Source organism: Anomalospiza imberbis, chromosome 8 (genome assembly GCF_031753505.1).
Source record: "Anomalospiza imberbis isolate Cuckoo-Finch-1a 21T00152 chromosome 8, ASM3175350v1, whole genome shotgun sequence".
Classification (NCBI taxonomy): Eukaryota; Metazoa; Chordata; class Aves; order Passeriformes; family Viduidae; genus Anomalospiza; species Anomalospiza imberbis.
Genome location: NC_089688.1, coordinates 22,322,646 through 22,547,500, shown reverse-complemented (window position 1 = coordinate 22,547,500; position 224,855 = coordinate 22,322,646). Strand labels below are relative to the sequence as shown.

The 224,855-nt window shown below is 44.5% G+C and overlaps 2 protein-coding genes and 4 long non-coding RNA genes across 28 annotated transcripts; 3 read left to right on the top strand and 3 right to left on the bottom strand.

Moving 5' to 3' along the window:
• Window positions 1–5,570: 5,570 nt before the first annotated feature.
• On the bottom strand, window positions 5,571–7,280 carry LBX1 (ladybird homeobox 1). The gene is made up of 2 exons (XM_068197871.1): window positions 6,612–7,280; window positions 5,571–6,304 (listed from the first exon to the last, which is right to left on the bottom strand). The coding sequence occupies exons 1-2, from the start codon at window positions 6,934–6,936 to the stop codon at window positions 5,802–5,804; spliced, it is 828 nt and encodes a 275-aa protein (XP_068053972.1). The 5' UTR covers window positions 6,937–7,280; the 3' UTR covers window positions 5,571–5,801.
• Window positions 7,281–51,120: 43,840 nt separating this feature from the next.
• Window positions 51,121–55,233, bottom strand: LOC137478206 (uncharacterized). Of its 5 annotated transcripts, none has more exons than XR_011001454.1 (4): window positions 55,042–55,233; window positions 52,531–52,633; window positions 51,721–51,846; window positions 51,121–51,571 (listed from the first exon to the last, which is right to left on the bottom strand). It is a non-coding gene; the product is annotated as an uncharacterized lncRNA (long non-coding RNA). The 5 variants fall into 5 exon arrangements; XR_011001453.1 differs by having other exon boundaries at window positions 51,121–51,566; window positions 51,721–51,834; window positions 55,042–55,226; XR_011001451.1 differs by having other exon boundaries at window positions 51,721–51,834; window positions 55,042–55,223.
• Window positions 55,234–55,316: 83 nt separating this feature from the next.
• LOC137478205 (uncharacterized) lies at window positions 55,317–56,965 on the top strand. 2 transcript variants are annotated; one of them, XR_011001450.1, is made up of 4 exons: window positions 55,317–55,431; window positions 55,741–55,818; window positions 56,465–56,638; window positions 56,715–56,965. It is a non-coding gene; the product is annotated as an uncharacterized lncRNA (long non-coding RNA). The 2 variants fall into 2 exon arrangements; XR_011001449.1 differs by having other exon boundaries at window positions 56,465–56,965.
• Window positions 56,966–89,435: 32,470 nt separating this feature from the next.
• On the top strand, window positions 89,436–96,908 carry LOC137478204 (uncharacterized). The gene is made up of 3 exons (XR_011001448.1): window positions 89,436–91,784; window positions 91,861–91,938; window positions 94,811–96,908. It is a non-coding gene; the product is annotated as an uncharacterized lncRNA (long non-coding RNA).
• A 2,747-nt stretch (window positions 96,909–99,655) lies between these two features.
• BTRC (beta-transducin repeat containing E3 ubiquitin protein ligase) lies at window positions 99,656–219,215 on the top strand. 13 transcript variants are annotated; one of them, XM_068197877.1, is made up of 16 exons: window positions 99,683–99,806; window positions 116,400–116,468; window positions 127,120–127,227; window positions 148,391–148,468; window positions 160,725–160,814; window positions 191,330–191,561; window positions 196,095–196,281; window positions 199,947–200,043; window positions 200,919–201,056; window positions 201,537–201,655; window positions 203,991–204,240; window positions 204,890–205,008; window positions 209,185–209,295; window positions 209,909–209,987; window positions 213,308–213,501; window positions 214,525–219,215. In XM_068197877.1, exons 1-15 carry the CDS (start codon window positions 99,759–99,761, stop codon window positions 213,467–213,469), a joined length of 1,887 nt encoding a protein of 628 aa, XP_068053978.1. In that variant the 5' UTR covers window positions 99,683–99,758; the 3' UTR covers window positions 213,470–213,501; window positions 214,525–219,215. The 13 variants fall into 13 exon arrangements, with proteins under 13 accessions (XP_068053980.1, XP_068053985.1, XP_068053987.1 ...); XM_068197876.1 differs by lacking the exon at window positions 99,683–99,806 and adding an exon at window positions 112,365–112,430; XM_068197879.1 differs by lacking the exon at window positions 116,400–116,468 and having other exon boundaries at window positions 99,656–99,806.
• LOC137478215 (uncharacterized) lies at window positions 164,267–177,951 on the bottom strand. Of its 6 annotated transcripts, XR_011001461.1 has the most exons (7): window positions 177,750–177,889; window positions 172,941–172,975; window positions 171,506–171,718; window positions 170,443–170,558; window positions 169,146–169,234; window positions 167,032–168,422; window positions 164,267–165,082 (listed from the first exon to the last, which is right to left on the bottom strand). It is a non-coding gene; the product is annotated as an uncharacterized lncRNA (long non-coding RNA). The 6 variants fall into 6 exon arrangements; XR_011001458.1 differs by having other exon boundaries at window positions 167,032–169,234; window positions 177,750–177,932; XR_011001462.1 differs by lacking the exon at window positions 169,146–169,234 and having other exon boundaries at window positions 177,750–177,888.
• Window positions 219,216–224,855: the final 5,640 nt, after the last annotated feature.

Genomic DNA, 224,855 nt, shown 5'->3' with positions numbered 1-224,855 from the left:
CCTTCTGCTGCCGCTTCCACGTATGACCTGCACAACAGGACTGCACACAATTCCCCTGGGGGCCTGAGTCCTTCCTCCAGCACTGGAGATGTTCCCCTGGGGAAACCAGGCCTGGGATGGGGACATGTGGAGGAAATCCCCCCCGGGACAGGCTCACCTCGCCGGACAGCCTGAAGGAAGATTTCGCGCTCTGTTCCCCACCAGCCCTGGGCTCACCTGGACGGGGAGGGCGAAGGGCCAGGCCCCTCGGTGCGCACGTCGAAAGTACCGCCTCTCGTTGCAGAAGAGACATCCAGATCCCATGGACACCCCAGGGGTGCCAACCCAGCCCTTCGGGGCGGATGGACCCTCCGCGGGACAGCGGGGAGCCTGGCAGGGGGTGGGGACAGGAGTGGTCCGGCGGGGCTTCCCCGCTGTGGCCTGGAGGAGAGAGCGGAGTTTAAGAAGGCTGAAAGGTGTCCGCGGCCGAACGGCGCGGAGGGGGATGCTCACGGCCGTGGGGCTGAATGCGGCGAGCGCGGTCCCATCGATATCACGGCGCCGGGAGTTTTCCGTTTCCAAGCGGCACCGGCCCTGCCCGGGCTGCTCCAGGGTGCCCCAGGGTGCCCCAGGGTGCCCGTCTCCTCGCTCGGGCACAGGAGGGGGGTCCGGTGTCCCCAGCGGCCCCCAGAGTGCCGCAGAGCCGAGGGAGCAAATAAAGGCCTTGCCCTGGGGCCGAAGACCGCGGGGGGAGGGTGTGGGCATGGCAGGCAGGCAAAGTGCTGGTACCCCACCGGACCCCTTGCAGAAGGTACGGGACAATGGGAGGCCAAGAGCTGCTGGGACGCGCGGCGCTGCCCGACAGCCTTTCCGCGTGTCGCGATACACGGGAGCGGTCGCGATACGGCCGTGAATGTTCAGCGTTTACTGCGGGGGGCGGGCGGGAAAGACGGTGTGACACGCGGAGGAAATGAGGAGAGCTCTGTGTCACCTCAGCCTGCCGGTCCCCGGTGTGCCCCGGGCTGGGGGCGGGCGGGCAGCGGCCCTGTACAGGGGCCTTTCCGGGGAGCGGAGGAGACAGGCTGCGATTCCTGCCCCAACCCCAGAATCGGGAAGAAAAAGCCTTTCCTTTCAGCAGAGACTCATGCATCAAACTTCAATTTTCCGGACGATTGAATTAGTGATTTTTTTTCTCCTGAACTAAAATACACTTAAGTCTTTGGGATTAATTACCACGTTCTGGTCCCTCAGACTGTAGTATTAGTTATCGTTGCCATATTCGACATCAGCTCTGACACCTCATAAAATAAGGAACTGAATTTCACTGACTCAACCTGCTTCAACCCTGTTGGATAATTCAGAAGGGGGCTTTATTCTCCGTCTGGGAGCCCTGTGTGAAGTGAACAAGATCAAATATGGATCTTCTCCACCCCCCTCAGGGAAAAAAAAAAAAAGCTTAACTCCCCCCCCCCCGCAAACACTAAACAGTGGCTTTTCCAAGCAGACAACACCCCCCACCGCCTCCTCCCCTCCCGCTCCCTTCACACCTCCAAACGAAATCTAAGGCAGTGTCAGGTTTGGGGATGAAGGATGGGTATGGCAGGGGCGGGAGGATGGGCGGGAGAGGGGTACACGCAGGAGGGTATGTCCGGCTCCTGCGTTTGAGAAATGGGGTTTCTGCCGGGGAGGGAACAGCGATGGTCGAGGTGCGAGCTGGACCAAGACCCTGGGGGGTCGCCACGCCCGCGCTGCCCCTGCCCGCACCTGCCCGAGCCCGGTGCCTGCGCCCGCCCCGACGCGGGGGACATGGGGCAGCGCAGGCCTCGACGGGGCGGGTGATGAGCGACTTCTGGGCCTCCAGGTCGCTCCCGCAAGGCGCTTCCATGTTCCCACACACCCTTTTGCCCATTGCTAGTTTTCACCTCTCCGGGCCAGGACCTGGGGTGTTTAAGTGGATCAACGCCTTTATTTTTCTTGTCGGGAGTCACTTGGGAAAGGCCTGTGTCTCCCCCTGCCCCGTGCCCACCTTTTCCCAGGGCGAACCGCGGTGAGCCGGTGCCCAGGGCACGGAGCACCGGGCTGGGGGCGGGAAGTTCCGAAACGCTGCGGGTTTGCCGGGAGTGGGACGCGGGACGGACTGTGTCCCCCGCTGTGAATCCGGGCAGGAGGTGCTGGGGGCAAGTTGAAGGCCAGACAAAGGAACCGCTGTCCCAGGTGTCCCCGGCCAGGAAGTTCCAGCTGGGGGTCTCGGCCCAGCGCCCTCCTTCTCCGGGATAGCGCTGGTCACGGACGGGAGCGGCCGGCGGCCCCTGGGTCGGCGAGGCAGATCTGGAAATCCCTAATTTGGGGTAAATCTGGGAATCTGGGGCGGGCAGGAGGGGTTCCATGCCGCGTCCATGGCAGCAGCCCTCTGAGTGGGACGGGAAGGGCTGCGGCTGGGTCAGCCCAGAGGGCACGATTCAGCGCTGTCACTGCATCCCTGTTGCTGCTGCGCGGAAAAAAAACCCAAACCACCCGACAAACAAACAGCAGTCCCACTCCCACACCCACCCATCCCCGCCTCCCGAAAAAAAGAACAGAAACCAGAAAAAAACCCCAAACAAACATACCACCGAAAAGGAGAAAAAAAAAAAAAACAACCAAAAAAAAAAAAAAAAAAACCAAACCAAAAAAAAAAAAAAAAAAACCAACAAAAAAAACCCAAAAAACCATATTGTATCTAAATTCGAGGGAGAGCAAACCTCGAGCAATAGATCTACTCATGTAGGTGATCCCAGGGAACGGCACATTTCAAACTGGATGACAAACGAAGGGCACAAGCCAGGGCTTCATTTTTAAGCTGAAAAAATCTTTTGTTTGTCAAAACGCAGATTAAAGAGCCAAAATCCCAGTTATCTGGAAACAGGGGGCTAGCCAAATTAACAGGCTACAAATCTTCAGGAGGAGGCTTTATTTACTAACCCGCCCCAGCCACGTGTGGTAAACTTCTGTGGGTGCAAGGCTGCCCGGCATCTCTTCTCTTTGCACTCAGAAGTCAATAGATCAGAAACCCAAATTAACTCCCAGCCTATTTTCCATACACCCAGCCACTTTCTTTTTTCTTTTTCTTTCTTTTTTTTTTTTTTTTTATTATTTCTTGGTTATGGTGAATTGTACTGTTTGCAGCCTCATTAAATCCATTCCAAGACAAAAGAATAAAAGGCTGGGGGGAGGGAGGGGACAGGAGAGAAGGGGGAACAGGAGAGGGAATGGGGAAAAAAACAGATAAAGAAAACAAATAAAGCCCTTTAACTAGATCTTCACATAAATGTCACAGTTTCTCAGCATTTACGATTTCCCTGTTTAGCATAAAAACACTTAAGGACAAGATTGAAGGCTTTCCGAGAGATCTGGACAGAAGTCAAAGCTATCATTCGGAGGTTAAAAAAAAAAAAAAGAAAAAGAAAAAAGAGGGGATGGCGGAGTGGGGGCGGGAGGTGGCGGAAAACAAGTGCTCTTCCAAATAATACTAAAGAAAAGTGAATTTCATTGTAATTCATAGGCTTGTTCCAAATACCAAGAGAGAAAGAAAAAAGAATAGAAGCGCACAGATGCCCCGACGAAGGGAGAACAGCTCTGCTCCCATTGTTGTGGAGTTAAACAGTGGAAGGGAGGGTTAACCTAATCCATCAAATTGTCTGGAAATTGTGAAGAAAATTCAAAAACCATATGGTCTCCAAGCGCTCGCCTTCTCTCTGCTGCGGAGGGGCACGCTTGTTTCAGCATGGCGAACCGCAGGAGGCTGTATATGCTCCATTGTCGCTTGTCACTTCAGAGAAGAGGGCTCATTTGTCCCCAGTTTTCATGCTTTACGCTAAAAATTACAACCCCATCCATTCTCAAAGAGGAGAAAGATTTATTTAGCCTCGGAGAAACTGGACCAAAAAAAAAAAAAATCCAACCCACAAACCAACCCTGTCTTATCTGGACACTTCTCTGCCGACTCCACCACTGTACACCAGATTTGCCTTTCTCACATAAATTTTGCAAAGAATAGGCAGAAACACACGTTGCTCGCCTCCAAAGGCAAGTCACGCTGCCAAGAGAAAACACATTCACCAGAGCTTTAATTTTGGTTGGAAAAAAATAAAGAAAAAAGAAATTAAAAAAAAAAGGGAGGAAATTAAAAGAAAAATAACTAAAGGGAGGGAGGAAACGAAACATTTTCCATCCCCATGGCCCCGTGGCAGCTTTTGCCCAGACGCGGGAGGCCTGGCCCGCCGGGCGGAGGGCAGCTCACCCCGCAGCACACCCCGCTCCTTTTGTCCAAACCGCTGATAACTTCTTGCAGCCGCTCAGATTTGTTTTTTCTTTCCATTATTTTTTTTCCTCTGCCCCTCTTTTTACCCTGCAATTTCAGGCTGGAAATGCCCTGCTGACAGCGGGAGGGCCCCGGGGTCCCGGTGGCTCCGCTCGCCGCTCCGCGCTCCCGCCGCCGCCGCCGCGCATCCCCCATGCCCGGGAAGCGCTGCCCGCACCTCCGGCCTTATCGATGCTCCTCGTTTTTCCTCTGCTAAACTCTGCCTGGCATTAGACTTAGGAAAAAAAAAATTGAATAATAATATTGGTCTAGCTCGTGTGCTCCTTTCCCGTCATTTTTCTCGCAGGTACCGCTCTCAGAGTAACTTTAAATGCAAACGGGATGGGAGATTCCTGTGGGGGAAAAGTCTGGTGTAGCCTCGGACCGACGGGGTGTTTTTTCGGTCACAAATGAAGGACGTTAAAAAATATATTAAAATGGTAAATATTTTATTGTATCGGAAAAAAAGAGCTATCTGTACAATTCTAAGAGACAGTAAATAAAGCGACATTGTCCCTATCGGAACTTAAATAGCAGGCCTTTTAAAATTTGTACAATTCAAACAAAACCAGGTCTTAAATCTGTACATTTTTTTAAATTTATAGTGTAATATTTAAATGTATTGATTTTGGGATTTGTCCTTTTTTATTTCCATAGCATGCAAAAAATTCTAAAAAGAGTAAAAAATAATTCTAGGATTTTTTTTTTAGTTTTCCTTTTTTTTTTTGTTACCACCTTCATATCAAAAATACGAAAGGCAGCTTTTTAATAAAAGCACAACAATAGCAGAAAATGGTAAAAATAGCTTTTAATTGGTAAAATGAGGCAGAAATTGCATTGGAGACAAATCTCTATGCTCTAGGAAAAAAAGAAAGTATATATTTTTTCAACTTGCATTATCACCCAGCCCCAAGTTCCCAAGATTGCGAAAGAAAAAAAATATTTTTAAAAGGAAAAAAAATTAGTTCGTGCACATCTGAAACATGCAAGGAAAGGAAAGCGGCTAATTTTTTGCCGTTGCCGTTTTAAGCCTAACTTAAATCTTCTCTAAAGTGGTTTGTTTCGGAAGTCTTTGAAAACAAATGTTTTCCCAAACATTTGTTGGAAGCCAGGTTTATTCCAAGGTTTCGTGTCTCCCTTATAGATAAAATAATCATCACTGATAGCTATTAGAAAAAAATAATAATCAAAACCTCAAAAAGAAGGGGGAAGAAAAAGAATTCCAATATATAAGTTTAAATATTTATACAGAAGCCGTCCGTAATTGCACCGTTCCGAAGATGTGGCAGGCGGAGGGATATCGACTCTACCCTAAATTAATCGGGGTTGTGTGTCTGTGGTGGGGTTCTATTGCTTATTGCTCCGACCGAGGGGAGCAGCCGCCCCGCCGCGCTGCCGGGGCCGGGATGGGGGGCAGAGGGTGCCGGTTTGGAGCTGTCGGGATGGGGGGGGAGGGACATGGTGGGGGGACGCCGGCCGCCCCTCAGTCATCCACGTCGATCTCCACGTCCTCCTCCTCCTCTTCCTCCTCCTCCTCGCTGTCCCGGCGGCTGCGGGGCCGCTCCGTGGGGGGCGAGGCGGGGCGGGGCGGCGGCGGAGCGCCGGGCTCCCGGGCGGCAGCGGGGGGCGGCGGCGGGGACCCGGGCCGCGCCTTGCCCCTTCCCTCGGCGCTGGGCTCCAGCTCGGCCAAGGCCACGATGTCCACGGCGGGGTTGGGGCCCAGCTTTTTGGCCGATTCCACGTCGGCCTTCATCTCCTCCAGGTCTCTCTTGAGCTTGGCGCGGCGGTTCTGGAACCAGGTGATGACCTGGGCGTTGGTGAGCCCCAGCTGCTGGGCGATCTGGTCCCGGTCCGCCGGCGACAGGTATTTTTGGTAGAGGAACCGCTTCTCCAGCTCGTAGATCTGGTGGTTGGTGAAGGCCGTCCGCGACTTCCGACGCTTCTTCGGCGTTTGACGCTGCCCGAAGATGGTCATCCCGTCCCGGCCTGCCGACGAGCCGCCAGATTGTCCCCGCTTTCCCGTGTCCACCCCGACCCGAGTCCCCGGACCCCACGCCCCTGCCCCGTCGGTATCTGGAGGGAGCGAGGCAGAGCCCCCTCTCCCGCACCCCGAGGGCCACGGGGGAGGATGCTGCCGGGTACCGGCCGGATACGGGCCGCCCAGGGACCCCCATCCCACCCCATGCGACACCCTGGGAGATGGCGGGGGACGAGGAGAGAAGGAAAACCAGGCCATGGGGAGGAGCGGGGCACCCACCCGTTGGAGGACCCCGCTACTCTGAGAGGGGCTTACCTTCGGCCGCCTGCAGCACGCTGACTTCCAGCCCCTTGAAGGTCTTGCTGGCCAGCTCTTCCAGGGCGCAGAGGGGCGAGGTCTGGGAGAGCAGCGCCCGGCCGGAGAGGGGCAGCCCGGCCGGGGGGTGCTTCTCGGCGGCGGAGAGGAGGTGGGCCGTTCCGCAGAGGGTGTAACTCCTCCGCACCGAGGGCTTGTTGAGGATGTCCTCGATGCTGAAGGGGGTGAGGGGCTTGTTGGAGTTGGCCGGCGGTGGGAGGTGATCCAAGGGACTCCGCCGCCGTTCTTCCCCCGAGGAGGGCTTGGGTTCTTCTTTGGAAGTCATGGTGGGGCCGGGCTGCACGGGGCTGCCTTCCCCACCCGCGACGGGGATGCGCTGCCGCGGGGAGAAGCCCCCGGCGGGACCGCGGGGTGACGGCGGCGAAGACAGCGAGCAAAAGTTGAAGCCCACCTCCAACTCCGGCGGAGGAGCCCCGGGTCCTCCCGGGGAGAGCCACGTCGGGCGGCGGGCCGGGCGGGCAGGGCGGCGGGCGGGCGCGGAGCGGAGCAGAGCTGCCGTCGGTCCCTCGCCGAGAGGTGGTCCTGCCGTACCTCTTGTCCCAGGGTTTTGGGTCGGAGATTTCCCCCCCTCCTGTCTGTCTCCTCTCTCTCTCTCTCTCTCTCTCTCTCTCCCTGTCTCTCCTCTTTCTTTCTCTTTCTAGCTGCTATTTTAAGAAACACCCCAAATCACAGCACTTTCCCTGCCCCCCCACCTCCAGCTAATACCCACCCCAAAATAATTTTGAAAAATAATTTTTAAAAAAGAAAGAGAAAAAGAAAAAGCAGACTTCGTCGAGGGGAAGAGCAGCCCTCGCACCGAGACCTCGGACCAGGGGGAAAGAAGCGAGAAGAGATGGGGTAATTGACTATTGCTAACAAGTTATTGTTGATTGGGAGGTAATCAATTATCTTCAATGACACTTTTCGCCCTCTCTCTCTCTCTCTTTCTCTCTCTCTCTCTCTCTGTCCAATGCAGGCTTTTGCAAGTTCGGAGACCCATTAATTAGGAGGCGGTATGGAGGTGGAGCTCAGTTGAATTATAATGCTGAATGCACTTGTCATATTCTGGTCCTGCTATTTGTTTGGACATATATATTTTTAAATTACATTACAAACCAGCCTTTATTGCATCAGGATAATACAGTATAGTGAAAAATAATAATAAGCGAAAACAAAACAAACCGAAAAATATCTGGCCGTATCTTTTTTTTTCTTCCCCTCCGAGATCTTTTTTTTTGTTTGTTTTCTTTCTATTTCTCCCTCCTGCTAATTTCTGCTACCAGGTTATTCAAAATGTCTCTCTTCAGCTCTACCCAGAGCCGTTTGATTTTTCTTTTTTTTTTTTTTTTTCTTTTTTTTTTTTTTTTTTATGAGGGGACGAAGGGGAGAGCCTGGTTTCAGGTAAGGCAGACCTTTCCTTTCCAATAAAACCCGAAGGTTTCCGCCGAATTTGTCGTGCTCCTCTTTCCCAGCGCCCTGTGTCGGAGCGTGCTGTGGGGGCCGGGGCGGGAGCAGGGCCCCTCGGGTGTCGGGAGAGCCCACGGAGGGATTGTGTGGCGGGCTGCGGGCCGGGAGCGCTCCGGGGATGTCGGCGGCTCCTTGGGCTCCGGTGGCACCGGGTGGTCCTGGCCGGGAGCAGCGCGGGCGGAAGAGTCGGGGAGGGCCCGTTTCTAGCCCGAGTCCTTTTGCTGCGAGCCCACGGGTGGCTCTGGAGAGGGGCAGGGGTGGCGGGGGTTGCTGTGCCCCCCACTATCGGGGAACCCGGCCCGGCCCGGCTCTCCGCAGAGCCGCTCCTTAGTATTTCAGTGGGGATCACCATCCCGCTTCTGGCTCGCCGTTCCACAGGGACGGAGACAAAGCCCAGAGCCGGGGTGAACAGCTTGGCCCCCACTGCGGGCGTGAACGGTCCCCCCACGGTCCCCAGAGGGACCTCGGCCGGGACACGAGCCGCGGGCCGGGCTGGGGCTGGACGGGACGGGACGGGCGCTGGCTGGAGGGGTGGTGGGGCAGGAAGAGAGACAAGGACTTGGATCTGGCCCTAACTTTCCCTCCTCACCTTGAGGGCCAAGAGGAGGACGGCTGGCAGCTCCCAGGCCGCTAGGTACCAAACAAGCACAAAAGAAGCAAATGGCTCCTCTCCTTAAAGCGCCCTCTTCCCATTTTTTATAGCTCTCTGGGAGTCTCTTTATGCAGTGACCTATTTTTAAAGGCCTATATTGGGTTATTCATCATATCAAATACTGCGAGGAGATGGGGGGGGAGCCGGTCGGGGGGGAGCGAATTACACTGATTCTAAATCGCCCAGCTTCTTTGCTTTGCTAGGTGGATTATTTGCTTCGCTTTGCTTGGGTTTTATGAAGTGATTTAAACATATTTTAACCAATTAGAGACTTTCCTCCTCTCCCTTGTGTCCCCTCGCATTGTTTTCCAGCGTGTCGTTTTATGTCAGGATCCAGGTTTTATTGAGAACTCAGCCGGGGTGCTGGTGTTATAATTACAGAAATAAGATTAAAAAAAAAAAAAAAAGGGTGGGGGGGGAACGAAACAAAAATAACCTCGTTCCTGAATGCGAGTTTGGGCGGGTTGGCGGGTGTACGAGATGCTCTGAGGCTCAGCCGGTTACCGGCTGCAGCCTTTCCCTCAGAGCGGAGCGCAGACACGGGAGCAAGTTACTCCCCCATCTCAAGCACAGCCCGTTTCTCTCAGGGCACGGGCAAAAGTGCTTCAGACACAGCAAAATCCTGCAAACCATTTGGATAACCCGTTGTCCCCCCAGCCTGCGTCTACCCTCTCTTCCTACGCGGGAGGACAGGGCTGTCAAAGCACTCTGCTTTTTTTGTTTGTTTGTTTTTGGCTCCCTAATAGGGGCAGAGCCCTGGGAAGGACGGACAGCAGCCTCAGTACAGACTTCCCGACACAGAGGGACCCTTCCTCGTTTGCCTCGGCCACTGCCTGGTAGGGGATAGCCGGGTTCATGCCTTGCATGAATAGCTCAGCCCGGCGGCTCCAGGCCTGTCGCCTGTCCTCGCGCCCGGCGTCCCTCCCCAGATAGCACCTCACTGAAAAAAGGGTGGCTGGGAGGGAAGGGGGCAGATCCCGGCCCCCTTCCCCGAGTCCCCCGGCTCTCGGTGGTTATCCCAGCAGGCTCTGACCGAGCCTTCTCCGCTGTGCTCTCGGCTGCCCGGTGCTGCCTTTGGCGGATTTGGGTTCGTTTGTCCTGCGCCTACTTTTCCTTTGCAACCGCTGCATCTCCATCCTCGCAAATGACTCTGCGCACCGGGGGTGGGCTGGGCTGCTCCCAACCCAGCTTAGGGGGAGATCTCTTCATCTCCCCTCCTCATCTTACGGAATTTAATTATTTTAATTTTCTTTTTTGGCAGCCTGTTTGGCACCCAGCCCCCAATTAGGGACTCTCAGTGCCCCCCGGCGTGTCCCATTGCATCTCACTGTCCTTGGAGGGCTCCTGAGAGCAAGGGAGCCCCGGCGATAGCCGGGGGCCTGCTCCAGCCACCGCCACGGAACTTCGCATCCCGCCGGGCTCTTCTGCCCGTCCCGCAGGGACGCAGCAGCTAGTCGTGTGTCCCAGCTTTGAAGTCGTTTGGGGAAGAACACCCTCACCCAATGCGCTCCAACATCCTCCTTCCCCCGCGCTTCTGCCTGCAACAGCCCCTCTGAGTGGGACCTGGATCTCACCTACTCCTGGTGCAGGCAGAAGTTTGAGTCGAGTCCCCAGCCGAGAGGTGGGGGGAAGCAGGGCTGGGCACTACAGCGGCCCTTGGATGTCCCCGGGTATGGATGAGGGCTTCCCCTGAAACCTTTGGGGAAGTGTCGGTCTGGGTCCCTGCCTTCCATCGTGGAAGAAAAGCGAGTAAAGCTGCGGCGTTTCCTCCTCACAGAGGAGAAAACTGCCGCTGAAATTAAAACTCCTCGTGAGTGGGGACACACGCAAAAAAACCCCAAAACAAAACAAAAAACAAAACCAAAAACAAACCAAACAAAAAAAACTAACCAAAAAAATCTCAGTCTACGAGTAGCATCTTTGCAAGCCTCTCCTCTTGCCGTCACCAGAACCGTATTTCGGGGTGTGGGCATAGCTGCCCTCCCCGGAACAGTCCCGGGCCCGGCGGGCAGCAGCAGGACGCTCCCGGGGCTGCCCGGCTCTGGCTGTGTGCGGTCCGCTCCTGTCCAGGAAAATGTCACAGGAATATAATTAAAGCAGGCGGCATATATCATTCAAGTGTTGATCACCAAAGTAACTGCGTACAAATGACACCTCCTTTCCCGGCATAGCTGAGCCGTGCATGGCTCCCAGCTATGTCTGCCTAGTTTAAGTGGTCTAAACACGTTACCACTCCCTGTTAGCAGCGGGGAGAGAAGCAAAACTCCGTGCCCTCGAGCAAGTAGCTACTCTTGGCGCAGCATCTCTCAAAGGCCGGGAGGGCGAGCCGGGAACCTAAGAAATAACTGTTTTAGTCTTCAAGCACCCCTCCAAGTTTGGGGCTGCGCATGTCGAGGGGCAGAGAGGCCACGGTGGGACCCGCGGTGAAGGACGAAGAGCCACGGCGGGGTCTGTGGTCCCTGTCCCAGTCCACTCTTTAAAAACGGCCGGTAAAAGGTACCTACAGGTATCCCCTGATGCCGCCGGGCACTACACGGCGTTGTTCTCTTTGGAAAACAACCGTCCCGAGCTGGGCGTCCGTCGGCTCCCAGCTGTGATGGGGAGGGGGCACTGGGGTACCGGGGAGCGCCGTGGGGTTGGAGAGAAGCTTCCCAGCAGAGCCCATTTCTGGAGCTCGTTGTACAGCTATCGGCCGATCCTTCCTTCCCTCGCAACCACCTCCTTACAGGGGAAGAAACTTCTCTGCACCAAAAATGAATGTGACCCGAGTGCTCCTATCCGGCCTGGGAGCCGGGGTCAAGGGCAATGCACCTGGCCCGGCCCGGGCCGGCTGGGACACACCGGCACCGCGAAGCCCAGAATTTTCCCCGGCAGAGAAAGATGGAGAAGCCGCCGTTCCCTCGGAGGTCTTCGGCCGCGGGGTCGGGACCTGAACGGGGCCGACCAGGGACGAAAGCCGCGGGCCCAGAAACCCAACCAGAAGCGGGATGCGAGGAGCAGCCCCCGTCGGGCGGACGGTGCGGTGCCCAGGTCCCCGACTCCACCTGGGGATTTTCGTTTGCAAACCAACTCTCGGGGCGACTCAGCGGCTCCGAGATCAGCGGAGCAGCAGGGTCTGTGTACTTTCTGCCCACCCCTGGGACCGATTTGTTTCCCACCTGCAAAATCCCCACATAATGGAGCTGACACGGCAGTGCTCGTACCGCTCTCGCCGTCCCGCTGTGGGGCCGGGATGGGGGGGAGCCTCAATTTGGCAAGTCCCTAGCCCGGTGTAAGCAGGCACTCTCTCGGCTGGTCTAAAGGAAATAGGAGAGCCCGTCTTCCCCACAAACTGTTTTAGAGCACAAATGGAAGGGAACGACCGGGGTGGATCAACTCCTCCAGCCACCTCATCAACCTGCGTGGGGTCCCAGGGAGCATTTCCCATAGCGGGGAAGAAATGTGGGGGTGCCCCAATCCCTAATGACCGGAACCAGTATGTTGTCGGTCCTCTTAGCACAGCCGGGGACCCTCTTGTCCCGCCACTCCTGGTGGATTTTAGGGATTCCCTGGGGTTTCTTTGGGCTAGAGAACCAGTCTGCGCTGATGGCTCCCCAGCCAGACCCCCGGGTTTCCCCTGGGAACAGAGTCTCCAGTAGCCGTTCCAGGAGTTCTCGTGAGAGAAGGGCCAACAGAAGCGTCTGAACGTATTTGATTTTTTACATTCCAGTATTTTATCTTCTAGTCCAAGAAATCCAGTAGGACTCAAGCTTCCTGGGAAAAACAGTCGTGACGTGCTTGTCCCAGCTCCAGACAAGGCAAGAGTTTGATTTTTATCAATTCATAGTTTTAAAACCCCCTAAATACTCCGATAAATGCCATCTGCACAACTCCTCTGGAGGGCAGGGAGGTGGGACCGAGACTGTCGGGGGCGTTTCAGGCCTCCCGGCCGTGTCAGGGTCTGTGGATGACAGAGATTTAGCAGCTCTCGGACCCTCCCTGCCCCGTCCCAGTTCTAGGAGAGGCAAGGCCGGGCCGTAGGGCAAGCGGGGAAGACTCTTCTGAGGGGATCAGCGCAGCCCCGGCCTGTTCAGAGCCTTTTTGTCCCCTGGGCCACTTTCGTTTTGGGACGGGGAGCAGCCACCGCCTTCTCGCCAGTCCCTCTCGGTCCCAGAGAAGAGGATGGAAGAGGGGAAGGGACGGCCACGGAGCTGAGCCGGGGACGGCGGGGCTGGGCGCTGGGGAGGCGGGGGCAGACGGCGCCCGGCCCGTGCAGCTGGGCCTGGAGGCGGCTGGAAATAGCGCGCAGCGCTGGGTTCCCCTGTCACCTCTGGGCCCCGCGGGGCTGGTCTGGGCGTGTCGAGACCCCAGGTGATGCCCATCTCACCCCAGTCCCGGCTATCCCTCGCTTCCCCCGGGAGAAAAGCCGCGAAGGGTCTGCCGCAAGACTTCTCCCTGCACTCCGGACTCGGGGCTCCACAAAACTTTGGTTGGTTGGTCGGCAGGGGGGACAAAGGACACAGCCACCCAGGACTGTGACAGCCGAGCCGCGCTGGCTCCTCCGAGACCTGTAATATCTCTGCCGCTCCCGGCACGCGTGAATAATTCACCAGGCTGCCAAATGCAAGTAACGTTTGTGCCAGCTATGAAAGAGCTGGGGAGGCGAAGGCTCATTTTTGGGGGGCAGGAGGAGGTGTGGGGAATCAATTGAAACTTAATAAAGGGAGTGGGGGGGGGGACAATGGTGGAAATAAGGCAGGCAACTTCTTCTAATAACAACTTGGTGTTAATAATTCAGGAGCAGTCATTGGATTATAGCGCAATATCCGAAGTACACGTTGCCGGCACTGTGCGGGTGGATAATGTAATCGGAGCTCATTTTGCCTTCCAATAAATTACAGCAGCAAAAGTTTCCTGTTAAAGCAGTTATTTGTATTTCTTTTTTGAAGGTGATTCCCCTTCCAACAACTGCAGTAAGACAATTAATTAAAAACTAATATTTCCATCCATTTCAAGAGCAGCACCAAGACACAAAGCCAAAGTTTGACTGTGATCTCTTCCAACTTTCAGTGCTGCGAGGTTGCTCCTCCTTCTCACTTCTTTCTTTCAGTTTTTTCATGCCTCCTTTTTTTCATCCTACTCCATCTGGCCTAGGAGGAGCCCTCCAAACTCAGAGAAGTGCTGATAGAAACAAAACTCTCACTAAAATACATCTCTTCATGTTAGACTTGCCATGTTTGTTCCTCTTGTCCCTCTCAGGTCCTATTATGAAGGGGTAGCAGTTAGAGGTAGGGTCAAACAACAGTTCACTTGTCTTTCAACTCACACATGAGGTGAGTTTTCAAGGCCTCAGATGACTCTACTTCTTTTTATTCCAAACTGCAGCAGCATTTAGCAGCAGACACATCCCCGGACCCAGCCAGGTTATTGCAACTTTCCTCTTCTCAATTACCCTGTTCCTCTCACCAAAGGCAGGGCTATACACTTGCCTTCTCGTGGCCTTCATCTCCAGCTGAGGTTCAAAAGATGATTCTCCAACCTCTCCCAGCCTCTGCTGCTGGACAGAGGGATCCACTGCTCTCCAGTGCCAAGCTGCTCTCTGCATCCTCAGACCTGCTTCATAAAGGAGCCTTTCCCCGAGAGTTTGTCCATGACCAGCAGACATCTCTGATGAGAGGCTTTACACATATGTTTATTTTATTCTGCTTTCTGTTTCAGGAACCTTAAACACATTCCTCAGCTGGTCATGTTTCAGGCAGGGCTCTTTCTATGGGTACTTTTAGTATCTTGTAATGGTGACTGGCATTCCCATCCTGTATAATAGCTGCTGTCAGCTTACAGTGTTTCTGTACCGATCGCTGTCAGATCAGGCTGTCTCCCTGTCTCCAGTGTTGCATGGAGGTATGATAGGGAAAGAGAGAAAAGAGCTTCCTGGAGGAGGCTGGAGTGAAAAAAAAAAAAATCTCCCTTATTGGGCACTTTCCTGATTCCCACTCTTCAGATTCAGACTCTGACCTCTGAAGTTTAATATTACTACAACAATCTCTTATGATTCTGCCTCTGAGCACCCTGGAGTCCTGTCCACTTCCCTTCTCTGTTTTGTTCAGTTTGTGACACCTCTTGGACCAAATTCCCATGTCCTCTGGCCTGTCACCCAGGACTCTTTTTCAGCTGATGTACAATCACTTGTGACTTGTGGAACTTTACAGCCTGGACTTTTTCTCCTGGGCACTGAGTAAAGCCTGTGTAGTGAACAGACTCAAGATTTATTCAATTTTTCTGCTTGACATCTCTTTGCAGTCCCTTTAGCTGAGTTGTTTTTTACAGGTGTGCAAAGCAGGTTTTCACTAATGCCAAATATGCAGCAACAGTGGGTCTGGATTCTGCTTGCACAAGGAAAAACCAGTCAGGTTCTCTGCACTTGCCTGTGTCGGTGTTACAATTTAACAAAGACCTGCCAGTGCTTCTCAGTAGGAGCTAAGAGGGCGAGCAAGAGAGGTATTAAGGCTGCACACAGCAGAAATAACCTGGTCTAGGGTGTGCAAAGGCTCCGGCAGGCTGTTGTGGGCATCTGTCACCCTCGGGAGAGACTGGAAGTGGTGGGGCATGAGAGATCCCTGGCCGGGGAGCTGCCACAAAAGGTAGGGCACTGAGGGCAGCTGTGGAGGGGCTAGCTCGGTCTGTCTGAGTGCACAGGTTAACTTCCCAGAAGCAGCCCCTCTCCCTCACTTTAAATCTTGGGATTTTCTGCTTGGAAATCTGTGTACCTGCTCCTGATGCCTTTTGCAGACTCAGTGAAGCAATGGGTGTTGAAAGTCTCCTGTGCCCTATGAACTTATTGCCAAACTCCAGATGGACCTTTATTTACAGCGAAAGGAATGTTTATCAATCTTGGAGTACATGGACTCCAAGGACAGGAGAGAAAAATGTTTTTAATTTCCCAATGCTAAATAAACACTTGTTGACTGGTAATGCAATGTAAAATTTATAGAAGATATGATTTTTTTACTGAGATGTGTACAGATCCCTAAATGGTGACCTCATTACATACAAGGAGTGTAGGCAGTGGGTAAGGAGGTGTGAAGTCCAGCAGTGGATCACCTGTGCCCCCCACAGCTGTGGGGCAGTTGCAGTGTGGGTACAGCAGGGCCTCTCTTCTCTTTGGTCTTTGTCCTTTTGCCCTGTACATGTGTGCAGTCTGCAATCTCACCAGCTCAGCCTAGTGGAGCTGGGCACGCTGTGCTGCAAGAACATGACCTTTTGCTCTGAAGATGGCAACAGCCTTGTGCTGGCAGCAGAACAACATACCCAGTACAAATAGAATCATTCTGATAATAAATCACCATCCATAATAAGAAGACATCGTTAATAATAAGTCATCCAGGGGCCTCTTGAGACCAGAGTACAACTTACTGTAAAAATAGAGAGGAAACATGGTGTGATCATTACAAGCAAGATAACAAATAAAACAGAAAATGACTTTTATAGGCATTTAGCTCTTCTTTCCTTCCCCCAGCTTCCAGCTAGTTCTGTTTTCAGTCAGGATGGCTATGATTTAAGTTAGGTGACAAACACAGACTGGATTTTTGCAGATGCAGAGCCCTGTGAGCTGGCTACACCTGTGAGCTGGCCAGATCACTATCTGCAAAGGAGCTGTCTGGCAAAAATCCCTCCTTTTTTCCCCTTCTGCTCATGGCGTGATCCTTTAGTTATCCTGATTTCTCCAAAGGTGATGGATACATGCTCCCTGGCTATGATATACAGAAGCCAACTGAGGCTTTACTCATAGATACCCACTCTTTCTGTATCCCATCAGTTGGCAGGACTTGTTGCCCAGCTTTATTTTGGCTCAGCTGATAGGGTAACTTCAGAAACCAGAGGATAGTAAGGGGCAAACACATGGCAAAATGTGAGCTTTGAAATGAATAAATGTTTGCATCAAGAACTCACCAGACCCAGGAATATTTTCACACATAAACTGCCTGGCAGCAAAAGACTCGTGAAAATTGCTTCGTGCACAGAAGCAAAGGGAATCTCACACATTTGTTTAGGAACAAATTTGCAAGTCGCCCTTGTACTGTTCTGTCAGCTCTAATCTGCTTGGGATATCAGTGCTGCTTCCTTGCAGCACAGGGGAAAGAGGCTAGGGGTGTTCAAATCTTTCTTGGTTTTTCCCCTTGTTTGCATTTGCCAGGCAAACAATAGCAGATGTTATATAGTCAGTTCAGTTTGCTACTAGTCCCATTATGCTCTATTTATGTTTCACTTTATTGGCTTTTTTTTTTTTATTTTCCTATTATTGTTTCACTCTGGGGGAGGCAGAGGATATAATATATTCATCTTTATTATACAAAATCTGTGTGAAGCATTTAATAAAATGCTGTTTCCACACAGCTAGGAATATTACTGTTAGCTGTTTTTAAGTTAATGCTCCTATTAAAAAATGTTTGATGGCTGCAGTGACTGGAACTTGTGTGGACAAAAAGCACACACACCACTAAATAAGGCACTCATAGCAATTCAGAGATTTCTTGATGCCTTGTGGAAAACTTCTGTTTAGCCAGATTTCTGCTTATTTAGCATATTTCCAGAATTGTACTTCCCTAGTTTTATTGTTAGTTGTATTTGAATGGAAAATAATTTTTTTCTTTTCTCCCCAAAACTTTCCCCTGAGATTGGAGGGGTCAAATCTGGCCCCCATCCCCAGGTCTCTTTCCCAAACAAGAGTTTTGGCAGAGTTTGGGCAAAGACAAGTGGGGAAGAACACTAATAGGAAGATAGTCATGGTTGCTCTCTGAACCTGGACCTGCTTGTGTCATGCTCAAGGTGCTTTCCTGTCCCGAAGCTGCCGATTCACACCCAAAAATGTCTGCATGAGGCAGGCCAGGCCTGTTCTGCTTTACTAGTTGGTGGTCAGGGGCAGAGGGTTTATGCTTGCTCATGGTCATGGAGCTGGGCAGTTTTTGAGACCTCCATGTCATGGCACTTGGCTGTGCCAGGAATGGGGGTGGCTTTCCCGTGGACCAGGAGCACAGGAGATGGTGCTCTTTCTGGGGGTACTCAAGGAATCATGCAAAATAGCAGCAAAAAAACAATGTTACTGCATCAGGTGAAAAGAGATGAGCAATGAAAAAGAATCTATTTCTGAGAAACAGGAGAAAGATCTTTCAGAAAAGTGTTTCCCTAATTGATAACTTTCCAGGAAAGACTGGAAAACAACACCCAAGACAAGACTGACTCAGGGAGTCTGGTTTTAGACCCAGAGCTCAGTCAAACACACAACTTAACACCACGCTTATCCCCAGCACAGAAAGGGGTCTGACATGGAGGTGTGGCTCTGTGAATCCTCTCAGAATCAGAGGCTTCATCCCTTGGAAGAGCAAGGAGGCAGTTCAGTGACATGAGAGTTACATGTTTGCAGGAGTGCCAATGGCATTTGGCCCAGCACTGATCCATACTGGCTGTGAGAGGCCGAGGAAGGCCATACAGGGTTTAATGAAATTCTGCGTAGCCTCATATTGCTGCTGCTGCTGCTGGTCATCCTGAGAGAGTAAAACACCCAACTTATAAGTAATATATAAGTATTATATATAATTCTGTATATTATTATCATACAAACTTTAGTAAGTATATGCCATGCTTCCCAGGGATACTTTCCCAGCCCTCAGCTGATTGTGGTTCAGAGACTCCTGAGCCAGAAGTGATACCTTCATGTCTTATGGCCCCAGATAGATTGTTCTTGCATGAATGCATCTAACCACTTGTTCTACCCATATAATCTTTTGGCATCCATGATATCCTAGGGCAATGTGCTTCATGGCTGATCTACCAGCTATGCAGATAAGATCTTCCATTTGTTATGAATCTGCCACCTGATAACTCTACATCTGCTCGCACTTGTTCAGGAAGAGGTGGCACACACTTAATCCCTGCTCACCCACTTCTCAGCCTGTCTGACAGCACGGAAGTTCTCTGGTGGAGCCTGTCAGCCTGCATGGAGCTGGCGTGGGAGAGGTGAATCTCCTGTCATTCAGGACTGAGTACTCAATAGAGAAGACCGAGGAAAGTCAATATGCACCTCAGAGGGAGGACGACATTCATGGTGTGGTGGGCAACAGGGCAGCCTCTGGTGTCCCTGGTAGAGCAAATACCTGAGGAAGGTGTTTGGACCACCACAATGAGTTGGAGGAAGTTTCTTGGCTGATACATGGGGTTGATGGTGGTCAATGTGAAGGGTTGGCTAGTGGAGCTGCAGTGGTGGAACAGAAACAGTGGGGAGGGAGGTCATCCCAGTCAGCCAAAATCTCCAGAGCTTCCTGAGCAGTTAGGAAAAAGCAGACCAGGAGTTTGAGGTTCACACATTCCCTCTGGGAATGAACCTAAGCTGGGCATCACTGCATTGAACAGAGAGCATCCACTGGCAGCACCCAAGACAGCACTGTTTGGACAAAAAACTATCCCTCAGCCTGACCCCACCATGGCCTGAAATGCTCTGGGTTTGTTCCTTTGCCCACCCAGGTTTTGGTGCCTTTGTGTACCCCACATTCTCAGGGCTGGGAGGGCTTTGCAGCTGTAAAATTAAATCCAAGGGATTTTTTGGCCCTGCTATGAAATTATGCTTTGGGACGTTACAGCAAAAGTGTAAGGAGAAGTGTGCTCAGCCTTAACAAGGTTTTTCTCTAGACATGGCGCTGTTGGGGAGGGAGAGGAGCTGGGGGAGGACATGCCTGCTGTCAGAGCAGTCATTTCATGACATTGCACTCTCCCGACAAGAGCACCTGCGAGACAGAAAGAGTTTGGTAAGCTTGAGAAAGTGGAAGTGTTTACAAAAGCACCATAAACATCTGCTGAGAGGTAGCTGGGAACGTGACTGTGAGACAGAATGAGGAGGTGAAGGGGGGAAGGAAAACAGGTCTTTAAAACAGGTGAAAGCCACCAGCCCTGTGGGGGTGACGTGAAAGCCTCAATGGTGCTGTGGGGGACACAAATCCTGCCAGGCTGAGGAGGAAGCCCCTGGGGAGACTTCCTAAGGCTTTTGCAATGTGGTAGGAGTAAGGAAAGAGCCAGATTTGCTTGAAATACTTCATTTTAATTGCAGAAGGCTGCCTGCCGTCTCCCCGCAGCCTTGCTGGGATGTGTTTTTGTCTCAGTCATACGCATGCGACTTTTGGACTGGTGAATGGTGCCACTGATGGGCAAGGGCCAAAATGTCCTTGCTATAGGTATCTCCCCCTATAGACAGACCTCTAGGGTTTAAACCCTGACCGTTGCCCTGCTGGGCAGACTCTTTGGGTCACCCAGTCTCATTGCTTCACTGGATTTCTGCCAGTTTTTAACATTTCACTTTAAATGTCACTTGGGGACAGTTCAACTTGCACACGTGGGTTTTCTCATCTGAAATTTGTGGTGACAGAGATACCCTTGAAGGTGAGTGAATGTTAAGAACAAACCACTCAGGACAAGGCACAAGGATAAGCCACCATGTATTTCATTGGTTTAAGCATTCTCTCATGATTTTGAACCTGCTTCCCAGTTTTTTTTGGCTGCTTGGTGTTGACAGCACAGAAACAGAGCACGGGTTTCCTGCCAGGATCCAGAGTTCTAGTGAATTTCCCAAATCCCTCAGTCTCCAGAAGCCATTAAACAAAATAACTTTATTTCCTGTGACCTCCCATTACAGCTCCTGATCTGCAGTGTTGTAACACACAGCTCCAAAGGCTGCATCCCAAGGGGCCCCTTCTAAACCCCATCTCTCTGCTGAGCACCTTGCAAATGAACTGCAGGTTCAGCTGTATTTGATGTGCTCCTTGTTGATGAAGAATGAAATATGAAGGGAGCAAATCTGCATGCTCCAGAGGCAAAAATGTGGTGCAGATGTTTTATCCCACAATGTAGGTCTGGAAGACCTAGAAGAACCCATGAGCTTATCCAGCCCTTCATCCTACAATGGTAATTAGTCATATTGGGGTTTGTGTGAAATGCACCACTTTTCCCAGCAAGTGATCTCCATTGCTTTAGGTGAGGACCCTGAGACATAGAGAGGTGATGATACTGGTTTTCCTTTCGTGCTCTTTCCCAGCTTTTGGTTATTTTGAAGGCAGTTACACCAAAAACTTCTCCTCACTGTAATCTCCCAGTTCAGTTTCCCATAACCAGCACTGGATAATCTTTCTCCATCACCTAACAGCTTATACCCCAGACCTGAAACAGCACTGCTGAAATAGTCCAGCTGAAACAGCTCTACACTTCTGTATTCCTTTCCATCAATTCAAAACCTGCCCAGAAATGAGTGAAAAATATCCCTTGTGGGGCCTGAGGTAGGACCAGTCTCAGTCCTATCCATGTGGGTCTCCTGGTGTGGGTTGGCCACCTGCCCCCTGCAGGGCTAGTCCTTCCCCTGGACCCCAAGCTGTGTTGCCCTGGGAGCAGTGCCAGGTGGGATTTGCAGACTTACCTGTCCAATGGTAACTGAGTTCAGAGGAGGGATGTTGCCCTGGCTGTGGGGCCACGAAGAGCAGGAGTTGTGGCAGTGGCGGACACTCCTCATCCCATGCAGAAACAACTCTGGGGTGTGGAGACAGAAGAGGGTATTGGGCAGAGCGTCAGAGGCAGGCAGAGCATTGCAGGCAGCCCCTTACCATGGCATCACTGCATGGGAGCAGATCCCTCCCCATCCCATAAAACTTCTCTCCCCTCCCCAGGAAGGTTCTTTCCTTTTCCCTCCCTGTTGGAGGGTTGGGCTGATGTGCATTTGCTGAGCCCTGGCTGCTTGCTGTCTCTGCTGCCATTTGCTCTGGGAACAGCCTACGGCACCGGCACCGTGCTCTGCTGTCTGTCTCGATGTCTCTTTAATCCTGTTTCCCTGGTTTCGCATGGCAGCGGCCCATGTTTGCTTGTGCAAAGCCTTCCTCTGGATTGCTGGCAGCCGTGCTTCCAAACCCAGCTTGCCGTTTTCCCCAGAGTGGTGGGATTGATTGGCTCCAGCCGGAATGGGCATGGCTCTCCGCTGCTTGGACCGAAATGCAACCATCTGTTACACCTCTAGTTAAAAGTACATAAAGTTGAGCATTTGCGTGTAGACAATTCCACCCCTGATACGCTTTCCACCACACATCCCTCTCACACTTTGGCAGGATCTTGCACCGCAATGGGCCCAGTACAGGCAAAACCAGCACTTTAGCTCTGCTGGAGCCAAGCAGCGTGGAGATGGTGGGGGCGTAAATCAGCCTTTCCTTCTTCTGCTGTAGCAGGCCACCGTCAATTTTGCAGTGGGTTGTGCCCCAGGTTTACCCCTGGCTGTGGCTGGTCCTGCTACCTGCTCTGCATGGGAATTCCTGCCCAGGCTGGCAGCCAGGCTGCCTTGTGCCTGCTGCACCACCAATGCAGGTGGAAATGGCAGTGCATCGCTGAGCCTCAGCCGGGTGTTCCCACTGAGGAAAGGCACTGAGGATAAACAGGCAGCAGACATGTGGGAAGATGGGACTGGCATACGAGATAGCCCAGAGAGTGGGAGGTGAGCATGGCAGATGCATTGTCTGTATAGCTCTGCACCTGCAAAGGCCTGGACAGTCCACCTGCCTCATCCCTGCCCCATGCTGCCAACCTGGCCTCGTGCTGACCATTCCCTGTCTACATGGGCCTGTGCAGCTTTGCCAGAAGGGGAAGGCAGGGAGTGGGCTGGGAACACTGCTGAGTCACTGCCTCCTCCCTGAAAATGCTGGGCACAAGAAGACACTGCTATGGCTATAAGGAGATTTTCATGGGCAGAAGAATTCTGGCTTTTCCAGTGTTGCTTCCCAGTTCCCACCCTTCCACATCTTTGAGACTTCCCTTCCCTGAAAGCTACAGAGAAATACTGCTGGGGCATAAAGTTGTTTGCCATACTGCACTCCAGCAGCAGCCGCTTTACATCTGCCCACCCTGTCTCCAAGTCCTTGCTGTGGCTTTCCATGTCCACCAGCATGCCCATGCTCAGAGATCCACAGAAGCATCTAACAGACTCCTGCTGAGGCCTGGGCTCAGTATCCAACCTATGCTGGATATGGGTGGGCAGGGAGAGCTTTAGCACCTGCATGGTGGAGGAAAGCCTAAATGTGCGCAGCAACAGCCACAATTGTTGCCATTGCTGAGGTACCAGATATCCCAGCCCAAATCATTCCCTGTTCCTGCTTCTCTCCAGGGAAGCTGTGGCCGCATTAATAAGGCAGAGAAGCAGAGGACAAACAGAGGCACTGGGGTGGGAAATGGTCCTGCCAAGACCAGAGAACAGATTGGAGTCAAGGAAAGGAATTAGTTTGCTCCAGCCCATTTATAACACTGTATCACTGCACCATTTGCTTGACCCTTTATTTTCACAAAAACACGTGGCTGAATTGCTGCGATGGGGCAGTTCCTTTTGGAAAGACTCAGGACAGAGAGAAAGCAAATCTCCCAGCCTGCTGAGGCTCACAAATGGGGAGTAATCAGTGACAAGGACCCTCAAAATGCAGCAGCATCCCCCATCAGTGTCAGTAACTGTCTCTGGAAATGCTGGTCTCTTGGTGCTTTCACTAGAGCCATTGCTCAGATGAAGTGAGATGAATGTCACCATTGCAACATCCACACGAGTGTTGTCCCAAGGAGTCCACGGATATTGGGTAGCCAAGTCTTCTTCCAAGTCTCTCCTGAATTACAGGCATTACAGGTCCCTCCTGGATTATACCAGAGGGACTGGTGGTGATGTATCAGCCATCCCTAACCCTGCTCATCTTTGTGAGGCAGTGAGGGTGGTGGGAGAAGGGAAATACTAAATGCACATCCCAGAAGCCAGGGTGGCTCTGAAAGCTGAGAGGAGAGCTGGGGGCTGGGGAAGAAGAAGAGACATCTGAGCTCAACACAGGGACAGCAGATGGATTGGAAGGAGCATAACCTCGTGGCAATGCATGCTCTGGTCCCTGCAGTTGGCATTAAGGGTCAATTATTTTCAGTGTAACAACTCATTTCTAACTGAAAAGAGAGTGACCTGATGACACTGATAGAGCCTGCTGATGTCCATCTCCCTGCTGTGGGAAAAGACAGCAGCACAAGTCTTGAGCTTTGCTTGATGTGTGATCACAGACCACTGTGCCTGACTCCCTTGTAGACCTCCTGGTTGGCTGAATCCAGCACTCCCAGACCTGCAAAGGAAGTGCTCCTGCACATTGAGTTTGAGGGGGCAGCAGCGTGGTGTTGCTGATGAGCCTGCATTTGACATTCACCCCTTTTAAGAGCTCTAGGAAGTGTCATCTCTTTCAACCCATCCACATTGGCTGGGCTTGGATCCTCTGTCCTGATCCAGGTCAGAGCCACTTCAGCAGGAGAGGGCTGGGGCAGGACCCTGTGTGGTGGGGGGCTGGATGCCAGCCTGGCCTCCAGTCCCAGTCTCTCACCTGTGAGTGTATGCACACCTGGACTCCGCTTCTTATGGGAGAGGAGCTCCCTAGGGCTAGAGGGCCTTCCCACTACAAGGTGCAGCCCAGCAAGGCAGCAGGGTGCACATCCGCTCTGCTTAAAGGGTGCCAGGCAAGGTTGGGGTGCTGTCCTTGCTGTGAAGCATGAGTCACCCATCTGCAGAAGGAGACTGCTGTGCATGATGCTCCAACATGAGCTGCCCTTTCATACCAGCACTGCTTAATTTAACTCCTGGAGCACTAGAGTCTTGATTTTACAGATGCAGACAGCATCAAAGTAACTTTCAGGAAAAGCGTCTCCTTCCTGCAAGCTTAACAACCTTCCTGGTGGGAAGATCATCCCCCAAGGGCTATGGTGGAGGACAGCCCTGGCACCCTGACTTTGCCTGTACCACAGTCTGGGGCATATGAGAATCAAGGCACAGTCAGTGCCAGGGCCAGTCATTGCCTTGCTGTATTTACCTATGCTGTTCCCATCAGTGGCTGAGCTCAGGAGCTCTGTGCTCCTTGGGAAGGGGTCCAGCCCACTGACATGAATAAAACCCCCCCAGCTTGTGCCATCCACGTCTGGGAGTTAAGTGATACCCTGCACTGTGCCAGGTCCTTGACCCGGGAGGAATTGTTTGTGCTGTCGGAGTGCTCTGGGCTGCACTGGCCAGCCGACTCTGGGGGCAGCCGGTTGTGAAGGGAATCCACAGCACAGCCTGAGGCAGTTTGGTGTGTCTCCTTCGATCATCCCTCTGATCATCCCTCTCTGGTGCAGCCACATGACACGGGTGAGGTTCATATGATTCACCTGCCCCACGGTGTGAGGATGTGAGCACTAATGGGGGAGGATGCTGAAGTAGAGCACCCCCCGAGCTCTCTCCTGCCATGGTACAACATGGTCCCAGCTTGGTCCCACAGAATGAGACCCATGGTCACCAGCACAACTCACTATGCCAGAGCATGCAAACACAGCAGTGGATTGGATGACACCCTAAATCACAGCAGGGCTGTTCTGGAGTCTACTCTGCCCAGGATGGTAGGAAGAGTATACATGGAGGGAGAAAGGGGACAATGAGGAACAGAGAAAAAGACCCCAAAAAGGCACAGGGTGAAAATAACCAACCCAGGTAGCAAAGGAAAGGGAGTCAGTCAGACCTTCAGAGGCTGGGTGTAAAAGGATCTAAAAGGGAGCGGAGACAGGTCCTGTCAGTCCAAAGCCCAGACAAAGGAGATGATGACAAGCAACTATTTTAGCTGATGGCCTGAAGCCATCCTGCCTGGGGTGGTGCACTCAAGTCTCCTAAACTAAGCAAAATTTAGCCTGGGACTGGGAGTTGGGTCAGAAAGCCAAGGTGGTGGGATGAAGGGGTCATCCCAGAGCAGTACCATCATAGCCAGGTGCTATGAGACACAGGGTTATAGGGCACTGCCACCTCCAAGGCCATCACATTTCCAACACGGTGTTTGATGCAGCTCTGTTGCTTTGTTCTCTGTCTGTTTTTGCAATGATGGGAATGTGAGCTTCAGTGTCGTGTCCCAGTAAGGGGATCCCAGCAGGCACCTGCAGGGGATGCTGCAGGATCTGGGGCTCCTCAGCTCGCTCACCTATGAATGAGGCTTATGTGGGACTGCTGCTTTCTGAAGGGGCACCTCTCTCCTTCTATAAAACAGAAAATGAGTCAGGTCCATGGTTTTGCTGAGATGCAGAACTTAGACCTGCTCACAAGGTGCCTTGGGAACAAGAATGGAGAAAAGATGCTTTTCATCATATTTAAATTTCCTTTCTTTTTGTATTTTTGGTGGTGCAGCAAGGGGTGTGTGGGAGCGAGGCACACTGGGGAGCTGCTGGAGTGCCCTGCTCTGTGGCACAGCAGTGAGCTGTTGGGAAATACAACCAGCAAATACCTGGGTATCTCTCCTAAAGCCTCTCACTGCTGTCTTCAAGGGACCATGGGAAGATGGTGCTTCTGTGAAAAGGATTCAGGACTCAATCCACAAAACACCTGCTTTACTTAAAGCACAAGCATAAATTCCTTGAAAGCCAGAGAGATTAAAACACGTTTGGATAGGAGCCTGGCTGCCAGCATGCTTGTTGAATCAGAATGGACTCTGTTATATAAGCAGAAAAACTGTTTTGCAAATGTGGCTGCTTTGAATTCATCACCCAAATTCACATGGAGGCACCTTTCTGTATGCCCCAGTAGCCAGAGCAGAGCTGCTGGGTCATGGGAAGCTGCCATTTATAGAAGCCAGACCCTAAGCTGTGCCAGGCAGGCATGGAGCAAACCCAAGAATGTCACACATTATTTAAATTGAGACATCATTGACAGGGAGCAAAAAAACCCCAACAACCCAAAGCTCCTAAATCCACCAAGCCTTAAAATGGCAGGAGGAAACAGCCAAGTCAATTACACCCAGGATGAACTTGGCCCTGCTGCTCCTTCAGCAGTGATTTCTGAGGTGATGTGGAGTCTGGCATTTTTATCTCCTCTGGCATTTTTATCCTATTTCATTCATTCTATTTATTCCTGATCCTGTTAACTTTATCCTATTGATTCAAATGCATTTTCATACTCCCTTATGGTCCTCTTCTGCATCACTTTCAGCTTTTAGGCAAACTGAATGGGCTTTTTCTGTCTTGGAAAAAAATGTTACCTTGGGAGCACGCTTCTCCCAAACCTCCTTCCTTGGTCTGGGAGACTCGGATCTATTTATTTATCTTAGTTAGACAAATAGCTTCATTTTCACGCAAAATAGGATGTACTTCTGAATGCACACAGAAAAGGTCAAAGGGCTTTAACCATGCAAAGGGCAAAATCTGAGCCTGTTGAAGTGATGTTGGTGCAATTCAGAATGTCTCTGTGAATGGAGCCAGCCCTAAAGGCTGCAAATATATTGGGAGGTGGAGATTTACATACCTGCCCGCTAGCAGATATATTCAAGACTTCCACTGCGGAGAGGTCCCAGCATTACTGCTGCCTTCTGCTCTGTGTTGTCTGCTGGTACAGATTTGGAAATCACATCTCTTGGAGATGCTTGATTTTACCGTTGCCTGTTTGTAAGGACACCTTTAGTATTTAGATGTATCTGTGGCTGAATGCTGAACATCTTCAAGGCCCAGAGAGAAGCTGTGATGTGGATCTGGGGATATGAACACACTTGTTTTGCTGATGGTCAAAGACAAAGGGTGGCAGAGGAGCATGGGCATCTGAAACAGAGGTTTTATGCATTAGATTCCTCAACAGTAGTTTTTGCCCTAGCCCAGTCAAAGGCCTATCTTCAGTGGAACTGTAGATACTTGGTACTGTGGGATAGGAAGAATGGAGAAGGCAGGGAATTTGGTGTTTGCAAGAGTCATTAGTTTCAACAATACTTTCTTCATATTTACTGCCTTGATTCTAAGCAAACTGGGGACTTTTAACAAGAATGTCCCAGTGGAACTAGACCTGGAAGCAGTGGGTGTCTCCATGGCTTGGACTCATCAACTTTTATCACCCTACAAATTTTCCTTTTGAATAAAATTTGTAGGAGCCCAGACTCCCACTGCTTCCAGATTGTGCCTCTGGTTGCACTCTTCTGAGATAAAGACCTGTTTTCTGGCACGTACATTTTGTCTGGAAAGAGGAATAAAAAACCTCACCGTAAATAAATACAAACCTCCAAATGGCATGCACAGTGCCTTGTTCAAAGAGCTCGGCCTGTTTGAAATCAGCAGCCCCATAAAATCTGAACGGGTTCAGAAACACTTGGAGTCACGGGATCTCTCCAGATGAAGGGCCCAGCTCAGCGGCTGCCCCTCACTGGGTATCAGGGCTCATTCCCTGAGCCAGTGAGGCTCCGCCGTTCCCCACCTCGGAGCCCGGGGCTGCATCTCGGGACACGTAAATCAGAGCCTTTGCCCTTCGCCGTGGCTCTCAGCAGTGAGGTCGGGGGTCACGAGCTCACCTCTCAAAATAATCCTGGACGATCAGGAAATGTTTCTGGTTTGATGAATTAGGTGTATAAAATCCGTGAAGGGCTCACAAACGGACAGACCTTTTCCTTTCTTCATGGGGATAATATTTCATGATTTGGGGAGGAAAGAGTGCAGAGGGAGGGGGGCAAATAATTAGTAATTTGTGATTAACTCTTTTCATGGATATTTTGTTTCTTTGTTCTCTGATGCTGCCTGGAGCCATTTAAAAAATGACTTAACAACAACAACAACCAAACTAATTGCTCTCTGTAACTAATGGCTATGTCAGAACTTGGAAATCAAACCAAAGAATCTTGGAGAAGTTGCAAGGGAGGTGCTGAGCACAGGAGAAGAGGTGGAGAGGAATCCCCTCTCCGGTATCAGATGGATGCTTAGAAAGGGCCCCAAGATAACAGCAATAAAGGGGAAAGACAGGAGCCCTCCCTAGAAAGCTGGTGGCTGTTCTCACAGATCCACGTTGATCAGGCTGCCTGTGATGCACCTTTTTGTCTCCACATGGGCAAAAGGTTTTTTCAGTAGCACTTGCAGACAAATTCCTCCAAAATCATCACTTCAGCTCTGTCTGATGCATGTTTTAAGATAATAGAATCATAGAGTTATATAGATTGGAAAAGACCCTTGAGATCATTGAGCCCAACTACTAACCCAGCACTGCCAATTCCACCACTAAACCGTGTCCCAAATTGCCACACCTACATCTTTTAAATACCTCTGGTGATGGTGATACAGCAACTGCCCTGGGCAGCCTGTTCCAATGCTTGACAGCCCTTTCTGTGAAGAAATTTTCCCCAAACTAAATATTTTCTCCTTTGGCACAGCCTGAATCGATTTCCTCTTGTCTTGTCATTTGCTACATGGGAGAAGAGACTGACACCCATGAATAACCAGACCCTATAACTTTGGCTTTGGGCTGGCACAGAGATTCCCAACAAGAATGTGAGGGCTTTGGTGGGGTTCTGGTGCTGTTGCTGACTCACCAAGGTGAGTCCATCTTCATAAATGATTTGGAGACCTCATCCCATGTAGACCATGTAGACCCACTGCATGAATTAAAGACAGAGCAGCACTGCCTGCTTCTGGCTTTCTTGAGTTTGGTTTTTGCTGCAAAGTGAGGTGTGTTTCTGGCTGTCAGAAGGTGAGCATCAAGGAGTGCAGATGGTGGGAAGCAGAAAGGGATGGGATCCGGGGTGAGGTCTCCTTCCAGTCTTGAAGGCCACCAACAAGCAGCATGTGTAGATCAGGTTGTCAGAAGTGACCAGGGCCCAAAGCCTTGTGGTCTCTAATTGGGCCACACATAAAATAGAGTTTCAGATTGAAGGCCTTTTGGAGCTATGATTTAGAAAGGCAAATCCATTATGATATCTGATTATGACACTGACATTAAAAGCACTGCGAACCTCTAATCGATGAAGGTTAATTTATTTAGACCATAAACCAAGAATTAATTTGAAAGGGGCTGTGGTGGAGCAGCAGCTGAGACTCCAGCCGTCCCTTGTGTGATGCTGGTGGGGTGACAGGAACAGGTTGGCCAAACTGAAGGCGGAGACCACAGTTCTACTGACTCTGTAGAGCTCTGCCTGTCCTCTGTGTTAGCCCTGTCCAGACCAAGGAGATCTTATTACAGAAAGATGAGAAGCTGAGTCTCAGATGAGCGTTATCTTTGATTTGCCCTACAGTGGAGACTGTCCCTTCTTGGGCATAGCAGGATCCCAAATAATGGTAAGAGTAGAGTCCTGTTTTCTGAAATGTTGCCCTCTGAGCACACAGTGGTGTGGCTCAGTCCTCCAGCAGGCACCAATGTACATTGTGCCCACACCTTGAGTAGATGTGGCCAAAGAACGTCAGACCTGGAAGGGTCTGGACACAAAGGGTCATAGCAAGTAGCTCTGGTCCAGAAGAGTGATTTACAGCTCCTGGCTCCTACCTCGGGGAGTGCTGAAGTGGAAGAGATTTCCTTAGCCCGTCACTTTTATTTTCCTTGGTTATTGTTTAAAATGCAGAGATTATGGGGTCAAACTTTCCCAGCCAATATTTTTCCTAATGAAAAATGTAGTAGGGTACGAGTCAGTGATCGAATCTATATGGTGAGTGTTCCACACTACAGTGATTTCCACAGACAGAACTTCAATAAATCTTGTTTTCAGAGAAATTATATGAGGCTGATTCTCTTTTTTTGCCAGTTTAAGATCACTTTACTCCTCTGCTGTGCTCTGTCCAAGTGGAACTTTTCTCCTACAGCAACTCAAAGGTCTTCATGGCTACAATGCGAGCAGGGCAGGGCAATGAAGGTGGCCACTAAAGTCCCTTTGGGGCTGCCCCATGTGGCCATGTGGTTGTGGGGTGCCTTTTCCAAAGGAGACCAAAGATGCTCCTTAGAATGAACAGTAGCACTGTCTCTCGATATTCCAGCCTGAGTTCTGACAACCCTGGGGATGTCGCTTTTCACAGGCATTGGGTAGTGCTGCTTCTGCCACAGACTGCGTGGGACATCCATCACTGAGCTATGTTTGGTGAGAGACGTGTCTTTGTCCTTCCAGCACACACAGTCTTGCCTCTTGTCAGTATTATTTAATGTTGGACCTACCATGGCCTCAGTCAGTGCCCTGCCGTGCTGTGTGCAATGCAACGGCATCCCTGTCACCCTGCACGTGCATGCCTGCAAACATCCCCGATGTACTGATAGTACTAGTATTGGTTGGATGGATGGGAGAATCCTTCAATATCTTCTCTCCACTCAAGCCTAGGAGCTTTTTCCTGATTTCCATCCCAGTTTAGTGTTGCTTATCGGGGAGGCAGATGCACGGGGGCAGCTTGATCCCCATATTGACTGCCCTGCTGTCAAATGCCTCCACTTGCTCAGTGGATTCGGCGACAGCCCGTGTACAACCATATTTCACAGCCTGCCCATAGGATCAATATGACATTTCCATTCATCATTAAATATGTCTTCTTTACTTTGTGCTGCATAAATCAACCTTTCAAACGTGGCTCCTGGAGTAAAGAGTTGATCTCAGAGACCACTGACCAAAACAGGAGCTTTTCTAGGTGGCTTCAGAGTTATCACGTGCTGCTGGTGTAAATGGTACAAACTTTACGAAGAAGCACAGCAATTGGGTGCCTCTTGCAGGAGTTGGTGGAGTTTTAAGCTTCGTGCTGCCCCTACATGCTCTGCCAGTTGCTCAGTGCAGGAGGAACACGCTACAATAGCATCTGCTTGCCCCAGGGTTTGAGAAGATACCAAGAACATTTGGTGTCAGGTTGTGCTGGGATTTTTACCTCTTAGACTGATCCCAAACCAACTTGGTGTGAGCAAGGTCAGGTGCACAGGCACTGAGCTCAAGCTTACTCTCAAGATGCTGTTGATCCATACACTGGAGGGCAGGTAGTTGTCTCTGCTGGGCTAAGTTTCCCCATCATCTGGGGATGGACCAGGAACTGTGGGAGCCATTACCTCCCCAGATAAGCACAATTCCTGCTTCAACCCACCTCCAGAGAGGCCTGGAGCAGGCTGGAAACAGCCCCTTTCTCATCTTCTGCATTAGATGTGACCCTGGAGAAGCTGGTGTTTGCTCATGTGCTTCTCCTCCAGATATGGATGTCCAGCACCCACACCTGCTCGTGCAGCTCTGGCTCCCATAGTGGGGGAGAATGTGGGACTAGGATTGCTCTGCTGAAATGGTGGGGAAAGACAAAAAGCACCCCATCCTTGGTGACACACAGGTGCAAGGATGGTGGATGCACAGGATCCATAGGCTGTCTGGGCAGAAAGGCATGTTCAGACCTATCCACAGCTGTCATAGCCCTTGGTGGCAGTGGAGACAAAGGGAAGGACTTGAAAGGTGCACATGGAGCTGCCTCTGCAGCATGTTCTGATCTCCCCCGTGAAGAGTGGAGCCCTCCCCACGCGCTGGCTTTTTGTCAGCCGGCTCCCTTGTCCCTGCCGCGCACACACACATTTTAGCACTGTCTGCAAAGGAGTTTGGGAATCGATATTGCAATTGTGTTGTAAGTGAATTAGTTATAGATCAGCTTGGGGTAGGATTAGCTTATAGATCAGCAGGCTGGCAGGTGCAGGGAAGGAGCACAGGCAGACACGCACACACGCACATCCCCCAGCGTGCTCCACTACTGCCCAGCAGGGAGAGGAGGGTGAGTCAGGGCTCTGCAGGCCTGGCAATGCTGCCCTCCAAAGTGCTGCCATACTCCGGCACTGTAGGCAGGTGAATGCTTGCTCCTGGGCTTTGCAGTTGTTGGGACAGTGGGGCAGGGCTTCAGAAGCAGCAGAGGTGATTTTATAACCCCGTCTTGAGTCTGCAGATGTGGAACGAGAACTCATCAGCTGGCTGCATACAGTCCTTGGCCCTTGGCTTGCATCCTTCCTGCAAATGCCCACACCTCTGGCAGGATGATGCTGGGGGCCTTTATCCCAGTATTTTTGCAAGAAGTGCATAAAAATACCATAAAGACAAACCAGTCCTCAGAGATTTGCTTTTATGTTTTCTTAGTGATTGAAAAAAATGGCTCTTTTCTAGTTGCCATCTGCACACCCGAAGTCTTGACTCTTTGTTTTAGTGACCTCACAGGAAAGCTGTATCCCCACACAGGGATGGGGAAACTGAGGCACCAATCATAAGCTGCTTGCTGCAGCCAAAGTGGCTCATTCAGTGTATCCACACAGACTCTCAGCACCAGTCCATACACGACCCCACTTTCTTCTGGTGTGCTGCCCACTTCTCAAAGACCCACTGAGAGCCTTGTCATGACTCTGGAATAGTCTGACTTCTAAAATTAGCCCAGTGCCTGGGTCCATGCTCAGGGGTTTTCCCTTTAAATAATCCCCCTGCCTTCCCTCCCACTTTTGCTTTGACTAAGCATGCTGCAAAAACAACTTGCTTCTAAAATAAGAATCTCCTCTAACTCCCAGTTTAAACCTGAGTAGCCGAGCATGACATAGCAGGGTTGGGCTGGCAGCTGTGCCGTCTCTCAGGCTACCTTTCAGTGCAATGGCACCTGGAACAGCTGGGGCAAGCACACGTGTGGGTTAGGGCAGTGTGGGCTTCAAAGGGGATCTGCTGGGAGTGTAGTGGGATTATGGGGTATGAGAGAGAGTGTCCCCACAGTAGAACCTGCTGCTGAACAGTCCATCTTCTCTGAAGAGCACATTTGACATCAGGACGTGTTCATTTGTTGAGATGAAATACAGGCAGACCTCTGAGGAATGCCAGCCCTCTGGGCAAGGGATAGTGAAATGACTTTTCCCTGGCACCTTGTGCTGACTTTCCTAAGTAACCCTGTCTCCATCCTTCTTCTCCTTATGTCAATCCATTTTTCAGCTGTGGGGCCAAGTTGCTACAGCTCAGTTTACACCCACAGGATTTGAGCTGGGGCCAGATCCCAAGCTCAATTTCAGTCATAAATCTGGAGTAGTTCCACTGAAGTCAGGGGAGTTAATTCCAGATTTACACCCGGTGGCACTGAGGTGGGACCCAGAATGTCTCTGGCTTTGGGAGCAAAAGGGGTAAAGTCTATAGAGGATTTGCCCTGGCAGGTTGCAGTGCTCGACCCCTGGCAGTGCCTGAGTATCCCGTGGTTGGATTTATTAGAGCAAGCCTTCTCTTTATTATTTGATATAATCTATTGCTATCCCACCGGGTTTCCCTCACTCTGCACTCTGGGAAACCGGGTGGAACTAAGCCGAATAGGAGGATTACAGGCTCCAAATGGAAACGGTTGCACCAAGCCGCCAAGCGGAGCTCCTTGCACTGAGCAAAGAGGGCGGCTGACAGCCTCAATGACATGCCAGCACTTAAAATGCTGGATGATGGATGAATGTCATCCTGCTGGGAAGGGAAAGGGGGGTAGGGAATAGGGGGGTTGGGGGGGCAAGGAGGGGAGGGAATCCAGCCCGGAGGAGCCAGGGAAGAAGAGCTGGCACCAGAGTTGACGTCCGCACTGATCCTCATCCGTGGGCTGTGATTCATGGGGAGAAGGGAGGGCTGAGCTCCTGTCCGCAGGCCCCAATGCTTTCTGCATGCCGGATTGAAATTTTACTGCTGCTGGCAGCTCTCTTGCCCACAGCACAGGCACATGCACGGATGTATACGTTTTTATGTGCACCCATAGGACATATAGGAAGACTGTTTAACAGATGTGTGTGCAAATGTGTGTATACTTATGTAAACATCTCCCCTTGACACACATACACAAACATGTGAGCTTTCCTCCAAGACACTTCATTAAAGGCCATTGTTGTCCCCACCTTTCACTGTTTATTATAGTTCATCCACAATTCACATCTATGAAATGACTAAAGGTTTTCTGCTAGGTTGTTGTTGTTTTTTGGTGTTTTTTTTTAATTTTTTTTTTTTATTCCCCAGATGTCAGGGGATGTCAGTGATATGGCTGCATTACTCAGAATATTGCAGTCCTGTCTCCAGAGTGCCCGAGCAGGGGATTTCTCTCTCTGTCTCCTGTTGTATTCCTGACAGCAAAGTAATTTGCTTATATAGATTCTGGCAACAAGAACAACGCAAAGCCTGTCTGTTTGACAGTGTTGCATTTTTAACTCGAGGTTGCACAGCTTCAGTCTGAAGACATTTGGGATTCCTCTTCCAGGGTTATTGACTCCTGGGATTTGCTCCAGCATTGGGTGACTCTGTAGATGGGACCATGCCGGTGCCTTCCCCAGTGCACGGGCTGGTGAAAGGGGTTCTACTGTTGGCTGTGCCCTGGGCTGAGGGCAGAACAGGACCTTTCCTCTGGGGAGGGTCTCCACGATGCTTTTCTGCTCAGAACCTCATACTGCAGGCGTACCAGCCACATGCGGCCTCAGAGCTGTTCCCAGGGGCACGAGTCCTGGAATGGCCAAAAGTCCATAGCTGTTCTGCAAAGACACGGGGACTAGCCAGGGGGAGAGGGATCCTGCGCCTCAACGTGCCTCTGAGAAGAGCACGTGTTCTCCAGGTGCGTGAGCACATCGATGCTCCAGCAGCTGGTGCTCGGCCAGGCAGCTGACATGCTGGAAAATGAAGCAAAATCCATCTCAATGCGTACAAGTCGTGGTTCTGCAAGTCCGAGGGGCTAGAGGGAGAGGCGGCTAAGCCTGGGAGCGGAGCCCCAGGGGCAGGCGGAGCCCCCGGCAGCGGCGGTGTTTCGGCAGGCGGCGCTCCTGCCCCCGCGCAGCGCTGACCCCAGCACCCCCGGGATCAATCCTGTCACCCACCTCCCACAGCAGCTGCTTAACCGCGCACAGCAACCCGGCACAGCACTTTCGGCAAGAGAGCGAAGAAGCCCGTATCCAATTGAAACCGCAGGGGGGATTTAGGGAGGCAGAAGGTAATTTCCCGAGCTGGAATATGGCCAGCATACAAGGACTAATATCCTGGCTCTTGGGGAAACAGTCATGGGATCTTTGCTTGCTGAGAGTCATCTCTATCTCTGTTTTAAGTCAGATCTGGAAAAAAGGAAATCGAGACAAAGGGAAAAACCCTTCCAAGATGCCAGGGCTTTGGGGCACTGCTTAAAGCTGCCCTGACCACAGGGAAGATTTTCCTGGAGGCAAAGCTGCCAGGCATCCCCAACACAGAAGCCCGGCAGCTGATACATGCCCGCTTGCCCTGGGGCTCCCCCATGCTCCCAGATGTGGCCAGAGTGCCCTGGCTCCCAGGAGGGAAGTAGGGCACTAATGTTTATCAGTAGCATTACACAAACTATTGCTGTAAGCTGGTCATGTCCTCCTGCCAACGTTTCCCTCTGCTGGGAGATACCAGGGAGGCTCAGAAAGGTCTCATGTCAAAGCAAATTTGGGGATAGAGGGCAGTATTCTAGTACCAGACAGCCCACACTGCAGCTGTGGAAAGACTTCTTGGTTGTGTCCAAAATTTATGCCAGCAAAAAGATAACCTGATGCTGGGTAGAAACTGCTGCAGAGAGGATGGGGTGGGAATAGAGGCAGCTGGTGGCCAGAGCAGTGCCACTGTGTACACTGGTAAATGCTGCTCCCAACACAGACAGCTCCCTTGCTCTTGGTATCTGCCATTAGGAAAGGATCCCACCCACTGCTTGGTGCCACAGAGCAGGCAGGAAGGAAAAGCATCCCTGACATGTTGGGGCACTTGAGGGCAGGCTGCCTTGTGAGCTAGCTGAGCCCACATCCCCAGCTTTTATGCTGCTGGTTTGGTTAAGTGCTCTGCTCAGGCAGAGCAAGACAGCCTCAGCCTGTGCTTGTGTGAAGCCATCTCAGCGAGTGGTGCTGAAGTGCTGGTCTAATGGAAGTGAGGCCTGGGTTAGCACTGCTGGGGCAGCCCAATAGCTTCCTGCCTCCAGGAAGGAGAGAAAAGACCTGCTTTAAAATTTAAAACACTTGGAAACAGCACTGGAAGCATTTCTTGGTTAAGAATTACTGCTATTCCTAGTGTGGCTAGAAAACCTTGAATGTAAGCTATAGGATAGTGTGTCTTTAATCAGTGTCTGCAGCAGGTTAATAGCTAGTGCTCTCCTCACCTTTACAAGTGATCCTTTCAGGTCATCTTTTTCTTATGGCTGGGCTCCCTATGATCTGCCCGCTGGCTGGCAATGACTTTTTGCATCATCCCCTTGTCTGTTGCTGCAACAGGGCAGCGGATAACAAGCAGCAGCCCATCTCACTGCCCCATACATCATGGCCAAGATCTGTATTCTGACAGTTGCATTTTGTCTCTTACTTTCTGAGCAATGTTTCCTCAGAAAGTCAGGAAACAAAAGTATCCTCAGGTTTGATTGAAGACCCAGGGCAGGCAGATACATCCTCCAGAATACGTCAAGAGATCTGGTTGCTGGGAGTTGTTATCTTCCTAAATTCTATCAAGGCATAGCAAGAAAGCTGCCGGTGCTTTGCTTTGCTGTGTGGTCTCACTGCTTTACCTGTTCCTCCACTTGTGTTCTTGCCTGCTGGCAGCCAGGAATGAAACAAGCCAAGACCTAACGTTAGCAAGCCCTGACCGCTGCATTGTACATAGTAAGAGTTTGGTCTCTTGCGGCTGGGATGACTGGGCAACACCCCTCATAGGTGGAACATAGATGGAAAAACAGAGGCACCATTCACATGAAGCCAGTGGTGAGCCACAGCATGGGTGTGGAGGAAGCAGGGAGATTTTAATGAGAGGTAAACCAAAGTTCCTGCCAGGACCTGTGTATCACTGATGCAGTGGCACATCTCTCTGTGCAGTGATTTCCCATAGTCACAGCTTGCCCTTGGAGACCAGAAAAAGATAATTTTGGCCATTATTAATAAAAAATCTTGGTGGCAGCCTCTTGCTCAGCTGTGCCTTCCCTGATGGACCAGCTCTGTGTTTCCCAACCTGGCAGAGAAACCATGTCCCAGCCTTCCCACTGTCCCTCCAAGGAAGCTGTGTTTCAGGAGCAGGGGAAGGTGCAGCTCCGTCATGCTCAGTGGGAGAAGTTGCACGCACGTGTTTCAGAGCAGGACTGTATCGGCTGCTTGCAATTCTCTGAGGGTCCCGTGTGTTTGAAAAGGCAGCTCTGTCAATCAATAAAAAGCAATCACAGTAACGAAGTATCAAGTAGGAAGAAAAGATTTCAAGCTCTACATTGTTGAGGGATTGGGGGTTTTCTTTAAATGAGGCAAGAGAGGCTGGGAAAGCAGAGCCCATCAGGGATGATAAATCTGTTTCTTTTGCATGGGGGAAGTGGCAGGACCGCAGCCCCTCCGACCAGATCCAATAACAAGGGAAAAGCTGAGAGAGAACCCCCTTTCTGCAGACACAAAGGACAAGCCAGTGGCGGCGACTTTCTCTCTGAAAAGTCACGTTTGCCAGGGGAGGCTGTGAAATCCAAGACGTTCCCAAGAGCTTGTTCCCTTCCCGTCCCCCCAGTCAGGGGAAGGGAATCATTCTGATTTCATTTTTATTATCGTTATTCCCTCCTGGGTGAGTGCTGGGAAAGTGGTGAATTTTGCAGCTGCCCAAGAGTCAGTGGGAAGGGGGATGTGAAGGTTGCATGCCAGAGCAAGAGTCCCTTCTCACCTTTTCCCTGCCTTCCCACGGGACAAGGCATAACTGAAACCAGAGCATCTCTTGTTGTCTTTACCCTCCAACTCAGTCACCCCACACAACCTATTGCCCCCTCAGTAGGATCTGTGGGGTAGTTTGTGGCATGAAAAAGAAGCAGTGTCCCAGTCATGCAGGAGTGTGCTGGCTGCATTGGCAAAGGGACGAGGAAAGGTATTTATCTCAGCAGCTGTTTAGAAAGCAAGTCATGAGCTGCCTTATACTGGAGGAAACGTTGCTGGGGACTCTGGTTAGCAAAGCTGGTTAGAGATGGGAAGCTCTCTCCTGCTAGTGCTTGCCAAACTGGCCCATCTTGCCAAGGCAAGGCTGGTCCTAACAGGGCTTCTTTAGTGCCTTTTTTAGAGATAGGTCACTCAAGTAATCTTCTGTAATTAATTTTTAAATTAATTCTGTAAAAATAATTACACAAACTGTAGCAGTCTTTTCCTGCAGCCATGCAGTCTCCAATAGGGCAAAACTCTTTCCTGCCATAGCAACATCAATTAAAAAAACAATCACTAAGATCTCTACTTGGCAACCAAAATCTCCACTGATCCATGGAGATAAGGGCTGGATGTGATTGTACGTGGTCTGGGAAGGCCTGAGATGGGGTCTTGGATTGTTGTGAAGGGATGCAGGTCAGTCACACTCTGATCCATGTCTCTGATGCTAGCTTGTGAGGAATTTTAAGTAGTCTTTTATAGGTATGAATTCATTACAGCCACAACCCAGACAGGTGAGTGAGATAGACACAGGGACACATCCACTGCCACTTTTGCAGAGGAAAGAGGCTCAATGTCCTTACACCTGAACTTTCCTACAGGGCAGCTGTAGTCCCTGCACCAGCTTCACTTCTTACCTCTCCTCCCTCCTCAGTCTCTTTGCTTTGATTCTACTGATTGCCAGAGAAACACTCATCACAAAATGCCCAGATTCTGATGGTCTTTGAAGCTACCAATAGCATGAACCATTGCGGTGGCAGGAGGGAATAGAAGAGCCATGGGCTGTGGGGGCCTCACCAGGTGTCTCCCACACGGATAACAGTCTTGCAGTATAACGTGTGCTATCGCTCCAAGAGTGGCGCAGAACAAAATCCCCTAATTTATTTGATGTTCCAGCAGAGCTGCTTCTTTAACCAAGTGGCAGCACCTTGGGCTTCAGTGCTTCAGTCTCTGTGTATAAGGCAAGCTGCTCCAGCTGGGGACTGGCTGCAACTCTTTCCCTGGCCATGACGTCCCAGCTCAGCCCAGGGAGCTGCTGCACCTGCCTGCCTCGAGCCTTAGCTCTCTGTCAGCAGAGACCTTGTCTCAGTGACAGGGTAAGCTGCTCCTCCCATCCTCTGTGGGCTTTGTCCTCGCTGGAGAGATGTGGATGTGGAGGGAAAGATGCCCTCTTGGCAGGATGGGCATAGCTGTACAGATTCTGTCTGGAAGGCATCTGCTTGCCTTTCCACCAGAGGGGAGAAGACAGAAAATACAACTCAATTCCAACTTTCTTCATGGAAGGAACACTTGCCATTGTTGTCCACCTTTGTCAAATCAAAGAGACAGTGCTGGTCCCAGAGCTCACTGAGCTTTTAGTAAGGGTCTGACCAAGAACAATGCTGGTTTTGTTGGGTAATCCTTCCAGTCCAGCAAACAGCCTCCAGCTTGGGCCATAGGACATGGGAGGAAAAAAAGAGGACAGATTTATTCAGTGAAATTAATGAAGTGACACTGGATGTTAATGGACTATTTACCAACATCTCCTCCTCTGTCTTTCACTTAGCCTGAGAAGCTGCCCTGCCCTCAGCTATGCCCGTTGTGCTTTCTCCCCAGTTTGTTTCAGACTCACAAGGAAGGGCCCCTCTCTAATGGGAACCCCAGAGCCAGACCCCCACAGAAGACCTGACTCAGCTTACCTGAGTGTCTCAAGCCCACGTGTTCTCACTCCCACCTTGTCTATACATGCTGGTAGGAAAGATGAAGTTGAACAAACCATTTACACGCCAAGTGGATTAGCCAAATTGTGTTAAGCTCCCGCAGGGATGTCCTTGTTCACAGCCTTCATTTGATTTCTCTTTCAAAAGCCCACCAAGCTGAATGTGATTATGGCCTCTTAATCCTGCCTGCATGTGTCCACGTGGGGTTAATGCAGCGTAATAGATGCCCTTTACAAGTGCACGCTGGTGACCATTGCTGCATGGCTAAACCCTGAAGTCCAGATGTTCTGCAGATGTAAACCCAAAGCACAGATTCTGACTGCTACTCTTTAGCCAAAAAGCTGCTCTCACAGCTAAAATATGGAAGGGAAACTCCATCTTCCCAGGGCTGAGCAGCAAATCTGTGTCAGAAGCAAGAAACACTGTTGGCACTCAGATCCAGACTGGTTCACCTCCTGCAGAGCCCAACACCCTTGGCAGATCCAGCTTGTGATCAGAACTTGCTTCTTCCTGGAGGTTAGGAAGTGGTACCAGAGTTCCAGCCCCATCAGGAGTGCTGCCCTTCCAGTCTGATCCCCACTTGTCAGCATCTGCAAGCCCCTACTCGGGGGTGGCTCTGCTGACAGGCAGATTTCTTTGTGAAGGAGTATCACTTTCCTAAGGCAGAAGCTACAACTGAAATGTCATTGCAGCCAAAGAGCAACAGTGGAAATCCATAGAGCTGTTCAGCTAGGTATTGCAAACCTGTCTGGCTCTGCCCAGCCAGGCATGGGAGACTGTAAAACACATGGGAAGATGTTAGAATTGTTGCCTTTTACAAATAAGGAACCAAACTGATGTTGCCTTCAAGGAAGGAGGTCCACAAAGGGCAGAGGGAGTTATTTCCCAAATCCATCCTGTGAATCACACTTAAAAACAAATCCAGGACTTGGCACAGCAGGATTTGCCCTGTCCAGAGCATCTCTCCCAGTTTTCACAGAAGAAACTACCCCAAGCCACTCTCACATTTACAAGGAAGTTTGCCACAGCAAGATGTGCAAGGTGCTCCATTTAGGGAGAGAAACCTGCCATGGTTCAGTCCTATTATCAGCAAGAAAAAACAACCAAACAAACCTCAAAGACCTTCTTGTCCAGAGACAAGGGGGATGGAACCACAGGGGGTAATTTCCATAACTCTTTCAGCCACCACTCAGCACACAAACTCTCTTTTCTCAAAGTCAGACCGCCTGCCAGGGGAGCAAATCCATTCCCCTGGTATCTCAGGACTGTATCACATAATCCCCTTAATAAAGAAATCAAGTCCCAGATTAAAAACACTTAGATTTCTACCCCGCTGAAAGGTTTTTTTTCCAGAACATCACTAGGAGGAGACCCCCTTAAAATGTGCTGGTTTTGCTGGACTGACCAAAAATAAAAAATAAAAAATAACATTCCCCCCAACAAGTAAACGGTAAAACTGTTATTTCCCCATGGAAACTGTTGGGTTAGCCAGAATGATATTTTCCATTAAAAATGTTTTGCTGGAGAATTCCCAACAAGTCAGGCTGCTGCATCACTGATTTTAATCGAATTTAGAAATTCTCGTTTCCCTTTGTTCTTAAACTTATATTTAGGAGCGGGGATGGTTACAGATCTGTCTGCCTCCTTCACCAGCAATGTAATGTCACCCACCAAGTGACACGTATGAAGAAAGATAGCAATGAAAACCCAACGTAGCTCTTGCTACAGTCGGTGCTCCCCAGGCAGAGGCATAATCTCTCACAAGGCTGCCTCAGCTCTCAGAGCCCCCTTGATCTCCAGCTGGTTTTTTGGAGATGCTCATTTTCCTAAGCATAGCTCTAACAGCGAGGCTGTGCTGAATTCACAGATAATCAGTACCTAATTGGATTAGGAGCTGATAATATCTTTGACCTTTTTTTAATGGCTTGCCTGGCCTGGCTTTCTGCAAGGCTGAGGCTTAATTTTAGGCAGGAGGTTTTTCCACAAGTGAAGCGTGACCCTGTTAACCTCTGAATCAGAGAGGTGACCTTCCCTCTCCCCAAGCACTGCGGAGCTCTTGGAGATTGTGAGGTACACACGGGCTTCACAAATCTGTGGACAAACAGACTGAACCTGCCTACAGAAGCCAGAGTCAGGACCTGATTTTCAGCCAGAGCTGTGCTGGTATTGGACTAAATCTTCAGACAGAAATGATGAGTCAAAGGAGTTTGAAGCTTCTGTGTAGTCGATGTCCCTGCCAGTGTCTGCTGCACAAGTCACCTCCTTTCCTCACCAGTTCTTCCACATGCAATCTGGGAGAAATGAATCACCAGTGCAACAAAGGATCCGGAGATTCGGCTATCAGGCGTTTGTGAGACAAAGGCACAGGGATGCTTGTGCATTTGTGGGGTTACCTCTTGCTCTGGCTCACCTAGTCCCATCATTGCAGCTAAGTGTGTGTTCCCACACAGGTGAGTGGGTTCCTGCACAGGCCCAGCACAGCTGAGAGCAGAGACAGAGAGTTTCTGTTACACCTAGCTCATGCCCAGCACAGACACACTGTATTTTGGGGCGCTGGGATTTCAGGAGACGCAGGGAGCAGGAGGGGAGAGAAGGCTGCCTGATGAACAGCAGATGTTGGTGATCATTGGATGGAGCTGTTAATTTAACTGGAGTTTATTGAATAGCAATTAGGTTGGGGTCTCATTACTGTAACCAAGTGGCACAAAGATGTGCTGTAAAAGCCCAGGGAAGAGGGATGTGCACCGGCAGAGTGACAACACTGATGGCATATTTAAGACCTGGAGCAGTAAATCTTCTCACTTGCCCAGAGTTCCTTCTCCTGGGTAGTGCTGGCTGGAGCTTGGCACCTGAACTGAGCTGCTGGGCTGGTCTTAAGATGGGATGCTGAAACACAGTGAAGGGTAGTGAGTGTGTGTACTCGGGGAGCAGAGGACAGCAGAGAAATGAAGGTCTGAAAACAGTGTCAGTGAAGAGGTGTGAGTGACAGCCTGGGTAAGACAGCAGTTCTCTAGCTCAGCCAGAGACAGGGATGGAAGCAGGACAAAGGTTGGAAGAAGGGTTTGGAAGTCTGTAAGATACATCCAGGGGATGTAACCTGCCAGGGGATGGGACAGGGTGTCTTGGTGCTTTAGAAAGCATTACCACAAAACAAGCAGAGCAGCACTACAGCAGGGTGGGTTTCCATTTCATGTGGCAGTCAGAGACCACATGTTTAACTGCTGCTTCTCCAGGAAGCTAGGATTTGTGTTTCACACCTCTGCTGTGTAGGGTGGCCTTGACACTGTCAGGGAGGGAAGTCAGTGCTCCGCTCCTGCTGAATGTGGGCATGAGATCCACCAAGCCTATCTCCCAAGAAAGACCCAAAAGTGCTCACATCAGCACAGCCTGAGTATTTGGTGTGGCTTAAACAGTGCAGAGTGAGCAAAGGCACATTCCTACTCCTACAAAGCCTTCCTGAGCCTTTCAATGCCCAGTGCAGAGTAAAACCCAAAGAGAGGATAGAGGCAGGAGAGAAAAGTCCCATGTAGAGCTTGCTTCTAACACAGGAGACATACACAGATGCATACAAAACCATATTCACTCTCCTAATGACAATATTATATCTTGCTTCTGTCTTGGGGGAGAAATCATATGATCCAGATTCAAAAAAAGCAAAAAACTTCCACTAATGAACAAATTGCCAAACTAGAGTGCAGCAGGGATTTGGAGGGTTAAAATGTTTGGGATTAATTAACTGATTAATTAAGCCCTCGCATCAGCCTTCATTCCTGCAGCCCTGCTATTGCATGAGGGATGTACTGGGAATGTGTGATCCTGTCAGCATGATGCAGGAATGCTGGAGGGAAGGTGCTCAGCAAGGGAATTTTACACAGACATTTGTGATTGTGGGGTTAAAGTCAGCTATGCCCTGCAGACCTCGTGTGAGACACCTTCACACCTCTGCCCTGATTGGAGTGGCTGCACATCAGGGCTGCTGGTTGCTCTGAGATCTTAAAAGAAAAACTTAGTTCTCAAAAGCCAAAGGGATTTCTCTCCCCTGAGGGCATGGGGCTTCCCTTCGCTGTGCCCTGCTGTGAAGGTGACAGCAGCCCTGTCTGCTCAGCAGTCCATGATTCCCAGTGTCTGCTTATCCTGGAGAAAGGGAGCAGTGGCTGTTGCAGTGTGGTCTCAGAGGACAGTAGCTGTGGGGCTTTTTGCACGGGTCTCTGGCCCCATCTGAGTATTTAACGCTCAAAATTGGGTGGAACCCTTCATTTCATGAGTGGCCAATCTTACTGCATGGGGGGGAAAAAGGCAAAATGCTTTTAGCTTTTTCTCCCTTCCCTCCTGACCTACAAAACAACCAAAGGAAACCTCTCCATGCCATGAGGCCACCTGTCTGCTTCCCATATCCTGACTTGGTAGATGTCTGTCCACCAAACCTACTGTTGGTGGCTCTGGAGGATCATATGCTTCCTGGTACAGTCTTCAAGACTTGAAATACTGCTGCACTCAGTACTTGTAACACTTAAGCTGTTTACAACCCATGCTCTTCTCACAGTCAGTGGGCTTAGTGTCTGGAAGGGTGCAAACGACTTTGGTTCATTAACAAGACCTGGCTTGGGCACTTCACTTGCAGTTTTACAAAGCTCTGCTAGCAGACCTCTTGTACATCAAGAACAGCTTTGCAACCCCTCCCATCAGAGTAAGTGAGAAAATAAAGAAACTCAAATGGGTTTGCACACACAAGAGTTGATCATTAATCTGAAGCAGGTATTTTTATGTAAAGCACAAGCAAAAAAAGGAGAATGGTTATAGCAGGGGATGAAGTATGCCCAGGCAGATTAAAATAGCCTGCCTTGGAGATATCCTTCTGAGAGTGGATGACACCAGTTTAGCCTGTCTCACATGTGTTTGTTTTGCTGGGTGCAAGCACAGCAAAGGAAATGGCAACCGGAGCTCAGCCCACCACTGCTTCACAGCTTCACACTATAATTAAGGCATCGAGCTATTGCACCCACCAAATTCTTCCCTATCTTCCGGTCGATGGCAGTGTAGTGTCTGGGCTATGTATAGCATCAGTCCCTTTGTGGTATCAGGTGTTTTCTCTAAAGCCCTGGCTCCCAGATTCTGGCATTACATGGTCAGCTCTTGTTTTTTTTCCAAAAAAATCCAAGCAAAAACCAGAAAGAAAAATTTAAGATTAGAGTACAAATGCATCTAAATAGTCAGAGTTGATCTGTTTTGCTTAAGAACTTCTTCTGGAGAAAAATGTGGTTATTCTAGCATCAAGATCCTTCTGAGGAAAATATTTTGATACAGGTCTTTTATTTTCTGATCAGGAGAATCAAAGCAACAATACAAATCATTCTAGCTTCAAATTCCCAGGCTGAGCAGCAGGCTTCATTTTAAAATATGACAAGAAATTTCCTCTTCCCAAGTTACATTTCCAATGGAAAAGGAGATTCTTCTTGCTGGTGTTTTCACTTTCTAGATCATGATTTAGCTGCAATCTGCCGTTTGGAGATTTTTTTTCTTTTGCTTTCTGACATTTCAACTTTTCCTTCTGAATCCCACTGAGTATGATTTGGAAACACCAACATTTCCAGCAAGTGGAAGTTTATTTTCCTGCATTGCCTGGCTGACAAGACAGAGGGTAAAGAGAAGTTACTCCAAGTTCCAGGCAGAATGTCTTGGTTCTGTGTATGAACATTGATTCTTGGTGCTGGCTGCCTCAAAGGCCCTGACTCTGTCCCAGGTGAGCACTGTGAGCGTGTGGAAGTACCACAACATTTCTCCCTGGGAGCTCTGCCTGCAGAATATCGTGTTGCAAAGGCACAGGGCTATTCTGCAGAAGATGAACAATTTCCAGATTGTAAACCCCACAAGTATCACTGTTCATTTGCCACCTGCAAAGGAGACTAAACCACGGATGGTAGAAATGCAATTTTCATCAGGTGTCAAATAGGTGGCGCAGGCTGTAAAGTCTGCAACATCCACGCTTGAAGTCAGGTGGGCTTACCCAGAAAGATGAGTAATTTCTACTGTTTCAGGGTGGGATTCTTCAGCAGCTGAGCTCATCTGGGGGCATGAGGCAGCTCTCCCACAGGGCATAGGCCTGAGCTTACCTGGGAACAGAAGAGACTTGTCATCAGGTGCTGAGCAGCAGCACTGCTGACATGCTTGCTTTGTCCATTCATTCCAGCATGCCTCTGAGGGTCCTCACAGTCCACACAGAATCACACCAAATTCTTATTCTTCATTAATAGACTGTGATTGCAGCAGTGCCTGGACGACTCCAGGGAGATGCTGGCCCAACTGCTGGAGCCATTGCATATCTCCAGGGCACCAGACAGGTCAGGATCTAAGAAGAGAAGATGGATGCACAGTGCAGCAAAAAGAAACACAGCGACTCCTGTTTCATAGGCAGGAGAAATGGAGCAGAAAAAAAGGATTAAGTCCTGGACTCCCCCATAAAGTTTTGCTGATGAAGGTTTGAGTGTATCCATGAACTGGCAAATTCCCCAGGTATGAGTGAACCAGGAAGCAGCGTCAGGCCTCCCCCTTTGTAATCCCTGACTCCATTGCCATTGGAAAACACCTGGGTTTAGTACATCCTGGATGGGCATCGGGATGTGCAAACTGTTTTTCATTCCCATGGCTCCTAAGCTGCAACTTCAGCTTCCCTGTTGGTCTGGGGAGGGCAGAGCTGAAGGTTTGCTGATGCTGGTTGGAGGGGGTCCAGCCCCATGCAGGGAGCGTGGGTGCCACTCACACTGAAGATGGAGTGCTGGGGACAGAGAAGTTTTCCTCACCCAGAGAAACTTGGGGATGCCAGCCAGGATGGCCTGAAGAGCTTGATGATTCATCAGCCTCATGGTGCATCAGAAAAAGGGTGAAAGGAGGCAGCAGGCTGCATCAACCATGAGCTGGACATATGAATCCAGCAAGTGACCTCGCTGATCTGTTTTTGGGTATAGCAGGAATTTACATGGACTCTGAGATGTACCAGTCTGGCAGAGGGTCAGAGCAGCCTCCAGAGTATGTCCCAGCACCATCTGCACGACCACCGTGCACCCAAAATCACCACGGGAGCCTTTGGGCAGCAGGGATGGGTGACAGCAGACAGCACCCAGTGAGGGAGGGCTGTGCCGTGGATTTGGGGAGCGAGGAGGGCAGCTCCGGAGCTGACTGGAGAGGATGCCACTGCGAGTCAGAGGCACACGCTCTGAGCGCCGGGCTGCAGGCAGGGGGGAGCTGCCAGCACAGCCTCCCGGCGCAGAGCGCTGACACTTCTTTTTGTTCAGCCTGACAGCGAGCACCTGGTACCCCACGCGCGGAGCCGGCGGCCGCAGCGAGCGCAGGCACACACACGCGCTCAGCCCCGCAGCTTGGAATCGATGCAAACATATGCTGCCATTAATGTGAAAATCACTTCTGCAAACATGAGGGTCCCTCTATTCACGGCCTTCCCCTCTCCCTGCAGGGAGGAGGGGGGTCAAGTGCAGATCTTTTATGTGAAATCCCTGAAAGGGACAAGGAGGAGAGAGGGGGAGATGGATGAGGCTGGTTGTGATAGGGAAAACAGGACAACAGCCCAGACTAACATACAGGAGCTGCTCTCCTGCCATGAACTGTACTAAATCTGCAATGTTGCCTTCCTTTCTCTCAAGCCAAACATCTTATTGGGGCTGCCAGTTTTGCCCTTGCCTATTTCTGATGAATACAAGAGGGGGCTCTGTAGAATGGTGTTGCAGATGCTGCAATGATGGGGGCTCATATAGGAACTGAGGGGGTAAATTTTTGAGGGGGTGGCAAGCCCCCCTTTCATGGTTTAAAAAATGCTGATGAGGAGTGCTAGCTTGAGTAGTTGTGGTGACCAGCATTGGAGTACCCAGTCTTACCCTAAAGCATAACATATATTTTGGCCAGCCCTGGTGTGCACGGCCATATCAACAGAGACTGGTTATCTGGCTGCTGCTCCTCTGCCTCACTGCAGTGCTTCAGTCTGCTTGCTGCAGACACTTACAGCAGACTCCTCTCCTCTTTGGGCAAAGTGGCTTCTCTGGTATCCTCTGTACCACTGCCTGCCTGCTGTGAAACACCCTGAGTTCTTTGCCATGACAGTGGCAGTGTGGATGTGGGTGGGCAGGTTTGATTCACAAAGCATCCGGGGTCTGTAAAACAGCTGGAAGGGCTCACTGTGAATCTGAATGAGAAAAGGGAAACAGCTGACATTAGAAGAACCAAATGGAGTTTCTGAACCTCTCAGCTGTTTGTCAAAGGCTTTAGAGCAACACTGTGAGATGTCACTAAAGTGCCTTGCCCCTTTCTGTACCCACCTCCCCCATGAGACAGGCTATGTCCCTTGTCTGTCCTGTACTGAAACAGCTTTATGTCAGCAAGACTCTTCTACAAATCTGCAAAATCCCTGCAAACTCTCTTCTGGGCTGCCCTTGGTTGTTGGTCTGATACAAAAAAAATCTTCTCCAAAGCTTAGAAAAACACCACCTTTCTTTGCATTTTGTTTCTCAGCACTGAGCTTTTCTTTGAGGGGGAAAATTTTCCTGGCTCAGCTTTATGTCCATCTCAGACTCATCTCAAAGCACCTGGTACTTTACAGCATCTCCATTTTGTTTCCTTGTGATGTCCTAGACCAAGCACGTGTGCTGAATTCCCCAGCATCTGGCTTTCACCCATATCTATCTGTTGGAAGCTGAATGCATCTCTGATTTGGGAAATCAATCACACTTAATTGAAGGGTGATTGTTTTCACATACGAGCCTGCCACATCACTTTCATCTTTATCACATTCCCTTTCTCTCTGGGTTTTGTGTGACAAGATACTGCAGAGCAGGAGGGAAGAGGTTGCTGACCTTGGACCTGGATATAATTGAAAAAAGCAGGGCAGCATCTTGCTTTCTTTCCTCAGTAGATCAGTTTGCATTTCCTTCAGCTGTGGGACTGAGCACGTGCATATGCACCCAGAGCCATATTTAATGCAGCCTCACACACAGCTGTGCTGCCATGCTGCACAGCAGAGAAGCTGGTACCCAGCATGGCTCAGCATTGCTGTGCCATGGAGGTCTGGCCCCTCAGTGAACCACAGCAGGGAAGGGGGAACGACACAGCAATGGTCTGATGTGGCAGAGTGTTTTGGGTGCCCAGTGTTCCAGGGTGACTCTGAGCATCCTGAAGAGTAGTCCCAGGGAGATCAGCATGACTTTTAAATAAAATTTTGGGGCAAGCCTGTTTTCTGTTCCATCTTGCGTTTTGCCTGGCCACACCTAGAGACTGTCTTGAACCAAGATTCATTCTTCTTTTACTGGAACATTATGCTACACAGCAGGGCTGTGATTTCCTTCAAGAGCTTCCATAACACAGATGGTGCATGAGCAATCTCTCCCTGTGGGCTGTTGCAGACTTGTGCAGTCCAGCCCCATGTGGCCACCTGTATTGTCACCCCACTGGGATGTGCCCATCCCAGTACAAACTGCTGCTAAGCCCTCAGCTCACAGAGATGTCTTCCTGTCTGTACCAGCAAGCTGAATTGTAAGCTGCTCCCCAGACTCCAGTTTGAAGGTCTCTATAGTATCGACTTTCTCGCACTTGGAAGTGCCTCATTTATCTTATGCTCTGCATTTGTCTTTCCTGCCAGTGTACTAGTAAGCAGTTGAAGCTTGCTGCCAGCTTTTCTCCTTTAATGATATTCCACATATGCAGACAAGGATCTGAATCAGAGCTCTGGAGTCAGTCTCCACTTCCTCACTTTGGAGAAATGTATCTTAATGCAGTAGCCTTCCTTTGCAGTTTGTCTTGGGCCTTGGCAGTGAAACAGCCCCAATACCTACCTCCGAAGGCTGTGGTCCAGGGCGTGTGTCCAGATTTTAGACTCATTTGAAGGCTGATTGTGTCAACAGGAAGGCTCCTGCTGGCACTGATGGCTCTTGGACTGGGCAGTCCCAACTATCTCCAACTTTGTCTCTTTTCCACTGGGGACAGATTTGTCCCTTCCAGATGTGGGGAGAGCCTTTCCCAGCAAAGACCCAATAGAAGCCTTTACAGGACAAAGGGTCTTTTCTAGATAGCAGGGAAGGAATTTTAGGTTCCTCTGGGTGGTGCCTGTTTTTTCTTATGTACCGTCACCACAGGCCTCTCTTTCTGACAGGTGCTGATGACTTGCAGCCCTTCAGACAGGACTGAAAAGGGCAGAAGGACTGGATTTTGTGATGGAGCTATGGGTTTCATTGATTTATAAATAAAACTTTCATCAAGACATGGAGCCCCACTTCCCTCCCAGTTTTATAAAGCTCTTGTCAATCTCTGACACAGCTGCCAGGGCAAAAAAACAAAGCTGCTGGCATCATTGTGAAGGTGTGTACACAAGCAGAACAATGGGTGGGGAGTTGGATATCTTCCCTTGTGGAGAGGAACCAGAGCCCAAGCCCAGTACCCTGCAATGTACCAACTCCCTGGCTTTCCTTCAGGGCCAAGTCACCCCACCATGCTGAGAATGCTCTGCTTCCTCTGGGCCTGCTCTTGCCCAGAGGGGATTTGTGTTTGCAATTAACTTTGTGGTGACTGTGTGGGTTACAAATGACATTTTACGAAGCCACAGTGGAGGTGGGCAAGGAAGAATGTGATGTTCACGAAGGCTAGTGGTACATGGGCAGAGCTCTGTACTGGCCCGGGATTGAATGAGGTCCCTGAGGTTTCCTTATGATGATAGAAGACCACCATCCTTTTCCAGACCTACTTTCTGAAAGCTGACAGGAGTGACTCTAGGGAGCCAGCAGGAAAACCTTTCACTGCAAACTGTGTCTTTGGTGGAGCCTTCCCCATCACTGGGAGGTGGTAGACTCACTCCTGCCAGGGCTAGTGGAGGACACACAATCTCCTTGCCCAGAAACTGCCATGTTCTGGAGCAGGAGGATGGAGAAATCAAGCCAAAAGCAATGATCCAAGCATTATTTGCCTCTTGCACAAAATTTGATGAAAACAGATGGAACATTTGCAGGTTTTTATTAAAAAAAAAAAAATCAAAGCCCAAAAATTTGAAAGCAATCTTGTATTTGCTATTAGTCTTTTCAGGCTTTGTTTTTCCCTCTTGGCAAAAAAAAAAAAAAAAAAAGACGACATTTTCCATCACCAAAAAAATTCCCCCAATGAGAATTAAGTATAAAGTCTTCTGTGTTGAGCAGAGATGAGAGGAAGGAGAAATGCTTCATATTCTTTTGGTTTAGTCCAAGAGGGACTGAAGATCTGCTGAGAGTCTGTCTGTCTGTCCAGAATCCAGAGGGAGCAGAGACTCTCCAGAGCACTCTGAGTTGTTGCTGTGCCTCACTAAGGTGGCAAAGCTCTCCTTTGTGAGCATGAGGAGTATCTGCCATTTTCACCAGTGCCTGGGAGTCCAGAATGGCCTGAGTGGCCTTTGCTGGCTGGCAGAGGGAGCCACTGGAGTTTTCAGGGAGGACCACCTGTGCTGGAGAAAGGGAGACATCATAGTGGGGGTGTATGGGGCAGTGCACCAAAGGTGTCCTGGGGATGACCACAGGGTGTCCTAGGGACATCCCCAAGAGAACAACCAACACTGCAGTGGCCAGAGCATCTTGTCCTTGGAAGCCTCTTTACCTACAAGAGTCAAGAGACTGGAGCCAAATGCCTTCACTCTCATCCATCAGCAGGGATGGAGGAGCCCATGGCCTCCCTCCTCTGTCTTACACTGGCATTTGATTCAGACATACACTGAAAAAGGAGCTGTCAGTTAAAGTAAGAGCTGCTTTTCCAGCTCCCAGAGGATCCCCCTGGTGTGACCTGCAAGGTGTTGCAATCCCTCTCTGCCACTGGCCTGCTTGGTTTTTGTCACACGTGCACACACCTTCCTCCCCCTTCCACAGTGCTTATCACAAGCGTTTTGGTAGAACTGCCCTTGTCATATAAATCTAAACATAATTCTCTCTTTCCTGTTAAGCTAAAGAAAATAAACGTGTAGGGCTGTTACTGGAAGCCAAGCTGTAGGACTGCCCTAAATTCTCTTCTTATTGAGTCTGGGCTGAAAATCACTCAATTCTGCTGAGGACACACATCTATGCTTGCACACACAGGGAGGGAAGGTGGGAGGGGGAGGGAGAGAAAGAGAGAGAGAAAGAGAGAGAGAGAGAAAGAGAGAGAGGACACGGTGTGTATAAATATCTCCAGCTCTCTAGATAGTCGGCAGATTTATTCCGCTGCCAAGCCTGCAGAAAATTGACTTGTTTCATGGAGGCAGGCTATTGACACATTACCGCAAGGAGGGTTAGGAGAGAAAGCGGTGCGGCTGGCGCCCCTCTATTATACGATAATGTAATCAGCATTGTGGGAAATGACTGTGGGTAAAATGGCATCGCTGACATTTATATTAGAGGATATTGATGGCAGGAACTGTGACCACATCTATCGTACCTCCCGTTTGCCAGGATTGACACAGACGGCTCTTGTTGGCTGGATTTCCTCTCTCTCTTTCTCTCTCTCTCCTTCCTCTTAGCTCCGTTGCTCGCTGCTGTCACTGCAGATAGATAATTGAAAAATGGATCTCACCTTTCCAGCAAACAGGAGTGGTTCAGGCAATTACTGCAGAGGTTATCTACTCAATCTCGAGGCCTCTTCTCAGAGAGAGATTCAGAGGAAATTGGATTTTACATGGATGTTTTATTCTACAAGGGCTTTAGTATAAGCAGAGGCAAGGAGACACGAGCAGACTGTATGGGTGAGAATCACATGCAGAGGGGTAGGGTGAGGTTTTGCAAGGGGGGCTTGGTTGTAGATGTGGTGGTAACATTATTTGGTGGTACTCTGCAGAATTTCTGATCTCAATTTTTTTGAGGTTTCTATTTTTTTTTTTCATGTTTTGCAAGGGTTTTTTAAAGTGGAAGCTAAGAGAGGCTATGTCCACCTGCAGCAATTTGGCTACATTTTGCCCCTGGAATTTTAAAATTAAAGGTAGTTGTTCCCAAAGGAAAGAAAGGCAAAGAGAGATCAAAATACTCTGAAGATGAGAGGGCAGAGGAGAGCAAGATATATTAAAAGAGCTCTGGAAACCGTCTGGCTCTAAAAAGAGAGGAAATTCTCTCAGGCAGGGAATATTGCCCATAGGCCTATTCTCCATCAGCATCCCTGAAGAGCATTACACCTTGAGGTGAGTGGTTATATGAGAGGCAAAAATATACCCATGGTCCTTTCATACACACTTCAGTGCCAGGCTTTGGGCTGAGCTTGGTGGCAATCCAGCCCTTCAAAGTAATTTTCAGCTGGTACCCTTGCTCTCAGAAACTGCTGAGCCAGGAAGGCCAGAGAAGGATGTTGAGGGTCTTGGTGACCTTGACAGTTTCAGTGAGCACGCAGGAAGGCTGTGGGGTGGCCCTCAGAAAGTCTTGGCAGATGTGTCTGATCAGGGACTAGTTTCCCAAGAACAGCAGGTTAAAGTATGGTCTGCCAGGGAGTCCTTGGAAGAAGCTCACTCCCCATTTAGGGAAATTCACACATCTTTTCATGTTTTATGTTACCCTTTCATAGCTACCACTTTTTCATGTGGGGTGTTTGCACATGTGGGTAAATATTCATGTATGTGGGTAAGAGCAAAGGTCCTTTCACCATCCAATTGGTTTTACTCCCAGCCAGTGCAGGACGTGTGGGAGCACAGCTTTGCACCAACAGCTCTTAAACTGTAATCCCAGATGGAAGCAGCAGGGATGGTTTTGCAGGAGAAGAAATTCAGCACAGCATTAGACAGTCTCATCAGCCCCTTGCTGTCCCCAGCAGAGATTCGTGCCGTCCATGGGTGCTGCTCTGCAGCCCTGGGTCTCCGCACCCTGCCCTGTGCTGCAGTCCCGCTGTCCATCACCAGCTTTTTCGCACTCTCCTCTGTCTGTCCCCTGATGTCAGTGCTAGAGGTGCTCATCTCTCTGGCTGATCAAATCATTCCTGACGTGCACAGTGGCAGACTCTTCCTTGCTGAAAGTCTGTCTCCAAGGTCCTAGGTGAGGTCCTGCTCTCTCTTTCCCAGACAGTGAGAAGGCAGAGGTGGGGGAGGGCGGTGAGGAGGGCATAGGATGGGTTCCCCAGCCCTCACACCTCTTCTCTCCACGATGCTGGAAGCCAGAGGGCCCCCACAGCCTATTGCCTATTCTGGCAGTGAATGCAGAGCTGGAGATGAAGCCAAATGGCTTTGAATGAGCAACAAAATCCCCATTTTCAAGTGAAAGAAGAGATGAGCTGCTGGAGCTCAAGCCTAAGGCAGTGATGGCTGTTATGTTCCTCAAGATCCCTGAGTCTGGGAGGGATGTTTTTTGGGAAGCTGAGCACAAGTGATGTGGCTGATCCTAAACCAAAATCTCCCAGCATTAACTGGCAGGCTGGGATGGGGAGAGGAGATCCAGGACAAGTAAGGCTTTGTGTTTGCCCTCATACTGCATCAGTCCTGGGCTTCCGGTGGTGGCCATGAGAAAAGGTCTGGCTGCCTGAAACAGGACCCCAAAGCAGTCATCTAGGTTCTGTAGAAAGAGGTGGCCAAGCTCTCTGAAACTGGCTTATATATATTAAAAAAAAGGCAAAAAAAAGCAAAAAAAAAAAAAAAAAAAAAAGCACAGGGTCAAGCCTGTGGAGTTCAAATTTTCATCTTGATTTTTGCACATCTTTTTTGAGTAAAGGAAATACGGAATGATGTGACCTAACCTGCATCTTTTGAAGAATGATGAAAATCTGTTTTTTGAGCTACAAATGATAGACTGAAAGTGGGTGAGAAAAGGAAGAAATTTTAAAAATCAGCAGCAAAAAAATTCAGATCACAGTGAAATAACACATTGGCTTCATTTCCTTCTGAATTTTTTCATTTAAAGAAAAAGGCAATGGAAAGCTGCTGAAATGACATTTTTGACAAAGTGCCATTTTTCAGCATGACCTCTTGGACCCACTCACACCAGTGCTGCTAACTAGTTCTGCATTCATCAAAGCCTGCAGGAGCAGGGGACAGAGCAGCATGTACTGATGAGCACAAATGCCTTGGATTTTCAGCACATGCCTCAGATTTTTTTCCACCAGCACTCTCCAGGTCTAAGTCCCAGAGCAGTTTTCACTGGAGATGTTCAGGCTGGGCGTCTATTGGTGTCTATGACTTCAAGGCCACAGAAGAAAAGGAGGTGGCTCAAAGACTCTTGGTCATCAAGAACCTTCTCTTGTGGATGTGATTTGCTCCTGGGGATTGTTGGTTCCTGACAGGCTAGTGCTGACACAGCTCTGGAGGGAACGTGGCTTGCAAAAGACTGAGCTTTCCATCTCCAAGGTGTTGGTCCCAGTGGACAACCTCAAGTTAGCGCATAAAGAAATGCCTCCTGCAGCGTGCCAGAGTGAGGCTGTGCTGAGTCACACAGAGGAGACAGCAAGGCTCCTGCTTTCCCTGCTTTCCAAATCAGGAACATATGGAACCCAGAGCAGGATGAGAGACCACACTACTGCCAAAGGTCTTAGTGACTGACTGCTGTAGGTTCTGAACACTCCAAAAAGTCCCCTAATACATCTAAAACCCTAGTGGTTGAGCTGGGTGTCCTGGTACACTGTCTCCTCTATAACCCCTGTAATTGTCCTGAATGTGGCATTTGCTTTCATTACTTCGCCTAGATTGCTGTGGAGTGTTATTACCTACCCAGAAATAGCTGCTGCGTTCCACCTTGGAGGAGACTGCATGCCACCAAAGTGGTGAGAAGGCTTTGCTGCTAAATAAGCTTTCTTGAAGTGGGATGGATGCCATGAGACTTAACTTCCTTTAAAAGCTTAGAGCTCCTTGAATGGAGGAGTCCAACATTATTTTATTAGCAAGACCACAATTGTTAGCGGTATTACTAATATCAGCCTTATTATAGACATAATATCTGCTCAGGATCAGAAATTATGAAGCTTGACCAGCTGAGTGAAATGCTGGGTCTCAAACCACATTTCCCTGGTGGGCACATAGTGATTGTCCACCAATGATCCCAGCCCCACCACAGGAGAGTATATAAGCCCTGGAGATCTTGTAAAATGCAAGACACGAGTATGTTGTTACTTCAGTTAATTTTTCTTGGTATTACCCTACTGTGGTGAGATATGCACCTTGTATCAGGGTCCTGCCTGTTTCTACAGCCCCAGAACAAAAATAACTCTCTTCAAATTGGTAAAAGGTCCTGTGCTTTGCTCAGCTGGTGTTTAACCTTTCCCCATGTCCTTGCCCTGGCCATGCCAGCCTTTACTCCCAAAGAGAGCATCTTTTGAGCTTTGCTTTCCTCACTTCTCTTGGTATGCACCCGTGGGCAGGAGGAAGGTGGGAAGGGTCCATGGCATTGATCAATAACTCTTTCCTGTCCAGCCAGGAACCCAACCCGCCCAACTTTATTGCTGCAACCAGATCCCGGCTCGAGGGATGTTACGGCAACCAGCCTGGGCCATGGGGGCCAGAAGAACAAATACCTCCCTAACAGGCATGACTTCAGCCAGCACATGCCCCGCTGCCCGGATAGCTCCTCTGACAGAGGAAGCCCCTGTGAGGATTTACAAGTCCCGACCACTTCCTGAAATCACCACTCCTGCTTGTTATCTCACCCTCCCATCACCTGCAGGGTCCGGATACTGTTTGAAGGGAAAGGAGAGCCCTGAGAAGGAAGAGGAGGAGGTGTGTGAGTCCTGGTGATCTGGCCATTAGGCTGGGGGATGGCAATGGACCCCAACGATGAAATATCTGAGCACTCTGGCTCAGTCTTTTTATTACCTGCAATGGAAAATGAATGCCAGCTGCAAATCAGGGATTTCAACAGCCTCTCTGAAGGCATGTCAAGCATTTTATGGTTGGAAATACATTTAGGGTTTATTATGGGCTGCCCACTGATCTTTCCTGAATGCACGGAGTGGCTGGACCCTGTTCCCACCCTGTCTTTGGATGGGAAGGGGTCCCCACAAATTGATTGATTTTTGGATGGCAAATGGATTGGTTCCATTTGCTGTTTCTCTACTTTCTTTATCCTGAACAAAGATTTAACCTCACATTTAGACAGGCTGGAAGCTGATTTGGAGGACAGCCTCAGCCTGCAGGGGGATGCAGCATATGTTGCAGACCTGTCAAATGTCACACAGAGCAGCACTTGCCCCATGGGTCCTTCTGCAGCAGAAACAGGCTCTCCCCTTCCCATCACTGTGCCATCAACTCCTCAAACTTCAGCACTCAACATTTGTAAGCTCCACACCTTCATGGAGGAGCACCCCAATCATCCAGTCCCATTCTGGGGTCTTGGGAAAGTGAGCCAACTAATGGGAACCGGACCACTTGTAGGTGGGAAGCTGGCAAGACAGGATGTAGCAACACAGCTTTGCAAACCAGTCTGCAAGCTCTGCAGGAGCCAGGGCACAGCCTGAGCTGTTGGAGAAAACATCTCTTGCTTTCACTTCTAGACATACTACAGCCATGTCTTCCTTGCATGACACACACCTCAACTATCCAAGTCCTTCTGTTCAACTGAGTGCTTTATAGCTCCTTTCAATTTCTTATTGACTGGCCTCCACTCTTCTCATTACACTAACATCACATTTTGAAACTTCCTCTACCAAAAAAAATGAACGGGAATTTCCCTGCAGTGTTCTGGTGTTAAGAATTTGGGTCTTGAAGGCCAGCAGAAAGTCATCACCACAGGTGAGAAAACAAGAGAGGAGGGATAAACACAGGGATGTATGTGGGGAAAGGTGAAAGAACAAAGGAAGGAAACAGGGAGGACTGCTGGAGTAAATCTGAAGAGCTGTGGGGAAGGCCAAGGTCTGCTATATTGTCACCCCTGAGAGAACAGTCTTGCAAGGTCTCAAGTGGAAGAACCACAGTCCAAAAGCAAGCTGGGAAAAATGGGGCAGTAAATCAGTTCCTGCCCAGTGCTGTGACAGATGTTTTTGCCTGAGCCATGGCTGACATCTTGCCCGATGCCATGGCAACTATTCCGGCCTATGCCATGGCTGTCACCTTGGCTAACCCACCCCAACCGGCCACTGAGTCTGCAAACACACACCCGTGCCATTCTGGGTCTGAATTCACTGTAGGAATGGTGAGTCCTTCATTAAACTCACGGTGTCCATGGCCTTATCAATAAGGAAGGGTCGCAGCCCCCCTTGGTGCCTTGGCTCTGGGTGCTGCTTTCTTGGCAGCCATTCTCTCTGGACATGAGGAGAAACATTGCTGTGTCCAGCCGGAGATCCCAGTGTGGATGCCCATCCCCTTGTTTACTCCTGCTACCATCTGCTGGAAGGAATCAGCCTGTGCACTTGCCTGCCACCTAGAAACTGTTGGGAGCCATAACGGGACAGCACAAGGACAAGAGCAGCACTAGGGTGAATCTGCCCATGGACAGCACAAGGACGAGGGCAGTCCTGTAGTGAATCTGACCATGGACAGAACAAGGATAAGGGCCATGCTGGGGTGAATCTGCCTGTTCTCTGCCTTCCCACCCTGTATTCAGAGGGACCAGGACACCCATGTATCTCTCCTAGGACTGTTCAAAGCCAGGAATTTTGGAGGCTTCCTTGACTCTGACACCATCCTACTCCAGAGACTGGCACAAGGCATTGGTTTGGTCTGAACCTCAGTTTCCCTGTTGCTACTTAAAACACTAACCTTTGGTGTGTCTCAGTCCCCTCCATTTGACTTACTGTGAGTGTAAACATTGTCCCTTCCTAGATAGGTGCCATCATCTTCACCATGTTCCCATCCCTGCTCTTCTCCACCATTCCCAAAACAATTCCCATTGCGCAGTGCTCCCCTGTCACAGAAACATAGCCACGCCTTGAATGAGGCATGAGGGCTGCTCATCTGTGACCATCTGGGAAAAAAAAAACCAGTGCTGAAAGCCAAAATATCTGCTCAACACACTCTCCTGTGCAAGCTGGGCTTGAGACAGAAGACAGTCAGTACCAGGCTGGAAGCTTCTGTATTTTTGTTATGGGTTGTTGAACAAACCACACAGTTTTACCCCACAGGGTATCATAAATAAGCAATGAAAAAGCAGAGAAGTGAAAAGGAAAAGTATTTGCCTACAAAAATATGCTACACAGCAAATAAGTCAGAAGGATGTGGACTGAACTGTGCAGGGCCTGCTATGTCTAAAAGCAAAGCTTTTATAAGGTAGGGAAAGTGATTTAAGAGTCTGCAGGTAAACATGGGCTGCCACGTATTGTTCTGGGGAAAAGTGGCAGAATAAATATGCAAATCCTTCTTATGTGACAGCCAGAATGGTGGAAATGATTATGAAATAGACCTGAAGAAGCCTGATTAATAATTTATCCTCAAATGGAAGTTGATTCTTGGCTGAACAGCAAGGATAATAAGGCTGAGGAATCAATAAGAGCATTTACAACTCTGTAAAATGTGTTTACAAGTACAAAAAGATGGGTTGCTTTGTGGCCATGCCTTGCATGAGCTAGGAGAGAGGGAAGGGAGAGCACACAACAGTGACTGTGCAGCACTGGCCACACAGACGAATCTGGAGAGGAAGCTGAGCATTGTCTCTGGATCTTTACTGCTACCTGAATGATTCTCCACCATTAACACATCCTGACAGCCCATGGAGGACACATTAATTAAGCTCAGTCACTTAAGAAGGTTTGCATAATGAATGCAGTGTTGACAGAGCAGTTCAGTGGTATCTTCAGCCAGAATGTGACTGTCCTCAGGGTTACAGTGTGGAAGTGGCTGCCTGGACGCCATGCCCTTGGGTGGTCTGTGCACATCTGGCCTAGCTAATCCCCCTCTTCACCACACCTGTATCACAGCACACATTGGTAGGCAACTCATCCTGCTCTCACAGAGAAACAAGTGACCATCAGCAGCCTCCTTTGATGTAAACTCTTAAAACTTCATACCTCAGATTTCTAAAAATATCCTCGGCGAGATCCATTGGGCAACTGGGGGTTTGTTGCTTGTCCACCCCACCTTCCCTGGGCAGCTGACGAATGGGTGCCTTAACAGCAGCCCTGCTCTGTGCTGTGACAAAACTGAAGGTATTTTTCCATGGCCTGACTCAGAGCTGTGAGCAGGCACTTGAGGCAGATGAGAAGGATGGGGTCTCTCATCTTGGCTCCAGACTCTGTGACCCTGGAAGGGACATGAACCCATCACATGTAATTGTCACAAACATCTTCCAGTCTGTGGTCCATGGGTTCCCAAAATGTCCCTGAAAAATGAGAAAGAAAAGCCAGTGGGGCTGTGAATGACCAAAATCCACACTGCCCCTGGCAAGTTTTTCTTTGTGATGTCTTCTGTAATGAGAGCAGTGACATTTTGGGGTAGCAGAGGGAGGTGAGAAGGCAGCTCCCACTGAGGATGTGCCTGATACTGAGACCCTCCCTGCCTTGGGCAGAGTGCAGATAATAGATTTGCACAGATTTCCTCTTAGTGCTGCTCCTCCCCTGAGGGCCTTTGGCAGAGGTCTCCAAGCGCCCGGATGGCACGGTCTGTCCTAGCCCAATGGTTCCACAGTGGGAACACGAAGGGAGAAGTGTGAGGCTGAAAGGACCCTGATAGACAGTCTTGCAAGACAGCTCTCCCCAAACCCTCCCAACAGATGGGTGTCCAACCTGCTGGCAAATACTGCCAGTGAAAGACGCTCCATCCCTTCCTGACAGCTTGTTCCAGGGTTTGTGTGTGCTCAGAGCTGGAGAAGTTTCCTAACATCAGACCTAAATCATGCCTGCTGAAAATAGAGCCTTGCTCTCCTTATCTCGTCCCTGTGCTGAATATGGAGAGCAATTCATCCTTATCCTTGCATAAAAAACCTTATATACAGAAATACATTTTACTTGCTGCCTTCTGGTCCTTTTGTTTTCCAGACAAAACAAGCCCAGTTCCTTCAATTTTCCTTCCAAGGTCAGATTTCCAGCATTTACCTTTGTTACTGGTGCCAAGGAGTGCCGCAAAGCGCTCTGGATGTCCCACGTGCTGTGAGTAAGGAGGAATAATCAGCTCTAGGGTGCACTCCTGGTCTTCCCTTCACGGGGCATCAGCAGGACCTCATGGGAATGGAGAAGAGCTACAAGGATGATCAGAGGATTGACACTGCCAAGTGTGAGCTGAGACCCTTCAGCTGGTGAAAGACTAGAGGAAGGATAGGTGATAGAGGTGAATGTTATTGAACAGATAAAGAAGGAATGAGTATCCACTGTTTCTTTCAATGTAAGAACCAAGGCTGTCAAGTGAAAGCAGCAGAACAAACAGAAAGACAAACTGTTCATGCTGTGTACAGCTAACATGAGAGACTCCTTGCCTTGGGGTACATGGAGATTACCTGTTTGAAGAAATGAAAAAAGGAAGTAAAAAAATTATTGGGAAAAAGTTCACAACAGCTTCTATTGAACAAAGCCACAATGTTTGACTGAGGAAGTTCCCCAATGAAGACTGGGAAACTATTCTGAAGAAACCTCATAGCACATCAATCCCCTTCTCACACATTAGGTCTCCTCTCAGACATGGTGCAGGATTGCGTGGACATTAGATTTGACCTGGTCGGTCTTTCCCTGTTCTGGTTCACACCATGCCTTTGTTGAGCATCGCAGAACTGTGGTTACTTTCGTGAACAACAGGCCTTGTTAAAAAATGAGTTCAGCATCAGCTGTCAGAAGGACACCTTGGCTGTCTCAGTCACCTAGAGTCTCTCAATACCTAAAGAGAGGAGACCTGAGGAACATGAAGAAAGAGAGGAAAAAAAGGCATCAGTGAGTCTTGCAGAAACCCACACAAGAACAGATCAAACTTACTGGTCCTATTTAGGAGTTTGTCCTGTAGCATAATAGGCTGTGATCCTGAGAACATTGCTCAGCTAAAAGTGCCTGCTGGGGTCATGCGGGACACTGAGGTGGGGGGATGCTGACCTGCCTCGCAGCCTTGTGTAGCCACAGCTTCCTTTAAGTCTCTGCCCCTGGACTTACGGCAGTTTACAGTAAGATCTCACACATCCCATCCCAGCCAGGTGTGAGATCAATTTACTGTTTGGAGCAAAGGTTAAGCATCCTGAAGGGTGAGGGCCAATGCAAAGCAGTGTCTTGGCCCATCTAGGCTGAAGCTGTCGGCAGCCATGGCTTTGTGTCTGTAATTTAAGCTTTAACAGACAGAAAGACCAAACTTTGTGAGGGAACTCTCATCTTATTTCACTTCTACAAAGTTTGGGACTGAAGTACTGAAGAGCATGAGATCTGTCCTGATATTAAAGTCCTCCTGGCATGGGTTGAAAGATGCCTTTTGCAGGTAGAGGACACTCTAGGCTTTAGAGGCCCCATGTTTTTAAATGGTTTACTTCTACAGCAGCTCCTTCCAGGGAACAGTGCAGACTAATCTATCACACAGCTCAGATGGTGTGAGCAGCAGCTGCTGAGACCCAGAGAAGGGCAGCTGAGGAGAACATGAGTTTTTGCTCTGTCCTCGCACCCAGCATGTGCCTGGTGGTTTCTCTATTTCCTTCCTCAATAAAGATCATGGGTGACTTTGTCCAGTGCTGAGACATGGCACAAGCTGTTTCCTGGTCCTCCATCTACACACATTTACATCTCCAGGGTGCTCAAAAACATTGAGGATGATATTTCCTGTGGGAGACACCGTGTAGCTGCTCTTATGGAGGCTGATTGCATTAGTAGGAAGGAGAGGGCAATTACTTAGATCAACAAGGCCCCAACACATGGACTGAGAGGAAGGGTGGCACATTTGTGGGTTTTAAACACTTTATTTATTTTTATAATCCTTCTGTTTCCCACCTCCCCCTCCATGGTGTCTTGGAAATCAAGACTGACACCTGCCAGGATATGAGAAGTCCAGACAGAATCAGAATGATCCTCTCCAAAGCTGGAGTGGAAGGGAACTTTTTTCAGCCCCCACAGAGATCAAAGAGCCAGCTGGGTCTGGGGTTGCAGGGCTGGGCAATTCCCAGGTGCAGGAGACTGGCAAGGTGTCAGTCATGTTCCCCTGCACATGCTCCTGCAGACGCTCAGCATATGACTGAGGGGCAGCTGGTGGCAGCTAAACCTTGGCCCGCACAGCCCCTTCCTTGAGAAGCGTGACGGAAGGGATTAAGTGGCTTGTAAGGTGACACGGGGTTGATCAGCTCTCCGTGGTGTGGTGGGAGGGAAGATGCTGAAGTGGCTTTCCATCTCTGAACCCGGTCTCCTCTCCAGTCTCTACCCGAGCCCAGAAGTCTGTTGTCCTGCTGGAGGAACAGCAGCTCCTGTTCCTGTCGCCCACTTTCAGACCTTACCTCTATGCCCTTTTCTCTCTAGGGAGGAAGGATTTGTCCCTCCAATCTCTTCTTTATGTCCTAAGAAGTGACATTCCCAGGGGAGTATCTCCAGGAGCTGGAGGTGCAGAGGATGAAAGAGGGCAAGTAGATGCTGTTCGAGCACAGATGTGACAATTAGATAGGATGGACTCTGCAAATCTCTCTCTCCTTCCTGTCCTTGCAGACCTGTGGCAAGGCTTCAGCACTGCTCAGAAGACAAGGATGATTTGCTGCACAAAACTGCTCCTGCATTCATTCACGTGTCTGCTCCACCACAGGGCCACAGGAGCCAGACATATCCAACTAGCTCAGCTCCCACAAGAAGATAAACCATCACACACCCCAGCACAGGGAGCTTCCCAGGGGCTTGAGGATAGATGTTGCCTGGCCATTAGGGAGGAAAATCTCTGAATGCAACCCTGTGCTGATCACCTCTTCCACACCATTTGTCAGTTCTACCATGGTGATTTTTCCCCCACAAGGCACACAGAAACACTGTGGGACCCTACCACTATAATCAGACACCAAAGAAAGAGCTGCGCCTCATGAAGAGCTCTTTCTCCAAGCAGAGGTGGCTCCAGCATCTCCCTGTAATCCCCTTGCTCTGCCCTCTCCATCTTCCTGCCCTCAGCCAGCCCCCTGGGCAGGCACTTCTGGATGACTCGTGTGCTCCCCTCTGGACCAGCTCTTGTAACCCTCACTGCCACTGCCAGACAATAGGATTGCAGCACAAGGGTCGTGCTGGCAGGGTCCTAACAGCCATAGGGAGCAGGATTAGCAGCTCCTGTGGTATTCCTGCATTACCACATGTGCTGTCAGCTTCGTTATTCCTCTGTAGCCCTCCCACCCTCCAGGGACGCCCAGACTTTCTGTAACACAGATTCCTCTCATAGGGAGGCACCAGAGAGCAGGGAATAAATTTAGATAATAAAGATTAGTTCATGTGGTCAGAGCTGAAGCTGAACAGATTTTTTCCATCTGATTAGTTCACATCCCTGCAGCACCTGTAGACCCCACTGAGGTCAGGTGTGCTGCACTTCATCAGTGGATCTTCGGCAGACCTGCTGAGTTTTACAGGAAGAAAAAACACTTTTGATTGTCCCGTCTTCTCTGCTGTCTCAGGGGCAGTTGCTGAGCTTTCCTTTCCAATGGCAGGTGATGTCAGATCAGGTGTTGGAGCACAGAGCAAGGCACGAGGATACTGCTGGCATGAAGACTATCTCTCATGGTCCTAATGAGCTTTGTTTCCCTGCTGTGTCCCTCCAGTCTCCTTCCTGGTCCAGGAGACTGTCAGGCATGGCTGTGTCAGTAGTAGGGGTCAAAAAGCAGGGGAGATACTCGGTGCTGTGCACAAGTGATGTCCAGACTGGCTGCAGGGCAGGAGACAAGGCTGTACACTTAATCCTCGAGGCATGACAGCGTGGCACTGCCCTGTAACAGGGATTTCCCTTCGTTGTGAGAGCCCGCTGGTGACGGCTCAATCCAAGAGAGGTGAAAAGCCTCATAACTGGCATCGGTAGTGGAAAAAAACCCCATCCTTAAGTGGCGTATCTAGTGGAAAATATTGCATCTCTAGAGTGGGAAAAATCGAGGCCAGTTCCTCTGGAGAACAAATCTCAGAAAGTACGGCTCTGTCTAAATATATATCTCTCTCCGTGAAGGTCCCACAGCAGTCTCAACGCTGTCCTGAGGTGATGGAAGAGCCGGAGGCAGAGGGTGCAATACAGACCTGGCAACATTAGAGGGAGCTTTGGGAAGGGGTCTGGAAAGAGTAGGAAACAATAACTAGATGTAAATTACATTTTGTGAGTTCGTTTAAATAAGGGATCCAGTTTAATCCCATCGAGTGTTTGCTTAGTGTACAGCTGAAAATTAGCATCAACAATTTTATGCACACTAATAAATTCAAGCCATTACTCTCTCCATCTGCATCTTCATTCATATAGTTTAAGAATCAAAGTGATTTCCCTGTAAATTTCTAAGCCTCAGTAATTTACTCCAAAGAATGTAAATAGAAAGAGCCTGAAGGCCCAGAGACACAGTCTTACAAGCCCTCCCTCCCCTCCCTCCTCTTTTCACTCATCTCAGGTGAAGATGATGGGAGATGTCCAGTTTGGTGAGCCAATATGGATATCACACTCTGGTCTCTGACTGCCCATTGGCATTATCCTGCAGCTAGACACAGAACACATCAGCTAGGGAAAGGGAGCCCTGCATATTGGGATGCTTGGTGTGGGTATAGCACTGTGCTCTGAGGCGGCTGCGAGGAAATCAATCATCTTTTATTGTTCTTTGCTCCTCCGGTCGGGGTGGAACATTCCTCCTAAAGAGAAACTTGTTATCCTCCCCGGCAGCGTCCCTGCCGAATTCCTGGCATCAGCGGCTATAAATAACCCCCTGTAGATGAGAACAGCATGTGGGCAAGGCTCCCAGGGACTGCAGGCAGCGCAGGATCCATCCTGCACACACACTGGGCCCTGCCATCAAACCCCCAGGAGAGCTTTCCAGCCGGCTGGAGAGGTTGTTCCCCCATTCTTAGCTTAAAAACCAAGGCAGAAGAGGCAAAAGACTGCAAGGAAACCAGCTGGCTGGGAATTCTCACTCGGGTTTTGGGCTAGACCTCTCCAGCTGGGACAGAGACAAAGTTAGGATAAAGTTCTATATCTTTATGAGTTTTACAGTCTGAGGCCTTGAAATGTAGCTGGAAAAAAGATTAGAAAGTCTTGGTTTTTTTTTTTTTTTTTTTTTTTTTTTTTTTTTCCCTGAGAAATAACCCATCCCCAAGTCAGAACAACACCCACCAAGAGTCACAGCAGCCCCTCTCCCATCCCCTGAACTCTGGTCAGAAACCTGGATGAATTGTGCCAGTTTGAACCACTGGCTTTCAGTTTCCAACATCTCATCAAACTATTTTATGGTGCAAATGTAAAAGTTCCTTTTAGGCAGAAAACATCTACTTTTTCATTGTAGAGCCTGTAAACTCTTTAAAAAATGTTTCCACTTTTTAAAATAAAATAGGAAACATATCTAAAGCAGCCCATTGAACAGTTTAGTTTCAGCAAACTAAAAGATGAAAATTAATAAACCACAGTTCTGCTTAGGCAAGGTGTTTATATTTTACAGCCAAGGAATTGGTGGATTATACAAGAGGTCTAGGACAGAGCAAGGGCATGTTTGGAGGAAACTAGGGGTGTTAGACTAAAGTGCAATGGATGCTGCACAAAGATATGGCAAGAAACAGCTTAGGAGGAGAAAATCCATGCTTATAAATGAAAAATATTTGGCTACGTAAGAACTGAAGCTCTGGGATTTGAGCTGACATTGAGGCTACCATTTTTAAATGCTTCTATAGCATCGAGCACAATAAAGAGCTGGATGGAGCTCTGCAAAGTGCAGAAGTTTGCAAAATCCAGAGGGGAGAAAGAATGCTGAGAGTTCCAGATGTTCAACACTTAATTAGAAATGTCCATCTTGTTCCCTCTCTCCTTTCACTGATCTCAAAATTATCTGCAAAGGAAAGTCCTCAAGGAGCACTCCTTTCAGATCAGATTAATTAATTTCATTTTAATGTCAAGGTTTAAAAACATCATACTGCTAAAATGTTAAAACAAAAAAGCTGTGTCTAAACATAGTGGTTTTTGAAAATACGGAAGTGAGGTCTTTAAACATTGACCAAATGTTTCCTTTGTATTTTCTTCCAAATGAACATCCTGGTTAAATTAGGCACCACTCTGTCCCTTTCCCTAAAGTGTCAGGAGGAAGAAGTCTTCTTTCAGTAGGCATAGAAATCATGTGTTTAAAAACATTATTTTATTACTCTTGTAAGGCTTTACTGACAAGTCTAAAAATTGATCTTATGAAGGTGGAAAACAATCTTATTTCTAAGGAGAAATAAACCATAACAGACAGATAGTTGTCCCAAATAATTTACCAAGAAGTCTTTCAGTAATGGAAAACACCAAAAGACTTAACATTTGAGATGAAACAAATTGATTGAGGCATTTGACCTCAATCAGGGTGTTGCCTGGGTCTTTTTGAAAAACCAAGGGGAGAAGCAGGGAAAATATGAAAGTCAAGCACAACAAGAAGCCCCTCCACAAAGCTAGAGAAGGGATGCTCCTCACACCTGTTGGGTGGACAGACTCTAGCTTATCCAGTTTTTACCTATTTTCCTACTAATATTCCCCAGGAGTACACAAGGCTTCAGACTACCCCTACAGAAGACCTTGGAAGTGCCTGTCTTGTTTAGGGTGACTGCTGGACATCCATCTCTGTTGTGGAGGGGACAGGCAAGAAGGCACAGCATCTATCCCCAATCCGTGCAAGGCAAAGGCAGCAAGCCAGGCACAGGGGCTGGGGGAGTATGAATCCAACCCAGATGTGCTTCCACCTGGCTGCAGAAGCAAAGCAGCTGCACTGCTCCAGTGCAGGATGTCCTTATCACTTCTGGAAAGGGGAGGCTGAGAGAGCTCGGCTTGTTTAGCCCAGCATGACACCCGCTGAGAGGGGATCTGATTGCTGTCCATAAATACGTCAACAGGCCTAACAGCAGGGAAGAGCCACTGAAGCTAAAAGAGGACACTGGCACTGGAGCAAACAGGGCTAAAGCACAAGGAAAGAAAATGTAGGCTGGAAATTAGCAGCAGATTTGTAGCCAGCAAAGAGAGGCTGGAATAGGCATCCCACAGGGCCAGAAGGGCCAAAGTCAATGTTTGTGCAAGACAGCGCCTGCTCAGTCCACGAAGGAGCTGCAGTACTGGATGTTCTCAAGACATTACTCCCCAGCTCCCAGCAATGTTTTATAGGCAAGTCAGGTATGGCTGGTGAGAGGCACCTTTCTTTGGCTTTTCTCTCTCTCTCAGTGGAGATGATGGCACTGGGAGTCCCCCCTTTCTTAACCAGATGGACCAGCTTCTCTACTGGGATGCACTCCATCTCCAAGCCCCAAAGGGCAGATAAATGTTTGGTTTTCCACGTGGGGTCCAACCCACTCAAGCCATAACTTAAGCTGTGCCCACTCTCTGTGCTAGCAAGACCACACTGAGGTGATTTAGCACAGTTAAACTTGGGTTGAGTGGGCCACAGCAACATTATCCCTGCCTCCCTCCCTGCCTCTGCTGGAGAGACCAGCCCTGGGGTGGTCAGCATAACCCACTGCTGAAGATGAATTTGCAGATTCATGATTGGGGGTAGCAGTGAAGGCCATGTTCTCTTCTGCCCTTTCTGCTCCAAGAACAGCAACATCTAGCAGAAGGGCAGGGCAGCCAGCAAGGGAGAGCAAGGGATAACCCAAGTGCCATAGGGCAAGGTCAGATGCCATAGCCCTGACCTCCTGACTGGTCCTAGACCCAAAGCTGCCCCTTTGCAGCACAGCAGCTGAGTGGCTGTGTGTTTGCTCCCAAAGTGCCACGGCCTAAACCCTGCCTGCAGATGTCCCTCTGTGCTGATGCAGTGGTGTCTAAATGCTTTTGGTGGATTGGGATGGCTCTGGGCTGGATGCATGATGTGTTCAGCTGTCTCGGGTTTCAGAGAGCAGCAACATCTGTGAGAGCATGAGGGAATGGCTGCAAATTGATGTATCACACATGCCTCCCATTCGTGTTGGGAGCTCAAATGCACCATGCTGATGGAGCCTGATGTGTTCGGGCTGCAGCCAGCCAGCTGGAGGCCAGGGACAACAAGCTGACAGGTTTCAGCCATCAGCTGGGCACAAGGAACCTGGATTTGGTCCAGTTTCTGTCCAGTCCCAGAACAGGGATAACCGACAGCTCTGCTGGAGGCCCCGTGACGTCAGTGGCTCAGGCAGTGTTTGGGTCTCAAGGGGATTTGAAGTGGGCAGAGCAAGCTCAGCAGGTTTGCACTGGGTGACCTACTTTGCCCCAGGCTAGATGTGAACTGTGTGACTGGCCATGGAGCTCCTCCAGTCCCCGCTATCTGCTTGGGCCAGACTTCCCTTTTCTCCTCTATGCCCAGTGCAGCTCATGTTTTATGACAAATTGAATTTAGTTATGTGGTTCATTGATTCTGTGCCCTGGAATTCCCTCACCCCAAGTACCTCCTCCCTCCAGCATGTGCTGGGAATCTGCTCTGAAGCAAATCCCCTCTGATACTGGCTAATCCTTTTTGTCTCACTCCACACCACCATGACCTGAGCTGATACCGCTCTCTCCTCAGGGGAGCAGACCCTTCCCCAGTGACCTGCTTAACAGAAACTGCTGCAGCCTTTTGCAGTTCAATACATGCTCAGCCATTTGCTGTCGTCTCTTATCTGGGCAGTGACACTGATTTTGGCTGATGGCAACTGGAACTGCAATTGGTATCCATAACACTGCTTTCCAAACAAGTTCCCTGGCAGTAGCAAACCTCAAAAGCTGAGAGCAGTGCTTCCCCTGAGCTCAATGACTGCCATGAAGTTTAGATCCTTGTGCAAACATCTCTTGAAGAGAAAGCCATCCCTATACCTGCAGCAGCAGCAGCAGCATCACCTTCCCAGGCACCCTGCCTGATGACAGCTGTTTCATGCAGGCGCATGACTAAGAGAAGATGCCCAGTAGTTGTTTTTTCCCCAGCAAATGTTGTGACAGTGGCTCTGAGGCAGGTAGGGGAGGGACACAATCCTGGTTTCTCTCCTGGTCTGCTCTCCTGACAACAGTGTTGTGTAAATGTTGAAATATGGCTCTTTTGTACTTCCAGTTATGAGAGGTGGGTATCCTGCTTTGATCTGTCTCTCTCATACACATTCATAACATTCAAATTTATAATGTAATCTTACTTGCCGTTCCATATTTATGAGAAGTTTTGATGGGTGTTTCTTTATGTGATAATATCAAGCAGAATGCTAACCCATTGCCTCAAACCACTGTAAAGTCGTTTTCTTACATAATTGACACCAGCATATTCTTTCATTATACAAGATTTAGCATGCATCTGCTCCACCATTGCACGGCAATAGATGACTTTTTCCAGAGTCTCCTATTATCAATTCAAATTAGCCCCATTTCCCGAAGCTACTGTATGGATTTTACAGTTGACAGTAAGGGAAAAACACAGGAGCATAATGACTCTATTAAATTATTCAGGCCTAGTTAAACCCAGTTCGGTCTGTACTGGAGAGCAAGGAAACAGGGAAGAGGGGGGAGACAGGCAAAAAAAGCCCTTAACTCCATGCAACTCATTGGTTATAAAATGCAGCCATCTTTACAATGAGTTATAGAGTGCATCACCTGCAAGAAGCCTGGAAGTCCTTAATCAAAGAGAAAAGTCTGTCATATGACAGAACATTCATTTTAGTTAGGGTAATTGGGTTCAGCAAGAGGCTAAGAAGAAAAGTTTGGTGAAGAGATGGACATTTATCACCTTTTATCTTCCCCAGATTTTGGTCTTGTGAGCTTTTCTTTCCAAATTGCCTCATGGGGCTCCCTGCCCCATCTCAATCTTTCCCTTCTGTAAGAAGAGGCAGCTGGACAAGGTGCCATTGGGTTTTTCCATCTGATTCCATCCTAACCAAACTCACTGTCCTTTATTCCCTTGGACAGACAGACAGGTAGACAAGGACGGACCTGTGACTTTGGAGAGGGAGATACTGTGTGGGAATGGACAGGAAAAGGGGTGGCAACTGGCTGGTCATGAAGGGATTACTGGAAAGAGAAAAATGGGACTAGGTGTTATGACCAGACCACATTTAAAAATGGAGGACAGATATATCAGGCAACCTGAAACATGCAAAATAAGGCTCAGAGACTACTCAGATAGATGGTAAGTAGATGGTAGATGCCAAATTCCCAAATAGTTTTCTAGGGCCTCACACTAAAATGAATATATTGGACATAATCAGCTGTAAATGTTAGACAAACAAGCCCTTTAATATTCAGTGTGGCCAGTCAGCCACCTTCCCTTCTCTTGGCAGCCCACTACCTGGTCTTCTTGGCAGGCTGAACCTCCAGGTTTGGCTTTGTGCTGCGGAACCCTTGAGCTCAGTGCAGACAAATGGAAAACAATGGCTTTAGGTGTAGTGATGTTCCTGCCACTTTGCCTGGACTATCAACAAGCCCCAGTGTTTATCTATATCCTGTAGAGTCTGCACAGTGAGATGATAACAATTTGTAGATTATGACTTTCAACAAACAGCACTAAGCCTACAGAGCTGTATTCCCAACCAGACCCTGCCACAGCATCAAGACTCATCTCTGTGAGCAAAACTTTGTTCTAACCCATGGTTGTGAAAGAATGCATGAGCAGTGGAACAAAATCCCCCTGCTGTACACTTTTTTGCAGGAGGAGAAAGAATTAGTCAGGGGCTGTTGGGGTTTTTTTTGGGAGGGATGAAGACAGAGGCAGAAAAGCAGCAGGGAAAAACACAAAGGCCAGAAGGAGCTTTCTGGGAGGCATTCTGCATCCCTGGGTTGAGGTTGCAAAAGGCACAAATAACCTTCTCTCAGCTGCCCTCTCCTGCTTGGACATATTTGCCCATGTTGAAAGCAGTGAGTCCAGTACAGTGTAAACTTGTTGCCTGATCGATATAATGCAAAGAAAATCCCTTCCCCATTTTGTTGCAAACAAGTATTTTGGCAGCTCTGAAGTGTTTGCCAGGCTCTGGAAAACCGAGCAGAGATTTTCTGTGGAGCACGGTGTGCTAGCACCAACCACTGTGCTTGGTCCAGCAGCTGTGGTCTATCGGCCCCCCCAGTGCCTTGGTGATAGTTGAGGCACAATGTATGGATTCCAGGCTTGCAATGCCCTGAAATATCTGTTGTGGGTAGAAACAAGATGGGACCTGGCATCACCTTGAGAATCCTGGCCAACCCAAACTGCTCTCCATTAGCAGGAAGGAGCCTTTGGGATCAGGATGGAGAGCAGCAGTAGCCCTTATGCCCAAGGTAGGCTCTGAGGAGCTTGTAGACTCGTCTCATTTGGGGTTTCCCCTCAAACTGAGTCTTTGTCCTCTTTTCTTCTTTCTGTTCAGGCTGTACTCAGGCTTTTCTCACTCTGCCTTTTTCATCCATTGCTACTTGCTCCAGAAGCTGCTTCTTGCTGTTTCTACAACAGTGTGTCCCTGGGGTCTTGCTGACTGCTGGGGGCTTCTTTCACTTTTGCTTCTTAGCCGCAGGTGGTAAAGCCCAAAGAGAACACACCCTGGGGAACTGTGCCCAGTAAATTGCTGGTTGAATTGGAGAGGATCATTTAACAAAGCAGAGAATTGAGCGAATGGCTGACATCACAGGATCTGAGGAGCAGCCAGTGGAGTCAGACTGAGGACCCATGCCCCAAATTCCTGCAGTCCTCATGGCTGGCAGATCCCAAAATGTTTTAGAGCCAATTCTGATTATGCTGCCTGGTTTAACAGAGTGGCACAGTGTTTAGTCCAGCTGGCTGGGTGCATGGGTCCACAGGTCCTGTTCTCCAGCTGCTCTTTAGTCTGTGGGGTTGCAGGGTGGGCTGTCCTGACCATCCCTACTCTGGCTACAGGGTGTGCAGGAGCCCAGCTTCAAATTGCCCTGCCCAGATCATGGCTGATCGTTCCAGAGAATTTGCGTCGAAGGGCAAAGTCTCTGCATAGTTTAGTAGCAGCTGTTTTGCCTGATTTATTGGCTGTTGCAAAGGCCTGTGTAAATGTAGCAAAGTGGTCTATTATCACAAGATATATCCAGTGCCCCCTGCCTTGCTGATGACTGATGCCCTGATCCAGCAGCTTATTTAACACCTGTTCAGTTTTAAGCACGTGGGCCCAACCCTTTGAAGTCCTCTGGGAGCAGTGGCAGAGCTCATGTGGTCATGGTTTGAGTGTGTGCTTCAATATCTTCATGAGTTGGGATCCCAGTGGGGCTTAGCTTTGAAAACAGCAAGGGGCAGGACATAAAGCAATCTCTGTGAAGACTTTTACCCACTCACAGGGTGCAGAGGGTTGGATAGGATTAGGGTACATGTGAACAGAGGCTCATCTCTTCTTGTCAGTGGGGATAGGGACATGGCTGCTCTCACAGACTGCAAAATCCCAGGAAAATGGGCTATGAAAATCCACAAAGGGCGCCTAGCATGGAGTAGGGAAGGTGAAGCAGTCAGGTAAAACCCAAAATATCTTGCACATGTCCCTGTCAACAGTTTTTGCTCCTAGTGAATGAAAGTGAAGAAAAACCAAGAGTACCCACTGATTATTCTCACCTCCCTTTTCTAGAGGGAATTTTCTGGATGTAGGGTTACTGTGAGAAAGTGCTTTTGGAACCCAAATAGCCTCAGACAAGAACAAAGCCTGCTTTGAGCCCTTTTTTTACAAAACATATGGAACTTTCTGGCCTGGCCGTGCTTGACATTTCTGTCTGTTGTGACATCTAAATCTAAGGAAGTTCTTTTGTGGATATCAGGAAACCCCTTCATCCCTTCCCCAAACCTGCTAATGATAATATTGCTTTAAAACCCCCAAATACCTCACCATGGTAAATACTCCAGAGGAGATAGTGATGGGACAGAAACAACCTGCAATATTTTGTTTCATCAGTCCTGCATTCTTCATTTCAAAGGGGCATTTTCAATTTTAAAAACTGGTCAAAACTTGAGCAAAGGCAGAAAAGGTTACAGGAGGTACAAGTTGTTAAAATGAGTTGGAGCCACAATGAGTCCTGGAGTCAGTGATTAAAAAAAGCATGTTCTTGATGGGAAAATGAGAACAGCGTGACCCTGTCACCCATCTGCAAAGTGGACTACCCTTTTCCAGCAATGATGCCTGGTGTTATGACAGCTTTTAATTAAGCTCCCTGTTAATGATCTGGAAAGAGGCTGCTTCATTCCTGAAGCCTGCAGGTGGTAGTAAAGTCAGAAACAGATAGCAAAATGACACCAAAATATTAAGCACCCAGTTTCATTCCCAGTGGGAGCTGGATGAAGCCCATGGGAACTGTGACCTGGGGTTTGAAATAGCAGATGAAGGTCAGCTTGGGAAAACACAGCTGAACTGCAAAGGGAAAAGTAATAGAGGGGCGCATCAGGTTCATTCCAGCCCCAAACTTCAAATACCCATTGGTGGCTTGGCTTCTCCCTGGGGGAAAGAATCCTGATCCATTTTCACCTGCTCCACTTTTCATGTGAGTTGCCACCTCCTCCTTCATGAGATTAAAGGAAAGCAGTCTGGCTTTCTTCCAAACAATAATAAGCAGAATGGAAAGTTACTATCTTTTTTTTTTTTCCAGTCTACATTGGTTCAGCAGGTATTGGAACACAGGCACAGCCATGAGTAACCAGTAAAGGTGAGATTGCCATGGGAAAGGTGCTGTTATGATTTGGGACTGAGCACAGATGCACAGAGGGAAGGCTCAGCCTAAAAAACCCCTTAGCAGCTTTGTTTTCAGCCCAAGTAGAGTTCTAAGGGTCATTTCCAGGCCTATGACCTGAAAGCCATTGGCATTATTGGAAGACATTCAGAAAAAGCTATGAAAAGAAGCAGAGGTGTAAAGGGAAAGATTTACAAGGAACTTTTGAAGGAGTTAACTGCAAGAGCTTAACCTAATGATGGCACAGTGAGGACACGATGATAGCTTGCAAATATCTGAGGGGTATTAGCACTAGGAGCCAGTCACGGGGGACTGGAAGGGTATAATTTAGAGGGACAGGCGTCAGGGAAGGGAGGCAAAGAAGGAGCTTCAAGACAGCTTCCAGAGAACCAGGAGCATTAAGAAACATCTTTCAGGCAATGGTTGGAAGCCACCTGGGACCTATGAACAGCCTGAACAAGGAGCTGAAATGTGTTCTGGGGAGCACACCTGGCATAAGGGGCAAGAGGGACAAGCTCATGGGCTTTTCACATTGCTGGCCCATGTGATTATTGGTGTGACAGGCTGGTGCATTGCTGGGGAGTAACAAAGCACTGGGCACTAAAGGCAAGCATTTATGGAAGTTCTGGGAGCCAGTGCCAGCTGGCCATGGCTGGAAGCCAGTTGAATCCATGCCTTAGTCACACTCACACATCAGCTGGGGTACATATTCCAGGCCTTTGATGTCCAACCCTCTCCCCTTTGCTGGTGCCCTCCATGGCTTCTGCATCTATCCCAAAGCTCCCCAGTGCCAGCTCTGCCACTGCTGCTCAGGCACCCTTTTCTCTCACTGTATCCTTGGGCTCTCCCTGCACCCTTGGGCTCTGCCTGCATCCCTCCTTTCCTCCTTGCCCCTTCTCAGGGACCTCTGTGCATCCTCCATGTTATGGCATGCCTGACCCTTCCCACCTCTGTTATTTCAGCCCTCTGTCTTTCCAAAGCAAGGATTCCCAACCATCCAAAGTAGCACATTGAGGGATCTTTCCTTTTTTTTTTTTTTTTTTTTTGATACTGAATATCCACTGGCAGCAGGCTCTGGAGAGCATGAACACACTGAGCCACCTCCCTGCATGTCCCCATGTGTCCCAGCAGTGTCAGATACAAGGTCACCTCTGGAGATGGGGTGCCATGTGGCACAGAGATGTGCCAGCCCTGTCAGCTGATGCAAGCACTGCTCCTGCTCCAAGGGAGAAGCGCCAGCCACAGAGAAGGGAGGGAATGGAAGAACAGGGGAAGACTGATTGCAGTGCCTGACCTTCCATTTGGACCTCCCAGAAACTCTGCCAAGGTTGCCCCCATATGCTTTCCCAATGAGCCCTGTCTCTCCCCCTCTGCATCCCTTCCAGGCAGGATGAGGCCTTGGAGACAGGAGCCCCTCAATCACATCCACATAAGGCTGGGCTGACAGGTCCTGCTTCTTGTAAAAACCCCTCAGCATGTCTTTGAACAGCGACACTCTTCCTCTGGAGCAGGAACTCCTTAGAGATGGTGATAGGCTGGGCCATGCCCAGGGGAGCAGTGCTGCAAATGGTGCGTCACAGAGGTGGCACGAGGAGTGTGACGGATCACCCGGTGCCTCTGCTGCTGGACAATCAAAAAATTCCCCCAACTGGTTGGATTTATCCAAAAGTGACATGCATCTAGGCTGGGGGCGGAGGGAAGGGGCTGGCAAGGGAGTCTCCTTATGGTAACAGCTGGGACCAGGCCTAAATATGATTAATTAACATCGTAAAAAAAAGAAAGATCAAGACTGAAAGAGAGCAAGAGAAAGGGGAAATGAAAACCCAAGTCACAGACACAATTAAGATTTATGGACCCAGAAGGATGAGGAGACTGGGGATGGAGAAGAACAAGGAAGGAAGGAGAAAGAGTGCCAAGAAGGTAGATTAAAATTTAATGCTTCTTCATGCTCAAAAATTACAAGAAGGGGCTGAGTGTTGTTCCCTGGGATGGGGACTGCTGCAGCCTGGTTGGGCAGGAGTGGGGGAGGTGGGGGGTGCCAGCTTGCTATACTTTTTGAAGGGGGGGAACGTGTCCTGAGCAAAATGCCACTGAAGGAATGTGCAGGCATGATTTACAGCCCACGGGACAGCCTGCCCGGCTGCATCGTGCCAGTGCTTTTTTGGCCCACAGGGACTCAATGCCATGGGATCCTGAATGATGTGGGACAAGGGGGGTGGCTGACTCCATCCCCCCAGCTCTACCCACCCCACAAATGTCTCCTCAGAAGGAAGGGCTCAGAAAGGCAAGGGGGTGAGATCGAAGGGCCACAGCAAGGTGCCCACCACCACGCAAGGATTTTGCAAGACGACGCCAGGTCTGAAATGGAGAGGGAACAGGAGGTGGGGCAGGTGACCCACTTTGGATGAAATAGGAGCCATCTGGGACCTCTTCCCAAAACCACTGACCAGTCCAGCATTGCTCTACCCCCATCAACTCAGCTGTAATTTATGGAATGGAGGGTACATGATCCCAAACAGCCCTTTCACATCTCTGTTTAAGAGCTGTCTTGTACCAGCTAGAGTTGTGACATAGTATTGACATTTTCCTTCTGCCTTTCCAAGTCTGTGTGCAGCTCCCAATGACTTAACTTTTTCTCCTTTTTTTTTCCCTATCAATGAGTAAATGCTCCAGAGGAGTATTGGCTGGAAGCAACCTGCCCTCCCTCTCTTCCAAAATCAACTTTCAAAGCCAGATTTTGTAAAATATGCTTGGCTTTCCAAAAATTAGAAGAAACCCCTGGTTATAGTTTTTTTATTTTGCCTTGCTAAGACCCAAATTGGACTCAAGGGCTTTGCAGAATCATAAACAAAACAATAACTAGGGAAGTTCTACTGAAGTGAAAAGTTTCTGCAAAGGGTTTGGTGTGCTTTAAAAAACGTTTAGTCCAAAAATATTTTGTCACCCAGCTCCATCAGCATTTGCTGCAGATGAGCACAGCTCATGAGCAGGGTTATCCTTTGCCCTTCCCTGCTAAGACATCAGCATCACCAGTTCTGTTGTCTCTCATCTCACAAAGAAAATAAGGCTATGACTCCACTCCCTCCTTCCAAGTAACACCTTGTTGCTTTTCCCAAAACTACTTGTAGAATGCAAAGCACCACCCTCTCCCAGGACCTCTGCGTGCCCTCTGACCAGTTGGCTCCTGCAACAGGCAGCAGATGTGAGGTGGGGTGAGCCGAGGGGGTGACAGCTAGTAAAGAGGGAGATTGCTGCTATCTTGTGCCCATGAACTGTGTCCCTGGGTAACTGCAGCCATACTGCTGACCAGTGAAGGAAAATTTCCTCCACAACACAGAGGTCTACAGACTTTTCTGGTGCTGTGCAAATCACACGGTGTTTGGTGAAGACAGGGACTAGCAACCTTCTCTGTTTCCCAAAGTCCTGGAATGTTCATACCTGTTTCATAGAGCCATGGAATTGTTTGGGTTGGAAGGGACCTTAAACTTCATCTAGTCACAAGCCCTGTGCCAAGGACAGGGATGCCATCAGCAAGACGAGGCTGCTCAAAGCCTCATCCAATCTGTCCTTGAGCACTTCTAGGGTGCAGAAGATCAGTGCAGGGGTCTTGGTGGCTGATCAGGCTACACAATGTCACTGGTAGGACAGGGGAAAATACAGACTCAGGAGTATCCAGTATCTGGCCCTGAGGGAATGATATTCTTGTGGGAAGGATGTTAATCCTGGCTACTTCGCTGCAGTGCTTCATGCTGTGCACAAAGGGACTGGTAAGCAAAGCACCAACAGAATGGCATCAAAGTGATGTCAGAAAGTGGGAATAAGGAAAAGTTGGGGGTGTTTGGTTTCACTACAGCAGATGGGAAAAGTAAATTAATATAAGGAATTTAAGAATTTAGACCGGAACCTTGACTGGACTTAGCACCCATCTGGGCTGTCCTTCATCCATCCGTCCATCCAGGGATCTTCCATGAACCACCCATTCATCCGTTTATCTTCCTCTTCCTGCCTGCAGTAATTGTTGGCACAAGGCATTGCACAGAGGAAACCAGCTGCAGAGCGCAATGTCGATTTGCGTGGCACTAATTCCCCAGGAATGATGCTCCATGGTCCTACAGGCTTCTGAGTCGCTCTCTACGCATTAACTCTTTGTGCGTAGCAGAACAGCCACATGGTGCAGGGCCTGCTCTGAGAAGAGCATTGCACCCAATCTGCTCCCCATTATATCAGGACACAGGGATGCAGGGGGCCTGGTGGTGAGGCCAGCAAGACCTGGAGCAAGCAGAGAAGAGATAGCAGCAGTGAGGCAGGGTTTGGATGCAGGCTGATAGGAGATACCCAGTGAGAAGTGAAGACAGGAAAAATAAGGGCTGTTTGCAGGAAAATAAGCAAGAGAGAGAGAAGTAAGAGTCAGCAGCTGCAGTGCTGGGAGCAGATGGAGTTGTGCTGTGCACGGGTGTCTTGAAGGGATCCTGCAGGGAAAGATAGAGCTGAGAGAGGTAATAAGAGAGGCAGCAAGACCTGGTGCCCATGACCCTTGGCATGGGCAGTGCTAGCTCCCCAGCCTGGCAGGCTGCTCTGTCCCATGCTTCTCCTCAGCCCCACTAGCATGTTTCCAGCTGTGTCCCCTCTCCAAGGAAAGCCCTGATTTCATCAGGAAAAAGGCAAGAGAGTGCACTCCAAAATGGGATGTTCATAGTAATTCACCCTTCAAACCCCTGGAACTGCTGTGGGCAACAGTGGCTGGTATGCTGAATGTAAGCCACACGTCACTCCCATCAGGAATGAGGCAGACAGCATCCTGACCCAGGTGGTTATCCCAGACCTGTGGCACTGGGAGGTTGCCCTGATGCTGTGTCCAGTTAGGAAGGGAAGTAGAGGAGCTGAGTAGGGTCTGTTGGCCAGGACCATGGCAGGGAGCAGTGAGAACACAGTGGGTCAGTCCTGTACTGTGAGGGGATTTTTACTGCATTACTCAAGTGTGTCCCTGTGTTTCTGTAGGTTGGATTAGACTTGCAAGAAAGCTGAGTTGTTATTTATTTGAGGCAAATGTGAAACTTCTCTGTCCCTTTTCTCTGGGATCTATCCTCAGATGGCTCTTGATGCATCTTAAATCTTACCCAAAATGCTTTCCACTGATAAGTTTGGGAAAGGGACCAGGTGCTCTGAGCTCATGATATGCTCTGTTTGGGCAAGTCACCAACAAAGGTTTTTCTAGTGTGTTGGATCAAGGCAGCTTTCTCTTCACTCCTCTCTCCTGCAGCACAGATCACATTGGGGTTAGTCTCACTGCTTCTGGTTGACAGGCTACATAAACCAGGGGAGTCTTCTGGAAACCAAACTCCCCAGGATCTAGGGAACACATACTGAGAGAAGCTAGAGGGTGGTCTACATGCTGGAGCCTGTGAAGTAAAGTTTCCCCTTTGAAAACATATATGGTGATATATTCTTCTCTGGTCTCAGCATCATCATATGGCAGTGAGGAACAAATTCTTTGTGCCACCCCCATGTTCTCTGCTGTTTGGTTCCCCTGGAAGCCCCTTGAATTTTGTGTGGCAAGACTGGGAGAAGACACAGCAGCTGCTTTTGCCATTCTGCACAGTTTTCTCCACTCCCTAACATTCTTCACATTCACTGCTTCCCTGTTCTCTCCAGCTTTTCTACAAAGGAAAGTCTTTCCAGTCTCCCTGTCAGAGGCTCAGCCAGACATACCTAGTCAGGAAAAGCTGCAGTTTTCAGAATCCTTGTAGGGAAAAGAAATGGCTTAATGCTTAAATACCCTCCCTGCCATGTCGACACCTTCCTCCCCCCGACCTGGTGCATGTTGAGCGAGCAGCAGGGTACCCCAGGGAGCTCTGCTCCAGCTGCACGCTCATCAGCCATACGGGGAGCGCGCAGCAGTGCTTCGCCACTAACGCTCGCCGTGTTTAATCACACATCTGTGTGTTCAAACAGACTTAGCCAGCATGGGAAGGGATGCACCAGGTAGCAGCAGGTGACAGAAGTTGCTGATTCTGGTTAAACTGTGAAAAACTGATAAGCTAGGGACAGGAAAGAGATGGTGCCATGGGAAACAGGGAGCTAGGGGCAACCTGGCCTGGGCAGCTTGGGTAAAAAAAATAACTGTCTGTGTGTGTGTACCCATGTTCATATGGAAATACCCAGATGTTTGTACCGTTTTGGTTACTGTAGGCTGTGCAGCCTAGGTCTGCCATGTTCCCACTACCTGGCTCACATGGGTTGGCAGTGCCTGAGCCTGTGGGTGATGTCTCCACACACAGAATAAACCCCACATAGGTTTGGGCTGAGAAGTTTTTGAAGCAGTCAGTGCTGGCTGCAATGATCCCATGTGGGTGTGTTGGGACAACAGTGTACTGCTGTGTGTGACAGATCTCTCTGTGGGTGTTTGGCAGGAGGAGACCTTCAGTTTTGTGTAGGTGTTTGCTGAGGTCTGTGTCTGTGAGATATCATTTTCTTTATTTGTTTGCATGCACTAGCAAAAAAAAAAAAAAATAAGCAGGTGTGCCATGTCTCAGTGGGAAATGATGAAATGAAGTTTTTGGAGCCTGGGCTCCTGCTTCTTGCATGCATGAGTGTGTGCTTGTTCTCCCTAATGACACATGCATGTGTGCAGGGACTGTGTGTGTGCGCCCCACACACATTCAACCAAATGCCTGCATGCAGGCTCCTGAGGAAGGAGCTAAGTGGGCTGTGGTCTCCAGCTGTTGGCCATGGCAGAGCTTGCATGGCACAAATGCAGCTCAGAGCAGCCCCTCTCTCTTTGTGTCCCTGGCACAGCCTCTCCTGCAGCTGAGGAGAGGGGGAGATGTCAGCCTGGTGCCAGAGCCAGGCACAGCTGGTACTGCCGTGCCCAGGGACGAGGAGCTGGGCATGGGAACCTGATGCTGCTGCTCCTGAGCAGCTATTTAGGCAGTTCCCACTAGCCATCATCACAGGCAGTCATGAGGTACCCCAGGCTGTAGTTTTCCCCAGGGATGTTCCCCAACTGCCTGTATGCATAGCCTGACCTTCACTCTGGCTCTGCTGTCCCTGTCCCCAGTTCCCAGTGCCCTGCAGCCTCCTTTCCTCCTGATTTCGAGCCCAGCTGGCAGCCTTCATGCTCTCCCGTTTCTCCAGCCAGCCCCTTGCTGCCTCCTGCCCATCCCAGCTCACTGTCCTTTGGTCCCAGCCTACCCCGAGTCTGACACACGGGGTGTCCTGGCTGGCAGCCACAGTGTGACGGCTGGTGGAGGGGACAGGTGGGGTCACAGGCAGTCTCTGCTCTGCAGCATGGCACATTTTGGAGCTGCATTTGACTCCCTCAGTGGGAGGGAGGCGGACGAGGTAATGGCTGCTCTTTCGGGAACATGAGCATCCATCTGGTGCGCCGAGGCCACAGGGGGTTTGGCACCCAGAAGTTGGCTCTGCCACCATGTGTCATGGAAGGGCCAGGCCTGAGCTCTGCCTGGAATGGAGAACTTGTCCTTCCCTCTGACCTTGGTGCTGAGCAGCCCCTGTGGAGCAACTGCATCCCTCAGTCCCTCTGCTCTGCTCTGCACCAGCTCTCCACATAAGCCAGGCACAATCCAGACTTTTCCTGTCTCCTCCCAGGCTGTGTCGTGCCCTGAACTGTGAGAGAAAATCTGGGGGACACTGCTTTGGGAGCTGTACCTTGTGCCATTTGCATCAGTACAAAATGTGAATGAAAGAGCATTTCATACACAAGGTGTGTTTGCAAATGACTGCATAGCAAACCAAAGGGTGAGGAGCCTGGAGAGGCACAGGAAATTCCCACCACAGTGCTGCAGGTCCTCATGGGGGGTTGAAAGGGAAAAGCAACAGCAAGATGGGAGGCACACAGCTGAGCTGACTAAGAAGGTTCTCCAGTGGGGGTAGAGCACGTTTAAGCTTGCTATAAACCCCACTGAAAGAAAGAATTTAGCATATTTCTCTGTTCTTCCCACTTGTCCAATATCTGCCTCACTTTACCTCTGCAATACTAGTTATATTTATTTTCCTCTTTTGATGTTTAATAACTCACCCTCTGTTCCCTCAAACTTTGATTTTTGTTATTCTCTCAAACTGTGCCTAAAAACACAAGGTAAATGCACCCCTTGGATGCCAACACATCTCTGCAGATGCAGGAGCCTGCTGGAAGGTGTGTCCTTGGGAGGAGAAATCGGGGACACGGGGGTGCCAGCACAACCTCAGCGTTACTGCTGACAGATGCACAGTTCATAGTTTATCTTTTTAACGTGTGTCGCTTTGGGATCTAAAAAACTGGTGAGTGGAAGTTGCCTTGGGCTGCAGTATCAGGGCACTTGCTTGAGTTCCAGGCAGAGCAGTAACTTTCCACCCCTGGGTCTCCTTTCTGTGACTGCCTGGGGGAAGCTGGTGATCATGACTTGTCCTCATCCCACAGGAGGTTTCCCAAGTACTGCTGTATGACGGATAGCAGCTCCTGGTCTGGAACATGTTCTTGGACTTACAGGCTCTCCAGGATGCCAGCGGCAGGATGGGACCAGGATCTACAGATATGAATGTCAGGATTGGCAGAAGAGGAGTGAGGTTGGAGGGTTTTGAGCATCGTCCTTTTCTTTGCATGGATCTATTCCAAAAGGACTCACCTACATCTCCACTATTTGCTGCTGCACAGAGACCCAGCACCATCCCAGCTGTAGAGCTGAAGCTGGAGTTTGAAGTAGGAAAGTCCAAGGCTGCTCCTTCACCCAAGAAGTCTTTGGGGGCTGACGGGGAAAGTTGGCTAATGGATGGGGCATGCAGAGTCCACAGAACATCACGCTGACTCTCCATCTCACAGAAATACCAGAGGCATCAATAATTCACGTCCCCAAAGCCCTTGCAGTCCTCTGCAGCCTGCAAACAGCACCACGACATTTACGTTGATCCCCTCCTCTCGCTGCTCTGCACCCTCCATCCTCAAAATTGAAACCGCGGCTCAGTTTCCCTGGCATCACGAACAACCAGGCTGTGAGAACTACTCACAGGCAAGCGCACCCGGGTGCTCGCACCTACTGCCCCCATCCCCTGACAGCCAGTGCCCCCAGCCCGCTCCCGGCTCGGCAGCAGCCCGCCCCGCCGGGCGCGGGCTGGGCAGCACGAACCATCTCTGCCCGCGGCCCCGCACGGCGGGAGCCCCCACGCCTGCTCAGCAGCCCCGGCTGCTCTTAGTTTCTCCCTACTGAAGAATTATGTAGCATGAAGAAGCAGGCTCCACCATCTTGAACTGGCAGTGAACTTTGCTTTCTACATATAAATACAGATAGCAATCACACCCCAATCAGCACACAAGCTTCAGGGCATCATCACGGCAACTCTAACTTTCCCATTACGATAATGTGATTTTCACTCAGTCTATAATATCACCAGCCATGAATAAAACAACTGGCTTTTTCTCTCTTTCTCTCTCCCTTCCCTCTCTCCCCCCACCCTCCCTCTCCCTTTCTCTCTCCTCCCCCCACCTCGGATCACAGTCTTTGCATACTAATGATGGCTGAATAAGGCTTCCAGGGTGCGATCTCTGATGGATAGGGAGGTCAGGCTCTGTGTGGATCCTCGGGGCTCTCCAGTCCTCACACACACGGCTTCATCTCTCTTTGACCTCCTGGGTATGTGGAAGCGGACTGGACTGGCAGACCTGGCTGGACAGACATGCAGTCACTGCCTTCTTGTCCCGGCTGCATCATGCCCCTAGAATGGGGCAGGGACATGCTGCAGTTTGTGTGGCTGAGTAGAGGGAACGTCCTGGTCCCCGAAGCCTACCAACCCCTGCCCGGCTCCCTGGAGCATCTCCAGCTCAACTCGAATGCTCTGGTGTGTGGGAAATGTGTCAAGCCGGGATTAATCCTGCCCCAGGGTACCCTCACCCCTGCTGCTCAGCCAAGCTGTTTGTCTAACCCCGTTCAGGTCTGCTGTCCCTGAGGATGTATGGAGGCTAGATCAGGGAAGCAACCCCACTGAAAACAACCCTACCACAAAAAAAAAAAAAAAAAAAAAAAAAAAAAAAAAAAAAAAAAATTCCCATAGGGATCAGGTACCTGATCCAACCCACTATACAGAGCAGAGCAGTAGTTGCAGGACATTAGGGCATTGCCTGGATTTTCCCACTGAGAGGCAGCTTGCTGGATCAAATCCTCTTCTGGTTCTCAACATGATTAACAGCTGCTGCAGAGAAGAAACCCCTTTTGCAGGCTTCTCAGGAATAACCCTGACAAGGAGTTCCTGCTCATTTCAGCAACTCCAAAAATTGCAGCCTGATGAGTTTAAACAAGCCAGAAAGGGTTCATGACTGATTTTGGTGGTGTCTGGCAGACTGAGCATGACTGTGCATGTTCTGGTGCAATTGGGGCACCACTGTCCCTGTACTACATGCGCTGCTCTGCATTCAGCCCCAGCAAACATCCCGTGCCTGCTCTGCATGCCTCTAGCTGAAACTGGCACCCAGCTGTCACAGGAATGACATGGTAGGGAGCACTCCCATATGGAGAGACTCAAGATATGTCAGTTTGATTTTGTTTCCTATTCTCACTCCAGAAACTATCGTGCCAAGGCACAGAAACTCAGGAACAATTTTACACTTTCCAGATCATGCTGATCCAACATGCAAAGCCAAAGTTTAATTCCCTTGCATCCTTCCCACACTTGTCTGCTTTCAAAATTTTCAGTAGTCTCTTGTTTGGGAGCACTGGTGGAGCACTGTGAGGTTTTCTAACCCCAGAGTCTATCTCAGAGACAAAAGCACTGTTCCTTTAACTCATCTCCACCCAGAGCTTTGCTTGGGATTATTATCTCATGTGGATAATTAATTCTCTTGAACACCAGCATCTGGCCCTGGGTAGGAGCTGTGCTGGAGAGAGCAGCAGAGCACAGGATTGGGTTATAAGGTGCTAGAACACCTGTTTGTGCCTTTTGTGATCTTCCCCAAATCTATAAAGCAGGAGAGGGAAGGAGATAGGGTCTCTACTCTGCCCCAGAAAGGTGCCTGTGGGCAAGCTGCATTGTGGAAAGGACTGGTTCTCTTTTTTGCAAGATAAAGGGATTTATTGAGTACTAATTGCTCAAGTGGCTGTTGAAATGTCAGTGTTCCTCATGAGCACTCCTTGCTGTGTCAGAAGAGTTGCAGGGTGAGTGTTGAGTTACTGGGGCCCTCCAAGGGCTGAAGCAGCTATAAAAGGCATTAGGAGCAGAAATGGGATAGGATGGTGCCTAGACTTTGCAGTGGCTGAAATTGTGGATGTTAAGTGTGTGCTTGCAAGTTTTGAGTGTTCAAAGGGGGAAAACAGGCAGGAAAACACAAAAGAGCAGCATGGGGCAGGCTCTGATGCTGTTGACCTGCCAATTCCTCGGTGGGCTGTGGCTGACCTGGCAGGACAGCGCATGCAAAACCAGCCCTGCGTGCCATGAGCCTGAAAGCACATGGCCAGGGGCTGCCATGTTCATGGCACTGCTGTGCAGCACTGCCTCTGCTCCTGACTGCTTTGCTGGAGAGCCACCCAGGGAGATGGAAGACTCGGTCCCTGCAGCTTGTCTCTGAGATAGGATAAGCAGGGAAGGTGCATATTACAGACACTTGGATCCTAGTTAATATGTGCCATGGGGTAGCAGACAGGGCATCTCTCAAAATGAAAGACTGAGACAGGCTACCTGTTCACTCCTGCCTGTGAGCACTCATGACTTGTAAGTGTCCTTATATAAATCAAGCTTCTTTCCCAGCTGATGGCTGTCCTTGCAGTATAAGTGGCTTTGGGGATGGCTCTGTCTCTGCCATCTCTGAGATGTGATATAGGCTGATTCAGAAACTGTAATGAGTCCTGCTGCAAGCAGCCTGGAAGGTGCCCTCTGCAGATGAGAAAAGTGTGCTGGAGTGGTGTAGCGCAGAAACCTAGGCTGGCATCTATTGCAAGTCCTTTCCCCACCCCCAGCAGCAGTCTGGGGTATGGGTTGCTTTGGAGGTACAGAGACAGGGAGGGATGAGTCCTCAGCTTTGCGGCTGCTTTTGCTTCTTCTCTAGCTGGAAAAGGCTTCCTTGCCTTCCCCGACACAATGAGAAGAGCAGAGGTGCTCCAAAAACTAGAAGGCACCTGTGCCAACTGATCCCGGCACAGGGCTCACCCCACACAGCAGGCTACGAGTCCCCTGGTGGGTGACAGAGCTGGCTGAAATGGATGGGGCTGTAATGGAGGTACCTGCCGGCAGGGCTACCTGGGAGACGCTCTTATCTGTCATCTGATTTATCCAGGTTAAAAGGCTGCAATCAGTCACCAAGGTAGATTCATTCCCCAGTAAATAGTGCCCGAGGGCTTCCAGGACCTATTTTACTGCTAAGCACTCTCTTTCCAATGCTTGAATACCTTTGCTCCCGATGGAGCTGTTGCTGGCTGATATATATATGATATGGGGAGTCCCGGTGACTTTTTTATTTTTGCTCTGTACAGCTCCTGGCCTTGTCTCGGCTGCGTCGGGCTGCACGATGAATTATCTGTCCAAGGCTTTCTTGCGTCTGGGGGCAAATCCAGCCGAGACTGCTCTCGGCTGCCAGGAGAGCTGTCTCTATGAATCAGCTCTGCCTGAAGCCTGGACGATTGGCACAGCAAGAGAAGAGGCTTGGAGGGGAGGGAAGTGATGCTCAGAGTGCCGGTGGGCTGGTTTTGGGCTGGGGGCTGGGAGGGACCAGCCTCTCCCGCCCTTGCTTCTGTCGCTGGGGTGCTTTGTGGCGGGGTGACAGAGCTGGGCTGAGGGGCAGTCATATGCTGTGTGGTGCCCAAACAGTTGCTTTCTCTAATGACTGTTTCCTGCTGGATCTGCCTAGAGCCTGTGCCCTATCACAGGTGAGTCCTTTTCAGGTTTGGATACCTCCAGGGTTAGGGAGGCTTCTCGAGCCGTAGAGAGCAGTGACTGACATTACTCAGACAGTGGGACCTGGACCCCAGTGATCCCCCAAAAAAGGACACTCTCTGCCCTCTGGGGTTCAACTGTCACCTCTCCTGACATATCACAAAGCCAATCTGATTTCTTCTGAGCACTGAGGTCCTCTACCCTGGCCCTGCTCTCTGGGGGCATGTTTGCATTAAATTTGATGATGGAGAAGAGGAAAACTATCAAGAAGGCTGTGGACAAAATAGCAGATTATATTCTCATTTTAATTTTTACTTCTTTTTTTCATCCTGGTTGAACTCAACAACAGATCCATCAAACTGCTGGCAAGAGGCTGCCATTCCCATCCAAGCTCCAGGTGCTACCTGCTCCCCCATCCCAAAGGACAGAGGAAAGGCTTCATCCTGCCCCCTTCGTTGGGGAGAGTTCAGGAGTCCTTGTCTACTACACCTTGTTCTTAAGTACATTCAAGCATTTGTCCTGCAAACATTTGAGGTGTGACTGCTTTTATTCCTTTTCCTGTCTTTGACAAACCTCTTACGTAGTTTATCAACCCAAATCGGTTGTTAACTTCCTCCTGCTCTTCCCATCCCCTCCCACTCCTCCTCCCACTAATTGGAGTGAAGGACTAATGGAGTATTACTGTGAGGGACTAGGCAAGCTTCCCAAAGTGCTTACCTAAGAGGAGAGCACTTTGACTAATAGATGTGCATTAAGGCTGTGCATCCTCTTGTCCTGAGAGTGGGAGGAGGGGTCCAACAGTACAGAGCAGAGCTCCAGACACTGGCATTACTGGCTCTCTCCAGATATCCAGACTGTACAGTTTGACCATCTCTGCTCTCAAATTCACCCTTAGGGATGGGTTTCAGATCTAATTTGCCCTTTGGCAACACCCCAGCCAGGTGGATTTGACTCCCAGTAAGTGCAACACTGTCCTTTGCCAGTTATGGATATCAGCTTTCCTGCTCGGGCAAAAGAGGACTTTTCCCCCATGCAGTGTTTGTACAACACCCCGCACAGGAGGGCTCCTTCAGTCCCCCAGGGGATGTTTTGAAGTGCCTGCACCAGTACTTTGAGTATTGGATCACCCAAAGCTGCCCTGGGACAAGACACTGGGACGGCCAGAAGGAGAGCAGCATGAATGTCTGGAGGCACAGAGCACTTCAGGAGCTGGTGCATACCTAGACCTTCCAGCCATGAATGTCATAAGAGATTTTTTCCTGCTAGTCGTCTGGCTTTGAAGCCTCCTATGCATTTTCCAGGGGCCATATCCACCACTGGAGGAGGCTTTGAAATTTTAACTATGCAGAACCACAAAACCTGAACTTTGGAGATGCATTGGGATGATAGGCTGTGATGATCAATATGTGCCCCTATCCTTGCTCCTGCAATTTGGTTTCTGAACTTATGCTAGGGTGCAGAACCAATTAGATCAGCCTGGTGACCATCACCAACGTCATCTGCAACCTTCAAGTGTTTTGTAGCTCAATCCTCTGGACCCCTGGAGGGCATCACACTGACATTTAAACATTGTAAATGGCAGCAGTGCTCAAAAGCACCAGGAGGAAGGTCAAGCACTTCCGTAAGAGGTGGGCAGGTGTGGGCCTGCCATGGGCCTTCAGGGAGAGAGAAAGTATTTCCAGAAGCTAGGTTTGGAGAACTAAAGCCATGATGTTTATGAAATGTAGGTGCTCAGGTTCAGCAGACTCTTGATGGTTGAGTCTGGAGACAGCGTCAGGGGACAGTTCACAGCATGTTTCTGAGACCCCTTGTTTCACCAGGGAATGTGAAACTTCTTAAGTGGGTACAGTGCATGTGGCCAGCCCTACCTTTGCTTTGCTTGGGCTCTCCAGGTGTCCCAGATTTCTCTCTGCCACTTCTTACTGGGAATGCAATCTCACCTAGGTAAGTGCTGGCTCTTTGGAAAGCTCTTGTGTGTTCCTGGCTTTGCACCCTGATTAGCAGTAGCACTATAACAGGAGAGATGGTATGATAAACAAGATGGAGTGATAAACACAGGATGGGTTCAACTAATCCAGCTTCAATCCCTATAGTCAGCATCTGCTGAGTCACCCAGACTTATGATATTCTTCATCAGAGGAGGAGCTTCAGGAGGAAACTTGGCCAAACTGAGCCTGAGTGATGGGAAATGTCTCTGTGCATCTCATTCATCTCTTCTTACGCTGGGCAAGGGCATGAAACCCGCAAGTGCAGACACTGATATGAGAACTGAGTTTGGCCCAGCTGCAGCACGGATTGCAGTTTGTGTCCATGGCTCTCAGGCTCTGGGCTTTCAAGCAGTGGTACCTGACACAGTGTGTGCTGGGAGAATGAGGAATCCATCGTAGCAAGAAGAGTGTTCTCAGGACAGCTGCCTATGTGAACATAAAGGCGAGGAGCGGGATAAAACACCTTCCCGATACAGGGAAGGGGGTTGTCATCATCCTGGCCGCACCCATGCAAGGGGATCCTTCAATCTCTTTATGTGAGCAGTGGGGAGGAGGAACATCAGAGCTCCCCACGAGCTGGACACCACTCCCTCCCTGCCCCAGGGAAGGCTCGATGAGCGGCCACAGGGCCGGGTCACTCGGCAGTGCTCCCATCAGGGAGGGAGCCTTCCTGTGCCCCGGCAAACCCCTAGTGAAAGACAATCAGGCTCGCTGTCACCGAGCTAATTCCGATGGCATAAAAGCAGTAATGAAATTCACGGCAGGATTAGCCTCTCCATCCAATGGGCCGGCGCCACAGTGACATATCGTGCTTCTTGCCCGAATGTAACACACCATCTAATTTACGTCGTGTAGCGAGCGGGAATGAAATGTTCATAAAGAATTGCTGAATCTTGTCACCTTAACTGCGGCCCCGGGCTCTGAGGCATCTGTCAGGGAGAAGAGAGAGGAGAAGGAGGCTCCTGCCTTGCAAAGCTGCGACCAGGGCTTTGGGAAAGGAGAGATGGCTGCATTAATCTTCTGGGTCTGTGCAATGGAGATGTAGCACGTGGGGATGAGGACTCTAGGCTGGAGAAGGGGGGCTGCAGAGTTTCCTTATGTGTGCATACTGTAGCGTGGTGTTAGCAACAAGAAAGGGGCTTTTAGAGCTTTCCCACCCAGAGAACTGCATGCCTGGGATACATGAAAATGGACCTATGGTGGCATGGAAATAAGGGGCAGCATCCTTGGAGATATACACGCTCAGAGCAGAACACAAGTTCCCAAATTCCATTTTGGGTCCCGTGTGCAGGTACACACTGTTTAGCAACTGCAGGTCTTCACCTGTCTGGGGAAGCACGTGCACAATCGTTTTGCTGTGGCTTGGCAGCCCCGATCCCCCTCCCCTCCCCAGTGTTTATTTGCAGTTAATTTTCATGGATTCTAATGGCTCAGATCCTGCTAGGGGGGATTGCGCTTGCCTCTTCAGTCAGAAAGTTTGCAGAAAAAAATAGCCCTTTCCTGTTGTGTTTGGAGTAATAGTGTCTTGGTGTCCAGAGGGGAGTTGGCAAGGAAACAGGGAAGTTTATTAAGAGTAAGAGATTGAATTCCACTGGGTTTAATTGGAAGTGCTTGAGCAAACAGCAGAGGGAATTGTCCAGTCCAGCTCTCTGGAAACAGCAGTATGCTAGCTCCCCAGGCTTCATGCCCATGGAGCTGACTAGTCCCAGGGCCACCTTATCCTCTTGACTGTTGGGGAACCTGCAGAATCTGGCTTGTTTACTTCCTTGGGATCATCTGTGCACCTCAGCCTTGGCTTTCTATTCCATCAGTTGCTAAGGTTCCTACAGGGGATCTGGAAATGCATAAGATGCAGTATTTAGATCTGTATTTTACTTTGGAAGCTGGTTCAGGGCACAAAGTGTGCAAGTGAGGCATAGGTCATGCCCTTCCTGTCCTCTCCCAGTCCTCTCCCGTGAAAATCTGGCTTTTCTCCCTTGATAGAGACAGTACAGTTCCAGGCTGGGGCTCAGCAGCAGCTGGCTGGGCTGCAGGTATTGGATATGCAATTTGCAACTGTGATATGTTTTGGAAGAGTAACCTAAACTTAAGATACCTGCTCTGCTTTCCCATTTTAAAGCCGAAATGAAGAAAATCCACTTTTGGATCCTAATCCCCACACCATCCTTCAGGGCACAGAAAAGTGTCCAAGTCAGATTCCCATGGATGAAACCATCTGCCTGCCTTGGGCTGGTCTAAATGCTGCCTGCAGAATGAGCTGCAGCACCACTGTGCCTCCCCTGCACTGATAATCACAGGTATGCAAAGCGGTATGGAAATGTGCCTTTGTGGTAGCAAAAGAAGCTGAGTGCCAAAAGTCTGATTCTCTCCTAGAAAAGCCTCTCCTTCAAGACCTTCTCCCAAACCGTGCTGAGTTGAAAGAGGCATCAAGCATTCTCCTTGCAGATGAAGGTAAATGGGGGCTCGGGCATTTTTTTGCCTTGAATTCAGCTCATCACTCTGCTGAAAAATTCAAAATTAAAGAACAATAAATAATTTATTACTTTATTTACTTTAATTCAATAAATTGCTTCCCCACAAATTAAGATATATTGCTTCAAATTAAATGTTTCATTAAATCTGAGATTAAACTTTTGGGGGCTGGGGAAAGTAAGACTTTTTAATTTGGCTGGAAACATGAAAACTGCTGTTTTCCATTGCTTTAATTGCAAACTCTAGAACCAAAGTGACACACATTTTACAAAGCGTGGTTGTGCTGGTTTGGTCTCTGCTCCCACTCCTCTGGGAGATCAGTGGGTTTCTCCTTCTGACCCTCTCACAAGGCTGCAGACTTTCAGCTGCAAATCCAAATGCAGCATGTCTCTAATCCAAACCAAACCTCAGACAAATGTCCTCTAATTGAAGCACTTTGTGTCTTCTAGACTTTGCAGGGTCTTCTTTCTCCATAATCTTGCTTTATGGGTGAAGTTGTCATAGTGGCTGGCTGTGCTCCAGCCACACTCTATGCTCTTTGTTTCAAATACATATAAGTTAAATATATATTTATAAGTTAAATATGATTATTATATAAATATATAGATTTAATTTTCTTTTGCTTGATGTCCTGTGCTGGGACTCTTAAAGGTGGGATTTCAGCTGTATGCTATTTCCCAGTCTCCAAATATGTTCTCCTCTAATGAACATGAGATAAAACCTCATGTATCTGTTTTCTAGTGGTTTTATTCATGCAAAGCTCTTCTGCAGATTTTCACCAGTATGATGGCCTAGCCATAGAGATGAAGGGGACAGGCAGACTTACAAATGTGGAAATCTACGTAGACTGAAATGAAGGAGTTTGCCAGTTTCCTGGGCAGTGATCCTCCAGTAGTGCACCTAGCATGATTGAATCTGCTGCAGACTGGGATCTCTGGGGCCTGCCTGGCTGCTGGATATTAGTACCAGCTTTTGTAATTTCTTAGGGACTGCTGGAGGGACTTCCAGTCAGTTCAGCACATGACTCCATAGGAACTCATGCACCTCTGCACCAATACAGCCACTGCAGAGCACATCAGTGCTCTGTGACAAAGTCTGTGCTGCTCAGTTAAGAACAACCTGCACAAACACAGTTGCAGGAGCAAACAATTGCTAAAGGGCTTCTGGTTTTTTCCCCTCAGACTCTGCAAGCAGATGAACTGTAGGTGCTGTGAAACAGTGTTGGAGGAATTCTCCCTTGCTTGTCTAACCTTGGTTGGAAGGCTTTGAATGACAGAAATGCTGAAAGTAGTTGCTTGTGACTCTTTGGTGCCCTCTTTGCCCATGGCTACAGGCGCACAGCTCTGGGTTTTTCATTGTCATGGTATCTGCTGCAGGTTTGCAAAACTGATATGGTTGTCTTTCACAGGAAGGTTAGAGCAGCAAAAGGAGTGTCTGAGATATGGGGTGAGGGAGGGAGAAGGCCTTGTGATGCCTACTCTGCTCTGAAGAGGATTGGTAGAAACTGGGGCAGAGATAAGGCTGTGTGAGTCATTTCCTAGAGGGAAATGTTTCCTGTGAGTGCCTTTTTGCTTTCAAGAGAGGTGTCCCTCTTGGGGGAAAGGGCTGGGGAAATCTCCTTTTCTGAGTTCTCCTTCAGACACCAATTGACAGGAAAATGCCCCACAAGGAATGGGGTGCACATGAATGAGTGGGTTAACTCTGCAGGCAGGATTCCAAACTCCTCTTCGGAGCAGTGAATGACACTGTAGAAGCAACCTCTAAGAACTGCATGTCTGTTAGCTCCTGGAACGCAGGTCACTCTTGGACTCGTTTGGTCCATGGCAGAGGGCAATTGCTTTTGGATCTATGCATTGTAATGTGCCTCTGTGATATGGAGAAAGGCACAGTCACAGTAACAAGTGGGCTTTTGCCAGGAAAACTCTCTTATATACTTACTCTGTAAGTCAAAAGTATTTACAGGAGATCTTGCTGCCTGTAACTTAAAGCTTTAGCGAAACAAATTGGAATTGCCTTCTGGAGGCCGTTGTTATAAATTACAGCCCCAACATCTGTCCACAACTGCAATGTCTAGACAACCCGTCTCGGCTAGAAGAGCGAGCGAGGGGGGTGCCATGTCACAGTGGGGAGGGGAAGCAAAGGGTTTATGCTGGGCCTTGTGCCAGGCACCCTGGGTCATGCTGCCCCTCTGCTTTTGAGCATGATGCTTAAAGCAGGGTCCATCCCTGCCTGGCCAGGAGGGACTTCAGGGGCATTCAAGGTAGGAGGAGAAACATCTGCCTTTCCCCATTGCAGATTGATGCTAGCAACAAATTTGGCCCTTGAAAGTCTTGACTACTGTTGCCTCATTTATTGCATGTTGAAGGATGTGAGAGAAGGCAGTGCCTTCAGCCAGGCTTGTTCCGTGTTTCCTTGGCCCCTGTGCAGCACTTTCGATAAAGAGGCCAGGCCCGTCAGCTGAACGATTGTATTTTTTTTACAGTTCCTAGCGAAAACCTTCTCATTTATATGTAAAGTAGCCATTAGTCATAGCTCTGTTCCCTCACACTGCCTGATGTACAATCACATTTTGCAGTGGATGAATCTTTCCACACAGCTGCTCTGCTATGAATAATCCGTTGCTGGGCCCATAAATCAGAAAAAAATCATGCACCTCCTTTGCCTGATCCTTACACAAAGTCATATATTTTACATGAGGATAAACTAAATATTCATGAGGCTTTAAAAGGCTGTTCTGACTACAAGGTACTTGTTGGGGTTGTTTTTGTTCTGTCGGGTCAGGTTTGGTGGTTCGGGTTTGTTTTTTGTCCTCGTAAGAAGAAATCTTTCTTTCTCCTTTGCCACCCTTCAGGCAGCAGCACTGAGCTCCCAGCAATGCTCCTCTGGACTCGTGTTTGCCAAAGGACTGATGAATTTGTCATTGCTGCTGTGTCAAGGACAGGTTGATGGAAGGTGCTGCAAACACCAAAGGACACATCCCAGGGGAGGGAGCAAGGCCTCAGAGAGGGAAGGAGCTGCTTTAAGGGTAAGGAGACACTTCCAGATCTGTGCTGGAGGCACCTGGCTGGCTGGGAGTTGGGGTGCATGATTCTGTATATGCCTCAGCCTGGTGCTCCTCACCGTGGCCTCTGGCAAGACCTCGGAGACTGGCAAGGCTGCTGAACAGTTGGTATAGTACCTGTGCAAGAATGTTGTCACCCTGATTTATTTTAATCCATATTTTAAACAAAGCACCTACAGAGTCTATGGAAAAGACTGGGACCAGGGCTTCAGCATCTTCTGCTTCCCAGTGGCCAAGTGAATCTGGTGGGGGAGCAGCAGCATGCAGCCACTATGGTAGGATGGGAAACTGGGAAGTGAGCTCAGGTTTAATCTGCTCAGGATCCTTGTAAGGATTCCAAACTTTCAGGATCTGTCCTCTTCAAGACACTCTGCCTTGGCCATCCAGAGCCAGTGATGATGATATTAGTGCAAGGATGGCTCTCAACCCCCAGGAGGGTCTGGAGATCCTGACAAGTGGGAAGACAAGAAGTATTCCACCTTCTATTTGCTGAATTAGCAGCTCCCAGTAACTAAGAGGGACCAGTCTCATCCTCCTCTGCCTTGGTCCACTTGCCCTTACAGTAGCTTTGCCATTTGTGTGGTCAGAAGAAAAAGCCAGTTTGACTTGCCAGCAAAGTGTTTAGTTAATATTTCCTGAGTATAATTTTCCTGCCACTATAGTCAACTAAACCAGCTCACTGTGCTAGCAAACAGATTTTGGAGCCAGCAGAAAGTGAGAAGAAACATGTGGCTGTCAGAGACAGGAGAGAGGATACAGCTCTCCTTTTCAGCAGCACAAGGGATACAATCAGCTCAACCCGTAGAGGTTAATCTACAGCCTACACTACTGTGGTTTCTCTGCAGACAAGCCTTTCTCTCTGCTCATCCCCTCCATATGTGCAGCCTTGCACGTGTCTTTATACCAGGTAATGAGTAGTGTCCTGCTCAGTGAACATAATTCATACTGTGTGCTCCTGGACTCCCTCCCTTCCCTCTTGCATGACTGAGTGTCCTTTTGTCCTAAAAAAGACCCTTTGCCCACAGGCTACAGGGAGCCATTCTGCCCTCCGTTTCCCTAGGCCACTGCACACCAAGTGTCTTTAGCTGAGATGCCAGAGCCCTGTGTGACACATGCCACCATCAGGGATAAGCTAGGCTGGAGAGGCTGAGCTGAACCACTGGGATGCTTCTGGTTGTAGGGGTTCCTGTCACCTTCTCACAAGCTCTTATGCTACCAGAGATTGCCTCTGTGCTCAGCACTGTGAAACACAGCCCCAGTAGCAGCTGCTGCCACTGCTGCTGCCAAGTTCTTGCAGGACAAAGGGAACAACAAAAGATTCTTCCACCAGTGAACTCCCTTCTTTTCACTTCCCTTCCTTTTTGCTCCAACTTGGAAAGAATGAAGCCAAGGCACTGCCAAAGAAGAGGAAAACAAGGCCAAGCCCACACAGATGGCAACTCCACAAATTTAATTTAAAATCATCCTTTATTATTCAAAATTTAAAAATTCAGGCAATAATGCCCAAAGGAATTGCACTGATTAAAGTTCCCTAACGTTTCATGGCCAGATCTTGCTGCTTCCACCACAGGTCACTGGGACAAGAAGTGAAACCCCTCTGGAGTGCAGAGAAAGGTAGGGCTATACCTGCTGTAGATCTCTTAACCACTTACTTACTGACCCAATCAGCTTCACTTGAAGCAAAGCACCAGCTGTTCCTTACCCAATTAATGACTGCCACAGCAAATTAACATGGCGTTACACCAGGCGTGGATGTGGTCCGCAGAGTCTGGAATACACAGAGCAATATGCTATTGCAAAAATAATCACAGTAATATCTTTACTGTTAGGTAGCATCCTTCATCTGGAAGGATGGTGAGGCCCCTGAGCACTATATGGGTTTGTTTCAGTGCTCTGCAGCGAGGGGGTGGAGGGCAGCGTGGAGGGGTATGGTTGCTGTTTCAAGGAAAAGTAAAGAGGAGCTGGTCAGGGCAGCTCTACTGTGGCAGAGACAGCACTGACTACACATGTCCAGTTCCTGCAATTCAAACAAATAATTGTTTGTTTGGTTGTAAATCTACTGAAGTGTGCCTTCTCCCTGCCTTATGAACCACAGACCTCTCCAGCTGGTCTCTTTGCCTGCTGTCTGATGGGACACCTTGATGGTGTCACAGCTTGGCGTGCTGATCATTCTCTCCTCTGGCCACAGAGGACTCAGCAAGCTGCTGGGTGCAGAGCTGGCCATTCAGCTGCAGGGAGCATCCCACAGTGGGAAGGGGCCACAAGGTCAGGCCGCAGACGCAGAGATCCAGGTGAGGTTCCCACAACAAGGTGTTACTCCACGCTCAGCGCTGCTGGGCCAAGTGCTGTTTCTCGGAGTCCTTCCTCAGTCACTCTGTGCTGTGGTAGAGGCTCCTGCCCTGTCCCTCTGCAGTGGTTCTGCATTGTGGGGGACTGATGGCAGTGTGGCAGAATAACCAAGTCATGACCTTCTACCACCAAGTTTAAGTCCAGCACCTAAACACTCATTAGTTTTGGCTCCAAAGAGTTCAGGGACATTAATCCCCTGTAAGTTACAGTCCAGACAGATCAATCAGCCTGGAGGGCTTTGGGACACTGGTGTCTAATGCTGAAGCATTACACTTTCCAATTTTCCAACAATTAGGCCGGCATCAGATATTATTGACAAATAAACCATGCAATCAAAGCCCTGAGCCTGCCACGCTGCTACCAGGAGGATCCATTTACAAGCCAAGCCAGCTGCAGGATGCCTGGAGGAAGGAGACATGGGAGAGCCCTGCCTCGAGCACCAGCAGCCCCTGCTTGCCTTCAGTGCTGTTACAGGAGCCCTCCCTTTGTAATTATAGGATTCCCTCCTTATAATTACTGTTATTTATATAATCGTGGTGAGTGTTTTCAGTGCTGTCAGCAGTCTGGAAAGTGCCCAGCCCCACTAGAGCCAAGCATTTCAGGCATTTCACTGCTAAGAGTCTGGGCTTAAAGCATGACGGCCAAGAGCATGGCTGCGTCAGTCCAAGAATGGCAGCCTCTTGTCCTGGTGACATGGAAGCTTTATTTGGGAGATTTCAGTGCCCTGGGATTGTAGAGGGAGAACATCAGGTTATCTCTTCCTCCTTCTCTTAGATGACTGCTCTGGGAGCATAGATCATGCCAGCATCATACCCTGCAAAGGCTGACATTCCCTGTCACCTCTGCTGGGTGCAGCAAACACTCCTGGCACTGGATCATGAAGCACCACCTAGTCACATGGCCCTGGGAGGAATCCAGTAATGGGCACATTCTCTGCATCCTCTGTTTTCTCTCTAATCATTCTGCCTGAAAATCTGGAGGAGATGGAGTGTTTAGAGAAAATGAGGGAAGGCACTGGGACTCAGGAGATACAGGTCTTGTACCTGCCTGAAGCTTCCCTTTTGTTCCTGTGTCAAACACGGGAGTGAAAACAATGGGTTTGAGCTGCATATGGGCATGCAAGTGCTGATGTTTGTTGCTGGCTTCTTTACATTTAAATAGGAAGAAATTCAGAGTATCTCACTTAAAATGCAGAGCCAAATATATAAATGCAGCAAGGAAAAGAACCTGAGTGTTTTACTAGATGACAAACTGGCTAGAAATCAGTGTTGTGTTTGCTATAGAGAAGTAAAAACTTATCAGGGTCTTATAGTTGGTATTAAAACCACAGGAAGCAATTCCTCTCTGCTGCTCCATACAAGGCAGCCTCAGTTTTTGGGCACTGTGAAAAATGTAGAAAAACTGGAAAGAGATGAGACAAATTTAATAAAGAAGAGGATTAGAAACTATGGTTACCACGTGAGCTGGTGTTGTAGGGTGTGCAACAGAGAAACAGAGAAGATATGGTAAATATTCTCCTGTCTTTATGCAGCTGCTAGTCAAGGAATGCTGATCAATTCTTTTTTTCTATTTGCTGCTTAGTGTAGCAAAGAAGACTTGGTCCAATTTTCAGGGACAATTGATCTAGAAACATTATTAGAAAAAGGGCACCAAAGCACCACGGGAGGCTTTTTATGTACAGGATGGCTTCAAACAAACATCTCTCAAGAATGATGTCAGCCTACTTGATCCATTTCAGTGATGCAAATTTCCAGTTTCACATGCCCTGCGGACCTTCGGTGTGGTAACTTTTCCCCAGACATTGCCGGCACCCAGTGCACGGGGCTCAGTTTAGGTTTACCAGCAACACTCGACTCGGACACGGAGCACGGAGCGCAGCCGGAGCACGGCGTGGGACCAGCCGAGCCCTCCTGGGGGCATTGGAGAGCGCGGGGCTGTGACTCAGGAGCCAGCCGTACCTTCCGCCCCAGGGAAGGTCTGGAGCTGGGAAGTGCCCACACGGCACCTGCAGGACGCGCCTCCTCACTGCCTCCCTCGCCCGCCCCGAGCGGCCGCGTCCATCCTACCCCGGCCCGCACTCGCAACCTTGCGGCCCCATGTTACTACAACCCCCGTCGGCCCCCTGCACTGCACACAACGCATGCGCCAGCCGGCTCCCAGCGTGCCCGCAGGTCCGGAATCTGCCGGGATTTGTAGTTTTTTCCGGCAGGTCGGACCTTTGCCAGGGACGTGGCCGGGGACTCCATTTCCCGTGGGCCTGCGGAGCGGCGCATGCGCTGTGCGGGCAGCGGGGCGAGGTGGGGGGGCGCGGGGCAGCGCAGGTTCCCGTCTGCGCTGGCTGCGGCCTTCACTGAGCGGGGGGGCGGCCCCGGCCCGGCCCCGCAGGACGATGGACCCTGCCGAGGCCGTCCTGCAGGAAAAGGCGCTCAAGTTCATGGTGAGGGGCCGCGGGGGTTGGCAAAGGCGGCGGGGGAGGGTGGGCACCTCTGTCTGTGGAGGGGCTGCGGGGGAGGGGGGCGAGATGGAGCGGGGCGCAGTGGGGAAGGGGACCCGGGCCTCGGGGCTGGGCCGGGCCGGAGGGCGCTGGGCGGGCGGGCGGGGGAGGTGGTGAGCGGGGCCCGGGGAGGGGGCGTCCTGCCTGTGGGGAGGGCAGTGAGCAGGGTCCCCAGATCCGGGCAGAGGGAGCTTTGGGAGGAGGGGGAGGCGGCTGCAGGTGCCACCTGGGAGAGGGAGAAGTTAAAGTGGAGCGAGGCAGGACCTGGCAGAGGGGCCCACAGGCACCGGCAGGCTTTGCGCATGTAATTCTTGGATTTTTTTTCTTCATTTGTGCACCTTAGACTATCCTGCTGTACTGCTCACCATCTCTCTGTAATTTTGTTTTTCCTCCCGTTCTACTGCGAGATCTCTAAATACTGGCACTTGAGTGTTTCACCTGCTGCTGCAGCAGCATATCACTGATAGGAACTGCAGGGAGCATGTACATTGTTTAGGTTTTGAGTTGGCCTTTGGTATGGAAAACAGTACATGCATCCAAGATGCTCTTCAAATATGGCTAATTTCCATAGATTTGAGGCATTGTGCACTTAAACTGTAGTTTCATTCTTTTTTTTTTTTTCTTCATTTGTTGATATTTCTAAGCATGTTGGCCAGAAATGTAAAATTTAGAAATGAAAACAAAGTGTTGCCAACTGAATTGAATGTAAATTCCAGGTGCCCCAAACTGTTCTTTCCCTAATGATATAATTTAAATGACTGGCAGCACTTGCTTAAAGTTTGTTTTGGATTAGTGCTTCTAGTGGCACAGAATTAAACTTGAGCTCATCAGGAAGAAGGAATTCTATTAAATCTTCAGAACATATGCCCAAAATGAAATTGAGGAAACACTAACTGCAAATTTTAATTTCTAATTGAGCTTCGATACACATGTTTGGCTTTTGGCTTTTAATCTGGAAGAATTTATTTCTCTCTTGAGACTTTTTGATCCATTTGCTAGTAGTCTCCAAGTTTGCCAGATTTATAGAGTCTCAGCTAGGTGAAGTGGAAAAATGCTACGGACACCTAAATCAGCGAGATAGCAATCAGTAATAATGAATGGCCATCTTTGGTGTGGGATTGGCCAAAGGAGTGTCCCAGATCCTGCTGCACTTGTGTTTGGCCAAGCTTGGTAATTACAGCCTGCCTCTAGACAGTGAGTTTCACATCCCAAAAAGTTTCTGCTGAAACATTCTTGTCTGCTGCCGGACAGCATTGTGAGCATGCTATGCTGACTTCTCATACATTATTTTTTTCTCCCCCTGTGCTGAGATTCTCATTCAAGGGTTTAGTCTGGGTGGTTTGAGACCATCTGTAAGATTGGGTCTGGAGGCTCAGGGAATCCCTGTCCATCCTGCAGCTGGCAGGATGATGATGGACTCCAACAATAGATTATATAGATGGACAACAATAGATTTTGATGGACTCCAACAACAGAGCTCCCTGACACTGAGGAGAGGCATGCCTGTGAGAGGAAACTGCTCTTCTGGGATATGCATCTGTTAAGAGCACCAGATAAATGGAAGAATTATCAAGAACAGGCTGCACTGAGAGCTAAAAGCTAACCCATGTTCTTTCATGTTTTATTAAAGTGCCTCTTGTATGCAAAATGCCTGTAAAACATGCAGCGAAAGATGTGACTTCTCTCTGTCCATTCTGAACTTTTTAGGGTTTTTTTTGCTCACGGGTTGAGAATAGAGTAAGCAAAGCTTTTGTTAAGCACATCCCAGGCTTTTGCTTTAGTGTGTATCAGTCCAGAACGTGGCTCTTCCTTTAATTCTGCTGATGAAGTGAGGTGTTTGTCAGACTTGGTGGGGTCTTCTGGTATTCCTGGAAGGGTGGCACAGATAGATGCATCAGCATACATGAGGAATCGGTTGCAAGTATCATCTTGGCCTCTCTGGAAATGTCTTTTCTGGGCAGTGTAGCACTCAGACAGTGCTCAGGCACTGCAGTAGTGGCACTGGTACAGTTATCCACGCAGAGGTAGCAGATCAGCTCGTGCATCCTCTCAGCTAATGCTGAATCATTCACAGTGGATTACCTTGTCCATCAGAGTGTGTGATATGCTTCATTTGCATCTTTCTTATTAGGTGGCTAACAGTTTGGCTTGTGGTGGGCTTTGCTAATAATTACTGATTTTCCTGAGAGCTTCCCAAGGAGCATTGTTGGTAAAGATTCAAATACATTTTGAAGGTATGAGGCCTATTATCAAAGGCAGGAGAGACAGTTTGGTTTTGATATGTGTTTGGGGTAGTTCTCATTTCATATTGAAAAACAGCGCTCTTGGTGGTGGTTTGTTTATGCTTCTCTAGAAAATAATACTTTTTTTCCCCCTTAAAAATGTCAGAACTTAATTTTTGACATGGACTTTGAGCAGCCCTTTTGAATCACAAGGTACCAGGCAAGATGGACCTGGTGACTTGGATTTTCACTTTAATGTCTAACTCTAACAGAAAAATGTTATGGGAAAGCTTCATCCAGTGCTAATATTATGAATAAAATTATTTTTCTTTAAAGCATCTATATTTGATATTTTGAAAGGCAAAGAGTACTCTGTTGTTTTTCTGTATGCTCATGTCTGTGCAACTTTTTTGATGGGAGCAGAAGGCAGCTGCCTTCTCACTGGCTGGTGTTGGCTGGATTACTTGCCAGTGAAGCAGTATTGCATTTAACTGATATCTGCCACAGTTTCCTGGTTATCTGTGCTCAGGTACAATATGTATAATCTAATATTTTAAGGTTTAAGTAATTTATTTAATTTCATTTGCTTACTCAGTTTACCTCTATGTCTTAATAAGACCTAATGTATTCCTGATATTAAATTGCTGTGTATTAACACCACACAATACTAAGCCACTGCTCAAAAGGCAAGACTGTTTTTGCTGGTGAATGAGTGTCTTGTATCATGTGTTCTGCACATCAGCTTTCAAAAGTTTTGTTGATGTGTTTTTTTTTCTCTTTTGAATGAAAGATGGTTCATAGATTTAAAGACAATCTTTAAAATTAAATAGTCCAGTGTTCTGCAGCTGCAGCAAGGATTTTACCAGAGTGGAACCTGTCTTAGTTCACTTCAGCCTCTTTTCTTTTTTGTACAGTCCTGCTGATGAAAGTACACTCTTTATAAAGTACAGTGTATAAGAAACTGATGCACAAGCTAAATAGAGAGGGGAACGTGCCCATTAACCTAAAAAATGCACACAAACATCCCACCCAGAACCCCCTGCCACAGAGAGCTCTGCTTTTATGCATTCAGGAATATGGGATTTCCATAGTCATTTACAAAAGAACAAGAAATCGAGGTGCTCAATAAGTAACTTTCAAGATTGAATAAGTGTTTGAAACAGTAGATACAGCATTGAAAGTATGAGTGTGATAGGTTCAACTGAGACTTTGATTAAATGTCATATAAACTACATGAGCCTGCATAGAATAGTAGATATTTTTTCAAAGTAGCTTCAAATGGTTCTGTTAAGTATACGAATGTTCTGATGATTATCTTTTTAATTAAAATGAGAAATCTTTGTTTAAAGTGGCATTCTTTTTTACGGCCTGTTACAGTCTCTGTAACAATCATTTCTTAAGTCTGAACGTTTTTAATTCCAGGAATCCATTTATATAAAACTATGTTTAGACTTAATTAAGGAACGATTCTTACAAAGCTTGTAAATAGCCAAGAAAAAAGGGACAGAAAATAAAACTGACATTCACACTTAACAGAATGATTGTTACAAGGTATGTAATATGCTATAAAAATACAATAAAGCCCTTTTTATAAGAGTTCATATTTTTTGTTCCTCATTTTGAAAGGTATTTAAGAAAAATATCAAAGCTCTATGAAGCAACATCTGTTTTCTTGAATGGACTAGTGACAACTTCAGTTGTGTTTAATTAGCAGTGCCTGGAACAGTACTTGACCAGTTTGGGACCCTATCTAGGACCATTTGAGAGGCAAAAGCTTGATACTTAAAAGAGTTTCACTTTCTCAGTTTTTATGAAATAATTAATTTGCAGTAATTCACCTAATTTCCTGGCTCATGAATAGGAAGAAGTCAGTCTGAGTGTTCTTTGTTTTTTTTTTTTTTTTCCTGTTTCATCCCCAAAATACCATTTTCCTTTTGGTTTTGGATGATCAGATTCTAGGAGCTGCTGATGGGCCTTCCAGTTTCATAGGAGAACCAGAGCCTTCTGGTTGTGTTTTAAGATGCATCTTCGGGTTGTTTTTTGGTTTCTTTTTTTTTAATCTTTTTTAAATTTTTTATTTGGTGGTCGGGGGTTTTTTTTTGGTTGTGAGTTGTTTTATTTTTTAATGAGGGAAAACTCTGAAGTTCATTAATTTTTATATTTGCATGTTTGTAGGAGCTCCCACATAACTGGCAGGAAATATAGCAAAGAATGGCCAGTGTAATGGAAGGCTGAAGGGTAATAAAGTTGGAATTTTTTTTTCCTGCTGTGTGCATGTATATATATGGAACAGATGGACAAAGGCTTATACTTAAAAAGAGGCTCTGCTTGTACTGAACCTATATAATTAATGGTGTCAATAGGACCAGAATTTTTAAGACCTGTTATTTGTTAGCTATTTTTTAAAAAATCTTTTGAGAACCTGCCAGTCTTCCCAGTAACATATTTTTGTCATGGACATTGTGGCAGAGAACCTTGGGTATCCAAAACAAGGATGTCATAAAAGCAATGAGAATAATTTCATAAGCTGGGATAGCAGAGCATTGCCTCTTAAATGTGGGGCTGCAAATCCTGCTTGAATATTAAACATACACTTACCAGTTTTTCCAATGGTACTGAAATAGCATCCTGTTTTTTGGGTGTTTGTTGGCACTAGTATATTGTATGGAAAACATTAATTGATTTTCTTCTATCCCAAACTTCATGCTGTAGATTTTTCTGCACTTGATGCAGGCCTTTGGTACTTCAGTAACTTCACCCTTGCTTTTCTGGTAATGTTTCATTTCAGCCATTTTGCTCCATTAAATGTATGCAATTAGAAAAGCAAATGGCAAATTTGCTATCGCATCACTGAAGTATTTAGTTTCATAGACTTAAAAAGCCAAATTTGTTGCACCATGCTCTCCTCACTGTAATATGTACTATAAACATCAGAGAGAATAGGCTGACCTTAATATTTGCTTCTCAGACTAAATCGCCGCCTTGCAGCAGTTATTTCCCACTGAATAAAAAGTTTAATTTCACGCCCTGATTAGTGCTACTATGTGCAGGTGGATATTTATTTTATGCAGCTAAACTAATCTGCCTTGGCAAATTATTTGCCAGTCAGCAGAGCTATAATTCCTCTTGAGTATTTGGTACTAAATTATCATTCTCATTAGTAAAATAAAGCAGACTGTTCTAACCATGAAGTTTGGTTAGGCAAAGGGCTTCCTAAATAGACTTTGGAAGATACAAGATGTGTGATGGCCACAACATTCTCAGTATCCTAACATGGTTTGTGATATACAGAAAGGTAATGAGGATTTTAGAGGAAAAAAATAAAATTATTCCATAGCTGTATATCATGTCCAGAGGTAAGGTAGGAATGTACAGAGTTCAGAGATGACCTCTTTAAGAGGTGTCTAATGAAGGAAAAAATCAAATGGTCCTCTTTGGTTGGCCACTGGAAATACTCCAAGCTCTGATATCTGGGCCATAAATGAGATGAAATATAAAATTATGTTGTTTTCTTCTTTATTTTCAGTGCTAGCGGCTACTGAGGTAGCAGATATAATGACTTGAGACAAAAAGTTAAATGGTTGAGGAAACTTCCTGGTCTGGTCTCATTTAAAATTCACTTCACACTCTAAAAACATTTTAAGTGGGGATCAAATAGTATTTCCTGACATACAGATGTTGAGTGGATATATTTGTCAAGCGAATGTGTTCATCCATTATTTTGTTTTCTATGGATTTTACTGTGTTGGTAGTTTATTTATATTGTAAAACATGTTAATGAAAGATACTTATTTTCTGTTACAAGAAGAGTAATTTATACCTGGAAATTAGGAATTCTCACTAAGTGTTGTGTGAAGGGATCCCACTAAAATTTTTTTTTCTTCTGTATGGTTTGTTATATATTCTTCTCATATTAATTTTCTCAGTGATTACTGCAACAGTATTTAGGGTCATATTTAAGACCAGCAAAACCAGCAAGCTGAGCAACTTGATTTTTTATGTAAAAATTTTCATGCAAAGTTCATCAATCCAGATGGAATAGGCTGTTTTCTCACTTCCTTGTCTGTTTGTATTGCATCATCTTAAACTCCATGCTTGCTGGTGAGATTTGTGTAATATTTAACTATCCTCAGCAGCAAGCTTGACTGGTATTTCCAGTACAGAGTGTTTTCTTCAGTCTTTTTCATTTCTTCCTTACAATTCAGGAGATGCTCAACAAAGTATATTCTTTATACATTTTAAGTGATTTTGCACAGAAGGGCTGAATCCACTGTGTGTTCAGCTGTGGAAGCTGAAAATTAATTGTAGCATAGCAGCGTCCAGTGGCTGCAGCTAAAGAGTAAGTGCTCAAAATACAATTAATAAGCAATCAAACATGAAGCTGTTTCCCTGACAGGATACTGATTAGTGCTGTGAAAAACTTCTTGATACCACAGAAATGGTTGAAAATAAACATCCTGGGAATTGCATTAAGTATTTCCTGCTTATTAAACAACAGAGATTTGTAATGCCAGTTTTTCTGAGTTGCTGGGGAACTCTGGTGTTGGACAAATGCTACCCCTGCTTGCAGAAAGAGAAAGCTGAAGCTCAGAAATTTGCCGGAGGTCATGGACTGGAGGAATTTGTGTAGGGTGATATAGTACACTGATAATAGAAGGCAGAATACAAAGAAACCACTTCTTCTAATAGCTACCCTTGTGCTTCTGACCATGTTTTGGTTAATTTTACAATTGGCTAGCCACCTGTTAAGATAACCCATTTTATCATTAAACAAAATTAATTTTAAAAATGGCTTGAAACTGTCTTATTTTAATGGGATCTGAATATTCTTAGTTTTAATCTGCCTCATGAGGCTTGTCTTTCTTCTGGGAAGTACATTGTTACATCATTAAAATATCATCCCCTACTGAGAGAGAAATCGGTCCCATTCACTAAATGGCAATGCTGAAACAATGACAAGTATTTCTAAAAACTGCATTAAAATTCATTTTTTTTCTCTTCGATGTGCAAGTTCCATGGTCCCATTAACCAATGGGTGCTCAGCCTATTTGCTTCTGTGCATGCACAGCCAGATTTGTTAGCTGGGGTGGCAGAAGGGTTCAGAAGCAGACATGGTGACTTATAGTTTTAGATTATTTCACTTTTCTGCAATGATTTTGCTTGGAAACAAATGACTGATCATAATTTTGCACTCTCTAGCTACTTCTAGTCCTCCTCTGTACTAAAAATTGAGAAACATCTGATTTAATTTTCTTCCCCCACTGCTAAAACAGGATCTTGTTCAGTCAATTTGATGACAGCAACAGAAAGGAGAGAATGAGGAAGAATGGGAAAGCTCAGCAAGGGGTCTTTCTGGTCTTCTTGAGGGAAGGACAGAAGTGTTTCCAGTCTGTGGCAGGAGCCATGCGGCAGAATCCATTGGAGTAACCAGTTTGGACTAGAAGCAGCAAAAAGGCCTAATGCTGGTTTAATTTGCTTCATCCCATGGTGAGGAGGGAAAGGTTGCAGGGCCATACTACAAAGGAATGAAGAAGTTCTTAAGTGCAGTTGTATGTTAGCAGAACAATAATAAGTGTGTTCTTTTAACAGTAGTCTAGATGGACCTGTCTTCTTCAGAAGCACCTGGAACAAGCCAGATCTGAAGAAGATGGTAGAGAGGGAATTTGGATAATGCCAGCCAATGCAGAACTCTAGTGTGAATTTTGTCATCTGGCTTTGTGCCCTAGATGGGATTTTTCCATTTGTAGGAATACTCTGTCATGATATTTCCATCTTAGGACATAGTTATTCTTACAGAATTGTAAGAATTTTTCCCAAATATAGTGGGATGGATGAAACACTGTAGAGAAAGGTGATGGCAGTCTTTGCTTGGATACTAATCAGGGCTGGACTGTATGCTGACTAGGAAAGAGTCTGAATGTTTCCATGCTTGCCCATACAGAAACCAGAACAGTCTCTAGTTGTTTCAGAGAAAAATGGTCTATCATGAAAGTCATACAATGTAGTCAGTCTCCCTCTCTACACACATCATCTGTAATTTATAGTGAGAGCAATACAGAATGGAGCAGTGTTTATGTGGGAGTTGCTTTTAGTTTATGGATAGTTGGCCTTGAATTCTGTCTATTAGGAAGATGTTGGCGATTCTCCAGGGGGGTTGTTCACTGGGACTGCTCAATGCCCTTCCTTCTTTTTTGCCAAAACTGTCAGCATGATTGAGAAATGCAGCCAGCTATCATTCATCTCCTGCACATTAGAACAATGAGAAGGGGCTGTAGTCTCAAGAAATGATGGATTGATCTTGTTTCAGAAGATGCGTCTTAGAGGCATCTCAACAGAAAGAAATCCAAATAATGTTAACATTAGCCTCTTAAAATGTGACAGAAGCTGTTTCCTGTTGCTAATATATTCAAAAGGACAAAAATCTGCATTCCCTTTTCTTTTTGTAACTTCTTCCTTCTCTTGACTACAGTGAGTCCAGTGAAGCATATTGCTGTAGTACTTTGTTACAGTTGTTGTTATAAGCAAGCATAAATACCCTGCAGGTTTTTTAATGACAAGAAAATATTCCTGTAATCTCATGACCTTAACATAAGAATTTAGGTAGAGATGATAAAGGGCCCATCATTGAGAAGGCACGTGTCAGTGTTGGACTGGAATAGGTCTTTTGGAGCATTGATTCAAGTCTGATATTGGCAACCAAAGTACTCTCTAAAGCTTTCACAAACTACTGAAAGCAGTTGCTAAGTGGAATTCTCTTTGCCATGCCATTGCAGAGCTATTCCAAATTTGACTACTTTGAAAGTCAGAATCCTAGTTCTTATTTTCCTGCTTAACTCCATTCATGGCTAATTCATTCTCATTAGTTCATACGCCAGTGTCCTTGAGCTTAAACAGCTCTCCTTGTTCCCCTGTGTTCATCTGCAGATACTTGTGGAGACCAATCATATTCTGCTCTGAGCTGGATCTGGTCAGGCTAAACCAGCATTCTTTAATTTATTTTTTCTTCTGTTGTAAGACATTTCCTGGAATTTTTGATCATCTTAGTAGACCTTTTTAAACAGCTGCAAAATTTGATTAGTCTCCCTGAAACACGAATGACCAGAGCTATACAGAACATTCCAGGAAATATTTTATGGATTTCTTGTGCTAAGGCAGTGATCTTAGTTCCTCTCTTCTGGGAATTTTTTACTTTATACAATATCCTATAGTAGTATTTGCCATTTCCACGGTCACATCTTAAGGGTGAGCCATCATTATGTAATGAGTAACGTATCCCAGAGCCTCTTTCCCTTTTCTCAGTCACTGAGTTCCTAATTTATAATGGAAATAATGTAACTTTTTGATTTATATTTATCATGTGACAGTTCTGTTACCACATTTACAGGATGCTTTGTCTTATATATTTACGTCTCTTTAATTTCAGTAGCACATCAGTAATTCTTGAGTATTTCAGGCATTATTGAGAATATTTAACATTAATTTCAAGAATAATAATAGATTCCAAAAAGGTCATTCTCTGTACAGCTTAATGGTTCCTTTTTTGAAATTGCCTGTGATGCTCTGCAGTTTTTAGTTTCATAGCCTCCTTATAACTCTGGTATTAATCCTAATCCTCTTCATTTTAACCAGTAACATCCTACATGTCATCTATCAAATGCTTAACTACTTCTAATTTGTCTGGACTTCAGTGATCTTCTTAAAGAAGAAGATTGGGTTAGTCTAGCACTAATTCTCATTTGTTCTAAATTGGGAGTAGATTTACTTAGCCTCCCATGGTGACTGTTTCATTTTGGCAATAGTTATCAGTACTCAGTGTCAGTAGATGCCCTTTCTTGGGAAACAGGACATACTGTTTGTCTGTGTTTTGGCTTTGGTTTTTTCTTTTTTGGCCAGCCATTTCTGCAACATTTTAGATTCACTCTGGTTAGAATTACAGATGGTTGTTGTGCATGAGGATGCTACCAGGGGCTGCCCATTAGGTGTCTTCAGCTGCTGCTGTTGCCCCTGTTTCATTCTGGCATGGTAGTCCTCCAAGACAGCAGGTGATGCTTTGGTGTTTCTTGGTTGAAGGAGGAGTTTGCTCTAGTTAAGCCAAGCAAAGGAACATTTGCATCCTGTGCCAGGAAATGAGAACTGTCATGGAGCTGAACTTGGTACAGGGTATTTATATAAGGAATAGAAATTTAATATATTGTGGTAAGTTTTTGAGGCAATTAGTTACAGATTCCAAGTTACTTCTGATGGGTGAAAAGGTCCTACATTGTAATTGTAGCAGAGTGCTTTGTAAGGGAAATGCATTTAGACAGAATGGGCATTCCTGCAAAGAGGAAATGTTTTGGTTCTTTATTGAACAGGAAAATGTTTGGCTAGTGCTGGAGCCTGCTCAGAAGACAAGAGCTCAGTAGCTAAGCAGAAAATGTAGTGGAGTGCTGAAGTGTGGTCGTCAAAGTGTTTCCTTCTCTTTAGAAAAGATATGGTATTCCCTTTACAAATTTGTCTGCTTAAGGTGTGAACTGCAGATTTCCTTCCAGGATAGCTGGTACAGACCTGTAACCCATCTCTCTGGCATGCTTTTTTGTCTGTTAGCTAAAATTCAGCAGAGGATCAGGAAGGTGAAAGTTAATACTGTAGGTTCTTAGGCTGATTATGGAGATTGGCGTTTTCCAAACTTAATTTGGTTTACCTTGGCTGTATTTTTTTTTTTTGAAGTACAGGACTTTCTATTCCTGATGTTCTGAATTTCAGTGAAAAATCAGAATCCAGGTGAGCTCTCTGACTTTTCTAGGGACTTACAAAAAAGAGACACAATACTTGGAAGGCAGCAGGTTCATTTTGTTGATCTCTGGACTAGCTTCCAGCTGCTGTTTTATACATAAATCCTTTTGCTGTGAATGTCACTGTTCTTGTTGGATACTTACCTGGCACAAATTCGGGAAGTAGCATGAGAAATGGTCTTCATCACAGATCTTGCAGTCTTGAAGGAGGCTGGATATAGCACTTGAATTTCATACTTAAAGTGTCAAATGGTTGTGAAATCAAGCATGGGCACAAAGAGAATCTCCACACTGCTAGAGTAAGCAGGTTTGTGGATCTTGCTGTTACTTTGTTCTGAGATTAATGGAGTGCTGTCATGGATCTCCATTTGGTTTTCAATACTGTAGCTTAGTATTTTTGTGAGCCCTAAAGAAAGTATCCAGGTGTTTCATGTTACAGAAGTAGTTTACCTGGTTGCTGCTGCTCTTGAAGGATATAAAAAAACCTTGCATCTATTTATCTGTCAAGTTGTATAAATAGACACTCTCTAGTGGGAGTTGGTTTTGAGCAGATCTCGGTCGAGGAACTCAGGCAGATTCATTAAAGAGCTGGAGTAGCCATGTTCACCACGTGCGGTGAACTCATTAAGTTCACAGGCAGTCAGAACCTACTGTTCGAGAGTGCTGTGTCCTTCTGAAGGAGTTTGTATCAAACTGTGAGACCTGACAGTCAGCTGACTTAGTGTTTGTTCATTCTTTCTACAAAATCTCACAAAGGATGCACTTAAATGTTGGCAACTTAAGCCTTTAGGATCAGATAGCTCGTGGGTTTTTCTCCTAATAACAAACAATGAAAGATTTTGAAATGGTGTGTTTGGTTTTGTTGAATTGGAGTCCACAGATCTAACTCTGCCTTATTTTGAATATTGCTTTGGGCAGTAGAGTCAGGGATCTGTTTGGGCCATGAAGTTGTATATTCTGTAATAGGAATTCAGTTTATTGCTGTAATGGATGCAAACTCATTACAAGTTGTAGGCCACAGGGGATACTTTCCTTTGCTGTGGAAGTCATCTCAACTGGACAATCTTCAGTGCAACTGGCCATGCCCTTCCATGTCAGTGACTGACAGATCTAATTCTGCTTTTGTAGCCGACAGCCTGTTAGTTAATGGAGTCCTGAATATGGTTACTCAGAGGCAACCTTCAGAGTATTAAAATGCATTATTCCTGTTCTTCACTTGATATTTATCAAACAAGGTGTTATATCTAATGAATTCAATGCTATTGTCAAATAAATACTGTGTGTAGATCATGACTTAAAAGAAATGGTAATATAAGTAGCTTCCTTATTGCTTTGCAGTGATGGAGAGAGATGGGTTTAGTCTGCTTGTTTAAATCCTATGTGATGGAAACCCAGAGTGAATGTCTTCTCTAAGGGAACAGCAAGCATTATGGGTGATATGATCAGATTAATAAGATCCTTAGTACCTATATATTTTATACAGGTCTCAACTCCCCCCCCCTCCCCGGATTTCTTCTTACATGGAAGCAGATAAAATGCAGAAGCAGCAGTACTGCCTTGGAAGTACCATAGTATGTTTCCTTTTATAATTATCATTCTTGACATATTTATCCTTTCTTATGGAAGTGAAGATGTAGATATTTAAGAACCCTTCTTGCACAAAAAAGCCCAATTTCCGCTCAGTACTTAATTAGCACTTGTTTATGACACAGCATCTGATTTGATTTTCGAAACAAATTGCACAGTAAAGAGGCTGATATTTAAACTGTATAGTAACCACAGCTCCAGCTGTGACTCAAATCTTGTAAGCCTTCAGGGGTTGTGTTTAGGTTTAGAAAATAGGAACTCAGGCCTGTAATTAAATGTCCTCTGAAAATAAGCCTTGGTAGAGAAGTGGAGAGGGTACCACTGAATTTTAAATTACTGACTTGTTCTCAAGAATCATTCTGTTGTTCTGGGCTTTGCTAGGGACTGCAGAAATCAAATGGATTACAAATGGAAGAGTGGAGTACTAAAGGAGAAAAAGTCAGGGGTTGCAGACAAAGAGATGAGCAAAGTAAGCTATTTTGGCTCCCCAGCTTATAGACATGCAATATATATAATTTTAATATATGGCTAACATATAGAAAACAAGTTCTGTGGACACCAGAAAGACTAGAGAGAGAGTTAAGATTTCATACACAGTAAAACTGCATTTCAGAACTGTGAGTAAGGTGCTGATGGTTGTGGAATAAGCCATCTGGGATAATGGACGGCTCATTTTTAGAGCAAGGCCTCAATAATAAACATGAATGTCTTGGAAAAGGAAGCAAACCTGGTTATATTACAAATTAGTCACTCACCCAAATCAAAATGTGAAATATTCACATAATAGCATTATATAAATTAGCATTTAGAGTTCTTTCAGAGTTACTTTTTGAGGAAAGCAATCACTACTGATGCTATTGAAAAAGAGAGCAACATTCCCCTAGCAGCCTGACTTCTAGTCAAGGAAAATGCTGGAGCAGATGCTAAGAGAAAATACTGTGCTTATGAATGGTATTGAACCATGAGCATAAATGATGTGTGCTCATGAAAATACAAAAATGAGTAGGTCTTGCTGGGCAATTAATTGTATTGCTGCTGGAATTGTTTTGAATGGATCATAATCAAGGAAGATTTTAGTGTTGATTTATAAATTAATACAGCTTCCGAACAAGACCCTTTTCTGGATCCCACATATTTTTTAGGCTGGGGGAAAGAGGGGCAATTTTATTTTATTTTTTAAAATTGACAGTCCTCTTACAGTCCTGTCTGCTGTCATTGGGATACTGCAATTCAGACTATTTTAACCAGATATATTACTTTAATTGCCTCTCTGTGCTGAAGAATGCATGCCTAGGGGTCATTTACAGTGTGCTTTGGAAAACCACAGAAATTCAGAATTTAGGAGATTGGCTGAACTTTTACAACCAGTCATCAATCCAAGAAATTTTAATTAACTTATGCTTTTCTATTGTGCTTATTTTGATGTAAATGGGGGCTCACTTGTGCAAATATCCCACCTTAATGGCATAAGCAGCAGTATGTGGGTAATGACACACATACCTTGTACTGGTAAAATTTGCTTCTCTTCTGTGTAGTCTCTCTTCTTAAATGAGAGTAGGTTTATCAAATGAGGAGAGGCGACATACCTCATTGAGAGGATTTTGCAAATACACTATTGAGGGATGAGTGATGGGTCTTAGTTTCTCCTATTTTTATGTTTCACTTGTCAGCATTGAAAAACAAATTTGGTTTACAGTAGCTGCTAGTCCACCAAAAGTCCTGATTGCTTTTATTACAATACTCAAGCAACTTTACTTTCAAGTCACAAAAAACTGTGTTGATAAGAATTGTCTAAATAGAAATACAGCATTATCTTTGCTACTGGAAACACTTCTGCTGAAGAGTAATCCTGTTGCTGGCAACAGATTAGTTAATACACGTACATATTTGCAGGACCAGGGTCTTCAAATCAAATGGTTCAAGTCAGTGTCTTTAAATCAATTATTCAGACTGCTCTGGACTGATGGGCTAGCAAATGTTAAGCAGCCCACTGGTCTGAAGAGCTTGACTGTTGTCCTTTAATTTGTAGGTTAGGTGACAGAAACAAAGAAAGTAATATTTCATGATTTATTGTGAATGCAATTTGTTTCTAACATCACAGCAATTTGTTGTGTGAACTTGGGCACATCTGAGGCTGGTATTCAGGTCTCTGCTTGTGATACTGATTTCAAATTATTGTTATTTCTGCTTATGAGTACTTCTAGTTTTTTTCCTGGATAGATATATACTGGGCTTTGCTACTTTGAAAAAGAAATTGAAGCACTTGAGGCAGAAGGTAAAATGTGTATTTCTGTAGTGCTCTTGCTAGATATGCAGCACTTCATATAGTTTCTTCCGTTTCTAAAGCACACAGAAATGTCAAGAGCTCCTCTCAGCAAACCTGTGAGGTGGGTTAAATGAGTGTTGTCCCCATTTTACAGTCGTAGAGAGACTAACCACCCATGACGTTAGTGCTGAAGGAAGGCTTAGGTCTTGGAGGATGATGCTTCTAGCTGTGTGAGAAGTCTCCTAAAACATAGTTTGTTAATGTGTTAAGCATTGCAAGTCCAAACGCAGCAGGTGAATGCAGTAACCAGACATACTTGACTTTAATTTATCAGCACAGTGGTGTTTATTAAAATTCATGTTCAACTGAGATCATTGGCTAGGACACCAGGGCATAATCTTACTTCTACTTTGAAAGATTTAGGAGGATTTAAATTCAAACTGGAGAGAAACAAAAATAACAAGTGCTTAAAGTATACTGTAAAATCCTGAGTGTGTACTTCTCTTTAGAGGCAAGATTTTAGTCTGCTCTAGTTCTTATTTTATTTTCAAATTCTAAGGCTGCCCACCATAGGTGTGAGGGTTTGTCATTCAGCCATAACACTTTTTTTCCTCTCCAACAAATTGTATTTCTTGGTGTTACAAGTACCAAAGTGGATGCAGTTTGTACAAACTGTCTTGTGTTGACTCAAGAACAAGTGAGAGTAATCTTATCTTTAATAGAGCCATTCTGAAAATGAGTAAGCTTTTTCCAGCCTTCCAGGAGGAAGGAGTGGTAGGGGCACACATCTGATTTGGAGGGGAGGTACTGTGAGTTAAGAAAGGGATTATGAAGTAGTTTCACGGAGTAAGAAAAATCTCTGGACTTGGTGTTTGCAGATGCTCTGTCTGGTCCTGTTGCTTAGATGTGATTTTAATTTCTAAGCATCTCCTCTTTTTGGAGGGAGGGCGAACACTTTAATCCAATTGAATGAGAGAGTATCTTTGAACTATAAATAAATGTCATGCCAGACAGTGTTTTGGAGTTTGTTGCATACTTTTTCCTAGCTATAAGTTATGCTATATATGTTTGGTGCTTCTAGAACAATTTGATGTCTTGCCTTTTCTTACACCCAATAAAGCATGAAAACCATAAATACGGGGGAGATTATATTTGTCTGTTGATTTGAGGCACAATTTATGACTGTGTGTAAGTACAATAACCTGTTACCCTAGTATTAAGGCTGCACCTCTTCAGGAATTTTCTGTCATCTCTTCATGTTGTCCAGTGTCTGGTCTGACCATGTTGAGGATGGTAACTGAAAACACTCATAGCTTGACTACTGCTGTTTTGACACCATTTGCTTCTTATGTAGTGTCAAAAGCATTAATGACCATTAGTCTTTGCTATTGCGCCCACCACAGAGGCTGTGCTTATCCAAGTGCGTTTTTGTGGAAATTGAAAAAAAATACCTATATATACTGAACTGAAATATAAAATGGTGGAAAACATAAAAATAGTGGCTTTAGTAAAAAAGGGTTCTTGAAGCAGTTAATATCCGAGCAATAAGCAAGAACTAATCTGGGGACTAAACCTTCATATGCGACTTAAACAAATCTGCATTGTTTAAAGTGCTCCAGAATTGAGACTTAGGTTAGCTAGGTCCCAGTGTAAAAGGAGGTCTCTCTTTATGTCTATTCTCTCCTAGCCCCGAATACACATGCCAAAAGATGGATTTCAACTTATATCTTCTGGATACCAAGCATGGCTAAAGCAGGTTGGACTGTATTATTGTTATTCATCTCATGTGAGGGACCGTGTTAGACACCTGTGCTTGTCTCATTAGTGAAGTACATAAATGAGGGTGTAATGAAGTTACAGTGCCATGTTAGCTGATACCCCTCATAGCCATCACTGTTTTGTGTTTATGCATGCTGTGTTTGTATAACATTTTCTCACCAGTCTGATGAATGTGCACTTCCTGTAAATAAAAGTTCAAAATGCAGTCACCTGGAAGCGAAGAGGGTCAGAGTCTGAAAACAGATCTACAACAACAGTTTGAATTACAGAATTAAAATGGGCCTTCAAACACAAAGCTGCATGGTGGTGGTGCTGGTAATAATGGGGAGGCCACTGGGTTAAAACTCAAGAGAATTGCATCTAGCATCTAATTCAGATCTGCCTGGATGAATCAAGTATGGACACTTACTCACATCACATAACAATTGTGCAGTTTGACACAGTCTGACACTATGGGGAGTCCCCACTCGGAAGTGGTCTAGTGCTATATTACTCTGGCTATTATTAAAGGCCAGGCTTTAGATGTCTCAGCAGTCTGCCTCTAGCAATTGCTGTCAGCTTTTCACTTTTGTGAGTGAAAAATCCCCCTTCAGAAAAAATAGCTTAATTTACAAATGGCCTGTACAGATCTCTTCTCTGATGAACATATATGATGAATCCCATGTGCTTGAGAATACATGGCTTAAAGTTGCTGTTTCTGTAGAAAGCCAGAATGTGTTGTTATGGCAACAAAAACTGGAAATATGAAAACAGCACAGATAAGCTGCATCCTGTTGTCATGGCAACTGCAGTTGTGAAATGACAAAACGTGGTGGTGAAGGGATCTTCAAGGTGGTACTGTGAGCCCAACATAAACAAAGAGCCAAGTCATTTGAGCAGTGTGAGAATGAAAAGCTGCATCAGCAAATCCCCTCTAAAATAAGAGAGTTTCATTGAAGATGCTAACAGGATGGTTTTGGTGGTCTCCAGTCTTATGTCAGTATCTTAGAAGCAGTAGGTATTAACTTGCTTGTGCAAGCTGCTTACTGCTGTCAACTTACTGACTTCTGTGAAACTGAGCAGAGCTTTGACAACTATTAGAAGATGAGCATCAAATCTTATATTTGCAAACCATTTCTTTGAATGAGTGATCTGCTGCAAGGGTGAAGTGTGCTTTGGAGCTTCTCTCCGAGAGACTGTTTCTCTCTCTCCTCAAGTCCACTCTACTGAAGGTCAGTTGGGACACTGAAGCTTATGTTTTCTTGATTTAAACTTTGCTGAGCCGGAGGCAAGGTGTCTCAGAGGAATCTCAACTCTGCAATTATTGTCTCACAGAGCTCAAGTTTGTTGACCTATGGGGCATGGCATCAGTTTCTATTTCTTATGTAGGTTGGGAGAACAATAGGAAGAGGATTGTGTGGCTGTTCTGTTTTCCTTTTACTTCTGAGGCAAACAGAGCAGCCTTATATTAGCAGTGCCATGATGCAGGTGGGATATATGTTTTTTGAACTCTGAAAAATACCAAGGGGGTAAAAAACTTGAAATGCACAGTAAAATTTCCAAGGAGACTTTACACAAGGCAACCTCAAATAGTGGAAGAACTTGCACAAGAACTTGCACTTTTTGAAAAAGATATTTTTTGTAAGCATGCTTTCCCTTTGATTTTTAGTTTATTGATATTAGTTCTAATGTCTATCTCAGTCTTCTTACTCCTTGATCCAAGGAAAAGTTATAAACCTGTGCTTGTCATCAGCAGATACTGTCGTGGAAATAGCTTTGCTATTCCAATTTCGTGCTGTGATTTCATCACAGGAAGTGTAAGGGTAAGGCAGTTGATATAAAGGCTGGGAAGAGCTTTCGTGAGAAGGAGAGTGGTTAAATTTTTTTGAGGTGAGTTTGGTTTGGTATAGGATATCTATCAAAGGTACTACCTGTAGGATTCCTTAAAACTATGTATTGAAAAGAAAGCCACTTTGATGTGTGTAAAAGCATAACCTACATATGCATCCAGATGGAATGGGGGCTGTGCGTCAGGTTTATTCTCCTGTTGTCTGTATTTTTAACGGGATCCTAAATTAATGATTTTTTTTCCTCAGCATGGCTGAGTATTGATCTGGTGCCTGACTTACACAGAATGTGAGAAGTATCCCAGTAACACATTGTATTAATGTGGACTAAAAGCAGTTTGTATTACAGATGAGGTGGAGGAAGATGGAGTTCTGCAAGACTGGACACATACTATAAATATCCATAAAACTGACAATTTTATCTAAAACCAGTGCTGGCTGCATTTGCGTATTTTCAGCTTTCTTAAACTGGAGATAATAGTTGAACACTACCTGAGCATGGGTTGCCCACACTGATGTCATTACCCTCTGCCCTTTAATGGCAGATTTTATATTTAATGTTGCTGTGCTGTAATGGAGAGTTGTATTGTGTTCTTATGTGGGCTAAAGGAAATGCAATACTAATGGCCAGAAATGCATGTTGCTTTAAGACTGGCATTTTAAGTAACCTGCATTGTTCTCTTTACTCTAGCTCTTTCCTGTTTAGCTGTTTGTCTTTTTGTAGAAAATACAGTTGTTTTATTCAGCCTTGATCTTAATTTAAGCTTTTGACTTGCTAGCAGTCTGTAACATCCCATCACCTTGGTGCTGCCCCTTTGGAGACAAGCCACAATTGACTTCTAAAGGGAGAAAGGGAGGGAATGTTTGTGTATAAATACAGTCAATAGACATGACATTTTAATTCCTGTATTATATGGACACTTCCTATAATTTAAGCCAAACTATGAAACTGGGCAAGTTAAGCTAATTAGGTAAAACACTTACAAAAACTTGCTTTGATTTCATAAACAGGGAAGTAAAAGTATCATTTTTAGGTGGCTTCTGAAACATGGTAATTCAGAGTTAAAGCTAATGCCTCCCTTTTTCATAGCATTCTGAGCAAGTATGCATCATGTAGGATATGTAATGTAATGCACTCATCTGAGCCTTTCTGCCTCCCACTGTCTTTTTGTAGTAGAATTTTTAAAGCCAAGTTATAAACCTGTAAATGTGTTTTATGCTGGAAATTCTTGGTGATACCTTAACTAGATTGGTACCAGCAAAGGCCAGTATAATCAAAACAAGGCACTTCAGTTATTAATGGTCAGCACTTCAGTCAAGTCAGCTGGAAAAGAGGGTGTAAAAACCAGGACTGTGGTGAAACCAGGATTCTTCTGCTAGAATTGCACTTTGCTGAGAGAAAAATGAAATTATTCTGGATATATTTTGGTTTTTTAATTTTGTCATTTAGCATCCTTTCCTTAAGTTCTAAAACATCTATTTTCAGTCGATCCATATGCTTTTTAAAATTCAGGTACTAACTCCTTGGGTGGAAAGTTGAAATAAGATTTCTTTCTGCAGTTCATTTATTAATACTTGGTACTCATATAGTACATTATGTCCTCACAGTGCTATGCAGGGATATCACTTATCCTTGAAACATTTCTGTGTGGTAGGTGCATAACAATAACTCTGAGAGATTTTATGGAATTAAATAAAGCTAGAGATGTGGGAAAAATCTAATGAAACTTCCGTTTCATATCTCCACCAATGTAGGTTTATCCCTGCAGTTTGTGTCATGAAAATAGAGAGAAGTTCTAGAAATGTTCCAAGATGAAGAAGTTTTAGCATATTCCTTAGTATGCTGTGTTACTCTGCCCAAACTCTTGAGGAATTGTTTGTGATTGATCAGACTTTAAACACAGAATTATTGAATCATTAAGTTTGGAAGATATTTCTAAGATCATCAGACATAATGGAGCTTAGTAGCAACTGTGTTTTCTTGCTTACCCAAGAGCCAAGTGCACTTGGTCTTGTAACATCTCTATTTTCAGCCTTCACATAGTTTCATGCTTTAGACCTTGGTGAGATTGCTCTTAGTAAGTTTGGTGTTGTTTAAAGAAGCACACACAAGTCTCTACAAGTTTTACTCCTTAAAGAAGGGTATGGCACCTAAATCTTAAAGCTCTGCAGCTGCACTGGTTTAGATTTATCAGCTTCATGCATTAAAGAGCTATAATTATGAAAACATTAGTGCTGTCGAGTTCAGATGTGATCCATACAAGTTCCCTCAAGCACTTGGCAAATGAGGATCTTGTACGCCTTATCAATGGAAGCTGGCCCCTTGCTGGGGCATGTAATTTCTGTTGACTTGAAATCACAGAGGTTGAACTCCAGTAACCACTCTTGGGGAAAACATTTCTTCACAAACATTTACCTAAAAGCTGTGATTTGATCCTCCAGATCCTGCTCAGGTAAGTTATTATTTGGATAATCTGAATACGTAAATCCTTTTCCATGTGTCTTAAATTTGATATTTAAAAGTAGTTAGTGAACTGGAATATCTTGTAAAAAGTTACTGTTAGCTAGGGAGTCACCAGAAGATTAGAGAAGAGTTTGCATATTACGTATGTTAAGGAAAATTTACTGAGCAGTTACACGCAAAGTGGGTGGCTGAGGGAAAAAGAACCCTTTACAGCAGTTGGAGTTCTGTGTGCACAGCAAAGCTGGCAGAATGTAGTAACAGCCTGAGGGTGAAGGGGAAAACTGCTGCACTGAAGTCAGTGATCTGTACCAGGGTAAGAAGTCCAGTATTACCTACGTTTGGAATCTAGGAAGAGTGTTATAATTGAATCTGGTAGCGTGTTTCAGCCTCTGATTTGTGAGACCTAATTGGTTGGAAGTCAGACCCTGGTTGTGCCAGAAAAATACACTCAGCTTTCCCAAAGTGAGTGTTGGTTTGCTTGATTTGCAGTTTGTGAAAAGTAGTCCAAGGGTCTTTAATGAGATAGCTGAGCTTTGTTATGACCAAGCAGAAGCACAAACCACTTTGAAACACACCCATACATGCTTGTGGAAATGTGACCAAGGTCTGAACATAATAAAAGGTGAGGAATTGTGCAAAGCACAGGAGCTGCATCTGGCCCTTCATGATTCAGGTGCAATATGTGCAGTTAGAACTGTTGGTGGGCTGGTTGAGCCGTGCCAGATCCTTCTCATGGTCACACTCCAAGGATTACTACAGTTGCCTCTTCATTTTTATAAATTAATTTTCTTACTGTGGAAAGACTTTCAAGAAAAACTGCCAGTGACAAGGTCAGAATTACCTAGTTATAAGTGTGGAAAACTGGTCTGGGATGCAAGGAGGTGCACATTTTAACTGTATGGCTTTTGACTGTTGTTTTTTTGTCTTAATTAAGACTTACAGCTTTTAATGTTTTTCTTATTTTCAAATGAAAACAGGCAAAAAAGTTTCTCCAAAAGTTATGAAAGTATTAATTTGCTCTGAGACATGCTAGTCTCTTCGGTAAGTTTATAATTGGGCAGAATTTTTTTTTAAATGCATATTCTTGTCTCTCAGGTATATAACTACTTCATAACTGGTAAATCTGTATTCATATGTTAGGGTTTTTAAAGGCATATTATTTACACAATTCACTTGAATGGCTCCTTTGAAAGCTGTGTGGCTCTCTCATGTAATTATGTATTTAGTATGCCTTGCATCCATTGTTGGGATAGGGGAAAAGAAAAAAAAAGCCCCACAAAATCTACTAAAATAAATAATAAAATAATTTTCTTATTCAGTTTTGGCAGCTTTTTTAGAAGTTGTATTATATACTTTTTTTTTCCAGGTAAGAAGAGCTACTAAAGCTAAAAAAATGAAATATGTATGGCAGGTTTTTTAATTGAGAAATTATACAAGATGCACTGGGAGTATTTTTTTAATGCTTACATATATTTGTTCAGAAAACATCTCTCAGAACAGTAGAGGGAAAATGAAGCCCTGACAAGATACCTTTTCATTTTTATGTGGGAGGTTAAAAGAATGAAAAGTGGACCAGGGAAAGGATCCAAAATCATTTTTTACCAGAAGTAAATTTCTGGAATTGTTACTAAGTTTCATGAGACCAACATTTGTAATGTAAATAGCAGCTGCCTTATCTGATATGTTTCATGCAATGTGTTGCATTCTGTGGTGTCAGGAATAGTGCAGACTGAACACAATGTGAAAGTGATGTATGTTATATTTTTGGCATTGGCTTAGTTAAGTATGTGTCCAAAAAAAGTGTAAGAGGAACTGAGTGAGATTGAAAGGTATTGAGGTTTGTTCTCCCATTTTTTTTGTGGTGTATGATAAAAATAATTCTGAATATTAGGAATCCCAGTAAGATCTAAGCATGTGTTTGATAAAGGATTAAAATTCCTTAGGCACATTTCCTGAGAATTAGGTTTTATAGAGCATGCAGGAAACAGTCGTTTGAAAGATACTTTCAGGGAGAATTGTTCTTGCCAGCCATCCCATATTTGCTTTCTGAAGTGGTGATCTGTCTCCTCATATCAAGCTCACATCTGGTTTATATACTTCAAATACCCTTTAGAACATCCCATATGTTTTATCTGCTCCAGTTAGGGTGGTAGAATTTCTAGAACCTCTTTCCCCCTCATGTCTTGGTTTTTGTAAGAGTTAGAAATTGTTACTGGTTTATCTTTAGAGTTCACCTGCATAAGGTGCTGAATGCTGTACTAGGAGGGAAGCAATTCCAAGCTAGGGAAGGGCTGCAATAGATGTGGTTAGCATCTGAAATTAATCTTATGTACAATACACCAAACACCAGCCTTTGGGGAGAAAACTTGGTTTCCTCTTTGGCTTTGTCACTAACTAGTGAAGATGTACAAAAATATATTAGGTTGCCTGTAAATCAAAGGTGTTTTAACTGCACAGGTTATCATAAAGTTCAGTACAGAGTTCATAGAGGGGCAGTAGGTAATACCTCACTATTTTAAAATGTGCCACAATTAGAGACAGTAATTCTGTACTACTGTCTAATTAATTTCTCTGAAGTGACTATAAAGAAAATATCCTTCAACTATTGTTTGATTTTCTTTTGGTCACTCTTGTTTTATAGTGAGCTCAGTATTGTCAGTTTATGCTTTCATACCTGTGCACTGTATTTGTGAACTGTAGTAGTGCAAAAACTTTTGTTTTCCCCGTGTAGAGCCACTTAGTTTTACAGGACAAGGTGATATATTTCTGACCTGTAACACAATTTACTAAAACTGTATTAGTTACCCCTAGTATATTGTATTTGCTGAAGGACTAGAAGAGAACAAATTTGATAAGAAAAACCCAGTCTGAAATGGTAATGTATAATCTTGTAATGCAGTAGCAAATAAAGTAAATAACCAATTTTTAGCATTGGCAAAAATTTAGCTATTGAGTGTGTATTGAAATTTGTCTTTAGGACATCAGATAATTGGAAGAGAGGGTAGACTATTAGAGGCAGAACATCAGATGTAGTCAAAAATGTTCTTGCAATATAATTACAAGAATAATCAAATAGGTTAAAATACATCTTCCCTTCAGCTTATGGTTACTGTCCACTCAGCTCAGGCAGAGGCTGTGAATGCTTCTAGCCTATTTTAATTCAAAGTAAGGCAAACCCATTTTAATCACCAGTGGAGCAGCTGGAACCAGCCTCTGTCACAAGGAGGATGCTGGTCTTGTTTGAAACTGTACTCCCTATATTTATTTAGTGGGAAAATACATATCAGAGTTGAAGGAGTGGGATTTTAAAATCAATTGGAAAAAGAAATTGGGTTTTTCATCAAATAATTCCCTATTTTATGTCACTCATTGTATATTAAAGATGCTTAGCTTTTCTAAATAAAAAGCTTTACGTCTCTGGGTCTGAAAGTTGTGCAGACATCCAAAGTGTTAATGCAGTTGGGAGTTAGGAAAGTAAGGAGATTGCTGCATCCTGGCCCAGTACTCTGCAAGCAGTACCAGCATTCCCATTTGGCTCTAGTCCAAGCACTGTGCCTCTGTATCTTTGTTTTGATGAATCAATGTAGATTGACTTGAGTTCAGGAGAGGATTTTTTCAGTCAGCTTTCAAGTAATGAACATTGAGGCCAGTCCCTTGTTTGTGGAGCTGACAGTACAAAAGTGAGTGCTTGACACATGGCTTGCTCAGTGCATGGGGATAGAGGCTGTTGAGATTTTTCAGAGATCAGGCTCTAAATGAAGTTGTTCTGGTGGGTCACTCATCTGATTTACACACAAGCTGTTTCTATTGAAGCACCTGGGGCCTTTTGTTCAGGCTTGTGAGTAAGCCTCTTTCAGTCACCAACAGTAATTTAGCGCCTCTGCTTCCTTCAATAGGTAAAAGGCAAGTACGGGAATGACATTTCCTTCCACACTGTGCTACTTCACACTTATGTTTTTAAGAACTGTATCACTGATGTAGATTTTGTTGTATACTGGAACAGATTCAGAAATCATCTAAGGTATTGGTCGTTTTTTACTTCCTACTTCCTAACTCTGGAACAATACTAAGTGGCAGGAGCACATGGGTGAGGAATGATATCCTCTATTGGACAGAGCTCTGCAGAATAGCCCTTCAATGTTTTTCTTTGTTATTGTGGCAATTTTAGAGGAAGACATTTCATTGCCCTGTAAGTTCCCTGGCACAATAGAGTGCCCTGCCTGCAGATTGTAATGACTTTGACTTGAGCTGTAATCTCACGTAAACCTTGAGTCAACTAGAGCTTGCTTTTACACTGACAGAGTGCTCCGCATTTTTCCTGCCTTTGTACCATTCCATGCTTCAGTCAGTTACAATATTTAAAGTAACTTCTTTTTTTATATTGTCAGTTTTAATGGCAATCAGTTCTTTGAGTTTATTATCACAGTACGAAAACTTGAGGCAGCCCAAGGGATGGGCAAGCATGAGAATATGGAATAAATGATAGCTGCAAGTCTTGGATAACTCTGTATGGAAAAAGAAAATCATCCCATATTTATTTTGTATTATGTTATGAATTCTGGGATGGATAACAGTAAGCATCTGATCCTCACCTAGTGAATTTGCTCTGCATCATCAGAGGCCCCATGTAATGAATCTCCTGTTACTGTGACATTCTTGGAGAATAATAAGCAATTTTGATTTAAATAAATAAAACTGGTGAATTGCTTAACTATGCATGTCCGTTTCATGTATGAATTTTTTAAAAAAAAGTTATTGTCACAACAGCTTTCAGTAGCTATAGTGATACATATTACATTGCAAAGAAAAGATTGCTGGCATTTGGAAGGTTTTTTATATGTGGAAGTGTTTGGGAGGTTTTAATGGTGGACAAGGAAGTATGGCTCATTTTTGTAGCTTGTTACAATACTACGGGTGTGATTTTTTTGGCTTCAGGAGGGGCATTACATACAAGTAGCAAGTTCATGTGATGTACTATGATGTACTCAAATTCTTGAGTTTCAGTGTCTTTGTAAAGGGAAGAGTTGTTTGGTTGTTTTTTTTTTTTTTAATGAAAATGCAGTGAGGAATGTATTTTAAGGTATCATAAACTTCTATTGAGAACGTTTCTATAGGTTATATTCCCCAGCAGTCTTTAAATACTATTTCTGGAACAGCAGTGTAAATTGCAACAAAGTACAGCAAAGAATGTGGTGACAGACAAGGTTAATCTCTGTGTCTGTCTGCACAGGACCAGATTATGGATGTTGGTGATCACCTTTCTGCTCATTCAAAGATGGGTTATGTTGCTCTTATTTCTCATTTACTGCAAGATTGCGCAAGGTTTTCTAGCCCTCTCAAGAGCAGGAAGAAACGGAGGCTCAGAAGGCAGCTGTCATTTCATACCCATTCCAGCTGCCCTTTCCACTCAAATTTCCTCCCATCCCCTCCCCTTCTATTAAAAAAAAAAAAAAAAAAAAAGCAGGGGCAGGATTGAAAAAAGATGACTATGTGAGGGTTTTAAAATCTCTAGCAGCTAATCTATCACATCCTTCAGTTTTCATGGCTATCTGCCAATTCAAAATACACTTGTTTTTTCCTGCCTTGCTAGTAATTAGACAAATGCAGTAGTGCTTATGGCATCAAAAACTGTGTCTGGTAAAAGCAATTGCTATCATAATGCATCCCTAAATTTAATAGTAGTAGTGTAAAATGAATAAGCAGCTCTCTATTTCAAGGGGTAATGGCTTTAACTATCAAAATGGCTAGTATTTTCCTTGATTGGCTGCTTTGGCTCCTTTTTTTGTATTTCTGTTTCTGTTGGAACCGAATCAATTTATTATAAAAATTGTTATTTCATTTAACAAACAACAAGGCAAGCAGAAACTCTTCTAAAGTGTCACAAACTTCCTGTTTACCTTGGATCATAGGTTTTTCCTTTTATCCCATTTACAGACAAAACACAAACCTTTTCATTCCCTGCAAGTATTACACTTTAAAGTTGTCATTTTCTTTTCTGCTTTCCTTGCAAAATTGCTTGTCTTGTGTTCTGCCTGGAGCATTGCTGTGGATAGAGAAGAGGTCTGATAAATTGGAAAGAAATGTTTTATCACTGGGAAAACTCAACACATTGTTGTGGAATATTAATCAAAATTTACTTTCTTGATCCATAGTGCCTTTTTTTTTTTTTTGCTACTATGACATCTGTAAAGCTTCTCTCAAAGAAAAGATGCTTCAGCAGTTAGTGCTCTCTTAAAGGGCAGTTGTGTTGATGCCATTTGGCTAAGCCTTAAAAGTTCCTGTAATCTGTGCCATCCTGTCTCATACAGTCCCATCTCATAGTTGTCCTTTCTCTGCAGTGCTCTATGCCCAGATCTCTGTGGCTGGGCTGCTCCAGCCTGGCGGACAGCATGCCCTCGCTGCGATGCCTGTATAACCCAGGGACTGGCGCACTCCCAGCTTTCCAGGTACTTTCTGTCTCTCCCCACTCCTTTTCTCTCCATCTGTGTGTGTGTGCATCTCCTTTACTTACCTGCTTGACCTCTATTTATTCTGGTTCATACTCTGTGCCTCTCCTCTGTCATTTTGATCTCTGGTATTTTAACTCATCTTGTGTAGATTCAGGGCAGCTGGGGCATTTCCATTTACCTTGATATAATTATTTTATCTAAGTTGGCTTGATACCATCATCTTTTTCATTGGTTTTAAACTGTGTCAAAAAGATACCACTTAATTATATCTGGCAAACAGCATCCATCACAGTCTCTAATCTGGCTATTCTGGCTATTTGCGATGCTCCTCCTATCTAAATTTTCTGTGTGCCACTTAAAGGATTGAGAGGGTGAGTTCATTGCCATGATGATAATTGATGCCAGAAATTCTTTACTTCAGCTTTGTTAACGGGAGTCTGGACATTTTGACTACAGAAAATTATTGTCCAAGTAAGCTGTCAGTCAAAAGGCAAATAAAGGAAACCTTTTTTTTCCCTTTGATCTCTGAATTTGTTAGATTCAGGCTTTTCTCTGTCATGAGTCAGCTTTCTGCCAAACCAGTTTGTTCAGACCCTTTGGGTGACCAGTGAACTTAAAAAATGCAGACATTCTCCCATGGGTAGAGAGTAAGACAAGTTGCTGGGTGAGCATCAAGAAACCTAGACAAGCAAGCATTTTTGATGACATGTGGACATAACAGCAGAGACCGGGCTCTGGAGATGTTATATTCACATTGGAAACTCTGAAATATTTTATGAACTGTAATGACTGAGATACTTTAGGAGTATCTCTGCAGAGAGCATGTATGTTTATTTGAGCTTATTGTAGCATGAACATGTACTTCAAGGTTTATGCTGCTAGATTATGCTACTGCTGGCCTAACCTGTGGCAGAGAGTTTTATTTACCAGCATCTTTCAAAACCAAATAAAAATAATAGGCCAGAATCTTTCTGAAATTTTTACCTGTTTTGGGGTAAGTTCATTATGCGCCTCTAAAGGAAAGCATGCAAAGATTATTTTAAGTTTTACTTCTTGCTCCCAGAGTTAGGATAGTGCTGTGGAAATAATCCTCTTAGTCCCAGGGGAGGCTTAAGTGTCTTGCATCGTTTTGGTGCAACTCTTTTTGCTGACACAGCAGTAGCACTGATGGACTCTGGAAGGTGTCCTGCCAGGCCTCCTTTGCTGAACCAAGCTTTTAGTGGAGCTTTCCGTGGGGGAGGGGGAAACATGACTTTTTATTAGTCTTAGAGGACTCTAGAGACAACAGGCAGAGTTTAGACTCCTAATCCTGATTTGCATAATTTGACTAAATCATATGGGCCTAATTTCTGAGCTTTTGGCTGTTGAATGAATCTCAAATCTCTTTTAGCTTAGCAGTATATGGAAAGTAATTTATAAACTTAAATTGCGACTTCTTCCTTTCTACTTGAATTATTTTTGATTACTTAAAATAGGCATATATTACAAAGGGAAAGATAAATTAATTTATTTAAGCCTAAGATGTCCTTACTAATGGTAGATATGAACAATAACAGTTCTGCTAATGCAGTGCATTGATATTTGGGGTCAAATGAGTTAGCTGCACAACCATTCATTGTGCTGGGGTACTGGTAGGACTGACATTTTCATTTCTGCAGATTTTGAGAGACGTTTCTGTGTGCATTTAGTGAGTATGGGAATTGGGGAAGTATGTCTTACTTGCCATCTGAAATGGTAAACTGGTGCTCTTCACTGAGCTCTGACTGCTGTGATGAGGAACACATTTACTGCCAGTTGAGAGAAAAAACCACATTGCCAGCAACGGCTTCTGCAGCACTGAGTCATCCACATTGCAGTCCATTTTTTTCAATGGGTTCTGATTGATCCTCATTAGCTTGCATGGTTTGAAGAAGACTCCCCTCTGAGGCATGGCTTCTGCATTTTCCAGTGCAGAAGGGAGTGATCTGGAGCCTGCTTGAAGCGGTGATGTTGCAGTATTTCATCATTCTTTACTGCTTTTTTTTTTTTTTTTTTTTTTGATATCAAATCTTCAGGAAAGCATTAAAGACTTTCTTGTAGCCCAGTGAATTTTCTCATATTAAGTTACTTTCCTTTTTCCGTAGCAAGCTTGAAGTAACTGGAGAAGCATATCAATGTTCTTTGCTTGTGGCAAAAGAGAAGATGCCATCTGGAAGGCTACTTAGTCACTGCTGAATTTGTCTAGTTATTTACATGCCTGCCTTCAGATGCTCAGAGAGAAATGTGGAAAGATGCTCTTTTTGAATAGCTCAGTTAAAGTCTTGCTGACTCCTCATGGGAAGCATTGGCAGGTAGTTGATTTAGAGATGATTCTGTTAATATGTCAGGTAACTTCATTTTTCTTCTTTGTGTTTTTATTATTTGGGACAGGTGAAAACAGGATCTTCTGGTTCCTCAGCCCTGTTTTTAGGCAATCATCCTGCAGTGGGAAAGGCTTTAAGGCTAAACCCATGCATCGTGGAATGAGGAGCTAGAAACAGTTCTTTTTTATCTCAAAGGGCTTTGCAACTGATAGTCTACTGTGTAACTGAATTTCATAGCAATCATGGTGGAAGATGGCAGCAAATTGGAACATGAACTCCTATAAGGCACTGTGGAAAGTGGTCAAGTCAAAGAGGGTATTTTAACAAGAGAAAAAGGCCAGCTATTCAATTTTCAGTGTCTTGGATGCCAGATTTTACAGTACCATTAATCTGCAAAGCAACTGAAAATTAGGTTGCATGTAGATTCTCCTAATAATAAAAAATAAATTATGCAGAATATACTCTTTTTTTTTTTCTTAGAAATTTGTGCTTTGGAAGTTTCCAGATGTACCAACAGGTGTCTGTTTTCATGACATTTTCCATGTGAAGATAATTACTTTCCCTGTTAAAATATTTTTCCTTGCATGCTCACCAGGCTCTATTTATGTTGCTTTCCATAGTTGGAGCACTTTGAAAATTCAAATTTACAATTCACCCATCAAGTATGCCAAGGGAATGATTGTATTAATCCTTCCAGGTTTGCAGAAGACCAAAGTATTTCCTTGAATTCATTTCTTTAGGCTGTTGTATAAATGAGGAGGCTTGAAGAGGAATTTGAAAGTCTTGCCAAAGACTATATGTATCACCATAATCTCAGAGAGCAGTCAGCCTCTTCCTTTTTACCTAATTCACAGCCAACACAAATACCAGCTCCTGTTTAGACTGTAAACTTCTTGGATCAAGAGTCATGCTTTTACTACCTTTGTCTGAAGCCTAGACACAGGTGGAAAAGACAAGAGTTGCCTTGTCAGCTTTATTTTGCCAAATCTGAAACCTTTATTTCTGTAACAGGCTCTAGTAATCAAAGAGGAGGATTAACTTCTGTGGTAGATGTAGCAGCATCTTGTTGAATACAGAAGTGTCTCTGTAGAATGTCAGAAATTTGCATTTTGTTTTACTTGAAGATCTTGGCCATAAAGAACTACACCTCAGGGTTTGTCAGGTGAAGAGGATGAGCTTCTGCTTGGTTTTGCAGAAGTGAGCATGTGTGTGAGACTTCCTCGGTCTGGGCTAAAAGCTCTGTCGTGGGGAGGAAGGTATGGGTGTGCTGGACTAGGCAGATTGAAGCAAAAGGGAGTGTACTTGAAGCTGTGCAGTATGGATGTGACCTCTATGGGCTGAGATTACTTTTGCAGAAAGGTGAAAATGCAAAAGATGTTAAAGGTATACAGTGGTGGAAGTCTGTTGTCCCTGTGAGACAGGCATGAACTTATTCTTCAAATTACTTTTACATTATTTTTTCCTAATGTTTATATATTTTGTGTTATAAAGCGGACTATTTGTCAAAGAAGCATTGTCAGTGTATTGTTGGAAACAGTTGTGTCTCTAAATTTCCTTCAGCCTGTTCACACACTTGTGTTTTAGAAGCTGACGTTTTATTGCTGGAAATACAGTGTAAATGTGAGTAGTAGTACATAGTTTCTGGTTATACAGGAGGTTAGAGCTAGAGTCTTGGGGTGGGCAAACTGCATGCTCAGAAATGTGTTTGTGAGAAATACGTTTGAAGGAAATTGGCTTTGGAGGCAGTGTTTGCTGGTGTGCATAGTTCTGGCTCTAATTGGGAAAGATATGGGGTGTCCAGTCATAGACTCCATCAGCATGGAGACACTAAGCCTGCTTTGTATTCACCCCTCTCCTGCCACTGGCTGTGTGAAGCTTGCCCGGGGGCTGTTTACAGTGCACCTCTAAAGCAGAATCCTAATTTTGGTGACTAATAGCCAGAGCATGTGGCTCCAGCAACCCCTGGCTGGCAGCAGGCTCTGCCCTGGTTGTGAATGTAGTTAGGTGGCCCCCAACTGTTTACAAGACAGCAGAGGTGAGATCTTTGATTGACAAGTCAGAAATGCATTAGATCATTCCTCTGCCAGTCTCTGGTTCATGCTGTTAAAAATGTCAGCCTCTCCAAGTTTGAATGGCAGCCCGAGGGCCTCAGAAGCTTTTTGTTTTCTGAGATGGAAACACAAATTGGATGTGTGCCTGAGCGCTTCATCCTGGGCTGTAATTTCATCTTTTAGCTAAGAACCACAAGGTACATGAGCAAAGCACCCTGTAAACAATAATACTGGGGAAAAAAATAAACAAGGTCGTGTTTCTGGTACGTTGATCCACTGGTGTCCTGACCTCTATCACGTTGAACATCTCCACTCTGATTGCTGTTCCCTTTGGCATTACAATGAGAGGAGATAGACTGACACAGGAGGCAAAGATTTAAAGTTGCAGTGCTGTTGCACATTCCTTGTATTGGCTATGAAATATTGAACTGCCACAACGTGACACCTATTTTTTTAAGCAAAGTTTCTTGTTGGAGGTGTTCAGTAGGAGTCTTTTCTGTTTTTCCTCATTTTACCACGTGGCAGGAGCAATTACAAAGACATGAGAGATGATAAAAGAAGGAGCAGGAATGAAGCCAAATCGCATTTTTGTGTTTGACTCCAGCCCCATTTGCAGCTCAGACTTTTGGGAACTTCACTGTAGGAAGAACACAATGGTTAGCCTGGATGGAGATTTCTTTAAATAAAGTGCCCAGTGACTACAGAAGAGCTTTCTTAAACATATTTAGGATTTATCCCTCTTTAAATCTGGCGACATTGGCTGGCTGGTGGTGTAACCTGTGCAGAGGCTGGGTGATGCTGGGGAGCCCACCAAACTCAGGGAGTTGCTCAGGGTGTGCTGCAAGATCTTAGCCCTTGGGTAGTAGCAACAGCAAGAGATATTTTCCTCCTTTGAGATGGCAAAGTAATGAAGGGGACTAGAAAAAATCTTTCTTTTTGGATCAGTGGGATGGGATTGGTTGTTTTTTGTAGCATATCACTAATTTCTAATTACATTGAGTAATTACATTTAGTAACAGAAATCGGCATTTGTTCTCCACCTATATTGATACTCAGAAGTTCCATGTGCTTTTATTAGCTCTTTAATCTGAGTATCAAGAAGTGTGACAGTATCTCTCACTGAGAAATACCACCTCAGTGTGTCCAGTACAGTGATTAATTTAAACTGCATGGTAGCTACAAGGCCTCCCCCTCCTTCAGCCTCGGTAGCGATGGTCCGGTTACTACTAATGTGCTTTTCCCGCTAAGGCGAGGGCAAGGTTTCTAGCACACCAGCATCAGTTTGACTGTTTGGTTTAAAAAATGAAACAAAACTCATCCGAGTTTTCCTTCCTCCCTCGTTAGGAGTCAGGAAGGTGTGTAAAGCCGTAGTGACAAACGGCATATGCAGCGCCGCGTTGGAGGCATACAGGTATCTTTAAAACTAGCTCCAGTTCCTCAGGATTGCGAACATCTGCTTGGAGGTATTGTGGAGCTCCACAATGCACTAATTGAATTACTCTTTTCTGGAGTTGCAGGCTGCGCTAATTGAATTAGAAGGCGGCTGTGCGTGTGCGCGCTGCCGCGCGGGCGCGGCGCGGGGCGGGGGCCGGGCCATGGCGCGGACTGTGCTGCGCTCCCCCGGCCGCGCCCGGAACTGCAGCCCCGGGGCTCCGCCGAGCGCCGCCGCCGCAGGGGTGTGCTACTTAAAGAACATTTCAGCGACTCTCCCGTGCTGCTCCAAAGCCTACATCTTTGTCCCTTTCTGTGGAGAAGGGAGGCTCTGAGGGTACCCCGCTCCAAGCCCCTCGCACCAGGCACAGATGGTCCGGTGCGTTTAGATCCAGCTTAGTCCCTGTAAATCGCCCCATTATCACTTTGGATTTAATGGCTCCGCTGGCAATGAGCACTTCAGAGGGAGCCGGTGGCACAAGAACAAGTCGTACCTATTTGTGCACAACCGGCAAAGAGATAACACCAATAATTTTAATTTAAAAATGCAAATATGAAATTTTACAACAAATTTGGAGAAATCTTTAAATACTTTCTTACCCACATCTAAATTTAAGCCAATCTTAGAATTTAATCACTTTTAGGAAATATGCAGAGATAGTTCTGAATAATTCTATATAAGGAGAAGAAAATGAAATATTTCTTCTTTGAAATAAGGTGAACATATGCAGAATTTCAGGGAATCAACCCAAACACTCTCAGTAGAAAGGTGGTTGCTAAATCTTAAAATTCATAGCTTGAAGAAGTACTTCACTGCATTGTGTCAGGTGGATTTCTTCTTATTTCCTCTGCTTTCTGTTGGCTGTTACTTACATAGTGTGTAAAAATACTCAGATATTCTCTTTCCTGTATTCTTTCTTTCACAGATAACCAGATGACTCACTTTTCCATAAAAATCTCTGCTATTTTCACTCAGTTTTAGCTGTGTTTGGTAGGTCATTCTCATAAACATAAACCTTATCAGAGACAATATGGTATTTTTTTTGCTTTAATGGTTTCTTGTATTTCGTTACATTTGAAATACAAATAATTTGCTAAAATACTCTGTAAACTAAGTAAAATTAAATTCTCCTTATGAAAATACATAACCAATGCTCTGTCATATGCATGATTCTTTTTTATGGTGTTTGTATACTTGCCCTGTGTCTGGTGATGTTAAACAGGGCTTCTAATAACCACTAAGAATTAGCAAAATTGCTGCTAAAGTTATTTAACAACCAGCTGCCCCCCAAAATGAAATGCAGATTTTTTTGTTAAGTAGATGAAACAGGTTTTTGTTGCTTTTTGAGGAAAATTCCCAAAGAAGTTTATACTTTATGAATTCTGTTTTTCATATTTTATTTATGTTTATAGTTGTTTCTCTCTAGCATTTTATTTATATATTTCCGTATTTCAAGATATGTGTATGTGTGTGTATAAGTATAAAAAAAAAATCAGGTTGTCAGTCTTCTTGGCTCCCTTTCTAAGCAGTCAGGTAGACTGCTTCTAGTAGCCATTGTGAATGAAATAGCCAAGTAACTCATTGATCATACCCAAATATTTATTTGGGGCTCATATCTAGTTCTTAAATGACTACCAATATAATTTGGTACCATTGTGGAATTTTCTAAATTGTGTCTGTATATAGCAAGTTCAGCCATTGCTTTTTGCCTGCCTTCTACAAAAAATCCCCGTGATTTATTCTCTCAAAATACAGCCATATCTCCAGCGAACAAAGGAAGCAACTCTTCCTTCAGCCAGTAAAGCTGCATACGCTCCTAGTCTTTCAGGAATATACCTTGCTCTTCTATCACATCTTCAGAGTAATATAGTGTGCAGCAACCCTTTGATGTAGGTAATAACATTTGACCTTGCAACCCAGTATGTTCCCTTGTGCAAATGAGTGTGCTTGCCACAAATGAGGACAAACTTAACACGTTCATGTTGTGGTGGTTGTTCATTAAAATAGCCCAAACACACACACACACACACACACACAAAATTGGTGTGGAGGGTAACACACTTATATCCAGTGCCTTCTTTTGGTAAGCCAGAAGTGAGGATGGTCGAGGTGAGATTGTCACCTTTAAAATAATGTGAGAGTGAATTTGGTGCTGCCTTAAGAGGCTGTAAATGGGAAAGAATCTATTCCATCCAGTGTATAGAGTGCTTTTAAAATCAATCTATTTCTAGAAACTAAATTGTCCTGGGACCAGCTCTTGATATAAAAATTCATAGAAACCTGTTTTTCCGAGTGTGGTAACTTCTTGCCATAGTGCTGTAGTGTTAGAATTCACATTGGCCAGGTTGTTCTGTAAATTAAACAGTGACAGCTTCCCTCGGGGGAACAGCCAATGTATTTATGATGATGTGCTGATTACACAAAATACACTGCAAGCAGAAAACAGCTGCAGAGAACAAACCTCTTAAAAGAATACAATTACAAATAGCACCCTCAGTATTTCTAGTGGTGAGAGCAAAATACAGCATGCTAATTCAGGCTTCTAGTTTGCTTCCAAAGAAGAAAAGAGATCTACAAAGAGGAGGCTGAAGTATGGTTGGATGCACACACAATGCCAGTGTGGAACAGTACATAATCCCCTCCTGAAGGTGAAGGGCAAGAACACACCTCAGGCCTGCTTTTTAGCTGTCCTTGTTGCTTAAAATTCCTGTGCCTGTAACTCCAACAACACTGGCTGGTGAGGTGGTGGGGCTCTCTGGCTTGTGGTGTTTTGACTGCTGTGGTTCATGCCCTGTGTCCTGGTTAAGAGCTGAGATGTGATTAGATGACTAATTTATGTTACCAGTATGACCATTATGAAGCAGATCGTGGGAGATACTATAGGAAAAAAGATGGCCCTGGTTTAAAGCTGAGCTTTCTTTTGCTGCTAATTATTGCTTTGAGGGAACTTTTGGAAAAAAATTGCAGTTGTTGTTTGCAGTAGCCTGCAGTGCTTTCTTTTTAAAAGGTTCCTGTTTTGTATGTGTAGGGCAAGGTCCAGTTTAGGATAAGATGAAAGTTGAAACATTATATTACTGGAAGATGGTGGAGGTGGGACTGTGATTATGAACTCAGGATACGGACACATGAAGAGAAAAACGTCTTCAGCTGGAAACGAAAAATGAGAAGTAACTGGAATTGCTTTGTGTAGTGCGGCTGTATGCAAGAGTTGTGATAAGGAGCACTGTGGTGGGATTTTCTATGAGGGCTTGTTGAAAATGAGGAGTACATGGCAGTAGCAGCTCCCACAGCTGCTCATATCTCACTTTGGAGAGTTGCAAAAGCAAAAAAAACTCCACAACTCTGCAGCACATTCTTTTTTTGTCTGAGTTGATCTGTCACATATAAATCATTAAAATATAACATTCTACTTTTGGCTATGCCATGTATGTATGTGGGAGAGTGAAAATACAGAGAATGCCCTTTCCATCCACTTTTTCAGAGTCACTGATAAGTATGATGCCTTTTAAAGGTCTGGATTTACTGGTGTTTAGTGTCTTTGTTATGTTTTGGGACTGTACCAATTAAACATATTTCAAGCAAAAAATTACCTGTTTAAAATGAAGAAATGTGGTCCTTTCAACATACAGATCTGATTTTAGAGCAAATGAGCTAAAAGCATTGGTACTCTAATTTGGAAGGACTTAATTCACTAGCTTTGAAGAAGTATCAGGTTTTCCAGCTATGGATTGCTGGCTTGTACTAATAGACTGTTATTCATCTGTCTGTATTTTCTTTAAATCGTTTTTGAGCCTCTGTGTGTTGTCCTGCTCTGTTTACATGTATCCCATGTGGCAAGAGGGAGTTTTGTATAATCACCCTGCTTTAATCAATAGAATAATTGATAAACCAGATAAGATTTAAACTGATTACCTCCCCGAGTAGAACTCCCCGAGGGCCTTGGACTCTCTTAATTTTGACATGTATGTTGTGTACCCCGTGGATGAAGTGCAGTTTGAATTATCTGTTTTTATTTGCTTAATGATGGGGAGGGTGTTAAAGTCAAATGTTTAATTAACCCAGCAATGGGCTGCGCTGTCACTTACACACACATCCAGCTGATTGAGATATCTCACCGAGAATACTGAATAGGAATGATAATGTGGCACTGAGACGGAAGATTGCTTTTTCAATCCATTTGCTGGGTCACTGCTTTGAATGTCTTACTGGATGAAAGGCATTCAGCCTGGAAAAAAAATTCAGCATTTAAGTACATTTTGTTTTCCTGGCCCCTTTCCACCAAGAAGTTAAATAAAACAGATATGCTGTAGGTTTAATAAGCCATTCATGTTGTAACAAAAAAGCTGCAACTACTGGATCTCAAATAGGCGGTGGTCTAGAGCTGTACCCTTTCCTATAGGAACAAAATGTTTGCCAGCCCCAAGGTATCTGAAGGTGAGAACCTATGTACCTCTTTATCTTTCCTTCTTTGGTTGCTTGGCTACTCACCCCATTTGATGGTCTCCACAGCATATCAGCATGTCCAACTCTTCTTTCTTACTCAGTTCAGTGAAATTTAAAATAATACTTTGTAGCTCCTTGTTCTAGTTAAAGAAAATGGTGTTGTAGAGTTGGAATTGTTTTATAGTGGTAGAACCTAATAGTGAGCTGTTAAATTTAAATGTTGCAGGATGGGCTGTTGTGTTGCCACATTGAAATTTGCTTTAGCCAAGTCAGGAGAGCCCAAGGGTTTGTTTCTTGGGTGGCAGCTGTTCAAAGGCTGCAGTGCTTTGCTAGCCAAATATTATAATGTGCAGTGTCTAATTTGTAACTTTTGATTCTTTTATTAGAAGGTTGTAAATTTATTTTTGCTTAATGTGATTGAACAATCATACCTTTTTTTCATATCTGCAGTGAGGTTTTTCAACAGCACTGTATGGAGGGTAAACACACCCTGTATTGGAAGCTAACTAAATTTGCCTCATAGTCCAGTGGTGTGATTGATGCTTCTTGTAATAAATATAGCTTTGGAAGCTGGAAAAAGCACCGAAGCCTGACTGTATGGACTAATTACTACTGTGAGGCACATTGGGGAGGTGCAGCTGTGTCATCCAAACTGCTCTGTGGTGACTCCGTAGGTACTTTGAACCTGTTCCAGACTGAGAACCAAGTAGCCTTGGCTGCAGGGTCACCTGGCTAACAGTGTCTAAGACAAAGCTCTGGGTGCCTCCACATTCAGTGGTGTAGACAGTGTGCTGTGAATTCCCATCAGTCTGACACTGCAGTGAGATCACTGAATAGCCATTTCTTAACAAGTGAGCTGCATTAGGGGAGAAACTGTGCCTAAAAAGTTAACAAGTTTTGTTCCCCTATGCTGTCATTTTTACTTTGGACAGACAACTTGTGCTTCATGCCTTTGTTTTGTATCTCATTTTCTCCATTCCTGCAATAAAAAATAGGAAGGAAAAACAACAAGTAAAGCATAAAACAGTACAGTGAGATGAGGATTGTGTGGTTGATTTAGGTGTTTGAGAGTGAGAATGCCACAGGCTCTGAGGAAGGGATGTGATGACAAGTGGAGGTATTTTCTCTGTTTGACAGGGAACCTCAGAATGAGAGGTTTTGGAAAAAGAAAATTATAATAATAAGTGTAGGTGATGACCAGGAATGAGAGGGGAAGGGGTTTTATAGTCAGTCCAGTGAGATGACACTGGTTCTTCGAGAGAAATAGTTTAAAAAGTTAGAAAATAGTGCTTGAAGAAGGATGATGCCTATATAACTTAGATCAAAGTTACAAGATGCTTATATAGCTTGAGTTAGAAGATATCAGTATAACCTGATATATCTATATAATCTGATATCAATATAACCTAAATAATGACTTTTTATATATCTATATAACCTGATACCTATATAATCTGAATCATAGGTTTTTATACCCATATAACCTGAATTATAACTTCTATACCTATATAACCTGATATAACTTTTGTTACAATGTAATGGCTAGTATAAGGTTAACTAGTTGCTTAATGCTGAATAGACAGAAAAGACGAAAAAAACTTGCCAGGTGGATAGCTTTAGAGATAGATAAGTGTAGTAGTAATGAAAAATTGGCAAATGCAAAGCTAGTTAGCCACAAAACAAAGAATTTAGGCCAGTTAAGACCAGACAGACCAAGCAACACTGTAACTGTGCATGCGAAGAAGACAAAGTTGAAAAGTTCAGATGTGAAGAAGACCATGGAAGCCTTCATCAAAGGTCCCCGACCTCCCCAAGCTGGGGCGGCACAAGCGCAGTGCAAAAGAACTGTCTAACAACCATGAGCTTGTATGATGTGCATTAGTTCTGGTGCCTGTGTGGTGATGTTGTAGTGACACAGTGACACTGAGCAATACTTACTGTGTAAGTATAGCACAGCACTGGACAAAGGTGGGTGAGTCAGGTGGAGATATCCCCCTCACCATCAGCACTGCAAAAAACAAATACCTGCTCTATAGACATTGGCCTGGGGGGATTTATTTCCAGCCTATCTTTTGGGCATCAAGGACATGGAAATCTACAGCAAAACTAGACACTTTTACAACCAGTTTCTAAGAGCACTTGCAGCTCCTATGCAGATGAAGTTGTAAAAAATGTTGTACAAAGAAAGTTAATCTGTATCTGGAGAATTTTAATAAATATAAAGTTTTATAAAACTCTCCCTGGATCTGTTGGCTCTTGCTAACTCTTGTTAGTACTAGAAATAATTATTTGGCATGTATTTTGAATCTTGGCTTATATTCCAAGCCTGTAAAAGCTGACTTTGTGCTGTCCCCCCACACCCTACATGTAGGGGAAAGAAATCAAGAAAACATCTTATTCCAAATCACTGATAAAAGCCCATAATTCATGAGCATGGGAGGGAAGAATGCTGTGAACTGTGAATAAGAGTGTATAATTTCAAACTTTAGTACTTTTACACTCTGGGATGAGTGTTGAAAATGAATTTTTGTGGAAGGAATGTAGCAAAATGAAAGCAGCAAAGAAGTGAGAGCCAAGTCTGGATTGATTCAGTTCTTCTCTAAAAGGCTTCAGTTGCGTGCAAAATCCTTCTTCCTGAAGTATGTGTGGCATAATTCAGCAGTATGGCAGAAAAATTTAACCCCAGCTGAAACTGTTGTAAAGGAATTTTAACATTAATTTAAAAGATGGGAGAAATTACTAATGTTGCCCTGAAGAATAGAAAGGGAAGAATACTGTTTTGTTCAATGTGAGGAGCAGATGTACAAGTATAAGTCAGTAGGAGGAGGCAAACCAAAGCACAGAGATAATATTCAGAACAAGTCGTGACACCAGTCTTACATAGATGATCTGGTTGAATATTTGAAAGTATACCCATATTATGTGTATTGTAAGGTTAATTGGATGTTTTCAGCCATACTTTTTTGGGAATGTGTGCTTTCTGTTCCTTAAAAAGATGTAGGTGGCTTTGAACTACATAAAATTTTGGCGTACAAGATGTACGCTATAAAATCATGCATAGAAAGTGCTAGCTATAAAAACATGTGTATACCTGTGAAGGTGCTGATCAATTTGTGCTGTTTAGGAAAGAAAATTCCAAAACAGACCTGCCTGTGAAGAAATGCAAATAATAAAATTCAGCTAGAGGTCCTTGAGGCTTCTTAAGCTCTAACCTTGTTATGAGGAATGGGGAAGTCAAACTGCCTAATGCAGATGTCTGTGAGTTACAAAAATAACCAGATGTCCTGATTAGCAGAAGCAAATGTTCTTCCCTTAATCCACATGAAATTATATTCAAAGGCTCTCTGGATGTAATGTGTGTGTAAATAAGGGACCAACAAACATTGGAATAGAAAGAGCCATTGGCCAACTAGCTTGCAAAGCTTGAAAGATTAAATATTAAAAACAAATTTGCCACTGCTGACTGTCTTAAATTCACAGAACAGAACTGTTAAGCAGGGCTGCTTCCTGGGAAACATGGAAAGCCTGTTCTCATTAGCTATTTTCTCTCTCTTTCTGTCTGTCTCTCTCTCCCTCTCTCTCTTGAAAAATGTGGATGAAATGAAACTAGCTTTTTAAAATTCCCCTAAATGACTTGTTCCTAGCATCTGTATTTCAGAGGGGGTGGTGGTGTTTTTTTGTTAGCTACAGCTAGATTTTTGCTGTTCAAAATGCATCTGTTCATCAGATCTTTGATATTTGAGCTGGGTTTTGGTATTTTAATGTTAAACTAAATTTACTGTTCTAGTAATGTGGACTTCCCACACCATTAAATTACCGTTTATAGCCAACAAGTAATTACTAAGTTAAAGAATGAAGAACGTCATAAGAAGCTTTTCTTAATGTTATGAAATTCTGTTATCAAGTCTCATTATTTTGAAAATTTATACTTTTCCAATTATTGATTTGAATGAAAAATAAAACCATGAAGGATCTGTTCTACAGATGTGAAAACCAGAATCTCGTACTGTTGAAAGTTTAGTTATCATCATCAGCATTAACATGGAGGCAGATCACATTAGGACTTGTGTGAACATGAATGTATGTGTCTGGTCAGAGGTGTAATGTTGTACTTCCCATTTTCACTGCTGTCAGAGCTTCAGGTTTAAGAATTTAAGTTATAGTAGGTACCTGAGCTGCTTGGGCATGAATTTCAACTTGTAAATGTTCCAGGTGGGGGTGAAGTCTTCATCATGGAGCATTTATAAATGTATTGGAGGAAAAAAAAGCACCATGATTCTGTGCAACTAACAAGATAATAGATGTAATAAACAGAATAGACATGTGCATGCCAGTCTGTAGAGCAGACACTGAACTGGAAGGCCTTTTTAGTTTATTCCCTTTCTTTTTCCATTATCAGTCAGTGCAATGCAGGCTGCAAGTTCTCTGCTCTCCTTCCGTCATTCTAATGCTCAACCAAAACCCCTTGTAAAAGTACCATTTAACTTTTAACTTGTAAGAGCTGGGAAACTTGTCTGTGCCTTCATTCCAGGCTGAAGTCACCCCCTTGTGCCTACACATTGCAATTTATGGTGTTCTCTAAAAGGATCTAATCTCGGTGAATGTTCAGAGCAGCAAATGACGAGGAGGAATGGGGTCTGATACTTATCTCTGCATTTTCATTGCTGTGGATCTCCCTGTGTGTTACAGCTGTCATTTTTGTTTTATCTACTGAACAGCAGAGAATTGCCTTCAAACTTGCAGCTTTCATACTTGTTCTTCTCAAAGAGCATTACCAATCCTAAGGACTGCTTTTATATATTGTAGTGACTAGTCAAATAAGTGTGGATTTGAATGTTTTGGACCTCATGATAGGAGAAGAAAGAGAAGATATCCTTACATGTTTTTAGTTTATCTTAGACACTTATTTTTTTTTAACAGTAATACTGCTTCAGGCTGACACTGGGTATGCCAGGATTCATCCTAGCACTGTTTGAAATGGCTGAGATATTTATAAACTGACAGACAGCATTTATAAAATGAGGATGCTGACAGTCCCTTAACGATAACAATGGAGTTGGACTCATCTATCACTTACAGAGGTTATTGGAAAGGGAACATAAGGCTTCTATGTGCCTCTGGTCTTAGACTGGCACTTATTTCCACACATATCTCTCTCTTTTCAGTCCTCTCTGGCTGACATCAGCATTAGGCAATTGCAGCTAATTTCTCCATACCTTTACCTGATGATGCTTTGTCCTGTTTTCTGCAAGACAACTAACTTTGCAGCATCTTGGAGCAACACCCTCAGTCCCCCAAATTCCCCCTCCTAAACAAGAACATCCTAACTTCTGGCAGGCTGCTGGCTTGAATTGGGAGGGAAGAGCAGTGTGCCCTGATTGACAGACTTAACCTGGGGCTGGGCAGGGGTTAAACAGGCCTTCTGCCTCCTTTTACTTTCCAACAGCACCAGTCTGCAGACAGAATGCTGATGTACCTCTTTATTCAGTGGCTCCCTCTTGACTGAGAGAGTACCCTTCTGTCCTTGGTGAGGAGGACCAAGTGCAGCGTAGGGACACTTCCAGGAACATGAAAAGGATGTCAGTTATTTTCAATTTCTGATAAAATACTGTGTTCATTCAATGCACTTAGGAGCTTGAGGGTCAGGTCATATCAACAGTTTGCACTGGAAAAGGAAAAATGCACTATTTCACTGGTGTGTGCTAAAGCATCTATTTTAATGTGGCAGCAGAAATACTGAGACAGCTATGTCTGGCATCCAGTTTGCCCTTGGAACATTTACTCTACTCTAACTGTTTGCACACAGTGTTCCCACTGTATTATTTGCTTAGAGACCTAAAATACCCAAGTAGGTTTCCTACATGCAGTTGGATCTGCTGATACCACTAAAAGCACACTCTGCACACCCAGGCTTCTGTTCGAACTGATGTATACGCACACAATGGCTGGAGCGAGACTTGATTGGCTTGAGGGGGTCTATTTATCAGGGAACTCGATTAAAATACAGACTGCACATGACATCAAATTTGTAATCATTTTTCCACAGCAAGCAAGCAAGCATTTTCTGTATTGGATGCAGGTGTTTAAAGCAATAGTGTGTTTTAAGGGCCAGTGCAGCACAAATTCTGGCCTTTGGGATAAAGACAAGTGTTTTGCCTGCATAAACAATATATTATTTTTTCCCCTCCCCGAGGTCCACACACACCTAGTTTCCCTCAAGCTCATCATCTCTGTCAGGTTAATCAATAGGCACCGTATGGCAGAGGGTCAGTAATCAGTGTCATCGTGCCTTTAAATCGTGTTGAAAATTTGCTTAAAGCCTGGGCCAATTAACATCGAGATGATGAATGGATGGGTAGATGGGAAGAGCCTGGCGCTCAGGGGCTTTGTGAGAAGGAGATGCTCAGCTGTTGAGCAGCAGACACCAGCGAATAAAATCAGCCATTCATGTGAGCTCAGTCCACCCACTCTTAATGATAATGTCAATCTAGCAAAATATATACACATTGGAGTTGTCATGAGTTCATAAATCAAAGGAGTTTGTCAAAGGCATTCAGATTAACGAGGCAGCAGCAATAACAAGTCAAATTTGCATAGAGAATTGCCCGAATCTCAGTAAATTATGATCCTGTTTTTCATTTGATTATTTGCTAATGTCTCAAGAGGGAGAATGATTATATTAGCATGCAAAATCTACTCCAGAAGTAGAAATCCGAGGTATAGCAGACCAGCACACGATGACAATTAATCAGTTTCTGCATACTAGCATAAACACGCAAGGCCCAGAAATGAACTCCTTTTTTATTATTATTTCTCCTTGCTACTGATCCAAATGGTTCAGCTTGACAGAGACTTTATATTGCTTTAACAGTGTTCTGAATTGTGCCTGCAGGCAAGACATAGTTATGCAGCTATAACCAACCTATCCATCTGCCAACCAGATTGGAATTCTCCTATCCAAGGCTTCCATTAACCCCCACTGACAGCTCCAAACAGGATTAAGAATTTGAAAGCATAAAAAATAGTTGTGCTTTTCACATAGACACATGCTTCTCCCCCACCCCCACCTCCATACACTTGGAAAAAAGGCTGTGTATGTACACTTTTATAATTAGTGCAGGGCAGAACAGCATCAAAGAAAGCCTCCCCCAGTTGGCAGGGGTTTGATTTCCACCATGAGTGAGGCGGTACTAAAGGTAGCTCTGCCCAATTGGTAGTCCCTGGGAGTGCATTTCTCCATGTATTATATCTCATTCCCAGCAGTGTTTTGCTGGGCTGTGTACACAAAATACTGCATGTCATCTCCTGTCAAATGCTTCAGTCTGGGGATTTTGTATGCATTGTAGCATGTTGTGTTTAGTGGTGGAGGAGGCTTCATGGGGAGAGTTAAATAGTAATAATTTTGTAGTGGTCTTTAAGACAACCTGCCATGGAGTTATATTCTGTTAATTACAGGCTGAAGTTTTAAATGCAAATCAGATTTAAAAGGATCTCATTACAGGCAGTAGCCATTTTAGGAAAAATGAGCTATGGAAGGCAGAGCCCCTTTGCAGGAATCTTCTGTAAGAGACAAATTTTCAAGGTTACAAGAACTATGAGCTTGGGTTTCCTGACTTCTCTTCTCAGTACTTCCCCTGTCATTGTGTGACCTTGGGCAAAAAAAAATATATATATTTTACCTGTCTGTGGAAAGAGGGGATGCTTTGGAGACTTCAGTATCTAATCTTGCCTGTATTTGTTCAAAAGAAGAGACCCTTGCATGCAAGCACAAACGCTTTTAGCCGGTCCAGCTTTAGTCAAGAAGGCTTGCCTGTGGGAAGTAAAAATTTTCCCTGAGTTTGTTTGGCTTTTCAGCTTTCCATGTGCATTAGTTTTCTTTGCTTCTTTCTCCCTAACAAATTCCATCGTTCCCCTACTATGTATGAAGTACAGTTGCTGCAGATCTTTAATATTCCCGGTGAGTACATCCAACTTACCGTCTGGATACCAAATGCTTCTTTCCAGGTCTGTGCCCGGGATGTGCATTTCAGTAACCACGAGAGGGTGCTCAGAGCGGTTCCTCCCTTTGTCTGCCTCTCCTGTGGCCGAGAGCATCGCTGGAGTCCTGCTGAGACAAACCTTATTCTGACCTCGCATGTTTATCCCTCCTCCCACCTTGTTCAGCAAGGAGAAATATATAGATGTACCGTTTCAGTCAATTACGTTATGCTCTTCCCTTGGCCATGGCTAAGTGTTACCCTGTCAAGTGAAATTCACTTCCATGCAGCTACAGTTAGTCCTGAAATATGCGGGGTCCTGTATCTGCACCTGGATTGATAGGTTTCCTTTTCCTGAGAAATGAGCGGGAGTTATAAACATCTGTGCTTTTTCTTAAGTGCAGTGCTTTCCAGTCATTCTGTCTTCACCAAGCGTAACTTACTTGCCGACAAAAGTGCATGAGCAGCGCTCCTCTTTAATAGTCTGCTATCGGAGCTGCTGTGTTGGTGCTGTAGAATGGTGAGACGCCAAGCTGTGAACCACCATATGCACTTGGCAGTCTTTGTCTGGTCTTTGTTCAGCCAACCTCTTAGCCTTGCCACCTATAAAGATAATGAATGCAAAATGGTCCTCTGCTTGCTCTTAAAATTAGATGCTCAGCTTAAAGAAAAAGTAGATAACTTGATGCTTTACAGTAACTAGAAATTTCAAAATAAGGGCTAACAGTTCACCAGCAGTTCCTGCTTTGTGATGTTTGTGTGAGGGAGGATCCTTAGTGGCTTTGAAAGGCGAGAAGAATGCAATCTCTCTTCACTGTGGGAAGAGAGATTATTTGGAAAGGGGAATCATTCTGACACTTACTGTTGTGAATGGGGTGGGTGTTGAGAAAAAATCCAGAAGTACTAAACAACCCCTTTACCCTACAGCCACAACAAAATGTATTTCCTTTAGTAACTCACCTCAGGTTCTTATAGTTTTCACTCTTGACCTTTTTTTTTTCCTCGCAAAGCACAAAAATTAAAATCCTGACTTGAATCAACTGCTTACTAAACTAAATTTGATAAGCAGAAAAGAGCAGCTTTAATGTCTGACCTTCCTTTTTGTAGATATGCGATTCTAGCTTGTATGTTTTTATGATCACAGTTCTTTCAAAGCAGGATTTAATGTTATAACTTGGTCCTGACTGTGACCTCATACAAAAACTTTTAAAAGCTGCCCTCTTACAGTGATTTATCAGGCTTGTTTAGGATTGATTTCAATTATAAAACCCTGGTTACAGCATTCCAGATGTCATGGTGCCTTATAGGTTCTATATCTTGTTTAAAAAAAAAAATTTCAAAATCACTAGTTGGTCTGCAAGCCTTGATTTACCCCGACCAGTTTATGACATCCCAAGTGGGTTTTTACTATTGTGTTCCTCTCCCTCTACCCCTTGTCTGCCATTTCTCAGCAGCTTCTGTCCCTGCCCTGTGTCCTGGCTGTCCCTTTGCTCCTGTTGCCCAGAGCAGCGAGCCCGTGCTCATGCAGCACTGCAGCGGGCACAGCTCTGCTCTGCTGACGGCTTCCTGCAGCTGCCATGCTGCTGCTGGCCCTGTGCTGCCACTGCTCACAGGGCCCTGCTCCTCCTCTGCCAACAGATGCCACTTCTGTCTCCTGAGGTGTTGGGCTGGAAGCTGTCTCTGTGAGAAGCCAGGTATAGCCATGTTCAGCAGAGGACAGGTTATTGGGGGACAGGTACAGAATGCAAACTTTTGCTGTAATAGACGCAGTCCTGAGCTTGTCTGCAAGTAACTGGATAGCCACCCTTTTCCTGGCAGAGCTCTCCCTAGGCAGTTTTTCTGTATCTCTTTAAAACATGTTTAGTTGCTCACTACTGAATGTGTGGGAATGTGGCCTAAGGCTATGAATACTGTGGTGATCAAAGTTATTTTAGATGTGTGTGTGGGATTTCCCCAAAGCTGGCTGTCATTTCTCCCCGAGTGCAGTAGCTGAACCTGTGGGAAGGAATGCTGTCTTCCGGAGTAGCTGACTTTGGCAGTGAGGTCAAGATTCTCCCCACTGTATCCAGCAGTTTTTAACCATACATTTGCAAGAGACTATTCATGCCCTGATACAATTATAGTTTGTCTTTAAACCAAGCAATATTTGGTTTCAATTATGACATTAGCATGACAAAAGTTTCCTGGCTGTATTTTTAACTCATGCTGGAAAAGCCCTTGTATTTCTTGTCTACATCCTCTTGTCTGACTGATCTTTTTTTTTTGGAGATGGCAGCTTACATTTTGGAGAATCAGTCCTTCTGGAAATGATACATCTATGTGAAGTCAGGCAGCAGGATAGAAGAACACAGCTGTATTATCATACACTACCTACACAGTATTTGGGGTTTTTTTGGGAAGGACTTCCTGACAGCCTCTTCTAGAAGAATTTAGCTTCACCATAATTTCTCTATGATTTTAGGCAGCCAGGCAGACTCAGTGCAATTAATAATTGTTAGGCAGATTGAAAACATAGGGGCACAGAGAACAACAGTTGCACCCATTAACAACCTTTTGTTTTCAACAGGTTCCACTGTTTTAAATGGTTATTCTGGGGTGTTCAGGAGCACCAGTGTTGCCATGCTGATTCAACCACCATTTCAGCTTTTGGAAGTGGCTGTTATTGGTAGTTTCAGAATAAATCCCTAAAGCATGGGCTTCTTCAATAGATACCTGCACAGTGTTGCTTTGTTGTGTGGAGGAGGAGAAATTCTTTCTCTGCCATAACAAGCTGTTTGGCATAAAAGTACAAGTTAGCCTCCAGTATGTGTATATGTAAAATGCTACAGCCTGTGTAGGAAAAATGTTCTGTTTCTTTTCTCCTCGCAGAGTAATACTAGGGATAAGAACTGAATTAAAGCTTACTTTCTTTCACAGAATTCCTCTGAGAGAGAAGACTGTAATAATGATGAGCCCCCTAGGAAGATCATTCCTGAGAAGAATTCACTTAGACAGGTATGTGATCAGTCTCTTTAAAAATGCGATAAAACTTTCTAGCTCTTTGAATCCTTAAATGCTTCTGGAAGCTGAAGTCTGGCTTGTGCTCATGGAAATCTTTTATATTCTTCTTTGAAGTCTGAGCAAGTCACATTGTACCCAGGAAAATCAGACACAGAGATTTAGCTTTCAGGGGAGTTTGATGACTCTGAAGAAATGTATGCTTCAGTATAGCTCAGTCAACTGTGACTTTAGTTTTACCTTTCTCCAGTTGGTGTTCACCAAGACCTCTTCAGCCTTTTCTTCTGTAATTGTTCTTTTACATTCATATTGATTACTAATGGATAAAAAGGAGAAAGGATGGTTTACTAAAACAATATTTCTTTGTCCTTTATATATAGTAAAGCAAATTCCTTACCAATTCAAAATAATTCCTTTGTTCAATCCCCGTGGCCAGCAAAGGGAGGCTGGCATGTGCTTTCTGGGAAATTTAAGTTGGGTTTAGTGATTTCTGATCCATTTTCACTTTGGTCTTTCTCCCCACTGCAACCTTCAGGCAGCAGAAGCAAAATTATGTCCATGCCTTAGCTGCCTGAGGTTGCTGCCTGGTGTATCAGAGTGAAATCATTGGTGAATGTGACTTAAGTGAATACCCCAGGCCATACATTGCAACAGCTGAGGAATTGTTGCATTTCCTTCTGCATCTCAGCCACAGGAGCAGCAGCCTCAGGCAGAGGAATAAAATGGCACAATCCTGAATCCTGCCCCACACCAGCTATTTCCAGGAGAAGTTGTAGGTCAGAGCCACAGTAAAGGAAGACGTATCTTTTTGATGCAGTGCACTTGTGCTCAGAGTTGTTTGGTTTGTGTGGTTCTTTTGAGGTTTTTTTTTGTGTTTTAATAGGAGTATTTGATTTTGTGGGAGGAGGTGTCATGTAAAGGATTACATACATGTGACTAAGACAGGTCCATCTAACAGATGTAGTCCATTTAAGTCTTTTAGACATGAGGCAATATGCTGGCATAATGGCTGAGGTCCCATTTATAGCTGAGAAGGATTACCTTGCAGAATTGATTAAATATGTTAGATGAAACTTAAACTGTTTCTGGCATTCAACATCAAACAAGAGCTGGAGGAAGAGGGCAAACCTACTAGGAATATCCTGGTATTCCCAGGATAGGAAACAAGGTCTCCAGCATGCGAGAAAATCGGGGGGGGGTTATCTTAGAGTTATATTATCCATGGCAAGCCATCAGGTTCAGCAAGAAGAGGTATATGACTCTTCTTCAAAAGAAGATTCATAGTAAGAGATGTTAATTATAAAGATTATGAGTTACTTATTTTCTGTGTCTTCTGATCACACTGAGTCCTTCCTTGTAATTATTGATTGAAGAAACAGGTATTTGGAAACTGTATTATACAGATGAGGAAGGTGCTGTTTCTTGAACTGGGTTTCCATTTTGTTATATTTCAATCTGCAGAAGTATTCTTAGTGTAACAGGAAAGCTGTCTTTTCCCTCAGGCCCACAATTCATCATAATCAAGTAGATACCAGGAATACAACTAAAAAACACTTGTAGTGTCCCAAGATTTCATATTGGAAAGAATTCAATGGATGTTGTTTACACTGAAGATGGTTAGCTGTGTTGCACAATACTGTTGAGATGTTGTGTCAGTCTCCATCTTCATGTCCAGTCCTTACAGTGACGGATGCAGGACAGAATCCTTGGCTCTTCTTATTGCTTTCTGTGTTGAGAACAGTCTTTGCAAATAAATTCAAGGTGTAGTCTTAGTCTTAAAGCAAGTGCCCTCTTGTCTAGATCATAGGAGGTGGTTGTCTATGACTTTTTGCCTGTTATGGAGGGAATTCTGGTTCTTTACATAGGCATCAATAGAGCTGTCTGAGCATTTTGGAAGCTCAGATTGCTCCTCTTCTCCATTAGCAATGGACAGTAGCAGCGGGGAGTTTTCTGGGGCTCTCATTCTGGTAGTCAAACACATTTAGCCATGTACCTAAATACTCACAAGCAGTGAGTAATGCTTATTGGAAAGATCTTGATCTCCTATAGGAAGGTATGCAGAGTAGCAGCTTTGTCTAACATCTATCCGTGCTTTGTAGAACCAAAAAAAATGTGACCTGTAAATGCTGTCAAAGCTATAATACACAAAAAATGCCTTCCATTTTACTGGAAAGATGCTAACTTGGTAAATATTGTGTGAACATTTTTGTATTTTTTGTTCCTCCCATAAGACTCCTTTAATATTTCATTATTGGGGAGCATGGACCTACATGCACAGAGAAATTGAGTGTAGGGGGGTAAGAGTCTGTTTGTTTAAATAGTCTTTCCAGTGACTGTATCCTCATATTTAGTACTTTCTGATTAGTCTTAGAAAATTAATGAGATGCATCGGACCACTTCAGGGTAAGTATTATGTCTTCACATGTTCAGCTGCTAACAAGTTTAAGTAAAGGTGCATTTCCTTTTCTTGCCTTGTTTGCAGTGCTGTTATGCAACCTTAGCCATAATGTTTTCTCAGGTGGGTTTGTGGATCAGACATACCAGAAGGTGGAGGTGTTAAGGAGGTGTAATGCTTACTTACACATCTGGAGTTGTATGCAGGGGCTGAAGACACCCATTGCTCAGTGCTGTGGAACTCTTAGTAAGAGAAATACAATTTTGCTGTCGATTAAAATTATTTATGGAGAAGGATATCTTCAGAAGTCTCAACAAGTGGGGCAGTGTCCTTGAATTGCTGGAAGCGGAAGGCACAGCCACTCTTGGGTGCATGTGAGATTAGCAAGGGAGAAAAGACATGGAGATTAGCACTGGGAAACAGAAGAAGGCAATGAACTTGACACTGTTTGCTGGAACAGTGAAAAGGTCTAAGCTATGACAGACTTTGGAATACAGATGCAGACGTTCAGTTTTTGTTGAGTTCTTGATCTGACAAAATTAAATTTCGAAGGGATAAACTGAAAATCGTAGTATGAAAACAGACCAGAAAAAAACAATGACAAGTGGCAAAAGTTTTTGGCAACTTTATTTAAGCTAACAAACGAATTTTCACACTGCAAAGTTATAAATTAATTTTAATAGGCTGATCCAGATGGTCCATTTGGAAAATGGATAGCTTGATCTGTTGAAAATTAAACTAAATTTATCTCTCTCATACTTCAAACTGAAGTAAGCGTGAGAAGAGTGCCCATTAAGTCCAGCTCATACAGATGGACCGGCAGGTCACACATGGGACTAATCTGATTCATTTTAAAAATAAATGCATGAGTTATTGAATCAGGTTCCTGTTTCAAGCCCTGCATGTGAGCGTGTGTGTGTGCTGCCCTTTCAAAGGGACTCGCAAATGCTTCAGTGCATTTTTAACCTGTGTGTTTCCATTTTAATTCAACTTCCTTGCCAAAAAACATAATTAGTTTTCAGTGCCTATCATTTAGTGTTAGACCCAAACACTAGATTGATTAGGTCAGCCATTTGTTATTTTAAGGGCTATGTCTCCATCCTTCATTTATGAAGAACATGAGCTCAATAGTCTTGGGGAGAGAGCCGGCCTTTAGAAACTGGGAAGGGGAAACTCTCTGGGGGCCCCTCCAGCCTTTTAGCTTCTGGGTGTTTTTAACAGAGCCATGAATGCAGATTTGTAAATTTATTGCAGTGCCATCTGGTTTTTTTGCAGGAACCGTATTATTGTTGGCTCGTATCTGTCTATTGTGGTGGTCACTCCCCGGGAGCTTGCCCTCATAGTCCTAAGGAAAGTGATGAATAGTGGGGGTCAACATGAATAGGTCACAGGGCAGCTGTCCAGGGCTGCCCTGAACTTGATTACCCTACTGGTTTTAAAGAAGACAGGCACAATGCTGGTTGTTTAAAACCCTCCCTCCCTTCTCTTCATTGCAGCAATAATGAAGTGCCTTTTGCTGCTGTGGTTCATCTGTGGGCGAAGGTGCCTTGTGGGGAAAAGCTGGCAGCAGCGAGGCTGCCACAGTGTACCTCCTGCAAACCTCACATTGGACTCTGCTGTCTTTCTGCAAGCTTCCAGATGGAAGTCCGGGGGAAAAAAAATCCCTGTCTGTTACCCCATTCAGACAAGCCCCTTAGCATTTTCAAGAATTCTCCCTCTTACGGTTTTGGCACAGAATATTACCTCAATTCACTCTTACAGACTTGAGATAATTTTCTAAAATCACATGTAGCACCTAAAACATGCTCTGGGCACTATTTCAAAGTTAAAATAGGCACAGTCTAATCTTAAGAGTTTAATGCCAGTACTCAAGAAAACTGTGAGAAGCAGAAAATGGCTGAAGAAGGTAGAGCAAAGGGAAAACAAGAAGTAGCAATTGTTAGTGGTTTACTTTCAGTTGGCAACCTTATTCTGCTGCTTAGGGCTCCTCTCCATGTGTATTTCTCCTCTGCAAAAGTGTTTCTGCCATGCAAGATTGAAGCCCTGTTTTTGAATGATGAGGAAAGTTGCATGGTATGGAGGAAGAGAGGGTCCTTCAGCTCCCTCCGTCTCTTTGGGAAGACGCTGCACTTCAGATTTGCCTTCTTTTGGAGAGCTGTCTGAGGCAGGGCAGTCCTAGTCTATAAAGTTATCCTGGTTACCTCATCTTTTACACAATTCTTGGTAATAAGGAGTTGCTGATTGAAAAGCCCCCTGAAATTGCTAGAAGTACACCCTTAGCCTTACTTGCAAGATTATTCTTTCTTTTAAACTTTTTTTTCCTCATTATTCTCAAACAACAACAACAACAACAAAATAATTTCCATTCCTTTGTGACACACTTAGTGTGTGTTAAAAAGCTAGCCAAAGCGGGGTGTGCAGGAGTCTAAGTTACAATGGGAGTGCTGCCTTGTGGCGGAAAGGCCACTGGGCTCTTTCAGCATTAGTGCTAATAGGAATCTGTCACCCCGCCGCATTGCTGCATTCCTCTGTAATTGAGTAAATTGCAAGTGTTGTCTGCTCCCCCCTGCCCTTTGTGTCCATGTCCACTTACCATCCCAAGAACGTGGGCAGTGATAAATAAAGCGCTGAACAGGGCTCCCAGCTCTTTGAAAGCAGCATGTTGCCAGCCCCCTAGTTATATTTCTTTAAGTGTTTATGTTTTTCTGTATTCTTTCTCTTGTGTGGCTGGAACCCTGGGGATCCAAAGCCATGAGAGAGGCCAAGAAGCTAACAAAAGTAGCTGTCCCCTTGTTAGCTTGTTCCTTTCTTCTTTAAAAAACAAGATGAAAACCATCTGGCTCAGGGCATTACATTTTCCTCCCCCATGCACCTCTATAGATTAAGAGTTTCACCTGCAGTGAGGGTTTACATTGATTAGGGAGGGAGCAGTAATTCAAGCCTCCATCCACTTCAGTGGTACTTTGCAGTCTTTAAAGGTGCTGACCCATTGAGTTAAACTGTCAAGGGAGGATAAAAAAGGATCTTCATCCCAGGAGGTAACAGCTGCCAGGTTTTCAACACCTTGCACGCTGCTGGAAAATGTCACAAATTGTCAATGGAAAGAAAAATCACTTGGCTGCCATCTTCCCTTAATGATACGCCTTATAAAATGAAAGATTTAAGGGTTTAAAAATCAGCAAGTAGCTGTTAGGGGAAAAAAAAAATCCTGGGGGTTTTGAAGAATGGGCCCAACAAAATGTATCCTGAAAGACTGCGAATAATGCCTCCGAATTAGAACAACCGGGTCTGATCGGGATGACCGTGGTTATGTCTGCACAGTCGGACAAGAGGGAAGTGAAAGGAGCAGCACAGAAGTCTAACATTACCGTGCCTGTATTAACATAAAAAAGTAGAAAAAGTAGTCTGATTCATAAGCCAGTGAACTGCGAGAAGACATACTGTATTTCTGCTCTTCTGAGGACAATTTGTTTTCAAGCAGCTACCAGATGGCTAAATACCACATATTCTTTTTTCTCCTTCTTTTCTTTAACAAGAAATCTAGTTTGCCTCGCTCTTTATTTTTGTTTGTTTTAATGCTTTTACATAGCTGAATAACCCCATGGTGTTGGGCATTGTGGCATACTCCTTTTTGTGTTTCTCCCCCTTGTGCATTGATGGATGAGTAAAAAAAAAACTTCAGCTTTAATGTAATGTCAGGTAACAAGCATATTGGACTAAAGCTTTTTGTTTGCATTGTCTTGAGGTTTTTGTTTTAGGGGCCTTTTTATTCCATGTTTGTTTTAGGTAAGTAATTTTAATTGTACTGGGTAATTAGAAGGTACACACAGCCAAGGGAGCTTTGTTATGGTAATTGCTCAAGAAAACCCACTCCCCAACTACCACTGCCTTGTGTTTAGACACGTCTTCCCTCTAGTGGCAATATTAAGGACTCTGCCTTTCAGAGTCAGCAAGGTGTAATTGCAATATGACAAACTGTGCTTCAGGGAAAATCCTGTAAATTATCCAGTTTTTTGTTTGGCTAGTCTTTATTTTGCCTTACGACTTTCTGTGGAGACTATCCTTCCCAAGGCTGGGCTAGGGATAACAAAAATTTCATCTTAAGAAAATAATCGAGGTGGATCCTGGGTAATGTCTTACAGCTTGACTTAATTCTAGTCTTCTTTTTAATTACCTGTTTATAAAAACGTTTTTAAATTTGTTAAGATTACTTAATTCTTTCAGAAGAAGCACCTCATTTGAAATAAATAAATAAATTGCATTTATTTTAAATAGTCCATGTGAAAGACCTTTAAAGGGTAATTAATACAAGTCTCCTAAGATTCTAAATAAGATGAAAGTGATCTTTCCAAATCTGCTGGAGTGATTTGTTTATATAACTTCCCACTTCTGCTGAATTCTTCAGAGTCTAATAACTTTTTTTCTAACCGTTTGGCAATTTGTGCTTAGCTACAAAAGCCCTTGTTCAAAAAGAACAGTTTAATAATCTTTTCCCTGAAAATGACTTGAAGGGAGGGTATGGGTTTTGTCTTTTTGATGTGTTTTTATTAGTGTTATCTTTCTCTGATAAATCATGTAATTACTAACTATTGGGGGGGAAATCTTATTGAACTCCTGGGTTGCAGCTTCTATTAAAAAGTGGAGCTTTGTTCAGGGACTGGGGATTGTTGGAATGAATGGCCAAAGAAATGGATTTCAGTTGGTAGAAAAGCTGCACATACATGGAGTTCTGCCTGGGGTTCAAGGCTTCAGGCCGGTGCTCAGTGTTCATCCAGAGCTGCACAGACAAGAGTAGAAATGTTTATGTGTTTGTGTCAAAGAGCAGGATCATACTTTCTTTAAAAAGAAGAATGTAACCAAAGACACTTAGAGAATGAGATCAGATACAGCTCTGTCTTTAGTGAACCATAGTCTAGTGCCTCTGTGGCATTTTAAGCCTTTGGCTGAGAGTGAATACAGCTTTGTGGTTCCCCTGCTTCTGACATGATTTGGTGCTCCCATATATTTGTAGGTTTCTTTTTTTCTTTCGTTAGGGCTTGTTTGGCTATAGGGCTGCTTAACACTCTTCTCAAACGGCTTTTGCAAGGTTAAAGGAATGCAGCTTGGTAACAAGTTTGTGTCATTTTAAATATATACCTTCCAGTAAATAAGGAGGAGTCTTGCAATCAATCCCTTTTAGTGTGTTATATGTTTCACCTGACAACTAAACCCTCTATTGATTAACCATTACTTTGTTAGATAATCTTGTGTCATTGAAGCCACTGTAAAAATTAAACTCTTTAAAATGTTTTACCCTAGCAGCAGTGTGAAAATTGAAAACTTGTTCAGAATTACAGCCAGCTTCCACAAAGAGGGTAGTTTTCAACAAACTGGTTTATGTTTGCATGCTTTATATGCAATATAAAAACATATTAAAGCACTCCAACGCAAAGCTATCTGCCTGTAGCGTTGAACCAGGCTACCATTTCAGAATATTTTCCTTGATGAGGAAACCTCTTATTTTGATGAAAGGTGAGGAGAAACTTGAACAGTTTTGGTGCAGATTAGATGAGATATGTAAAAGGGTCAAGCTTTAAAGGCAAACTTGAGAAATAGCCTTTTCTAAGGCTTAGTTTTCGCTTTGATTTTCCTGCTTTTCTCCCAGGTGAGTCAGTGTTCCCATGGGTGTTGGAACAATGGAAGGAGGTACTCTTTATGTTGTGATGTAGCATTTGGCACCATCAAATGTTTCACCTAACTTGAAGGGCTCTGCATTATTACTTGATGATGTGACATTAATTCTGCTTTCAGAATTCGCTAGTCCAGAATAGTTATTGTGAATAGGTCCAGAATTCATTGGACCTATTCACAATAACTATTAGTGTACCAGCAATATCAGATGAAACCAAATCTCTGCGTCCTGCAGCCATTTTGTGTCTCTCAGTAGGCAGTAACTGCTGCCTGCAAAAAAGCATTTGGAGTCTACCATGTAGTACTGCCTGGACAATATATTCTCCAAGCTTCTTATATCCTGGCCTCATGAGCCAGATGCAGCTTCTTTGTAACATTGGCAGTACATTTCTGTTGAGACCTATCAAGTAGAGTGACATTGCCTCTTTTTCCTCTGGACTGGAGAACTAGGTTTTCTGTGTTTTGCTTTCAAGCCTTTAAAACATATTGTAGAACATGTGTGTGAATCTTCTTTGCCCTCTTTATTCATCCCACAAGGCTAATAATGCATTCTTCTGTGAGAATTTGAAAATAAGAGAAATTTTGTAACTTTGCAAAGACAGTAATGTATGTCAAACTGAAGAGTACTTTATGTTTTATTCTCAAATACTCATCCTGATATGTTGAATCCACAATATGTACTCTTTTAATTTTCTCTTTTCCCCTTTTACTTTTACTGAGAAACAAAGAGCTACTGAAGGACTAAATGGTCATCTGGTAATTTGGCACATACAGAAATCCTTATGTAATAAAATTACTGTGTGAAAGTTGGCTCTTACAGTAAAAGCATATTCTTCTCTCCTTCTGTGGTTGAAAAGGTTGGGAAGGAGAGGTTCCTTGGTATGTTATCAAAGGGCAGAGAGGTGTATTGATAGCATGAGAATGCCCAGGTCAGTTAGACCCAGAGCTCATCCTCTGCCGACTCCAGCACCGTGGAAAGTGCTGTTGAATGGGAGCAAGGAAGTCTGGCCTCTTTTGGTACTCCATTGCCCTCCTGTCCCTGCAGCATCTACTGCTGTTCCACTAGGGATGTCTGGAAGATAGCTGTGCTGAGTATCTGTGGAGCTGCTGTCCCTAGTTTGTCTAGTCCCTTTTTCCACTTCTGATGATGTTTCTTTGCACAATGTCCTGGGGCAGGAAGCACCAGAAGTTCACTGCCAACTTTGTGAAGAAGTGTTTCATTTTATCTTCTTTAAATTATGATATAATAGTCTAATGTCAGTAGTCCTGGTATTGTGGGATTTGACAAACAAGTTATGCATGGAAGTTCAGTTGGTGCTGTTCTCATGAGATGGTGGTAATGTGTGGGTGAAAGTAATCAAAACTAAGCAATACACTAGAATAATTATTTGTATTTGCATTCTGACATGCATGTAACTTTTGAATAGTGCATAGTGAGCTTCTTTCATTTTCAGAAAATGCTGACGTCTCTAGGTTTAGCATTTAGTATTTCACATTTTGTGTTTGGATTGTCAACCCTTTCCCATTTGTAAATGTGGAGAAAGCCTGTTGTAAGCCCAGCTTTTAAAAAGCTGGCATGCAACCAAGGTTTGTGCATACCTGTCTTGGGAGGAAAAAGACTGACAAGATTTGAGTTCATGGTTCAGTTCACAGAGCCACAGACTTCCCTGTTGCTTTCAGTAAATGTTTATGTGGCTGAGCTTTCGATCTGCAAAGTGGAGTTCGTAGTAGCTTCCCTCAATTGGGGCTCCTCATAAAACTTACAGTATACAGCAGACAAGTTGTGCAGAAATACTGCATATGGAATTCTAGGAATTAAATTGCAAGTGAAAAAAAATCACATATTTACAATAAATGAGTTAAATTACACAAATGTGAAAACTGAACAAAGAATCGTACCAACTCTTCATGTTTTTTCGCTTTCACAGTCTGGTTAAATTTAACTAATACCATGCTTGTAAAATGAAGTTTGCATGGTACTGCCTGAATGTCAGTGCAAAGCAGATGGCATCAACTTTTTGTTTATCGGTTGGGATGCTATATCTAAGCCCCAATTCATAGTAGTTTATACCATTCTGATCTTTCTTCTGAGGAGAAAGTTTTATGCATACCAGGGTGATGGTTTTATGATGTTGGCAAATATTTGCAAGAGGCAATCAGACTTCTGTTTGCTTGTGGCCTAATCCAGTTTGAATCTGAACCTCTCCTGCTGAAAGATGCACTTTGTTCATCTGCACAGCACCTTGAAAGAATTCATGTGTTTGAATTTTTCAGTTTCTCCTTCTGGGTCTAGAGACAGAAATTGCTTGCTGGCTGCTAGTCAAAGCAGATATCAATGTTGCGACATGAAAGGAGAACTGCTGGAGCCAGAACATTCTGCATTCCAGTCTGTCACTGATTGTTTTCTGGTTAGAGAGCTCAGTGAGAAATAAAACATGAACACTAAAGCAATGAAGATAGGGTTTCTGTGATCTCTTTTGTTTCTGTTTCAAGGTGAACTTTAAAGGGGCTCTGTAAATAGGTAAGGTGGAAAGGACTGGGATTTCCTTATCTTCTCCAAGAATGTTTGTACTGTGCTGGTCCAGTACAGATCCACCTAAGCCAGTATATTGATTTCCCGTGGTGTGCAGTAAGGAATGTTTCATGAGGATGGGAAGAACTTAGGTGAATGTTATCAACTGATTGAGAACACTCATTTCCCATCAGTTGGTGCTTACATGAGCTAGGGGCTGTTGGGAACACTGGGTTTGTGGACACACCTCCTATCACTCAGCGTAATCCCCTTTTAATCTCTTTGCCTCTGACATACTTTGCCATGTGCTTCTCTGCCAGTTTTTATGTTGCTGCTGACATTTTACACAGTCAGGCCTCTGGCAGAGGGGCAGGAGAGGGAGATTGTTTTTTGGTTCTTGGCACTGAGGGAATCTGGCTCTGGTGATGGAGCTTTGGGGCAGAGGGAGAAGTATAGGAGCCCTTATCATGCCAGTGTTGTCCACAGGTTTTGTAACCAGTAGCAGGTTTGGGGTTGAAGTAATTTCAAATCAAGCAAATGGAAATTGTAGCAAGCCCTAAAGGAAACATCTCCTGAGATTGCCAGTGAGTATTACAGGGGTATAAATGACAGGCAGCTCACTACAAGTCTTTGTGCATCCTCCCATTAAGGCAATCTTAAAATATCATGAATGTTAGTATGCTTTACTTAGTGCTCTTAGAAATGTCTTTGTAACAAGTTTGATTTCATTCTTTTTCAGCATTTTTCTTGGGGTTTCCCCACACAGCTTTTTGAGGTGGCAACATCTCTGTGGTCCACTTTCTACTCTTGAAACAAATCCAAGTTGGTGCTCGCTTTTGAGCTACCACTTTTGCATGGGAGCATTTTTCTGTAAATGGTGGGAGGTGTATTAATTCCACACTGAAGCTCTTAAATGCAAAGGTGCTGGGGGTGAGGAGGAGAGCCTCTGTTAGAAGCTCCTGAGTTCTTCAGGCATACTAGTTTAAACAGCCAACTCAACCAAATTATAATTGTAAGCCCACCTTGTAAGTATTGTTCATACACTTCCCTCAAAAGTGAGAGAGACTATGAGTGATGTGTTCTGCAAAGACTCTGAAGTCTGCAGCCCCAGCTGGGGGTCACTTGGTCAGGACAGCATTAAAGAAAGATGACATTCTACTTTAAAACAATTTTAAAAGCTTTACATAACTGGGAAGATTAAATACAACAATGGAATGTGGTCTGCATTTGCTCCCTTCTGATTATAACATTCATTGTGTCCCATGTATTTTACATTTTATATTCTGATAAAGTCAGATGTTTATTCACATTTGACGTACTCTCTGATAACTAGTGTATAGAAATCACCTTGCTTTAATTGTTCCATTATGCAGCATTTTGTGAAAGAACAAAAACTGAGATGAGATATATTTTTTTCATTTTCAGAGGAACAGAGAAGAAAAATCTTTGTCCTTGTATTTCTGTACTGTAAAATTGTTCATGGGTTCTCAGAGGACATGCATGCCCTGAACATAGACTTTTGCTATAAACTAGTTTATATTGGTTTGAAACATTTACATCTTAGAAAAAGGAAATGTAGTAGAGTAGTAGAGTTAGTGTAGGTTCCTGTGCCAAAAATGTGGTGCCCGAAAGAAAATTGTGTTCTTCTATTCATAACCATTTTAATCTTTCTGCAGACCTACAACAGCTGTGCCAGACTGTGCTTAAACCAGGAAACAGTATGTCTAGGAAGCACTGCTATGAAGACTGAAAATTGTGTGGCCAAAGTAAGTAAGAGAACGGCTTTGGTTTTGAGGGATTTTTAGCAAATTGTTCATTGTTAGTCAACAAAAAGTTCTTGTTAAATATTACAGTTAGGAAAAAATACTTAAACAAAGAGTAAGTATTGGGTAGGCTTTTCTGTCCTTCAGTGTAGGATCCTGTTTTGCTGTTTTTCTCTGCTGGAAATGATTACTTGAGTCCTGAGCTATGTAGGATTGAAGGGTTCATTTTGCCATACAAGTAATAGGCTTTTCCAATGGGAGGACCTATGCTGGCCATGTAATTAGCTGTGGCAACTTCAAATGACAAATGTCCAGATACATATTAGAAATACTACATGAGAGCTCTGTGTATCATGGTTCCCTTTCTTAGCTACCAGAAGGGAGGTGCAAAAAGACTTTTCAGTTAAAATACAGTGAACACTGTATTTAAAGGAAAGGGACAAGGGATCTATTACAGTCAGAATGGTAAGAAAATTAATTTATTAGCCTGTGACAGGAAAGTAATTTCTTGACAATGAAGGTAGATGTGATTGGAAAAGATGAGGTGCCATTAGCCACCCTCTTTTCTTAGAATTCAGCAGAACTAGAGTAAAACAATGTACAGCTTGGTCTGTTTGTGAATGGAGGACATTTGAACCATGATGATGTGTGGAAAGGCTGCATGAAGGATGCATTTAGTCTCGTGTAAGCTTTGTATTTCCACTGAAAGGAAGTTTAGAATGGGCATGCAAGACAGATCAGTGCATGCAGCCATCTGTTACTGAAACCAGCTGGCATTTTGCTGCTCCTCTGTCACCACAAACCTGACCACTCAAAAGCCTGTTTTCTCTTTCAGTTATTATTCCTTGATCTTCTTGAAGTCCATTTCTTTCATACTTTGATTGGTTGTTAAAGGTGCCTTGTCCCTTCAGGGGCCACTTTTGTACTGACCTTTAAGATAATTTCCCAGCTAAGTCTTTGCTGGGGTTTTGCTGGTGAAATTTGGATGTCCCATTACTTTTGACTCTTGTCAGGGAATTGGCTACCATAGAAGTTTGTAATGCTGCTTGCAGGTGGCTTAGCACTCATAAACTGTGCTTGACATGCCAGTTACCTTTCACTGGAGAAGCACTTCTGAGAGAAGCTACCGGTTCTGGTACAAATTCCTGGTACAAAGTTTGATACCAGCACTTCCATTCTTAACATGACTGGTCTTGCACATTGCTTCCTAAGGTGTTTTATGATGCAGACTAGGTGAAACTTTATGCAGAGCAGCTCTGGCTGAGTTGTCTCATCATAGAGCATTGTTCTAGTGCCATAAAGCAGCGCACAGCAAGCTCATGGGAGTAAACCCATTCAACCCCATCTGCTCTACAGTGTCCTGTTTGACCTGATTGCCTCACTAAGGAGCAAGGGTGTGCAAGAAGTGCAGCTAATTTAAGTGGTGCCTCTTTTAAATAAAATCACATACTTTAACAACTTCATGTCCTAATAAGCTCTTCAAAAGTTATGTTTTCAGCAGGTTTGTGGTGAGATGTGTGGGTAGGGCTCAAGGCAGGAACAGCAAGACTTGTTTCATGCTACTGAGGATGAATTTGAGACGTCATCCTGGAGATAAAAAAGTGTATGTTTTAAAAGTATCATGTCTCTATATGCTGTAGGGCAATATATATATATATAGTCTTGGACAGTCTGCCATCATATATGTATGGAAAATCATATATAAACATACATACATATATATATTTTGTTTTTGTTTTTGCTTTTTGTATTTCTGGGTTTTTTTTGGTATCTTTCTCTAAAAAAACATAAGGACTTTTCTGGGGGTATAATTCCTCTAGTACTAGCTTGCTTGGCTGTTGTACTCCTTTCCTTTGCCTTCCTATCTACAAACCAAATGAAGTCAGTTCTAAGAAGGCTTGTCTTTCAAATTCCAGAAGTTTCAAAGCATTTATAAATCCAGCTATCTAAATGCAGATGGTTCAGTGATGGCATAGGCAAATGGCACAACTGTTAAATGTTCCCTAGGTGAAAGGCTTAAGTGGGATTTAGAGAGTTCAGAAGCCTTCTCCTACCACATGCATGCAGCGAGTTTTATCTTCCATGATTGATGTATTTTATAGCCTTGGACTTTAAAATGTTTTGTCAGGGAGGTAAATATTGGAATTGCTGCAATTTTCATTATCTGCAGCACTTTTACAAATGTATTGTAGGGTGTTAATTTTTTTTTTTAACTTGCAGTGAAACACAGAAAGGGTTACTTTGGAAATCATTTTTTTTTTTCTGATTCTGCAGTGCAGTATCAGCCCTGACTGGGATCCACTGTCTGCATTATCAGCTGCTTGTCAGATGTGTCAGTCAGTCTGCAAGAGACAATGGTTTTTCTGAAAACTAAATTTCTGATTTTGCACCTACTTGTAGAAAAGGTAGTTGTGCTCTGTTAAGACTGTATTAATGGCATTTACTGATTGTGTGCTTGACATTTCTAAAAGTTTGTTCAAAGAATGAAATGCAGTTACCCTTGAGGCCACACATACCAATATTGAGGTATCTTCTCTCAGACGGGAGCACTGCCCATTTGTTAAACTCTCTTGAGAACGAGTGCTTCTGTACAGGACATCCAGTGTAAACTACCAACCTAACGACTGGCGTTCTTCCTAAAACAGGAGGAGGAAAAAACAGATACACATATTCAGGTGTGGAAAGCAGCATAGGGCCACAGTATTTTGGTCACTCAAGGAAGTTTGTGTTTATTAGGAAACCTTGTCTGTCTGGTTTTGTGTACAGTGTCATGCTGACTCTGCAGCCAGGTGCACTGTGCCTTTTGCAAACCTATGAATTAACTTGTTTTATTCAGACATTTTAAAATAAAGCTAGAATATAATATTCTGATGAATCTTTGTGTCTTGTTCTTAGCCCTTCTTTTCTGGTATTTGTGCTCTGAAACTCCATTGATCGGACTTAGGACTTCCTTGTTTGGGTAAAAGCAAATAAGGAGCATGAGAAATTGTTTCAAGTGTGTGCATGTTTTGACTGAATAGCTGGGATCTTAAATTAAAAATTATACATTGTGAAGGACAGATTTCATATGTGTGATTTGTATCATCATTTCTCTTGCATCTGCCAGAGTTTTTCTGTTATTTTTGGCATCTTTTTGCCCCTTGCCTTTGAGTGATAAACAAATCTGATGTATATTCAAGCCAATGTCTTTTAAAAGGAAATGCAATCTCTAGTTGTGTTTTTACATGTGTGTGTACACACAGAGGCATATATATATATATATACATACATATATATATATATATATATATATATATATATATAAATGCCTTCTTTTTGTTTCTTTAGATACTAAAAAATCTCTGCAAGAGAGTTTCATTTAATGATGCTACTGGTGGGCAACCACAAGTGGACAACTTCCTCAGGAATTGGTGCTAGGTGCTTAAATAAGGTAGAAATGTAGCATGAACCTGGGCTCCAAGGGCAGGGTGTTTGATTTTAATGAGGCTTATTGAAATCTGGCCAAATGAGCATCTGTTCCTATTGTTTGTTCCATATTTTGTAAGCCAGTATCTTCAGGCAGATAATGGTGTTGGTGTGTGCTTCATCCTCAATTAGAGAGGGACATAGTTAAAAGTCCCCTGGCATGTGGCATGTCACTAGGATTGTTTTGATGCTCCTGGGTGTGCAAACAAGTTTCTCTTCTGTTCTGTACCAGGAAATCTTTCTGTGGTGACCTTCACACTTTCTGTTTGATGTGTGGTGAGGGATGCTCTGGTGTGTCTCCAGTCTCCTTGGCTGAGTATTTGCTTGGATGGATTGTATACAGTCCTGTTTTCAAACAGAGGTCATGCCTTTTCACACCTTTGTGTGGTGTGTTAGGTCTGAGTTTTGCTGTTTGCTTCGAGTTTGTTAGATTTTGCATTACCCTGGATCCTAGAAATACCCTTTTGATTCCAAGTGCTCTTTTCTTTCCCGACGGGAGATTGGTGTATAGCTGATCTCAGAGTTCTTCAGTCAATACCCATTTCCTCCATTCATCAGATAGGTCTTGCTGTTTGTTAACTCCTGCAGTTGGTTCCAGTTCATCTCCTGTACAAAGGAGCGTTCTCAGTTTCATTTTGCACATTGAATTCTTTCCTACTTGCACCAGAGACAGGCACCCTATGGCATCCCTGTGAGAGACAGCACTGATGAGACACCTTCAAAATGGCATGCAGCATCCCCAGGTTTCTACTTAGTTCTGGACTCAGCAAGAGCAGCTGGGAGAGGTTCTCTGCCTCCACCTTGATCTAAGTAAAGTTGTATGAAGAAAAATATAGTCACACATACCACCCTTGTAAAATCGGACTTCTCTTTCAGACCACTGCTTGCTACTCACATGTGAAAATTGGTCTTGCTTTTTAAGGTCCTGACAAACTAAGGGACTTCTCAGGGTCTTTTAAGCATTTTCTGTCTTTTAGGGAATCTTTGCTGTTCATCATACTTCTGAAGGTGGGACGGTGCTCTATCGTGCTTAATTCTGGAAACACAGAACCGGCATTGGCACTTCCAGCATGCTATGTGAAATTTCCTTTCAAAGATGCATCTTATTATTTAGCTAAAGCTATACATTTTACACTCAAGGGTGATTCAGCTAAAGCAAGGAGTGGTGGAAGTAGCTGGTAATTGAAATCTTCTTTCCTTTGTCAGTTCTTTCTGCATCGCTACTTTTGAATTTTTAGAACAAACATAGTCTGCACAATAATAACATTAAGTCTGGAATTTTTATATGAATTTAAAGGAGCAGCCACAAGCACTCTTTAATAAAGAAGCGTTTAGGGTTCCAGGCTGGATGTTCCAGTTGGCAGTAGGACAAATTGATCTGAAGATGTCCCTCTTGTACTCTCAAGTCCCTTTATGTCACAGATTGATGGCTCTTTTTTTCCAGAGTGTGTGTCTGCATTTACTTTGCATGAATAGCACTACCAGCTCAGAGTTCTGCTGCAATATACCACTGACTCAGTGCATCTTCAGATAATGCATTGTTTTCTAGTGATTTGGAAGCCTTTCCAATCCCTGAGATTGAAACTAGAGCAATTTAGTAATGAACAAATATTATTTGGTTAGCAATGTTCAATTTCCAGATATTTGTTCTACTGTTTTAATAAGAAAGTATGTTAGCTTCTGTGTAATGATGCAGAGGGCCTGTCAGTGGACATGCTTCCAGCCACAAATCCCTCAATAAAGCATCCTCTACTGTGTCTTGGCTATACCATTCTCTGGGAGGAACAGCAGTTTCTGAGGTTGTTGCAAACTGGATAAACACTACCTCAGCCTCTGGCTGATAGATATGTAAGCATGTCATTTTACCCTTCTGTTGGAGGTATTCTCTCTGTAAGGAGAATTGTGTGAATGGCAGGCATTGCAGGGACATTGCTGGGAGTACTTAACATGCAAAAGGTGCTTTGAAAGGGAATTCTCAGACAGCACAAGCAGAAAATGGCATCGGAGTTTTATCTAAAAGCTTTGCCCTAATGATGATCTTCCTGTCACAAATATGACTATTTTTATCTTCCTTGCTAGGTCCATCTATCTTTTTTTAGGTCAAGACAATGCTTTATGCTTTAGCTTCATCTTGGTCTAATAACCTCTTTGCAAATGATGGAGAAAGAAATGTGATATTCCTGCTCCCCCCACTCCACCCCACCATACACATTCTCCAGATTTTGATAGACTTGTTTTATTTATTTCCAAAATTATATCCGCAGGAAACAAGCTGTTTAAATTCAGATTATGCTGAAGCAAAATGGTCCTGGTATGAGAAGCAACGTGCTGTTTTATGAGCGCAGAGTCCCTTTTCTCATAACTGATTGATAGTAAATATTTTCCTGAAGAATTATTGCCAACCATGAACAGTGCAACTGTTTCACTTTTTTTTTCTGTGCTACTTGCTGTACCAGCCATTGTCTGTAATTAAGATCTACAATTCACAATGCAGACGTTTGCACTTCCTCTGGGTCTGAGCTATTTATAAGGCATTTCAGCTGTTCAGAGTTTCTTTTGAGTGTTAAACTATGTGTAAACAGGCTTCTTTAGTCTTCAGTTGCAAAAACATTGTGGAGTGGTTGTCATTTCTGCTTCTCTTACCACCCAAAATTACTTTGCATGTCAATGAAACCACAAATTAAAAAAAGAGTTACACTTGGGGCTTTTTTAAATACAACAGAGACTTTGAAGAAACAGCAATATAAAAGCTAACATTGCTTTGTAGCTGATGGTCTCTTAAGCATATTATGGACATCAGTTCTCCAAGCTCTGCAGTAAGGATGGTCAGGGAGGGGATAGGCAAAATCTTGATAGGAAGAATAGTTTTCAAAGTTTGGTCAACTCAGTGGAGATGCTTCTACTTTTTGGACCCCATGGTTTGGAAACTTGGTAAAGCAAATTGCATTACATTTCAAATTGAGTTCAGTAAATAAACTGGAAGGTCTCCCCATAGATGTTAGAAACTCCATCTCATGGTTGAGTGGTTTCGAGGAAGAGTTTTCTTGTGGTGATGACAGTCAAGCTGGAGAAGGTTACTTGTGGAGGCTTTTCAGCCTCCATCCATGGAGGTTTACAAGAGCCATGACCTACCTGATCTGACCTAATAAAGCACCCTGCTTTGAGCAGGAGGCTGAGCTGGAGAACTGCAGGGGTATCTTCTAAATAAAATCATCTTGGAATCCTCTCAGTGTACAGACAGTGAAGATGTAATAGAAGTCTTTTAAAATGTAGGACTTGACCTGGCATCCTTAGTCAAAATTCCTCTGCGACTATATTATGTGTAGTATCACATGCCGTTGTTCCTTGCTGTGTGTTTGCTGGTTTGGTGATGGGTACTCTGCATAAAGAATTACAGCCTTGAGGTCTTCATTCCAGATCCATCACATCAAGCTTGTAAGAAGTGTTTACCAGGATAAGTGTTACAACCAAACTGGACTTGTATTTGCAAAGTACTTTAGGTTCCTTCATGCTGGAAATGTGAAACAGTTTGGAATCCAAGTCATTGGTGGCTTTGGTGATAAATGGTGGCAGACATGGGAAGCATTGCTTTTTAAGTAGTCACCTGCAGTGATGGTACAGAATACATGACATTAGATGTATTTTTAGTATTTTTCAAATACAAGAATTTAAATAGTTGTTTGAAAATATGTCCAATTCTTGTGCTAAAGCTTGCGGTATGAAATGCTGTAATAACAGTTTCCTAGTGTAGCCCACTGCAGGGAAGCCACTGATGTGGCCAAGTATCACATTTCAGAAGGCAGAGTGAGTTCTGAGTTCAGCCTAGCAAGAGAGCACCCAAAAATGAGGCACCTTTTATAGCCTGATGGGGATTAAGGTGGGGTGGGCTCCAACATCTTTGCTGTTGGGAGCGGGCAGGGCAGGGGAGGTAGCGAGGAGCAGGTTCATCGTGAGGCGCGCACTGCAGCACTGCCCACTGGTGCATGCCGGATCACCCGCACGCAGAGATCACATGGCTCCTCCAAAAGTCAAACGATCAATTCGCCTCGTTTTGGCTCTGTACTTAATGCACAAACAGTGCGATCTGCAGGGCTGTAATTGCATTGTTAGGGCCAAGGAACAAGCCTGTGCCTTTTCAGCAGACAGCTGGCAGGGAAAGAGGCATGTTGTTAGGAAAGAGAGAGGCAAGGCAAATAAAATTACTGCTAACGCTCAGAGATCGGCAGGAGTCCTACTTGCCTAATCTTACCGGTGGGAGCAAGCGGCTGTTGTAATCCAATTATAGCAGCATAAGCAATTTGTTAGACACTCCGCATAATGTAACAATTTCCCAATAAACTCTGACTTGTAATAACGTCGGCAAGAGCCCACATAAATCTGCCCGAATGGTGGGGGCTGGAGTGTTCGGCTGGGGGCTTGTAATTTGTGCCATCAGCACGTTTTGTGGAGTGTGGTGTGGTGCAGTCTTTCAGTGCAGGAATTTTAAGAGGAAAAGCATGGCACGCCCCTCCAAGAGAACACCATTAGCAAGGGTCAAAAGAGATACCAAACAAAGCTAGGAGGTGGCTTTTCTAGGAGGGAGGAAAAATCAAACCCCAAACGCGTGGCTCTAGCTGATGAGAATTTAAAAATATTAAAAAGCAGCAATGAAAATTGTAGCATTTTAAATTACATCAGGGGGAGGAGGGGGAACTAGAATTACATCTGGTTTGGAGCAAAGGGGAGGAGAATACCCTTCTTCATATTTAAGCCATTTGAATATTAAAAAATAAGCTTGATTCTTGAAAGGGAGGCTCTGTGCTTACAAGACAGAGAAAGCACTGATCCTGTCCCAAGCAATTCATAATCAACAAAGGAAAAAAATTAAACCCTTTCTACTACCCAGTTACCCTCCCGTTGTCTTTCTTGCAGCTCCTAGCTGGCTTCATGCATATTGGCACAGCATCTTGATGATGCATCTGAGAGATAAAACGTAGGTCTAGAACCATTCACTTTGAGCGTACCCCAGTGAATTTAACTTTTTTGGCACAATGATGAATGTCCCCTCTGGTTCATGCAGATCTACACAAAGAACTAATCTAATTTAGATATTATTTAAAAGTAAAATCAGTCTGCTGTGCTCTGCCTGTCACTCTTGGAGTACATTGCCAGTTAGAGCCTCGTAGACACCAGTTAAGGGTTTATGTTTAGCAAGATTTAAGGTATCATATTTCTGTTAATCCCATTATTTAGCATTTCCCTTTGCTAAGATGCAGATAGGCAGCAGGCAAAATAATGTAGGACCCTTTATATACAACATAGAGATAGAGATCCAGAATTTTCAGCGTTTTCTAAACACTGATGTGGTGTAAAAATTCTTGACTTCATACTTCTAACAATACTTTATTCATTTCTTAGCTCTGGGATCTGGTGAGGCTCTAGTGTGGAGTGACATTTCTGAACATGTTCCCAAATTGTGGTAGCATAATGCCTTTGCATAGAGTAAAAAATAGCTCCCAGCCATAAAAAAGAGTTTCTCTTCTTTGGACTTTCTTCTTTCAGACCCTGTGTTTTGATGCTGGGCTATGCAGGTTCTTTTGCTTAGCCAAAAAAAAAACAAAAAAACAACAGAAAACCAAACCCAATACTAAATTGCTGACCTTGTACATACAGCTCATACAATCATGCCTGTACCATGTCTGCCTTTATGATAGTACTGTATTTTGTGTGATTATGGGGTGTATTTACATACTCACCTGCCATACTAGTCCTGAGATGATTTTTATTTAAACTGTAGAAGAGTAGCTGAGATGTGCACGCAGGCTGCCATGCGGATAATGCTGCATATTTTGCCCTTCTTTATGTGGAAGTCAAGCTTCCATTGTTCTTAATCTTTGTTGTCTGCCAGCGTATCAAAATAACAGGCTGAGACAGTGAGCATTTCCAAAAGTATCCTAATAAATATTTTCTTGCTACATAAGTGCACCTTACAAAGTGTATTTAAAGAGGACAGGTATTATCTTAGTTTACTGAAGCTGAATCAATAAACTGCAGTGCTTCTAATAAAGCCACTCAGTGTCTGGGTTTAACTAATGGCTGATTTTCATGGCTTTGACAGTGAGCTGTGTGCGTTATTTTCTCCTGATATTGTAAAAATAATGAGAGCAAATTAGAACAATCAGTTTACCCCGATAGCTGCTGATTGGAGGTGATGGGCAATATGGCAGCGGGTAATCCATCTTCGGGCTCCTGTCACATTAACTTCAGCATTGTGGAAAAGATCAGGCGGAGCGAGTGGGAATCCTGCCCAATCAGAAAGCTGAAATTAATGAGAAGAGCATTGTTCTGTGATCAACCTTTTAATTAGCAAGAGTGGAGATGGAGGGAGTGATGAAGCTGGCAGCACAGCTGCACAGTGTTGGGCATGTTTTCGGCGAGGGGGAGGAAAAACATGGGTTTTAAATTACCCCTTCTGTGCTCCCTGTACACCAGCAGTGTGTCTTCATTCTAACCCCCTTAAAAGATCTTAATAAACAGCCACATCCAGGTTAATATTGCAAACGTGGCTGTTACTAATGAGTAGTTTCGAAGTAGGTCATTTCAGGGGTCATTTAGGAAAATGTTGATCACTGTTTACAAAAAAAGAGAGAGAGAGAGAGACAGGGTTTGGTGTTAAAGTTTCACTGCATCAAGGAAAGAAGAGGAGGGAGATGGATAAAATTAGAGTAAGGGACTGCCTGTTTTAATACTCCTCTCCTTATTTAGTATATGTTTGAAATAAGATTCCTCAGCATATATTTGAAACAAGACTCCTCAGTTAAAAATACTGTGTGCCATGTGGCTTTCAGCAGCAAAAAAAGAGGAGACATCAAATACTGGGTTGATTTCCTAATGTTCCTTTTTGTTGGGTTTTTTCCAATGTGGTTTTTTTGTCCCAGTAATTTTTTTTTATTCACTTAACAATAAGAAATTATAATTAAAAATACTTGACTGCTGTAATTGCTAAAATTGACTTGATTTTTTTCCTGGTGGTTTGAGAAAATCACATTTTTCTCAAGTGCATTCTAAAAACAGACACTGGAGTTAATGGCTGTCAGTTCTGAATGCCAGTCTTAGGAAAATCTTTATTTTTGTAATGGGAGAAAAATAATGTGGGGGGGGGAAAAAGTGATATTATGGAGCAATATCTGGAAAGGAAAATAAGAAATGTTAGAAAAGAATATTTATGTTCGCAGTGGGAATGCAGCTACTTCTGATTATCACAGTTCCTGTTCTTCCTTCCTTGCTTTCTGTATTGTTGTTTTCAGGCAATTCTTTTCTCCTTTCCCGTAATACCCATAGAAGTTGTAGTGGTAGAAGAGTGAGGCTCCATCACACTGCGCACAGCAGCTGTGCTGCTTTCCTTTCATTTTTCCAGTCAGAACACAGGCTCTCTTTACTTTCACGTACTCCACTTTCTGATTCTGAAAAGCAAATAAACTGTTGTCAGTTTGCAAGAGAAGGCAAAAGTCAGTGCCCTGCACCCAGCAAGCCGTACAGGCTGGTTGTGTGAGCTGTGAGCTCACACCCGCCGGCAACTTCGTGCTGCCTGCTTTGGGTGGGCAGCAGTGAGCTGGGGAGGAAAGCTGCTGTGGGTGAGCTTGGCTCCTTTGGGGTTCAGTTCCAGGCACATCTCACCATCTTTGCTTACTGTAGTATTTGGAACATTACTAGTTTTCTAAGAGTGATGTCATCTCTTTCCTTCTCACCCCTTTTTATAAAATGAGGGCTTTGTATGAGTTTGGTGGTGTCCACATAGCTCATATAAGCTGAAAGACACTGCATCTCCACACAGAAGTTAACCTGGTAAAACTCAGACTTTTTGTATTATCTAACCAGTTGTACTTCTTATATAATAATGAGTGGGGCTTGCAGTTCTGCTTGTAAAGGTTGTCTTAATATTTTCATTTGTAAGAAACAGTTCCAATTTTCTATAACTTTTTCACTATTTAACCCTTCAAAGTAACATTTTATTTCAGCCTCCCACTCCCTGCAGCCTAAGGCAGAAAAAAAATTTGGTGTGTGGGATGAACTGTATTAACTTTACAAACAGCTGTTCAATATTTTATTTTATTCGTATTGCTTGTTCTGTGCCCCAGGCTGTATTTATTGCATGCCTTTCAAGTCCTGGTCAGAATACAGAAATAGGGACTGCCTCCTGGGGGTTTCCCCTACACTTTCAGTGCTTCACAAACCTTAATTAATCCTTCCAGTGTTTCTTGAGGTGAGTGTTGGACCCACAGCATGCCTTTTTTGCAGAGAAGTTCAGAAGTTATTTTAACATCTGAAATTTAGGAAGGAAGTAGTTTATTTGTAGTAAGCAATGAGGTTTCACAGGAGGAATATTAGATTTGGAATTATGACCCCAGATTTTGAGATATCTTTTGTCTTTGCCATAATCTGCTTTTCTGTCTCAGTTCTTTCATCTGTAGAAAGATAATGCTGCTTAACATTTCCTCATTAGACTTTTGGGAATCTAGAAACATGCTATCAGTTGAAGCATGTTTTGTGTTTAAGCACTGTTTTTGTTTATGTACACCTAATGATGATTTGGGCTCTGTTGTTGTGGCATCTTCTCTCTCCTCAGGACCATGTGCACTTTTAAAGGGCTGTGTTAGACATGCATCTTGGGAAAGATGCACTTACCAATGGTTGCATTCAAATGGCAGTCAAATATGATCCTTGATGGAGGCAAAGAGGAAAGTCGAAGAGAAAGTGGACAGTTACTAAAACAAACATTCTTCTTCCTGTGGCATAAAACACCAAAAGCTCTCAAAGCCTTTTGTTCTTCTTTAATAAAACTCAAGACCCAGTAAATTATTACACAGCTGCTTAAATCAGTTTGTCAGCTTGCGAAGAGCTTCCCCTGTGGGCAGAAACCAAGTGGTAAATTCTTGCCCCAAAGTAATCATACTGCAGGAGAATAACAGGAAAGATGCAGTGTCTTGCAGAATCCACCTTAAGTATGGAGCTTACCACCGTGACTCTGTAATGGGATGTCCCAACATGGGGTATAATATCATAAATACTGTAAATATGCCATTTGTGAACTAATAGGCAGCCTTGGGATTGTTAATGTTTATATATATGTTAAAATTAACATAGAGCCAATATTAATTCTTTTTTAACCTAGTAAAATAATTCATTCTAGCTCTTGGCTGGATTTTACTAGTGTATATTTTTATCAGTGTTGAATTTCTTGGTTGGGTCTATATTTTATTTAATACAATTATAATTTCTTTCTTTCCTCTCTGAGGGCTAGCAAACTGTCTACTAGCTGTTGACAGAATATCAGCAACCTTTTTTAAAATTCCTCTCTTTTTAAAATTTTCTATAAAAACTGTGTTAAACAGCGTTACAATTTTCAGACTCAATTTAGCCTGACTTTTGCGTGTTGAAAAATAACAGCAAATTTCATATATCAGAAGATTTTGTATGTTTTTTGTGGCTATATTATTTTCTGTTCTTTATCCTCTTTTACATATAGTAATACTCTTCCACAGAAATCCTTCTTTTCTTAATGCAGTAGTATTTATTATGGGTGAAACACTTTAAAATTTGAGATTAAAAATTTTCACTTGATTTTAAGTCTCCCTTCTCATATAAGCAGTATGAGTCAACATGTGATACATAGTAATTTTGTTTCTTGGGTAGTGAAACATAGTATCTGTTCTATAAAGTGTAAGTACATTAAACTCATTTTATTAATAACTTTAAAACACAAGGGTAACATTTATTTTAAGATAAATAACTTTGTAAGTTTTCTTATTAAGGTTTTTTTGTTAGCTAAACAGTTACTTATAATCTGTTCCAGAATGTAATTTGTCTTTAAAGAGATAGTAAAACCTTCGCTGTACTAATTAAATTAATGCATATTTTAAAGTACTAGTTCCTGAAATATATCTTGTAGTTCCCATGAAGATGGGTCAGAGAAATGTGAATTTATGCATTGCATAGATAAGTTATCAGTTGGGAAATGGGAGCAGCACTGTTGAGTCTTCAGTCTTGTATCCTACGGTAATGCTTAATAGAGTAAAGCAGTCCTTATAGCACAACCTGATGTCTTGCCCTCAGTTTACTTCCAAATATGCAATTATCTTTTTTTCTGGGCACTTATTACCATAGTAGCTTCTTTGGATCAAGTACTGACCGGTGGAATCCCTTCTAATATGAAAAATCAGATCAACACGCTTCAAATCCTGTCCTCAGGTGGAGACACATTTTCTTTCAGGGTTTCCTGATACTGCACTAAAGAACTTTCATTTTAAGTAGGACCTCAAGTGACTCAACATAAATAGTTTGTGTGGAGGTCAGACACTTGCCTCCATCTCCTTGCTCTCAAAGTAAATCACTATCACCTGGCAGGAGCAGTTTTGATGGTTGTAAGGGTTGATTTGGAGTCATACTGGGATCCAGCTGGCACCTGAGTTTTTGCTCTTTGCAATCTCAGGAGTTTTCAGATAGCCACTGCAGTCTATACCCACATAACTGATCAGTTAAAGGCACAAGACGGCAACAATATTGAAGTAAACCAAGTAACTTTTCTTCTAATTGTGGAAACAATAGACAATTGGCCCTGGAGAAAATGGAGTTCATAGTTGCAACATCTTGCAGCCCAGGAGATTTTGGCCTGATCTTCCCAGTAAGTGACTTGAAGGCAACTCCTCCAGCAAAAGTGCCTCCATATCAGGGACTCTAAGGTCACTTGCATTACTCACATCTGGATCTTCATCTGACATCCAGACATCACATGAATGAAGAGCTTAACGGTTTGTACCAGATCCTGTGAGAGTTTACCTGGAGGCAGTGAAGGTATGAAACTAGATATTCTCTGTTCCCATGTAATGCATTTGTTATAAATGTATCAGACACCATGAGGGATATCCTGTGAAACCAGTGGTAAGCACAGTGAATATGGCCTCAGGGCAATCTGAAGTTACCTGGGAGTTTCCTGGAGGCAAGATCGATGGATAAAACCTCACCAGAATAAGTACTGTTCCTGTGTGTCATGTGCAACTCAGCAGTTCAGCACATGGTGAAAAGGTGTAGGTTGTACATTTCATAAATCTCAGATGGGCTCAAACTCACTGGGTACATGCCAAACTGAAAATTGACAGCTCTTCCAGTCATTCATGAGAGAGGAATGAAGCCCCATCTTTGTGTATTAATGAAGTGGAGTGCGCAGTCCCGTCAGTGTTCTCTACTCATTCTAAGTCAGTTTGCTTAGCTGACAGTCAGCAACTTTGCATCTGTGCCTTTTCAGGTATGCTCTGAGCTGTGAAGTGATGAATGTCTCTTGCAGAACAAGACATTACCAGCCTTGTTACACCAGAAGGGCTGGAAGGGGGATCCAGGGAGCCACAGGCACATCAGTCTAACCTCGGTGCTCGGAACAGATCATCTTCAGTGCCATCACATATGTGGCACATATGGGACAAACAGGTGATCAGGCCCAGTCAGCGTGGGCTTATGAGGGGCGAGTCCTGCTTGTCCAGCCTGGTCGGTGGTAAGGGAAAGGCTGTGAATGTGTCTGCCTAGACTTCAGTAAAGCTTTGACATCGTGTCCTGCAGCATTCTCCTGGAGAAACTGGCCAAGCCCAAAGAGTGGTGGTGAATGGAGTCAAGTGCAGCTGGTCACCAGTTACCAGTAGTGCTCCCAGGGCTCAGTACTGGGGCCGGTTCTGCTTAGTATCTTTATTAACAATATGGACAAGGGCATCAAGTGTACCCTCAGTAAATTGACAGACGACACTTAATTGGGTGGAGTGTTGGTCTGCTTAAAGGTAGGAAGGCTCTGCAGAGGGATCTGGACTGGCCAGCTATGAGATTGAGGAAAGTGTAGTGCCAGGTCCTGCACTTTGATCACAACAACCCCACAAAGAGCTGCAGGCTGGGGCAGCATGGCTGAAAACTGCCCAGCAGAAAAGGACCTGTGGGTACTGGTCAACAGCAGCTGATCATGAGCCAGCAGTTGCCCAGGTGGCCAAGAAGGCCCATGGTATCCTGGCTTGTATCAGAAGTAGGGTGGCCGGCAGGACCAGGACACTGATCATCCCCCTGTACTCAGAACTGGTGAGGCTGCACCTGAAATCCCATGTTCAGTTTTGGAGCCCTTACTACAAAAAAAATATTGAGGTGCTGGAGCAAGTCCAGAGAAGGGCAACAGAGCTGGTGAAGGGTCTGGAGCACAAGTCCTGTGAGGAGTGTTTAGCCTGGAGAAAAGGAGTCTCAGGGGCACCTTATTGTTCTCTACAACTGCCTGAGAGGAGGGTGTAAAAAAGTGAGAGTCAGCCTCTTCTCCCAAGTAACAAGCAACAGGATGAGAGGGAATGGCCTCAAGTTGTGCAGGGAAGGTTTAGATTGGCTATTATAAAAACGTTTTTCACTGGAAGTTTTGTGGAGCATTGGAACAAGCTGCCCAGGGAAGCTGAGTCACAGACCTTGAGGTATTCAAAAGACTTGTATGTGTGGTATTTAGTTTAGTGGTGGACTTGGCAATGTTAACAGATAGACCTGATGATCTTGGAGGTATTTTCCAACCTCCGTGACTTTATGATTCCACCTTCGGGGACCTTGCAGGTCGCTGGTTCCAGCCTCTTGTCTTGTAGATACTACTTTGTCCCTTTAGTGAGCTTACAATGATTCATCTTACAGTCAATTAAGGTCTGGTCTCTGAAGTCTTTTTTTCCACTGTTTCCATCAGAAGATTTTTCCAGAACCCAGTTGTTCTAATGACTGGAAATCCCCAGCTAGAATTCCCAAGCTGGTTTATTCATGGAGAGATTGTATCACTGGTTCTTTGTTTCTTCCTTTTGTTTTAATAGTTCTTGTTTCATTTTTGATGTTTATCCACATATAGTTTTACAGAGCTGTCATACCTGCTTTGTTTTATTAGGACAAATTGAATGGTCCTTAGGGAATTGTATGATTTAAGAAATGAAAAAGATGAGCATTTGTGGTTGAGGACTTAGTTTTCTAGGAAGAATTTATTTATGTTTACTTTTCTTAGGCAAAAGTTGTCAAATTATTGCCCTGAACTGTACTTCAGGTATTGACAGTCTTACATACATGTAAAGATTTAATCCTTCTGGCTGATGCAGTGACACAGCCTGCATCCTTCTAAATGAAAGAGACACCTTGGACTAATTACTGCATCCTCCAGCTTGTTATTGTCAGGTATCATGGTCCCTTGCTTTTCCTGGAATATTGTTCTGTTCTGCCCTGTGCAGTACTCAGCAAATACTACTGCTTGACTGGAATACAGAATCATCAGTAGTCACTGCCACTAATTGGCAGATTTTAAAATTTATAGTTTTCTCGGAGGGAACTTGTAATGGGAAATAACTCATGTTGTGCAGTAAAAGCAACTGTTCCATATTTTCCTTCATGTATATTTAACGCAATCTGTAATTTACAAAAATAGATTTGAATTAGTCTGCCTGTGGAAGCTCATACCTAAGATAACTTCAGCAAGGCAGGCAGTCCCTTGTTGCTTGTAACCGATGGCTGAGTTGAGGCTGCAGCTTGGAGGGAGACAGCAGTAGTCACCATATACATTGCTGAACCTTACTGTTGAGGAAAATTAAAAATGAGCAGCAAAGTAGTTGTGCTCACAGTCCTGAAAATAGTATTCTAAGTAGCTGCAGTTTTTAAAATTTTACCATAATAATGGTAAATAACAGGCAAGTAGTTCTTACCTGCTCCACTCATGTAACTAGGCTGTTTGCCTCTGCCCAACAGGCCAACTTACCTTCCTGATGCTCTGAATTTGTGAAATACAATAGGTCTGTCCTAAACGTGTGTGCACAGGTTCAGATTCAACTGTCTTCTCATAACATTAAAGTCTGAAAAACTCCTGTTGCTTCTCAACACAAAATTAAACCTTTGTAACAGTGACAACAAACTGAGAATTCAGTTAAAACAGGACTAAAATATTTCAGCATTGTTTTTTTTTCTGACCTCACTTCTCTCACTTTAAACAACTGCTTTTGTTTAGACTAACATTCATTTAGAAGAAAATAAAAGTGAAAACCACTTAACAACTATACTACAAAAAATTAGATGTTTAATTAACTAAGACTTGTAATTTCTCAGCAAAGAAGGCTCCCTCTCTGACAAGTAAACCTTCCTTATAGGTCTTTGATTGTAGGTAATAAAAATGTTCTTAATTAATGCCAATTATGTGCATTTATTGTTTTCTTTCAAGTCACTGTATTTTATAAAATGGTGTGAACTACAGAGCTGAATCAGGTTGTTCTCCTGCCATGTTGATTTAGAACTATCAGCCCAAATAGTTCTGAGGTGGGTTGTAATGGGCGTATTTCAAGGTTTGATTTAGAAGACTGCAGATGATTAGACTTCACAGGCAGTTAATTAATTGTAAAACCTGAGTTTTGAAACTGGTTCAGGTCATAAGTGAAGATATGCTTGGAATTTCGTAATTTGTGGAGAGTATCAGCTAAAGTTCCTAGAGAACACAAGCATCATAAAAAATATATAGTTTTTGAAAAATTTTAAATAATTGGATGGATGTAATTGAAAGTTAGTATTGGATGTCTGAACAGATGAATACTGCTTGCTCTCAACTTGTAAAACAAGAGGGCAGGTATATCTCCAGTACTCTTGAATAACCTGGTCTTCAGTGGCTGCAAAACATGAACAGCAAAGGCTTGTGAGCCCTAGAGTTGGAAAGTGTTATTAAAAAATAATTCTCTATACAGCATCTTTTTAAAAGAGTTCCAGATTTTGCTTATGATAAATTAAATGCATCAACATCCGAAAATTGTGAGTATCCAAAAGCCTGTTAAGTGTATATGAACTTTGATAGTGAGGTTAGAAATAGAGAGTCAATTAGGTTGGGAAAAACCTCAGGAGGTCCAATCTTCTGCTCACAGCAGAATAGTCAATTTTGAATTCATTACTCCCAGGTAAGCTTCACTGCCAGGTACCTGCTTCTCCTGGGTTTTGCATCTACAGAACATCTGCCTACAGTCTGAGGTCTCAGACTGCGCCGTGAAATGAAGCCAGCACGTGCTTTGCCTAAGAAGGGCTACGTTTTGCCCTAGCTGTTGCCTGCCTATATCTCCTAAGATAGCACCAAGGACCACCTCAAGTTATGTAGTCTTGAGGTAAGACAGACATAAAAACAGCTGCAAGCTGTTTTCCTAAAAGGAAGGGGGATATATTGCTGTTAATATACAGAAGTGATCACAGATCTCAAAAGTTTCAGTACTTGGTTGTGTATGTGGGGGGAACTGCTGCTGCTGCCTTCCTGCTGTGTGGTCAGCACCATCTTTTACCTGTCTCATTCAGACCTAAGCCACAGCTCTGTGGAGGTGGGGGGAGAACAGATGGATTGTGGTGTCAGCCCAAGAGACACCCAGCTGAAGGTCACCAGCGCAACAAACAGATCTGCAACTGCAGAGATCTTGCTTTCATTTGAGATGTCCTTTCACTGCTGCTGGACAGGTCAGATGTCACACTGTAATCCTTTCCTGCCACATGCAAGAGGTGTGGGGAGAGAGAAGTTGTTGCCAGTGCTTTTCTCCAAGTCCTCTTAAGGGGATAAAAGGAATGGCCTTGGATGCCATCTGTACTGCAGAAGGAAGGTCTGTGTGTCAGGATTTGGGTGCAGCAGCAGGACTGTGTACAGAGTTCGGGCCCAAAATGGCAAGGACAGCTGTCAGATGGGACTGAGGGACATCGGCAGGCGATGTTGGGAAGTTTTGGTCAGGTGCTTCTGTCATCTACTCGGGTCTAGTTACTTCTAGTCTTTCTTATTGGACTTGTCAGAGACGTAAAAACGTAGCTGTGGATAGCCTAGCACATCCTACTGTATTTCCTCATCTCTGTCACATACAAATATTAAAATCACAAACTTCTAAACCCAGGTAATGTTCTGAAGTCCCCCGGTGGTTACACGTCAGAATTGCTGTGATGACTAAAGAAACTTACCTAAAGCATATCCTCCCCAGGGCACTTACCTTCAGGATGTGAGTTGTTGCTGTGTCTGTATTGATTTTGGAGTGGTATCTGGGTGTTTCAGTTTGAGAAAACCCAACGTGAAGTTTTTTCATAACACACTCACCTTTTGGTTCTGCTTTGGAAGGCTGTGGAAACAATTAGTACTGCTGCATTTTTTTCTAACTGGTGAAGTGAGACCATGCCTTTAGTATTGAGTCTGTTTTGTTTAGCTTTTACATAACAGATTTGTTTGCTGACACTTGAGAGGAAGTTTACACTTTTATGGTGTGGTGTCACTTTGTGACATTGCCCTCAAAGAGCATCTTTGGTGCTGAGGCTTCATTCCCAGCATTAAGCAGTGCTTTATCTTTGTGTGAAGTGTGTTGGGACACATCTATTTAAATGATAGACTTGTGAAATGGAGCGAATTGCCTATGGCAGCACAGGGAGGGAGTGGGAGAGTTAGGAATAAAACTCAAAAGACTTGGCTCCTGTTTCCCTTTCTCATTTTTACGTTTGTACTGCCAGCTTTCAGTTTATCAAGAATTAATAAGTAATAGCCAGTGATTGAAAAGGCCTGACACTCTTTCTGTCGTGAGATGTTTCTCTGTCTTCAGCATTGTGCAGAGCTCAGAATTGTAGCACCTTTTTAGTTTTACTTAAGCATCATTACTCAGTATTTAATGTGAAATAGAAACGTGTAATTCACAACTGCAGTCAGCTGCATTGGGATGTTCATCAGCCAAAAGGGGGTGAGGTAGCAGAACTTTTTTTATGCCATAAAAATTGAAAATGTTCAACAACTTTTTCATTTAGTTTCTTGCTACATCTCACATTGTACACACAGCTGACATGATAATCCTTCAGCTTGTCCTAAATTACATTTTAAAATAGAGATCAGTTAATTACAGCAATCTGAGTATTTTTACTCAGCTATAGAGGGAATTTCTAATGACACTTGTTTCTCTTGAATTTCAGATAAACTAGTGGATTATGTTTAATTCTTTTTAATTTTGCATGTGACAGGAAAAAGTAAATCAAGTAAAAATTGCAAACAACACTACCCGAGACTGCTTTGAGTGAGATCAGATAGTCACAGTTTAGCATCTATGGTTTTTCTGTGTGGAAAGTGCTAGAGGGAGCTCTAACCCCTCGATCAAGGAGCAGGCTGTCAATGGTGCATCTCAGAGTTTGGGCTGTGGTAGGAAACGTTGACTTTTTTGGACACTTTAATTTTGTTTTGTAGCAGGAAGTTGCATATGGTTTTTCCAGTCATGAGCCCAGATTGCTCTTCCTAGATGAGAAGATGCAAATAGTATGTTTGTGAATGTACTATTATTAGATTTAATACAGCTATTGTGAGCTACCTGAAAATACAGAAAACAAGTGAGAGGTATCACTGAGATGTTTAGCAAATAGTGAGTGCTAAAGTCTAATGGTCTTTTCCTTTCACAAAGGAGAAAAATTCTCACCATAGAAGACCTAATGGTATTTAAAAGAGAATACATTTTAAACTGTTGGAAGTAGAAGCTACTTTACTCTGCAGGTAATAGGTTCTTAGATGTTTAGCCAATTATTATGTAGAAGTTATAGAAAATGGTGGTGGTTGTTAGATAAATTTAGAAATGGGATGCATCAGTGCATGAGGGTGGGAGAGATTTCTCACATCATATACTCCACACTGGTAACATTCTTGATATGACAGGAAAGTAACTCTCAGAATGGGATAAAAAAAGAAGAGAAAGCTTGGTTTTTATTTGTAGAAAGGAAAATATAGTTGAATTGATGCTATTTTCATTGTTTATTAACAAACTCACTAAAAGGAATAGCAGAATCATGGCTTTGAGTCGAGGAACATTATGTGGAAAATACAGTATACTGAAGGACCAAGGCTAGCAGATCTGTTTTGCCACAATTTACTGGGGGATTTATATTGTTTATATGCTACATTCAAACGCAGCCACTTTGATTGAGTCTACTGTAGGGAGAAGAGTAATGAAAAGCTTCCTCTCTCCTTTAGTTTGAGGTATTTTTTGAAAGATTACTGGCAGCTAAACACTGAGCCAAGAAGGGATCCCTAGTGGAACAGTCTGTGACTTGGGCTTCTGAGTTAGGCAATTTGAGTGTCAGCTGATAGGGGTAAAGTCTGCTCAGCTGTGGAGCTGCATATTCCTTTCTGAAGTGCTGTTATGGTTAGACTGGTCACTTGCTGTAGCAGAGGGTACTAGTTTCTGCCTTCCTTCTGTCATATGCTTTCACATATCAGCAGCAATTGGCCTAACCCAACTTAATGCAATTTTTGAAGATACAGAATTCATTGCCCTTAGCATGGATTTTTGGAGTCTGTTTTCAGGTCATAAATATTTTGCCAAGTACCGGTGAAAGAATGGACCAACACAATCTTAAGATATAAAGTCAAAGAAAACTTCAAGGTAGGATGGACCTCTGGAGGTCCAGCTGCCTGTTCAGAGGAGGATTACTTTACAACCTGTCCATTTTGCTTGGAACTTTGTCCACCTATATTTTGAATGTCTTCCTTTTAATGTCTAGAACTTTGCTTGCTACAGCCTGTTGCTGTTGCCCTTCTTCCTGTCATTATACACTTCTGGAAAGATTCTGTCTCTCTTTCCTCTGAACCTCCATTTAGGTAGTGGAAGGCTGGTGGATAACCCCCAGTATTCTCTGGGTGAAACACATCCATCTTCCTTAGCAATCCTAGGGGTCCTCCATGGGAATCACCCCGCTTTGCCAGGAAGGTAAGGTTTGACTGAAAGTTGAGCAGAAGAGCTCATCTCAAGAAGATAGTGCTCATTAGCAAGAGAGGGCTATTGCATGATCTTGTAGAGGTTATAGGAGGCTACAAGGCAAAATCTCGATTTTGTCTGCAGACCACTGACCAATTTTAACTTAGCACTGTACAAGAATATTTATTGGATTTGTCCTCTTACAACTGCCTCTGTGGTAGCTGCTAACATCAGTAGTATTGGTATTAGCCAGTGTGAGTTGCTGAGATGTCCTCTTGTAGATCTGGCTGTACTGGTGGAAAAGAATACCATGCAGCCTTCGCCTGGCTGCTGCAAGTTGCTGCCCTCCAGGATCTGTCAGCAAAACTGCAACCTGCTCTCAGTTAAGATGAGGTGTTTTAGCGTAGACAGTTTAAATAGCAGGTCTCTGCTAACAAGCTTATTTTGACTGAAATAGGTTAGGGAGTGCTCATGTAGCTAACTCCTCCAGCAGATCCAAGGAGTACATTTGCAATGGGAGCAGAGCACATACATGAATCTTGTGCTTCTTCAGAATGCTGCTGGGTTTTTGTTTGTTACATCTCTCCAGTGTGCCTGGAAATATGTATACTCCTATAGCTGGGAAATATTATATGATACCCAGCATGTATATTCCTGACTTCCAGTTCTGAATCTCTCACATTGCCTTGGCCAAGTAGTTTGGTGTGTGTATGCCCTCTTTGTTGTTGGTAACAAAATGCATCTCAAAGGAAAAACTCATGGAAAATACTACTGAGTAAGCCATCTTGGAGGACTTGTGTTTTTTGGTGCTAAAAGCTTTACATAGGCAGAACCAAGTGGTTTGAAAATCTCAGTAGTGTTATTGAGAGCAGATAACAGGTTTTTAAGATCATTCTCTCTCTCTTTGTTTTGTTCACAGTGGTATCAGTCTTCGCTGTTACTTCAGCTGTTTTGAATCACTTGAGTCCATCTACCTGTTCCTGGCTGTCTTTCTCTCTCAGTTAAGGGAGCACGTGAAGTAGGAAGGAAATCAACACTAACACCCATAAAGAGTAACTTCATTCAAGCAGTAGATCATGCTTGAGTGTTTTAAAAACAGAAGCAACTGTTCCAGAAAACTGTGAAACGGCTGCTTAGAGCATTGTTTACTTTTGCCTCTCTCTGACATAAATGAGTGCTTTGCTGCTACTGGCCATTACCTGATGACTTCAGTAGACTGGTTCTCCAAGTCATAATGTGCATATTCCTTCCCTCCATTAACAGTAATAACATGTAATGGTCCCAGCAATTCACCTCTGTTTCTGGTAGCCATGCCAAGGAAGAAATCATTTCCTTTGGTGTTTTCCCCTGGAAGAGATTTGTTGTTACTGGAGTGTCTGCTTTGAAATTTGTGTATGATCACTTTACAGCTAGTAAAAGGTGTGCTCTGAAATCTATCTCTTTAAGAGTGATGGTGCCTGCCCTCCCCATTATATGTCTAGCTATGCATTTGGTCAGGGATCATAGTTTAGGAAAGTAACATATGCCAGTGCTGTGCTGATGCAAGCAGATTTCTCATCAGTGCTTGTTATTTGCAAAGACAACTTGGAGATGAGGAGGAGAGGGACTCCCAGTTCACATTCGTTGTTGGCATCAGAGAAATTTTATTTTGGAGGTTTTTGTCAACACTTAAAATCTAGGTGGGAGACCTATATCGAAGGAAAGTTTACAGTGAGAGCTATGAGATTCCAGACAATTAAACTTTATTAGCCTGTCTGAAACATTAAGTATTGGCTTAAAAGAATAGTTTTTTAATCTCCTCCCTGTTGCTGTTTACTGTGTAGCAGTGTGGGAGGGGAGCATCTTGTCCAGCAAGGTATTATTGCTGCTCTTTGTATAGCCTATGTGCAAGTGCCCATGGCTCAGTCCCGTCTCCCCAGTCCCAAGAGATACTCCCCACATTACTTCTCTGGTGCCTGCAGCTTTTCCTAGCCTTGAACAAAATCAGCCTTTTCCCTCTCTTCTGTATCTGAGGTAATATCCTTAGCCAGGTGCCCTTCAGGCTGACACCATATCATAGGTACTTAGATGGTACCTCTGAAAACTATTGCCCTCCCAGGATTTCAGAAAGTGCAGCAGGTTGGGCTGCTGTGTCCAGCGTAATTCCAGTGATCTTTCATCTAGATGTATCCTTTCTTACAAACCTTTTCTGCAGTGTGATTAGAAACCAGATGTGGACAAGCAGCCTAAAGCTCCAGAGAAGCAAAATTGCTAGTTCCTTGGGTGCTGTTAATTTCAGTATGTGTGTTTTGAATTTTCTCTTGAAAATAAACAGTAGAGATGCTGTGGTTTCTTTCAGGGTGCTTTCTTTTTGACTTTCAGATGTGATTGATGATCATCTACTTCTGGGTTATGTTCGTTTTTCAGAATGTTTCAGTGAGCTTTGCAGCGTGGAAAGTAATTCAGTACTGAGCGAGTAAGTCCATATATGAGCTAAACCCATGGTTAACCTCACAGAGGCTGTTATGTGAGATGGAGGCAGGCAGAAATGGGTAGATTCTAAACTGAGCTTTTAAAATAAAAGTAAATGGAGTGAGTTGTTTAATGACCTAGCATTGTAGCCTTGCTGTCAACTCAAACACTGGAAAAGCAGGTTCATCCTGCAAAGGGGAAAAATGAGGAGCTGGCTGCCCTACTCATGTCTCTCGGGTGCTATGGCTCATGAGATCATGTTTTTTATGGTGAGACAACCCCCTCACCACCCCTCAATTCTCAAAGCAAAGGAGTTCTTTTATAGGGAGCTGCCAGGGAGGATCTACAAAGGAACTTCTTTCCTCTTTGCTTCGCCTTGGCAGTCTAGGAGTCAGTTCTGCAGCATTTGGTAATTGCAAGCCTAAAAAAGAAGAAGCCAGCCATAGAAACAGAACCTGTATCCTCTTAATTATGGTGTTACTGCCTTTAGGCCATGCAAAAAACATCCTTTGTCTGGATTCTCAAATAACTATCTCTGCCTTTAGCATGGAGGGCTGGCATACCTCAGCCCCGTTTCACCATTTTTGGTGTATTGCTGTGGTTACGTTGTTGTGGCATTGAGTGCTACTTCATCATGGGCCTTAGCAAGCAATTCCATGGCCACACAAGTAACTTTGGGAAAGTCAGCTGGGCTGAACTTCTCTGGTTAAGAGCACCTTTTCAGGCATCAATCCAAATCATCCCATAGCCATGCTGGTACTTTTTAATCCCTCTGCTTTTCCCACATACTTCTAACTTGATCCAGAATTCCTGAACTTTTGCTGCTGGTGAAAATAGTTTCATGTTTGGATTCATAGTTGTGGGCATTTTTAATGTGGTCAATCTTGAAGAATATTCAGGATATAGAGGCAAGCATGGCTTTGCTTCCATTGTGAAGTTCCTGTCTTTCCCCACCTTCCCTGGTCCCTGGACATACACCTCTGTGGTTCCTTTCTTTGTCGTTCTATTGCTTGGGTTTTTTTCCCCAGTGTCTTTTATCTTGTGAGTAAAGTTTGAACAGTACGCAGAAAGTTAACTGCCTGGAGTCTTTTAAATATAAGTAACACGCACCCAGTAATAAGCTGTCGGTTGTTTTTTGCTGCCTGCAAAGAAACATAAACACAGTGCTCATTTCTGGCAGGTTTTTACTGTCAGAGTTTCTCCTATTATATTTATCTTACAATTTGCCAGGGGGTGAAGTTATTAAGTTTTAGCAGCAGCCATCGATCAAGTTCACAAGTTAACACGATAAAGGCTCTGTGCCGCTCCGATCCGGGAAAATGATGATCCTCACTCGGTAATTAACTAAATGAGAAAGTTAAATCTTACTTGAGAGCTGGGAGAGATGAAAGAGAGGTGTTTGTCAGTTTCTCAGTGGAAATTAGAAGCAGTTTTCTGCAATTCCCTAAGCTGCTGCTCTGTCATATTTTACATAAGCACTGGGAAAACGTCTTGTAATTAGTGCTGTCATGGAGGATTTTTTTTGCTGAAGGATGTTGGAATAATTCATTAGATTATCAAGAAAGGCTTGTGTCCTGAAATGATTAGCACAGTGAAATTTAAACCATTAACGATAACAAGTTTAGAGCTTGCTGCAGTGCAGAGGCACCCGGGGTATGTCTGTGCCTATTTCAATCATTTCTTATAATTAAACATTATGTCCTCTTTTTTCCTCCCCTTCACTAAGACCCATCCGAAATTCCTGTTAAGGTGGCTCTGTCTAGATCAGTGACTTAGCCACAACGGGCAGTGCAGGCAATTGGAGGTGAAATGCTGCAGTTGCAGAGAAGCAGTAAAGGACATTTGTCTGTGTCAGAGCCTGTTGTCCCAGTGAGTCCAGGAAGGATGGAAAGAAGCCCAGTATGACCTGTTGGTACTGGAACATGGAAGAGAAGACCTTTCCTGTTATCTTGGGAGAAACTGAAATTTGCAGTGGTAGTCTAAGCTCTCAGTATTTTCGGAGCTTCAGCATGAAGATGTCTTAAAGGTTCAGAAGGTCCCAAACCTTGCTAGGATCATTTAAGCCATTCTTAATATTCTAGGAGACAGTTTCTCCTTGACTTGAAAAGATGTCTTCTTGCATTGAGAAACATAAAACCTGAATTCATCTCCCCAGTTGAAGGTGCCTGAACAAAGTCCTTTGCAATGACTAGAGGATGTAATTTTTTTAAGAAGTGTATAAAAGTTGTGACCACTCGTACTGGTGGGTAAACACTATTACTGTACTGCTGTCAGGGAAGTTGCTTGGTTTTGGGTTTTTTTTGTGCTTTAAGAGTCTCCTTGGTCCCCTGTACTGAACAAAACCAAAAGTAACCTTGGTTGTCATATATGGGTTACAGCTGTGATTTACCATAGGTGGTTTGTTTTATATGCAAAGCAGTAGATTTATCCAGTCTTTATTTATCTGTGTTGAAATATTACACCTTCCTACAGTTGCAAGCCATTATTTAGATTAAAGTCCTTTCATATATTAGTCCTCTTCTACTTCACTGGGCATACAAATGTGCTCTGTGTTAAATGTAGCCATTTGGAGAAATGGTCTTGTAATTACGGGCTGCACTGGAGCATAGTACATAGATCCCTGAGCTAGTACCAACCTGAGGCACTCAATCCCCTGGGTTTCCTGGCACAGCTTATGAGCTCAGCTCAGCATTGTCAGAGGACACCTCTGCCATTCCTGCAGATGAGTCATGGTGGCCAGAGCCAGCTGGGGCACCTCTCAGCCCTCACATACAGGCCTTTGTGAAAAGGGAGTTGGTAAAGCTTTATCTGTTCCAACTTTGTAGTTTGCTCTGTTATACCCAAATTTCCTCCCAGATGATGAACTACCAGTACTCATTCTTCTTTGCTGCTTTTGGAAGTGAAGCTTATAGAAAGTGTGATTGTATACAGTGCATTTGGATGGATATTTACCCTCGCAGTGTGGATGGCAAGTGGAACAGGTTTTTCTTTTTCAGGTGAGGCCTGATTATTGTATCAAGAGAGGGAAGAGGCTGTAGATGATTCAATAATACAGATGCTTGATGATGTTGTTTTGTTGATGCTTTATTTTGTAATAGGCCTTTTTCACTGAACTGCCAGTGGATTTTCAGGAATCTCTAAATTAAAATTCTGGAACTTTTGTTCTAAACTATAGCTTGAGTGATTTGAGAGCCCTATCAGTTTACCTGTCTCTACTCTGCAGAACTGTGTGTTCATGCTTGGTCCCCTGCTGGCACAAACCTGCTGGGCACACCTCTGGGCTTCTGCTCACTCCTTTTGGTGCAAAACCAGAGCAGGCAAGGATGCAAGCCAGGTCTCAAGCTGACATTGTAAGAATGCAGCTGAAGTACGAACCTAAAAAATACAGTGTTCTCACGTCCACTCATTTGGACAGTAACAACACTGTAACATGCTTTTCTTAGCAGAATCACTTTATAAATCTGGAGTTTCATTTCCAGAGCTGTTAAAAGTGCTGGTCAATAGATTCTTTAATTTACTCATTATTCCTATCCAAAAAGCCTGTGTTCAGGCAGAATGAATTATTTTGTCCCATCTAAGCCATCTATTTGTACACACACAAGCCATGACTTGTATTTGCAGATGTTGCAACTTCTGTTTGATACCACAAACAAGTGTTTTAGAAGTAACTGGGGAGTTGAAGGCTGCTGGGAGAAGGGTGTTCAGAAGGCAAGGAAAGGCCAGAATGTGGTGCCACCCTGTGAAAGGAGCTGTGCCTTCATCAGCTTTGCACGTCAGCTGTATGCTCCACTCAGGCTCAGCAGAGTCAGAGTCTCAGGCAGACTTCAGAGTCTCTCAAATTAAAAGACACTTGAATAGGTTTTTAAAAAATGCTTTGTAGAGACAACCTGTTTTTGTAAGATGCACAGCAAACAAAATGAAAAATTAAATGAGATCAAACTTGTAGGTTACAACATATCCCCACCATCTTAGTCCAGCATTTTTACTGGAATGCCTGTATTGCAGGCACTTTAACTGCAGCAAAAATGACCAGAATCCCTTAACACAGGTGTTCAATCCACTCCACTGGTAATCATCTTTTGCCAGGCCCTTAACTACTGTGGACTTTGCTAGAAAAAGTCTAGTCTTTCACACACAGGACTTAATGTCCACAGTCTCTTTAGTGATATCTCTTGGCCCAAGAGAGAGTTTTTCTTTCCTGCTGCTCAGTACTGGCTCTGTGACTTGTTTGCAGTCAGTGCTGTCCATGTGAGGATTGAATGAAATCGTAACTTGCTGTCCTTGTCTTGCATGATCTTGCTGGACACAGCCACACACAGCCGCCGCCATGCATTTGCAGGGAGGAGCAGGGATAAACCTGAAAACATTGAGCTGGAATGGAGCACTTATGGTGTGATCACCATGTTCTGTGTTCTCAAAGAAACTTAAGTCAAACTATAATCCAGAAATAGAAAAGAGCTGCTTGTTAAAAATCACAGCTCTTTACTGTCCTTTTCAACAAAGGAAGGTCCAGCTTTCTAGAAATGTTGAAAAGAGTATTTAGGTGCATTATCTCTAAGAAAATGTAATGTATACAGTGATCAGTTAAATAGATTTTCAAATTATGAAATTTTGGTATTCTAAAATCAGGATTCCTGTTGGGATTGGGAGGTATTGAAGTTCAGGAGTTATTTATCCCCAAGAAATGAGAAACTTCTGCATTCCAAATCTACCACTGGTAACTAAATTTTGTGGTCTCTAAATAGCCTGCTGTTTTGGCACTTGGTGAAAAGAGGCTTTTTTGTTGTTCTTCCTTTTCCTGTAGAATTGATTAATCATTGCATTTCTTTTAGTTCATTAGATATGTTTGCAGAGAGATTTAGGGATTCATTTTTTCCCTTTAATTTAATAAGGTCCCCTGGCAAGGTTGATGCTTGGAATTATCAACACAGAACAAAAATATGGCATCCCTTCCTCAGTGTTTTATGTGTTCTTATATCTGTACGTTATTTTAAAATATTTGATAATTAATGAAGAACCTCTGTGTGTATTTTGACATTAAAAATGATTTAATAATATTGACTGTTATTATAATGCTGTCTGGTGTTAAACTGTTGCAATGACAGAGAGAAAATCACATGTTTTCAGAATAGAAACTATTTGACTGGCATAAGAAAAAATAATTTCCCAGCAAATGGTTCATCTTACTTTGACAAAGGATATCCTTGCAATGCAAAATGCACACTTTTCTTACAGTTAAATCATTTAGAAAGCAGAATTTATATCTTACTATCAAGTAGTAAATTGAAATGTCACTGTTTTGTTTTGTTCCTGAAACTCTTCTTTCAGCTGACTCCTTCTGACAAGATATTAACAGTGATCAGAAAGTTGAAAATATTTTACTCTGTGAAAGAACTATTTGCCAAATGTCAGGCTGTATTTTAGCTGGCTTTGCTCTCGAAGTATAATTCAGGTTTTTTCATCCATTTTATGCATTCCCTATGAATTTTAGCAGCAATCTATTCTTCAGAAGAAAAAAACCACCAGAGTACAAATGCAATTTGCTGTAGGTGCTTTGAAGTAACGGGTGTATGTACATTAGGAATCCAAATGCATTTTACTGTCGACATGTTAAATAAAATTGTGTTTATGTTAAACTGTTGCTGAAGGTTTCCCATCTGACCAGAGTCCTTTGTGTGCAGCTCTGGCACGAGCCAGTGCATTGTCCTGCAGGCTGCGTTTGGGCTGACAACGCCAGCCGGGATGTGTGGTCTGACAGCTTTATGTGTCAGAGTGCTTTTTGCATTCTGTTGTCTGCCCCCTAAAAGAAATTGTACAACTGCTTGTGTTTCTTCTCATATGTGTTATTTGGGTTGTTCCTCTCCTTCCTGTTTACAGACAAAACTTGCCAATGGCACTTCCAGTATGATTGTGCCCAAGCAAAGAAAACTGTCTGCGAGCTATGAGAAGGAGAAGGAGCTCTGCGTCAAGTACTTTGAACAGTGGTCCGAGTCTGACCAGGTGGAGTTTGTGGAGCACCTCATCTCCCAGATGTGTCACTACCAGCACGGACACATAAACTCATACCTCAAACCCATGTTACAGCGGGACTTCATCACTGCACTGCCAGGTATTTCTGCAGGCAGAGGGAGCTTGATCCCTGTCTTTCAAAAAACTGTTCTGTTCCACCCTACCCTGCTGGAGAGGTCTTTTGTAGGGTCAGTTTGCAAAACAGATAATAGCTTTTGAATGAAAAGCTCTATACCAGTATGAAATGTCATAATATTTTAATTTGTGTTCCTAATGTGTGTCAAAGCATGATCTAACACCATCATATTTTATCTAGGAGTAAATAAATGGTAGCTAATCTGTGTATTGTACGGGTAGTTATCCCAAGCCACGGGGCAGGTAGTTGTGCTCTTAATGCCCACAACGATGCATGAATAAGGAAAATTTTTAAAATTAAAACTACTACTCTTTCTGGTTGCTCAGCTGAGGTTTTCCCTTTTCTTATTTAGATATTTGTCTCTCTTTCCTACTGAAATAACTTCCTGCAGCCATTGCTTTGATTATATGTTAATTGCTAATAGAAAATGGAGGGCATAAGAGCAAAAGATGGAAGTGTTCTGGTTTTTGCACATTTGTAGTGCTTTCCATAGAAAATACTATCCCAGCTATTCTCAGATGGCCAGATCTCACAAAATGCACACATAAAGTAGTGTACATGCAGTTTTATATCAGGTCTGTCTTATAGATGTGAAAAACTAAGGTGGTGAGAGATCAGATATGTACAGCAAAAGAGTTTCAGAACCAAACAGAAATTCCTGCCTCTTTAGCTCATATTTTTTCAGACCATTAGATCATACCTCCGTAGATACATAAATAGATAGATACTTAATAGATTAGCATTCCCATGCCATAGGTCCTTAACTTGAGAGGGACCTGAGCAAGAAGTGGTACAGGTGTTGTCTCTGAACAGTCAGTTGAAGAGAGGTGTTTCTTGCCAAAAGCTTATTCTGTGTATACCTTTGGAGAAGTGCTGAACTTTTGGCAATTTGATCGATCCAGTCATTTGATCATTCTTCAGAAGGGAGTTCTCAACATGAAATATAAATTCTACCCTTAAAAGATGGAAAAAAGTATGTTCAACTGTGAATTGTATAAAGCATAAAGGCACTGCAGGAGTTTTGCTAGGAAGTTAAATATGTAGACTCATTGGATTTTAAGCTCATTGTGCCCAGTAATCAAATGGCTGTTGTAGCGTTAAAAAAAAATCTTAGTTATGCTAAGTACCTACTTTATGTTAGTTTTTAGTAGTCCAGTGGCAATAATCTTCTTGTACTTAGAGGAGCATTCTAACTTGTGGAGCTGCTCTGTTTCAGAAAAATAGGAAGTGTTTGGAAACTGCATTGGTTTCTCCACTTCTAAAGTGGAAGTGTACATGTAGGTGCTTACACAATTTTTCCAGGTCTTTCTCCAGAGAGCCCCATGAAAGCACCCCACGAAATCAACATATCTCACTGCACTTGGTTAATTTCTTCCTACAGGGCTTTTTCTGAGAATTCTGGGGAGGTGCTATAAATACTGGTAGAGACATTCCAAATTTCCTAGCCATACCATATTTGTTACTTGTCTAGTCACAGTTGCCCAGGAAGCAGCTGATTTTACTCTATCAGAATGCAGAATAAATGGGAACCAAGCAGCTAATATGTAAGTATTTTAATAGTTGGGGAAATGTGTGCGTAAATAATGTATGTGCATCAATTTGCATATTTACAAAGTGCACATGTCCTAGTGAATATCGCTCTGAGGGAGAAAATTAATAGCAAGGAATTACACTGGTGCAGACTCTGCATTCTGTGCAGGATGTCCTGAGTATAACCAGGTTCTAGTGAAGGGAGTGGGAAGGGAGGAAGGTAAGAAACTGCTAGGAAAAAGTGATAAACCTAAAATTCGAAATTAAGTCATATAATGAAAAAAAAACCCTAAACTCTGTAAGTATTCTTTTGCTTTCTGAAATTCTCAAGTGTTAAGTACTCTGGTTTCATTTTTACTACTTCATTCTCTCTCCTACTCTCCCCCTTGAGTGAACAAAACAATAAAGCTACTTCAAAATCATGAGGCATCTTATCTCTGTCCTCCTAGCACAGTCTCTAGGAATGACCAGAATTTAAGGTAATTTTAGATCATGGGCGTGTGTTACTAATATACAGGAAAGTGGGCCCAGATTATTTTCCCAGTGCTTTGAACAGAATTAAGATTGTTTGAAAAATACGGATTAACTGTGTACTTAACAAAATTTGTTCAGTTTCTGAAAAAATAAGATTTCTGCTTAGCATTTTCAAGCTATTTAACATTTTTTATGAGGAAAGTCATTTTGATAAGGATTTCATGTGTGAAATAGCTGAAACATTCTTGTTGGTTCAGAGGGTTGAAGGGCTAATCGTGTTTCACATCCATTTAGCAAAATCTTCTGTGAGCAGTTTTCCCTTTTTAAGGAAGCAGTGCATTGTTAGATACATAGCTCATAGCTCATAGTGAGTTGTGTTGTTCCTAAGAAACAAAATAATAAAATTGAGTTTGCAACTAGGCCAGAATAGCTCTGCCTATCCACTTGTCATAAATGTGAGGAGGAGAGGCCAAAACATTTTTATTCTTTTGCTGCAAAGGGTCTAGTATCAATGGCAAAGGATGACTTATTGCAGCCAAGATCTAAAGTGCAACTTCTGATGAAATAGAAGGGACACATGGGTGAAGATTACTGTGCCCAGGTGTTGCAGTGTAGCCCTGTTTCCTAAAACTACCAGCTGTTCCCCACATATAAAATTAATTCATTGGGTGACACTGCTGACTTAAAGCCACCTGTAAGGATTCCATGGAAGCAGGCATTTGTAAGTGTCCTGATGGGACTCTAAATGTGTGTAAGGCCACTGGAAGCAGCACAGACTGGGAAATCTGTCATTTCCACATAAAGCTTCAGGAACAGGGCAACAGGATGTCCATGTCTACCCTGCCAGTTGTGGAATTCCTGCAAATTCCTGTTCACATTCACTAAACTGTTGTCTCCCTCTTTCCACAGTTTGCTGTGGAGTCAATCTAAATTTGCAAACACTTTTTTTTTTTTTTAATAGTGGTTGTACTTATCTTTTCAGATTAAGTACATAATAAAGGCTGATGATGCTTTTATTTTGCAGGTTGACATCTAATTTTGCATTTCTAAAGATAAGAAATGTCAGACCTCTTTCTCCACTCTCTGGTTGTGCCTGGTATCATTCACATGCTTTTTCTACATAAAGATTGAAGCATAAAATGCTGAGCAGAATGTCTGACCCGAAGTGTATTCTGAGTTTAGTATATTTGAAAGCAGCAGGAGGATGCATGCTGAATTGTCTCATTTTCATGCAGTGGGAGATACTTTTGAGATCTTTTCATTAAGGAAAAAAAGGTTGGGCCATTTTTGTGTCATGAACTCTAATCAAAGTCAGCTGGTTGCACCCAGTTTGGGTTTGCAAAAGTCCAGACATGTGACTGTAAAAATGTACTTACTGCCTTTTCCTACCCTCTCACAAGCAGGGCCTGGTCTTTGAGGCTGTTGTTTTAAAAGCAAGAAATCATGTATTTAACTTTGTCCCAGATGTGAACCAGAGGGAAGATGCATGTAATACCAATCTGCCATGCTTCATTTTTGGTTGGACTGAACATTATGCCTGAGGGATGATGTGGTCTAAACTTTCACAAAGCGTAGGAAATTTAACCTGTGAAGTGAGATAATCTCTTGGTGGTGTGTCTCACTTGTGAATTAAAGAGCCTTCAAGAGAAGCTGTAAGCTTTCTCATTTAAAAGGCATCTTGTTTTCCTGAAGTCTTGATTGTGATTAAATTTGAGTTGGTAAGGGCACATTTTTACTGACTACACCCATCCAGTTAAGAAACATAGGGTAACCTTCCCTACGTAGACATTGCATTGAGCTGCTTGGTGCCATCCAGGCAATTGCTTTACATTTCATTCCAGTCATGCTGAAGTAAAGACAGTCCTGGTATTCACACTGGCAAATATTTGCAAATGATACTATTTTGGTGCATATTTTTCCTTCACTCACTAAAATAAATGAAACTAGCAGACCTGCTTCACTTTCTCCTTACACAGCCTCTCCTTCCCTCTTGACGTCCCTGTGCATCTGCATATCCTTCCCTCCCCCCTGTCTAAAGGTACCACTACTCTTCAGGGCACACATTGGGAATATATATTTTTTTCTTCATTACATTTAAAAGCTACTGCTTTAGCAAAAACAGCTTTTGAGTCGTTGCAACATGAGAACAGCTGTAGCAGTGAGATGAGAAATGGTCCTAATATAGAGAGATTTTGGGGGCTGCGTTGCTGAGTTGGAAATGCCATCCATAGAATATCCCCCTAGTGCTAAAACCCATCGAAGTAGATTGGAATGACTTCTTGGATTCTTTATTATTTTTAATGACTTGTTGTGCTATATCCAAAGGAAGTTGGATAACATTGCTCACTCCTGAACTTAGCCTCAAATGCTCTTCTGTGCATTTTGTCCAGCTCCGCATGCAGAAGAGGAGATGGAAGGAGAATGTATCTTTGTACTAGCAGGGGGAGTTGTCTGTCCAGCAAATAATGTTTTTCTGTTGTTGTTCTCCCCTAGCTCGGGGATTGGATCACATTGCTGAGAACATTCTGTCATACCTGGATGCCAAATCTTTGTGTGCTGCTGAGCTGGTGTGCAAGGAGTGGTACCGGGTGACATCGGATGGGATGCTGTGGAAGAAGCTCATTGAGAGAATGGTCAGGACAGACTCCCTGTGGAGGGGTTTGTCAGAGAGGAGAGGATGGTAAGGAAACTGAATCTTCACCTCTTTTGCCCCCATTCAGGACAGCAGGGATTGTGTGTTTCAAACCATATTTGAAGAGGATTATTCAGCACTGAAACATCATGTTGCTTCCAAACCTGACAGTTGCTTACATGGGAAATCAGCCACTGGGGAGTTAGTTGGTTAGTTGCCACATTTGGCTATGTGTCAACGTGGGGGATTTTTCCCTCAACTTCCTCTTCTGATCATGCTCTTATCCCACTGTGACAAGTGAGATATACAGACTGAGATTTTTACACCCAGCTGTCTTTCAGTTCAAATTAAGAAGCTGTGTGTGCCTCAGGGGAACCCTAAACCGGTCAGCAGTTCAGAGCAGAAGAGCTTTTTCAGGAGTGGCAGTGGGGGAGCGTGTGCTATGAATTAGTTCTTTCCTGATAGGTCTGTTTGTTTTCCTCAGCAGATTTTCACTATTAGATATCTGTTTAATTTTCAAACTGGAAGCTGAGGGTAGGTACCATGGAGAATAGGGGACTTTAGAAATGCAGATAGATTAGTTAATAATCATCTGGAATAGCCTTACTACAATGTAGGTCTCACTCAAGTTTGAAGCTGCTCTGCTAACATTTCATTAGAACTTTCTGTCTCAGGGGTACACCCTTTAATACATAATTTTCTTTTCCAAGGGTGTCCCTAGGATGTTGGCAGAAGGGAAACTGGGTATGAATATTTCATAAACAAGATAAAAGTGACAGCTCAGGCATTTTGGTTGCTATTAAAAAGAAAAAGATACAGAGTTGCAAACAAAGACTCCTGGTTTATGGTTAATTTTGTTATACTGTTTGTCTCAGGAAGTAAAGGCAAGTAAATCAGAATTATGAGACATTCTTTAAAAATAAATACTACTTTGATCTGCTTCCGATAGTGTGGTGTTTCTAAAGAGTGCAAAATAAACACAAGCATGGCAGTGGTAACTTTTGCATTTCTTTTAGTGCCTTATTCTCTCCAGGGCTTCCATTTTTTCTCCCTACTGCTGAGGTCACAGTAAGTCCTAAGAGGAGCTCAAGAGGTCATTTTGTCCTTTTTGTTTTCCATAGGAAGGGACAGGTTTTTCTTAAGTCATCCCAAATCTTTATCTTAACTTGTTCTTAAAATCCTCTACTGATGGAGATTCCCCAGGCAATGCCTGGGAAAAGAAATTCAATGGTTTCACTTTTTTACTCTTTCTGACTTCAGTGTTTGAGAGGTTTTCCTGATATCTAGGCTGTCTTCCTAGCTACAGTTTGACTTGTTACATTTAACCTGCAAATTAAACAGAACAGTTTCTCATTCTTCTTTTTGCAGTTATCTTTTCCATGATGGAAGATGACCATGTTTCCTATGTTTTAGCTGCCCTAGCCAGCCATAATGATGTGTTGTCTTGTCCTCTTACTATTTTCAGTTTTCTCTCTTTAGACCCTTCCCAATTACTCTACTCTATTCTTGGAGTATGGTGTAATCAGCTGAGTGTCTCCTGCCGAGGCATCACTGGGGTTTGCTCCCTCCACACTCTAGTAATAACATTAGCACCAAATACTGGTCATACAGACACATGACATTTCTAAAAGACAGGTGCAAAATTTTGCTTCTTATCTCAAGGACAGTCACCCTGTTACTGTACCTCTTCTTCAGGTTTGTGCTATGTGCTGGAGGTTACTTTGACACAAGAGCAAGTTGTGCCCAAATCTTTCAGATGGCCCTCTGGTTATCTCTGTGATGAACAGATAGAACTGTGTGGTTATGAGATGCAGACAGGAAATACCCCGTGCAATTGCATCTCTGCCATATAGAACTTCATAGCTTGTAATCAGTGCTATCTATGTGCATGGCACAAGGAGATTACTAACTGGACAGTTCAGAATGATGGCTGGTGTTATTTGCTTACAGCTCCTCAATTTGAACATGAGCTGCCTGATTTCAGCATTTGCAGCTCATGATTTACAACAGAACACGCACCCCTCCCCCCCGCCCCATTCTGCAGCATGGCAGCCTTCACTGGCAGATTGTCAGGGAGCAGTAAGGGTTACACAGATTTAGAGAAATATAAAACAGAAGCCCAAAATCTGGGCATGCTTGTGTCCATCTGATTGAATTGGCTGGTCATCAAAACCTGCAAACAATAGTTCCTTTTAGCCCAGAGCCACAGCACAACAACTACTGGGATGCCATGGAAATTCCAAGCAATCCTTCAGCTGAACAGTAAACAACTGACTATACATGCAGCAGGGCACAACTTACAGGTAGCAACCAGACTTTGTGTTACATTAGCTAGTAAAGTTAGAAAAAATAAAAAGGTTTTTAGGCACATAGGCTTGTACACAGGTTTTTCTAGACCTGCCCCAAGTCTTCCAGGATGTCTCTGAGGTATTCTGTGCATCTTGAAAGAAGTTTTTGTCTTCCTTGGCCAGTAATACTAATTTTCATGAATGCACTTCCAGGCTGGATCACAGTAAATAGGCATCTGTCTAGTTAGTGGCTTGTCTGCATCCGTGTGCCAATCTTCATGTGTTTGGTCCCATATGCATGTCTGCTGGTCATTACATTTGAAGAAACAGGTAATTCCTCTGTCCAAACATGAAAGCACCTTTCTCTTGAGTTGTACTTAGAATTCTTGATTTAAAGAAGTACCAAAAGTTCTTTACCTGAGCATTTGTCATTTTGCTCATCCGGTCCTGTAGTTTGGTATTGCCTTACAACCCAAAGATTTTGGTTCATTGTTTTGATCTCTCTAGTTTAAGTGTATCAGGGCAGCTAATGTACACTCTCTGAAATGAGTTTTGAGGTGTACTGTATGGAAAGGATGGGAAGGAAATGCACAAGGAAGTATTGAACAATTAATTATTCTGTAATGCAGCAAGGGAGGGAGAAGTGGAGAGCTGGCCCAGTGTAAACTCTGTGCCTCTGATGCCAGGATTACACTCGGAGGCATTTGTGCCTGTCTCCATTTTGTGAGGCATGTTGCCAGGCAGAGCAGCAGTTAGTATGCCCATGGTGGGGTTTACTAGCTTCCACACCGTGTTTGGTGGCTTCTTAACTTCAGGATGAGGAATTAAAGTTTTTTACACAGCAGGCAGCGATTGCCGTTTACAGATTTTTTTGGTAACAAAACTCCAGCTTGGGATATGAGTATTCCAAATCAGTGTTGAGATGAGGGAGGCGCCACAGATGAGGTGTTGCTTACCAACACAGCGTAGTAGTAGCAGTAAAATGTCCATGTACCCAAACTGATACTGTTCCTGCTAATGCAGATAAAAGCTAGCCTTGAATGTGTAGTGAATTTGAGGGTTCCTTGGCTTCTTTTGTTTGCTTTGCATGCTTTATTTTAAAGGTGACCTCTGATAATGTGTGTGAGTATTGCAAGCATGAACTGCTGTCAACCCTTACTGAGCTGAATGGGCCCATGTCCATAGCAGAGAATTTATTTCCCTTCCCCGAGTTACTAGACACAGCTTTTTCTTGGGCATTTCATTGTTAAAATGCAACACTGACTGTTGCAGGGCAAACAAACAAGGAACCATCCCATCTTAGTAAATTCAGTTTGACTATGAATCTGTCAGCAGTGGTTATCCATTTGTAAAATGCCAGGAGGACCTTTCTCCACAATGCTGAAAGATGATTTGTGTTCAATGGAAATGTTCTTTGTCTTCCAGGGGGCAATATCTATTTAAAAATAAACCTCCTGATGGAGCTGCACCACCCAACTCCTTCTACAGAGCACTTTACCCCAAAATTATACAAGACATAGAGGTAAGAAACAGCTGCCAGATATGGTGGTGTTTCACTGTTGGTTTTTTAGTTTTGTTTTTTTCAAATGTTCCTGATGTATTCATGGTGCTGAAATTCTGGGGATATTCCGTTGCGGTGTAATTTTTCATTAAATCTGACATGTCTGTATTTGACTGGAGTTTGTAGATCTGGGATAGTTATAAAAGATCCTGCAGCTCCTTTAGACAGAGGATGAGTTGGATTGTTCAGTGAGCTGTTCGTAGGTGTAGTCTCCACACCTTGCATATCAAATATCACAGCAGCATATCTTGGTTTTCTCTGTTCCGTGGTACTTTGCTCCTCTTGGTGCAATGAGACCTAATAGGCTGTTAAAGGAAGATATCAAGAACTGAGGCAGGGAGAAAGTGCATTTCTGAAGTCTGCAATCCTAAGACTCAGGGAAACAGGAAGCAGCTGAGCATGTTTGCCTTGCATTTAGTGTGAACAAAATGGCATGTTCTGGTTGTTTCCTAAGGGCAGAAGCAGTGCTCGGGCACAGTTGTGACTAGTTTGTAAATGCATTTAGAGCTCAACTGAGACTTCCTCTTCAGTTATTTAGCTGTTGAGTCACAAGGGGCTAAGGGTTGGAGATAGAAAAAGGCTTTTAGTTACTTATTCCTCACCATTCCCAACAACACAGACCAGTTTAGCCACAGTATGTTTTCCAAGCATTTGTCTGTTTAATTGGTTTTATTATATGTATTCTAGAAAGCAGTTATGTCATTGTATGGGCCTGATTGCAGGAAAAAGTGTAAAGAAAAGTGTCTGCTGCCTTCTCAGCCAAACAAAAAAAGGGGAGATAGTTCTGTGCTTTTTTTTTCCCCCTATATCTCATTTGTCTCCTGTCTCTCCTCAAGACAATAGAGTCGAACTGGCGGTGTGGAAGGCACAGTTTACAGAGGATCCACTGCCGAAGTGAGACAAGCAAAGGGGTTTATTGTTTACAGTATGATGATCAGAAGATAGTAAGCGGCCTACGAGACAATACTATTAAGGTGAGAATGCTCCATCATGGCATACTAATGGCTTGGAGTGCCTATGCCATAAATAATAGTGTCCTAGTTTTAGTGACACCTACCCAGTCTCTTGTTAGTAACCCAGCCTTCTCCTTCCCCTTCCCCCATCTCCCATCTGCACAGCAGCTACTCTTTTATCTGGCTAGAGAGACCCTGTTTTCAGACAGACAGGCTTCACCAGCAGAGTTTCTGTCCAGCAGTAATTACAGGCTATGTAATTACTGGGCCCTGTATCCTAGTGAGAAGGGTAAAACCAATATTCGTAGTAAAGCCAGTAATATCAAAGACGTCAATGTATTGCACCAAAGAGCCTGTAGAAGACTCTGCAGATGCCACTAAAGATGTTCTAAGTGCACTGTGGAAGATGTGCTGCAGTAAAAAACAGTCTAGTCAAACCACTAAGTGCTGAAAGATGAAAACCTTACTGAGCTGTCCAGTTTTGAATGTTTGCTGTCTTAGATCTGGGATAAGAATACATTGGAATGCAAGCGAATTCTCACCGGACACACGGGTTCTGTCCTGTGCCTCCAGTATGATGAACGGGTGATCATTACTGGATCTTCAGACTCAACAGTCAGGTGTGTGCTCATGATTTGGACCCTTCTGTTTGCCCTTTAAGATTTTAGCTTTGCAAGCTGCTGAAATGATCTCTTCTTAAATGTGTGCTGTTTAAGCAGTTCCCTGAAGTAGTTCAGCATATTTGTCCATCATTGTGCTGTTCTTATCAGATGTCCATGAAACTCGCTGTCAGGGAGAAATGAGAATCTAAGCCAAGGCCAGTCAAGGTCAAGATGACTTAGGAAGGCCATCTGGCATTTCACCAAGGTTTTGCATGTTTTGACGCTCCCTGAGAATGTTATAAATTCTCTTTGAGAATAACTTTTAAGAGTTGAGGTTTTAAAAGCAAGTTTGGAGGTTTAGTTGTCCATTGTCATTTTATTTTAACAAAATATGTATTACTAGATATCATATGACTTTAAATTAAATTTCAGCATGATGTTTCTTTTCATTAAATCTTTCTAACCTTGCTTTCCTTCAAGTCTCCAGTAAAAGGTTGGACACCTCAAGGTAGCACTTGCGGTGCATGTTGTGCGTTTGTGAAGTCCACTAGTCATATTAGAAGATACCAGAGAGTGTAAGACCTGTAGTGTAAATAGAGGCACATATGAGTTGATGAATTGCAAATATGAACTTGGATATGAAGGGGCAGGTCTAACTTCTCCATGTTGTTATATACTCCCTTCTTGTCAGAGTACAAGCACTGCTCATGTAGTGAAGTTAGACAGCAAAAAGCTGCATTGGTGGCCTTTTCTGGAGGTATTAGCATGCATTCATATGGCTGCAAGGTCCTCTGTGCTTGTGTAAACTACTATTGTTAAGCTAATAGTAGTGTTGTTAAGCTAATTAAATTGAATTCCTGACATGTGATGCATGCAGTCTTGCAGTTCTGCTAGGTTTTGGGGTCCTGTCATTCATAGGAGTCCAGAATTTCGGCAACGCCGCCTGCCTGGAGGTTATGTGGGAACTGCACTGGGCTAAACAGATCGCAAAAGGAGAGGCTGATTTCTGTAACAAGCACTGTCATTTTCCATATCAGGCCAGGCAGGCCAAATTGCGGACTGGCTACTTGCCCAGGAATACTTTGTCTCCCACTGTATCTATAAATGTTTGTGCAGACCCCAGAGGCACATAGGATGCATCACTTTTATCCTTGGGTCTCCTCAGGAAGAGAGGCTTCATCCAATAGACAGTACAGATGGGCTCTTAATGCTTCTGAGATCTCAGGGATGCACTTGTCCAAAGAAGTCAGTGGGTCTCCAGCTCCTGTTCAGTTTGGCAACCCTGTCTGCAAACCGTTCGTATGTTAATGGCTCAGGTCTTTAGATTTTTCTCCTTTGCATTTTCTAATTGGAATGTGGTTTTCTTTCTCATTTAGAGTTTATAAGTTGATGCACTTTAGTTTTCATAAGTTATAAGACATTAAAAGTCTTTCTCACATCTTGCCTTTTCTTACTGCTTGCCTTACTGGCAGCGGGAAGGTTTAACTTCTGCAAGATCTGATGTGCCTGATGATACAGCCATTTTCTGCTTTCATATAGTGTATCTGGGATATAAGTGTGATAGTGCCAAAAGAAATCTCTTCATGGAGGGTAAAAGAAGTTTGCCAGCAGAATAGCCCAAAATAAATATTTTTAAGGCTTAAAATTTTCATTCCAAGTACTAAAAGTTCTGTATGAAGCTTTTGTGTAACTTGCATCTTAAATTATCTTTCAGTTGAAACAGTTGGTTCCAATAACATTAAATTGACATAAATGCGATGTCTTAATTTGAGTATTCAGCGCATTCCTGGAATGTAGCTGTGTACCAGATGCGCCGCAGGGTATATGCAAATCATGATGCAACTTGTGACAATTACTTGTATTTGTTTGAAAAGAATTGTCTTGTCTTCTGTTCTGTATAAATTACCACTTGAGCTGATAGTCCTGTGAGAGAGGTCAAAAATGAAGTCTGTCAGGGAACTTACTTCTCCACATTGGCTGGAAGTGAAGTGTATGATAGCCTGGCACAACCAGGAAACACCAGTCTTTAAGGCCATCAGTCTTCTACCTTTCCTCAGCATTAAATTCCCTTAATTAAATAATGCTTTTTTCCTGGGTACATTATTTTTATGCTGTTAACTGCATTGCAGGGTTTTTGGCTGCTGGACTGTCTCAATGTACACATAATCAACAGGTTTATCTAATACATTTTTTTAATGAACTATTTAATAGATGTAGCTATAACTTGTGATGTTTGCTGCTCTAATATCGCTAGAGAGTCAATTACCTCTCCCTGTCCCTTTCTCACTCTGCAGAAAATTCACAGTGCAGGTTGTTAACTCTCTTCTCTCTGGTTTGAAATCTGAACCTGCAGAGTGTGGGATGTGAATGCAGGCGAGATGCTGAATACCCTGATCCACCACTGCGAGGCTGTGCTGCACCTCCGCTTCAACAACGGCATGATGGTGACGTGTTCCAAGGACCGCTCCATCGCCGTGTGGGACATGGCCTCCCCAACAGACATCACCCTGAGGAGGGTGCTCGTAGGGCACAGAGCTGCTGTCAACGTAGTGGACTTTGATGACAAGTACATTGTCTCGGCATCAGGTGACAGAACTATAAAGGTGAGGTGTTTCAGAGGCTTTTTTTTTTGCTGCTCTGGGGTATTTATTAACAAAGAACAGTGACCAGACAGGGAAGATGGCCCCTGGCACTTTAGGAGCAGTTTTCTTCCTCCTGCTCATTTGCACTTGTCCCTCTTCAGTTGAGCTGGCACAACTCATTTACAGAACCTATGGCAAATCAGTTCCAGGTACAGATGCAGTTAAAAAAGAGCATTTTTTTTCTGTGTTCTTTTTCGACTTGACCATATCCCTAACCTGTTCAGTCATTTAAACAGTTGTTAGAGGGCAGCATGGGGACAAAAGTGAAGGTAAGTGGGTAGGAGACACTAAGTGTTACTGCTGTGATCCCAGTCTGCAGCATTAAACCTCAGGAGAATCTATATCGTGTGTAAACAAAATCAGAGCCCAAGAATGCTAAACCTGGGAGCTAATTTGATACTGTGTGGCAAAGATCTTCTGTGTACAGTGACCCAACCTGCTATCGGTTGCAGACTATAATCACAGGACATCAGAGGGGTGATTTTCCCAGTCTTAATCTTCATTAAGAGCATTCTGGATGCATCTGTTTATCATACAGATACCATCTTTTGTTAGTCTCTTCATAATAATTTTGTCTCTGTGTGGTTCCCTCCCCCCCTTCCTGTCACAGGTATGGAACACTAGTACCTGCGAATTTGTGCGCACCTTAAATGGCCACAAACGAGGCATTGCATGTCTGCAGTACAGAGACAGGCTAGTAGTGAGCGGCTCTTCAGATAATACCATCAGGTGAGAGACAAACTCCCCATCGCAGGGTTCTGTGCAAGCACGCTGTCTCTGGTGCCCTGGGACATGCTGAGGTTAGGCAACTGAAGTGCTCTGTACCCTTGTCAACTTTGAAATATGCTTTCTTTAGTATAGAACATTGGGAACTACTGGAAAGAGATATTAGAAGCCTGTTTTACTGTGTTGTCTTTCATCCTCTACATCTCAAGAGTCCCATACTAATCAACAAGTTGAATTTGCTCTGACAGTTCTGGTGTATGAAAGAGCTGGCAAGTACCACTTTCTACGATGTCCTCTTGTGATATTTTAATTGGGCTATGTGTCTAGTTAAAGGGGTCAAATTTGCAGTAAGAGGCATTTAATCCTCTGCAGAAATCCTCCTGGGCTCTCGCCAACCTCTTCTTGTGGTACTTGGCACCTGGTTAAGTTTGGAACAGCTGGTTTAGAGCATGAAGTTCAGTTTGCTGCCTTTTGCACTTCTCCAGCTGCCCTGGTTGCAGTCTGAGGTTTAACTCTTTCTGGTATCACGAGACAGAATTTCTCCCTACATCCTGCCGCTGCTGGCAGCGTCCCACTAATTTCAGGATGTATGGAACAAGATTGAATATTAGTTTACGTGATACAGAAGAATGTCTCTGTCATGGAAATGGGAATAACAGCAACCTCCTTTTCCCTTTGTCATTTTCTTAAGTAATTGTCTGCCTTTTGATGAAACTTGAAAGCTGGACAGTGTAAGCAGGAACCCTTCACTTCACATGGCAGTAATAATTTTTTGTCAGTGAGAATTTTCCATGCTATTGTTTGCCTGTGGACTTGGTTTGCAACATGCTGCCTCTCCCTGCTCTGCATTCTGTAGAAAAACAGTGGTCCTTTGGTTGACATCACCAGGTCACTGTTCCAGATTTTGGTACAGGGCTGTCTGAGAGCATGACCTGAGAGCTAAAACTTCCGTCTCTTAATCAAGTGAAGTATTACAGGCATTGTGTAAGAGCAGCACCACTGCTGAGAACTGCACTTCAAATAGAAAAAATAAGCCTCTGCAGTTGTACTGTGAAACTTGGCCACAGAAGTAGAGCAAGAAATAGTTAAATACTACAGCAGTTAGGGAAGGATCTAAAAATGCAATGCTAATAAAAATAAATGTTAAGATAGTGATAATGCTGAACAGGAATACAGTTACTTTTATGCTTGCATTGGACAAAATCCCTACTTAACAGATAAATTGTGCTAGAATTTCAAGAATGTCAACAGTGAATCTTAATGGAAGTCAAGTTTAGCAGCAGTGTGAGCAAGGCAAAAGACTTACCCAATGCTAAAAGACAGTTTTCTCCCAGCCATTAGCAGAGGGCACAAGTCAGTGGAAGGATGATTAAGAAAAAGATTCCTAAGTCATCTTTGTGGATGACTGGATGACTTGGTGCTTTGCAGGTTTGATTTTAATCCAGTACCAGATGTTGTATGCTGGACTTCAGTACAGGCTGATACAGAACTTAAAAGCCCATTATTCCTCAGTTGCAGGGAAACATTTTTCCAGAAGATTACTTTGTGATTTCTAGTTTTGTAACTGCAAACGTTAAGGACATGTGAAGTACCTGAGACACAGAAAAATTATTTAGGTTTTGATTTAAGCCAGAAATTTTACCTGTGTAAGCGGACACAGCTACATAGACATCACTATCATTGTGCTAATTTCCATCTAGCAGAAACTGGTCCATCAAGTTTAATCCAATCACTTCAGTATCTTGGCTTCTAGGGCCAAAGTTCCTAATTGCTACAGACAAAAAGGTGTAGAAAAAAAGGAACTAGAGAATTTAGGGCAAGAAAATAAAATTAGACAATATCATCTTGGGTTAAGTTTTTAACGAGTGGTTAGTCTTCATGTGTCAATTTCTAGGGTGTGCACACATAAGGATCTGATGCCAATGTGTTTAGACAGCAGCATTCTCTCTAAGAGGTGGGGATTCAGACTCACTTGCCTTCTGTACATCTCCCCACTCAGCTTTCAAGTGAATTAAAGGCTGAGATAATTGCAGACCTCCCTCTATTTCCAGAAGTTCTCCCAAAGTTATAGGAAAGATCAGTGGCAATGTTTTTGACTGTGTACACAATTGTAGTGATTTTTAGTTAGTTCTCAAGCCTTAAGTTTAGCTCTTTTACTGTTTGTTTTGTTGATTATTTAAATAATCTATTAAATAAGTAGAAGTTAGAGAAATTTATCAAATCTGAGAAGGACCTTTGGCACCAACTCTGCTAAGAGACCCTACTCTTAATAGCAGTTATCCCCTTTGTACATGAAAGCTCATTTGCCATGTGACAAGGGACACGATCACCTCTTGTAATCCCATCCAGGTAAAATCTCAGACTGGGACCTGAAAATACAGGCCTGAGTTAGTGTGATGCAGCCTCCCAGAGCTGCTGGCAATTTCAGGATCAATGGCAAGGAATGGAAACACATGGCACAAAAGTTCCTGGCGCAAGATTGCTCTTCAGACCTTTCTGCACCAGTTAATGTCTGGCATTGTCCATCCTGTTTACAGTCCTTGAGAGATGTAATGCTCTCTGCCAGCCAGAGTGCCTTTGGCTGACCTTTGTCATGGAGTTGCTTGCTCTGACCTTGACTGGTGTGCTGTACTCAAGTGAAAACTGTTGGGCCCTCCACAGATTCCGGAAAGATCAACTTCCCAGATTGAAGAATCACTTGGAGCTCCTTGTTGGCTTCAAACATGTGCATAGACCTATCCTTTCTCAGTTCTACAGTGACAAAAGTGTTCTGTTCATTCCTCTGTTGTCCAAAGTGAGAGCAGCTTGTTGTGGCAAGACAGCTGCAGTCACTATCCACCAGCCTTGGGCACACGTCAACCAGATCTGGATTATTCCCTGGGGAACCTCAGGAATAAAATACATGGGGATGGTTTTTCTCTTTCTTTGTCTCTCAAGCAAAAGTGACCTGACCTCTCAGCAGCTGTACTGCTTCAAGATGTATCACCCAGAGGAATTCCACAAGCCCCCATATTTCTCACTACTGTGAAGTTCATGCCAGTCAGAGCACTTACTGAATGAGCATTTGAGAACATTTGTGACTGCTTTCTTTCTGCTGTATGTTAGGGAGTCAGAGCAGATATTGCTATTATAAGGCTGCTGTATGAGCAGAGCATGTCTCAGCCAGAGATGGAACACCTCTAGACAATACATGTCAAAGAATTTCAGTTCTTGTAGGCAAATAATTTTTTTTATCCATGGTAATTGGAAGTCATGTCAAAGAGCTGGCAAAAGTATGGAAAACAAATAGACTTACTTCATAACTGTTTGAAGCATTTAACTGGTTCTCAAGGTAGTGTGCAAGTGTAAAGATAATATATTTTAATTTATTCTTCATGCTGAAATCCATCACGAAAGCTGAAACTCTGGGATAGTTACAGTTGAGAGAATAATGTGATGCTGGGCCTCTTTATGTTGGTTTGCGTGCCAGAACTTTTTAAAAATACTGTATTATTAGAAACAGTTCACATAGAGCCACAGGAGTTATTTGAGAGCAAGAAAAAAAAGTGCATTTAAAATAATAAACATAGAGCATCCATTTTAGCTTATGCATAGGATGCCTGGATTGCAGATTAAACATACCTTCAGGGGGAGAAATGACAAAGGAAAAGGTCTTGTTAATTCTTGTACCTCTCACCACTATATTGATAACTTAATTTACCTAATGGTAGTCTCCAAATCAGAAATGGGCATGTAGGGGAACAGAAAGGGACACGTGCCCCATGAAGGTGATCATATCAATTGAAACTAGCTGCTGAAGGGATTGGTAAGTCTCCCTCTCTTAATATCCTAAAACCAAGGTGCAACACTTTCACAAACTATGAACCTCAGTAGAATAAAGTGAGGCTCACTGTGAAGATAACTGGGAGAGATCCGGTGTTACTAGAGATGTAGATACTAGACACAACTGGTTTGTTGTGTCATCTCCTGTGTGTTACCGTAACCTCATAGGGTCACGTGGAAAATCACGTATCCATTTAACTGTGGGAAAAGGAGTGATGAGTGTGGTTTGTTTCTTCTTTGTTGTTCCATCATAATCTTTATTTCCAAGTTTCCATTAACTACAAGCAAAGACCAAATGTTTCACTGCAATGCTAAGGTATTAAAAAGTTCTTAATGCTTCTTTGTACTCTCTTCCAGGCTGTGGGATATTGAGTGTGGGGCATGTTTACGAGTACTGGAAGGCCATGAAGAGTTGGTGAGATGCATACGCTTTGATAACAAGAGGATAGTCAGTGGGGCATATGATGGGTGAGGTTATCAGTGCAGTCAATGCTTTGCATCTTCCTGTCTGTCTCAGTGTCTCCCATCCCACCTTGTGCATCTCCCATATAAATACCAGACTCTCTGTCTGTCATCCTAAGAGGACCTTTTCATGGCCAGTAAATGAGGACCATGCTACACAGCATAGCTTTCATTCTTCTTTTGAAATAAGTCCATGTGATTGATATGTGGGGTCCAGTTCTTGTGCTTAGTAAGAATATCTGACTGACTCAACCTGAAACTTCCAGCTCAACCACTTTTAAGAACAATCTTTCCCATCTGTGGTTGTCTGCAGGACCATTTGCCATTACAGACTAGTTGTCTGCACTCCCATGTGTTTCTGTTAGTTATTACCACCTGCTTTTTATGTGTTTTACTTTACTGACAGCATATTTTCACCTCCCATTAAGTTCTATAAGCTTCACAAAGGGGAAATGCAAGAACCAGGTCTCAAGAGCAGAAGGATTGCTGTAATTTTCCTTACACTGGTGTATTAGCTAAGTTGTACTAGCAGTGGTTTGTTTTTTTTTTTTTTTTCTGTGAGTGCTTGCTCTTTTCTCTTTAATGGAGCCATGGTGTTTGTCTATTTTTTCACCACTAGGAAAATTAAAGTATGGGATCTTGTGGCTGCTTTGGATCCCCGTGCTCCAGCAGGAACCCTCTGCTTGCGAACCCTTGTGGTAAGAGCTTTAGACAGAGGTGTTGAAGAAAGTGTGCTAGTTCAGACCTATCTTGAGCTGTGAAAACTCAAGTCAGTTTAGCCCCAGTCTACAGGATCTGGAAATAATTTCTAGGGGTCTGGCTTTTTTGGGTATCCAACTTCTTCTAATTTTGCAAGCTATTCATTGCAAGCATTAAAAGTTAGAATCTCTGAACTTTTCACTCCACTCTGGACTTTTCAACAGTTTTATTCTGTGTTTTGAAGTTAATAACTGAATCCATTTTTAATTCATCCTTGGAATCCATATGCTAGTGGGTTTACATTAATCTGTGCGTACCCGATGATGCAGTAGTAAATTCTCTGTATTGTTGGCATGAAATTTCTTGAAAATAGTACATTCCAAATTTGAGGAACAGGAACAAAAACACTCTTGGGATTGTTTTTAACTGCCTTTTGAGTGCTTAAAGAGAAAGCAGGACAGAAACAGACAGTGAAATCTCCTTATGCCTAAACACCAACTACTCTTTTCATGCTGTCCACTGGTTTCTAGTGCAGGTCAATGATGGTGTGGTTAAAATGTCATTATGTGAGTGTTAACAACATTCACAGTCATGTTTAAAAATGGCTCTGCTTGGTCTTAGAATAATGTGGGAAAGTTGTGAGAAAAATGCCAGGACAGCCAAGGCCTTGCGGTGGTTCTAATAAGTGTTCCTCCACCACATTCAAACCCAAAAAAATGGCACTGTTGCTGAGGATAAAGCAAGATTTCAACCAGTACCAGAATCTCATTGAAAAATAAGTACTATGTGTTTTCATATCTTAGGTTGAAAGTGTTTGGGCAGTGTTTCAATAGGTATATGTTAGAACTTTTCCTGCTGTGGCTCATGACTGTAGTCTGTGCTCTAAAACAAGATCATACCAAGGCTGTCTGATTCTCTAAAAGTGTGGTTACTTCTCACCAGCTGAGCTGTGCTGGCTGACCTTCTGCACGCTCATCAACCACCTGAATTGCTCCTGTTGTAGATTTCACTGAAGTACTTTACATCACATTTGGTGCAGGCTGTGAGGTTACTGGGACTCAGATGACAGGCAGTAAGATCATTAAGTCATGCTACCCTTTTCCAATCATGTATTTGGACCATCAGCTACAGGATCAAAGTCCATGAGAGCTTTGGATGCCTGCAGGTGCTATGTTGAAAAACCTTCTTGTTAGCCAAATAGAAGTGCAAATAGTTTCATGGCTGAAATACAGAAAAGCCCTTTGTCATTGGTCACCCAGTTCCAAGCTATGGCACAACTCTGCCCATGAGCTCATATCCTGAGAGTCTAAGACTTAAGACTTGGTATTAGTAGTGTTTCTGCTCCATCCTGAGACAAATGTGTGCCTGGTAACCTGTAGCCTTAATTTAACTGGTGTGATTTCCTCTGCATTTTCCAGCAGTGGACAGCCAAAGTGCCCCAGCTAATTATATTATAAATCAGAAGCGGTGGGATGGAAACACTGTAGGAATCTCAACACATGGATACTCATAAATCCCTGTTTGATAGCAATGGAGGGGGCCAAAAGCAGGGTGGGGAGCAGAGGAAGCTGTTGCTGTGCTTTTAGGACTTTTATGACAACAGGGTGTCCTTATACCCGCTTTCCCATGCTTTGGTGTTTTTTTCCTCTTCCCTCGTCCTCCAAAATTAAACCTGGCTGCACAATGAACATCATGAGTCTCCTGCTGCTTGTGTTCAATTTTCAAACAGTAGGAGGAAAGTGCAGAGATAACAAATGTTCACTGCATGCCAGGTCCCTTCCAGTTTTGTCTTCCGTTAGCTGGAACAGTGGCCACATGAATTTGACAGAAGCTTTCCATGAACAGAATAAGCTCACAGTTCAGCTTTCCTTATGACATAAACAGTCCAGGTAGGGCAGCCTTACTTAGACCACAGTGACTGGGATCAAAAAGAGAGTTTTGAAAAGAACTTTTGAAAGTACCTCTCTCTTTTTCTCTCTCTCTCTCTCTCTCCCTCTCTCCCTCCCTCTCTCCCCTCCCCTCCCCACCATCTCTGTGAATAATCCATCAGTGAATCTGACTGTTGTAATGATATTTCTTGGAAGAACTTCTTTACTGCTGTAACACAAAATTGGAAAAACACTTGCCTTAAGAATGGGTGAGAAGACAGAAACTCATAAGGTGTTTATAAAACAAACTCAAGTTACAGTTAGAAGATCAAAAAGGTTCCATTGATTATAAATTCTAAAACTTTATCTTAGAATCTGGCTTACATTTGCATTTATTTTTAGATAATTTTGATTTAAAGATGCAGAAATTTACTTTAAAGCATCTGTTGTTCTTTTTAAACTGAGCTGTATTTTTGTAGTCTTGTGCTATAAGACAAAGACTTCTCCTTTAGTAACTAGCAATTCTCTTTTGCCTAAATGTTTGAGAAACCTGTAGTTTCAGTATTAAAGTATTTTAAGACATATTTTTTTCCTCACCCTCAGAAGCCCCTTACAATGTGTGAGCACTAAAGAAGAATGTAGGTTCATGGAAGAGACAGGGCTCACCATCACTGCACAGTTTCTGTTCCCTGATGACCAAGGAGGGGGCCACTGCTCTTGGAGTGTCATGAGCACCAAGAGAAAACAGGCAACACATAAGGGAAAGCAGAGTGGATTTGCTCTGTGATATCCAGGATCTTGCCATTGCCTCCTGTTAATTATGGTCTGAACTCTTGCCAAATCATCATGCCATTTCCACTCAGCCTCAGAACAGAATGCAAACTGCCTATAAAAATGCCCTTTCTAGGTCATATTTTTAGAACTGCTTAGGAGGAATTACTGCTGTGTCTCTGGACTTTACAACAGGCTCCTTAGTGTCCTCCAGTGTTAAGCTTTTCCCTCTTCAGCAGTGGCAATGATGCCAAGTCTTGATTGCAAAGTTCTCATCTCTTACCCTGTAACCTACTGTACCTGGGAATGCTGTAATTTCAGGAAGGAGTTTTGTCATGGAATAGGGAAGACAGTGCTCCTGTCAGCCTCACCAGATGGAATTATGTGGGGAGGGAGTTTGGCTTGTTCTGCTCAGTGTGTGTCTAATATTGGGATTTAAGGAGTAGTGGGACAACTATAATATAAACTTCCTGCAAGTCAAGTATTCAGATATGGCAAACCCTTTTCCTTGAGAGAGGGTTTAATTTATACTCTGTGATGGTGATGTACAGTGTGTCACATGGGGTTTACTGACAAATTAATATAACACTAAAATCAAGCCCAAGTTTATCTTCCCCACTCCATCCCAGGTGCCAGCTAGTTTGCAAAGTAACATGCTCTGTCTCCCACTGGCATTTCAGGAGCATTCTGGAAGAGTCTTTCGACTTCAGTTTGATGAGTTCCAGATCGTCAGCAGCTCACATGATGACACCATCCTCATCTGGGATTTTCTGAATGACCCAGCTGCCCAGGCAGAATCCACTCGTTCCCCGTCCAGAACATACACCTACATCTCCAGATAAATAACACTACACTGTACCTCACACTCGCACAGGTAAAACAAAACAAAAAAAAAAATCTTTAAAAATAAGGTGAGGCTAAAAGGTGACACTGGATGTAGTGTGAGCCTGCTGTTTGAATAACTGGCTAGGTCTATCAGTGTTTGTCATCTTGGTTATACATTAATTACAGTGTCCTGTAAAAGGACAGGAATGGTTCTGGTACCTTAGAATAGGGACATTATTTTTGGATTTGTGACATGTGGTGCCTATGACTTCCCCTGAAGAACTCCTCCTCCTCTGTCCATCATCATCAATAATTAAATCAGTTATACTGCTGTCCAGAAGGAAGAAGGGTTTCTGCAGAGCGAGTAGAGCAGCTGCTGCCTAACAAGAGGATGCAGATGGCCTGACCCTGGGCACTTGTCACCAGGCAGGAGGGTTTTGCCAAGAACCTCCCTCTGAAGGGATGACCATTCTCCTCACTCTGCAGCAAGCTGATTGAAGATTACAGTTTGGCTAGGGGAGGAGACACTGAGGCACAAGCACAAGCCCAGGCAAATTAAATCGAGATGCATCAATGTGCAAAATAATTTACGGATAGGACCTAGCCCTTGTTCTCTCTGGCATAGCATGGATGTTAAATTATTCATATCAGAGCCTGGTTGGTTTGCTCATCACCTATTGTCTTGGCCAGCACAGCGTGGGGAGTACAAAATGTTTCATATGTTTGGGTCAGCTGTAGAGTGAATTTGATGCATATGAGTGAAGTGGCATAACATGATTGCCTGTGTGGGTGGGTACATGCACAATTACTGTTAATAGCAGTAAACTTAAAAGACAAGAATGCAGAAGAGCTGACAGGCTCCTGCAAAGAGGTGTCCACAGTGACATTTTCCCATGAAAGTGCTCTGTTGTGGGGCATATCCTGTATCCTGTTCGGTAACTGTACAGTGATGCTCTGGACCTGTCAGATCTTGATTTTCTCAAACACTCTGGTCAATCAGATGTTATTTTAAATCATTAAAAGGCTTAGTATGAATGGGGTTTGTTTGGTTTGTTCTGTTTTTTGTTCCCAGGACTCATTTAAGCTGCAGTATTTAAATGCCAGGACAAAAGAACTATCCACGTAACCAATACTTGCTGAAGAGAGAGGCTCTCAGACTTGTTTCTGGAACAAAGTTGGCATGCGGTTGATCTCAGACAGGGTCTACTCAGCGCGGCTGACTGCTAAAGTGCTGCTATATCAGAAGATGACTTTTATCTTTCATGAACAGTTAACATTTTTAAACCTTCCCATCCCTTTCTTCCCTCATTCCCCTCTTCATGTTCACTCTTCCCTTTACCCCATTTGATTCCCCTCCAAGCCCAGTCACCAATGTCCTATGAATATATTTAAGATGTCGCCAGAATGTGTTGCTTTGCTGTTAAGCAGAAGACTTACAGCCACAGTGCATCCTGCTGAGAGTCACTTCAGGGTGGGTGGGTGGGTGGGGAGGCTGCTACTCTCAGGCTGAAATCAATATCCATTGCTAGGCCTTTGAAAATGCGTTCAGGTCTGAAGAGCAGCAGAAGCATAACAGCTAGACCATCATCCCCCCCCAACCCCAGCTTCCCTGCGCCTTGTGGCTGTTCTGACTGCAGACTTATTTTTTGTGGAGAGAGGACCCTTGAAATTTGACTATTATGAGCCAAATCCATCTCTTTCCTGTCCTGCCTGCTATGCTAACCCTTTGGAAGCTGGATGTGTATTGTAGTCTCCCCTTAACATCAGCTTTTCTGGGGAATGCTAGTTAATGAAAAGTTAAACTCTCTCCTGCCAAAGTCCCAAGCATGATGGACTGGGACTGAGATCCTGTCCACCCCCACCCCAGGTGAACTGTTGGCCCAGGACAGTATTTCACTAGCAAAGGGATTGTCTGTACTATCTTCCTACTGCTGTTCTCCCTGAAGACAGTATGTTTCTGATGGCTTATGAATCATTTGTTAAATTGGAGAAAGTTTGAGGCTGGGCTGAGAATGAAAGCTGGACATTGTTCTTATCTTTCCATTCCTTCTCCCTCAGAGAGGCTGTAGATGGGTACTGGAAGAGGGAGCTGTTAAAAATTTCATGGAGCTCTCAAGAGCCACCCTAGAGTGGACACACTACACAAACATTCTGGCCATACTATAAGACTTTGCCTCACTTGAATGACCAAATGCACACCCTGGAGATGGTGGTTGAGTAAAATGAGTTGGCCATGAGGACAATCATTGCATTTAGCAATGACTTCAGGCCAGTTCTGCAGCGTTTCTGGAACTGGCTTTGCTAGAAGGGATTGTGGAGTTTTTTGGTCTGCTTCTGTAACCTATGTACTGCATTGCAGTTTAGGGACACAGGCTGATTAGTCCTTTTGCTGATAGCTGAGATGGGCCTTCGCTTTCTGGCTGAGACTTCTGCAAATTGTCATTGTTTAGAAGACAAAAATAGCCTTTTTGAAGAGTAGGTACATGAGAAACAATTCTGCATGTCTCTGAGCTAGACAGAGGTCTGGGGGTAAACAGCTCTCTTCACAGAGCTGGAACAAATTGCAGCTGGCCTGCATTTAGATCAGAAATGACTCTGTAAATCAGTCCCTGGCCATTCCAGGTTTAGGCCCAGATCTTCTGCTGTAGGTCTGGAAGAATCTCCACTGCTTTATGGAGAGTTGCTCTAATCCCACAGTAGGAAATTGAAGTCCTTTGTCTCTGGGCTGGAGGGCTGCCTGCTAACTGGCTTTGTTAACACCCTCTGAACTTGGCAGATGGGATTTTTTTTCTAAGCTTTTCTCATCAGCTTCACTTTGCTTGGGAAGCTGCTGCATTGCTTCTAATTGCTTGGGATGCTCTTTTTCCACCAGCAAAATCTAGCAAGGATCTGGTCCAAGAGTCCTCACAGAGCAGTCCAGAGGGCTTGAATAATTTAGGTGATAGCTAGGACAGACAAGAAGGCAATGGAGTTAGGGAGGAGGGCAAAGCTGGTTCTTGGGTGGTAGTACCTAGTGCATTTCCTGAAGCATGTGGGCAGCAGTGTCAAGCATCTCAGAGCATGTGATGACACTCCTCTTTTCTGTTTGAGCTATTAGTGTAAAAGAGTCAAACAGGTTAACAACTCTGTTCAGGTAACAGTGACAGAGTGACTTACCTCTGCAGAGTCATAAATAAGTTCTGAGTCACAGTGTTTATCCACAACTAATTTTAATTCCAGGAAGGCTGTTTTTGCTTTCAGGCAGCTCTACATATCATGAATACTGCAGTCCCAAAGCCAAAGTGGCAAGGGAGCAGAGAGAATCAAAGTTCACATCCCAAACTTTGTTGAATTCAAGTTCTAAGTCTTAATACTATTTTAAGAGTCCCTCTAAGTTCAGGTATTACAAGGTCTGCAGCTTGGCTGCATATCAGCAGGGGTTTACATGACCTGGGTGAAGTTTTATGATTTTCCTCAGTTTTGTCATGCTCTGTCTTTTCCTTTTCTGTTACTGTAGAAAACAATGATCTGTTACTCCAGCTGCTGAAAGCTGCAGAACTTCCTAATATTTTAATTACATCTTTGTGGCCAACACCTTCAAGGATGTGTTGTATTTTTGCTGGTTGAGAGAATTTGGGAGAACTGGCAGGCTGGCTGGCCAAGCACAAGAGACACCACCACTGCAAATTGTCCTTGGTTGTCATAGCCCTGCTGCTCTATGCTGCTATTCTGTTTGGTCTTCAAGTGGTACCATACTTTGTACTTTGCTGTATAGAGCTCTTTAAGGTACATTTAGCAAGCAACTACTGGAATCCATTTTTGGCATGTGGTAAGAAAGGTGTGTCACCCTCAGGAAGGGACTGTGTGTAGGTACTTCAAACAGGACTGCAGAAGGGTAAGGATTCCTACCCCACTCCCCAAGTTGTACAAATTTTCTGATAGCTAAGAAGGAAACTGAAGTTAACTGATCTAACTTGAACTTGAAACTGCCACAGCCTGACATTTGGTGGTGTTTATTGTGCACCCAGGGAGGAGCAATCTGGTAAGTAGATCTCCCAATGTCAGAAGAAAGTGGCTTTTTCAAACTCCCTTCCCTTCCCTTCCCTTAGGATATGTGTGCATGTGTGTGTGTGAGTGTTCAAGAGTGCATGTATGAGAGAGGTTTCAGCATGAACAGGATGGGTAATCCATCAACCAGATTGGAGTAATCGCAGAGTTTCTAATGAAAAGAACTAGAACATGCCTGCTGAAAGGAGATAAAAAACAGCTGGAAGTGTCTGTGGGCTTTAAGTGTTGCACATTGCTTTGAAATGAAATACCTCTGCTGCTTAGGGTTCGTCACTTCTCCCACAAGCAGGAAGCTCATGCTAGCCTTCCACCTTGGATTATGGGATGGAAAGCACTGGAGATGTGGGACAATCTGTTGTGGCCACACCATCTCCTGAGTGTGACTCCTTTGCAATAGGGCACAGTTTTGCTGCAAATATTTTTTGTCCTCAGAGGAACACAGCTTGCTTTCAAATATGCAAATAGAAAATGACATGAAGGAGATTGCAGTGAGATAATTCTACAGATGTCGCCTGGAGCAGCTCCCTCTACTCCCTGTTAACATTCAAGGACAGACACATCCAGTGTTGGAACAGAAGGATTCAGGTGACAAGTTAAGAAGTCTGTGATCATCAGAAACATTGAAATGCTTTGCACTTGTTTCTAAACTGGAAGCTGACTTGGACCACCATGCTTTACCTACCCACCTCCTGCTCCAAAGGATCCTTTTTTCTTTTTCTTATTTTTTTTTTTTGGACACTGAAAAAGCTGGAGAGTATCATGCACATTTCTCCACTCCCAGGTATGTGTATCTGCTCCTTCCACATGTCCCTTCCTCAGTCTGAGCAGAGCTCCAGGCTTGGTTCTGAGTTTTTTGGCATCCCACCTCCAATGGGAAGCACCTCTCTAGGTTGGGCTGTTGCCTAACTGTGTTCGCCTTCTTTAACATGATTTTATATCTGCCTTTTGTGGCTTATTATTCCTTAATTCACTGGGAAAGGGCAATATTTGCATTTAATAAATCACAAATACTAGCAGCTCTCCTTTGCTAGAGAAGGGAACACAAAGGAATGCCCAGCCTTCCTACAGCAGGCTTGCTCTTAACTGTGGGAGGAAAAGGAGGAGATGACCCAAGTGGTTGAAAACTAGGCATATGTGGGGATGGAAATGGATCTCTACAGAAGTGGGGACAGTGCTGAAAATAGATCTTTTACCTTGTGTATTTGGCTGTGAAAAATTGGGGTTTTCCATGATCAGAAGTCATGAGGAGGTGATCAAGTAAGGCCTCCAACTGTTGAACATGCCAGCTGATGCCCCTTTTAGGATGCAGTAGAGACATAAAGAGAAGGGGATGGTCTAATCTTTGCTTGCCAAGAATGAGCTTTGCCAGGGTCTCCAAGTGGCATGCATGATGCATTTGATATGCTGAGCTTTGCCGTACTGTTCCCCCCAAAATGATAAGCAGCAGCTTCCCAGAAGGAGGGGGGAAACAGCAAGAGACCCAGCTGTCCTCAAAGGAGGTCTCCATATGAAATTCCTCTATCCTGCTGGAAACTGGATTGACTGGCATGAGAGGATTACAGTCTTTCTGCCCCTGCTTTTAATTCAGAGACGGGAGCAGCAGATCCCTTGGGTGTGTTCCTTCTCCAAAATCCCAGTAGTGGGTTGAGAGGAATGGCTGCCTGCTGAGACTGAGCATTTGGCTTCCCCTCCATCCCCCCCTTGCCCCATTTTTTTTTAATATGATGTGTAGCCAAACTACTGGGCAAAACCCCCAAAGCAAATCCCCAGGGGGAGCCTTGGCTCACTGCCAGAAAAGATCATCCTGTGACTGGTCAGAAAACTCTTCCCATGACTTTGTGCTTGTTCCCAAAGATCGCTGGGCTTCCACGTATCTTGTCCAGCAGATAGCCCATGGGAGTTGGCAACACTGGTTGATCCTTAGGGATGTTAAGATAATACTCTCAAAATCAGAGGAATTCTGATGTACATGGATGTGCAGCAAGCCCTTTGGATACTATAGATAGCTTCTAAATAAGTTCCTTTTTTAAATAGTCTTTTACCCTAAGAGATACCTTGATTTCTGCTCAAGTGCAGCTGTGGCCAGAAAATCAGCATGAAATACAAGTCTTGATCACAGAGCAGCTGTGCTCATACCTGCACAATGAACAGTTTCTTGCCTTCACAGGCAAAGTGTTTTAACCTCCTGGCACTGGAGCACTGGTTTACATCTGAGCAAAACTCCACGTACAGGAGGCAGGTCAGTGAGCTGTTTGCAGTGGCTTTTACAAGGAGCTAATATGAAAATTTTTGGGCAATTCAATGTGAAAATTTGGAGCTGCTTTTGAGTACAACTTTGCTGTGGCTAGTATGTCTTTATCATGCGAGGCACTGCAGGGCTGGGCCTAGCCCCAGTTTTAGCATGGCAGAACAATAGTGTGGACCTCAGCAAAGTGTGTTCTGTTTCTTCCATCATTTTCCATCACTGCATTTAGGAGAGCTGCATGCCTACCAGGCCAGCCTGTGCTGCATCACTCCAGCCTGCTCAGGCTGCAGTGGCTGTGGAAGTGGGAGAGGTGAGAAAGAACATGGTTTCTCCAGAGTTTTCTGTTTGTTACTCTGCTATATTTGTTATCTGGATTCTTAAGTAATGAGTGCTTTGAAATTTGTGATTATGTTACGGTGATGTGTAGTTAATGTACTAATGTTCACTTGAGCTAGGATCATGGTAACAGTGTGGTTTGTTTTTTTTTTTTTTAACTGTTCAGAAAATAACTTAAATACAACAATTAAGCTGTGAATCTCTCCTGTTTTCCTTCTGGGGGAAAAGATGCTGTCAAAATACCAATCCTGTATCTTCCTCAAGCCCATGTGTGTGAGTCATACTTCTGCTACACATGTACTGTACACAACGTCTGCAGTGTGAACACCTGGACGTGCTGGGGGTGAAAGGTGGACAGCTTTGCCCTGAGCCTGAGGTGGATGCAGCTTCACAGGACACAGAGCCTGCAGTACCCAGTCCCATCTCAGAGCTGCTGCTCATTGACAAATGCAGCATAAAAGACTGCCCTGGCAGACAGAAAAAAACCCCACTCATTCCTAAAACCACAGCATACTTTTTTAATTAACACTCTCTCCATTCATAGTTAATGACCTCTGGCTGGGGCAGATGAGTCTGCCATGTGAGCCAGAGAGTGGATGTGACTGATAGAGAAGAGTTGGAACCATCCTGCCCATTAAAAAAGTGTGGGGGAAAACCTGTAAAGATTTTGTGTTTTTCTGGGTACTGTTGCAAGATCCTGGTAGGAGAAGCACAAATTTGTTTTATAAGCTAATCAGAATCCTGCTGTTCAATAATGAGTGAGTAATTGACATATCACAGCACCGCCACACAGTTCTATCCATGGCTGGGGATGCTTCCACGCTTAGCGCTCGCCCAAATCAGAACGCAAGCACCCTCACCCTCAGAATACCTTCCTCTTAAAAGTGCTCCTTGGATAGCAGCCTTGGATCTTTCCATTTTACTTAACAGCCCCTTTTAAAACAAAGGCCACTGCAGTTTTAAGATCCTGACTCCAGGGGTGGTCAGAAAACAAACAAACCCCTGCACTCCTGACATCTCTCTCCCTGCTGGCTCCATTCTTGGGAGCCAGCGGGGGACTGGAGATTGTAAAGGCTCCTGCTTTTCTGAAGCACTGGGAGCAGGATTCTTGTCACTTCCAATCTCCGTCTCTCTTTGTGACAGGGTTCCCAGCAGCCCCGTGCTTTGTTTGCCAAGGCTTTGGTGTTCATATGTATGTGTGTATGTGCACACATATATAATAAATATTTTATATACATATTGATAAATAATATGTAATATATACATTTACACCACTTCAACCTTTTCTGTTCCCTCTCTGCTGTTTCCTCCCATCCAATAATAGATTTGGAAGAGGACTTGCAGTGGCAGGCTACATCCATTGTTTTGGATTGATCTGTAACACAGAATGCAGCTTGATTTCAACAACCTGTGAGTGCCAGCACACACAAATGAGACCCCTTCCATACCCGCAGTCCCACTTGTGTGTGTGTACCCAAACAACACACGTACTGCCCACTCCCATGAGAAACAGGTTCTCCTTGTGGGTTATTTCTAGATGTTCCTTAGATAGTCCTTTCCCTTCTTCTCCTTGATGTTTAAAGATGAGAATCAGCATCTTTATTCCAGATTTCTAGGACTAGGACAGTGCTGTCCTGCAGGACATGAGCTGGAAAACTTCTCTCAGGAAATCTGGACTGGAATCCAAAAACTCAAGTACTAAAGAGAGTCTTTGAGAAAGAAAAGCAATCTCAATTGTAAATTTCCACTGGAAAAGAATGAACTGCTTATCTTAAATAGATTCAGTGGTTAATTACCCTTTCTGTTTAAAAATGTGTGCCTTATTTCCACTTCAAATGAAGGAGGAAAGTAATGTTTGCCATAGCTTCAAATTAACAGCATTTGATCAACCTACAGCTTTAAAATGAAATCTCTTGTTTGGTGGTTTTTTATTGTTGTCTTATATACATGCTTTCAAGAGTATAGTAAGGTGCTTTTTGGAAAGGGGAAATTGGCCAGTTTAGATTAGCTAGGCTAGAAAGAATGTAATTCTTAAAATAACTGTTTAGGATGAGTTTAGCAGTTGGTGGTTTGAAGAGGATGATGAGCTCTCAGGAGAGAAGGCAGCATGGCCAAGGAAACAAAAGGCCCTGAGCAGACAGACGTGCTGTATTGCTGCCGTGGATTTCTGTGGGTGAGCTGTCTGTCTGTCCTGGGCTCCAGCAGTGTCCTGATCCCTTTTGTTCCAAGGCAGTGTGTGGCACAGCTTCCTGTGCAATGGCACACATCAGTGCCCAGGATGTAGAAATGATTCAGTGTTTTGTGGGAATAAGATGCCGCTCCTGGTCTTAAGAGCTCTGGGTAGCTCTGCTTTTCCAAGTGCTTGAGCTGCTCTGCAGCTAGCACATATACACTGTCCATGACCCTGTCCCAGGAAGGGCTGCTGGAGGAGTAGATAAGAGAGGAAAACTAAGCTGCTGCATGCTTTCCCGTGCAGTGGGCTGCAGCCATTAGAGATCTCAGCCTGACCCCTTTGCCAGCTGATCCATGCCCAGCAGTGCATGTCTGTGAGCACCAGCCACTTTGCTTTACCCTAAAAGAGCTCAGACACATTCATTATATCCCCAAGAGAGATACTCTTTTTTTCACATGCATGTTACCTTCCCATTCTGAGCTTTCTCTCCAAAATTATTTGCTGACATGCACCTGGCTGGTAGGAGCTGCTAGAAATCTCCAAACCTGCAGAGAGTTTGCTGAGCTGTAAGGCTGATCAGCTGGGGACCACTGAAGTTGGATAAGGAATATGACCAGGGAAACCTGGGCTGGAAAGGTCTCACCTGTCCAGGTAAATAGCCTGCCTGCAGGTGGAGAATGGTCAGATGGGCTTTCCAGTGCAACAAGGCAGAGACAGCAGCCTGAGCAGTGCTTTCACCAGGGACAGCACTGACTTCCTTGTGGAGCCCACTGTGGTTTGAAGAAACTCAAGCCCCTGGCTCACATCACACAGCTGATGTATCCAAAACTCCCTGTGCCATGCCCCAAGCACCCTACTGGCATTTACCAAGGTGGATCAAGGAAGGCTTCTCCTCCAAGGGGCAGTGAAGTGGGGAGGCTGCCAGACCATCTCTGTTTCTGCAGTGCCAATTCCCAAAGGGCAGCCCTGGCAAACTGCTCTGACCTCCAGAGCAGTGCCAATCTCTGCCTATCCAGCCCCTGCTGCTGAGTTTCCTCTCCTCCAGCACAGGGAAGGGGGTCGGTGGCTGCTAAGCAATGCATCTTTTTGCCTTTGCATGAGCTGCTTATTGCTTTCTTGTGGAATTTATCTAGTTTGGACTAGATGGTGCTGGGTAAAACCTGAGAACCAGCACGGGGACCACATCCTTTCCAAGGGATTTCTATCTCATCTTGAAAAAGAGGACAGACCTCCCAGTGGGGAGCTGTCAGCTCAGGGGAAGCCCTCAGGTGTCCCAACTGCTTCTCCATCCTCCTAGCCTCAGCAAATGCCATCACTCTGCAGGATGTGTGCAGGGACCAGCTACACCTGCTGCTCTGCCTCTGCCGGTTCTCATGGGTTTCTTTGTGTGCCTCAGGCACTGTGTCAGATGCCTTGAGGAAAGGAGATGTGTGAGCATCCTGTGACATGGGAGTGCTGCGACGGGGACAGCCCCAGTGCTGTGCCTGGAGTCTGGGGCAGCACCGAGGCAGGAGTGGGACAGGAGCTCTGGGAGTGACAATGAGTGAGGATCAGGGTGGTTTATGGGCTCACAGCCACTTTCCCAGCTACGGGGAATGTTTTAGCCAGGGATACCAGGCATGGAGGCAGGGAAGGAATGCCTGTAAAATGTGGAGACAAGCTTCCTTGCAGCTCGGAGCAGTGGCTGTTTCTCACCAGCCCTTGTCTATCGTGTGCCACTATCACCGGGTCAGGTCACAGGAGTGGCTTCAATTAACCCAGCCCTCTGGTGAGCCTTAATTGGCACTCCAGGCTCTCCTCCCCCTTCTTGCCCCACCACGAGTTTCTCACCTCTACATCTGCTGCTAAGCCTTTGCTCCCAGCATCCTAGCCACTGCTGGGAGCCAGTGACCATAACCCACATTTACTCCCTAAATCAAGGCAGCAGCCATCCCCTGGCTTGGAGCTGTGTCCTGAAGATGTCCCTGCTTGGTGCCCAGCATCAGGCTGTGTGGCAGGAGGAGGGGCTGTGGCTGCAGGGGCACGGGGCTTGGGGATGGGTATGGGCTTCAGTGCAGAGAAGCTGGGAAGTTCCAGGAGGGTTTTTTGGTAGGTACTTGCTGGGAGAGTAGCAGGGTTGGGGAGAGATGGCTGCTGCTGTTTCCTCTTCCCAGTGCTCTTTCCAGAGGCCACTGGACACATTTAACCCTCCACGTGCTGCTCCCAGAGATGAGCCATGTACCTGAATGACCAGAGTTGGAGCATGGCTGCAGGACACAGCATGGCCTGGCTCATCATCCTGTCCCAGGTTTGCTGCTTTGCTTGGGGTGAGTCCTGGGCAGGTTTAGGGCTGCCCTGCAGCACTGCAGGTGCTTTGGGTACGGCTGGGACCCACAGGCTGCATGTTCTCTTGCTGAATCATCTCACCCATGGTTAGGTCCAATAAAATGGATCTTCGTCCTGCTGCTCTGGGAATGAACCAGGACTGTGGTCTCCCTCACTGTGGCCCTGTCACCAAGGTCTCTGCAGCCACCCAGCAACACCTGCACAAAGGTAAAGGTGATGCCCTGATCTAGATGTGAAGAAACTGAGTCTGGGCAAGACACAGGAACTCTTGAGCAGG

Coding starts and splice junctions, on each gene's coding strand:
- LBX1 (XM_068197871.1), bottom strand. CDS start 6,936: ATGACTTCCAAAGAAGAACCCAAGCCCTCCTCGGGGGAAGAACGGCGG. Junction 6,305..6,611: donor CGTGCTGCAGGCGGCCGAAG/GTAAGCCCCTCT, acceptor GCTCGTCGGCAG/GCCGGGACGGGATGACCATC.
- BTRC (XM_068197876.1), top strand. CDS start 112,380: ATGGAAGCAGATAAAATGCAGAAGCAGCAGTACTGCCTTGGAAGTACC. Junction 201,057..201,536: donor TACGAGACAATACTATTAAG/GTGAGAATGCTC, acceptor TTGCTGTCTTAG/ATCTGGGATAAGAATACATT. Junction 204,241..204,889: donor CAGGTGACAGAACTATAAAG/GTGAGGTGTTTC, acceptor TTCCTGTCACAG/GTATGGAACACTAGTACCTG.